A 259,982-nucleotide genomic window follows, 5' to 3' on the forward strand; every position below is an offset into this window, starting at 1 on the left:
GAATCTTGAATCATTTTATAATGTCATTTAAATTGTATAACATTTTACATGGCTGACTTAGGATTAGATGATTATCCAAAATCTCCATCACATCTAATCTTAAGTCTCATGTGATTTCTTCATCCTATTTGTACATTATTTGAATAACTTTGAGGTTTTCTAATACATGCTTGTGTTCTATTTTTCTAAGTTAGTAACACACGCACTCTTAGAGATCTCGATATTAGAGCACCTAATTGACCTAGTTTGGACTCGAGTCATTGTAGGAAGTTGTAAGGCACGTTTATAGGTTTCTAATGCCATTAATTTCATGCATATTGATCATTGTTTGGACCATTTTCCATTTTTTTTTTCAAAACTAGATCAAAATCTGGACATGGGATTAAATTCGAACCCCTATTCTAACCCCTGTTTGGATAAAGTTCTGACAATCTTAACAAAACTTGCTGCCAACATGTTGGCCATATTCTAAGTTTAGTTTAAGATCATGAAGATGGAGAAGGCATAAAGACAGTGGATGTCGATATCCATTCCGATCATAATCATGTACTATCATTTTCCCGACATATGTCTTGGGTTTCTTTTGTTGTATAAAGCTCGACGAGTTGCGGTTCTTTCTTCCTCTTATCCTTTTCAATTGTGTTTCTTTTTATATTTTCTAAAATTGTATGATGGATTTACTGTTTCCTTTAGTGTTAATTTATGTCTCGCAATTTTCAATTCAATTGGGTGTTTCCTTTTCATTTTCTTTAGAAATAGAATAGCATGAAAATGACCAACCACGCATGATCGCTTAGTTTAGGACTAAACAATCCTAAAAATGTAAAAAGAAATGCATGGACACATTAGGTAAATACAACATACTATTTATGTGCCAAAAAGGGCGCTAATAGAAATATTGGCGTAACCCAAGTCTCCGGACCTAGATATCTAGTTGCGTAGAAATTGAGGGAACACTTTTGACCCTCAATTAGGTTTCTAACCGATCCCCAAAAATGAGGCTAGTGGTGACTCCTATCTTATTTGTCGGTTGTCCAAAACAACTAGACTGTATAAATGAACTCGTCATGCGGGGTATGGATCCCAATAGGACTCACTATGATTTAGCATACCTGCATGTGGAAAATTCCTAATGGATGAAGTGATGCTATCCTTAGGAAGGAGTACCAGAGGGAAGACTATTGTGGTAAAAATACCATTAAATCCGATATTTACGCCCGACCTCCTCTCTTGAGATGTGTCGGCCGTGTGGGTACGGGTCACGATACTCCATTGTCACGCGGGGTACGAATTTGGGAGAACTCGTGACCTTGTAAAGGGAACTCACGATAGGTTTGTCTAGGGATGAGGTGATGACATCCCTGTGGTTGAGAACCGTGAGGGAACTTTCATGGTTAAATATCCCTAAATCCGGCTTTTCCCCTTTCCTTTTTTCGCGAGAAGGATTAAGGGCCGCGGGATGGGATCGCGACACACAACACCCATTAATTGAGTGCCTATCTTGTCTCACTATTACCTCATTTGAGTTATCTTATTATCTCTCATTCATGATCGCGACTCTTAATCTCAACACCCATTGACTCTTGGCCTCAACTCTCAACTTTTAATATGAGTTCAGTCTTTTTATTGATATTGCAACTAAGAATATGGAATTTTTTTTGTTTTTAGCTTTACTCTAACTTATTGGAAAATGTCGCACTAAGTGCATGATGTTTGGTGGGACCGGTTACATGGACCCATATAGGAATTGGACCAGACCGGCAGTTCAGTTATCGAGTAAACCCATAAAATCAACATATGGTTCCCAATTTCAATTTTTTAGAACCGGTTGGCAGTTCCCAATTCTAGGATGGGAACCGCTAGGATTAATCGATTCTCGGTCTGGTTCGGTTTTGAGGTGAAATCGAAAACTGGACTAGGACGACCGATTCCTAGATTCTGGGATCAAGAAACGGACCAACCGGTCCCTGGAACTAGGAAATGGACCAATCGATCAATCCAGTTCAATGGAACTAGTAAGTTTGCCGTTTCAGGGAAAAAATAAATTGAAAAATTTTGCAACCAGCTCGAGTTTGAGATGATGAGGACCAGCTCCCCGGTTGAGCTTTAGAATGGGTCCATCAGATTTGCCGTCCCACTACACCGCACCTCCCATGGGCCCCCCACTAATATTTCGAGGACTCTTGCTGGCAAAAAGAAATTAGTTTTATTTTTTTATGGTTGGAAGTTAGGGGGGAATCCTTGTTGATGAAGTAAAACTCATTCACAATGCCCCCTCCATGAATTTACTTAACACTTGAGGAATATCCATTCTTTCACCCCCACCAATTCCACGCTTAGAACTTTAGAGTGTCTTCATTGTCGTTAAGGTGAGAGGTCTTGTTGAGTGAGAGAGGTGAGTGAAAGTGAGTAGAGATTCAATTGGAAATGGGAGAAATTGGGAGGAATTGAGATTTGTTTCTTAAGAAATTTAAATATATTATATTATATTATATATAATCAACCAATTTGGTTCGGTCAGTTCGATTCCGACATTAGAACTAGGAACCAGACCAACTGGCCACCAGTTCCAAGAATGGGAATCAAGAATCGGACCGCCCTCTCTAGGAATAACCTAAAACCAATCAGTCCAGTCCGGGTGTTTCCTGGTTTGGGTGGTTCCCATTACATACCGCTAAAAACTGCTCCTCGAGCCATGCTCACTTCTAATTCTATATTGTCAATTATTGTAGCTGAAGAGAAGGCTTTGACACCACTAGCACACGAATAATAAAGGACTATATGTCCCTCCCACACTCTCCCTCTTGGTCTTCACTCTCTTGATCAAAAATGGCTTGCTCCAGCATGTCTGTTTTGCCGATTGACTCTTAGTCGATTTCTAGCCATTCCCCAGTCTCCTCTTACCTTACCATCCATGTAACCTGGCCCCATCTCCAACGTCACGCTAGTGGTGGCTCGCCGAACCAACCACTAGAGCACCATGTGCTGGCTTATTTCCTTTTAACACTCAAAATCAAGGTTGAGTTGCTTGTTGTATAGATCCTGTTCATTTAGGTTTGTGTTTTGATGTCTATCAGGTATTAGAAGTGTAAAATATGAACTTCGAAAAGTAAAAAGGACGAAAATGGGGGGTTTGAAAAGTCAACAAAAGAAGCAAAGAGAGCAGTGGAACTTGTGGCTCTTTTAAGAAAAGAGAGAAGGAGGACTGAAAGCTCACTCAGGGGAAAAAGAAAGAAAAAAAGAGGAGAAAAAAGAAGGGAAAAATAAAAAGAAAGGGGAAAAGAGGAGAGGGTCTCTCACGTTCTTCCCATAGACGTCTTGCTAAGTCGACTCAACTCCGTTTTACAATGTTGATGAGTGTTTGCACCCTTTTGTGATGCCTCCAACACATTGTAGCTAATCTAGAACTACTAGCATAGTTATCTTTTTGTTTCATTTTTTCTTAAACGTAAGGGACTAAAGTAATCTCTGAGTACACTCGAACTTCTATAAATAGGGCAATTTCATTTCTTATTTATTTATGTATATGTTAGACAATGGGTTTGATACATTGGGAAATTCAAAAGGATTAGTACTATTGATTACACCGGTTATCAGTCGGTTATCTCATCCCAACCTAACTATATACGTGGTTGTCTAACCCTACCTTGGCTTTGTAAAAAATCTTCCAAGTTCCAAAAATCCAGTTGCCTTCCTCCCTCCCTTCTATGTGGCGAGGTTACCTCCGTCTCTTGGCCCATTGGTGAATAGTGAGAGGGGACCCACCATGTGCCCATTAATGTTGATGTACATCCGGACGAATGCAAAAGTGACATGCCTCGTTGGAGGCCCTATATCAACAATCATATGAGACTTGATCCGGATAAAAATTGTATCTGAGAAATCAGGGTCTATGGACTCGTTTTCTTGCCATGTGAAGTCAACTGGACCATGGGGAAGATAGGTGGGATTGACAATTCTACTGATTTGCAAAAATAAAGTCAACAACTAGTGAGCCTAAACCCATCAAGCAAAAGATCCACTGGTCTATACTACATAAATTGATCACCGTTCTGATAAGGAAAGCCTCAATATGAATTTTAGTAAGTCACTTTCACGTCAACTTACCCGAGAACCTTTTCAAAATACATGACAAATCAATAAAGGTAACAACTTTTCCCAACCAATAACCACTAGCTCAATTTAGAAGTAAATCATGCTACCATCATCATGTAGGGAACCATGTTACCCTCGAGCAGCTTGCACCCGTTCGGCATCGCGAGGATATATGAGGAACCTGCGTTACACCCCTCAAGCATTTGGTGGAACCCAGTTACCACTTCAGGCATCCCTACCACAATCTGGGTTGTTGTCGTCCCAATGATTGATGGCATTCTCAGTCTTACATCCGCATCATGGTGCGGCAATTCCATAATTCAATTTAAAAACATGCTAACTTTACTACTATCCAGAGACTCAAGCATGAATCTAATGAATCCTTAGTCATTTTTATCTTCTAGACGAATATAAACTCACCCATGCTGATATTAGGTGAACTGTAGGAAGAATCCCATATTTTAGGCCTTAAACTAGCCTTATAAGGCATTTTGCATGCCTTTAGAAACAATAGCTGTTGTCCAGGTAAACAGGTTTCAAAAATTATAAAAATTCAATATGACATAATCAGGGAAGGATTCAAAGTCTGATTCAGTTCATACAGTTCTAAATAATTTTTGTAAATCGGGCCCAAAACAGTCAAATTTTCCAGAACGTAATAGAGCAGAAAAATACATATTTTGCAGGCTAAATGAGACTAAAAAATCATAGAAATTTAATATGTGGTAGCGTAGGATGTACTCTACAAATTTTATGAATGACACATGATATAATTTTTGACCGAAAAATTTGTGGAAAATGGAAAGTAGGATGTAATCGGTTCAGCTACCTTGAAGACATATTTCGAACCTTGTAGTTTTTCAATATATCTTTGTTATATGAAGTCAATTCTAAAATTAAAGTATGTCAGAAAGCAGCCAATAAGGGATGACTTTTGTGAAGAATGCCACATGAAATTCACATCACAAAAGTCGGTAAAAATTAGCAAAACTCGAGGTCGGGCTAAAACTGAACCTACCTTGACAAATTATTTTCCATTTGGGCTCAACCCTTAGCAATTTCAGCCTAGTGGTGTATGCATATTGAATATATAACTCTCTTAAAAGGATATGCTAACTCGACGACTAACGTTCCAAGCTTTCGAACTATATAACCTTGTCCGTAAACCTATTGACTAAAGGTTAACGTTTCCAAAAACACTAGATTCAACAGATTTTTGAGGAAACTCTCCTTGTCACACAACAAACGATCGATATAGGTTGGAACGAAGGATATCTACTTGTTTCGGATACTCGTGGACAACGGTTGTGACTCGATAGGATGAAGGCGAGGTTGATGACGGCGACGGTTGGGCTGAGGTGCACCCAAGGGCCGACTTAGGCAACTAAGTCCTTCTATCTTTTACGGTCGAGGGTTGTGAGTAGAAGGCTTGCATCGAACAACAAGCTTGAGGAAGGGTGTGACAATGAGATAAGGGGACGTCGGACGATGGGTGAACTTGAGAGAGATGTGGACTAAAATGGTAGAAAGTGAGGTGTAGTGGTAAAGATGCTTGTTCTACATACTGTTGTAAAAATAAGTCTGCGAAATGGGTAGAACAATGAAATCGGATCGAGTAAAAACAACTCGGACTTTGAGGCGTGATATCACTTTCTTTAAGGATTTATTTGCCCCACTACGTTGCTAATGGTCACCGGCAAATTTCCTCCAGGATACAACAAAGTCTCAAGTGAGAATACTAGATAGCAATTCTAATATTTCTCCGTGGTCTCTAAGAAACAATCGAAAAATTGGCTGCAGTTTTTCAGAAAGAAGACTCGAAAAATGACCACACATTTCTTTCCGAAAATGACAAGTATTTATATGAAACGGTCTTGCAACTCTTCGTGAAAATTGCGAACAAACATGTCTTTAGAAAATTGTTCGGATAAACCAACGCGACTCTTCGGAAGAAGTCGAAAAACGAACAATTGCAATCCTTCGGATAAATTAAAAACCGAATAAGTAATTTTCCAAAGGTTGTCTTGAAAAGGCACAAATAAAATTCGGAATATAAATATATATATTTAAATAGAATTTCTGAATTTTCATTTATATTTCATTTCCGAAATTCTCAAATTAAAAGGCAACCTTTGAACTAAAATATAAAATAAAATAAAATAAATAAATAAATAGCAAGGATTAATGCCAAAATCGCGCAATTATCCGCGCACCCGCACGCGGGTATGGTGGGTCTAGCCCCACCTAATCACTCCTTTAACTACAAAGGAAATTCCTCATTAATAAACTAATCCTCCCGCTCCCACCTTTTCTATGTGGGACAAAGTAAAGCACTTATTTTGTTTTAACAAACAAAATTCCAACACATACATCAGGGGAATGAAAAGGAGAAAAGAATCAGGGGCATTGGAAGATTGGCGATGGAGATAAGAGGACAAGCGGCTTCCTCTCTCATTCAGTCTTCACTAGTCCATTGCAGCAACTGAGGTGTCATCTATCGCTGTTTTGCTGAGGAAGGCTTCACATGCAATTGGTCAACCTGCTGACCCTATAGAGTGGACATGGTAGCAAACTCAGGGGGAGGGGACGAGCAAATGGTGAAGCTGGGAAAAAGAATGTGAGGAATGGCTGTTATGCTTTTATCTTCTGCGTTTCTTCTTTACTTGCTGCTTGCTGCTGATGATTCATCACAATTTGGGAAACGGTGGGGGATTAAGTGACATGTTGGTTGTCCTGGTCAGTGCACTCCACACTAGCTAGGGTAGGCGCAATTCATTGTTTACTAACTATGAGTGCGACAAGGTGAAGGGAATGATTGCTTGAGTTGGTCCTCGTGTGGTGGGAACGGGTGTTGGAGTTGTTACCGACGAGGTAGCGGTGGTGACTCGGTGATGTAGATGCATCCTTGAATGAGGTGGAAATGGTGTCGCTCAGTGATGACACGGTGAGGATGCAAACGGCGTAGTCCGACGAATAATTCAATGATGTGGTGTGGGCTGTTATATATTTGAGGCTCGCTATTTTGTCAAGCTAAAAATCGAGATGTCACACTTTTGTTTGTTCAATCTAAGTAGTTTTGAACTTAGGGCTTGAAATTCGGAAATATTGGAAATTCATGCGATTAAGTCCAATTTTTAGTTGTTGAGCTACATATTTTTATAGAAATAATAGCTTAGGGTGTTGTGAAGTTGTAGTATTTTGCGAATCTTAATTTGAGCTTACGGTTTACCCGGAATGAAATTTTCAAGTTCGATGCGCCTTCTGGACTGAGTTTCGAATAATAACTTTGAGCAGAATTTTAGTCATTTTTGATGAGGTCTTGGGGCAGCTGAGTTGGAGTTCTTATAATATATCAAAATAGCTTTCTAAGGATTATAAGTTGGCTTGAAATGGAATTTTGTGGAGGAAGTTGTGGCATAATGAAGTTTAACATGCAACCTATGCCTAGCAAACAACATTAGATTTCTGCTAGAGGTGAGCATTTCATTAGAGCGTAGATGTCGTTTTATCAACAAATAGGCATCGTTCATTAGAATATCATTTTAGTTGATCTTTTGATATTGTTTTTCGGTTATTTGTTAAAAATCCGAGTGCTTTTCGACTCAAGTAATCGCCGTAGTTGGTTTTTGACTTTTCCCAAGTGAGTGATATTATTTCTTCTTTGTGTTTTAAACTCATATTTTGAAAACATTATGGATTAAGTACTCTATGAGTTAAAAATAGCATCTTTTGTTGCATAAAATAGGATCAAGCCTTTACTGCTATTTTGTTGTTTAATAGGGAATATGATCATTTGACTTCAACTTGAATGATTGCTTATAAATGGTTTGTGAAACATTTTATGAAAGAACCTTGAAAAGTTCATGATTTGTTAAAGTGGTTGTTAAAAGTGATTTGATATTTAAATATTGATTGCTAGAGTTGTGAGATAATTCTGATTCTGGTTATGGATTACTGGAGATTTGTGATTGATGATTAATGCTTGGTGTCTCTGTGAACCCTAAGGGGTTTGTGGGCATGCACATACTAGTCTAAGATATCCTTGTGGGCCGAGCCACCAGCTAATAATAGATGGAGAACTAACCAATGAGGGAATCTTGGTTGCTTAATCATGAGTGTGACGCTTGAATATGGTTAGATGCTTGTGGACCATTGACTTGTGTTTTTATGAGATTGGCCAATGGACTGGACTACTAGGGTTTGCTTTGTTATTTATCTTGGGTATTTCTACTATGAACATATTATGTTAAAGTAAGAGATATCAGACTTTGGTCTTGAAGGTTTTCTAAATTCTGGATTTTAGTGAAAGTGAATTATATGTGTATTTTAGATGTGCATAATAATTGTTTGATTCGCTTAGAAAAAATGTATTACTCACTAAGTTATGGTAGTTCATTACTTTCATCTACTTGCTTTTATAGGTTCTTTAGTGAGCCATAAATAAGTCGTGAGCATTGCATTATTGGGGAGGGCTTTTTGATAGTGAAGACTTTTGGTATGAGTTATATGTAGTTGATAAGTTTAAAAGTTAGTTTTTGATGGAGGTGTATATATTGGTTTGGTTGTTTATAGAAATACTCTGACATTGTAACCAAATGCCATTTTTGTCGGATATATATATGTGGATGTACATATATATTGCTAGTAGGTTGAATTTTGGTTATGTTGAGGCTGCATTCTTTGATGAAAGGACGGCTGTGTCACGCCATTCTTCTTGTTGAGTTAGGGTATGACAAGAATATAAGATGAAAGAATCTAACTTAGCGAGGAGGATGATATAGGAACATTCGACTTAGCTTAATTAGCCTAATTAGCACCATCATTGCTCATTTAAGCCAAGATAGAATTTGGGCATAGCGTGCTTCAATGAGTCAAGACCAAAATTTCCAACTAAAACGGTACTGAACCATTTTTACCGAAGTTATCGATACTGATGATTATAAGTTACCGAAATTATCAATGTGATATATTCGTCGTTGATTTCTTGGTACGCTTTAGTAATTGCTGATCCCGAAGTTTATCAATGACATATCAATGGGAGGTCATTCTAAATAACTTCCTCGGTTATTTAATGAAGTCTTGGGGTATTTATTTTCTGGTTAAAATAGGAGCATGAATTTTGCAAGATTGAAGAATTAAAAATGCAAGTTCCCAAGTCATTAAATGCACTCTATTTTCCTAGGAGTTTTTATTGTTCTGTAAGTTTCAAGAGTTAAAAAGTTTTGAGTTCATAGGTCTTTAATGTTGGGTTAATTCCCATGTCTATTTAGTATTTTTATATTTCCTAAGTTGAATTCATATTATAAATAGAGGAAGTCTCTCAATTATAACCGGACAAGATTTTATGAATGAAAATACTTGAGATTTTTTTCTGTGCAAGCGAATATCTTTAGAGAATGGATAACTCCTATTTCAATCTTTTTATCCTTGAAAACTAGATTACTTCTCAGTGGTGAGCCAAGAAACCCTTTATTCTCGGCTGGTGGATTTTCCTTTAGGCCCTGATGGGGAGCTTCTTCTATTACGAAATCCTTTATTCTTGGCGGGTGGTTCATCCTTTAAGCTTTGGTGGTAAACTTCGTTTATTCCAATTATCATCCTTGGTTGGCGGCGTATCCTTTATACTTGGTGAATCATTTTCTATCCCTATATTTGTATTTCATCCTTTGACAACCATCCCATACACTTAACCACAAAATCTCTACAACTTGGAATCACTTGCCCAAGCAAGCATCAAGGAGACTGCAAGAAAAATTTGTACTATAAAGGTAAGCCACTAGATGAAATCATATCCAAATTTATAACAGCATACCATCCAAAGATGTGGTCGGTGGCAGCGGACGACGGTAGGCGGAGGAAGAAGAAGAGACGGAAAAAAGGAAAGAAAAAAGAAAAAATCTCAAAAAATTATTAAAAAATTAAAAGAAATTCTACGTCATAAAAAACTTATGGGTCAAACCAAACGTATTTATGTTTTTTTTTCTTATTTTGAGAACATAAATTTTATACAGTTACTAAATGCGTTATTTTACTTAGAAACTGTTCTAAATAGTATAAATAAAAAAGAACTATTTCTAAAAAGAAATTATTCTTAGGAACATAAATGTTACCAAAAGCACCCTAACTCTTCATGAGGTTAAAATACTGAGGTTTTAAATGTAATCTAGTATTGCGAAGCACTTGAGCATGAAGTGGAAAATTTGCGATGCACTCTTTCTGTGAAGTAAGATTCAGACCAAACTACGTAAATCTCTTATGTTCGTTATTGTTCCTTATTGATTTATCTGGTTATTTCATTCTCTTGAATTAATTTAAAGGCAAGACCCAATTAGCTTCTGCATTAATCTTACATCAATTATTATCAGAGTTGAGACCGGGATTTTTTTGGATTTGATTTGGAGCTTTTGCTTATCTAATCATTATGTAGTAATTATGTTGCAATTATGTGTGAAGCAAAAATAGAAATTGAGAAGTTTAAGGGAGGTACAACTTGGGCGGTGAAGCGAGATAGGTGCACTATTAATAGACAAGGTTTGGCCTAGGCATTGGATGACAAAGCTAAGTTGCCAATAAATGCTTATAATGATGAGTTAATGAAGATTGTAAAGAGTATCCAGGACTAACTACTACAGGCTAAGCACCCCAAGTCATGTTCTGCTAAATTGAACCTGTCAGTTAGAACTTAAGGTGAATCCCAAATCAGAATCAACTTTTTGCTATAGCAGCTTGTGTCCTTCGATGCTAAGTCTTATTGTAAACATAAGAAACTTCGTCACAACATCAATGGGGAAAAAGGGGAGGAAAAAGTGAAGAAGAAAGAAAGGAGATAGTTCAATCAAAAGGAGGGAAACATGTGGGACAAGGAAGAAGAATTTGAGGGCATAATAAAACAAAGTAGAGAGAGTAGGAAAAAGAGAGGGGGAGCATAAAGAAGAGATAAAATAAGGGAGATAGAATGATCACCGAAAGCAAGAGAGGAAAATGGAAAAAGAAAATAGAGAGTGAGCAGAGCAACTAAGAGAGATGGAAAGGAGCAACATGCGTGCTCCCGAGATCCGACGAACTAGATTAAATCTGTATCGTGACACACGGTAAGGATTTGAACTTCATTGAAATTTCATAGTTGGGATGTTAATTCAGATCCATTCAAATTCTGAGTTATTGGGTTCATTGGATAAAAGATTACTAGATCCTCCAAGTATCAAGATAAATAAGTCTTTATTTTAAGTTCTTCATTAGAGGCTGTGCCCCACTGCATAATTTGACATGTGAAGAACAAATTAAATAGATCGATATGATAGAGTCTAATTAGTAGAAGTAAGCTTTCTTGATGCACAAACCGTGTGGATCCTCAACTGAACAGTAATGGACCCGAATGCTTTGAAGAATTCGCACCACCAAACAAAAAAAGTGGTCGGACGTTTGTCTGCGGAGGATCTCCAATGCCCAGGTCAATGTATTTTTGCAGAAGGAGAGGCTAAATATTGAGGAGGCATACATTGCCAAAGGACATTTGTATTTTGTAGAGGGAGATCACGGGCTTACTATTCTGGGCTTATCCACAAGTTAGTGTGCTCTATGCTTTTTTTTTCTTACCTGTAGGGCCCAATTTTTCTTGTATTCGTCAAGCTTGGCCCAACCAATGCGATGAATCAAGCAGAATTCTCTTCTTACTTTACAAGAGAAGTGAGAGTCTTATGAGTGGTAGATGCATATTCAAGCTACCATGCAATGCGTAACGAAGCAGTATGACAATATTTAAGAAGAGTCAGATTATGAATGGTAGGTCAATTTCAGGACAAAAGTGGTCCATATACATGATCTTGTAGAGCTAAATGCAACTGGATGGAAATAGAAAAGTTCACTCCATCTTAAGATGATTACAGAGCAGTCTAATGAAATAGTTATTAATTAGAAGTAAATAAAAGAAAAAACTTTTCATCTCGTGCTTTAACGTTTTTTCTAATCAATTCCTGGTACTTTTAATTTTCTAACAAAATCCCTGTTCTTGCACAAATAGTCAAATGAAGATCTTCCAACACCATATTTAGTCAAACCCGGCCAATATGACTGTCCAACAACATCAGGACATTTTATCAACATGGATGCTATCATGGGAAAGAAAATAAAAAAAGAACATAATTCGTCAACATTGACAAAATCCGACATTGCACTTTGATTTTGTTCGACAGTGGCAACGGCCAACGGGAGACTTGATTAGATAATCTATGCAAGCAAAAAAATTTAATTAGAAAAATCACAAATCAATTAAAAAATTTCATGACAGTATAGGAGCGGGAAGCAACATTTTTCCTGAATTATACTATCCAACGGAAAAGCATCGTAGGAGGGAAAATTCTCGCATAGATTGAGTTCGAGGCCCCACCACATATAATCACATGGAGTTCATACAATAAGAAAAAACTTGAAAAACCCAAAACTGATACACTTGTGACAAATTTACCCCAAACTATTTTTTTGACCACCAAAAACCCAAACTAGTATACATTTGACAAATTTATTCCAAACTGGTACACTTGTGACAAATTTACCCTATGTTAGTTTTCGTTAAATTTTATTATCAAATTATTAAGTTAAATGACACGTGACAATTGACTAGTATACCAATTTGGGATTTTACGATCCGTTTTTCAGAGTTTACAATTTTTATGATTTTTTTGTGGTATTGATCCAATTTAGCGAAGAGTATATTTGTCACAAATTTATCGCCTTAGGGTTTTTTGCAGTCGAATAAATTAGTTTGGGGTAAATTTGTCATAAATGTACAAATTTAGGATTTTTTATGGTCGATCGGGGTAAATTTGTCACAAACCGGTTTGGGGTTTTTCATGATCAAAAAATAGTTTGGGGTAAATTTGTCACAAGTGTACAGTTGGGGTTTTCAGGGTATTAACCCTAAGAAAAAGAATGGAAAAGCCATCCTTTTATTTTTGGGTTAATACCCCGAAAACCCCAAACCGGTACACTTGTGACAAATTTACCTCAAACTTTTTTTTGACCACCAAAAACCCCAAACTGATATATTTTTGACAAATTTACCCCAAACTAGTACACTTGTGATAAATTTACCCTATGTTAGTTTTTATTAAATTTTATTATCAAATTATTAAGTTAAATGACACGTGACAATTGATTAATATACCAATTTGGGATTTTACGATCCGTTTATCAAAATTTACAATTTTTATGATTTTTTTGTGGTATTAATTCAATTTAGCGAATAGTATATTTGTCACAAATTTATCAGTTTTGATTTTTTTGTGGAAAAGCCATCCTTTCATTTTTTTTTTATTTTTTATTTTTTCGCTTCTTCAGCTCACAGTTGTTGCCTGTCCATGGCCGAGCCACGCCCTCCGTCATCAAGGCGGCTCGCAGTCGATTCCCATCCAAAGCTGAATCTAAAGTTGTGCCTCCAGATCTAGCCTCAAGAACGGCCGCAAGCCTTTGCTTGTCCATGGCCTGTGAGGTAGCACATCCACATATCTAGCGGCCACGGCTCATCCGTCGCTGTGAGCCTTGACATTGAGCTCGATATCCCAATGGCCATCAACCGTGAGCTCAGACAGCAAATGAAAAACAGATGAACGAAGTCGAAGGCTTGAGTGCAGCATGGGTGAGTGACGCCAACGACGCTTGAACGCTCTCGGTCATGGACGAACTACGCTAAGGACAGCCAAGGACGAACTATATGCCAACGGCAGCATTGAACGCGTTCGGCCATTGACAGCCAAATCTGGAGAGCAACGCCAGTGGGGGCTAGACGCGGCGCCGGCAAAGTGAACGAGGAAATAAAATTAGTTAACAAACTCTTGAGAATTGGGATGACATAGTCAGAAGTCTGAGCCCTTTTGCTTCTGCCACTAAAATCTCATCCTAGAAGAAAGTAGAATTGCTTACGGATGTCATCTAATTAGTCTCTTCTACCATCATCTTTGCCCATTTCACAGTGATTGGCACAGGAAAGACTAATATTTTCTCCTCTCAGATCTAGTCGTCCGTGACAATGTAATAGTAGGGCCAAGGATTGCGCGTATTAGTAATCTTGACAGATTTTGGAGGCTGAGCTAAAATGATGTAATGATCACCGTTTGGGACATTGCAAAATTGCCTACCTCTGCTTGTTTTCTCTGCATTTCTCCTCTTGGTCTTTTGCACTCTTCAGTTATTTGAGAAATTTGTAGAATCATTCATTTACCCACACAACAAATAGCTTGCTCTCTATGACCATTTAACAGATAACAGTGACAGAAATTGACTGTAAAGCACTCAACTGCCAAATTTAGTCGGATATTTGGAATCTTTTCATCGTCATGTAAAAAATGACTCCTGATGGCATAAATTAAAAAAGATGACATCTGACACAATGATTCAGGCAAACTCATTCCCAAATAAGGCTACTTATTTCGATTTCTATCAATCAGCAATCGCAACTACTAATAGCTAACGAGTCACCTGCCAGCGCCACCGACACCAAGACAATGACTAACGCTGCCCTGGTCCTATATTTGCATAGTGCCACGCCTTGAGAAAAGTATCATATGCATTGGAAATTATTATCCAAGTTGTCGAAAATCTGGACGATGCTTCCGTGTGGCAAGCGATCTGATATTCACAAAGGGAATGACTTCCCTCAACGAATGGACAGTTAGCAAATCCTCAAAGTAGAGTAGATCCACACGCAAACGGCATTCCTGGCACTTTAGTTTATCAAGGAGAGTGTTCTCTTGGAGCCATCAATTTAGCTTTCATTCCCTTAACTATAATGCACAGAGATCCATTCAGTTCTTCCTGACTCCATTTTTCCTGAATTATAATATCCAACGGAAAAGCATCGTAGGAGGGAAAATTCTCGCATAGATTGAGTTCGAGGCCCCACCACATATAATCACATGGAGTTCATACAATAAGAAAAATGGTTAATACCCTGAAAAACCTAAAACTGATATACTTGTTACAAATTTACCCAAAACTATTTTTTTGACCACCAAAGACCCCAAACTGGTATACCTTTGACAAATTTATCCCAAACTGGTACATTTGTGGCAAATTTACCCTATGTTAGTTTTCGTTAAATTTTATTATTAAATTATTAAGTTAAATGACACGTGACAATTGACTAGTATACCAATTTGTGATGGCATGATAATTAGTTTGCATAATAGGTTCATTTAATTAGAAATTTGTTTGATAGTAAAATTAGGTCATTTAGTTAGAGTGCATGTTTTAATTTCGAGATTAAAACAAAAAAAAACAAAAAATTGTTTGCTTTGTGTTTGATTCTTTTAATGCAATTTATTTAATTCATTGAGTATTTAATAATGGTTGAGCATTTGTGTGATCACCCCATCGCATGATAATAATTTAGGTTAAAATAAATCCAAGCTGTCTACAAAAACATTTTTGAAAATTAAAAAGAAATGGTACATAAAAGACATTAGAGAAATCTAGTGTAACTAAGTCCATGTACCTTTATTCTTTGGTTCGTAAAAGTAAAATAATTCTCTCATTATTTTACTTAGGTGTCTAATCTACCTACCATGAACCAATTATTAGCGATTCCTAGAAAATAATCGTTTGCATGTTAAATATTTGAACCTTAAATCGCGAAATTGTATGGGCTTGGGAGAGTCCGAACTAAGTTTAAAGACTTAGTAGTTCATTAGTCTAAACCCAGATGATGTACCCGAAAGTTAGGTCGCGACACTTGGGCATTGGAGATTCCCGGCGGACAAACGTCCGACCACTTAATTCTCTGGCAGTGCAAATCGTTCAAAGCATTTGGGTCAATTACCATCATGTTGAGGATCCGCCCGGTTCGTGCATCAACAAAGCTTATTCCTACTAAATAGACTCTTATCATACTAATACACTCTTCTTAACATGTCCTTAACATGCCAAATTATGCAACAGGACACAACATCTAGTGAAAGAACTTGAAACGAAGACTTCTTAAACTCAATACTTTCGGCATCGGGTAAATTTCTATAGATCGAGGTTTCAGCGCATTCACAAACATATAACCCATTATCTAGTGATCGTTTCTTGTTTCGAGAAACTTGCTCCTTTCTGGTGATTATCTATCGTATTCAGCCAAGAAGACACTCTGAAAGTTTTATTGCAACTTTAAACCAACCAGTAAAAGAATCATATTACAATGGTTTACCAAACTTGATGAGTGTAGCTTCAATCAGAGCCCTGCTGCATTGTGATCGACATATGGGTGACTTGGCGTGATGGTTCAGAAACCTCTTCCTTGAAAGACCCTGCCGGTCCAATGTAATCCAAGTCTCACGATCAGAACATGTTTGCAAACATCCAAAGATACACGGGTGCACCTGCAAACGCAGCTTCTAGTTGAATGCACAACCCACCGCATTAAATCAAGTGGATGCTTAAGGTTTGTTTGGCAATTTGCCAAACAGTGATAATTTCTATTTTTTTGTTTTCAGAATTAGATTTAAAATAGAAATCCGTTTTATAAAATTTTTATTTCTGGGAACAAATTTCAATTTTTTGTTCTTGGAAATAGATTTGAAACAAAATCGAGAAATTAAAAAAAAAAATTTGATTCTTTGTTCCCGTGAACAATTCCAAAATCATCTAACTTATTTTTCCTATTTTATTTTTTCTTGTTCTTCTTCTCTCTTTCTTCTTCTTCAACTGCTGCTACTGCTGTTGTTGCCGTCCGCCACCCATCGTTGCCAGTCGCCAATGACCAGTTGGGTGAGGTTCGTCAAGCTCGTTGGAGGCTCGCTAGGCTAGGGCGAGGTCCGGGCGAGCTCACTGGAGGCTCGCCTAGCCACCAGGAAGGCTCAGCAGCTCTCGCTTGGGCCTCCCCTAGCCATCGGCAAGCCTAGCTTGGCCGGATAAGGCTCGCCTAGTCACGAGTGACGCTCGACCTCGCCCAGATCTAGCGAGGTTGAGCTCGCCCAGCCGCCGGCGAGGCTTGACCTCACTAGATTTTGGCAAGCCTCCGGTGATTAATGTCAAGTGGGTTAGACGGCCCATTCTTGAGTTACCATCCCATCAACAATTAAAGGTGCAATGCACGTTCTTACACCAACATGTCGGTGAGCCTGCATTGTCCTCGCACTAAATGTACACACTGCTCACCTTATTTGGCATAGGTCTATTTACTTTCCACGAAAATTCTTAACAAATAATGTTTGCTGTGGCTTTCCTTTTTATTTTGATTTTTTCGGAAAAAGGTATCTTTCGTCAATGAATCTTATTTTAGGTACAGCGCACAGATCTTTTTATGTATGGAATATTTTTAATTAATGAGGCAAGTATGTCGAAGGAGAGAGAGAGAGAGAGAGAGAGAGAGAGAGAGAGATAGAGAGAGAGAGAGAGAGAGAGAGAGAGAGAGAGAGAGAGAGAGAGAGAGAGAGAGCCATATATGGGGGCAAATGGAACTGGGGAAACACGCTATTTGTATGTTGCCCTCATCTGGTATCCTTGTGTTATCCGGATCAGTCAACCTTTCTAACGAATAACATTAAATAACTTGCAAATGCTCCACGAACACGAGAAAGAGGGGAAAAAGATTGAGCGAGTCATGGAAACGGAAAAAAAAATTGAAAAAGATATACTGGAATTGAGTTAGCATCATTTGTATTTTTCTACAAATTTATCTCTTTTACGCAAACTTTAAAGAAAAAGTGTAGTTGTTTTAAGAAAAATCTATTCAAACAACCATTAGTAGTTGAGCTTGTACTTTTGCCCGCAAGCAAGGGATTTTTATCTTTGGTTGGTGAAATATTGACATGGTCATTTTCATGTTCATGCAAAGGATCTTTATAATGTCAATTGCTAGTGTAGGAAATAATTTATGTACTTACCATTGGATGGTTGACATGTCAAAGGGTTACTAATTATCTCAGGAGTTGACCTTCTAAACTATCCACTAAGTGCGTCAACGCGGCCACTACTTGTAGGCAGAAACTCTGTAATTGAAATCTAGTTTCACTCGATTGATATTTTAGGATCTCATCTTCTACCTTATATTCATCTCTCCATTTACGGATTCCCACATAAGTGAAAGAAAATTCTGAGTTAGTTTGGCTTTAGGAAACATTTGTTATTTTCATTTTACCGCAAGTTCAGTTTTGTTATGCATGTTCGAGACTTTATCAAGTTCGCTCAAGGTAAAATTTTGATCCTACACACTTGAGAACAAGAAATATTCTCTCTAGACTTATTTCAGCCGAAGAAGGTAGGACACGAGCCAAGAAAGCCAACACACTCTCTTGAATGGAATAAGGCCAAGTGTTGAAAATGTTTAACAGAGAAAGTGAAGGAAGGCACACCTCATTGAATGTCTTCCTCATCTTGCGAAGAACCGTCTCTCTATAATCCCTGTAAGTCCCTTTATAAGTACTTAGCTTCGAGCAATTCAGTACTGCTATCTTGCATTCATTTGGTATCTTTTGAGTTCGAAACACCAATTGACGTTTCCAACTGTCCACACATGACAATAGCCAAACAACCCAAAAGCTCCAATTCTTGAAGGCCATGGCTTGGAGATCCACAAAGTCTTCAGCTCCTCCGAGTTTGATAACCATACAACCCTCGTAGGGAACCGCACCTTGCAATGTTAAGTTCTTCTAATAATTCCATCGTACTGCAAAATTGAATTTCAAGTAGCTTTGGGCAACCTAAAACTCTCATTTCACAGAGCTTCCTAAAGCTTGATGAAATAATCAACAATCCCTCGAGAGACTCAATCTATCACAAGCAAATTTCTCAATTGTTCTTGCCCATCGAATTAAATTTCTCTTATTAGAGAGCAATGAAAACATAATTTTGACTAATTTTTTAAGCTAGAAAATTGTGGTCCAACAACTTCTGAGTTGAAACTAATAATGCTAGAAAAAGTGAATTCTCTAATTTGAGGTAGGCAACGTAACTCCATTGACGATACAGGAACATTTGAAAGGCCCCGCCACAACTTCTCTAGCTTAGATAACTTTCTAACCCATTGCAATTGAAGACTTCGCATTGGGTTTGATGCTTGGGCAAGTGATAGTCTACAACCATTAAATAGATGCAATTCCACTATATTCGTGAGGTTATTGAGATCTTGAACTGACCGCAATGTCGTCAATCAAACACATAGACAATTCAAATTTAGAGGAAGCAACTCTTGAGGCTCATTTAAATCCATTAGATCCATCTTTTGGAGTCGCGTCAGGGAATTGATTATTGTCGGTATTGTAGGAACAAAAGTATGTGACATGTCACAATTAGAAACATAGTCCACCTATTTCAGTGGGAAGTTTGCTTCCAAGTTGTTCGCAACCCACGGCATCAAGCTCTTCCAAGCTTTCAAGCATTCCAATAAGGGCAAGTAACTTCTTTATTCAAGTCCTTCTTAGCCGCATCACCTTCAATCGCTTGAGATTTTTTATCGAATCAAGTAACTCAACAATGATTGTCCCCGAGAGGTCCAACTTTGTAATGATGTCAAGTTACCTATTGATTCTGGAAACTCCTGCAACCTTTTACAGTCAGTGAGTGAAAGGAACTCCAGCTATATAAGCTCTCCAATAGAAATTGGAAGTTCCAAGATTGGCGTGTATGATAGATTAAGGAATGACAAGTGGTTCGCATTGCCAATTGAATCAGGTATGTGGCATCCTAAAATTCAAGGCAACCTCTAGATGTATTAAAGACTATGATTAGGTAATGAAATTTGCCTTTGGTTTATGCTTTAGCTAATGATTTTCTTTTAAGACCGAGTGTTATGTGGATGGAAATGTATCTTGTGTTCATGGGTTATTAAAATTAGTATTGTAGGATAATTTGATAAGAAGAATTTGTTCTTGGCTATGCAATTCATAGACTTGATTCTTATAGTTTAATGTTACAAGTTTTATGGCCATATGAAATTGTAAATTTGGAAATTGTAAAAGAGGGAATTAAGGTGAATTATTAAAAGTAAACATGGGCTACTTAAGCTTAGGTCTTAGGCCCAAGGGGGATGGGCCTAAGATGGGCCAATTGGCTGGCCCATTAGAGCCATGAAGGGCTGCCGTCGACCACAAGGAGGGGAGAAGGCCAGCCCATCTTCAAGCCCATCATGCATGGGGTTTGCCAAGTGGCAAAAGTGGAGTTACACGAAATGGCCACCTTGGGCGGCACCTAATGATTACTAATGATGGAATAAAAGGGGAAATAAAAAACAAGGTGACCGGTTTTGAGAGAGGGAGAGAGAGAAAGTTGTCGAGAGAGTGAGGGAACTGAGAGAGAGGAGGAAGAGGCCGCGCGAGGAAGAAGCCATGCGTCTGTCGCTCGTAGCCGCCCGTGCGTCCGTTGTGCTCGCCGTAGCTCTGTTTGGAGGCAAGTTAGATCCTTTGATCTGCTCTTGCATGTTGTGTTTAGAATGTGTTATTGAATGGAGATGAATTTCGGATGTCTAGGGTGTGAAAAAACCGAAGTTTTAAGGGTGTTGTTTGAAGTAATAATCTGTTCTCGAGTAAATAGCCTGACCCAGAATGTTGTAGTGGTTTGTATGTGATGTTTGAGTCGGATTTTGGCTTTGACTTCTGCATGAAAGTTGTAGATAACATCTTAAAGCATAACATAATAAAATTTGAGACAAAATGGCTGAGTTTTGTGGGGGTGAAACCCCCCCGCTACAAAAATGTTAAATCTGAAGCTGTTTTGTTGACCTCTTGGTGATTTTGTGTGTTGCATGTAACTTTTTACTAAAACTTTCACTTCGACCCCTTCACAAAATTTGTAGAGAACATCTTGAAGACTAACATACTAAATTTGAGGTAAAACGAACAAGTATAGCCTAGTTAAACAATTTTTCTTTTGAAGACGTTAGATCTGGAAATGTTGTATTGAACTCCAGTGACTTCGTGGACTATAAAGTGACTTTCCTTTGAAAATCTCACCTTGATCCCTGAATAAAAGTTGTAGTAGAACTTTTGAGGCAAAGCATATCAAAAATTCAGAGGAAAATATGGAAGATAAGTAGGTGAAATCATGATTTTTGGAGACAGCTAAACCTGGAATGTTCGGTGTTAGAAATAGGGGCTTCAACCCTCCATAACTAATTATCTAGGACGAATCTGACTTTTATGTCTTCATGAAAAATATACATTAGGGTATTGAATACCACATATCCAAATTTAATAATTTTTTAAGTCATTAGAGTACTTAATCGGAAATATTTCAAAAACCGAGTAATCTGACGCGTACGGGTTTAGTCAGTTTCAATGCATGGGTCATGTATTTTTGTATGAAGCTTTTTCGGAAAAGTTTTCTTCACGAAGTATCTTTCTGTATATCTTCTCTGCAACATATTCAAATTTCATATTTTTTGGAGTTCAATTGCCTATTTAACCAAAAAAATGTTTCAAAAACTGTGCAAGCTGTATTGATAGAATAGAATTGCTGTGATGCGTGATCTATATCAAATTGTATGAGGGTCTTTTGGTGTAGTGTCCTGCATGAAATATCTGCCATTATGTCTTGACTATCACATGTTCGAATTTCATAATTTTTAAAGACCATTTGGGTATTTAATGGAAATATTTTCTAAAACTGTGCAAGCTGGATTGTGCGAATTTCAAATGCTGAAATTTATGATTATTCTATTTTGGATGAGCCCTAGTAATTATATTGGTTGAGGTGATTGAATCTTGCTGAGCATGTGATGATATTTGGCATTGCATATAGAATCAAATGCTGAATTTGACTTTGTTGTCATTACATCATGTGCCATGTTGTTTGTGAGACATAAATTGGTGAACATGAATTATGATGAATGAGGAAACTATTGGAGATGGGTCGATAATACCTTGGGAGTGTCAGGATGCTTGGGATGGGGGGTGCCGGATGCCCGGTTGTATTATGATGCATGCCTGGATGTCCTCGGGAGTTTCGAGATGCCCAGAATGGTTGGGTGCCGGAAGCCTCGGAGGTTTGTGCCCAAGGAAATGCCTCGTGATGCCAGTTGAGATACGAGATGCCCGGAATGTGGGGGTGCCAGATGCCTGGTGGTGTGTGCCGGAGATTTCTCGCAATGCCAGGTTGGGGTGCGAGTGATAAAAATGTGGGATGCAATTACTAGTCTCGGGAAAGAAAGATGTGGTGATCAAATTGAAAGATAAAAGTGGAAATTGAATCATGCACATATGATATGGTGACATATGCATGGCTATATGATATGATGATGAGGAGTGCATGGTTGTATGTGCACATGTATGACATGATGATGATATGGCATGGTATATGTATGACATGATGGTGATGAGTACATGAGGATGTATGTACATATGGTATAATGATATATGCATGGTTGCAAGGTAAGTTATGCTTGGATGCATGAATAACATGTACTACGCTATGATTGTTATGATTGTATTGTTGGATGCATTGAGTGGTTTATTGGATCTTTTATCTATTGAGTGGCTGTACTCACCCCTTCGGGGACCAACATTTCAAATTAGAAAGATGTCGCTCCTTACTGTCACGCAAGGTACCTTCTATGGCCTCCCATCTAACATGGAGGTAGAGTGTTTGGAGATCGACTGCGTTATCATCCATGGCCTGGCATTTGTGTGAGTTCGAGTGCTAGTCATGTATGATGTGGGCTTGGCTGGGGGCCCCGTCATTCATGAGTTTTTGTCGGTCCACGTCTGCCGAGATGGAGTGTTTAGGGGGATGTTGCCACTACCACTGCCCGACGCACTAGGATGGGTGTGATGGTCGTGTGAGGAGTAAGGAGCTGATGTTTCTTTTTGGGGGTAGCCGACACTGATAGATGGAGGATGACACATGATCGAATATAGGGGTTGAGATATCTTTTGGGTTGTGGCCAAGTGTAGTTAAAAATTTTGGCTTTTCTTTTTGGTTGTACCGACCAAAAGTCCATCATGAAAATATATAAATAAAAGTGGCTCGGCTTTATCTTTTCCTATGGTGCTTAAGTTGGTGTGCATTGCATTATGGTTGTTGGAGGAAGAGATGGAGAGATTCAATTATGCTTTCACTAATAAGTTGACCATTTTCAAAAAAAAAAAAAAAAAAAAAGCCTATGAATTACGATGCTTCTACTAAGATATGTAACTAGCGTTCATTTGGTATAGCGATAGGTACCTGTGGTGACCTTAGGTGTTTCGGGGTGCCACGGCTGCCCTTTTTGGTATCAGAGCCAATGGTTATAGGTTGGAGTGATAAGGAGCCTCATTTGGAAATTGAGGAACATGATGACAATGCACACCATAGGATATTGATTAGAATAGTTGGGTAACTTTGAATAACGGGTGATTAGTAATCACTCATAGATCCCTAGTAGTTATTATTAGTTGCTTTTAGGTACCAGTAACATGGTTATGTTACTTATTTTCCTTAGTGCTGTTGTTTTTAATGAAGACATTGAGTCACAGATATTTCCGGAGGCAAATGCTTGGAAACTGTAGGAAAATCATGATACGATATGGAAGTCATCATCCATCAAGGGCTGAAGCCTCGGCTGCAAGGGCTGAACCCCGAATGGAAGATATCTTGTAGGCATTGGCCAATATAGGAAATCTGATGGAAAGACAAGCGTAGCACCTACCTGGAGTAGAACGCCGTACTCAGGGACTGGTGGAGCAATTTCTGAAGCTGAAACCACCTAAGTTCAGTGGAATGGGAAGTTCTGAGGAGGCGAAGCATTGGATTGATGGAATGGAACAAATTTTCCAATAGTTGGACTGCAATGATGTTGAGAAAATAACTTTGGTAGAGTACCAACTGGAGGGAAATGCAAAGTTTTGGTGGAGAGCTTCAAAGGACATAATCTTTCCACCAGGTATTGATGTTAATTGGGGAAAGTTTGTGAGAGCTTTTAATAGAAAACATTTTTCTGACTATGCTAAGGACAAGAAAATTTCAGAATTTGTTCAGTTAGAACAAAAGGAGCTGATAATAGACCAATATGAGGCTAGATTTTCTGAATTATCTAGATATGCTCCTAGACTGATTGAAAATCAGGAAGAAAAGGCTATGAGATTTTTGAAAGGGTTGAGAATTGATATCAGGAAACAATTAGTGCCTTTGAACATAAGGGATTACCATGAGATTTATGAAAGGGCACAGTTAGTGGAGCATGAGCTAATGAGAGAGCAATCGGAGTTTAAGAAACAACTGAACTTTAATGATGTGAGAAGGGGTAAGAGACCCTATCCTGGTCAAGGTCAGACTTGGAATGTGAAGAAAAAGAGCAATTTTGGAAATTTTGGTGGAGCAAGAAATGGCCTAAAATGAATAGGAAGCGGGGACTTGGAATGTGAAGAAAAAGAGCAATTTTGGAAATTTTGGGGAGCAAGAAATGGTCTTTCTCATTCGGTCATTCCCAATATATGATGGGGAAAGCACTCAATGAACAAAATTAGCCTTACTATATTTCGAATAGTGGGTCGATCCCTCGGGAGTTCATTTTTGATGTTTGTCAAAGGTGTAATGGGCGATATGGTCAAAGGTGTAATGGGCGATATGGCCCAGGACCTTGCAATGGACGGCTGAAATGTTTTGGTTGTGGACAAGTGGGCCACCTTAGGAGAAGTTACCCACAAGAAAGGTCACAAATGAGTGTTGGCTCGGTGTGACAGGAACAACAGAGTATGGTTAGATCAAACCTTTCAAGGAATCCTTATCAAGAGGCCATGCATTGTTTGATACGGGTGCTACGCATTCAGCACAAGGAAGGGTGTATGGTATTGTCTACGCCCTTTGTGTTTCTACGCCTTTAAAGAATATGGTATTGTCTACGCTGGTGTGTGGAAATTGTAAAATATCAATGGGAGGAAAAGATATGGAAATAGACTTGGTCGTAATGGCTATGTATGATTTTGATGTTATTATAGGAATGGACTGGCTTTATAAGTATCGGGCCAGAATGGATTGTTATAGAAAAGTGATCCAATTTGTCTTACTTGATCAGTCTAGTTGTGAATTTTTGGGAGGTCAGACCAATCTATCTATAGCACTTATTTCAGGAATAGAAGCTTGTGCGTTACTTGACAAAGGATGCCAAGGGTACCTAGCTATGGTTAAAGATTATACTAGGGAGGAGCCTAAACTTGAGGAAGTTCGAGTGGTTAATGAATTCCCAGATGTATTTCCTGAGGAGTTGCTTGGATTACCACCAGAGCGGGAAGTTGAGTTTGAAATTGAATTAATGCCTGGAACAGAACCAATATCTAAAGCCCTGTATAGGATGGCCTTAGTCGAGTTAAAGGAATTAAAGGTGCAACTACACGAGTTGCTTGACAAAGGATTCATTAGGCCAAGTGCTCCACCTTGGGGTGCGCCAGTTTTGTTTGTGAAAAAGAAATATGGGTCGATGCGCTTGTGCATTGAGTATAGGCAATTGAATCAGGTGACTATTAAAAATAAATATCCTTTGCCTAGAATTGATGACCTATTTGATCAACTCCAAGGAAGTTCGGTCTTCTCTAAGATTGACTTAAGGTTAGGATACCATCAGCTAAGAATTAAGAAAGAGGATATTCCTAAGACTACATTTAGGACTCGTTATGGACATTATGAGTTCCTGGTCATTTGGATTGACAAATGCACCGGCTGCATTTATGGATCTAATTAATAGGGTATTTAAGCCTTATTTAGACCATTTTGTGATTGTTTTTATTGATGATATTTTGATATATTCAAGAGGGCCTAAAGAGCATGAACAATATTTGAGGATAGTTTTGCAAACCCTGAGAGATCATAAGCTGCATGCCAAATTTAGCAAGTGTGAATTCTAGTTAGACCAGATAATATTTTTAGGGCATGTGGTATCAGGAGAAGGAATTGCAATAGACCCGGCAAAAGTTGAAATGGTAATAAATTGGCCGAGACCGATGACACCTACTAAAATACGAAGTTTCTTAGGATTGGCTGGCTACTATAGAAGGTTTATTGAAGGATTTTCATGATTGGCGGGTCCTTTAACAAAATTGACTCGAAAGAATGTAAAGTTTGAATGGAATGGGGAATGTGAAAGGAGTTTCTAGGAGCTTAAAAGAAAATTAACCTTGGCTCCAATTTTGACTATACCAACAGGATCGGATGGTTTTATGGTATATAGTGATGCATCTCACAAGGGACTGTGATGTGTTTTGATGCAGCATGACAAGGTCATAGCCTATGCATCCAGACAATTGAAACCCCATGAACTGAATTACTCAACGCATGATTTAGAAATAACAGCTATAGTGTTCGCTTTGAAAATATGGAGGCATTATTTATATGGGGAAAAGTTTGAGATTTATACGGATCATAAGAGCTTGAAATATTTGTTCTTACAAAAGGAGTTGAACATGAGACAAAGGAGGTGGATGGAGTTGTTAAAAGATTATGATTGTGAGATACGATACCATTCAGGGGAGGCGAATAAGGTAGCGGATGCTCTTAGTCGTAAGTCAGCTATGGAGATGGCTAGTTTAAGAATGGCAGAATGGAGCTTGTTAAAGTCCGTAGCGGACTCAGAGTTTAAATTGAAAATGGATTGTCTTATTGGTATGCTTAGTGCATTAAAGATTGAACCTGAAATTGTTCAGAAAGTTAAGAATTTACAAGAATCTGACCCGAAAATTATGAAAGTGAAATATGCAGTGTCTTTAGGAAAAAGACCAGAATTTCATGTCTTTGAAGATGGAGTGGTAAGATGCCAATGACGACTCTGTGTTCCCGACAACGAAGAAGTAAAGAAGGAAATTTTGTCGAAGGCACATAGGAGTAATTACAGTGTTCATCCAAGTAGTACAAAGATGTACAGGAATTTATGTCAGCAATTTTGGTGGAATGATATGAAAACAGATACGACTAAGCACATTTCTCAATGTTTAACGTGCAGCAAGTAAAAGCGGAGCATCGCAAACCCGCAGGACTTTTGAGACCGTTAGACATACCAAAATGGAAATGGGAACATATAACAATGTATTTTGTGCAAGGATTGCCAAGGACATCAAGTGGTCATGACTCTATCTAGGTAATAGTGGACTGTCTAACCAAGTCTGCTCATTTCCTAGCAGTTCGCATTGACTACCCAATGGACAAATATGCGGATATATATGTAAGTCAAGTGATACGCTTATGTGGTGTCCTAGTAACTATTACCTCATATCGGGATTCAAGATTTACTTCAAACTTTTGGCGGAGTCTTCAAATTGCCTTAGGAACTAAAGTCCAATTTAGTATTGCTTTTCACCCTCAGACATATGGACAAACAGAAAGAGTAATCCAGACATTAAAGGATATGTTGAGGGCTTGTGTGATTGATTTTAAAGGAAATTGGGATGAAAGATTGCATTTGGTGGATTTTGCTTATAATAATAGTTTTTAGAAAAGCATAGACATGGCTCCCTATGAAGCATTGTATGGAAGGAGATGTAGGACTCCTGTCTGTTGGAATGAAGTAGGTGAAAAGAAATTGACAAGACCTGAACTGGTACAAGTTACCACTAAAGCTGTCAAACTTATCAGGGAAAGACTTAAAACAACTCAGAGTAGACAAAAAGACTACGCAGATAGGCGTAGAAGGCCTTTGGAATTTGGTGTGGGAGATCATGTATTCCTTAAAGTATCTCTAATGAAAGGAATATCTCGATTTGGAATGAAGGGTAAGTTAAGCCCTAGATTTGTTGGACCTTTTGAGATACTTGAAAGAATAGGAGATGTGGCTTATCGTTTGGCGTTGCCTCCAAAATTGGGAAATTTGCATGATGTGTTTCATGTATCGATGTAGTGAAAGTACCAGTCGGATCCTGGTCACATACTCGATCATGAAGCCATCAAAGTGGATGAGAAAGTGAGGTACATTGAATAACCTGTGCAAGTATTGGATTGAAAAAAACAAATTCTCAGGACTAAGAGAATCTCATTGGTTAAGGTATTATGGTGACATCATGATATGGAAGAACACACATGGGAAAGTGAAGATCAAATGAAGGAAAAATACCCCTACCTGTTTCAAAAAGGACATGAGTGATGTTTAATTTCGAGGACGAAATTCTCTAAGGAGGGGAGAATTGTGGCATCCCAAAATTCAAGGTAACCTCTAGATGTATTAAAGACTATGATTAGGTAATGAAATTTGCATTTGGTTTATGCTTTAGTTAATGATTTTCTTTTAAGACCGAGTGTTATGTGGATGGAAATGTATCTTGTGTTCATGGGTTATTAAAAATTAGTATTATAGGATAATTTGATAAGAAGAATTTGTTCTTGGCTATGCACCTCATAGATTTCATTCTTATAGTTTAATGTTACAAGTTTTATGGCTATATGAAATTGTAAATTTGGAAATTATAAAAGAGGGAATTAAGGTGAATTATTAAAAGTAAACATGGGCTACTTAAGTTTGGGCCTTAGGCCCAAGAGGGATGGGCCTAAGATGGGCCAATTGGCTGGCCCATTAGAGCCATGAAGGGCTGCCGTCGACCACAAGGAGGGGAGAGGCCGGCCCATCTTCAAGCCCATCATGCATGGGGTTTGCCAAGTGGCAAAAGGGGAGTTACACCCATTGGCCACCTTAGGGGGCACCTAATGATTACTAATGATTGAATAAAAGGGGAAATAAAAGGAGTGGCCGGTTTTGAGAGAGGGAGAGAGAGAAAGCTGTCGAGAGAGTGAGGGAACTGAGAGAGAGGAGGAAGAGGCCGCGCGAGGAAGAAGCCGTGCATCTGTCGCTCTAGCCACCCGTGCGTCCGTCGTTCGCTACTGTTGTGCTCGCCGTAGCTCGGTTTGGAGGCAAGTTAGATCCTTTGATCTGCTCTTGCATGTTGTGTTTAGAATGTGTTATTGAATGGAGATGAATTTCGGATGTCTAGGGTGTGAAAAAACTAAAGTTTTAAGGGTGTTGTTTGAAGTAATAATCTGTTCTCGAGTAAATAGCTTGACCCAGAAAATTTCACTTCAACCCCTTCACAAAATTTGTAGAGAACATCTGGAGTACTAACATACTCAAATTTGAGGTAAAACGAACAAGTATAGCCTAGTGAAACGATTTTTCTTTTGAAGACGTTAGATCTGGAAATGTTGTACTGAACTCCAGTGACTTTGTGGACTATAAAGTGACTTTCCTTTGAAAATCTCACCTTGATCCCTTAATAAAAGTTGTAGTAGACCTCTTGAGGCAAAAAATATAAAAAATTTAGAGGAAAATATGGAAGATATGTAGGTGAAATCGTGATTTTTGGAGACGGCTAAACCTGGAATGTTCGGTGTTAGAAACAGGGGCTTCAACCCTCCATAATTAATTATCTAGGATGAATCTGACTTTGATGTCTTCATGAAAAATCTACTTTAAGGTCTTAAATACTGCATATCCAAATTTCATAATTTTTTAAGGTCATTAGAGTATTTAATCGGAAATATTTCAAAAATTGAGTAATCTGACGCGTACGGGTTTAGTCAGTTTCAATGCATGGGTCATATCTTTTTGTATGAAGCTTTTTTGGCAAAGTTTTCTTCACGAAGTATCTTTCTGTATGTCTTCTCTGCAACATATTCAAATTTCATATTTTTTGGAGTTCAATTGCCTATTTAACCAAAAAAATGTTTCAAAAACTGTGCAAGCTGTATTGATAGAATAGAAATGCTGTGATGCGCGATCTATATCAAATTTTATGAGGCTCTTTTGGTGTAGTGTCCTTCATGAAGTATCTGCCATTATGTCTTGACTATCACATGTTTGAATTTCTTAATTTTTAAAGACCATTTGGGTATTTAATAGAAATATTTTCTAAAACTGTGCAAGCTGAATTGTGCGAATTTCAAATGCTGAAATTTATGATTATTCTGTTTTGGATGAGCCCTAGTAATTATATTGGTTGAGGTGATTGAATCTTGCTGAGCATGTGATGATATTTGGTATTGCATATATAATCAAATGCTGAATTTGATTTTGTTGTCATTACATCATGTGCCATGTTGATTGTGAGACATAAATTGGTGAATATGAATTATGATGAATGAGGAAATTGTTGGAGGTGGGTCGATAATTCCTTGGGAGTGTCAGGATGCCTGGGATGGGGGGTGCCGGATGTCCTCGGGAGTTTCGAGATGCTCGGAATGGTTGGGTGCCGGAAGCCTCGGAGGTTTGTGCCCGGGGAAATGCCTCATGATGCCAGTTGGGATGCGAGATACCCAGAATGTGGGGGTGCCGGATGCCCGGTGATGTGTGCCGGAGGTTTCTCACGATGCTAGGTTGGGTGCGAGTGATAAAAATGTGGGATGCAATTACTGGTCCCGGGAAAGAAAGATGTGGAGATCAAATTGAAAGATAAACGTGGAAATTGAATCATGCACATATGATATGGTGACATATGCATGGCTATATGATATGATGATGAGGAGTGCATGGTTGTATGTGCACCTATGGCATAGTATATGTATGACATGATGGTGATGAGTACATGAGGATGTATGTACATATGGTATGATGACATATGCATGGTTGCAAGGTAAGTTATGCTTGGATGCATGAATGACATGTACTATGCTATGATTGTTATGATTGTATTGTGTGATGCATTGAGTGGTTTATTGGATCTTTTACCTGCTGGGTGGTTGTACTCACCCTTTCGGGGACCAACATTTCAGATTAGAAAGATGCCACTCTCTACTGTCGCGCAAGGTACCTTCTATGGCCTCCCATCTGACGTGGAGGTAGAGTGTTCGGAGATTGACTGCGTTACCATCTCTGGTCTGACATTTGTGCGAGTTCGAGTGCTGGTCATGTACGATGTGGGCCTGGCTGGGGGCCCCGCCATTCATGAGTTTTTGTTGGTCCACATCTGCCGAGATGGAGTGTTTAGGGGGATGTTGCCGCCACCACCGCCCGTCGTGCTATGATGGGTGTGATGGCCGTGTGAGGAGTAGGGAGCTGATGTTTCTTTTTGGGGGTAGCTGACACTGATAGATGGAGGATGACGCGTGATTGAATATAGGGGTCGAGATATCTTTTAGGTTGTGGCCAAATGTAGTTAAAAATCTTGGCTTTTCTTTTTGGTTGTACCGACCCGAAAATCCATCATGAAAATATGTAAATAAAGGTGGCTCGGCTTTTTCTTTTCATATGGTACGTAGTTGGTGTGCATTGCATTATGGTTATTGGAGGAAGAGATGGAGAGATTCAATTATGCTTCTGCTAATAAGTTGCGCTGGGACTGTTTAAAAAAAAAAAGCCTATGAACTACGATGCTTCTACTAAGATATGTAACTAGCGTTCATTAGGTATAGCGATAGGTACCTCTGGCGACCTTAGGTGTTTCGGGGTGCCACAAGGTAAACTTGTAATTTCCGAGAATGATACATTCAACTCAGACAATGATGCTAATTTCATGATAGAGTATGGAAGTCTCTCTATTTCGGAGCACTTTTTGATATAGAAGTCCAATCTCTTCTTGCAAATTCCAAAGATTCTCACAACATAAAATGTCCAAGTGAGTAAGACATTCTAGCTTCCCAATAGAGGAGTCTACTTCTTGCAAGTTTTGGCAATTATCAAGAGATAGTCTCTCGAAACTTAGGCATCTCAAAAAGTCTGGAGTTCATTTCAATCTCGTACATCTTGAGAGAGAAAAGGCTTTCAATTTGTTTGCTATATGCAAAAAAGTCGTTGAAATATTATTAGGGAGGATCAAAGAGAGAATACTATGTTGAGAGAACAAAAGTACATATTCACGCCTTCAAAAGGCTCCATCCACCCCAATTTTTGCTTTTCTAAATGTTCAAAAGTTCTTAAAATAATAGATTTTCCAAGTGAAAATTGGCCACTATACAATCTAAAGGAAGTGCTCAAGAAAACCATCTTAGCTCTGGGTGATGATTGTTGAGGTCTCCAACAAAAGTCCCTCCTCTTAACCTAAGGAATTTCAGATTAGGCATCCGCTCAAGTTTGGCATTTGGTGAAGGAATTCAAATCACATTCAACTAGATTGATTACTTGAACTTTATCCTTTCTTTCTTGCAAACATTAGATTTGTCCTCAGAATGGCCAAAAGGAAACTTTCAAATGGGAATTATTAAAATAATGGGATGGTTGATACTATATGAATCCTACTTTTACTTTACCTCTTTCAACCTTACTATTTTTTAGAGAATCTCTGTCATTCCACAACCTACTACACTTTGTTAGATTCCGGAGATGTTCTTGGCAAATGATGTCTCTTCCAAGGTCTCTCAGCTAATCATGTGTCCATATAAAATCACCATCAACAATTTTAATTAGACACAAATCAATAAGTTCTTCCAATGCTATATGTGGGGATAGATCTCAAGCATCCCAGAAATAGGTTGCCCATGATTTCCTTTCATTTATGAATAAGCATGCGATGTCAAGAAAAATTTCTTTTTCCATGTCTCCTAATGCATCGTAACTTATCTTCAACTTATCCTTGACCTCATTAAGAGGTGCTTTCTACAACTTTTTGAGCATTTCTTCCCATATTTTTTTCCCTTTGCGAGGAAGAGAGGAACCTATGACTTCAAGAGCCAATAGGAGTCCCCTTGTTGAGAGAGACTCTTATAGGTATTGGGAGGAGAGACGCTTTTAAAAGCATGCCAAGTGAAAAGCTCTAGCGCTTTATTAGGATCCAATTGCTTTAATTAATAAGCTAATATTCCCTCTTCTTCATCCAGAATTCGCTTATCCCTTGTTGTAATGATAATCATGCTCTCACAGCAAAAAGTGCCGAACCTCCCCCCAAGTGTTCTTTAGTGTCTAGATCATCTAGAGCAATGAGAGCTTTCTTAGAAGCAGCTCTCCTCCTATGCTATCTATCCCTTCATTAGTGTTACTAAAATTTTCTACAAATCGAGAATCATAGATGTCGACTGTCAATTGTTTCTGCAGATTTACTAGGCCATTTCCTTTTGATGATTCTCGGATTTTTTCAATGAAGCTGCATTGGCAGTCAAAGCAAGGACATAATTTATTGAAAATGATCTTAGTGAGAGTAGTTTTAAATACCACCATTCCATGGATTCCAACGAAACACACACCAATGCTAGAGTCAACATCTAACAACTTTGTTGTGGCTTCTACTTGCTCGTCTACCCCAACCAATTTGCTGTCCATAGGTCTTTGTTTTAGTTTCATCTTATGCAAAACTCTTTCACAACGAGATCAATGACTTCACCGTATTTGCCACAAACCAAACACTTTTAGTAAAAGAAAACAAATAACAATATCAACACTACTTCCTAGGAGATAGAATTTGAGTTGGATCACTATTTCAAGTCTTCGGTTAAAGCCGCAATAATTTTGGCGTTATAGACGCTGCAAGATACGATTGTTGTTATGCCAATAAACTTACAATTTCCCCCTATTTCTAAAAAAGAAGATGTTTCTTTGTGGTCCAAATTACATACATCATTCTAGAATTAGAGCAAATTCACTCATATTACTATCACTAACCAAACTGGCCCTGCTTATGTGAGAATTGGTGAATTGTCTCTAATTTTCTTTTCTCCGGGTGGGAAATGAAATTTACTATTCATATACCAAAAATTGGTTGGTAATATGATGCATCGACCAGTATATTTTGAATCAAATTTCTTAACCACTCCAGCTAGTTTTCGCTATCATTAACAAGAACCCTAAGAGAACAACATTTCGACTCGCTTGGAAAATCTTATGTAAATAAGCATTTACTTACGCTTTCTCTTAGACTTCCCATTCGGAGGCTGTGATGTCAAAGAAGATGGGAAGGATCTCTGGCTTCCTAGTCGACTCGTTGAGCTCCGTCACATGAGCAAGCTCTCAGAGGCACCAAGCACTTGAAGCATAGCCTCTAGAGAGGACCGGTATGTAGATTTTGGAGTTGCTGACTGCTCTCAAGAGATCGTTGATTCAATCACTAACGTGAAGCTATTGGGAAAATATAACTTCGAATTGGGTAGAACAATGAAGTCGGATCTTTAGAGTAATCAAATTGGACTTTGAGGCGTGATATCACTTTCTTTAAGAATTTATTTGCCCCACAACGTTACTAATGGTCACCGGTAAATTTCCTTCAGGATACAACAAAGTCTCACAATGAGAATACTGGATAGCAATTTTAGTATTTCTATAGGGTCTCTATAGGAAACAATTGAAATGATAGCTATAGTTTTTTTCTCAGAAAGAATGCTTGAAAAGATAAAAATGATCACATACACGTTTTTTCTGAAAACTGACATGTATATATAAAACAATCTTAAAACATAGGCAACTCTTCGTGAAAAATTACAAAAATGAACGAACGCGTCCTTTCGAAAAATTGCCCATATGAACAAAGGCGTCTATCAGAAGAAGTTGAAAAAACGAACAAATGTAACCCTTTTGGAAAAGTTACAAGTATCTTTTTCTAAAGGTTGTTTTGAAAAGACACAATTAAAAATTTGAAATAAAAATTATTATAATTATTATTTGTTTAATAAATAAAATTTCCATATTTTTTTAAATTTTCGAAATTCTCAATAAACAAAAACAACCTTTGAAACCCCAATCATTTGCGCACCCGCACGTGGGTATGGTGGGGTCTAACCCACATCAAATCATTTCTTTGGGTACACTAAATAAAATGCCACAATTATTAATTGGCTCACTTTCTTCCACTTTTCCTATGTGAGATGAGGAAACATGTACTTAATTTGTTTTTACAAACAAACTTCCGGCAGAAGCTGTTCACTGTCTCTATAGGCGACGATCCCCTGGCCGACCATGGTCCGATAGAGGCAGTTGGTGAAGGTGTTGCAAGTGTCAGGGCCTCTAAAACTCAGAGGCACATCATATTGGGTCGTTGATGTGCCCAAACCACGGGTCGCTTCCATATTTTTTTGGGGTTTACCCTCACAAAAGGTCTCTCCGTCTCGCTCTGGTTTTTGCTTGGAGCTGCGTCTTCGGTTGTATTAAAAAGTGGGAATCATGTGAATGCATAAACCGATTTCAAGGAATCCGTCAAAGCCTCTTCCTTGAAATGGACCTCTCACCCGCAAGCAAGAATGGATGTTCCTGGATCGGCCATCGAAGCTTAAATTAAAAAAGAAACGACCCTCAAAACGTCCTTGTACAGACAAGACTCAACTCCCTGTCAAGCACGAAAATATTCCCAAGTAAAATATTTTTAGGCCTAATTCCATATTAAAGCACCGACTTCGCATGAAATCAAGCAAACCATTACTAGCAGCTGAGAACAACAGATATTCCTTGTAGACTACTCGAGCAGTAACCAGAACATACATAGTAACTGCCCAAATATCCAAGAGAGTTGCGGAACTTGTTACTAAAGACCAGAGCACACCAATTCAGGTTCGGCTAAACCGAAGGAATGTTTCTTCATGTGCAATGTTCACATCCAACTTGGAATACACCTTCATGTACGAAAAAAGCACTAGTAGCGTATTTTGTGCTCTGAGAATTGATTTTAGACATGATCTGAAAATAGGGCATCTTTGATTACTTCATGGTGTGGGAATATCCAACAAATTGAAGAAAATTAAGAGTCGATTCCAAACGCTAGGAGAAAAGGGAGCCTCAATAATCAGAAAATTTTAAGGAGGATTGAAACATGGTAAAACGCCACTATCGAGTTCCTAATTTTAGAGATCGATGGAAACCAGAAAGAGGGGCTGTGATTGATAGATGCGAAAGAGAGAAATTATGGTGACGCCTGTTGGAGAAATCCTCGTTAAGAGTTTTGAAGTTGACAAAACGTTTCCATCAGTCTAGTCTGAAGGTCAGCAGACTCTGTTGGTTAAAGTCTAAAGACTTCCGGACAGCCAGACTCAAGACTCAAAGTCTATCCTCATTGGACACGATCCGTTGAAGAAAGGTTATCCCGAACTGAATGTTTTGTTCAGATTTAACCTTATCATCCGGAGAAGATCTCATGGCTGGAGAAGACGTATCAAAATCCTTTGATTGATCAAATTTGATTCAATGACTGAAGATTCGATGATTGTCTAAATATTATTGGAAGGTTCTACTTATGGAAACCGAGATCTTGATTGTATGGGCGAACAGGATTGATGGGCTATCAACACGTTCCTTTAATAGCTCGAATGATCTTCCTAATTGATTCCGTCCAACGGGTAGATTGGAGGAATTCCTTTGGAAAGTGCCAACGGGTATGATGGCATAAAGGAGTATATAAGGAAGACGTTCTTAGTTGTTTAAGAAGTGTGCGCGATAGAAGAATTCCAAAGTCTGAAGCTCTTATTTGTTTAGATAAATCTCTTGAGCGAATACTTGTATACAAAAGAGAGTATATATTTGTGAGAGACCTTGAGGAGGTGTGATAGAACATCTACACTTTGTGGAATCAAGGCAAAGTTGTGCTGTAACTTCTCTTTTGATCATAGTGAAATCCAGCCGGTGGGCTGTCAGTGCGGAAGAGTGGACGTAGGCTTGGAATAAGCCGAACCACTATAAATCCTGTGTTTGATTTTCTCTTCCTTACTCTCTCTACATCGATCATATTTCAATCTGTTGCTTCCGTATTTGAGAAAAATTGTTTGTGCGCCTATTCACCCCCCCTCTAGGTGTTTATACTAGCAATATCAATTGGTATCGTAGCCTCGTGTACTTACTTTATTTGAAGTGTATTACTTCATAGTAAAAGATCCATGGCTAGTATGCTAGCACCAGGGCTGATGGAAGGGCAAAGCAATACCAGACCACCTTACTTTGATGGAAAGGATTACAACATCTGGAAGAACAAGATGAAAGCTTTCCTACGATCAAAGGATCCTCCGGAATGGGACGTTGTAGAAAAAGGAATTACTCCTACCACCGCATCGTCCCGAAAGAGGAAAAGAAATTGAAGAATCCAAAGCGGAATGTCTCGGGAAGAAATAACCAAGAGACAGACACTCGATGCAAAAGCAATTTATTCCTTATATTGTGCTTTATCACCAATCGAATATAATAGAATATCTTCTTGTGGTACAAAGAAAAAGAAGTTTGGGACAGATTGCATATCACCTATGAAGGAACAGATCGAGTGAAGGAAACAAGAATCAACATTCTTCTCGGTCAATACGAAGCCTTCGAATGAAGCCAGAGAATCAATATCCGACATGTTTAGTCGTTTTACGATATTGTAAATGGTCTTGAAAATCAAGGTCAACCAACTTCGATCCCATGAAGGTAAACAAGCTACTGCGTGGACTCTCCAAGGATTGGAATCACATAAAGACTTCGATAAGAGAGACGCAGAGAATTATGCCACTATCCGTCGATGAGCCGATTGGAACTCTTCAGTCCTATGAAGTGGAAATGATCAATGAAGATGAAGATCCGAGAGGTAAGAAATCCATTGCATTAAAATCAAATGATGATTACGATGTTACGATTCAAGAAGATATGGACGATGAGGAGCTTGCTCTCATGATAAGAAGATTCAGAAAACTAAACAGAAAAGGAAGAAGGTTCAACTCAAAGAAACAAGGCTTTCAAAGATAAAGACCAAGTCTGTTGATGATGAGGAACCAAACAAAGATGTAGTCTGCTTTGAATGCAAGAAAAGGGACACATCGACTCAACTGTCCCTCTTTTGAAGAAAAAGAAAGGAAAAGCTGAAAATTTCGAAAAGCTCTCAAAGCTGAAACCGGGAGTGATACTCGAGTGTGAAGAAAGTGATAATGAATATGCCAATCTATGTCTCGATGGCACAATCAAACTCGACTGGATCGACTCGAGGGGATCGACTTCACAGTGAATTTGAGGCAAGTAATTTTAAAATTCCTGTCAAAGTTTCTAAATATATTGAGGAACTATGCGTTAGTCTTAAGACTTCTCTCAAAAGTATTTCCAAACTAAAAAAGGAAAACTTAGCCCTAAAACAAAAGGAAAATGTTTTAGCAGAAAAAGTTAAAAGTCTAGACTTGTCTGTTTCCAATCTTAAAGAAAGTGAAGAAAATCTTTTAAAAGAAAATGCTTTCTTAAAAACAGACTTATCTAATATATCAAAGAAATTTTCTATGGGATCTGAAAAACTTGAGAAAATTCTTTCAGACAAAGACCTTACTTCAATAAGTCCGGGTCTGGGTATGACAGAAGAAACAATTCCCTTGATTGATTTTCCTAAAGTAAAAGAAAGAATTAAGAAAAGGCTTTCGAGTGAGGTTTACAAAAATCACGTCAAGAAAGTCTTTGTAAAACCCGTAGGTAGAAATGCTCTCGGATGTTCTAAGTGCAACAGTCCAGGATCACTTTGAAAAGAGTGTCCTATGGTATGGAAACCTATTAAGAAAGTATGGGCTAATATTGTTTATCTTACTAACACCAAAGGACCCAAGAAAATTTGGGTACCAAAGAAAGCTTGAGACTCTTTGTTAAATGCAGGTCTCCATCAAGAAACAGGTAAAGTGGTATCTTGACAGCGGATGCTCAAGACACATGACAGGAGACTCAAATTGTTTTATAAAGCTTGCTCAAGTAAATGGTGGAAAAGTTTCATTTGGAGGAAATAGCAAAGGAAGTATTGTGGGATTTGGAACCGTGAAAATTGGCACTCTCACAATAAGTAATGTCTCCTTAGTGGAAGGACTCAATTACAATCTTCTCAAAGCATTAATCAATTGTGTGATACTGGTTTCAAGATCTCCTTTCAAGAAGGAACATGTTCGGAATCGCAAAGACTCTACTCAATCGTTTCGGGTCGAAGACATGGAAACATCTATCTTCCGGATGTGAAACCAAATGAATCGCAATGTCTTATCTCAATTCAAGACGAAGCAAGCTTATGGCACAAAAAGCTTGGACATGTCAATATGAAGCAATTAGCCAAAATCTCATCAAAGCAGCTTGTTCGAGGTCTACCAAAATTGCCATACCAAAAGACTGATTCATGCACTCCATGTATTCTGGGAAAGCAGGTAAAAAATTCTTTTAAGCCAATAAATCATGTCTCTACTAATCATGTTCTACGCTTGCTGCATATGGATCTCTTCGGACCAACCAGTAACTCGAGTATTGGGGGTAAGAAGTATTGCCTAGTAATTGTTGATGATTACTCCCGTTTTACTTGGGTATATTTCCTTTCAAGTAAGTCCGAAACCTTTTTGTATTTTGAAAATTTTGCTAAAAAGGTTCAAAATGAAAAAGGTTGTTTTATCTCTAGTATAAGAACAGATCATGGAGGTGAATTTGAAAATCAAGATTTTACAAAATTCCGTGATGAATCTGGCCATAAGCATATGTTTTCCTCTCCGTATACTCCTCAGCAAAATGGAGTTGTGGAAAGAAAGAACAGATCTCTTCAAGAAATGGCTAGAACTCTTTTAATTGAAAGTAGAATTTCTTCTCGATTTTGGGCAGAAGCTGTTTCAACAGCTTGCTATATCATCAATAGAGTTTTCTTAAGATTTATTCTTCAGAAAACCCTTATGAGTTATTCAAAGAAAAGAAGCCTATTGTTTCATACTTTCATGTATTTGGTTGCAAATGTTTTATTTTGAAAAATGCAAAAGATCGAGTTGGTAAGTTTGAAGAAAGATCGATGAAGGTATCTTCCTTGGATATTCTATATCAAGCAAAGCTTACGAGTCTATAACAAGAAGAGCCGACCGTGGAGGAGTCAATGAATGTCAAATTTCAAGACTCAACGCAAGATGAATCAAGTCGACTCATCAAGAAGAGTCCGAACCGCTACTGACCCTCCAAAGTCTACAACCCAAGAAGCATCTCGACTACGGAAAACCAGCTTCAAGATGTTCGTGAAGATCTAAACAAAGAAAGAAATCATCAACCGAGACAAATCAACGAGTAACTGGAAGCATAAGTCTAGTCATCCCAAAGATCTTATAATCGGCGAAATTAATGAAGGAATTCGCACAGATCCAAAAGGCGAGAAGAGTCTAGTGCTTTGTGGCACTCGTTTCGAAATTGAACCAAAGAGCATAGAAGAAGCTTTATCCGATGAAAGCTGGATTGAAGCTATGCAAGAAGAGCTCAGAAGTTCAAAGATAAATGATGTCTGAAATTGACATCCAAACCTAAAGGTAAAATGTTATTGGAGCTAAATGGGTTTTCGAAACCGGATGAACGAGAAAGGAAAAGTCGTACGAAATAAAGCAAGACTCGTGGCCAAGGGATATACGCAAGAAGAAGGAATAGACTATGATGAGACTTACGCTCCAGTGGCAAGGTTAGAAGCTATTCGACTATTACTTGCGTTTGCCTGCTATAAGAATTTCAGGTTATTCCAAATGGACGTAAAAAGCGCCTTCCTAAATGGATTTATCCATGAGGAAGTATATGTGGAACAACCACCAGGGTTTGAAGACCCAAAGAAGCGGACTCGCCTTCGTGACCGAAAAGGCTTTGTATGGTTTAAAGCAAGCACCTCGGGCTTGGTACGACAGATTGAGTAAGTTTTTAATTCAAAATGGTTTTGTCAAAGGTAAAGTAGATACGACCTTATTTATCAAGAAGGAAAACAAAAGTTTCTTACTTGTTCAAATATATGTGGATGACATTATTTTCGGATCCGCTAATGAGAATCTATGCAAGAAATTTTCTAAGTCTATGCAGGATGAGTTTGAAATGAGTATGATGGGAGAATTAACATTCTTTCTTGGTCTTCAAATAAAACAATTGAAGGAAGGAACTTTTATTTATCAAGAAAAATATGTGAATGATCTTGTCAAAAGGTTTGGACTGGAGAATTGCAAAAAGGTCGACATTCCAATGTCAAGTTCTTTAAAGATAGACAAAGATGAAGAAGGGAAGAAAGTTGATCAAAAGCCGTACAGGAGCTTTATTGGATCACTTCTTTATCTTACGCCTCTAGACCTGATATTTTGTTGAGTGTTTGCATCCGTGCTAGGTTTCAATCGATCCTAGAGAATCTCATCTCGGTGCTGCGAAACGCATCATTAAATACGTCGCTTCATCATCAAGCATCGGTCTTTGGTATCCTAAGAAGGGAGACTTTAATCTTCTGGGATATTCAGACGCAGATCTGGCCGGTTGCAGAGTTGATAGAAAGAGCACTTCAGGAACTTGCTAGTTGCTTGGAAGCAGGATATTGTCTTGGTTTTCAAGGAAACAAAGTACTGTGTCTCTTTCAACAACAGAAGCAGAGTATGTAGCTCTTGGAAGCTGCTGTTCACAAATTCTATGGATAAAACAACAGCTAAGAGATTTTGAAATCGAAGACTCATGCACAGAGATTAATTGCGACAACACCAGCGCTATCAACCTCACCAAAATCCAATTCTCCACTCAAGAGCGAAGCATATAGAAATTCGACATCACTTTATTAGAGATCACGTTCAAAATGGAGATGTTTCAATTCAATTTGTTGACTCAAAGAATCTTGGCTGATATACTCACGAAGCCTTTGGAGAAAATCAATTTGAGTCTATACGGACCGACTCAATATTTTGAGGCATGAGGATATCAAAGTCTAAAGACTTTCGACTCAGCTTACAAGACTTTATCAACTTGAGTCTTGTCTCGACCTTCGACCGTAAGTCTTTCTCTCTCCAATCTTATCTTGAAAAGGTACGATCATCGACCGTGTTTAAAATTGTTGCTATATTTAATTAACATAAATATTGCATCGATTCATTTTCAAAAGGGAAGTTATTTTTGAAATAACTATTTTTATGATAAAGACAGTTATTTTGAAAAGGCATATTTTTATTTCCTTTGTGACGGTTTGTTTACTCTTCTTTTTAACCGAACGAGCACTGTCGATTTCTCTTCATTTTTCTATTCACTCTCTCTCAAAAACCCTAGAAAGCATCGATCTTCCATTCCCGTTTGTCTTCTTCGCTAAATCTTCAAAAAGTTGTCATCTTTTCCGGGAAAGTCAAGCAAGGAAACTTCCAAACACTGTTAAAGATGTCTTCTTCACGAAAGTCGTCAAGAATCGCAAGCAGGGGACCACAGAGAATGAGTGAGGGGCCTACGCACTTCGATCTTACTGAAGATGAAGTTTCTCCAGATCAGCAACCGAGCCCACAACATTCTCAGCAGCGTCATTCTCCATCATCTAGTCCTCAAGGCGTTGTTCATCAGGAAGAAATCATCGAGGAAGCAGACCCCGTAAGAGTTCAAAAGCCTGCTTTTATCTACAAGCTATATCGTGCTTTAAAAGGAATTCGTACTCCTTTGAACTATGTTGATGATTTTGTTAAAGAAAAAGGATATAGGAACGAATATATCTTTCTGAAAAGAATGGAAAGTTTGGGAATCGCTCGTAAAGGGGTGGTGAGGAAACCCTTGCGAATATCCCAAGTGATCCTCGTGATCGGGGGCCAAATCCGTAGATGGGAATGATGATGACACTGTTCAGTCTATTTCAACCGAAAATGGGTATTGCGGCTGAAATTCAAGGAAAAAGGGAGATTTGTTCGATCAAAGGAACAAAAGGATCCGTACTCGAAATTGCTGAAGCGTGGGGTAATAAACCCTAGGAGTGTGGACTTTGATTTTCTGGATGTGAAAGTGAACTTGAGGGAAAAGTTCGGTTATCTTCAACTTGAAAAGTTTTGCTCGACTCTACCGAGGCTTATGCAGAATTGACCGCTTACTTCTATTCAAATCTTAGCTTTTAGATGCGAATAGATTTTCCTTGATGTCAAAGAACAAGACTATGTTGTGGATATGGATATGCGGGCAGATGTGTTAGAAGTTGAGAGAGGCGATATCAACCGATTAAAGTTTCCATTCTTTGGGCTACACTTGAACGGTGAAGGACAGGAGAACAGATGAGAAGATCACTTACTCACGGATGAATGCATTCAACATCTTGCTTCACAAAATTGTGATCAATTGCCTTCGGCCGAAATCAACTTCCAAAACTGATGTGTCAAGTTCTGAGGCAAAGTTGATGTATGCCATCCTCTCGTGGTAAGAAGTTTTCTCTCCCTCATACTCTGTTATGTTTCATATGTATAGAGTAGTGATGAAGGACAGAGGTCAACTCCTTACCCAAGCCTTGTTACGAAGTTATTTAGACATCCGAATATTCAGCCTCCGCAAATCTTTTGTGTTCGATCATGCGATCATATGGTGGTAGGACTGAAAATGGTAACCAAAATGCGTCCAAGGAACCGAGCAAGGAATTGGAGAAATTCAAGGAGAAGACTCCTACCAAATCTCATCAATTCTCTTCTTCGCTAAGAGAAAAGGGAAGGAGCCCATGGCTGCTCCATCAAAGAAAAGAAGAGCTCTCCTCGTTGAGGATGAAGATGATGACGATGACATCACCATCTCCGCAATGGCTTTGAAGAACTTAAGTCGTCCCTGTTCCACGTAAAGAATCGGAACAAAGGACGAAAGAAGCAAGAGGAGAAGGAAGAAGAAGAAAGAGAAGCAAAGGAGAAGGAAGAAGAAGAAAGGGAAACAGAGCAAGAAAGACCTGAAGAAGAAAGAAGAGAAGGAGAACCTGAGGAAATCTCTTCTCCACCTGTAGGCATGAAAACAGGGGGAGTTCAGGAGAAAGGAGTGACATCTTCATTTCCAGATGAAAGTGAAGGAGTTAGTCACTCGCCTGCAGACCCATAAGATGTTTATGCCTCTCAATTTCCAGAGGAAGGTCATGAAGCTTCATCGCCCAACCTCGCGAGATTATGCGATCCACCATCGCCGCTTTTACTCCATCAGAACGAGCAGAAGCAAGTACTCAGACTGATAATGGAGCAGATTTTCGCAGAATCATGGATATTCTCTTGGAGATGAAAGGTCAGATTTATGCCTTGGGATGCGAAGTTCAAAGCTTGAAGAATGAAGGTCAAGCTTCTTCCTGTTCATTAAATGAAAAGATGCAAGCCCTCTCTATTCAGAATCAGGCCAATGCCAAGAGTGAGGAGGTTGTACAGCTAAAGGAAGACTTTAAGAGGCTGGAAGGCGTTGTTCAGTCTATGGAAGATTTCCAGCTTGTTCGCGTTCCCAAGCAATCTTGATTTCATCTCATCCTTTTTAAATGATGACAAAAAGGGGGAGAGATGCATGATTTGAAAACTTTCAATCTTTTTTAATTGTTTGTTGGATTGTGTTTAACCGTCATTTGTTTTTGACAGACTTTGACTTTGTTTTGTGTCGGATAAGAACCGCCTAGACTTGGACTTGACTTACTGCTTTTATTAATCAATATTGATATCTTATGAATGGCTTAATCATATACTTGGACTAACCTATTTTCGTGGTTGCAGATTCTAGTGTTATTCTATTAGCCATTTATTTTTATAAGATATGCATATGTGGTTGAGAAATGTTTTTGCAGTCAAAGTTATCCAAATCTACAGGGGAAGGTTTTGTCACCATCAAAAGGGGGAGATTGTTGGAGAAATTCTCGTGAAGAGTTTTGAAGTTGACAAAACGTTTCCATCGCCTAGTCTCGAAGGTCAAGCAAACTCGTTGGTTAAAGTCGAAGACTTAGGACAGCCGACTCAAGACTCAAAGTCTATCCTCATTGACGATCATCGATCCGTTGAAGAAAGGTTATCCCGAACCGAATGTTTTGTTCAGATTTAACCTTATCATCCTGGAGAAGATCTCATGGCTGAAGAAGACGTATCAAAATCCTTTGATTGATCAAATTTGATTCAATGACTGAAGATTCGATGATTGTCTAAATATTATTGGAAGGTTCTACTTATGGAAACCGAGATCCCGATTGTATGGGCGAACAGATTGATGGGCTATCAACACGTTCCTTTAATAGCTCGAATGATCTTTCTAATTGATTCCGTCCAACGGGTAGATTGGAGGAATTCCTTTGGAAAGTGCCAACGGGTATGATGGCATAAAGGAGTATATAAGGAAGACGTTCTTAGTTGTTTAAGAAGTGTGCGCGATAGAAGAATTCCAAAGTCTGAAGCTCCTATTTGTTTAGATAAATCTCTTAAGCGAATACTTGTATACAAAAGAGAGTATATATTTGTGAGAGACCTTGAGGAGGTGTGATAGAACATCTACTTTGTGGAATCAAGGCAAAGCTGTGCTGTAACTTCTCTTTTGATCATAGTGAAATCCAGCCGGTGGGCTGTCAGTGCGGAAGAGTGGACGTAGGCTTGGAATAAGCCGAACCACTATAAATCCTGTGTTTGATTTTCTCTTCCTTACTCTCTCTACATCGATCGTATTTCAATCTGTTGCTTCCGTATTTGAGAAAAATTGTTTGTGCGCCTATTCACCCCCCCTCTAGGTGTTTATACTAGCAATATCAACGCCAAGTAATCAGATGGAGATGGGGATGGCGATGACGAACGTGCTGATGGTGGTGTCGATCTGGAGCAGCGGCTGTGGCTTTGTGGGGGCGACATAGAGGCGGTGGCAGGGTGATGATGGTACTGAAATTAGGGTCAGATTAGGATTAAGTCGAGACTTTTCATTATCTTTATTTTTATTTTTTTGTCGAAAGAAACCTTGGTATTATTTAAACTCGAGTTCTTAAACGAGAGTTCTTTTTCTTTGTATTGGTGTTTGTGACCAGTGGTATCATGAAGACTATTTCCAACGACTGAGGTGTTCAGGCAGCCGGCTGTGGCGAAACCTCTCCTATATGTCGAATTTGCTCCTGCATCACCGAACTTGATTGTTGTCGGTAAAATATTTTCATCATACAATACAAGCGCTCATCAACATGTCATTAATAAAAGCACTTGGATTTACCAAACTTGGTCCCATAATAAACAAACAATAACAAAGCAAAATGCACATTCCGTGGCGAGCCTTTTGAGTGCATCCAATCTTAATTGATTGCAAATCGTGTAGAAGTCCTATGCACCTATCTACACTTCATAAAAGCAGAAACTTGTCATTGGAGATGCCGTGTCATCGTCAACATCTTTGTTTCCTACCTTTCTTTCGAACGGGAAATATACAACATGACATGATATTTACAATTCCCGGATAAACAAGAAGGGGTTAACGCAAGCAGAATAAAGACGCCATAAAATCAGTTGCAGCCCAAGACCACTCGCGAGGACAGTCAATCTTCTCCAATTTACTAGATGGCCTTCACTGCCAAAGGCATGCTCATCTGGCAGGAAAAAAACATCACACCGTAAGCCTGGCGCCGCCACGAGAGTGTTTGCTGGTCATCAATATGCCGCTGACCACTGAGCGGTTCAAAGAGTTGCAGCAGCATTGCGAGTGCACTAACAACAATATAAGTAGAGGAAAACCTATGATGACATCAACACCAGAGAAACCTGAATATTGCTCCATTCTGTCTCTCCTATCTGAATTTCTAGCATAATGACTAAACAGCGCGTTGTTTAATGTTCAAGAGCATTCTCAAGGACCGTCAATTTTCCTAAGTTCTAATATATGCTAAGGGAAACTGCAATTACGGTTGTTTTCATGGCATGATGATCAATTGCACCTACTTCTTCCCTAGGGAAAGACAAATTAAACCATGGCGTACCAATTAATCACTATGGGTAACTCATTCAAAAACTTTCAGGACGATCAGGTGGAAATATTGAAGCTTATGTAGAAAACTGTAAAATGTGAAGAGTTTGTAGGTGAATTGGGAAACTGACTGTAGACCCTATAAACACGTGGACTATCTACTCCAATTTAAAAGTTTAGTGCAGACTGTTAGAAGTTATAAATTTAGTGAGTAAACAGTAGAAAGGTGGTAAGTTAATGAAGTTATTTTGCCATTAGGCCAAAAGATGAATACTCCCACTAGCAATGCAACAGCAAAATAACAAAGTGTAAAATTACCTTCAGCAGTGGACCAAAGGCGATGGCCTAGCAAAACCTTATGATGATATGTTGTCGTCATGAGGCGATGCAAGACCAGAAGATGTGGGTGGCTTCCTCACAAAGGGATGGTCTAGCAACTGTGCTGCAGAAGGCCGATTATTTGGGTTCACTCGCAAGCAACTGAGGATGAAGTCTCGAGCATCTCTCGATAAAGAATCAGGAATTGGAGGAAGTTCACCCTTGCCAATTCTGAACAATGCTTGCATCTGCCACAACAAGAAAGAAAATGTAGCAGAGGCTAGTGTTAATCATAAATCCAGGGGGAACTAACATGTGATAGCTGCATTAATCAATAAGATCTGTAGACAAATCTAAGTGTGCTTCAGGCAATCATCTGTCACAGTTATTGCTGAAGTAGGAGACCGCGGATGACATATAACAGTTCACAGGGACCAACTACTGCCAATAAAGCGTAAGTATCTACTGCTTTTTGCTCAAATTTTTAAGTGTCCTAAATTAACAAAAAAGTAAAAAAGAAAAGGGCGTTAGTTGCATGTTTTACAATGGCTTTGAGTAGGATGGTATTATTTTTTTCTCATTATAATAAATAAACCCAAGATGCGCACGAAAGCAGTGCAACCTTCACAACTCACTCAGCAGATAAGAGCACTCCTAATTTCAGCAGCAGCCATTCTATCAACAAAAGAGCATTTCCACACTGTGATGCCTAGAAAGGATAGCATCATAAGGTGATTTACTGGCTACAGTCAGCAATTACCATCCCAAATGGAAAACTGACTACTCATATGGGGAGGTAATCATTAGTATCGAAAGTAACTAAATCTAGCATAGGAGACAACCATTTAGGCCAATGATCACTATAGAGGAGATCAACAATCGAGGGCAGTGAGGGAAACGCCAAGGTTGACAATGCAGAGACTTGGGAATCACTCAAGTCATATTTGCCATAAAGCATTGCAAGTGAACCTTTGGTCATGAGCTCAAGGAATAGGTAAATCTTCTCATCATCCTGGAAGAGAGTAAAGAAAATTATATTTAACACATATCCAACCCAAAATTTAAGTTATTAAGTGGTGGATGATGGAAATGTATATAAGGCACATTGAAAACACATAAATAAGCTCTGTTGAATATTTTAAGACCTAATCTAAAGTGAAAACTGGTCTGAGAAGTGCACACGGAATTGATGAAAAAGAGCCATGCACGGAAATAAATTAAGGCAGAACATAGCTCCGAAACCATGTCCGAATGCAAAGGTTAAGCTGCTAGTTGGAAGGAGTCTACATAAATATAAGACCAATCAAAACCCCATAAGTTAACAATATGGAGTATTTTAACAAGATTCATTAAGAACAGCCATACCAAAGAGCAAATAAAAAGAAACAAACTACATTGGTGATGTTAACGTTTTATTCATCCTAATGAAGCTAGATGTCTAGGCCTCTTATAACATCTAACTACTCATTGGATCATGACAACACCCTTCCCATAATGTACCAAGGCAAGGATCCCCTAGACAAGGCCCTGAGGTTAGTTATGCTTCCTGAAGGCATTAAGTACCTTTTCAATAACTGATCAGTGCTTCGTAAGAATCTGTTTGATTGGTGTTAATTTAGTAAATGTTTACATCAGATCACAAATTAAAAGCAATACTGTGAACTTAAAAGGAAAAATAAGGCAAGAACGCATGGTACCGAGCTCTTCTTTTTGTTGGTTTCCGCATACAACACAAATATCCAAGTTATAAGTGTTCACCACGATTTTAAATTGCAGCAGTCCCTAAAAAAAAAAAACAGTTGCATGCACCCGGTGGAAGAAGTCGTATTGCATTAATCCCTCATCCCCACAAAACAAAGTGGTGGATTGTAGGTGTAGCAAACCAAATTTTGTTTGCCAGCAACAATCTTTTGCATGTTTCATCTCCAACAAAAGGCTACGTCATGGCACATTCTTAGAATTTGATGCTTCTTGCGAAGCTATGTTTAGAAAAAAAAAATAACCAGAAGGTACTTCAACATTAAAGCCACTAAGCTAGGATATACTTCCCTTACTTGAACAATGATCATTTCCATTTTCAGTTTTCTCTAATTGTAGAGGTAAAGAACTATACGATGCTGCATAAAAATGAGTGTAACTAAATGACGCTGGACTAGAATCGATGGAAAAATTGAGCTTGCAGAGGAACTCCATTGTTGTTGCTACAGCCACGACCAGTTATAGAAGAGGGAGGAAAGGCAGGTGCTTTAGTCATGTGGACCATCAGATGGTCAATTAAAGGATATCTAATGAACTAAATGACTTCACTTGCTTATCCTTTTTCGCCCTTATGTCTTATTAGTCGGGGCTGCCGTTTCTCAAAGCCTCAGATTCCTGTTTATTATTCCTGAGAGTTTGACCTGAATCTTCAGTTTGCAAGATGAATAATTCGTAAAACATCTACCACTATAAAAACAAAGATTTGATTACATGACAGGCTCACTTTAAATGGGAAATTTTTTTTTGCTTTCATATATATATATATAGAGAGAGAGAGAGAGAGACCATAAACTGACGTCTACTCTGCATATATTCTTTACTCATATAATTACTATCTCAGGTAACAGTCAATTCATCACGAACTTTTTATGTGGTGGGAGAGGGACCTAAAATGTCTTCGTCTGCCATGAAAGGCTGTTACTGCTAAAAAGCCGCAAATGCTGTGATCTTAGACATGCAGCGATGATGACGCTACAGCTATCTTGTGGCTGCAACCACAGCCATGCTCACCTAAACATTTTGCTCAGTTCCGGTGATATCATAATCGATGCCAAAGTGAAAGATGCAGAAAGAAACTTAGAAAGAAGGAGTGCACACCTTCTCAGTGCCGTAATATCGAACTATGTTGTCATGTCGAAGCTGACTTAAAAGAGAAATTTCCTGAAAAGAAAGCAGAGTATCACTAAAAAAAAAAAGGAGTCAAAATAAGATCAACTGAACTCAGACCAGATTTATGGTTGGATACAATGGCAGTCTTATAAATAATTTTGCTATATAAATCAGCTTGGCAGTTATAAGAAAGTGATTAATCAAGTAGTCATGCCTAGGGACCAGTTGACAAGATACAGAAAGACAAGCTATTACCTGCTCAAGATACAATAAGCTTTGGCATCCTTGATCTAACAAATAAACCTCCTTTACAGCGAAAAAGGTTCCATCACTGTGGAAACAGAAAAGCATGAGAGAATAAATGCCAATTCTTTCGTGAATGATGCCATGACCAGACATAGTCAAGATAATATTGCAATCCAGATGATATAAAGAAAGAAAAGGAGTTGCTCTCTTCAATATAAGTAAAATAGTTCCCTAGCTTTCAGCATTTGAATTTACAATCAAATAACAGTTTCCAAAGCATGTTTTCCGTATGCGCTTATTTATCACACTATCCATTCTTCAAAAAAAGAAAAAAAAATTACTCACTATTCAAGCTAGTAATGTTACAGAAAAACAATGAACAACTAAATTTACATGATTTTTGATATACCAGATCTATACTTCATCAATCTGATCAATGATCAAGAATGGTCTTCAATAAATACAATGCCAATCATGTTAGAACTCCTATTCCAAATATGACGATCAAGCACTTTAAGCAATTGGATAACCATTTGTCTTGTCTGTTTAAAGGCCCCTTATGTTGACGAAATGATAACGTATTCTACTGTATATAGATGCCATCCCAATCCCAACCAAAGAATGCAACACTCAGAAGTGCAATGAAACTTTAAGCGAACATCATAATGGGAGAATGCGGATTATACTTCGCCCCATAAAATGCTTATAGCAAGAATAACTTACTGATTATCAGAGAGAAGCTAAGGAATCTTACTCGGTTAAGATTTCATAGACACGTCCATATGACCCATTTCCCAGCAGCTTACCCTTTTGCCATGAGGTGATCCTTCGTCCGACACTCCCATTGTCTACCCCAGAGGTCTGAGCCTCTTCCCAACTTACCAATTTGCCATCCAGAGGTCTTTCGTTTCCTCTCGGCTTATGCAGAACCACTTTCAAAGCGAGCTCAATGGCTTCGCTGTTTCTGCCACAAACCAACCACTTTTAGTAAAAGAAAACAAATAACAATCTCACTACTACTTCCTAGCAGATAGCATTTGACTTGGATCACTATTCCAAGTCCCAGGCAAATTTTATAAAGCTGAAAGGATTTTAGTTTAATAAACTCCGCAGGATATGATTGGCGCTATGCAGATAAACCTACAATTTCCCCCTATTACTGAGAAAAAAAGATGTTTATTTGCCGTCCAAATTACAGACATCATTCTAGAATAAGATCAAATTCACTCATATAACTATCTCTAGCCAAAATGGCCCTGCTTATGTATGAGAATAGGTGAATGTCTCTGTTTTATTTTTGTTTCATCATCATCATCATCATCATCATCATTTCTTGGTGAGAAATGAAATTTACTGCTCAGATATCAAAAACTGGTTTGCATATGATGCATCGACCAATATATTTCCTGTTGAATTTTTGAACCACTTCAGCTAGTTTTCACAGCCATTTACAAGAATTTTAAGAGAATAGCATTTCGACTACGCTTGAGAAAAGGTCCATTAATAAGCATTTACTTACGGTTGGATATTCCATTCCTTGATCTCAGCCACTTCTCGCAGACGATCCTTCCAACTTTTGATATCGGCATTGAGCCTCCGCTTGTGCTCCAAGAAGGCCTCCTTCAGCAGTCCCCTTCCGAGCTTGACGTCAAAGTTGGTGGGTAAAATCGCTGGTTTCCCAGTCGATGCATTGAGCTCCATCACTTGAGCGAGCTCAGAGGCACCAAGCGCTCGACACGTAGCCCCAGGAGAGGACCGGTATGCAGATCTTGGATTTGCTGACCGCTCTCAAGAGATTGCTGATCCGATCACTGGCGTGAAAGTCTTCGCTGTCTCTGTAGGCGACAATCCCATGGCCAACCAGGGTTCGGTAGAGGTAGTCGGTGAAGGTGTAGCAAGGGTCGGGTCTCTGAAGCTCAGGAACACATCCTCAGTGTTGTTAACTTAAAGCACAAGAAAAAGAAAAAGTTCTTGGAGGAGCGTGGGCATCCTGTGGTCAAAAGAAAAAGGGTTATTATCCTAAAAAATGCTAAACTAATGCACTAATGCCAAATTTACTCAAAATTAATTTTTTAATCACGAAAAGCCCCAACCGGTACATCTATAAGAAATCTACTTCAAATGAGCACGAAAAACTTCAAATTAATACGCTTGTTACAAATCTTTCTTGATCACCAAAAATTCTAAATTAGTACATTTGTGATAAATATACCCTCCATTAAAATGGATTAATACAATGGAAAATCACAAAAATAGTACAACACAAATAAAAAGTAAAATCTTAAACTGATATACTAGTCAACTGTCGCATGCCATCCAATTCAGCAATTTGACAATAATATTTAATAGAATTAGCAGAGGATAAATTTGTCACAAGTATATTAGTTATAAGTAAATTTATTAAATGTAAACTAGTTTGGGGTTTTTGATGGTTAAAAATTAGTTTGGAGTTTTTATAGTAAAATAATTAGTTTAGGGTAAATCTATCATAGGTACACCAGTTTGGAGTTTTTCACTCTATTAACTCAAAGAAAAAAGAAAGCATGTGTCGGACAAAAGAAAGCAAAGGGCAAAGTCAATATTTGTTCAACTACAAATCGGGAATTCTAGTTGGAACATGGAGACATGGTTATATATAAGAGTATGCGCAAAAGAACCGGGAGCTGCCCGAACCACTCGTAATTAGCGGTTTCCAAGGGAGCCGGTTTAGTTCTTGGTTCCAATTTATTGGAACCAAGGGTACCAGTCTAGTTCTTGAATCTAAGTGTGGAATTGCCCACCCACCCATCCAGACCAAAGTAGTAATATATAAATATATATTTAATTTTAAGAAAAGTTTCTGACCAAAAAATAATTTAAGAAAAATGAAAACACTAAAACACTTAATTTGGAGCTCAACACCCATTAATTGAGTGCTCATCTCGTCTCACTATTACCTTGCTTAAGTTATCCCACTATCATTCACTCATAGCCTTGACTCCCAATCTCAATAGTCATTTGACTCACGGCCTCAACTTTCAACTTAAAATATGAGTTCAATCTTTTTATTGATATTGCAACTAATAATATAGAAGTTCTTTGTTTCTTGCTTTACTTTAGCTTGCTGGAAAATGTCACACTAAGTGTGTGGAGTTTGGTGAGATCGGCTCTATGGACCCGTTCAAGAATTGGACCGAGCCGGCGGTTTGGTTATTGAGTGGATTCATGGAGCCAATTGGCAATTCCCAATTTCATTTTTTCGGAACCGGTCCTTAGTAAGTGATTCTCGGTTCTAGGATGGGAATTGCTAGGACTGATTTGTTTCTGGTCTAATTCAAAGGTGGAACCAAGAATCAGACTGGGAGGACCGGGTCCTAGATTCTGGGATCGAGAATCGGACTGACCAATCCCAGAGTAGGAACTAGACCAACCAATCGGTCTGGTCTAGTCAGATGGAACTAGTAAGTTTGTTGTTTCAAGCTAAAAATAAATTGAAAAACTTTGTTGCCAATTCGAGTTTGAGACAACGAGGACCGACTCCCTGGTTGAACTTTAGAGTGGGTTCGTCGAATTTGCCATCCCCCCACACCACACCTCCCTTGGGCCCCTCACTAATATTTCGAGGACTCCTGCTAGCAAAAAGAGATTAGTTCTAATTTTTTATGGTTGGTAGTTGGGAGGGAATCCTTGTCGATGAAGTAACAATGCCCCTCCCATGAATTTACTTAACGCTCTGAACTTCAGAGCGTCTTTGTTGTCGTTGAGGCGACATATCTTGTCGAGTGAGAGACGTGAGTGAGAGTGAGTAGAGGCTCAACGAAAAATGAGGAAAATTGAGAGGAATTAGGGTTTGTTTATTAAGAAATTTAAAAACATTACATATTTATATAATCAAATAGTTTGATTTGATCGAGCTAAATGGCCATTGGTTCCAAAAATGAGTTGGGAATCAGACTGCCCTCTGTAGGAACTGTCTAGAATTGCCAATTTGGTCCATTCTAGGTAGTTCCTGGTTTGGCCGATTCTCATTGTACACCCTTAAGAACCACCCATCCGATCCATGCTCATTTTTAATTATATATTGTCAATTATTATGATTGAGGAGAAGACTTTGACACCACCAGCACACGAATAATAAAGAACTCTATGTCTCCCCCACACTTTCTCTCCCGATCTTCACTCTATCGATCAAAAGGGATGTGCTTTAGCATGTCAATTTTGCCGACCGACTATCGGTCAGTTTCTAACCATTTGCCAGTCTCCTCTCTTAAGACCATCCACGTAACTTGAACCCCCCTCTCCATCTCCAATGCCATGTCGGTGGTGGCTTGCCAAACCGACCACCAAAGCACCACATGCTAGGCCATTTCCATTTAACACTCCAAATCAATGTTGAGTTGCATGATGTGTAGACTTTGTTCATTTGGGTTGATGCTTTGTTTTGATGTCTATTAGGCCTTGAAGGGTAAAATATGAGCTTTGAAAAGTAAAAAGGGCAAAAAGGGAGGGGGTTTGAAAAGTCGACAAAAGAAGCAAAGAGAGAATAGTGGAACCTTCGGCTCTTTTAAGAAGAGAGAGGGAGGACGGAAAGCTTAGTTGAGGGAAAAGAAAGAAAAAGAGAGAAGAGAGAAAAGAAGGGAAAAAGAAAAAAGGGTGGCGAAAAGAGGAGAGAGTGTCTTACGTTCTTCCCATGGACGCCTTGCCAAGCTGACTCAATGTCGTTTTGCAATGCCGATAAGTGTTCGCCCCCTTCTATTATGCCTCCAACACGTCACAGCTAATCTAAAACTACTAGCACTATTATCTTTTTATTTCGCTTTTTCTAAAGCATGCAAAAGCATAAGAGACCAAAGTAATCTTGGAGTACACATGGACTTCTATAAATGGGCAACTTCATTTCTTATTTATTTATATATACGTTAAACAATGAGTTTGGTATATTGGGAAATTCAAAAGGATCAGTACTACTGATTACACTGGTTGTCAATTGATCATCCAGTCCCAACCTAGCTATACACATGGTCGTCTAACCCCGTTCCTAGCTTTGTAAACAATCTTCCAAGCTCCAAAAATCCAGCTGCCCTCCTACCTCCCTTCTATGTGGCGGGATTGCCTCAATCTCCTAGCCCGTCGGTAAAGAGTGAGAGGGGACCCACCATGTGCCCATTAATGTTGACGTATATCCTGACAAACCCAAAAGTGACATGCCTTATCGGAGGCCCTATATCAACAACCATACGAGACTTGATCTGGATAAAAACCATATCCGGGAAATCAAAGTCTATGATTGTTTTCTTGCCATGCGAAGTCATCAACTGGTACTCTATAATGGACCATAGGAAAGGCAGGTGGGATTGACATTTTACTAATTTGAAAAGATAAAGTCAACAATCAGTGAGTCTAAATCCAGCAAGTAGAAGGTCCATTGATCTATACTACGGAAATCGATCACCATACTAACAAGAAAAGCCTCAATATAAGTTTTAGTAAATCGCTTTCATATCATTTTACTTGAAAACCTTTTCATAATAGATGACAGATCAATAAATGTAACAACTTTTCCCAACCGATAACCAATAACTCAATTTAGAAGTGCTAAATTTATATTCAATATAAATTCATGTTGCGATCATTATCCGGGGAACCCTGTTATCTCTCAGGTATCTCGCACCCATTCGGTATCACGAGGACATTTGAGGGACCCGCATTACACCCCCAAGCATATGGAGGAACCCAGTTATCCCTTTAGGCCTCCTTACTACAACTCAGTGTGTTGTCATCCCAAGGATTGATGGCATTCTTAGTCAAACATTCGCATCATGATGTAGCAATTCCATAATTCAATTTAAAAACACGTTGACGTTACTACTATCTAGGGACTCAAGTGTGAATCTAATGAATCCTCAGTCATTTTTATTCTTAGATGAATATAAACTCATCCATGCAAATATTGGGTGAACTAGAGGAAGAATCCCATATCCTAGACCCTAAATTAGCCTTGTAGGGCATGCAACTAGTGCACTTGACTAAATACAAAGGGCTTTTCTCGCTTGTTTAGTAAAGTCAAGTTTTTGGCCTTATCTTGGAGGTGACGACGACTACAACATCCGTTGGACATAACATTAGGAAGCAGACAATCATACTTGCTTAAGTTAAGAGTTCTAGCTTCACTAGGGGAAAGAAAGTGAGTGATCCTACCCCATCCTTGGCTAAGCTAAGGCTACCATCATTAGGGAATATACCTTGGAGAACAACTACCCTATAAAGGACTTTTCTGGCATTGACTTCCTTTTGAAACTTCTGCCTAAAAAGATGGCTTCAGAATTGGCTGGAACTTCTAATACAGGTTCTCAAATCTTCTTTCCCATACAAGACTATCCTACTACTTGAACTATACTACATTGTCCGTCATTCTAGTCTCACTCTTGGGTGCAGGGTTTTTCGTTACTATGGCACTTGAGCATGCTTTCATCCTTTGTTGGGTGCTTAGCTATTAGAAAAGTATAAGAAGCGGCTCCTTCGGGCAAACCAAGCCCTTGGGTATGTCTGAAATGGTAGATTGGTTTACGGCTCCTTGTGAGAGAAAGAGGTCATAAGATCCCAAGTTGTATAGATTGAGCATCTCTTGATGGAATACATATTGCTAGCGCTAGCCTCTTTCCTATGCTATCAAGTAAGGAACCCTTCGATATGATGATTAGCTTCTACCCCACCCTAGATCTGACTTAGAATTCGCGTTTCCAATCTTCGAGCAAGAGTCCTTAAATCTTGCTTAGGAAGTTCAACAACTAAATCAAAAACAGAATCGGCAAAAAATCAAACTTCAATTTTTCCAAGTTGGTATCTTTATAATAAAAGAGGAAACTAACAAGATATGGAAAACAACACCCCATCCAATTCGCTCTAACAGACAGGCATGGTTCTGTAGTTAAAGCAACTTTGTCACTTTCGTGTACACATCGGATGGCAGCCTTTTGTGAAAGCTACATTTGATTTGGAATCGAGAAAAGGCTAAAGCCCTAATTTCACTATATCAAGAATCAAATTGAAAAGATTTGAAACCCTAACTCCAAAGTCTTCATAAACAAGCTTATCCTCGCCCCAACTGGTAGCTGTTGGCTATCCCCATCTCTCTTAAACTTCCCTCGGTCTTCGGACTGAGCTATATGATGCATAAACTTGTCTCATGTACAGTTCGAAGGTCGAGCTCCACCCCAGCAGTAATGGTGCAACTTAGGTCAACCAACATGAAAATGATAAGAGTTCACTCAATGATTGCCTTTGAGTTTTGAACTTTGTAAAATAAAATAATTGAAAAATTGAAAAATGATATTATTTAGGAATACACATTGAATGCTAAGATTACGCATTGAATTTCTAGTAGTAGATTCACCCGAATTGTCTTGATTTCCAATTGATGAACAAGAAGGAAAATAGAACTCTTGGATTTTTTTTACTCACCCCCAGCTAGTTCACCCACCACATATGGAAGCAAGCTAGTTCCCTATGTTGGTTGCCCCTTGATGTGGGTTTATAAGGTGAAGATAGGCCAAGATGGTTCGATCGAAAAGGATAAGGCTCGCCTAGTGGCATGAGGGTTCTCACAACAATACAGTCTGAACTATGATAAAATTTTCAATCTACGTGAAAGACCTAAAGGAGAGGAATCAATGAAGGAAAGAAGAGTTGTATCGAAGATACATTGCAATCTTCACTGCTTCTACTAGTTCTTCTATATTGAGCACGCCCTTCCTTCTTGCTATGCTATGAAGAATCCCTTGCAAGATTTGCTGATGTTCTTTCCCCTAGTATTAGACTTTATGGAAGAGTATCTTTAGTTCAAGGGGAAGCCTAAAAGACCTTTTCAAAAACTTTCGTTAGTTCTCATCTCTTTGTTGATATACGACATAGATCTAGATGATTAATGGAAGAAACATCAAACATATCCCAAACTTCTCACTCCCACCAACCGGCCGATGGAAATAGACTGACTACTGAGAACCTTTTTCGATCTCAGCATCTAGATGTGAAAGCAGAACTAGCGCTTAAAGTGCGCAACACTCATTAATTCCTCAAAATGAATTGAATCATCAACAGCTCATAGTTTAGCTAAGTTGGCTTTAAATGTGGATAATGAATTGGTGTTGGTCGAAGAGTGTTCGTCATGGTTGGAGCCTGCGGTTCTTAACGATGTACTCTTGTCTCATATTGATTAATTATATATGCTATCGTTTCTGTATTCCCAGTTCGTTTTCTCTATTAACAAGAGGGTTCCTTGGTTGTTGAACAATAAGAAATTCCCCTTTTCCACTCAATAAATGAGAGGAGAATACAAATTATGCTACAAGGAATGAAGCATGCTTTCTTTCTTAGGGCATGAACTCCTTCATTCCTTTCCTTAAGGAGATATGGGCAAGTCTTTTAGTCCTTTGAGACCTTCATTTGGGAATCGTACTTAATAGGAGGGAATATTTCAAGGGAATGATGGCATCATGGCGTTGTTTTGATCAAAGACCACAGGTGCAAACCACCAAACGGATGTGACAGTCTCATTTCCCACAGACCTCATCCTTGAGGAGGTAAATAAGACTTAGAGAGATTTTTTTGTGAAGAACTCAAAGTCCGATTTAGCTCATACAGTTCTAAATAATTTTTGTAAATAGGGCCAAAAACAATAAATTTTTCCAGAACGTAATATAGCAAAAAATCATGGAAATTTAGGGCATGAATGATAACCATTTTTGCTAGAAATTGATTTTTGGAAGAGAAATAGATTTTTTTTTATTTCTATTTCTAGATGAATTTCTAAGCAAAAATACAAGTTTGATAACAATACAAAATTTTTATTCTAAAAATAGAAAGTCGTTTGATAACAACACAAAATTTCTCCCTTTCGAACAAGTGGTGATCGGCGAACAATGGCGACCGACGGTGGGTGACCGGCGGCGGCAATTGGTGGGTGGCGGCTGACAATCGGCCGACGGCGGCGGCCTGGTGGTGGCGGATGATGGTCAGCGGTGACGGATGGACGATCAATTTGTAGTAAGAATGAACGATGAGAATAATTTTTATTTCTCATTTATATTCAGAAAATAGAAATGTAGAAAATTTTTACTTTTGATTTCTATTACAAACTTATTTTTGGAACAAAAATCTATTTCAAAAATAGAAAAATGAAATAATTTTATTAAATGGATTTTTATTCCAGAAACAAGTTTGGAATAGAAAAATTGTTTCTGGAACAAAATTCTGGTTTGTCATGTGCTCCCTTAATATGTAGTAGCTTAGAATGTGCTTTACAACTTTCATGAACGACACACGTGACATCCTGAATTTTCAACCATATTTCGATAAAATGAACTGGGCTTTTCATTGACGCGTCTATGGTCCTTTTTCTTGGAGCTAATCACTCTCGAGTTAACCGATCTATTAGGTGAAGCTGCTAAGGGATATAAACACGACAGACTTGAGAATTCGATCAGAGTTCGATTACTCGACTGTGATAATCGGCAAAGGTTAATACAGCACCGTTATAATCAACTAGTGATCGGATATAGGTCGATTCGATGGAATTGCATAATTAAATTGTGGGTGATTCCACATGATTGCAAAATTCGCGTTGAACGGCATTAACCCAATTTTCTGTCGATTCTGAACTCAGTGTCCGTACTTGAAACCTTGAGATTTTTACGATAACCGAGAGTTGCCGACGAGTTGAGGATGCACAAACATGGATCGAAAATCATCGACCACGTGTCTAACGCAATAAAATCCCTAAAAGATACCCAATAGGTTGGGTCATGCTAAAAGCTACCCAATAGGTTGGGTCATGCTAAAATTGTATTCGGTTGATTTTAACTATGAAATTGAACTCGGTTTTGTGAATCGGACGTTCGAGCATGTCACGATTCAGTTTTAAGACGTCTTCTTGTCTTTTGGAAAATTCCATCGAGCCGGGAATTTTTCAGAATGATTCAAATTTGACAAAAGAATTAGGGAAATTAGGAGGGGCACTATTGGTTGAAATTTTGGCCATCAATTTGGATAATTTGGTGAGTAAAATGGAAGAAATTCGTAGGGGCTAAATTATTGGGGTTTTCGGCCTTGAAATTGATTTGATTTGTGAGGAATTGAAAGAAAATAGAGGGAAATTCGTATGGATAGCAAGGGGGACATTTTTGGGCTGCCAAAGGGCTTTGTTTGGGTGAGGAAATGGTGGAAATTGGCTATTGTTTGCTGCCAAGACTTGAGGGGCTGAAAAACTTAGGTGGCCATGCACTCAAGTGCATGGGATATTTGTGCTTGACTTCCTTGGCTTCTTGTTCCCCCCCCTCCCTCTCTCTTCTCATGTTCATTCCCTCCCCCTTGCTCCTGCCGACCATCCCCTTATGTCATTCCCCTTCTTTTCCCCCATGTTTTCTCTCTTTCCCTCACATCATCATCCCCTCTCTTCCACTCCTCCATGCCAGTTTGCTCCCCTTCGTTTTTTGTTGTTGCCCCATCCCATCTCCATCCATCCACCAGCGCCAACACCACCTTGCAGCCACTCCATTTCACGCCCACCATCCCCTCTCCTTCTACTAGCGTCTTCATCCCATAGCTAGCACCATTGGCACACCACCTCACCGCTACTCCACTTCACCATTTCCCCTACTAACTATCGTCCACCAAGCAGCCCTCATCCACACGTCCAGCCCCTATCACCTTCGCTCACTTCTTTAGCCCACGTTCCTTCCTCCTCTATCACGCCAACACCATCACCCTCATCCCACACATCCACCCATAGAACTAGCAACCTCGCCTTAGCCAACAAACCCCCATTGAATAGCCTCCATCTTCCTGCCATCGTCCAGCAGCCGCACGCCCTCCCTCACCGCAACTCCGGCAGCACCTCCCACCCGTTCTAGCTGAATCTCAGCGTTTGGTTGAGACTTGTTGGGTTGTTTTTAGCCCTAATCGAGCCTCCGTTGGAGAAATGGTAGTTTTAGGTCCGCACCGCGTTCACGTCGCCATCGCCATGAGCCTGCCATAGTTGAATTTTGGTGAGTTAACTCCCTAATCTTTGATTAGATCATTAATTGCACTTAGGGTATTATATTAGTGCTAATTAGCTTAGTTATATTAGTATTAAGTGAGATTAGCCTTAAGTTGGATTAATGTTAATCTACATTAGTTAGATTAGCCTTAAGATGTATTAGTGTTATTCTAATTGGTTAGATTAGCACTAATGAATGTGGTTTAGTCTAATTTAGTGGATCTCCCTCGGATCGGTTGCTGGACGCTCGCCGTTTACCATTTTTATGGATTAAATGTGTTACGATTTTGAGGTTGATTCATTCTTGAAAAATGTTCTAGACATCTTTAAATATGACTATATTTTACTCAAGATTTTAAAGATTTAAAAGAATGAGATTTCAATTTCGTTATTTGCGAAACAGAATCTCGGATTGTGTTGAAAATAATGACCTTTTAGTGTTTAATGAATTTTTATCAATTCCTAGGATTCGAATTTTGAAATGGTCCTCCACAAAAGTTTTTCCTCACATCTTGTAGTTTAACATAGTAAAATTTCAAATCAAAATGACAAGATTTGGATCTCGAACCAAACTGATTTTGGAGAATATAATTTCTGGACATGGTCACAATTTTGGTAACAATTTGGGCGATTTACTTCTCTCAATCTAGAAAGATCTGAGTTAAAGTGTCTTCATAAAAGTGTTTTCTTATGTGTCATTTACAACATATTCAAATTTGAGAATTTTCTGAACTTGTTTGATTAGGTTTCTGGAATTAAACTTGCAGACGTGCAAGTGGTCCCATTTTCTACCGGTTAGGCCCGATTATAGTTTTGTGGTTGTTCTTGGTATCTAACTTGCTAGATAATGTATATTTGGTGATGTGGTTGACTTTTAGCATGCTCGGAGCTTATGCTTGATAATATGTGAAATTGATTGTTTAATTGTGCAATTTGGTGCTTGGTTGTTATTATGAACTATTATTGCAAAAATTGGATTTTATGGTATTTAAATAGAAAAATACTGGGTGTCAGTTTTCGACACAAAAATATTTTATGTATTATATAAAATCGTGGAATTTTGAAATGGGAGAGTACCACGTTTATTGGCTCGATTTAAAGGTGTGACCACATACAATTATTTTACCGAGAATTTTTAATACGGAGAAAATTGGCCAAGTCCATTATTTAAAATTGAAGTATTTGAGTGCAAAGCATGATGTTTTTTTGCCAAGTATGGATGTGCATGTGGTCACTATCGGAACCTGTCATCCATCGGGAATCGAGGAGGCGATGTCTTATTAAATTCAGATGCCATTGACAACGGATGCTGGTCGCAGTGGAGGGTGAGCCGATGCTCATTTGAGAATGCCGTCTAGATGTAGATGTTGTCATGCCCAACGAAGTGAGATGACACCTGGTTATGCCGAATGACTGCCAACTGTTGAGTTGGATATGGCCGATGGGTTGTAATAACTGAGATACGCCTGAGTAATTAAGATAGCCGCGCTTGATTATAGGGAAAAATGTGTGGCATAGAATGGGACGTGTTATAATGGTTTTATTTTATAATCGAAACCCTTGTAAATATTTAATGAATGATATGAGGTGTTCCAGTTATTGAATACGTTTGATATATGCATATGATATTTTTGATGAGCTAATGTGTAGAAAGATGCTGAGACGAGGTAAGTTTGTGTGTGATGCCTGTTTAGGTTGCTTCTGAGTGAATTTTCGTCCTAATCGGGGTTTAAGGTGTTGACTCTCTAAAATTTTTATCTCACTCCATCGTAGGTTACCATTTTCAGTGCCGTAGCGTGGAGAATCCAGAGCCCGAGGTTGAATGGTCTAGAGTGTAGATGGCCTAGTGGTTTCTTTTTGAGTCAGACTTTATGTATATGAACCTGTAGGGTTAACTCAGTTTGTTTATAAAGTGTGTTTTGTGAGAAAGGTGTTGGCACGTGTTTTACTATCCCATGTATTTGATTATTGTCCGAGGTTTGTTTAATTCGCTTCCGCATGTGCATAAAAATGAAAAAGGGTTTGCGACACGTCTTGGGAACGTCACATATTTAATCGACTGCCGAGGGGTGTGCGCGTGCCCGGGATCCGGGGCGTGACAATACATGTTAGAATTCTTGACCAAAAAATTTGTGGAAAATGGAAAGTAGGATGTGATCAGTTCAGTTAACTCGAAGACAAATTTCGACCCTGTAGTTTTTCAATATATTTTTGTTGTATGAAGTCCAAAATTTTGAAATTAAGTTATGTTGTAGAGCAGCCAATAAGAGATGACTTTTGTGAAGAAGTCCCCATGAAATTCACTTCACAAAAGTTAGTACAAAATTAGCAAAACTCGAGATTGGGCTAAAACCAAACCTACCTTGACAACTCATTTTCCATTTTAACTTAACCATTAGCAGCTTTAGCCCAGTAGTGTACACCGATTTAGTATATAACTCTCTCAAGACGCATATGCTAACCCAATGACTAACGTTCCAAGCTTTCTAACTATATAACCTTGTCCGTAACTTGCGACTAAAAGCTAACGTCTCCAAAAACACAAGATTCAATAGAATTTTTAGGAAACTCTCATCGTCACACGACAAATGATCAATATAAGATGGAACAGAAGATATCTACTTGCCTCGGATACTCATGAACGGCAGTTGCGACTTGATGGGACGAAGGCGAGTTTGACAGCAGTGACGATTGAGCTAAGGTGTGCCCAACGGCCAACTTGGACGGCTGAGCGCTTCTGTCTTCTATAGTCGAGGGTCATGAGTCCAAGGCTTGCACCGAATAGCAAGCTCGAGGAAGGGTGTGACAGTGAGCTAAGGGGACGTCGGGCAATAGGTGAACTTGAAGAGATAGCGGTGGACCGAGATGGGGGAAACTGAGGTGTGATGGTAACGATGCTCATTCTATGTATAGTATGGGAATGAAAAGGAGAAAAGTACTAGGGGTATTGGAAGACAAGCAATGGGGACAAGAGGATGAGTGGGTTCGTCTCTCTCTCTCTCTCTCTCTCTCTCTCTCTCTCTCTCTCTCTCTCTCTCTCTCCTTGCATTCGGTCTTCATCGGTCCACTATAGTATCTGAGATGTTGTTTGCTGCTATTTTGCTAAGGAAGGCTTAACACGCGGTTGGTCAACTTGCTAACCCTATGGAGTGGACATGGTAGTCGACTAAGGGGGAAGGGAAAAGCAGATGGTGAAGCTAGGAAAAAGAATGTGAGAAATGGCCATTACGCTTTTATCTTATGCCTTTCTTCTTCATTTGCTACTTGCTACCGATGATTCGTCACAATTTGGGAAACGGTGGAGGATTAAGTGACACGTTGGTTGTTCTGGTAAGTGCATTCACACTAGCTGGGTAGGCGTTGTTTGTTGTTTACCAGCTATAAGTGCAACAAGGTGAAGGGAATGATCGTTTGAGTTGGTCCTCGTGCGGTGGGAATGGATATCGGAATTGTTGGCAATGAGGTAGCGGCCGCGTCTCGATGATGTGGATGCATCCTCGAATGAGGTGGAAATGGTGTCACTCGATGATGATACTGTAAGGATGCGAACAACATTGTTCGACGATAGGTTCGACAATGTGGCATGGGCTATTATATATTCAAGACTCACTATTTTGTTGAGCTAAAAATCCAGATGTCACACCCTCATTAGTTCAATTGAAGTAGTTTCGAACTTAGGACTTATCAAAATGATAGTGTATGGTGTTATCAAGTTGTAGCATTTTGCAGATCTCAATTTTAGCTTACGGTTTGTGCATAATGGAATTCTCAAGTTCAGCGCACGTTCTTGACAAAGTTCCGAACAGTAACTTTGAGCCAAATTTCAGTCATTTCCGACAAGGTCTTAGGATGGCTAAGTTGGGGTTCTTATTGTATGTCAAAATGGCTTTCTAAGAACTATAAGTTGGCTTGAAATGAAATTCTATGGAGGAAGTTGTGGCACAATGAAATTTAACATGCGAGCTGCGCCTAGCAAACAATAATAGGTTTATGCTAAAGGCGAGCTTTCCGTTGGTGCGTAGGTGTCATTTTATCAACAAATATGTGTCGTTCATTAGAATATCGTTTCACTTGATCTTTTGATATTATTTTTCGGTTATTTGTTAAGAATTCAAGTGCATTGACTTGAGTAACCACCTTAGTTGGTATTTGGCTTTTTTTAAGGTGAGTGGTATTATTTCTTTTTTGCGTTAACTCATGTTTTGAAAAGCATTGTGGATTTAGTACGCTATGAGTTAAGAATAGCATTTTTTGTGGAATAAAGTAGGATCAAGCCTTTATTGCTGTTTTGTTGTTTGAAAGGAAATATGATCGTTTGACTTCAACTTAAATGATTGCTTATAAATGGTTTGTGAAATTTTTTATGAAAGAACCTTGAAAAGTTCATGATTTGTTAATGTGGTTTTGAAAGGGGCTTTGATACTTAAATATCGATTGCTTGAATTGTGAGATAATTTTGATTATGGTTGTGGAGTATTGGAGATTTGTGATTGATGGTTGATACTTGGTGTCTTTATGAACCCAAAGGGATGTATGGGTATGCATATACTAGTCGAAAATAACCTTGTAGACTGAGTCACCAACTAATAATAGGTATAAATCTAACTAAGGGGGGAATCTTGGTTGCTTTTTCACAAGAGTTACATGTGACCATGGTTAGACACTTAAGCATAAGATTGGTCAATGGAGTGGACCATTGACATGTGTTTTTATGAGATTGACCAATGGACTGGACTATTGAGGTTTGCTTTATTATTAATTTTGGGTATTTCTGCTATGAGAATATAATGTTAAAGTAAGAGATATCACACTTTGGTCTTGAAAGTTGCATAGTAATTGTTCAATTCGCTTTGAAGAAATGTATTACTTACTGAGCCGTGATAGCTCACTACTTTCATCTACTTGCTTTTACAGGTTCTTCAGCGAGCTGCAAGTAGGACATGAGCGTTGCGTTATCAGGGAGGGCTTTTTGATAGTAGAAACTTTTTTGTACGAGTTGTATATAATTGATAAGTTTGTGAGTTAGTTTTTGGTGGATGTGTCTATATTTGTTTAGTGATTTGTAGAAATACTCTGATATTGTAACCAAATGCTCTTTTTGTCAAATATGTTTGTGTGTGTGTACTCTAATATTGTAACCAAATGCTCTTTTTGTCAAATATGTTTGTGTCTGTTTGTGTGTGTGTGTGTGTGTGTGTGTGTGTGTGTGTGGGTGCGTGTGCGCACGTGCGTGCATGTGTCTGTGCCCGTGCGTGTGCGCAGGTGTGCGTGTGCGTGTGCATGTGAGTGTGTGCGCGCGTGTGTGTGGACGTATATATATTGTTATCAAGCTAAATTTTGGCTATGCTAAGGCGACATCCTTCGGTGCAAGGACAACCATGTCATGCCCTTGTTCTTGTTGAGTTGGGGTGTGACAAGAAGAACATAGGATGAATGATTTCGACTTAGCGAGGAGGATGATGCGGGAGCATCCAACTTAGCTCAATTAGCCCACTTAGCACCATCATTGCTCATTCAAGCCAAGATAGAATTTAGACATAACATACTTCAATGGGTCGAGACTGAAATTTTAAACTAAAATGGTACCAAACAATTTTTACTGAAATTATCAATACTGATGATTAATGAGTTACCAAAGTTATCAATATGATATATTCATTGTTGATTTCTCGGTATGCTTTAGTGGTTGCTAATCTCGAAGTTTATCAATGACATATCAATGAGAGGTCATTATGAGCAACTTCCTTGGTTATTTGATGATGTCTTGAGGTATTTATCTTCTAGTCAAGGTGGGAGCACGAATTTTGCAAGACTGAAGAATTAAGAATGCAAGTTCCCAAGTCATCCAATGCATCTCTATTTTCTAGGAGTTTTCATTGTTTTGTAAGTTTCAAGAGTCAAAGTTTTGAATTTTTAGGTCTATAATGTTAGGCTAATTCCCATATCTATTTATTTATATTTCTTAAGTTGAATTCCTCCTATAAATAGAAGAAGTCTCTCAACTATAATCAGACAAGATTTGATGAATGAAAATACTTGAGAGTTCCTCTGCATGAGTGAATATCTTTGGAGAGTGAATAACTCTTATTTCAATCTCTTTATCCTTGAAAAGTGGATTACTCCTCAATGGTGAACCAAGAAGCGTTTTATCCTCGGCTAGTGGATTTTCCTTTAGAAGCTAGTGGTGAGCTTCTTCTATTTCGAAATCCTTTATCCTTGACAGGTGGTTCGTCCTATAACCCTTGGTGGTGAACTTCAATTATCCTTATTATCATCATTGGTTGGTGGCACGTCCTTTATACCTTGGTGACAATAATTTTTTATCCATATATTCGTATTTCATCCTTCGACAATCATCCCATACACATCTCTTTCCTTACACTTGACCACAAAATCCCGACACCTAGAATCAATTGCCCACGCATGCATCAAGGAGACTGCAAGGAAAGTTTGTACTGTCAATGTAAGCTACTAGATGAAATTATATCCAAATTTATATCAACATACCATCCAAAGATGTGGTCATGGTAGGTGGATGGCGGCAGCGGCAAAGGAAGAAGAAGAGACGAAAAGGAAAAGAAAAAAAGAGAAAAATTAAAAAATAAAAAGAAATTCTACGTCACAAAAAAACTTATGACTCATAAGTGTTTATGTTCTTTTTCTATTCCGAGAATAAAAATTTTATATAATTATCAAACGTGTTGTTTTGCTCAAAAACTGTTTCAAGGAGTAGAAATAGAAAAGTTGTTCCTATGAACAAAAATGTTACCAAAGGCACCCTAGCTCTCCACAAGGTTAAAATATTGTGGTTTTGAATGTAATCTAGTATTGGAAAGCACTTGAGCGTGAAGTGAATTATTTGCGACTCACTCTCTTTGTTGAGTAAGATTCAGACCTAACTACATAAATATCTTATATTCGTTATTGTTCCTTATCGATTTATCTAGTTATTTCATTCTCTCACATTAATTTAAAGGCAAGACCCAATTAGCTTCCGCATTAATTTTAACACAATTATTATCAAAGTTAAGACCGGGACTTTTTGGATTTGATTTGGAGCTTTTGCTTATATAATCATTGTCTAGTAATTATGTTGGTACAATTATGTGTGGAGCAAAAATAGAAATTGAGAAGTTTGAGGGAGGCACAACTTGGGCGATGAAGTGAGGTGGGTGCACTATAAATAACCAAGGTTTGGTCTAGGCATTGGATGACAAAGCTAAGTTGCCGAAAAATGTTGATTAAGATTTAATGAAGGCAGTAAAGAGTATCTAAGACTAACTTTTAAAGGCCAAGCATCCCCAGTCATGTTTTGCTAAATTGAACATGTTAGTTAGAACTTAAGGAGAATCCCAAATCAGAATAAACTTTTTGCCACAGTAGCTTGTATCCTTCGATGCTAAGTCTTACTGTAAACATAAAAAACTTCATCACAACATCAATGGGGAAAAAAGGAGGAAAAAGAGAAGAAGAAAGAAAGCTTTTACTACAGTAGTTTGTATCCTTCGATGCTAAGTCTTACTGTAAACATAAAAAACTTTGTCACAACATCAATGGGGAAAAAGGAGGAAAAAGAGAAGAAGAAAGAAAGGAGAGAGTTCAGTCAAAAAGGAGGGAAACATGTGGGACAAGGAAGAAGAATTTGAGGGCATAAGAAAACAAAGGAGAAAGAGTAGGAAAAATAGAGGAGAGCTTAAAGAAGAGAATAAAATAAGGGAGAGGGAATGATTGTCAAAAGCAAGAGGAGAAAAGGGAAGAAGGAAATAGAGAGTAAGCGGAGCAACTAAGAGAGATAGATAGGAGTAGTATGAGTGCTCCCAAGATTTGACAAACTAGATTAAATCCGTTTCGTAACATACAGTAAGGATTTGAACTTCATTGAAATTTCATAGTTGGGCTATAAATTCAGATCCATTCAAATTCTGAATTATTGGGTTCATTCGATAGAAGTTTACCAAATGCTCCAAGTATAAAGATAAATAAGTCTTTATTTTAAGTTCTTCATTAGAGGTTGTGCCCCATTGCATAATCTGACATGTGAAGAACAAATTAAGAAGAGCAGATCAATATGATAAAGAGTCTAATTAATGGACCCGAATGCTTTGAAGAATTCGCACCGCCAAAGAAAAAAAAGTGGTCGGCGTTTGTCTGCCGAGGATCTCCAATGCCTAGGTCAATGTATTTTTGCAGAAGGAGAGGCTAAATATTGAGAATGCATACATTGCCGAAGGACATTTGTGTTTTGTAGAGGGAGATCACGGGCTTACTATTCTGGGCTTATCCACAGGTTAGTGTGCTCTATAAGCTTGTTTTTCTTGCCTGTAGGACCCAATATTTCTTGTATTCGTCAAGCCTGGCCCAACCAATGCGATGAATCAAAGCAGAATTCTCCTCTTACTTTAGTACAGCTCCAAGAGAAGTAACAGGCTTATGTGTGTTATAAACATATTCAAATTACCATACAATGCGTAACGAAGCAGTATGACAATATTTAAGAAGAGTCAGGTTATGAGTGGTAGGTCAATAGTCAAGACAAGTGGTCCATATACATGATCTTGTAGAGCCTAATGCAGCTATATCGAAATAAAAAGGTTCATTCCATCTTAAGATAACTACAGAGTGATATAATGAAATAGTTATTATTATTATTATTTTTTGTGACTGAGGAACCGCCGAAGACCCCTTATGGGGTCACACCGCCCTCCAATGCCTGGTGGCACCGTCGGACGTTGTTGCAAGCCACTATTTAGACGTAAATCTCGGGGGAGATTGGCCCAACATTCCACCGCCGGGCCCTCCGCTTCAATCGCTAGTAACGTAGGGAGCGAATACCACTTGCGCTGCCCATGGGTGGGTATGAAATAGTTATTGATTAGAAGTAAATAAATAAAATAAAATAAAATAAACTTTTCATCCTGCACTTTAACGCTTTTTCTAATCAATTCCTGGTACTTTTAATTTTCTAACAAAATCCTTCTACTTGCACTGTTAGTCAAATGAATATCTTCCAACACCATCTTTGGTTAGACCTAGCCGATATGATTGTCCAACAACAATAGGACATTTTATGAACATGGATGCTACCATGAAAACAAAAAAAGAATTTGTCAACATTGACAAAATAGTGCCAACATCACTCTTTGATGTCGTTGATGGTGATATCGGGAGATTTGATTAGATAATCTGTGCAAGTGAAAAAAAATTAATTAGAAAAATTACAAATCAATTAAAAAATTTCATGACAGTATAGGAGCGGAAAGCAAAAATTTTCCAGAATTAAAATATCCAACGGAAAAGCATCGTAGGAGGGAAAATTCTCGCATAGATTGAGTTCAAGGTCTGACCACATATAATCACATGGAGTTCATACAATAAGAAAAAAGAATGGAAAAGCCATTCTTTTATGTTTTTTTTTTTTTTTTTCGCTTTTTCAGCTCACAGTTGTTGTCTGTCCATGGCCGAGCCACGCCCTCCGTCGTCAAGGCGGCTCGCGGTCGTTTCCCATCCAAAGCTGAATCTAAAGTTGTGCCTCCAGATCTGGCCTCAAGTACGGTCGCAAGCCTTGGCTTGTCCATGGCTTGTGAGGTAGCTCATCCACATATCTAGCGGCCACGGCTCATCCGTCGCTGTGAGCCTTGACATTGAGCTCAATATCCCAATGGCCATCGACCGCGAGCTCAAAAGCAGATAAAGAATGGATGAACGAAGTCGAAGGCTTCCGTGCAGCACGAGTGAGTGACGCCAACGACGCTTGAACGTGCTCGGCCATGGACGAACTATGCTAACGACAGCCAAGGACGAACTATATGCCAACAGCAGCATTGAACGCATTCGGCCATTGACAACCAAATCTACAGAGCGACACCAGCAGAGGCTAGACGCAGCGCCGCCAAAGTGAAGGAGCAACTAAAATTAGTTGAACACACTCTTGATAATTGAGATGACATAGTCAGAAGCCCGTGCCCTTTTGCTTCTGCCACTAAAATCTATTCCTAGAAGAAAGTAGAATTGCTTGCGGACGTCATCTAATTAGTCTCTTCTACCATTAGCTTTGCCCACTTCACAGTGATTGGCACAGGAAAGACTAATATTTTCTCGTCTCAGATCTAGTCATCCGTGCCAGTGTAATGCTAGGACCAAGGATTGCGTGTATTAGTGATCTTGACAGATTTTGGAGGAGGCCGGGTTAGATTGACTTAATGATCACTGTTTGGGACATTGCAAAATTGCCAACTTCCGCTTGTTTTCTCTGCATTTCTCCTCTTGGTCTTTTGCACTCTTCAGTTATTTGAGAATTTTGTAGAATCATTCATTTACCCACACAAAACAAATAGCTTGCTCTCCATGACCACTTAATAGATAACAGTGACAGAAATTGGCTGTAAAGCACTCAACTACCAAATTTAGTTGGATATTTGGAATGTTTTCATCGTCATGCAAAAAATGACTCCTGATGGCATAAATAAAAAAAGATGACATCTGACACAAAGATTCAGGCAAACTCATTCCCAAATGAGGCTACTTCTTTCAATTTCTATCAATCAGCAATCACAACTACTAATAGCTAACGAGTCACCTGCCAGCGCCACCGATACCAATACATTGAGTAACGCTGCGCTGGTTCTTTATTTGCATAGTGCCACACTTTGAGAAAAAGTATCATATGCATTGGAAATTATTATCCAAGTTGTCGAAAATCTGGACGATGCTTCCATGTGGCAAGTAATCTGATATTCACAAACCGAATGACTTCCCTCAATGAATGGACAGTTAGCAAATCCTCAAAGCAGAGTAGATCCACACGCAAACGCATTCCTTGCACTTGAGTTTATCAAGGAGAGTGTTCTCTTGGAGCCATTAATTTAGCTTTCATTCCCTTAACCATAAAGCATAGAGATCCATTCAGTTCTTCCTGACTCCATGTCTGCATCATCCTGCAAGACAATGTACTTCTCGTGTCTGCCCCAGAAGACCTCTGCCTTGAAAAAACCACGAGGGCTTGCAGACACACTGTAATGTGCCTACGGAACAATCAATGTTGTCTTTTTTCATTTTTTATTTTCCGGAATTTTCTCCATCTCATCATCCTAGATCAGGAAGAGATGAGTTGGCCTTCTACTGACATTGGAGGACAATAAACCGCAACTATGATCCATTCACCATGCCCTAATGTCCAAACATTACAGTTTTTTGCGTCACAAGCATTCATGAACTGTAGGAAAAGCCAATCACGACCGCAACTCTACAAGTACAAGGACAATGACATATCCATCCTTTTATCCAAAGGACACAACCTCAACATTACTATCATCAACCTATTGTCAATATATATACATCTATATATATTTGATAAAAGGATATGCATATCTCCAAACAACAACCAGACTCAAAGGTTCAATTCAACCATGAACAACTTATACCTAAAAAATACAATTATTAAAACATCCTCCTGAAGACGAAAATGCTTTATTCCTATTTGCAGCTCATTGAAAAACCCGAATAGCAAGATGAATGGAATGAGCAACTACAACCCAATAAGTAGTACATCTTTTTTAAGTAGATTGAACGTTCACTATGCATCTTTATAATACAATATCGTAACTCATCAATCCCCAATTCAGTATATGATATATATAAAATATCCAAGACTGATGATATCTTTTTAATAATACTTAGTATAAGATCAATTAACAATATCAACTTATAATAACAAATCAATCATCAATGGTTTATTCTATCGATCAATCTCAATTAAATAAAACATCAATAGTCTATTCAAGAAACTAATCTAATGCTCTATACATAACTATGGCCATGCTTAATGCTCATGACAAACACGACCAAGTTTTCGGCCCTTGACTAGGTCTCCTTTTATATTGATGGGTGGTTTGGCTTAGAAGGATGTCCTAATAACAGTATGCATACTTACCCCTTCAATAGATTCTAATCATAGCAACATGGGCATAATCCATTAACAACATTCTCCAATAACCCCCAATTAAATCATAAATTCATCTCACAAATTAGTTCCACAAACCTAATCATATGGCCTTTTCTCAATTCCTTTTATCAAATACGCTGCATCTCATAACATTTCACAATCAATACATATAATTTTCGGCAATTCTTTTTACAAAATATTTAATCAAGACTTTTACAATTGATTATTTGAAACTATTTTAAATACTGCCTTCCAATGCCTTGTCAACAGACTAAAAAAGTAGTAAATGCTCAATCTAGGTTATACATAAATTATGCTTTTCATGACTCATGCTCTATTAAATCTCTACTACTTTCAAGATATGAGTTTGTAAATTATAGAAGAGATAGTATTACTCACTTGGAAAAGCTGAAAGCCCCTTACTCATAAGGTAAGATTCCCTTCTCTTCATCCAAGATCCATTTATCCCTTGTTGTCATGATAATCTTACTCCCAAAATTAAAAGTGTCAAGGCCCTCAACTAGTTTGTTTTTTTTTTTTTTGGTCAATTACTAGTTTGTTAAGTTGTTCTTCATTCTCTAGATTGTCTAGAACAATGAGAACTTTCTTAGAATGAGCTCTCCTTCTTGTGCTCCCTTCATTAGTTTTTGCGATAAACCATCTCTCTAGATTTACTAGGCCATTTCCCTTTGATGATTCTTGAATGTCCCCAATGAAGCTACATTGTCCATCAAAGTGAGGACACAATTCATTGTAAACAATCTTAGCGAATGTCCCCAAGAAGCTCTACATTGTCCATCAAAGTAGTTTTACCCATCCCTCCCATTTCATGGATTCCAACAATGAAATGCACACAATTCATTGTAAACAATCTTAGCATTATGGCTTCTACGAGTCAACATCTAACGACTTCATTATGGCTTCTACCTATTCATCTAACCCAACCAATTTGCCTTCCAAAGGTCTTTGTTTTACTTTTAGCTTACGTAGAACCTCTTTCACGATGAGATCAATGATTTCACCGTGTCTGCCACAATCAAACATTTTTAGTGCAAGCAAATAAATGGCAATCTCACTACTACTTCCTTGCAGATAGCATTTGAGTTTAACCACTATTTCAAGTGTTTGGTAAATTCTAAAAGCCAGAAGAATTTTGGTTGGATAGACTCCACAAGATATGATAGGTGTTATGACGATAAACTTACGATTTCACCCATTTTTTAAAAGGGAAAAAGCCACCAAAAACCCCAAATTTTGTCCAAAGTGATAAATTTACTCCAAATTTTTTTTGTGACGTAAAAAACCTCAAATTTTGCTAATCATGACACATTTACCCCAAACTCTATGGCCAAGGACATTTTTGTCTTATTTTTTCCCTTTTTTTTTTTTTTTTTTCTTTTTTTTTTTTCCTTTTTTCTTCTTCTCTCTTCCCTCCACCGGCCATGGTGGAGGGAAGTCGGACTCATGCAAGGATGGCACTCACCTAGGTGTTGGGCAAGGGTTGCCCTCGCCTGTGTTGGGCAATCTAGCACCCCTCCCTTGACCCAAGCGAGCGCCACCCTTGCCAGCCCAAGCGAGGGCGACCCTTGCTCGATGTCGGCAAGGGCAATCCTTGCCTAAGTTTGGCTTCCCTCCCCTGGCCAACGGAGGGAAGAGAGAAGAAGAAGAAAAAAAAGGAAAAAAAAAAGTAAAAAGTAAAAGACGAAAATGTCTTATAGTTTAGGGTTAATTTGTTACATGGATACAAGTTTTACGATTTTTTGTATCACAAAAAAAAAAAGTTTGAGATAAATGTGTCACGATTAGCAAAGTTTGAGGTTTTTTATGTCACAAAAAAAAGTTTATGATAAATTTGTCATTTTGGGTAAAATTTGGGGTTTTTTGTGGCTTTTTCCCTTCTAAAAAAGAAGATTTTTCTTTGCGATCCGAATTAGAGACATCATTCTAGAATTAGATCAAATTCACTCATATAACTATTGCCAGCTAAATTGCCCTACTTATGTATAACAGAGTTGATGAATTGGCTCTCTTTTTGGTGAAAAATGAAATTTATTACTCATACTCCAAATTACAAGAGTGATAAGAGAATAGCATTTCGACTGAAGCTTGAAAAAATTTCAATTAATAAGCATTTACTTACCCTCTCCCTTGGACTTTCCAACCCTTGATCTTACCCACTTTACTCACAGCCGCCTCCCACCGTTCCCTGCTCTCACCGCCAGGCCTCTGCTCGTGCTTATCCAAATCCTCCACATACAGTTTCATCTTGAGCTTGACATTGGAGGGTGTGACATCAAAGAAGATGGGTAGGATCTCCGGCTTCCCAGTCGATTCGTTGAGCTCTATCACACGAGTGAGCTTGCGGAGGCACCAAGCGCTCAAAGCGTAGCCTCTGGAGAGGACTAGTATGCAGATCTTGGAGTCGCAGACCACTCTCAGGAGATTGTCGATCCAATCGCCAGTGTGAAGCTCTTCGCTGTCACTGTAGGCGACAATCCCCTAGCTGACCATGGTCCGATAGAGGCAGTTAGTGAAGGTGTTGCGAGTGTCAAGGCTCTTCTGAACCTGAGTTAGAACTTAAGGCCAACCCCAAATCAGAATCAACTTTTTGCCTCAGCAAGCTTGTGCCCTTCGATGCTGAGTCTTACTGCAAATATAAGAGACTTTGTCACAACGTGAACACGAGGTGTGGTAATTGAAGAAAAAAAAAAGAAAGGGGAGAGTTTAGTCAAAAGGAGGGGAACATGGGGGACAAGGAAGAAAAAATTGAGGGCATAAGAAAACAAAGGAGAGAGAAGGAAAAAGAGAGGGACCGTAAAGAGGAGAGTAAAATGATGGAGCGCCGTTTGAGCAGAGACCTCATCACCGCCCCTCGTAGTTGAGTAAACTCCGACACTTCTCTCGCAATTTGGCAAGATTCCAAATTCGATCGCCATTGGAAATTCATTCACCTCTCCATCGCCTGAATCAGTCAACTTTTGTTTATATAATTGAGCACGAACAATTGAAAACATCCGAAAATGTGGTTTGTGGAGGAAATGTCAAATTACTTTTTGACATGAGGCGTAATGTCTTTGGACTTTGATTTAGCATGCCCTTCTTTTCGATTATAATTTGATTTTCTGTTGGATATATGAATCCAAGATTTGGTCATCAAGATATCCAAGGGCGGTGATTTTACATGTACATCCAAGGTTTGACAAAGATCAAGATTTGGGACTCCTCTGATTGCCATAAAGTGAGGGACTCTTTTGCCGCACGTGAAAGAGGGCTAAAGGGCTGCACAGTATAGTTCCTTTCTTTGGCCGCACAAAAGGAGCAAGAAACACAGTGACTTGTGCAGAAAATTCAACATCTAATTGAGGCATTTTTCTTTTTGTGGATACATGAGTTCTTCAATTCGTGAGGTAATTATTAATGATTTATATATCGAACTATCACGGCGAGACTAAATACTATATGATTAGGTATAATCTAGGGTTAGGAAACTCGAGTGTGCGGGGAATTGTAACTCTATAATTTTCCAATTGAATAATAGATTATTTGTGGCTGACTCTTCTCATGAAATAAGTATGGGTCATTGAACTGAAATACATAAGTCCTTTTGTATTCTTTGTTGTTACTCATTGATTTCTCCTGTGATTTCTTTCTCTTGTGCTGATTTAATTGCAAAAATATGTTAACTAGCACATTATTTTACAAATGATATTTTGGAATGGTTTTTAGGCTTTTGCTTGTTTGACCGTTCTCTGGAAATATTGCTATTGCAATTACATTGGAGCAAAAATAGAATTGAAAAGTTTAATGGGACAAACGACTTTACGTTGTGGAGTGTTATGCTATCAACAACCAAGTAATGTCTAAGGTGTTGAATGGCAAGACTAAGTAGCTGGAAATGATGAAAGATGCCGACAGAGGATGAGTTAATGGAGGGGGCAAAGGGTATAATTATGTTGAATCTTTCAGATGAGATGTTAATAGAGGTGACTGAATAAAAAGATGCCATAGCAATGTAGCCCACATAGATGAGTTCAATAATCTCATAATGGATCTTGAAGAATTTTGATGAGACCCTATCCAATGAAAAACAAGACATGATAATGTTGGTGTCTCTACCAAAGTCATTATTAATTATTACTGGGGTGTATAACAATTGTGGAAAATTAATAGATTGAAATTATATTCAAACTAATAGCAGTAAACCAACCCAATATGTGGTTCAATTCCTGATTCGTTTTTGTATTTTGGTAAGCTAGCACATATCGGTGACAGGATGACCGTACGACAGTGACTTCTAGAGCCGAGCTCAGTGCTGGGTTCGAGAGACCCTACAGTTAGTGGCGTGGTCTACTAATAATATTTGTTGGTCTCCGTCATTGACTCTTCCGCAATTGTTTCCATTACATCTTCCTAGTACAAGAAAAAGTGAAATATTCTTCTCCAAGTATTGTAGCATAAGAAAATTTAAATATCATCCAATCCATCCGCTTTCATGTCCGAACATTACAATGCTTCATATCGTATTCGAGGTACAATACATTTGTTATTTAAGGATTATGTAGAAAAATCAATGAATTGCTCATAATAATTGTTTGATAAATAGTGGAAATAGGAGCACTAAATAGTGTAATATGACTTAATAATAAAATACTACTCATATGCCAATTCGTTGCATTTTTATAGATTAGTAGGACACTCCTACACCCCAATCAACTGCACCAACCTTTAAGATTGGACCTACAACTTTTATTAACATAATTAGCAAGAGGCCCGATATTTATGTTACCACTAGGTCATCTTCAATTATTTGTCAAACTAGATATTTTTTAAACATAATTTTATCAATTGGATCGAAGAGAACATTTTTTTTATTAGAGAGATGTACATATATACATATATATATATATATATATATATATATATATTCATTTCATATTCCAATTCCAATCCACTTGGTAGCACAATTCACATGGTAAGTGTTGGCTAGTTTTAGTCACTAAAGTGGCGGAGTAAAAAAAACAAAAAAGCCAAGTTAATGTCATCATAATGCACTCTGGCTGCTTTGGTAACACATTTGCAAAGCTCTCTACAAAAAACCATATGTTTACCAAATAATTTCTTTTAAAATTACTTACCAAGATATTTTTCAATTTATTTTACCAAAAGGTCATTACTTTGCGTGTTTTTTAAATTAAAATCTTTCCATTTCTCCAAAAGAAAAGTCAAATCAAACGCAGCTTATCATTACCATAGGTCTGCAGCCAGAAAAGCTACTCCTATCGTCCAGAATCGGCCATGGACAGTGCGCCAGTGGGCCAGTGGCCCAGTGGTAGAAAATCTGCCCGGTGCAACTCAAAATATGACACTGTAGTCCATGATAGAAATTCAGGCAAACCGCTCAATTTGTTATTTAATTTTCTTTAAGTTTTCACCTCCGTAGCCCCCACATCAGTGCTAAATGTCCTTCAATTGCACAATAAAAAAAGTCAAAACAATAAATAAGGTCACGCTATATATTTTCATTGTCTAAAATCAATGGGCTTATCAAATATACTACTAGTACTTGATTGCACATTTTGACAAGCTCTAGAACTCAATGGCATGATACAACAATTTTGGCGAACCTCATTTGTGGATATTGTCATATAAAATCAGCAGACTTATCGAATATACTTGAAATTCTGATTTATGAAATTGTTGAGTAGAATTCTCTTATGTCTTTGCTCCCACAGCTTATACCAAAGAATCTATGGGAAAAATGGGTTCGGCTCCTAATGACTAATTTAAACGTTCGACAGTCCATTCTTTATTTCAAACATTCTGCAATAATTTAAAATCGTGAGAATTGACAACAAATATCATCAAATTATTATAAGGAAAAAACTCAACTCCTTTTATATCTACAAAATTACGAATTTCTCAGCGTTTCCAAAACATGAGACTCACTGGAATTGTGTGCGTGACTGACTTTTCAGGCGGTACATGCTTTTCTTTGTTTTCCAAGTGAGGCATGAGGATCTTGTATGTGGCATTTCAATCACCTGTGGTTGCAAAGCCTCTGTATGAGGTTGTTTAATTTGTAGCGTCTCATCGCACTGCTGACATTTATATTTGAACATCTTCACAATTAAGAAGAAAAAATTAAAATTGAAATGGAGGGAGATGACCTCCATTTTCCGACTGCTCCTAAAAAACTCGTCGGAGGTATTTGACGAATATAGATTCATTTTTACTATGTTTTAGATAGCTTGCTCAAGAAGAAAGGATATACTACCCCGTCGAACCCTTGAAATTTACAGGCTGCTTTAGACTTCGTTACGAGAGAAGCGAGAGAAGCGCCCTCATCTAACTGGCCAAGCGGATCAGCGCGCGTACAGGAGGTGACCCAGGGAAGCGCTCTCATCTAACTGACAACCATTCTCTTGTTAAGGAGATCTTTGTTACTACAGAGCTCTCACTGGTTTATTTGATTTTGCAGACCTCCATCATCATTGACTTCAGGCAACTTATAGCCCTTGCCTTCGCCACCGTTCGCTTCCTTCAACTCCATGCTGCGACCTCTCTGTTCGCCCCTGTTCCACGGCGGGGGAGTCCCAAAATATCAGATCTCACTCCAGATTTCTTCCCCGGCACCGGCCATCAGTGAAGACGCTTCCAGGACTTCACTTATTCGTTTGATCATTGTTTGTGACCATCTACTGCATCTCCAAGGTAATTGCATAGTGGCAATCCATAAGAAAACACCGATATACTGCTCTGTCCTGGTAGGTTGAGTCCGAGTAATTTGATCGAAGTCTGAGAGGAAAACGATACCGATTGAGGATCTAACGGTAGTCTAAACACACTTTGATGCCAGTCACCGCAGGGAATCGTCTTTTGCCATTCTTTTGTTTAAAGCCGATCGGCCATACCTGCTGGTATTCACCTTTTGCAAGATCGAAATGCGTATCTTCTGTTTTGGGTGGGAGAGAAAGAAAACAGAGGCTGAGAGTCTAGTTCTTGCTAACTTGAAAATAGTACATGTGAGGGGTTACATCCGTGATTGCGATTCATCCACGATAGTTTCGTGTTGAACCGGTTTTGACCTCCACTAATTCGTCATCGTTTTGTTAGTCACCTTAGAGTTAAATTTCCAAGAATCTTGATTTTTAATATGCCTCACATGTTTGCGTATGCGTTTGTCTTAAGATATTAGATCACGGATTGTCTTTGCTGAAGGCTTCTTCTGCGTGGGTCATTTGAGCGAATGCATTTTCAGCCTATTCAAATACATGCGTCCTCTATCTACAGGTCTTCTGGGTTTATATGTCATTGCTACACGACACTTGCTTCCAAATACATGGGTTCTACCATGCGAATATATGAGCTCCGGCAGTGCAGATATACGAGTGAATGGATGAAGAATGACGAGCGAGTTGAGCAAGAATGAAAGGAAGTGTAATGGAGGTTTGAAGAGACAGGAGCTTCCTGAACTTGAGAGCGATGCTATCTTTTTCTTGGTTTTTAGGGTAAGTTGACCTCCTTGATAGTTCTTGAGATTAAAAAAAGAAGAAGAAGAGGAAGGCAAAAAGACACAAATTATAAAAACAAGAAATTGAGCAATAATTAAAAGATAAAAGATCGTTAGCAAATCTCTTAAATCTACGTCTAGGGAATAGTTCATATTTAGCATTTAATATCACCAGTGAAGACCTCTAGTAGGAGATTCCTATTAGTCAAAATTAAACTTCGGTTTCAATTTTAGGGACTTAGCTCACGGGACTTTAGAAGTCTTGGGCTGTCAATGTCCTAATGATGACATTTTCCCAAAGCAATCTGAATTTTTTTTATATCAAATACTCAATTTTTTTCTTAAGGATTTTTAAAGCCTAAAGTCTTTTGGGGCCATTTTCTTCATCGGGCCCCTCTTCATAGGCTTCACTCCCAACTATGACTCCTTCCTATTGAGCTGCGCGTCGACTATACCTTTTGAGTACATCGCCGGTGTCTTGCTTGCCTTCTCTGATGGGTTTTAGGAACCCGTGAGAAAAGGCGAGGAAGACCTTAGCGATGGAGACGGCGATCACGAGGGTATAACCGATGCTGACATTGGTGAAGCGGCCCAACAAAAGGAAAATCAAAAATTGATTTAAAAAAAAAATAGCTGGTGGCGAATCCCATGAGGAAGGGCATGGTGAAGAAAATGGCCCCCGCCAACATGATCACCTAGCCGATGTCGATCCAATTAGAGGTCCGCCTCGCCATCATCGACCCAGGGAGTGAGATCACATTAAGCATCCCCGTTAGGACATAACTTGCACATTAATTATCGTCGGGTCCTTCTTTATGTGTACCATTGCCTTGCTCATCGATCCTTCGTCTTCCCAAATTAAAAAAATAAAAAATAAATTTTTATGTATCATTTGTTTTCACGATGCTCCCACATAAACGGTAACTATATATACAAGAAGTTGAAAAAATAAAAATAAAAAATAAAAAAGTAAATCGAGCGGATCCTCAAGGAGACGGTAATGGACCCGAATGCTTTGAAGTATTTACACCGCCAAAAATAAAAAGGTGGTCGGATGTTTGTCCGCCGTGGATCTCCAATGCCCAGATCAATGCCTTTTTCTGGAAGGAGATGCTAAATATTGAGAAGGCATTTACAAGGTAGCACGAACTATAAGCTTTTTCTTACCTAATAGGGCCAATTTTTTTTCGTATTGGTCAAGCTTGGCCCAACCAATGCGATGAATCAGGCAGAATTCTCTTCTTACTTTAGTATAGTTCCAAGAGACAACATTCAAAAGTGGCAGATATCTTTAATTTTCTAATAAAATCATCTTATACTTGCGACAAATAGTCAAATGAAGATCTTTCAACATCATATTTCACTAAACTCATCTGATATGATCATCCAACAACATCAGACATATTATCGACATGGATCTACCATGAAAAAGAAAAGAAGAAAAGAAAAGAATTCATCAACATTGACAAAATGGTGCCCACATCACACTCTGATGTTGTCCAATAGTCGTGTCTCTAGATTTGGCATCAGGAGACTTGATTAGATAATTTGTGCAAACAAAAAAAATTTGATTAGAGAATTAAAAAATCGTGAAAGTATAGAAGCGGAAAGCAAAATTTTTCAGAATTAAAATATCTGATGGAAAAGCATCGTAGTAGGGGAAATTCTCACGTAGATTGAGTTCATGGCCCGACCACATATAATCACATGGAGTTCATACAAAAAGAAAAAAGAAGGATGATTTCTAAACTCCCAACATGACAATGACCGCGTGCACAAATATGGTGGCTCATCCACAAGCCTTGCTCGTCCATGGCTCGTGAGGCAGCTCATCCACATATCTAGCGGCCACAGCTCATCCATGGCTGCGAGCCTTGACAGCATGCTCGATATCCCAGTGGCCATCAACTGCGAGCTCAAATAGCAAATAATAACGAAGTCGGGGACTTGAGCGCGGCATGGGCGAGCAACGCCAACAACAATTAAACGCGCTTGGCCATGGACGGACTATGCTAACGAGCAGCCAAGGACGAACTATATGCTGACGGCAGCCTTGAACGCGTTCGGCCATCGACAGCCAAATATGGAGAGTGACGCCAAAAAAGTGAAGGAGGAACCAAAATTAGTTGAACATACTCTTGAGAATTGAGATGACATGGTCAGAAATCTGTGCCCTTCTCTTCTGCCACTAAATCTCATCCTAGAAGAAATTATAATTGCTTGTAGATATCATCTAATTAGTCTCTTCTACAATCAGTTTGGTCCACTTCACAAACATTGGCACAGGAAAGACAAATATCTTCTCCTTTTAGATCTAGTCATCCATGACAGCACAGTGCTAGGATCAAGGATTGAACGTCTTAGTAATCTTGACAGATTTTGGAGGCGTTCGTGCAAGATTGATTTAATGATCACTGTTTGGGACATCCCAAAATTGCCTACTTCAGCTTGTTTTATCTAAAAGCAGAGTAGATTCCATATGCAAATTGCATTCCGGTTTCTAGGAAACTTGTCCCTCGACCACAATGCACTTGAGTGGTTTATTAAGAAGAGTGCTAGTATTCCCATGGAGCCATCGATTTAGCTTCTATACCCTCAACCATAATGCATAGAGATCCATTCAGTTTTTCCTGACACCACGTCTGCGTTATCCTGCAAGACATGTACTTTTCCCGTCCCGGCTGCGAAGACTTCTCACTTGGAAAAACACCAAGGGCTTGCAGATCCAATGTAATATGCCTACGGAACAATCAATGCTGTTTTTTTCATTTTTTGTTTTCCGGATTTTTCTCCATCTCATCATCCTAGGACAGGAAAAGATGAGTTAGTCTTCTAACGGGCAAGTTAAATTCATTTCTTCATCAAACTAAACTGGGGATTAACTTTTTGCTGCAACAACTTGTGCCCTGCAATGCTAGATCTTTACTAATACTTTAGCGACTTGCTTTGTTGTTAAATTATATTTTGAGTTTGAGATGTGTACGAAACCTTGAAGGACTTTGATTTGTTCAAATTCAGTGTGCGCTTTAATTCGAGTCAAATTTGGACTTTTTGGGCTTTGGAAATTTTGATTTTGTTTTCTGTTCGAGGAAGAGTATTATTTATTTTTGACCGTTTCGACTTCGTGGGCTCTTTGTTTATATCGCATATGGAGGAATATATATATACATGTACATATGTGGGGTCAGTGGATTTGTCGAAGGATATAACATGAAAAGGCGTGGGTTCTAATTTTCTCATCCCCTTCAACCACAGCAGCGCAAAAAGAAAAGAAAAAGGTGGAGTTCTCCTTCTAGCCACGCGGAGAGGAAGAGGAAGCGGAACACGCGGTGATCCTTTTTTTGCGCGAAGAGTTTACATCCTCGTTCTCTTTCCGGAGATACGGGTGTTTAAAACTGTAATTCTCCACAAGGCTAAACACTGTGATTTAGGTGGAATCTAAGGTTCAGAAGCACATGAGTATGTGAGCTATTGTACTTTATACTCATTAGATTGATTAGTGTGGATTTGCAACTAATCTCCCTATAAAATAGATATCCACATTGGGACTTCATGCGCTCCTTATTGTTCCTCGTTGATTTATCTGGTTATTTCATTCTTGCAGGTTGATTTAATAATAAAATTCAATTAGTTTCTACATTAAATTTACAACAATTGGTATGACAACTAAGTTTAGAATCTTTTCTAGATTTGATTTGGAGTTTTTGCTTGTATGATCGTTGTTCGGAAATTTTGTTTTTGTAACTATGCCTAGAGTAAAATAGAAATTCAAAAATTTAATAGGAGAAACAACTTGGGTGGTGAAGCGAGATGAGACATTGGATGGGAAGGCTTAGTTGTCGGAAATGATAAAAGATGCCAATAAAGATGAGCTAATGGAGAGGGAAAAAAGTATAATCATGTTGATACCATCGAGATTTTAATATAAGTGGTGGAGAAGAGAGATGCTGCAGCGTTATGAGGAAAATTTCGGGCTCTTTATATGAGAAAGGATTTAAATAATTATCATATGTTGAAGATGATGTTTCTGTTTCGACAGTCGGAGCGTGCTTCCACCAAAAACCACTTAGATGAGTCTAATAAGCTTGTGATGGATTAGAAGAACGCAGGTGAGATCTTAATTGATAAGAAAATAGGACATGATGTTCCTGGCCTCTCTATTAGAGACATGATACCACTGTATTTATTCACGGTTACGAGGTTGTTTCTCCAATGAATGGCAGAAAAAGTTACAAGATGATGGTCTATTGCAAAATGTAGCATGAGGTCGATCACTTGCCCCTGCTAGTCTCAAGCTTCATCGATTATGATCTGGATGGTCTAAAAGGTAAATGAACTTTTGGAAATACGTCGCGTCCTTAGCATGCAAAACTTGCCGAGGAAGTCAAGCCTATCGTTATTCCCCACCTTTGGATCAGATTGTTTCAATCTAGGACCGTTTGATCGCGATATTCAGCAACGTTCACGATGTCACCCTTTCTTGCTGTCCATCCTACCTAGTCCGTTTCGGCAGAATTCAATGAATTGATCCCAACCCTTGCTTTTCTCAAATGGTCCGATCTCCACCGTTCAGGAGGCAGTTCACCGTGCAGCTCCCTACAATCATCGGCATAACTCTTCCAAACCACTTGAATTATTGTTTAGTTAATCAAGATATTTTGTTTTTGTTGTGATAATTAACAGGTGACCAGAATCATTTTTGTGGTGATAATCATTGTTTAGTGAATCAATGAAACCTAAATACATCGAATTCCACCTTTTCAAACTTGAGACCTACTAAGATTAAAAAAAAATAAAAAACTTGAGACCTACCATCCTCAAAGTTGATGAATCAAAGATCTCGATCAAATTGCCCACTCTATAATTTATCCAAACCTAACAATATTATAAGCACACTACTCAAGCAACAACCTTAGCTCCAACTAGAACGTGAACACTAACTGCCCATATATCCAAAACAGTCACAAGACTAGTTATTAAAGGCCTAGCATACCGAAACACTTCAGGCAAATGCCAAATCAGAATAACCTTTTCTACAGCAGCTTATGCACCCTTCGATGCTATATCTTGCTGCAAGCACAAGGGATTCCTCCCAACGTCAACAGGAGGAGCAATATGCAGCAAGTCATTCCTAGCTCTCCATATATTGCATATGGAAACCATTCTACAGTAGCTTCAGCGTAATCAACTCAAAAGCTAGTCCCTGGGCGGCCTGCTTTATCCAGTGAAGTCCAATAATCCATTTCCTGGGAACTCGATCGGTAGCACATAGGACTAGAGGTCTCCTCCACATCTGCGAAGGGAGAAGAGTTTTGTCAAGAGGCTTGCTGTCACCACTTTCTTATTTCACTGTCCTTTTTCTTTTCAAGTTCATGTGTACGGTGAGCTAGTTAAAATTAATGATCAACAAGCCCCAGATACAGTCTATTTCCAGCTTGATTGTTTCGTTCATTTTATTATTATTTTTTTTTCGTATTTTGGCATTCTTTAGTTATTTGAGCAACTTTGATAGAACCATTAATCTACCAAAAATGGATAAAGAAACAGTGCCTTGCTGCATATGACCAAAAAATTGATAACAATCACCGCAACTGACTCCAAAATATTGGGTTATCTGGAGAATTAAGTCATCCTCTTCTTTAACTGCTTAAAAATGACTTCTCACGGCATGAAAAAAAGAGGGACCTAAGGCACAAATAATTAGAAGAACGTACCAATACCTAGAGCTTGACCTGGTCCGATATTGCGCACCTTTGAGAAAAGTATCATATGTATCGGAAATCGATGTGGCACCCAAACGGGTTTTCATAAAATGGAATTAATTACCTCGAACAAATCCACATAAAGTTTCTCTTGTGATGGACCTGGGAGAGGGGGAACATGTCCTTAGAGCAAACTCCAATACTTCTGGCAATTTCACAGATTCCCAAACTCGATCACATTGTGAATTCATTCATCTCTCCATTGCTAGAATCAGTCGCATTTTGCTTATAGAATTGAGCATGAACTTCTGGAAGCATCTGAAGATGTGGTTCGTGGAGGAACTTGGGAATTATTCAAGCCTGTAAGAATAGTTTGTACTATTGAGGGAAGCTAATAGATGATATTATATCCAAAATAGCAGCGGAACATCCGAAGATTAGTTCAGTGTCTTACTTGTAGAATCGAGCTCAGTGTCGGGTTCTGGAGACCATAGAAAACCTATAGTCAATGGCAAGTTCTGAGAATAGTAGTTATTGGTCTCCATCGTTGATTCTTCTGCATCTGTTTCCCTTGCATCTTCCTAGTACAAGAAAAAATGAATCAGTCTTCTCATCCAATCCATCTGCTTTGAAGTCCGACCATTCCAATGCTTCATATCATAGTCAAGGTACAAAGCACATTTTATTTTATTTATGGATCATGTGTAAACCAAGGTGTACATTATACACCTTTGCTTACACATCATGTTGAAAATTAATTATGCAAACGAGTGCTAGCAGATCTATCATAATCCAGAGCTTTATTAATTTCCAGCAAATATCCACGTGAAAGGACTTGATGAACTCAACATAATTATCCAACGATTAGCAGTATAATGATTATATATCTATTAACTATGTAGATATTTCACCTACAATTTTTTGGCTACTTCATATTCCGCTCTAATTAGATTTAACTATCATAAAAAGAAAAAAAAAATTATGTTCCGTCATTTGACTAGATAAAGATGTACGTGATATCATGAGCTATATGTATTGTACAGGCATCTTCTTCTTTTTTAACGAATTTTTCTGTTTAATAAATCTTAGACAAGAAAAAAATGAATATCAAGCAATATTTAAAGTTTTGACAAATGAAAAGAGTTGTACTATTTCGCATGCTTGCCCTTCTAAGGTGACTGCAAACCATACAGTTATAGTTTGCCAGGCATGGCTCGATAAGTAGAACATTGTTGACTAGTGGGTATTGCATATAAGCTCTGTTCCTGGTATACCTTTTTTCACTATTTTTCCTTTTCTCATGGCTCACCCAGTAAGTACTACTTCAAATCTTTCATATTACATAAATCGTATTTTTTTATATATTATTTATTAGTTCATTTTAAACTCTAAAGGATAAGTGTAGAGAGCGTGATTTTTATCTTTGCTTGATGGAATATTAATAAAATCGTCCTTTAGTTATGTAAAGGATCTTTATTAAGCCCACTGCTTGTGTGAGAAACAATTTACACACTCACCATTGGATGGTTGACACGTTGAAAAATTTGATTACAAAATTAAGTTCAAACAGTAAAATAATGAATGTTTCTTTTACACTAATAGTGGACCTAACCATAATCAATAGATTTATATAAAAAAAAAAGTATGAATTAAGACATGCAAGAGAGAGACAAAGAGACAATGAAGCAAATGGAACAAGCGAAAATGAGTAAATGCGATGCCTACTACATGCGTTTCTGTAAAATGAAAATTTGAAAAATAAGTGAAGGGTAGAAGGAAGCGCACCTTGTTGAATGGCATTCCCATCATGACAAGAATCATCTCTTTGTAGCCCCGGTAAGTACCCTCATAACTACTTAGTTTCATGCAACCCCATACTTCTATCCTGCATTCATTTGGTATCTTTGAGTTGGATACATCAGTCAACCTTTCCAACAATCCACACCTAGAAAGATACAAAAAACCTAAAAGCTCCAATTCCTCAAGGCCCTCAACAACCCGTAGCCCATTGCATTGGTAGATCTGCAAAGCCTTCAGCTTCTTCGAGTTTGATAAACTGTGCAGCCCTCCCAGGGAATCGCAGCAGCCAACTCGAAGTTCCTCTAATGATTCCATTGTACTGGGAAATTGAATTTCAAGTAGCTTTGGGCAATCTAAAACTTCCATTTTATAGAGCTTCCTCAAGCTTAACGAAATTGACAAGTCGCTCGAGAAACTTGCACTCTCTCACGCCTAAATTTCTCAATAGTTCAAGCCCATTCAATTGAATTTCCCTCAGTGGAGAGCTATGAAGACACAATGTGGACAGATTTTTCAAGTTGGAAAATTGTGGTCCAACAACTATTGAGTCAACATTGTCCATGCTAGATAAAGTAAGTTCTCTAAGTCGAGGTAGGCAACCCAACTCTGTTGATGAAATGGGAACATCGGAAAGGCCCCAACTCAACTTCTCCAGCTTAGATAACTTTCCAACCCATTGCAATTGGAAAGTTTGCATCGGGTTTGACGGTTGGGCAGGTGCTTGTCCAAAGCCATTAGACAAAAGCATTTCCACTAGATTCGTGAGGTTACTAAGATCCGAAACTAATTGCAATGATGCTTTGAGTGAACACGTAGACAATGCAAACTCGAGGGGAAGCTTTGGCAACTCTTGAAGCTCATTACAATGTGTCAAATCCAGCTTTCGGAGTCGCGTGAGGTAATTGATTGCCATCGGCAATGCACTAATATGAGTATATGAAATGTCGAGGACACTTAAAGAAAATAGTTTGCCAATTTGAGTTGGAAATTCGCCCGCTAGTTGTTCACAATGTTTGGCATAGAGCACCTCCAACTTCTCTAGCATTTCTATATTGGTGGGTAACCTCCTTATTGGACTAAATCCCATCCTCATCACCTTGGTTGCTTCAGATTTTTTATCGAATAGGTAACTCAACAATGCTTGTCCCCGAGAGATTCAACACGTAATGATGTCAAGTTGCCTATTGATTTTGGAAGCTCCCCCAAATTTCGACAATATTTGAATGAAAGAAACTCAAGTTGCGTAAGCCCTCCGATGGAAATTGGAAGTTCCACAATTGGTGTGCCTGATAGATTTAGGAATAACAGATGTTTTGCATTGCCAATTGAATAAGGTAAACTTGTAATTCTTGAGGACGATATATCCAACTTAGACAATGATCCTAATTTCCCTATAGGGTATGGAAGTTTCTCCATTTGAGAGCACTTTTTGATAGAGAAGTGCATCAAATTCACCAATCCTCCAATCTCTTCGGGCAAAGTACAAATATTCGTACATCGAATAATGTCCAAGTGAGTAAGAACTTTCATCTTCCCAACGAGAGGAGTCAAATTTTTGCAAGTTTAGACAGTAGTGAAAATGCAATGTCTCCAAACTCGGGTAACCAGTCCATTTCAATGTTACGAAACCGTCTCGATATTCAGGTAATGTGTCATAAGGAACTTCCAATTTTTTTAACATCTGCAAACGTAGTTAAAACATTATTAGAGAGGGGTCAAAGAAAAAAAAAATACTATGTTGAGAGAACAAAAGTACAAATTCAGACTTTCAAAACTTTTCATCCACCCTGGTTTTTGGTGTTTCTATCGTGTGAAAGTTCGAAAATTACTAGATTTTTCAAGTGCAGATTTGGTCATTCTACAATCTAGAGGAGGAAAACCCCAAGAAAGCCATCTTAGCTTTAGGCAATGATTGTTGACGTCTCCAACAAAAGTCCCTGGCTTTATTAGCTTTTGACATGTATTCATAAAAAGAACTTGATGAACTCAACATAATTATCCAACGAATTAGCAGTATATTGATTCAATATCCATGAAGTACATACATATTTCACCCAAATTTTATTGGCTACTTTGCGTTTCACTCTAATCAGATTCAGCTATCAGGAAAAGAAAATATGTTCTGCTAGATAAACGGATATCATGAATTATATGTTTTGTACAGGCAGCTCTATTTTTTACCGAATTCTTTCTATTTAATAGAAAACTTGAACAAATCCTTTGACAAGAAAAAAATTGTAATATCAAGCAATATGTAAAAATAGGGCAAATGATAAAGTTGTACTATTTCACGTGCTTGCCTTCTAATGGAGAATGCCAAACCATATCGTTAGTCTAACAGGCGAAGCAGGATAAGTAGAACATTGTTGAGAAGTGGGTATTGCATATAAACTAACTCTATTTTTGGTATATATTTTTTCACTACTATTCCTTTTCTCGTGGCTCACCCAATTGTAACACCTCAAATCTTTCAAAATATATTAATTATATATTCTTTCTATATATTTATTTTTTCAGTTTAAGATATGAAGGGAAATTGTAGTTGTTTAAAATAAATATATTCAAACAGTTAACTATGGTTGAGCTTCTACTTTTGTGCCCATGCTCGAGATTTTTATCTTTGGTTGGGGAAATATTGATAGAATCACTTTCTTGATATGAAGGATCTTTATTACGTCAATTGCCAGTGTAAGAAATAATTATACTCATAATTTTTTGGTTGACATGTGAAACAGTTAATAATCATCTCAGGTGTCTACCTTCTAGACTATTCACAAAGTGCATCTACGCGTCTAGTTTAACGAGGTTACTCCCTATAGGCAAAAATTCTGTAATTGAAATTTAATTTGACTCAAGTGATATTTTAGGATCTCTATCTTCTAACTTAAACTCATCTCTCTGCTCATGGATTCCCCATATTTGTAAGAAGATTTCGAGTTAATTTAGTTTTAGGAAACGTTTATTATTTTCGTTTTAGCACAAAGATCTCTAGAGACTGCAACTTATTTTCAAAAACGACATTAATTTCATTTTGCAATACTTAAGCTCTTCGATATTTGAGAATATATTGAGTTCACGAAAGATAAAATTTTCATCCAACACACTCGAGAAAAGAAATTTTCTCACTTCATCAACGCGAGAAGAAATTTGGGTCCGTAGAAGAGACCATACCTGTACGATGAGCGGTTGGCCACGTTCGAAGAACCGCGCCGCACCCTCCTGAAAGGAAGAAGGCCGAGTATTGAGAAATGTTAACAGAGAAAGAACCACACAACGTGGCTGTTTATGGAACGTAGAAAGAGAGATAAAAGTAACGGAACAAGGGAAAGAAAAGTCATGCCTACCGCCTGCGTTTCCGAAAAATTAAAGTTTGAAAAATAAATGAAGGGTAGAAGGAATGCGCACTTGGCTTAATCCCCTCCTCGTCCAGTCAAGAATCTTCCCTCTATAATCCCCGTAATGGCAAAAACCGGAAGCGGGTAACTTCTCACAGTTTTTTACATCTATCTTGCATTCATTTGGTATCTTTGAGTTGGATAGATTAGTCAACACTTTCAACGATGGACACGTGAAGAAATACAACCACCGCAAAAGCTCCAATTCTTCAAGGCCCTCAATAACTCGTAGCATAGGGCACATGCTGAACATTAAAGTCTTCAACTTCTTTGAATTTGATAAACCATACAACCCTCCTAGGTATTCGCAGTCTCTAACTCTAAGTCTCTCCAGTGATTCCATTGTACTGAGAAATCGAATTTGAAGTAGCTTTGGGCAATTTTTAACTCCCATTCTAGAGAGCTTCCTCAAGCTCGATGAAATAACTGACAATCCCTCCAGAAACTCGCAATATTTCACAACCAAATCTCCCAATAGTTCAAGCCCATCGAGTTGAATTTCCCTCAGCGGACAGCAACAAAGATGCAAGGTGGACAAATTTTTCAAGTGCAAAAATTGTGGTCCAACAACTACCGAGTCGAAACTATCCATGCGAGATAAGGTAAGTTTTTTAAGTCGAGGTAAGCAACCCAACTCCTTTGATGGCACGGGAAGATCGAAAGGCACAACTCCAATTCCTCCAATTTGGATAACTTCCCAACCCATTGCAATTGAAGAGTTGATGCCTCGGCAAGTGCCTGCCCAAATTTGTTGGACAGTTTCAAATTCATTAGATTTGTGAGGTTAACGAGATCCGGAACTAATCGCAATGATGCCGATTGAATAGATAGACAATTCAAACTCGAGGGAAGTTTTGGCAACTCTTGAAGCTCATCACAAAATGATAAATCCAGCTTTTGGAGTCGCGTGAGAGAATTGATTTCCATCGGTCCTGCACAAACACTAGATATGTGATATGTCTAGGATACTTAGAGACAACAGTTTGCCAATTTCAGTTGGGAGTTCACCTGCAAGTTGTTGACAATATCGGACATTGAGCTCCTCCAACCTCTCTAGCATGCCAATACCGATAGGCAACCTCTGTATTGGACAACTTTCCATCTCCATTACCTTCAAGTGCTTGAGATTTTTATCGAATTAGGTAACTCAACAAGTTTTGTTCTTGAGAGATCCAAATTTTGTAATGTTGTCAAATTACCTATTGATTCCGAAAGCTCCACAAAATTTTGACAATTAGAGAGTGAAAGGAACTTGAGTTGTGTAAGCTCTCCAATAGAAATCGGAAGTTTCTTAATTAACGTGTATGATAGATCAAGGGATGATAGGTTCTTTGCATTACCAATAGAATCGGGTAAACTTGTAAGTTTTGTTTGTGATATCTCCAACTTAGACAATAATATTAGTTTCCGATGTCCGGAAGTTTCTTGATTTTGTGACATCCCGGATAGAAAAGTGCTTTAGATTCACTAGTCCTCCAATCTGTTTAGGCAAATTTCGTAGTAAATAACACCAATGAATTTGCAAGTGAGTAAGATCTTTTAGTTTCCCAATAGAGGAGTCAACTTCTTGCAAGGATTGACCGTGATCAAGAGATAGCATCTCCAAACTCATGCATCCGAGAAAAGTCTAGAGTCTGCTTCAAACCATTACAATACCTAAGAGAAAGAACTTTCAATTTGTTTTCCATCGCAAAGGTCACGAAATATTATCGAGAGGATTAAAAGAGAATACTACGTGTATTTAATAGAACAAAAGTACGAATTCACACCTTCAAAATGTTCCATCCGCCCCAGTTTTTGGTGTTCATATTATATGAAAGTTCAAAAAGTGCTAGATTTTTCAAGTGCAAATTGGCCATTCTACAATCTAAAGGAGGAGAGCGCCAAGAAAGCCATCTTAGTTCTTGGAGATAATTGTTGATGTCTCCGGCAAAAGTCCCATTATATAACTTGAGAAATTTTAGATTTGGCATCCTCTCAAGTTCTTCATCCACAATGCTGATGGGATCCGAATTATATTGACCTAAATTGAGTACTTTAACTTTGTCCTTTCTCTGCCAATAGAAACCATCAACGAGTATGAGCTTACAAACATTAATTTGTCCATTAGAATGCCTAAAAGGAATATCTTAAATGGGAAGTGGAAAATAATTTCATGGTGGATAATGTATGGATCCTACTTTTACCTTACCTCTTTCGATCTCATTACTTCCAAAGCTTCTCTGTCATTCCACAACCTACTAGGGGCACATTCTTTTTAACAATGTCTCTTCCAAGATCTCTCAATTGATCATGCATCCATATAGTCTCACCATCAACAATTTTAATTAGACACAAATCAGTAAGTTTTTTCAATGACTTATGGGGGTAAAGATGGCAAGCATCCCAAAAATAGGCTGCCCATAATTTATTTTCATATATGAAGAAGCATGCGATATCAAGAAAAACTTCTTTTTCCTCATCTCCTAATGCATTATAACTTATCTTCAACTTATCCCGGACTTCATCATGAGGTACATTCTTCAACATTTCAGCATTTCTTTCCATATTTCCACTTTTTGGTCATGAAGATAGGAACCTATGACTTCAAGAGCCAATGGGAGTCCCAGGTCATAAATACAACTTCTTGAGAGAGACTTCGATAAGTATTGGGAGGAGAGACCCTTTAAATGCATGCAAACTGAAAAGTTCTAGCGCTTTATCACGATCCATTTCCTTCACTTCATAAGTTAATATTCCCTTCTCTTCATCCAAAATTCGTTTGTCTCTTGTTGTAATGATAACCCTACTCCCAGAACAGAAAGTGTTAGGGTGCCCAGCTAGTTTCTTAAGTTGTTCTTTCTTGTCTACATCGTCTAAAACAATGAGAACTTTCTTAGAACTAGCTCTCCTTGTTATACTATCTATCCCTTCATCAGTGTTACCAAAATTTTCTACAAATCTAGAATCAGAGATGTCAGATGCCAACTGTTTCTGCAGATTTACTAGGCCATTTCCTTTTGATGATTCTCGGATGTTCCCAATGAAGCTGCATTGGCCATCAAAGGCGAAGACATAATTCATTGAAAACATTCTTAGCAAGAGTGGTTTTACCGATCCCGCCCATTCCATGGATTCCAACAAAACGCACACCGTGCCGAGTCAACATCTAACAACTCCATTATGGCTTCTACTTGTTTTCTACCCCAACCAATTTGTTGTCCAGAGATCTTTGCTTTACTTTTAGCTTACGCAAAATCTCTTTCACAACGCGTTCAATGACTTCACCTTGTCTGCCACATACCAAACACTTTTAGTTAAAAGAAAATAAATAATAATCTCATTACTACTTCCTAGCAGATAGCATTTGAGTTGGATCACTATTTTTAAGTCTCAGGTAAATTCTATAGAGCCACAAGAATTTTGGTGTAATACACTCCATAGGATATGATTGGTATGATAAACTTACAATTTGACCCTATTTCTGAGAAAGAAGATGTTCCTTTGCGGTCCGAATTACAGACATCATTCTAGAATTAGATTAAATCCACTCATATAACTGTCACTAGCCAAAATGGCCCTGCTTAGTGAATTGCCTCTGTTTTTTCCTCCCCGGTGAGAAATGAAATTTACTGCTCATATACCAAAAATCGGTTGGTGAATTAGTGAATTTACGCCACGTCAACCAATATATTTTAACAATAAACAACCCTCCAGCTAGTTTTCACTGCCATTTACAAGAAGAATTAGAGAATAGCATTTGGACTGAAGCTTGAAAAGAGTTCCATTAATAAGCATTTACTTACGCTTTCCCTTGGACTTCCCATCCCTTGATCTCAGCCACTTTTCCCAGAGCCGCCTCCCACCGTTGCCTCATCTCAGCACCGTGCTTCTGCTCATGCTTCTCCAAGTCCTTCAGGTACAGTTCCGTCCTGAGCTTGACATCGATGGGCGTGACATCAAAGAAGATGGGTAGGATCTCCGGCTTCCCAGTCGATTCATGGAGCTCCGTCACTCGAGCGAGCTCGCGGAGGCACCAAGCGCTCGAAGCATAGCCTCTGGAGAGGACCGGTATGCAGATCTTGGATTCGCCGACCGCTCTCAGGAGATCGTCGATCCGATCACCGGCGTGAAGCTCTTCGCTGTCTCTGTAGGCGACGATCCCCTGGCCGAACATGGTCCGGTAGAGGCAGTCGGTGAAGGTGTTGCGAGTGTCGGGCCCTCTGAAACTCAAGAACACGTCGTACCGGGTAGCTGACGCGCTGGAACCACCGGTTGCTGCCATGTTTTCGGGGGCTTCTCTCGCAAAAGGTCTCTCTGTCTCGCTCTGGTTTTTGCCTGCTCGGAGTTGGAGCTGCGTCTTCGTTAGGGTTACCAAAAGTAGAAATCATATGTGAATGCACAAACCGATCTCAATGATTACCTCAAAAGCCCTCTTCCTCGAAATGGACCCGCGCCCACGGGCAAGATCCGGATGTTCGAGGTTTCGGCCTCGATCGGATCGGCATCGGATGCTTCAAGTAAACAGAGAAGGACGTTTGACCCGGTCAAGCTCGAAAAATATTCCGAAATTGCTTGATAAGAGGGGAAGAAATTAATCATTTTTTATTAAATTAATTAGTCCATTTAATCAATTACTTATTAAAGAAAAAGAAAAAAAAGATTCAGCATTTCCATTTGACATGGGCACCCATAAAACAACAAGCCGTCCACTTCGTCTCCCGCCCAGCCTGTCCTCTCTCTCTCTCTCTCTCTCTCTCTTCCCAAAACAACATCCCTCTCTTGCTCCGCTTCTTCTTCTTCTACGTCCACCGCTTGTCTGATCAAACGGCGAAGACCTGCATTCATCCACGTGGACTCCCTTTCCAAGCCGTCCATCTTCCGCTACGCACTACCACTGGTACACCTCCGAGTTTGCTAACCGGCCTGGATCCTCCACACCTCCGACACCGTCGACGATTACTCGAGCAACTTGTCCGGCTTCAGCATTGATGTGCAAACTCAATGTTTGGTGGCTCCGACGGCTACTAATGTGCAAGATTGCGTAGTGATGCTCCAAGTCATGTTGATAATGGAATGGACTTTCGGTATGATTTTCTCATCTAAGCTGGGGGGCATAAGAATTGCCAGAATTCTAAAGAGACGGGAAAAAAAGAGAACGCAGAACAATACAAAGAACTTAAATGGACTGTGCTTGGGCGGACCAAGGAGGAGGAGAAAGTGGAAGAAGAAGAAACAAATCAAAAAGAGGGACGCGAATGGGCCCCACGTTTGAGCATGTTAACATTTGAAAAGGCAAGGGCTAAAACGATCAAAACACAGCGGAATGATTTGTATAAGTCAAATGCGGAGCAAGAAAAGCATGGCCCTTTGAAAAAATGACATATGCGTAGTTCGAACTAAATTGAATTTTGGAAAAGGGAGCAACTTTACAAATCTTATCATAAATTAGATTATACAAATTGCACTTGCATTGGCTCTTGGGTTGTACAAGATCGTAAACAATTACCTAACAGGTTGATACTAATAAAAGAAGAAATATCTTTTTAAACAATTACCCATAATGATATAAATTTTGACAAAAAATAAGAAGAATAATGTTTACGTTTATTTAATGCCTAACAAACATGCCCTCCCGTCCTAATCACAATTCGTTTTACAGTTTTAGTTAAAATGGTAAAAGACAAAAAGCCTGAAACTATGTCTATTGTGATAAATTTATCTAAAACTTTTTTTGTAACATAAAAACCCCAGAGTTATAACCTATATAACACATTTATCTCAAACTTGTGCAGTGTGATACATTTACTCTAAACTTTTATTTGTGACACAAAAAAACTCCAAAATTTTCTTTTGTGACACTAAAAACCAAAAAGAAAAATTCTATGACGTACCAATTTTTTTTGGATAAATGTATCACATGAATATAAGTTTGGAATTTCTGGTGTTAGAAAACAAAAGTTTAGGATTTTTGGTATCACACAAGTTTGCGTTTTTTTGTGTCACAGAAAAAAGTTTATGGTAAATATTTCACAGTTCATAAAGTTTTGGGTTTATTTTGTAGCTTTTTACCTGGTTAAAAAAGGGATAGAAACAAACATTCATTTTTCCCTCGTAAATCAACTCTGTCAAAAATATATATATATATATATATATATATATATATATATATATATATATATATATATATATATATATATATATATATATAAAGATGAGAAATCGGAAAGTTAGAGTATTGGAAATCATTGACACGAATGTCATACGATAGATGTAGGACCTTTTGGGCAATTTTCTTGATAACTGACATGTCAATTAATGTGGTATGAAATCTCATAACAAATTATACTCCAAACATGGGTGAAGATGAAAATTTCCTTGCAATACTCAAACCAATATTGATAACTCTCCTCTTGCCATTGACTCTCTGATTGTAGAAACTATATTACAAAAGTGTAGTATATATATCAAATTGAATATTGACCACTGAAATGACAAGCGGTCCACCAAATTTGGCAATTCGGATTTAGGGTGCGTTTGGGAACTACTTTTGGGGAAAGCCTTTAGGAAAAATGCAAATACCTTTGACTTAAAAGTGTTTTGTAAAATGCAACCGTGTTTGGTAAATTATACTTTGAAAGCTCTTTGTGAAGTGCTTTGAGCAAAATAGTGTTTGGGAAATTACACTTGCAAATGGAGTTTTGTGGTAAAAAAAATTATAAAAAAAAATTAAAAAAAAATGACCGGCAAGGGCGCGGCCTTCAACGACCTCCGGCGACCGCCGGCGACCTCCGCGACCCGGATGCGGGTCGCCGGAGGCAGTCGTCGCGAGAGGTCGCGCGACCTCGCCGCGCGACCTCCGCGATCGATCTCGGGTCGCGCAAAGGTCGCGCGGAGGTCGCGCGACCAGATACGTTCGTCGGAGGTCGCGCGACCTCGCGGCGACCCGGTCCGCGACCAGATCGGTCGCCGCGAGGTCGTGCGACCTCCGGCGACCCGATCTGGTTGCGCGAGGAGGTCGCGCGGCGAGGTCGCCGCGACCGGATCCGGTCGCGCGAGGACCCGCGACCTCCCGGGCGACTGCGACCTCCGGCGGACCCTCGCCGGAGGTCGCCCGACCCCGAGGCTCGCGACGTCCGGATCGGTCGCGCGGCCCCGGCGAGTTCCGTGCGGAGGTCGCGGTGCGGCGGCGACGGTCGCCGGCAACGCCGCGACTCGCGGAGGTCGCCCGACTCTCCGACGAAGGGCGGCGAGGTCGCGGCGTCCCTGTAGCGGTCGTTCGCCCGAAGAAGATGAACAGTGTTCATCCAAGGGCACGCACCGGAAAAACCAATAATTCATGAGGACAATTTTGGAAAAAAAAAAAGTGAACAGTGCTCCTCAGCATGCCGAAAATGCTGAAAAGCCCAAGGCAGCCCCCCCACCTACCTTGAGCTTTCAGCCTTAAAAATGCTAGCATTTTGCCTAAGTCCCTTTCAAAGTTTTTTGCCAAACACCATTTTTTGTGCCCAAAGGGCTTTGGACTCCCAAGGGGCTTTGGGAAGTGGTTCCCAAACGCACCCTTAGTTTATTGTATATATCAAGTGCAGAGAATAATTTTATTTATTCTTTTGGTGCGGTGACGGGTGATAGATGGGGCTGCAACTGTTTGATCGGAACGGGGAGAGAAAGACGAGAGGGAGTGGCATCGCGGGTGGTGATGGATCAGCAGCGACGATGGAGGTGACGAAGCAGAGGAAGAAATACGCCGACACGTTCCGTCCAAATCGAGGAGCGTCTCGACTCTCTCATCTCAGCTTTTGGTCATTCGGATTGTCTCCTTGCTTTCAGCCTTGGATCGAACACCTTGACTTCGTCCTACATTCGTTCTTTTTTGCACTTGGCTTAGTCTTGACCTTTTCATTTATTTTTTTATCTGACCATAGGTAAAGAGGAGGATGTAAAGATCCCGAAACGAGCGTGATAGAAGATGGAGCTATTTTTATTTTTATTTTGAAATATGTGAGAGCAAGAAGACTAAGGCTGCATTTGGTAACTTTCTCAGGAATGTGTGTTTCTATTCTTTTGCTTTTGGGAACATAAATAGAAAAGAAATACATGTGTTAAGTTTTTATTCTCGGAAAAAATAGAAATAAAAATAAGAAATAAAAAGAATTTACTTGTTATTTTCGCAAACAACTCAAGAAACAAAAATAAAAAAATCAAGCTTTTTTTTTCTTTTCTTTCTCTTCCTTTTTTTCTTCCCCTAGCCGGTTGCTGACTTGCTGACCTCAACATTGGCCAGCAACCGGCTAGATGAGGCTCAACAACCACCGGTAAGCCCCCCCCACCCAAAGCCTCGCCAAGGCTAGGCAAGGAGGTCGAGCCTCGCCTCGCCCGGTCACAACGTGGCTCGGGGTGACCTCGCCGGTGACCGGGAGGCTCCCGAGGTAGGCGACCTTGCCGGCATTTGTACGCTTGGTCGCCGGGAAGGAGAAGAAAAGGGAAAAGAAAAAAATGTAATAACATTATTAATAAATTAAAAGAAATTTTAAGTCATAAAAATATAAGGAGTCGTACCAAATGCATTTTTCTCCAGAAAACAAGAATTTTGTATAGTTATCAAATGTATGCAAATACATAGAAATTGTTTCTGAGAACAAAAACATTAAAAATATTTCTAAAAAAAATTGTTCCCCAAAACGCACCCTAATTGATGACACCAATAAGGCCACCGATGCGTTTTTTGTTGATGCACGGATGTTGCTTTATAATTTGTTGTTGTTGCTTCTTGTAGCTGGAGTTATTGCAGCACACACACACACACACACACACACACACACACACACACACACACACACACACATATATATATATATATATATATATATATATATTAATTACTATTACTTCGATTTTCTACGTGAAAAGTTACGAAAGGTTAAAAAAGATTGACAAAGTCAAAGCTTCTGTTGATTATAGAAAGTTGTTTGGAATGTAGAAAGTCACGCTGAAGTTACTAGTTATAATTAAGTCGACATGATGTCTTGCTTTTCTAGAGAGCGTGCTTGGAAAGCAGAGAAATTGCCTAGTTCTCTCCATGAAAATCAATCTTTTGGATCGTGGATTGGTCCTGTTTTCCAAAGATAGCAAAGCTCGACATGGCTTGGTCATGCCATTGCCGTGGTATCTGTCTGTCAACGTTTTGATCATGAAAACATGCACGATTCCCTTTTTACTAAGCTAGTGAGGTTGAAGACGAAGCACTTCTTTAAGAAGATTGCCCTAAATTGCCCCGACCGTAGAGGCCACTTGCAAGAGTACAAATGTACTCAGGGCCGATTCGATTCCGAAAGTTAAATTTGATGACTAACTTCGAAAATTGACTAAAAAGTTCCCTTTAAGGGCTAATCTCGACATTGTCTCGAAATTTTCTTATTTAGCACCCGTGTAGAGATCCAGATTCATACAAGCACCTATGAATTGGTATATTTGTCTAATTACATGTAATCTTATTTAATTAGACAATAATTATACTTATATTTTCCTTACACGGGTAACGCCATTCTATTGAGTAATGATGTCAGCCTTCATCACGTGCGCAAGCACATCGGCTTTGGTTCGGAGGCAAGTCCATCCCTCCAACGTAGGTTCAAAAATAAAAGGGGAAAAGGGGATCAATAATTTTTTATTTGAATTAATTAGTCCACTTGTTGAAAAAAAAAAATTAGTCCGCTTAATGGGTTGGTTTATTTAAGAAGGAAAAAAGAACAGAAAGGATCCAGCCTTTCCAAATGACACGAGCAGCAGCAATAAAACGACAAGCCGTCCACTTCTGCCTACAAGTCTGTCCTCCTTTACCTTTTAATCTGTTTGCGCCAAATCCGGCTACACCAAACGACGTCGCTTGCCCCATCTCACATATGGAGAGAGAGTGGAAATCACACATCTTCTTATTCTTCTTCCTTTTTTAATGATAATAGAACTGACTCAACCGAACCTATAATTATATATTTTGAAAAAGAGAGAGAATTTCAATTCTCTTACCTAATTAAGAATGAAATATTAAGACACTTGTCCCAATCTTGTCGTTAATTAAACCACGCTAATCACACTCAACTTCATCTTTAAATTTTTAGATATTAAAAAACCATTTAACATTGATAGAAAATTATTTAACATCATTTTACGATGTTATTTAATACTCTTTTAATGAATTGTTGTTGATGCCGACTTTCTAATTGATAAAAAGTACATGATATGACAAATCATTCTGCATCTCCGTGAAAAGCATGGTTTCATCACCTTCTCGCTTGATGTCGTCGGAGAGACCGCTATGTCCCTTACCATCTACCAATTCCTCCCACTTTTCTCCATTTGATGATTCCATAACACCGTGATCAAGACCTCCATTTTTCCCTTCTCCATTGACTTCGTTTTTGCTTTTCTTCTTTGTTTTACCATTACCTCGTAACCGCTGAAACCCCTTCGGAGCAGTACCGGGTTTCTCCACCAAAGGGCTTCTAAACTTCAACTTTTTCTCGAACATCAAACTACTAGCTCCCTCGAGCGGCACATTTTCACTTAGACCTGGCGATTTCCGAACAGGTCTCAATTTCTTTTGCAGCTTATCCAACCGAGAACCAATTTCCTTCTCAATAGCCATCCTGCTGTCGGGAATCGCCTCACCATCATCATCGTCATCGCCATCATCGCCTTCAGCATCCCCGGCATCGTCCCTCTTCAGCCCCCTCTTCTCGCTCCTCCGCACCTCCCTAGCCATCGACATTATCTCCTCAGTCCTCCTCTCCAAGTCAGACTCATCCAAGTAAACCACATTCCTCGCTCTCGACAAGAGCTTCTTTCCCGCCACCGCCCTCCCTTCCCCGTTCACCGAAATTCTCTCCTCACTTTCACCATTAGAATCGGAGCCGTTGCTGCCAAACACCCAAACAGCACAAATGGTCTGGAACAAGAAAACCACAGCCAAATAAGCGCCGAACTTTATCACGGACTTGGCCGATAATCTCCCGGCGACGCCGCCGTGCTTGGGGCCAACGGCTACACTCTCCATGACCTGAGGAGCCTCTTCTCCCGGAGGTTTCACCTTGACGAGGTCGGTTAGGGCGTGGGAGGACGGGGCTGGGACGCTGGCGGCGTCTGTCGGGGGTTCCTCGGGAGTTCGGACGGGGGCGTAGGGTACTCGCGTCCGACGGGGGGTTCCCGGTTCCCGCGTTTATCTCCAAAAAAATAACAGCTTCTTGCCCATACGTTAACATGTAAATGACTTATATTTGAGTAGAACCTTTGATGAGGCGATGATGTGGTGTCAAAGGGGTGCCTCATTGGGTGCCATTTTGCTGAGGTGATTGCCCTCATGGAAACGCCTATGGTACTCGTGTGAGTGGCCGGAAGAGGGTTGGTCGCCGCTGCTGTCCATAGAGGTGCGGCAGCGCCACCCCTTCTCCCACCCCTCCCTAAATTTTTCAAGTTTCTAGTCCATTTTGTTGATTGGTGTCTGGCATCAGTATCCTCCAAAATATTGCATAAAGTCGGATTGGAAATTTTTTGTTGCTCCAAACTAAGGGTGCTAATAGAAGTATCCGAGCGTACTCTTTGGACAAATTTTAGGATTTTATCAAACCATTTAAAAAGCTTTAAATCTTGATTATACTTTAGTCCACCATAACCGTTAGGAAATGTTTTTCAAAAAAAAAAAAAAAAACATTAGGAAATGTGACTTTCATCCATTAACAAAAGTAAATCACTATCAAAGATGCTTTCATCCACTAACACTACTAGACCGCTGATGGTCGAGAATTTCAATCCACTATTGCGTCCTACTCTTATTAAGATGAAGTGAACTTTGTTCCTACGACATAGTTGCATTTAGCTTGTTTAAAAAATGTCGAGATTTAGTTGAATCGTAGGCTAGTTATCTTGAATATGTACTTCCACTCATAAGCTATCGCATTTATTAAATATTGTCACGGTGCTTTCTCATCAACTGCATAACGGATTGAATACGTATCTACCGCTTATAAGTTGTTGCTTCCCTTTAATATTTTCCATGTTCACTATTAGATTCGAAATTATAACTAATTTGCCCAGAAATTCGAGAAACAGTGGGAATCGGGAAAGTTGGACTAGAAGATCAAGGACATGCATACATTTTTACTTTTTAGAATAGAAATGCTATTATGTAACCAAGAAATCCCGCTAAAATATATTTTATTAAGAACCCAAAGCAACCGAGAATGTAGATCCTTGCTCTGAGATGGAGAACTCTCAAATCCTTCGTCGGGGCTCTCGCCGGAAGCTCCATTTTCCTTCGTTTCGAGGTTCGCCGGAGGGAATCGTCGCCGCCGATTCAAGTGTCCTGACGTCTCCGTGCACCAGTTTCTCCGGCGGTTTGATGTTGGCTCGCGGTTCCATGGTCGCTACGCACCTTCCGTCGTCGTCGTCGTCGCTGCTCTTCCTAATCGCCCGCGACTCTATTCGCTCCTTCGATTGCTATTCCACTGGGAGTAACGATGACTCCGGCGGCTTTATCTCCGATCCTCCGTCCATCAACTGAGAGCCACACCTGCCAGGTCGCTTCGTCTCCGATTAATTTTAGAATTGATTTCGATTGCTTTCGGATTCGTCTTTTGATTTCTGTTCTGTTTTGTGTCAATTCTGATGTTGTTCATAAGAAAACAGAGGGACCAATGAGCTTGAGGGCGTTCCGTGGAGATGAAGCCGGGGCGTTGGAACGTGAACCATAGCAACGGCCGCCTCATGATTGCCGTGCGTGTCATCACCTCATCACCGCCAGGTTGTTTCTTTTCCAATTAAAGTGGTAAGAATTGCTTGTACGCATGGATTTTCTACTCTGATGTTTCTGTTCTGTATTACCATTCTGGTGTTAATAGTACATCACACCACATGCTTACAACCTTTTCGACAGAAAGCCTGACCCCATTGCCGATAGTTCCTATTGCATTCTGTTTACCAACGTCTTGATGTCCAATTGAAGTTGCGTTGGTCGTGCCTTTGCTGGATTTCCCGTATATAGTTTATTGAAATGTGAACTAATTAGATATATAGGTGATGTATATCGGATGCTGTTCATAAATATTTGTGTGGATCAAATCCTGTTCATATGTGATTGTGTATGTCAAATGGTGCTCCTGCATGTTACTTTGAGATGGTGAAGTGCTGAAGGAAAGAGGAGAATGCTGGGAGTACTATTTTCTACTTGGACATGAGGCTACTTATGATTGTATACATGAGTCATCGATGCTTGTTGCAATATCAAAAGAGCTTGTGTCTGGAGCATGCGAGCTGCAAGTATGCCTGATTTGAGAAGAAACAAGAGCTGTAAATGAGTTGAAAATAAACAATGAAATGAAAGCCACATGAGATTCGAAGATTTGATTGGATGAGAACCGAACAAAAAGAAATTAGAATTGTTGTTGCATAAACTCAAGTAAATGCTCGATGTCAGACTCTTGAGAATTGAGAAGACGTAGTCAGTAGTGTCTGTCCTTGCTTCTGCCACTGCAACCTCATCCTAGAAGAAATTAGAATGGCTTGCAGATAATCAACTAATTAGTCTCTTCTACCATCAGTTTTGCCCACTTTACAGATATTGGCACAAGAAAGACTATTATTTTCTCCTATTAGATCTAGTCATCCGTGACAGCATAATGCTTGGGCCAAGGATTGCACATGTTAGTAATCTTGAGAAATTTTGGAGGTGTTCGTGCAATATTGATTTAATGATCACCATTTGGGATATCCCAAAGTTGCCTACTTCAGCTTGTTTTCTCTTCATTTCTCCTTTTGGTTTTTTGCACTTGTAAGTTATTTGAGAAATTTTGGTAGATTCATTCATTTACCTAGATAAAAGTATCATATGCATTGGAAACTATTATCTAAGTTGTCAAAAATCTTGATGATGCTTGCATGTGGCAAGCAATCTGATATTCACAAAGGGAGTGACTTACCTCTCAACGAATGGACAGTTAGTAAATCCTCAAAGCAGAGTAGATTGCATATGCAAATTGCATTCCTGTTTCCAGGAAACTTGTCCCTTGACCACAATGCACATCAGTTTATCAAGAAGAGTGCAAGTATTCCCTTGGAGCCACGATTTAGCTTTTATTCCCTTAACCATAATGCATAGAGATCCATTCAGTTTTTCCTGACACCACGTCTGCATAGTCCTGCAAGACATGTACTTTTCCTGTCTGCCTGCGAAGACTTCTCACTTGGAAAAGCCCCAAGGGCTTGCAGATACATGGTAATATGCCTACGGAACAATCATGCTGTCTTTTTCAATTTTTTATCTTCCAGATTTTTCTCCATCTCATCATCTTAGAACAGGAAAAGATGAGTTATTCTAACGGGTAAGTTAAATTCATTTCTTCATCAAACTAAGCTGGGGATCAACTTTTCGCTGCAGCAACTTGGGCCCTTTGATGCTAGACCTTTACTAATACCTTAGTGACCTACTTTCTTGTTAAGTTATGTCTTGAGTTTTGAAATGTGCATGAAACCTCAAAGGATTTTGATTTGTTCAAATTCAGCGTTTGCTTTAATCCAAGTCAAATTTGGAGTTTTTGGGCTTTGGAAAATTTGATTTTGTTTTCTGTTCGATGAAGTGTATTTATGTTTGACAGATTCGACTTCTTGGGCTCTTTGTCTATATCGCATGTGGAGGAGGGACTTATTTTGGCCGTACAAAAGAAGAAGAAGAGGCTCTCATATTCAATATATACTTGTGGGTTCAGTAGATTTGTCAGAGGAAGAAAAATGCAAAGGCGTGGGTTCTAATTTTCTCATCCCCTTCAGCCGCGTAAAAAGAAAAGTAAAAAGGTGGAGTTGTCCTTCTAGCCACGCGGAGAGGAAGAGGAACGCACGGTGATCGTTTTTGGCGCGAAGGGTTTACATCCTCGTTCTCTTTCAGGAGATGCGGGTGTTTCAGACCGTAATTCTCCGTAAGGCTAAACACTGTGCTTTAGGTGGAATGAGAAGCGCTTGAAAAATGTGAGCTGTCGTACTTTATAATCCTTCGATTGATTAGTGGAAAATTTGCAACCGATCTCCCTCTAAAGTAGATACTGACACTGGGACTTCATGCATTTCTTATTGTTCCTTGTTGATTTATCTGGTTATTTCATGCTTGCGCGTTGATCTAATAATAGGATCCGATTAGCTTTCTAATTAATTTTACGATAATTGGTATTAGAGCTAAGTTTAGGATCTTTCTATATTTGATTTAGGGTTTTTGCTTGTATGATCATTGTTTGGAAATTTTGTTGTTGCAATTATGTCTAAGGCAAAAATAGAAATTCAGAAGTTCAATGGAAAGAACAAATTGGGCAGCGAAGTGAGATGAGAAATTGGACGGCAAGGCTAAGTTGCTGAAAATGATCAAAGATGCCAATAAAGATGAGTTAATGGAGAGGGCAAATAGTATAATCATATCGATATCGTTGGATTAGGTTTTAATAAAAGCGGTTGAGAAGAGACATGCCGCAGCATTATGAGGAAAATTTCGGGCTCTTTACATGAGAAAGGGTTTAAATAATTATCATATATGTTGAAGATGACATTTCAGTTTCAACATGCTAAATGTACTTCCACCAAAGACCGCTCAGATGAGTTTAACAAGCTCATGATGAATTTGAAGAACGTAGGTAATATCCTAATAAATAAGAATTAGAGCATGATATTGTTGGCTTTTCTATGAGAGTCGTAAAATCACTATACCGATTCATTGTTACAGGAGCGTTTCTCTAATAAATTACAGAGGAAGTTGCGAGATGATGATCTGACGCAAGATGTAGCATGGAGTCAACCACTTGCCCCCAATCTCAAGCTTCATCGATTATGATCTAGATGGTCTAAAAGGTAAATAAACTTCTAGAAATGCGTCGATTGTGTTCTTAGCGTGCAAAACTTGCCGAGGAAGTTAAGCTCGTCGTTGTTCCCCACCTTTGGATCAAATTGTTTCAATCTGGGACCGTTTGATCACGACACTAACCAACGCTCATGATGTCGCCCTTCTTGCTGCCCATCCTGCCTAGTCCGTTTCGGCAAAATTCAACGAATTGATCCCAGCCCTTGCTTTCTCAAATGGTCCGATCTCCATTGTTCAGGAGGAAGTTCATCGTGCAGCTCCCTACAATCATCAGCATAGCTCTTCCAAATCACTTGAATCATTGTTTAGTTAATCAAGACATTTCGTTTTTGTGGTGATAATTAACAGGTGACCAGAATCATTTTGTGGTGATAATCATTATTTAGTGAATCAATGAAACCTAAATACATTGAATTCCAGCTTTTCAAACTCAAGACCTACCCAAATAAATAAATAAAGAACCCTTGAGACCTACCATCCTCAAAGTCGATTCATCAAAGATCTCCATCAAATTGTCCACTCAATATAATTTATCCAAACCTAATAATATCGTTAGCACACTACTCAAGCAACAATCTTAGCTCCAACTAGAACGTGAACACTAACTGCCCAAATATCCAAAACAGTTACAAGACTAGTTATTAAAGGCCAAGCATACCAATACACTTCAGGCAAATGCCAAGTCAGAATAACTTTTTTCTGCACCAGTTTATGCACCCTTCGATGCTATATCTTACCGCAAACACAAGGGAGATTCATCCCAACATCAACAGGAAGAGCAAGTTAATTATGCAGCAAGTCATTCCTAGCTCTCCATATATTGCATATGAAACCATTCCACTGTAGCTTCAGCGTAATCAACCCGAAAACTAGTCCCTCAGTGGCCTGCTTTATCCAGTGAAGTCCAAAAATCCGTTTCCCGGGAACTCAATCGGTAGCACATAGGAATAGAGCTCTCCTCCATATCTGCAAAGGCAGAAGAGTTTTGTCAAGAGGCTTACTGTCAGCACTTTCTCATTTCACTGTCCTTTTTCTTTTCAAGTTCATGTGTACTGTGAGCTAGTTTAGATTAAGGATCAACAGCCCCAGATACAGTCTATTTCCAGCTTGATCGTTTCGTTCATTTTATTTTTATTTTTTTCGTATTTTGGCATTATTTAGTTATTTGAGCAACTTTGATAGAACCATTAATCTACCAAAAATGGATAAAGAAACAGTGCCCTGCTGTATATGACCAAAAAATTGATCACAATCACTGCTACTGACTCCGAAATACTGGTTTATCTGGAGAATTAGGTCTTCTTCTTCTTTAACTGCTTAAAAATGACTTCTTACGGCATGACAAAAAGAGGGACCTAAGGCACAAATAATTAGAAGAACATACCATTACCTAGAGCTTGACCTGGTCCGATATTGCACACCTTTGAGAAAAGTATCGTATGTATCGGAAATTGATGTGGCACACAAATGGGTTTTCACAAAACGGAATTAATCACCTCGGACAAATCCACAAAAATTTTCTCTTGTGATGGACCTGGGAGAGGGGGGACATGTCCTTAGAGCAAACTCCATTACTTCTGGCAATTTCACAGGTTCCCAAACTCGATCACATTGTGAATTCATTCATCTCTCCATTGCTAGAATCAGTAACATTTTGCTTATAGAATTGAGCATAAACTTCTGGAAACATCCGAAGATGTGGTTCGTGGAAGAACTTGGAATTATTCAAGCCTGCAAGAATAGTTTGTACTATTGAGGGAAGCTAATAGATGATATTAGATCCAAAATAGCAGCAGCAGAACATCCAAAGATTAGTTCGATTCCTGTTAGTTTTTGTACGTTGATAAGCTAACAGATGTTAATTTGTGTGACAGGATGACATTATATTCATTTTAACAGCAGTGACTTACTTGTAGAATCGAGCTCAGTATCGAGTTCTGGAGACCATAGAAAACCTATAGTCAATGGCAAGTTCCGAGAATAGTAGTTATTGGTCTCCATCACTGATTCTTCTGCATCTGTTTCCGTTGCATCTTCCTAGTACAAGAAAAAATGAATCAGTCTTCTTATCCAATCCATCTGCTTCGAAGTCCAACCATTCCAATGCTTCATATCATAGTTAAGGTACAATGCGTATTTTATTTTATTTATGGATCATGCATAAACCAAGCTGTACATTATACACCTTGATTTACACATCACGTTGAAAACTAATTATGCAAACGAGTGCCAGCAGATCTATCATAATCCATGGCTTTATTAATTTCCGGCAAATATCTATATGAAAGGACTTGATGAACTCAACATAATTATCCAACTATTGGCAGTATGATGATTATATATCTATTAACTATGTAAATATTTCACCAACAATTTATGGGCTACTTCATACTTTGCTCTAATTAGATTTAGCTATCAGGGAAAAAAAAAACATACGTTCCACCAATTTATTAGATAAAGATGTGCGTGATATCATGAACTATTCGTTTTGTACAGGCATCTTTTCTTTTTCTTTTTTTCACAAATTTTTCTGTTTAATAAACGTTAGACAAGGAAAAAAAAATGAATATCAAGCAATATTTAAAGTTTTGACAAATGATAGAGTTGTACTATTTCGCATGCTTGCCTTTCTAAGGTGACTGCAAACCAAACAGTTACAGTTTGCTAGGCATAGCTTTATAAGTACAACTGAGAGCCACACTTGCCAGGTCACTTCGTCTCCGATTAATTTTAAAAGTGATTTCGATTGCCTTTGGTTTTGTCTTTTCATTTCTGTTCTGTTTTGTGTCAATTCTGATGTTGTCCATAAGAAAACAGAGGGACCAATGAGCTTGAGGGCATTCCGTGAAGATGAAGTTAATTCCGTTGTCTCTTTTCATTTCTGTTCTGTTTTGTGTCAATTCTCATCACCGCCAGGTTGTTTCTGTTCCAATTAAGTAGTAAGAATTGCTTGTACGCATGGATTTTCCACTCTGATGTTTGTGTTCTGTATTACGCTATGCCATTCTGGTGTTAATAGTACTTCACACCACATGCTCACAACCTTTTCAGCGGAATGCCCAACTCTATCGAAGATAGTTCCTATTTCATTCTGTTTACCAATGTCTCAATGTTCAATTGAAGTTGTGTTTGTTGTGTCTTTGCTAGATTTCCCGTATATAGCTGATTGGAATGTGAACTAATTAGATATATAGGTGATGTATGTTAAATGCTGCTCATAAGTGTTTGTGTGGATCAAATCTTGTTCATATGTGATTGTGTATGTCAAATGGTGCTCCTGCATGTTACTTTGAGATGGTGAGGTGCTGAAGGAAAGAGGAGAATGGTGGGAGTACTATTTTCTATTTCGACATGAGGCTACTTATGATCATATACATGAGTAGTCCATGCTTGTTGCAAATATCAAAAGAGTTTGTGTCTGGAGCATGCGAGCTGCAAGTATGCATGATTTGAGAAGAAACAAGAGCTGTAAATGAGTTGAAAATAAACAATGAAATGAAAGCCAAATGAGATTTGATGATTTGATCGGATGAGAACCGAACAAAATGAAATTAGAATTGTTGTTGCAAAAACTCAAGTGAATGCTTGACGTCAGACTCTTGAGAATTGAGAAGACGTCAGTAGTGTCTGCTTTTGCTTCTGCCACTATAACCTCATCCTAGAAGAAATTAGAATGGCTCGCAGATAATCTTCTAATTAGTCTCTTCTACCATCAGTTTTACCCACTTCACACATTGGCACAGGAAAGACTAATATTTTCTCCTATTAAATCTAGTCATCCGTGACAGCATAATGCTAGGGCCAAGGATTGCACGTATTAGTAATCTTGACACATTTTGGGGGCGTTCATGCAATATTTGATCTAATGATCACCGTTTGGGACATCCCAAAATTGCCCACTTCAGCTTGTTTCTCTTCATCTCCCCTCTTGGTTTTTGCACTCGTCAGTTATTTGAGAAATTTTGGTAGAATCATTCATTTACCCAGATAAAAGTATCATATGCATTGGAAACTATTGTCTAAGTTGTCAAGAATCTTGACCATGCTTCTATGTGGCAAGCAATTTGATATTCACAGAGGGAATGACTTACCTCTCAACGAATGGACAGTTAGCAAATCCTCGAAGCAGAGTAAATCCACATGCAAACTGCATTCCTGTTTCCAGGAAACTGGTCCCTCGACCTCTGTGCACTTGAGTTCATCAAAAGAGTGAAAGCATTCTCTTGGAGCCATCGATTTAGTTTTGTACCCTTAACCAAAATGCATAGAGATCAATTCAATTTTTCCTGACTCCACGTCTGCATTATCCCGCAAGACAATTTACTCATCCTGTCTGCCTCCGAAGACTCCTCCCTTGAAAAAACGATAAGGGATTGCAGATACATTCTAATATGCCCGTGGAAAAATCAATGCGGTCGTTCTCCTCCATTTCATCCTCCTAGAACGGGAAAAATATGAATTAGTCTTCTACCTATATTGGAGGACAAGAAAATGCAAATATGATCTAATCGGCCTGCCCTAAAGTCCAAACATTACAGTCGTTCGCTTCACAAGCATTTATGAACCGTAGGGCAAAGCCAGTCAAACGACCAAGTCTATGATGGGACAATCATCGGGCATGAGAGGATCAATGATTGCTTTAGATAAAAATGTGCCAATTACAGAGTCTACTGTTACTCCCATGACATAATTGATCCGTAGTTGCAATAACTACTGTTGAGTGGGTTAGAAGACCCATTATTGAGTCACCATCTCGCTAACAATTAAAGGTGAAATGCCCGTTCTTACACCAAACAGTTACAGTTTGCTAGGGATAGCTCGATAAGCAAAGTATTGTTGACTAGTGGGTATTGCATATAAACTTACTCCTAATATACCTTTTTTCACTGTTTTTCCTTTTCTCATGTCTCGTCCGATAAGTATCACTTCAAATTTTTCATAATACATAAATCGAATATTTGTTTTTATATAATTTACTAGTTCATTTTAAACTCAAGTGATAAGTGTAGAGAGCGTGATTTTTACCTTTGCTCGGTGAAATATTAATATAATCGTTGCTTAGTTATGGAAAGGATCTTTATTAAGCCCATTGCTCTTGTAAGAAACAATTTACACATACACACCATTAGATGGTTGACACGTTGAAAAATTCCGATTACAAAATTAAGCTCAGACAGTAAAACGATGAATGTTTCCTTTACACTAATAGTGGACCAAACAATAATCCATAGATTTATATAAAAAAGTAAGAACATGCAAGACAGAGATAGACAGAGAGACAAGGAAGCAAACGGAACAAGCGAAAATGAGGAAATGTGATGCCTACAGCATGGCGTTTCTGAAAAATAAGTCAAAGATAGAAGGAAGCCGCACCTCGTTGAATGTCATTCTCATCCTGACAAGAATCATCTCTTTATAATCCCGGTAAGTGCCCTCATAACTACTTAGTTTCATGCAACCCCATACTTCTATCATGCATTCATTTGGTATCTTTGAGTTGGATACATCAGTCAACCTTTCCAACGATCCACACCTGGAAAAATACAAAATACCCAAAAGCTCCAATTCTTCAAGGCCCTCAACAACCCGTAGCCCATTGCATTGGTAGATCCCAAAGCCTTCAGCTTCTTCAAGTTTGATAAACCGTGCAACCCTCCCAAGGAATCGCAGTAGCCAACTCGAAGTTCCTCTAATGATTCCATTGTACTGGGAAATTGAATTTCAAGTAGCTTTGGGCAATCTAAAACTTCCATTTTACAGAGCTTCCTCAAACTTGATGAAATTACTGACAGTCGCTCGAGAAACTCACATTCTCTCACACCTAAATTTCTCAATAGTTCAAGCCCATCCAATTGAATTTCCCTCAGTGGAGAACTATGAAGGCACAATATGGACAAATTTTTCAAGTTGAAAAATTGTGGTCCAACAACTATTGAGTCAAAATTGTCCATGCTAGATAAAGTGAGTTCTCTAAGTCGAGGTAGGCAATCCAACTCTATTGACGAAATGGGAAAATTTGAAAGGCCCCAGCTCAACTTCTCTAGCTTAGATAACTTTCCAACCCATTGTAATTGGAAAGTTTGCATTGGGTTTGATGATTGGGCAAGAGCTTGTCCAAAGCCATTAGACAAAAGCATTTCTACTAGATTCGTGAGGTTACTGAGATCGGGAACTGACCGCAATGATGCCGAGTGAACACGTAGACAACGCAAACTCGAGGGAAGCTTTGGCAACTCTTGAAGTTCATTACAATGTGTCAAATCCAGCTTTTGGAGTCGCGTGAGATAATCGATTGCCTTCGGCATTGCACTAACACAGTATATGAAATGTCGAGGACACTTAAAGAAAATAGTTTGCCAATTTGAGTCTGAAGTTCGCGCAAATTGTTCACAATGTTCGGCATAGAGTTCCTCCAACTTCCTAGCATTTCAATGCGCGGGTAACCTCCTTATTGGACTAAATCCCATCCTCATCACCTTGAGTTGCTTCAGATTTTTATCGAATTAGGTAACTCAACAATGTTTGTCCTTGAGAGATTCAACACGTAATGATGTCAAGTTGCCTAATGATTAAGAAGCTCCCCAAATTTCGACAATCTTTGAGTGAAAGAAACTCAAGTCGCATAAGCTCTCCGATGGAAATTGGAAGTCCCACAATTGGTGTGCCTGATAGATTTAGGAATGACAGATGTTTTGCATTGCCGATTGAATCAGGTAAACTTGTAATTCTTGAGGATGATATATCCAACTTAGACAATGATACTAATTTCCCTATAGAGTGTGGAAGTTTCTCCATTTGAGAGCACTTTTTGATAGAGAAGTGCGTCAAATTCGCCAGTCCTCCAATCCCTTCGGGCAAAGTTCGAAGATTCGTACACCGAATAATGTCCAAGTGAGTAAGAACTTTCATCTTCCCAATAGAGGAGTCAAATTTCCGCAAGTTTAGGCAGTAGTGAAAATACAATGTCTCCAAACTGGGGTAACCAATCCATTTCAATGTTACGGAAGTTTCATAATATATAAGTGATGTGTCATAAGGAACTTCCAATTTTTTTAACATCTGCAAAAGTAGTTGAAACATTATCGGAGAGGGTTTAAAGAAAAAAAATACTATGTTGAGAGAACAAAGGCATGAATTCAGACTTTCAAAACTTTTCATCCACCCCGGTTTTTTGTGTTTCTATGGTGTGAAAGTTCGAAAATTACTAGATTTTTCAAGTGCAACTTGGCCATTCTACAATCTAGAGGAGGAAAACCCCAAGAAAGCCATCTTAGCTTCAAGCGAGGATGATTGTTGACGTCTCCACCAAAAGTCCCTGGTTTTATTAGCTTTCGATATGTATTCATAAAAGAGAACTTGATGATATTATCCAACGATTTAGCAGTATCTTGATTCAATATCCATGAAGTATGTACATACTTCACTCAAATTTTATTGGCTACTTCGTATTTCACTCTAATTAAATTCAGCTATCAGGAAAAGAAAACAATATGTTTTGCTAGATAAACGGACATCATGAATATTAAGTTTTGTATAGGCACCTCTATTTTTCACAGAATTCTTTTTATTTAATAGAAAACTTGAATAAATCCTTTGACAAGAAAAAATTGTAATATCAAGCAATATGTAAAATTAGGGCAAATGATAGAGTTGTACTATTTAACATGCTTGCCTTCTAATGGAGAATGCCAAACCATATAGTTAGTCTAATAGGTGTAGCAGGATAAGTAGAACATTGTTGGCAAGCGGCTATTGCATATAAACTAACTCTATTTTTGGTGTATCTTTTTTCACTACTATTCCTTTTCTCGTGGCTCACCCAATTGTAACACCTCAAATACATTAATTATATATTCGTTTCTATATATTTATTTTTTCATTTAAAATATGAAGGGAAAGTTTAGTTATTTAAAAGAAATTTATTCGAACAGTTAACTACATTTGAGCTTCTACTTTTGTGCCCGCGTGAGAGATTTTTATCTTTGGTTGGGGAAATATTGACGCAAGCACTTTCTTGTTTATATGAAAGATCTTTATTACATCAATTGCCAGCGTAAGAAATAATTATACTCATAATTGTATGGTTGACATGTGAAAGAGTTAATAATCATCTCAGGTGTCTACCTTCTGGACTATTCACAAAGTGCATCTACGTGTCTAGTCTAACAAGGCTACTCCCTATAGGCAAAAATTCTGTAATTGAAATTTAATTTGACTCAAGTGATATTTTAGGATCTCTATCTTCTACCTTAAACTCATCTCTCTCGCTTACGGATTCCCCGTATCCGAAAGAAAATTTCAAGTTAATTTGGTTTTAGGGAACATTTATTATTTTCGTTTTAGCACAAAGATCTCTAGAGACTGCAACTTATTTTCTGAAAACAACCTTAATTTCATTTTGCAATACTTAAGTTCTTCAATATTTGAGAATATATTGAGTTCACGAAAGATAAAATTGTCGCCCAACACATTCGAGAAAAAGAAATTTTCTCACTTCATCGACGCGAGAAGAATTTTGGGTCCGTAGAAGAGACCATACCTGTACGATGAGCGGTTGGCCACGTTCGAAGAACCGCGCCGCACCCTCCTGAAAGGAAGAAGGCCGAGTATTGAGAAATGTTAACAAAGAAAGAACCACACGACACGTTGTTTGCGGAACGTAGAGAGAGAAAGAGAGATGAAAGTAAACGGAACAAGGGAAAGAAAAGTCATGCCTACCGCCTGCGTTTCTGAAAAATTAAAATTTGAAAAATAAAGTGAAGGGTAGAAGGAAGGCGCACCTGGTCTAATCCCCTCCTCGTCCACTCAAGAATCTCCTCTCTATAATCCCCGTAACGGCCACCATAGCAATCTGGTAACTTCTCGCAATCCCATACATCTATCCTGCATTTATTTGGTATCTTTGAGTTGGATAGATTAGTCAACACTTTCAACGATGGACACGTGATGAAATTCAAGTCCCGCAAAAGCTCCAATTCTTCAAGGCCCTCAATAACGCGTAGCACAGGGCACCTGATGAATGTTAAAAACTTCAGCTTCTTCAAGTTTGATAAACCGTACAACCCTCCTAAGGATTTGCAGTGACCAACTTCGAGATGCTCCAATGATTCCATCATACTGAGAAATCGAATTAGCTTTGGGCAATTTCTAACTTCCATTCTAGAGAGCTTCCTCAAGCTCGATGAAATAACTGACAATCCCTCGAGAAACTCGCAGTATGTCACAGTCAAATCTCCCAATAGTTCAAGCCCATCCAGTTGAATTTCCCTCAGTGGACAGCGACATAGATGCAATGTGGACAAATTTTTCAAGTGCGAAAATTGTGGTCCAACAACTACCGAGTTGAAACTATCCATGCGACCAAAGGTGAGTTTTTTAAGTCGAGGTAGGCAACCCAACACCGTTGACGGCACGGGAAGATCTGAAAGGCACAACTCCAACTTCTCCAACTTAGATAACTTCCCAACCCATTGCAATTGAAGAGTTGATGCTTGGGCAAGTGCTTGTCCAGAGTTGTTGGACAGTTCCAAAACCACCAAATTCGTGAGGTAACTAAGATCCGGAACTAACTGCAATGATGCCGATCTAACACGTAGGCAATTCAAACTCGAGGGAAGTTCTGGCAGCTCTTGAACCTTATCACAAAATGATAGATCCAGCTTTTGGAGTCGCGTGAGATAATTGATTGTCGTTGGGACTGCACAAACACTAGTTTGCGATATGTCTAGGATACTTAGAGACAACAGTTCGCCAATTGCAGTTGGGAGTTCGCCTGCGAGTTGTTGACAATTTTGAACATTGAGCTCCTCCATGCTCTCTAGCATTCCAATACCGGTGGCAACCTACGTATTGGACAGGATGCCATCCTCATCACCTTCAACTGCTTGAGATAATTTATCGAATTAGGTAACTCAATAATTTTTGTCCCCGAGAGATCCAACATACGTAATTTTGTCAAATAACCTATTGATTCTGGAAGCTCCACAAAATTATGACAACCAGAGAGTGAAAGGAATTCGAGTTGTATAAGCTCTCCAATAGAAATTGGAAGTTCCGCAATTGACGTCCCTGATAGATCAAGGGATGATAGCTTCTTTGCATTGCCAATAGAATCGGGTAAAATTGTAATTTTTGTTCGTGCTATATCCAACTTAGACAATGATGCTAATTTCCCGATGTCTGGAAGTTTCTTGATTTTGGAGCACCCGTCGAGAGAAAGGTGCTTGATTCACTAGTCCTCCAATCTCTTTCGGGAAATTTCGAAGATTTCCGCACCAATTAATTTTCAAGTGAGTAAGATCTTTTAGTTTCCCAATAAAGTCAACTTCTTGCAAGGATTGACGGTGAGAAAGAGAGTATCTCCAAACTCACACATCTAGAAAAGTCTAGAGTCTGTTTTCAATCCATCACAATTGAAGAGAGAAAGAACTTTCAATTTGTTTTCCATCTCGCAAAGGTCACCGAAATATTATCGAGAGGATCAAACAAAGAATACTATGTCTATGTTAAGAGAACAAAAGTACAAATTCACACCTTCAAAATGTTCCATCCACCCCAGTTGTCAGTGTTTTCATTGTTTGAAAGTTCGAAAAGTGCTAGATTTTTCAAGTGTAAATTGGCCATTCCAGGATCTAAAGGAGGACAACGCCAAGAAAGCCATCTTAGCTCTTGGAGATTATTGTTGATGTCTCCAACAAAAGTCCCTCTATATAACTTGAGAAATTTTAGATTTGGCATCCTCTCAAGTTCTTCATCCATTATGCTGATGGGATCCGAATTATATTGACCTAAATTGAGTGCTTTAATTTTGTCCTTTCTCTGCCAATAGAAACCATCAATGAGTATGAGCTTGCAAACATTAAATTTGTCCTTTAGAATGCTTAAAAGGAATATCTTAAATGGGAAGTGGGAAAATAATTTCATGATGGATAATGTATGGATCCTTCTTTTACCTTACCTCTTTTGATCTCATTACTTCCAAAGCTTCTTTGTCATTCCACAACCTACTAAGGGTACATTCTTTTTTAACAATGTCTCTTCCAAGGTCTCTCAATTGATCATGCATCCATATAGTATCACCCTCAACAATTTTAATTAGACACAAATCGGTAAGTTTTTTCAATGACTTATGGGGGTAAAGATGGCAAGCATCCCAGAAATAGGCTGCCCATAATTTCTTTCCAGATATGAAGAAGCATGCAATATCAAGAAAAACTTCTTTTTCCTCCTCCCGTAATGCATCATAACTTATTTTCAACTTATCCCAAACTTCATCATGAGGTATATTCTTCAACCTTTCTAGCATTTCTTTCCATATCTCCTCGTTTTGGTGATGAAGATAGGAACCTATTACTTCAAGAGCCAATGGGAGTCCCCCGGTCGTAGATACAACTTTCCGAGAGAGACTTTGATGAGTATCGGGAGGAGAGACATTGTTAAAGGCATGCAAACTAAAAGCTCCAGCGCTTTATCATGATCCATTTGCTTTACTTCATAAGGTAAGATTCCCATCTCTTCATCCAGAATCCCTCTATTTCTTGTTGTTATGATAATCCTACTCCCAGAACCAAAAGTGTTAGGCCCCCCCACTAGTTTCTTAAGTAGTTCTTTCTTGTCTAGATCATCTAGAACAATGAGAACTTTTTTAGAACTAGCTCTCCTTGTTATGCTGTCTATCCCTTCATCGGTGTTACCAAAATTTTCTACAAATCTAGAATCGAGATGTCGGATGCCAAGCTGTTTCGCAGATTCACTAGGCCATTTCCTTTTGATGATTCTCGGATGTTCCCAATGAAGCTGCATTGGCCATCAAACTGAAGACATAATTCATTGAAAACATTCTTAGCAAGAGTGGTTTTACCGATCCCGCCCATTCCATGGATTCCAACAAAACGCACACCGTGCGAGTCAACATCTAACAACTCCATTATGGCTTCTACTTGTTTTTCTACCCCAACCAATTTGTTGTCCAAAGGTCTTTGTTTTACTTTCAGCTTACGCAAAATCTCTTTCACAACGCGTTCAATGACTTCACCTTGTCTGCCACATACCAAACACTTTTAGTTAAAGAAAACAAATAACAATCTCACTACTACTTCCTAGCAGATAGTATTTGAGTTGGATCACTATTTTTAAGTCTCAGACAAATTCTATAGAGCCACAAGAATTTTGGTGTAATAGACTCCATAGGATATGATGATTGGTACGATAAACTTACAATTTGACCCTATTTCAGAGAAAGAAGATGTTCATTTGCGGTCCGAATTACAAACATCATTCCAGAATTAGATCGAATTCACTCATGTAACTGTCACTAGTCAAAATGGCCCTGCTTATGTATGAGAATTAGCGAATTGCCTCTGTTTTTTCCTCCCCGGTGAGAAATGAAATTTATTGCTCATATACCAAAAACCGGTTTGTACATGCCACGTCAACCAATATATTTCAACAACATACACCCCTCCAGCTAGTTTTCACTGCCATTTACAAGAACAATAAGAGAATAGCATTTGGACTGAAGCTTGCAAAAGTTCCATAAATAAGCATTTACTTACGCTTTCCCTTGGACTTCCCATCCCTTGATCTCAGCCACTTTTCCCAGAGCCGCCTCCCACCGTTGCCTGATCTCGGCACCGTGCCTCTGCTCATGCTTCTTTAAGTCCTTGAGGTACAGTTTCGTCCTGAGCTTGACGTCGGTGGGGATGACATCAAAGAAGATGGGTAGGATCTCCGGCTTCCCAGTCGATTCATGGAGCTCCGTCACTCGAGCGAGCTCGCGGAGGCACCAAGCGCTCGAAGCATAGCCTCTGGAGAGGATCGGTATGCAGATCTTGGATTCGCCGACCGCTCTCAGGAGATCGTCGATCCGATCACCGGCGTGAAGCTCTTCGCTGTCTCTGTAAGCAGCGATCCCCTGGCCGATCATGGTTCGGTAGAGGCAGTCGGTGAAGGTGTCGCGAGTGTCGGGCCCTCTGAAACTCAAGAACACGTCGTACCGGGTCGCCAACGCGCTGGAACCACCGGTTGCTGCCATGTTTTTGTGGGGCTTTCCTCGCAAAAGTTCTCTCTGTCTTGCTCTGGTTTTTGCCTGCTCGGACTTGGAGCTGCGTCTTCTTTAGGGTTAGGAGTAGAAATCATGTGTGAATGCACAAACCGACCTCAAGGAATCCCTCAAAAGCTCTCTTCCTTGAAATGGACCCACGCCCACGCGCAAGATCTGGATATTCGAGCTTTCGGCCTGGATCGGCATCCGATGCTTAAAGTAAACAGAGAAGGACGTTTGACCCGGTCAAGCTCGAAAGATATTCCGAAATTCAAATTTTTTTCTTGGATTTTTTACTGGTAGGTTAAATTCAATTCATCATCAAACTCTTCGTTAGGGTTAGAAAGTAGAAATCATATGTGAATGCACAAACCGATCTCAAGGAATCCCTCAAAAGTTCTCTTCCTCGAAATGGACCCGCGCCCACATGCAAGATCCGGATATACGAGCTTTCGGCCTGGATCGGCATCCGATGCCTAAAGTTAACAGAGAAGGACGTTTGACCCGGGTCAAGCTCGAAAATATTCCGAAATTCAACTTTTTTTTTTCTTGTTTTTGGACGGGCAGGTTAAGTTCAATTCATCATCAGACTAGGCTGGGTAGCCAAACCAAACCCATAACAATTGATCCCATTCAGCAAACCATTACTTGCAGCTTAGTAACTTCATTAGAAAACTGCCCACGCAACGACACTAGCTCCATTTTTGTTTTTATGGTTTTTTGGTTAATTACTTGATGCACACTTCACTCGGATATATATTTTCTTGCAAGTTTTCAATTATGAATAACCTATGGTAAAGGAAATGTGATACAAGGGAGGAGTCAAAGGTCGTTTGAATAATAATATTTATAACTTCTTAGATGAATATAATAATTTAAGAGTTGAAATCGATAAGAGGAAGAAAATACATCATAATACTATACTCATGATTCGAAAATATGGCAAAAGTAAACTTGTAACTATGTTTTGTCTTGATTGTATTAATCTAAAGACATGTTATAAGGAAATTAGCAGTACAAAAAATGCAAAAATTGGATTCTGGAGCAAATTTCCTTTTTTTTTTGTTTCACATGTAAATTAAAGTTAAATTGAGAAAATATATACGCAATAGAAAATATAAATAAGTTCTGCCTAGCTTATTTATTTTTTTAAGTAACATTCTTTCTTCTAAAGGTTCTAAATCTATGGATTACTGAAGAAATTTTTATATATGTGTACATGGACACTTGTAAGTATTGTCTCTAAAGATGACATGTACTTGTAGACCTATAAATAGCTCAAAAAGTCACCTTCTAATTGCAAAGATCGGCTTTCTTGCATTCTCCATCAGGAAAAAACAAAAAAAGAAATGCTGCCACGTACGCTTTTCTTTGGGAAGACCAATTAAAATTACTTGACCATGGAGAGTTGGAGACCACCTAAAAGTACTAGGATCAATTTGAACAAAAGTTGAAATTTGACGACCAACTTCAAACATTCACTAAGAGTTTGATTGCTAAAAATAATCTTATCCTAATTTTTTTTTGGTAAAGATCTTATCCTAAAAGTTTCGTTTCACATCCACATACATATTTAGGTTCAACAAACATTTGCCCACCAGTGTACTTATCCAATTATATGTAATCTTATGTGATTACATAATAATTATACTTATATCGTTGGGCGTGGATGACATCATCCTTGTGAATATGACATCAGTCTTCACATGCGTGAGCATATCAATTTTGAGGTAAGTTCGTCCGTCCAACATTGCTTGAAAGGAGGGAAAATAAACTAATCATTTTTATTAAATTAATTAGTTCATTTAATCAATTACTTATTAACAAAAAAAAAAAAAAGATTCAACATTTCCATTTGATATGGGCACCCATAAAAGACACGCCGTCCATTTCGTCATCCACCTAGCCAGTCCTCTTTTTCTCTTTTCCCAATTTTTTGTTCCGCTCCGCCAATTCCAGATACTTTAAAACGACGTCGCTCTCTCGCTTTGCTTCTTTTTCTTCTTCTATATGTCCAATGTTCGTCTAATCAAAACGGCGAAGACCTGCAATCATCTGCGTGGACTCCCATTCCAAGCCATCCATCTTCCCCCACCCACTACCACCAGTACACCTCCGAGTTCGCTAACCGGCCTAGATCCTCCACACCTCCGACACCGTCAATGATTACTCAAGCAACTTGTCCAGCTTCAGCTTTGATGCGCAAACTCAATGTTTGGTGGCTCCAACGACTAATAATGTGCAAGATTGGCGTAGTGATTCTCCAAGTCATGTTATTAATGGAATGGGCGTTCAGTATGATTTTTCTCGTCTAAGTTAGGGGTGCACAAGAATTGCCAGAATTCTAAAGAGACGAAAAAAAAAAAAAACGCAGAACAAAACAAAGAACTTAAATTGACTGTGCTTGGGCGGACTAAGAAGGAGGAGAAAGTGGAAGTAGAAGACGAAACAAATAAAAAAAGAGGGACAACAATGGGCACCACGTTTGAGCATGCTAACATTTGAAAAAAAAGCAAGGGTAATATGGTCAGAACACAGTGGAATGACTTGTACAAGCCAAATGAGGAGCGGGAAAAGCCTGACCCTTTAAAAAGGAGGGGAACATGTGGGACAAGGGAGAAGAAATTGAGGGCACAAGAAAACAAAGGAGAGAAAGAGAAGGGAAAAGAAGAGCGAGCGTAAAGACGATAATAAAATAAGGGTGCGCCGTTGAGCAAAGACCCCATCACCGCCCGTCGTCGTTGAGTAAACTCCAACGCTTCTCGCAATTTCACAAGATTCCCAAATTCGATCGCCATTGTAGATTTATTCACCTGTCCGTCACTTGAATTGGTCACCTTTTGTTTATATAACTGAGCACGAACGCTTGGAAACATCTGAAAATGTGGTTTGTGGAGGAAAATGTCAAATTATGTTTCGATATGAGTCTTAAAAGTTAAAAGTCTTTAGACTTTGATTTGGCCTGCCCTTCGATTATAATTTGGTTTTCTGTTGGATATATAATCCAAGATTTGGTTAAGAAGATATCAAGGGCGGTGATTTTACGTATACATCCAAGATTTGACCTAGCGAGGCGTAAAGTGAAGGGCTCATTTCGCACTGAAGATGGGGCCCAAAAAGGCGCACAGTAAAGTTCACTGTCTTTAAGAGGAGCAAGAAACACGGAGATTTGTACAGAAAATTCGACATTTAATTGAGGCATTTTTTCTTTGTGGATACATAATGATCATTTTTTTTTCTTTTTTTCCGCAAAGAGTTCACATCCTCCGTTTTCTTTGTGGTGTGACATAAGTGGTTTGATTTGTGAACTAATTCTTAGTGTTTAGGTATAATTTACTATGAATAAGCACTTAAGCATGTGAATGATTATACTTTATAATTCTCCTAATTCTATGAACTATTATGTTATTAGTACTGATTCTTCTCACATTATGTTAAGAAATAATCTTGGATATGTGTTTCATACAGAAAAATTGCAATTCATATTCATCCTAAAATGTATTTCATTTTATTTATTGCTATCTACTCATTATTATTATATGCAAGTTTATTTCTTCAATATCAAAACATGTATCTTGTAAACCGACATCCTTATGAACATGTCCAACATACTATCATATCTCATTTTCTTTCCAATTTGTAATTTGAGGTAGTGCATTACGCATGTTAACAAAAGTGTTTCTATTTAGGAAACAAAAAAAGAGAACACCATTTGCTTATGATGCAATATTATACAACAATATAATTGACCAAAGTCATGGAATTGTAGTATAGTCCATTCATCAAGTCTAATCGCTAATGACAAACATGTAAACGGTACGCCACCACCCTCATGAACTTCTACAAGTTGCCGCCATCTCTAGACATTGCTAAAACAATAGCAGCTATTTCAACTTAACCTGTGTCAACTAGCCCTCAGAAAAGATTAAAAAATGAAGCTGATGGAGAAATTGGACTGCAACTTCGTTCGCTAATCACTGTCTAATGAGGAAAAGAAAAGGAAGGAAGAGAAAGGGAAGAGTTTAGTCAAAAGGAGGGGAACATGTGGGACAAAGAAGAAGAAAATGAGGCATAAGAAGACAAAGGAAAGAGATAAAAGAGAGAGGGAGACGGAAACGTCGGAAAGAATAGAAGAAAATAAGGGAGAGAATGAGCGCCCGAAAGCAAGAGAGAAAAAGGGTAGAAGAAAATAGTGAGCGGAGCAGCTTAAAGAGAGAGAGAGAGAGAGAGAGAGAGAGACATGGGCGCTTTCTCTGTTTGAACTGCGTATGAAACCGACCCGGTTGAAGGATTTTGATTTGTTGAAGTTTTGTACGCACTTTGGTCCGAGTCAGATTTGGATTTCTTGGGTAGGGGAACTTTATTTTGTTTTATGTTTGAGACGATTATGTAAATTTAACCTGTTTGACAACTTAGCCTGTCTGTTCATAGTGTATAAAGGAGGGTCTTCTTTTGGTCTTTTATATATTTTCACTTGTGGGGTCGGTAGGTCTGTCGTGGGAAGAAAAATGGACTCAAAAAAGCAAAGATAAAAGGTGGAGTTTCTCCTTTTACCCGCCGAGGAAGAGGAACGCGCAGTGTAACTTTTTTTTTTTTTTTTGCGCAAATAGTTTACATCCTCATATACAAAGAGTATATGGAATGCAAAATAGCCTCTTTGCCTGCACAATTGAGCTCAATGATTTGCAGCAATGCAATTGTCATAAATCCTCGTTTATTCAGTCATTTTTGTTTTACTGCTTAAGCAACTGCTGTTTTATTGCTTGCTTCTCACCTGGAGCCTCTGTGATTTTGATGCACAATTCCCTCATTATGTACGTGCCATTTTGTACTTAAACAAAGCAGAAGTTTCTCCTAGTCTTGTTCATTCGTCAATGTCCTCTTGCCCTCATTCTAAAATGAGTCGGTCATCCAATCGAACTTTGCAGGGTTTGATTTATTGCGATGTTCAAATCCAACTTGGAATGGAACACGTGTTTCGTTTGCAATAGAAGCACTAGCAGCATATTTTGTGCTTTGAGAATTGCTTTTGGACATGATGTGAGAAAAGAGCATGTTCGATTACCTCATGGAGTGGGAATATCCAACAAATTGAAGAAAATTAAGAGTTGATTTCAAATGCTAGGAGAAAAGGAAGCCTCGATAGTTAGAATCCTATTTCCCACCTCAAATTTTAATGTGGATTAAAACATTGTAAAACGTCGCCATTGAGCTATTAATTACAGAGATCGACAGAAATCAGAAAGAGGAGCCGTGATTGAAAGATGCGAAAGAGAGAAATTATGGTGATGGACGAATAATCAGATGGAGATGGGGATTGCGACGATAGGGACGTGCTGATGGTGGTGTCGATCAGGAGTAGCGGCTACAGCCTTGCGGGGGCGATGACGAGGCAGTGGCTGCTAAGTTGAACCTTTTTTTCTTTTCGCAAAGTGCAATTGGTTCTTCATATTGGTGTTTGTGACTAGTGGATGACGAAAACCATTTTCAAGTACTAAGGTGTTCAGGCAGCAGGCTGTAGCAAAACCTCTCTTATAAGCATTGTGCAAAAAAAAAAAAAAATCTAAATTAAACAAGACTGAAAAAAAAAAAAAGCACCACTATTGTTCCCAAGAGCCCTCCCTCCTAGATGTCTGAGTGTACACTGAACCTGATTGTTGTCAGTACAATCACATGATACAAGTGCTCATCGTCATGTTGGGACAAGAACAGTGTAAGTCCATAACTTATTTTCACTCACTTATATATCATAAATTTAAAAAATTGATCACTTAATTGCCATCAGCAATTTGCCTTGCTGGAGAATTTGACGTGGATGCCGCAGCCCCCTGTTGCTTCCATGTTTTTGTGGGTTTCCCTCACAGAAGGTCTCCCGTCTTGCTTTGGTGTTTGCTTGACTTGGAGCTGCGTCTTCCCTTATGTTAAAAAGTAGAAATCATGTGAGTGCACATACTGATTTCAAGGAATTCATCGAAGCCGCTTCCTTGAAAGGGACCCCTCACCCGAAAGCGAGAATGGACGTTCCTGGATCAGCCTCCGATGCTCAAATTAAAAAACAGAGACGGCCCTCAAAATGTCCCCATTCAGACAAGACTTAAGTCCCTATCAAGCACGAAAAATATTCCCAAGTATAATTTTTTTAGGCCTAATTCCATAATAAAGCACCAACTTTACATAAAATCAAGCATATTATTACTGGCAGCTGAGTACAACAGATATTACTAGTAAACTCCTCGAGCAACAGCCACAAGATAAATGGTAACTGCCCAAATATCCAAGACAGTTGCAGGACTTGTTACTGAAGGCCAAGCTCACTAATCCGTGTTTGGCTAAACTGAACCTTCCAGTTAGAACTTAAGGCCAATCCCAAATCACAATAACTTTTTACTGCAATAGTTTGTGCCCTTCAATGCTAAATCGTACCGCAAACACAAGAGACTTCGTCACAACGTCAACACGAGGTGTAATCATTGAGAAACAGGGAAAAGGAGAGAGAGGAGAGAGCTTAGTCAAAAGGAGGGGAACATGTGGGACACGGAAGAAGAAAATGAAGGCATAAAGAAGACAAAGGAAAGAAAGAGAAAAAAGACAGGGAGACGTAAAGACGAGAAGAAAGTAAGGGGAGAGAATGAGCGTTACAAAGCAAAGAGGAAAAGGGAATAAGAAAATAGAGGGAGCGGAGCAATTGAGGGAAAGAGAGAGGAAGCTGCATGCGCTTCGTCATTTTAAGTTGGGTACAGAGCCCGACCCGTTTGGAGGATTTTCATTTGTTCAAATTTTGCTTTCAATTGGTGAAGTATGTAAGTTTGACCAGTTTGACTACTTGGAGACTTTTGTTTATATTGCGCACAGAGGTGGGATTTTCTTTCCGCCGTACAAAAGAAGGGGCCATGGCCCATATATACTCTTGAGGAAAGAAAAAAAAGAAAGGCGTGGCCGTTTTTTTTATGGAGACGGGCGTTTCAAGCTATGAGCTAACTCCCCGTGAGGCCAAAATACCATAGGTATAAATGTATAATATTGGGAAGAACTTGAATATGTAAAGTGGATTATTAGCGACTCACTTTAACATGGAACAAAATTAAGACCGAACTGCGTAAATTTCTTATATTCATTATTTTTCTTATTGATTTATTGGGTTATTTCATTTTCTCACATTGATTTAAAGGCAAGAGCCAATTGGCTTCAATTTTCATTTTACAACAATTAACATCAAAGTTAAGATTAGGATTTTGGAGATTTGATTTGGAGCTTTCATTTGTCTAATCGTCGTCTAGAAATTCCGTTATTCTAATTTTGTGTGGAACAAAAATAAAAATTGAGAAGTTTAATGAAACAACTTGGGCGGTGGAGTGGGATGGGTATGCTATTAATAACCAATGTTTGACCTAGGTATTGGATGGCAAAGCTAATTGCCAAAAAATGCTGATAAAGATAGAATTAATGGAGACAACAAAGAGTATGGAGGACTAGCTATTAGGGGCCAAGCACCCCAAGTCATGTTTTGGTAAACTGAATTTGCCATTTAGAACTTAAGGTCAATCCCAAATCAGAATCAACTTTTTGCTACAGCAGCTCGTTTCCTTTGATGCTAAGTCTTTACGGCAAACATAAGAAACTTCGTCACAACATTAATATTAATGGGGAAAAGAGGAGGAAAAGAAAGGAGGAAAAAGGAAGGAGAGAGTTTAGTCAAAAGGAGGGGAACATGTGGGACTAGCGCGGAAAGCAAAGGAGAGAGAGTAGGAAAAAGAGAGGGGAGCGTAAAGAAGAGAAGAAAATAAGGGAGAGAGACTAGCACGGAAAGCAAGAGAGGAAAAGGGAAGAACAAAATACAGAGAGCGGAGCAACTAAGGGTCTATTTGATAACACTCCCGTAAACAACTAATTCCACTCTTTTATTCTTGGGAATAAAAAAAAAACAAAAGTCAGTTCAGTAAATCTTTTATTTTTGGAAACAAAAAAAAAAAAATTATTCCTTGAAAATAGATTTGGAATAAAATAAAAAAGTAAAGAAAAGTTGCGTCTTGATTCCGAGAATAATTCCTAAAATCAAGTCTATTTTTTTTTTTTCTTTTTCTTCTTTTTTCTTCTTCTCTTTCATTTTCTTCTTCTTCCTTTTGGCCAGTCGATGGCCTCGGCCATGACCAGGTGGCGGCTAGACGAGGGCTAGTGACCTCGCTAGGTTGGGACTTGCTAGGCTAGGGCGAGGCCAGGCCTGGTGCCGCCTAGGCGAGGTAGAGCCTCGTCGAACCTCAAAAAAAATTTTAGAATCCTACCAAACACATTTTATCATGAGAATAAAAATTTTATATAGTTATCAAATACGCTCTTTTACTCAAAATTTGTTCTTTGGAAACATAATAAAAAATTTCTAATAAAAAATTGTTCTTAGGAGCGGGAGAATCATTTGCCAAACGCACTCTAATAGATAGAGAAAGATAGGAGCTACGTGTGTGCTCCCAATATCCCATAAACCATAATACAAACTTTATTGAAATTTCGTAGTTAAGTTATAAATTCAGATCCATTCAAATTCTAAGTTGTTGGTGTCATTGGATAGAAGTTTACCCGATGATGCAAGTGTCAACATAAATAAGTCTTTGTTTCAAGTTCTTCATTATATGGCATGCCCTATTGCATAATTTGATATGTGAAGAACATATTAAGAAGAGTAGATCAGTATGATAAAATCTAATTAGTGGGACTAAGCTTTGTTGACGCACGAATTGTGCGGATCCGCAACTGGACAGTAACGGACCCGAATGCTCTGAAGAATTCGCACTGCCAATAAAAAAAGAAGCGGTCGGACGTTTATCTTTAGCCTCTCGTTTTTGCAGAAGGAGAGGATAAAGATAGAGAAGGCATACGTTGCCAAAGGACATTTGTATAATGTAGAATGAGGTCACGGGGCTTATTATAGTGGGCTTATCCACAAGTTAGTGTGCTCTATGCGCTTTTTTCTTACTTATAAGGCCCAATATTTCTTGTATTTATCAAGCTTGGCCCAACCAATGCGATGAATCAAGCAGAATTCTCTTCCTTCGTTAGTACAGTTCCAAGAGAAGTGACAGGTTCTTGAGTAGTAAATACATGTTCAGGTACTACGCAATGCATAGCGAAGCAATATGACAATATTCAAGGAGAGTGACATGTTATGAGTGGTAAGTAAATATTCAGGACAAGCGGTCTATTTACATGATCTCGTAGAGCTAAATACAGCTCTATCAAAATAAAAAAAGTTTGCTCCATCTTGAAATAACAACAAAGCGTTCCAATGAAATAGTCATTAATTAGAAGTAAAAAAAAGAAAAGAAAAGAAAAAAAAACAGTTGTCGTCCCACGCTTCTACGCTTTTTCTAATCAAATCCCGGTACTTGTATTTTTCTAACAAAAAACCTTCTACTTGCACAAATAGTCAAATGAAGATCTTCCAACACCATATTTGGCCAAACCCAGCTGCTATAATTGTCTATTGACGTCAGGGCATTTTATTGACATGGATGCTACCATGGACAAAAGGAAAAGAAAAGAAAAGAATTCGTAACATTGACAAAATATGCCCACATCACACTCTAATGTCGTCTAACAGTCGCGTCCCCAAATTTAGCAACATCCAAACGGGAAAGGATCGCAGGAGGGGAAATTCTCGCATAGATTGAGTTCGAGGCCCGACCACATATAACCCCACATGGAGTTCATACAAAAAGGAAAAAGAAGCATCATTTCTAACCTCCCAACATGACCATGACCGCGTGCACAAATATGTTGGCTCATCCGCAAGCCTTGCTCGTCCATGGCTCGTGAGGTGGCTCATCCGTGGCTGCGACCCTTGACAGTGAGCTCAACATCCCAATGGCCATCAACTGAGAGCTCAGGCAAATGAAAAACAGATGAGCAAAGTCGGGAGCTTGAGCGCGGCATGGGCAAGCGATGCCAATGATGAACTCCGCTAATGACAGCCAAGGACGATCTATATGCTAACAGCAGCCTTGAATGCATTGGGCCATCGACACCGAATCTGGAGAGCGGCGCTGCCAGAAGAGGTCAGACGCAGTGCCGGCAAAGTGAAGGTGGAACTAAAATTAGTTGAAGAAACTCTTGAGAATTGAGATGACATAGTCAGTAGTCTGTGCCCTCTGCTTCTGCCACTAAAATTTCCTCCTAGAAGAAAGTAGAATTGCCTGCGGGTATCATCTAATTAGTCTCTTCTACCATAAGTTTTGTCCACCTCATAAACATTGGCAACGGAAAGACAAATGCTTTCTCCTCTTATATCTAGCCATCCGTGACAGTGTAATGGTAGGGCCAAGGATTGCACGTGTTTGTTATCTGGACAGATTTTGGAGGAGCTCGTGCTAGATTGATTTAATGATCACCTTTAAATTGCCTACTTGTGCTTGTTTTTTACTTCATTTCTCCTCTTGGTTTTTTACACCCTTCAGTTATTTGAGAAATTTTGGTAGAATCATTCCTTTACTGAGATAAATGTATCAAATGTGGCAAGCGATCTGATGCTCCCAAAGGGAATGACTTTTCTTTCAACGGATGGACAGTTAGCAAATCCTCAAAGCAGAGTAGATTCCATATGCAAACTGCATTCCTGTGTCCAGGAAACCTATCCCTCGACCACAATGCACTTGAGTTTATCAAGAAGAGTGCAAGTATTCCCTTGGAACCATCGATTTAGCTTTTATTCCCTTAAACATAATGCATAGAGATCCACTCAGTTTTTCCTGACAACATGTCTGCATTATCATGCACGACAATGTACTTATCCTGTCTGCCTCCGAAGACTTCTCTCTTGAAAAAATCACGAGGGCTTGCAGATACGTTGTACTATGCCTATGGAACAATCAATCAGTCATTTTCTTTTTTTCATTTTCTGAATCTTTCTCCATTTCATCCTCCTAGAACAGGAAAAGACGAGTTAGTCTTCTACCCATATTTGAGGACAAGAAAATGTAAATATGATCTATTCAACATGTCCTAAAGTCCAAACATTACAGTCGTTTGCTTGACAAGCATTCGTGAACAGTAGGGCAAAGCCAGTAAGGCGACCAAGTGCATAATGGTACTATCATCGGGCATGAAGATTAAAATTTAATTTCTGTTTTGTTGTGAACCCGATTGGGATTACAGGGGGACTTGCTGTTTTGTGGAATGATGACATATCGTTCGATGTTGAATAGGCATCAACAGAGATGATTAACGTCTTATTTACTGTTCCTGCTGATAAGGTCAGAATGCGGATTTCTTTTGTTCATGCCCCAAATGATTTTAAAGACAGACTACTTCTTTGGGATAGATTAAGGCAAGTAAGCAGGTTTGATAGCCTTCTGTGGGAAGGAAAACGAATGGCAGAGAATTATCGTTAGTTGCTTTTCGGATTGTCTGAATGACTACTCTTTGATGAAGTAGTTTGCAAGGGGCGTGCTTTTACATGCGTAAACAATAGGGAAGGAGCTGATTATGTGAAGGAAAAACTAGATCGAGTGGTTTGCAATTTATAGTGACGTCTTACATTCCCTGCAGCGGAGGCCTATGCTCACCAACGGTGGGATATGACCATAGCCCTTTACTGCTTTCTATAGTGAATTAGCTAGTGAAAAAAGGTAAGGATTTCAAATTTGAAGCTTTCTGGGTGGAAGATCCTGAATCTCTAGGTGTTGTATCCAAAGCCTGGAATATGGATGATGATGGAGATGAGAAAATAGTGGTGAAATTAGGAAGGGTGACTAAGGAATTACAATTATGGAGTAAACAGAAATTTACCAACAATTCTTATAGGATAAAGGAGCTAAACCAGGAAATTCAAGTAATTACAAATAGTTCAAACTCTTCCTTTGAAAAGAATAAAATGCAAAGTATTAAACGGGAGTTGAAGGATATTTGGAGGAGAGAAGAGATGTACTAAGGATTAAGATCAAGAGTCAATTGGCATAAGTGGGAGGACAAGACACTATTACAATTCAGCGCCGCAATAGAAATAGAATAACCATACTGAAAGGACCTGATGATAAGTAGATTAGGGATGAAAAAATGTCGAAGCAGCGAACAACATAAGATTTTCAAAACTTGTTTTCCTCAGTTGGGCCAAGAACTATTATCCTGGTAATAGACCACTTCCCATGTTTAGTCAAAGCTGAAGTAAATGAAAAACTTACTGCTGAAGTGACTATGGAGAAGTTCGGAAGGCAATTATCAGCTTGGAGCAACTAAAGCACCTAGACCAAATGGGCTGAATGGTATATTCTTTAAACACCATAGGGATATTATAAAAGGGATGTGCTCACCACTGTCCAGTCTTTCTTTGCAACAGGAATTCTTGACCCAAGGCTAAACAGAACCCATATAACTCTTGTTCCAAAGATTCTGACCCAGAAAAGCTGGAAGAATAGTGCCCAATCAACCTATGCAATTTTATTTATAAGATTATTTCAAAGATTTTAGCCAATAGACAGAAGATGTGGCTACCTGATTTGATTGTTGAAGAACAAAGTGCCTTTGTGTGTGGTTGGCCAATACAAGACAACATTTTTATTGTACAAGAGGTCCTGCATTAGTTGAGAACCAATAATTGACAAAAGAAATTTCAAGCAGTTTTAAAATTAGATATGCAAAAAGCCTATTATCGAGTAGAGTGGGATTTTCTAAAAGCTTGTATGATCAAAATGGGTTTTGAAGACAAGTGGATCACTTGGGTTATGTCTTGTGTGAGAACCGTCTCATTCGGTGTGAAGTTTAATGGGGAATCCCTCCCATTTTTTAATCCCTCAAGAGGCATTAGGCAAGGAGATCCTCTCTCACTATACCTTTTTATTCTTCTGGCTAACTATTTATCTTTCATGATGAATAAAGCAGTGGCAAATAGAATTATTAAGGATATCAAACTGAACAGATTCAGTCCGACACTATCACCCCTTTTGTTTGCTGATGATTTCATTTTTTTCTTAGATGGAAGCATAACGGAATGCCAGAATATTTCAACGATATTTAATCAATATTGTTATGCATCAGGCCAAGCCATAAACTTAAACAAGTCAGGCATTTATTTTAGCAAGGGGCGTCCTCATCTACTAATAGGAAACATGGCGAAGGAGTTGAGATTGGCCACATAGGCAAATACTTAGGTATTCCTTCAGACTAGGGCACGTTGAAGAGAAATATGTTTGCTTGGATTCTTGGAAGAGTAAATGCTAATTTAGAAGGTTGGAAGGAATAATTATTTTTTAAAGCTGAAAAGGAGATTCTTCTGAAAACAGTCGTACAAGCCCTTCCAAACTATGCTATGTCGATTTTCAAAATACCTATTTCAGTTTGCAAAGCAATTGAGGGAAGGATTGCCAATTTCTGGTGGAAAACAACAGATTTCAAAACAATACTTCATTGGAAAAAATGGGACATTCTGAAGCTGAGGAAGGACCAAGGGGCCATGGGGTTTAGAGATCTTATATCAGTTAATAAGGCCATGCTTGGTAAACAAGCATGGAGACTAGCATAGAATCCTAATTCTCTCTGGGGCAAGTTCTTCAAAGGCATTTGCTTTCATCAAGGAGATTTTTGGCAAGCTAAAAGAGGTTCCAAGCCTTCTTGGGGACAGCAAAGTTTGTTATTAGGGAGGGATTCCATTGCCAACTCAGTTAGTTGGTCAATTGGGAATGGTAAATAAGTAATAATCAAAGAGCAGAAATGGTTAAAAAGTGGCTTAATTGGGGGATCACCAAACAGAAATGACCCAGTTTTGCCACCAAAACTGATCTTGGCTGAGGAAGGAAAATGGAGTACTTGAAAGCTAGAGGATCTTTTTGATGAGCAATTAGTGCGGGAGATTCAAACAATCCCCGTTAGAGCATACTATGCACAGGATAAATTGGTGTGGTTAGGCACCAAATCAGGTAGCTATGCTGTTAAAAACGGCTACAACATCATCAGAAAAGAGATTGAACAGAAGTGCAATCCTAAACAAGCTTCCTCTTCATACCAAAATCCCAAAACACTTTGGAAAGCTATATGGGACATGCAGACCTTCCATAAGGTAAAAGTTTTCCCATGGTCTCTTTGTACAAATGCAGTCCCCTTAAAAGAGAACCTATGGAAGAGGAATATCATACCTGACCCGATATGCCCCCTCTATAACGGGAAAAGGAGACGATTGAGCACATCTTTATACGTTGCCCCTGGACTCAAGGTATCTGGGCTGACACTAATATGAAGATCAAAATCAACTACAAGAAGATCACGAGGATTGAGTCATGGCTAATGGAATTTGCTGTAGAAGGAGCTGATTTTTCCTGTGTCTTTGGTGGCGTCCTCTTTATGGAGCATTTGGAAAGCCCAAAACAATTTCGTTTTTCAGGGTAAACATCCAAACTCGCAAGAAACGGTTGAATCATCGTTATTCTCGCAAGCAAACTACAGAAAATGGAACTCTCAAAAACCGGAATTGAGGAAAAATCCTACCTTTACTGAGTTGAAGGCCTGGGCGACACCTAGGAAGAAAGCTCTGAAAATTAATGTTGATACTTCCTTTATTGATGGTTCTGTGGATGGCGCCATAGCTGGTATATGTCGAGATTACAAGGGAGCGATTGTTACTGCTAAATCAGTGAAGGTCTCCTCGGCATCTCAAGCTAAAACCCCAGTCGTACTTGAAGCTCTCCAAATCTGATCACTATAGAATCTAATCGCATGGATTTAGTTAAAACCTTGATAAATGAATCTGCAGATCAGTTCAGATGGGAAGAACGTCTCTCAATCAACGACTCTTCAATTTCTCAAGGCCCACCCCTCAATCAGCGTAGCCCATTGTCTGCGGGCCTCAAATGTAGTGGTAGATTGGATTGCAAAACACAAGAATCTTGGTTTTCTTCCACAGAATTGGTTTTAGGTTCCCCCGCAAGCCCTATGGGCTCTCTTATGTTTAGATTCACCTTGTTTGGGACACTTCAGAGTATCTACTTAAATGAATAAATTTTCTTCCGACCAAAAAAAAAAGTCCTCTCGCCATCATTTCAAAATGAATCAGCCATCCTGTCAAACTTTGCAGGGTTGATTTATAGCCATATTTGAGGCATTACAATCTAATTCTTGATGCACCAATTCTAAGGTTCAAGTGAGTTGACGTAATGCCAGAAGGAATGTTTCTTCATTTGCAATGTTCACATCCAACTTGGAATACATCTTCATGTACAATAAAAGCAATAGTAGCGTATTTTGTGCTCTGAGAATTGCTTTTAAACGTGATCTGAGAATAGAGCATCTTTGATTACTTCATGGTGTGAGAATATCCAATAGAAATTTAAGAGTTGATTTCAAACGCTAGGAGTAAAAGGGTGCCTCGATTGTCAAAATATTTTAAGGTGGATTGAAACATAGTAAAACTCCGCTATCAAGCTGTTAATTTCAATGATCGACAGAAACCAGAAAGAGGGGCCGTGATTGATAGATGTGAAACAACGAAATCATCCTGACGGTCGAATGATCAAGTGGAGATGGGGATGGCGATGACGGACGTGCTGATGGAGGTGTCGATCTGGAGCAGCTGCTACGGCTTTGTGGGGGCGAGATAAACACAGTGGCAGGATGACGATGGGACTGTAATTAGGGTCAAATCAGAAATAAGTTGAGCCTTTTTATTATCTTTTTTTTTTTTTGTCGAAAGAAACCTTGATATCATTTGAACTCAAGACTTCTTAAACAAGAGTTATTTTTCTTCGTATTGGTGCTTGTGACCAGCGGCATCACGAAAACTATTTTCAGCGACCGAGGTGTGCACTGTGCAGACCGATTTGTCCAGGCAGCAGGCTGTGACAAAACCTCTCCTATATGTCGAATTTGCTCCTGCATCACCGAACCTTTGTCCATACAATATTTTCAATACGATACAAGCGCTCATCAACACGTCATTGATAAAAAAAAAAAAAAAACACTTGAATTTACCAAACATGGTCCCATATCAAACAAATAAAAAGGAAACAAAATGCGCCTTCCATTGCGAATCTCAAGCGCATCCAATCTTAATTGATTACAAATCCTGTATAAGTTCTGTGCACCTATCTACGCTTCGTAAAAGCAGAAAACTTGTCATCGCCAACATCTTTGTTTCCTTCCCTTCTTTCCAACGGGAAATATACAACATGACATGACAATTCCCAGATAAACAAGATGTTAACGCAAGCAGAACAAAGACGCCATAAAATCAGTTGCAGCCCAAGACCATTTGCAAGGTACCACAATCTTCTCCGAATTATTAGATGGCCATTGCTGCCAAAGGCATTCCCATCTGGCAAAAAGAAAGCATAACATCGTAAGCTTGGCCCTGCCATGGGAGTGTTTGCCGGTTATCAACATGCTGCTGACCACTGAGCGGTTCAAAGAATTGCAGCAGCATTGCGAGTGCACTAACAACAATTTAAGTAGAGGAAAGCCTATGATAAAATCAAAACCAGAGAAACCTGAATATTGCAGCATTCTGTTTCTCCTATCCGAATGTCTAGCATAATGATTAAACAGTGTGCTGTTTATCTGGGAATTGTAAATATCATGTCTAAGACCATTCACGAGGTCCATCAACTTTCCCAAGTTCTAATATATGCAAAGGGAAACTGCAATTATGGTTGTTTTCATGGCTTGATGATTAATTGCACCTACTACTCCCCTAGGTAAAGACAAATTAACCCATGGCATACCAATTGACCACTATAAGTGAGTATTTTGAAGAGGTTCAGGACAATCTGGTGGAAACATTAAAGCTTATGCAGAGAGCTGTAAAATGTGAAATGTTTGTAAGTGAATTGGGAAACTGAACATAGACTGCGGACTATTTATTCCAAGTTAAAAGTTTAGTGCAGACCATTAAAAGTTATAAATTTATTGAGTAAACCGTACAAATGTGGTAATTTAATGAAGCTATTTTGCCATTAGCCCAAAAGAAGAATACTCTCACTAGCGATGCAACAGCAAAATAACAGAAAGTGTAAAATTACCTTCAGCCATGGACCAAAAGGGATGGCCTAGCAAAACCTTATGACTGTACATTGTTGAAATGAGCTAAGGCAAAACCAGAAGAAGCATTCCTCACAAAGGGATGGCCAAGCAACTCCGCTGCAGAAGGCCGCTTATTTGGGTCTACTTGCAAGCAACATAAGATGAAGCCTCGTGCATCGCTTGATAAAAAATCGGGAACTAGAGGAAGTTCACCCTGGCCAATTTTGTACACTGCTGGTGCCTGCCACAATAAGAGAGAACATGGCAGAGGCTAGTATTAATCATAAATCCTGGGGGAACTAACATGTGATAGCTGCATAAATCAATAAGATATGTAGACAAATATAAGTGCATCATGCTTCAGGCAATCATCTACCAAATCGTTCTAGAATCACAGTTATTGCTTAAGTGGGAGACCATGGATGACAGGTAAACAGTTCACAAGGACCAACAAAATTAATGTTTTCCAACTGCTCCCAATAAAGCATAAGTATGTATTACTTTTTGCTCAAAATTATTAGTGTCCTAAATTTAAAAAAGAAAAAAAAGGGGGTGTTAGTTGCATGTTTTGACAATGGCTTTGAGTAGGATGGTATTATTTTTTTCTCCATTATAATAAATAAATCCAAAATGAGCATGAGAGAAGTGCAACATTCGCAATTCACTAGGAAGACAAGAGCACTCCAAACTTCAGCAGCAGCCATTCTATCAACAAAAGGGCGTTTCCATGCTGTCATGCCTAAAAAGGGGATAACACCATAAAGTAATTTGCTGGCTAGAGCCAGTAAATACCATCCCAGATGGAAACCTTACTACAAGTACGGAGAATTTACGATTAATATCGAAAGTGACAAAATCTAGCAGAGGAGACAACCATTTAGGTCAACAATTTATCCAAAGAAGAGCAGAGAGGGATCAACACTCAAGGGCAATGGCAGAAACACCAAAGTTGATAGTGGCGAGCGACAGATTAGAGGACAACCACACAATTAAAGGACACACTAGGGAAGATGAAGCAATCACTGTCAGTGCTGCTCTGGAGCACAGATTGCGATGCCAATATTAGGATTTCAATCTCTCTCGGCTGCTCAAGTACCATGTGACATTGAAGGAGAAGGTGGAGAGAGTTTTGAGCCTGAATGTTAGGGTTATATGCATACCCCATATCTATTGGTGGGGAACTATATACAGATGTCAGTATGCGATTATCTAAACTTATGCCGTTGTGAACTTATACTAGTAATTAAAAGTATTAGACAATAATGCCAAATAATTTAAATGAGAAAGTCAAGATTCAGACATTCAACAGAGGCTTCAGACCATGTTACATAACCATTTGCTCCAGAGTTTCAAGCAACTGTTGGCCATAAATACTATGCATATCCTTTGACATTACGATAATCTTGATAATTATCATTGAATTCTCTGTCCTCTCTCTTTTCTACGTAGTGCTCCTGCTCATTTTCTTTTTCTCAGAATGCTGGCCGAATTGACTAGTCACAACATGCGCTTAACTTAGCAAGCCCACATAAAATGTAGCAATAACAAAAAAGTTGCGACTAGTTAATAATTCTGGCAAAACATAGATCTCAAGGATATAAAACATGAAATGAAGGTTCTTAATTACATACTTCTTCTAAGTGGGAATATGGATACCGGCGGGTTAACATCTCTAAAACAGTGCACCCTAGGCTCCAAATATCAGGTGCCGATCCATAGCTTTTGTTTTTGGATTGACGACCTGCATTCACAACCAACAAGGATGAAAGAAAAGTAAAAGCCATGCAACACAACTAATTAAAGTATGCCAAAAAAAATGGCAGCAGACAGTGCAAACCTCAGGTGCCATCCAACGAAGACTTCCTTTGGAGGATTTAGCATCATTCTTTTTGATTACCTGTATGAATAAACACAGAAAGTTGATATGTCATTTTAGAAAAGTAAAGGACAATATATGTCACTTTGTGCATGTCTATACGTGTGTTTGTCATGCACTCATCCAATTGTATGTGTGCTGCACTACTTCAATGCCTGTGAAAATTCCTACACACGCATGTAGCTGTACATGCATCTTTGATGATCGCACATGTGCGAGCCCCCAAGAGAGAGAGAGAGAGAGAGAGAGAATTCACTTTCGCTGATGAGACATACCTTTGCCAATCCAAAGTCTGCAAGTTTCACACAACTTCTTGCATCAACCAATATGTTAGCACATTTAATATCCCTACAGATTGGAGGAACTGGAAGCATGAGAATTCAGCATAGCTGTGCCTAGAATATACAAACAGTTATAATCGCCCGCACAGTTACCAATATTGCAAATTCACATTTCCACCTTCAAGCATTCACATAGTAAGATAATCTTGTCTAAGCTGCTCTACAAAATCATTCTCATGACACTACCTATTGGTTCAAGGATTGGACGACTCCCTTATTTCCAGAATGATATTTGGGTAGGTAAAAATAAGTAATCATCAAAAGGCACCAAGCGGGTGAGCCATGAAACAAAAATATACGTTTCACTGTGCTCTTTGTTTTGTTATGAATTCTTTCCTTAACAAAATCAACCTTCCATCAGAATTGATAAGTGCAAATCATTATTTCAATTAGTAAAAACTAATAAAGCAAGGTCGAGCATCTTTCTTATACCTGTGTACCACATGCTGGCCATGAAGATACTTTAGACCATTTAGAATCTGCTTAGTGTATGCAGAGACTTGGAGATCACTCAAGTTATATTGGCATTAAAGTGTTTCAAGTGAACCTTCAGTCATGAGCTCAAGGAATATGTAAAGCTTCTTATCATCCTAGAAGAGAGTAAAGAAAATTATATATGTTAGAATATCCAACCCAAAATTTAAGTTACTAAGTAATGGGAGATGAAAAGTATTTGAAAACACATAAATAAGCACTGTTGAATATCTTAAGACCTCTCAAGTGAAAACCGGTCTGAGAAGTGCACACAGAATTGATGAAAAGGAGCCCCGCACAGAAATAAATTAAGACAGAACATGGCTCTGAAACCATTTCCGAACGCAAAAGATTAAATTATTAGGTGAGAGGAGTCTAAACATTTCATTTTATTTGCTTTTTGGTATGGTTGTCTCTGATGAATCTTGTTAAAATATCCTATATCATTAACTAAACCCCAAAAGTTAATGATATAGGATATTTTAACAAGATTCATCAGAGACAACCATACCAAAAAGCAAATAAAATGAAATAAACTACATCAGTGATGTTTACCATTTATTCATCCTAATGAAGCTGGATGTCTAGGCCTCTTATAACACCTAACTAATCATTGGATCACCTCAACACCACTCCCATAGAAATCAACTGTACCAAGGCAAGAGTCCCCTAGACAAGGCCCTGAGGTTGGTTATGATTCCTGAAGTGCACTTTGGTAGAGTACCTTCTCAATAACCAATCAGCGTTTAGTGAGAATCTCTTTGATGGGAGTTGATTTAGTAAAAATCTACACCAGATTTAAAAGTATTTTGTGAACTTAAAAGGAAAATAAGGCAAGAACGCATGGGACCAAGCTCTTCTTTTTGTTGGTTTCTTCATAAAACACAAATATCCAAGTCACCATGGTTTTAAATTGCAACAGTGCCAACAAAAACAGTTGCATAGTGCACCTGGCAGAAGAAGTCATGTTACATTAATCCCTCATTCCCACAAAATGTAGTAGATTGTAGGTCTAGCAAATCAAATTTTGCTTGACAGCAACAATCTTTTGCACGTTTCATGTCCAACAAGAAGTTACGACATGGCACTTTCCCAGAATCTGATGCTTCTTGCGAAACTATGTTCATAAAAGAATTACTGGAAGGTACTTGAACATTAAAGCCACTAAGAAGGATATATATCCCTCACTTGAACAACGATCATTTCCAATTTCCGTCTTCTCTACTTGCAGAGGTAAAGAACTCTATGATGTTGCATAAAAATGAGTGGAACTAATTGATGCTGGACTAGAATTGAAGGAAAAATTGGGCTTGTGGAGGAACTCCATTGTTGTTGCTACAACCACAACCAGTTATAGACAAGGGAAAGGAGGTTGGCATATTAGTCATGTGGAGTATCAGATGGTCAATTAAAGGATATCTAATGAATTAAATGACTTCATTTTCTTATCCTTTTTCCCTTTATGTTTTATTAGCCGAGGCTGCCATTTCTCTAAGCCTCAGATTCCTCTTTTTTTAGTCCTGAGAGTTTGACCTGAATCTTCAGTTTGCAAAATAAATAATTTGTATATCATCCACCACTAGAAAAGAAAGGGTTGATTACATGACAGCTCTCTTTAGATGGGAGAGAAAAAACTGCTTTCATAGAGAGAGGGAGACTCCATAAACTGACCTCTACTCTGTGTATGTTCTTTAGTCATATAATTACTATCTCGGGTGATAGTCAATTCATCACAAACTTTTCTTGTGGGGGGAGGACGACCTAAAATGTCTGTCTGTCATTTAGGCCGTTACTGCTAAAAGGCCGCAACTGCTGTGATCTTATTCATGCAGTGATGATGGAACTACAACTATCTTGTGGCTGCGATCACAGCCATGTCCACCTAAACATTTTGCTCAGTTCCGGTGGTATCATAATCGAAGCCAAAGTGAAAGATACTGCAGAAAGCAACTTAGAAAGAAGGAACACACCTCCTTAGTGCCATAACATTGAACTATGTTCTCATGTTGAAGCTGACTTAAAATAGAAATTTCCTGAAAAGAAAGCAGAGCATCACTAAAAAAAAGAGTCAAAATAAAATCTATCAACTCGCAACAGATTTATGGTTGTATATGCCTAGCAACCAGTTGACAAATTACAGAAAGAAAAAGCTTTTACTTGCGACAAGCTCTCCTAGCCGTGGCTTCCTTGATCTAAGAAACACACCTCCTTTACAGCAAAAAAGAATCCATCACTGTGGAAACAGAGAAGCGTGAGAGAAAGACAGAATATAAATGCCAATTCTTTCGTGAATGATGCCTTGATCAGACATAGTTTAGATAATTCTTGCACTCCAGATGATATAAAGAAGAAAAAAAAAGAGATGCTCTCATCAATATAACTAAAATAGTTCCCTAGCTTTCAACATTTGAATTTACAATAGAATAATGGTTTCTAAATACATGCTGATTCATCATGCTATCCATTTTTCGAAAATAGAACAAAAGAATTGCTCACTATTCAAGCTAGTAACGGTACAGAAAAACAATGGACAACTAAATTTATGTGATTTAATGTACTAGATCTGTACTTCATCAATTTGTTTGATGATCAAGAATGGTCTTCAATAAGGAAAACCAATAATCTTAGAACTCCAATCCAAATATGAAGATCGAGCACTTTAAGCAATTGAATAACCATTTGACATGTCTATTTAAGGCACCTTATGTCAACCAAATGATAACGCGTTCTACAGTATACAGAAGTCATCCTAATTCCAACCACAGAATGCAGCACTCATAAATGCAACAAAACTGCAAGTGAACATCATAATGGGAGAAGTCTGATTGTACTTTTCCCCAGAAAATGCTTATAGCAAGAATAACTTACTGATTATCAAAGAGAAAAGCAAAGGAATCTTACTCGCTGAAGCCTTTATAGACATCTCCAAATGACCCCCTTCCCAACATCTCACCCTTTTGCCATGAGGTGATCCTTCGTCTGACACTCTTATCGTCTACCCCAGAGGTCTGACCCACTTCCCAACTTAAAAATTTGCTGCCAAGAGGTCTGTTGTTTCCACTCAGCTTAAGCACAACCTGTTTCAAATCGTGCTCAAGGGCTTCACGGGTTCTGCTGCAAACCAAACACTTTTAGTAAAAGAAAACAAATAACAATCTCACTACTACTTCCTAGCAGATAGCATTTGACTTGGATCACTATTTCAAGTCCCAGATAAACCGGCAATTTCCCCTATTACTGAGAAAGAAGATGCTTCTTTGCCGTCCAGATTACGGACATCATTCTAGAATAAGATCCAATTCACTCCTGTAACTATCAGTAGCCATAATGGCACTGCTTATGTATGAGAATTGGTGAATTGTCTCTGTTTTATTTTTGTTTTATTATATATATTGTGAGAAATGAAATTTACTGCTCAGATATCAAAATCCGGTTTGCATATGACGCATCGACCAATATATTTCCTGTCGAATTTTTGAACCACTCCAGCTAGTTTTCACTGCCATTTACAAGAACTTTAAGAGAATAGCATTTCGGCTGACGCTTGAAAAAAGGTCCATTAATAAGCATTTACTTACGCTTCGTCGAGCCCCATTATTCGAGCGAGCTCGCGGAGGCACCAAGCGCTCGAAGCATTGCCACTGGAGAAGAGCGGTACGCAGAACTTGGACAAGCCGACCGCTCTCAGGAGATCGTCGATCCGATCACCAGCGTGAAGCTCTTCGCTGTCTCTGTAGGCGACGATCCCCTGGCCGACCATGTCCCGGTAGAGGCAGTCGGTGAAGGTGTCGCGAGTGTCGGGGCCTCTGGAACTCAGGAACACGTCGTACTGGGTCGCCGACGCGCTGGAACCAACGATTGCTGCCATGTTTTTTGGGGGGCTTCTCTCGCAAAAGTTCTCTCTGTCTCGCTCTGGTTTTTGCCTGCTCGGAGTTGGCCTGGTTCGGCATACGATGCTTAAAGTAAACGGAGAAGGACGTTTGACCTGGTCAAGCTCAAAAAATATTCCGAAATTCAATTTTTCTTTTCTTGTTTTTTGGACGGGCCGGTTAAATTCAATTCATCATCAGACTAAGCTGGATAGCCAAACCCATAGCGAGTGATCCCATTCAGCAAACCATTATTAGCAGCTTAGTAACTTGATTAGTAAACTGCTCAAGCAATGACACTAGCTCTCTTTTTGGTTTTTTTGGTCTGTTTGTTAGTTACTTGATGCAGACTTCACTTGAACATGTCTTTATTTGCAAGTTTACAATCATGAGTAATCTACAATAAAGGAAATGTGATTCAAAGAAAGAGTCGAAGATTGTTTGAATAATAATATTTGTAACTTCTTAGATTAATACAATAATTTAAGAGTCAAAATATTGATAAGAGGAAGAAAATGTGTCATAATATTATGCTTGTGATCCCGGGAAATATTGCAAAAGCAAAATCGTAAATATGTCTTTGTCTTGGATTATATTAACCTAAAGATATGTTGTAAGGAAATTAGTGGTATAATAAATGCATAAAATTGGATTCTAGAGCAAATTTTCTTTTTTCTTTCACATGTAAATTAAGTTAAATTGAAAAAATGTATACACAATAGAAAATATAAATAAGTTTAAGTTCTGCCCAGCTTATTTATTTTTTTAAGTAACATTCTTTCTTCTAAAGGTTCTGACTCCATTGCATCATGGATTACTAAATAGCGTGCATCAACACTCGTAAGTATTGTCTTTGAAGATGACATATACTTGTAGACCTCTAAATAGCTCAAAAAGTTGCCCTCTAACTGCAAAGAAAGGTTTTCTTGCATTCTCCATCAGGGAAAAAAAATTGCTGCCATGTAAGCTCTCTTTGGGAAAACCAATTAAAATTGCTTGACCATGGAGAGTCAGAGACCCCCTAAAAGAAAACATTGTACTAGGATCAATTTGAATATAAGTGAAAATTCGATGGCCAACTTCGAACATTCACTAAGAGTTTGATTGGTAAAAACAATCTTGTCCTAAAAGTTTCATTTCACATCCACATATAGATTTAGATTACATCAGTATAGTTATTCAATTATACGTAATCTTATGTGATTACATAATAATTATATTTATACTGCTGGACATGAGTGATATCATCCTTGTGAATATGACATCAGCCTTCACATGCATGATTGCATCAATTTTGATGCAAGTGCATCCCTCCAACATTGCTTGAAAGGAGGGTAAAAGAAATTAATCATTTTTATTAAATTAATTAGTCCATTTAATCATATTGAAAAAAAAAAAAAAAAGATTCAGCATTTCCATTTGATATGGCACCCACAAAACGACAAGCCGTCCACTTCGTCATCCGCCCAGTCTATCTCCATTCTCCACTCTCTCTTTTCCCAATTTTATAATCCGTTCGCGCCAATTCCCAATACTCCAAAAACAATGTTGCTCTCTCGCTCTGCTTCTTCTTCTTCTTCGACGTCCACTGCTTGTCTGATCAAACAGTGAAGACCTGCGTATCATCCACCCACTACTACCAGGATGCCTCCAAGTTCGCTGATTGGCCTGGATCCTCCGCACCTCCGTCAATATCGATGATTACTCAAGCAACTTTTCCGGCTTCAGCATTGATAAGCAAACTCAATGTTCGGTGGCTCCGACGGCTAATGATGTGCAAGATTGGCGTAGCGATGCTTCAAGTCACGTTGATAATGGAATGGACTTTCGGTATGATTTTTCTCATCAAGCTAGGGGCGCACAAGAATTGCCAGATTTCTAAAGAGACTGGGAAAAAAAGAGAACGTAGAACAATACAAAGAACTTAAATGGACTGTGCTTGGGCGGACTAAGGAGGAGGAGAAAGTGGAAGACGAAGACCAAACAAATAAAAAAGAAACACCAATGGGCACCACGTTTGAGCATGCTGACATTTGAAAAAGCAAGGGCTAATATGATCAAAACACAGCAGAATGATTGGTACAAGTCAAAGGAGAAGTGCGAAAAGCATGACCCTTTATAAAAATGATGTATGCGTAGTTCGAACTAAATTGGGTTTTGGAAAAGGTAGTAACTTCCAAATCTTGTCAAAATTTAGATTGTACAAATTGCACTTGCATTGGCTCTTGGGTTGTACAAGATCATAGACAATTACCTAATATTGATAAAAGAAGAAATATTTTTCTAAACAATTACCCATAGTGATATAAATTTTGACAAAAAATATGAAGAATAATTTTACTTTTATTTAGTGCCTAACAAAAATGCCCTCCCGTCCTAATCACAATTAGTTTTATGGTTTTAGTTAAAAATAAAGGGACGGAAACGAACATTCATTTTTCCCTCACAAATCCACCTCGTCAAAAAATAAAAAAAGACAAGAAACCAGAAAATCATAGTGCTAGAAATCATTGACGTGAATGTCGTATAATAGATTTATAACTTTTTGGACAATTTTCTTGATAACTAACAAATAAATTAATGTGGTATGAAATCTCATAACAAATTATACTCCGGACATGGCCAAAGAGGAAAATTTTCTTGCAATACCGAAACCAACATAGATAACTCTCCTCTTACCATTGGCTTCGATTGCAGAAATTATATTACATGAGCGCAGTATATATATCAAATTGAATATGGACCATTAAAATCACTGGTGGTCCACCAAATTTGGCAATCTAGATTTAGTTTAGTGCATATTGTAAGTACATAGAATAATTTCTCCTTTGATCGACCATTTATGTGATCACATTTTCTTTTTGCAAAAGTGAAAAAGGAGGTTGGCACGGTTTGTACGGTTACATGAACAGTCAAGCTGCTTCCAGGAAAGGATTTTACATGAATTAAGCAACTATAGTTAAGTGGTCAAAGAAGTATTGAGGGTTGATCTAAGGTTTTGGTGCATATACAAAAGAGCCATCCTACATAGTCTATAACTCCTCTCCGAGAAGAAATTACTTAGTGTGCATGTTATATATGTCATATTGTATGAATCTCATTTATATAAAATTCATGATTATGTGAGATGAGGATATATATACTGTATAAATAGTATACATCGTGATATTTCCATACATCGATGCTAGTAGATGGCCCAATGATGGTATGAACAAAAAGTATTATCCTACAATGAAACCTCCTGTCAAATTCCAGCTTTTCAAATGATAACCTACCATCTTGAAAGTTGATTAATTAAAGATCTTCATCATATAGATGAATTTTTCCAAAATTATCTACTCAATATTGTTTATCCAAAACCAACAATATTTCCAAAATTGTTGGTGTCCATTTTTCTCTTACTGTGCCCACGCCCCTTATATCCACGTTTCATTTTCGTATTCAGATTAAAGGAGGGACTCCTACCACCATGATAAATAGTGGATTTGAGGACCTTTTCGAAGGATGACTCTCGCAATGTCTTTCTTCAAACAAGAATGTATGTCCCTATCATGCTTGAAAATATTTTTAAATACATATCTTTTTATGGGCAATTTAAATTCATTTCTTCATCAAACCATGCTGGGAAGCCAAACCCAGTGCAAGTCACAAACAGGTGATCACGTTCAGCAAACCATTACTGGCGGCTGAGTACGACAGATAAGCAGGAAAATACTCAAGCAACAACATCAGCTCCAACCAGAACATGAATAATAACTGCCCAAATATCCAAAACAGTTACAGGACTAGTTGCTAAAGATCAAGCACACCAATTTACGTTCTGTTACATCAAATTTACCAGTTACGAACTTAAGGCCAATGTCAAATTAGAATTAACTTTTGCTGCAGCAGTTTGGGCCCTTCGATACCTAGTCTTACTGCAAACATAAGAGACTTCATCACAACATCAACAGCCAGAGTAACTTGATTATGCAGCAAGTCACTCCTAGCTCTCCGCAGATTGTATATGGAACCTTTCTGCACTAGCTTCGGCATAACCAACCTGAAACTAGTCCCTTACTGGCCTGCTTTATCCAGTGAATTCCAAAAGTCCAACTCCCAGGAACTCGAACAATAGCACATGGCAATAGAGCTCTCCTCTGTATCTGTGAAGAGAGAAGAAAGTTGTCAAGAGGCATGTTGTTTCCACTTTTGTTATTCCGCTTTCTTTTTTCTTTCAAGTTCATGTGTACTATGAGCTTCGACAAATCAAGCAGGATTCGCTTTTACACCCTCATCAGCCTAGGGCCCAAGCTTATAGTCTAGTTGGTAATCAGATTATATCACTCAATCAATATAGTGCCCTGAGATCAAGGACCCCACTGGGCCGAAGTCCATAAATCAAGGAACCGCAAATGTTGCATCCAATACAATTGAACTCCAAATATCTTGCCTCATGCCTTATGGAGGGGATATCTTCGTACATTTCTCATTGTTATGCCGTGATTAACTTGCTTTTGGCATTTCTCTATTAACTCTGTGCCAGCTTTCTTCATAATTTAGGTAGTGACATTACAATTACTTTGAAGAATCCTACTCATATACCAAATCACACAACGGCCAAGGGAGGCAGCATCTCATGAAGAAGAACTTGAAATGAAGTATTAGACCAGAGAGAAGCTGGAGAACATATTTCAATTGGAGTTCAACGCCATCAATACTTGACAACACACCGGCCTACAGATGATATCGGCACTGGATAAAAAGTTGTAGTACCATTTGTCAAACATCCAAAGATGCGCCAGGCAGGTGCACCTGCAAAATGATAGCAGTAAATGGAAAACATGCTGATGTACATTGCGCTATATGATAGCAGAACAGAAAATTAATAGCAGTAAATTGCTTGAGTATCTGCCATCAATCCTTCAATTGCCTCTTCCACCGCCACCTACTAGAAGAAAATTCGAATGGCTCTTTGACTAGCATTGTAGGATGCAAAAATGCAGATATCATCTAATTAGTCTCTTCTGCCATTACCAGTGAATTACTTGAACAAAGGTTCTAATGATAGTCATTACAAATGCTCTTTGGCTAGCATTATGGAATGTGCAAATGCCCATATCATCCAACCATTTTTGTTTGACCATTAGCTTTGTCTAATTTGCAAACATCGGCAGAGGAAAAACATAGTCATTACAAATGCTCTTTGGCTAGCATTATGGAATGTGCAAATGCCCATATCATCCAACCATTTTTGTTTGACCATTAGCTTTGTCTAATTTGCAAACATCGGCAGAGGAAAAACAGAGATTTTCTTCCGTTAGGTCTAGTCATCTAATGGCTGAGAAATGCAGGGCCATCTATTGTGATTGTGCATGTTAGTAAAATCTTGACAGATTTTCAAGGAGCTATTACTAAGTTGATTTTTGACGATCAGCGGTCCCAAAAACTGTCTATTTCCAGCTTGATTGTTTCTTCATTTTTCCCTTATTTTATTATTTTAATTCTTTAGTTATTGAGCAACTTTGGCAGAACAGTCAATCTACCAAAGAAGGAAAGAGAAACAGTGGTTTTGGTAGACCAAAAATTGATAACAATTACAGCAACTTACTCTGAATTACTGAATTATGTGGAGAATTAGGTCATCTTCTTCTTTAACTGTTTAAAACTGACTTCTTACGACTTTAAAAAAAGAGCGACCTAAGGCATTAAAATTATTAGTTGAACATACTAACCTAGAGTTTGCCCCAATCCAAGTATTTTCATATTGCAACCTAAGGCGTAAAAATCTCAACTTCTTTCCCATAGATATTCCTACTTCTTTATTTGCTCTTATAATGGCTCGGCCATGATTGAGAGATTCTGGAGGACTTCTGTTGATCATCCTCTTAAATTTGTCAAACAGAGAAATATTCTTCCCCGATTTCTGGGTTTATCATCCTAAATATTGTGCTCAACAGTGTGGGTTGGCTCAGGGAATTCCTAGGCCAACTATATATCAAACGAAACTTCCTCTCTCCACAAACTGAGCACAGATGCGACATTGCATTACGTCGACAGCTGCCTCAATATATTCAATCGGTACATGCATATTCCATTCCTCAAGAACCCACAGAGCACGATTTTTTTTTTTTTTTAATGGGTGGTGGAATTTGTGTTCCAATTGGATGTTTGTCAAAGGCGGCGATTCATTTTTAGAGAAGGTGAAAGAAGGATGATCTGTTTGGAGTGTTTCAAACTTCTAATGCATCCCCATCGAACCCATCATTATCAATACTCGAGTAATTACAGGACAGGACTTGGTAAAAATTTGTTTGTCATTTCCTTCTTTCCTTTCGTCCTTTAATAACCATCTAACGTCTTTCTCTCGATTGCAGTTGAAACCTGCAAACGAAAGTCGTCAACAGTCATTGTCAAAGAAGAAGTAGAAAAGACTCCCTTGGCCAAGCGAAACAGAACTCAAGGATTGCTCAGCATTGTCAACCCTAAAATCGACCAGGAGTTGAACTCAATTATTGTCGGTATGGCTTCATCATCTGGCCATCTTAGCCCATCAATTTCTGAAGAGCTGAAGCCGAGTGGGAAGAATTATATTTACTCCTTTGGTGTGGATATTCCCACAGTGCCTCTGACTCAGACCTCGAAAATAAAAGAATATAAAGTTTCTGCTGGTCTAACTGATCCAGGATGAAGACAGACTTAATCTTACTGAATATCAGCACGAGTATGAAGAATTTTATACTCTCTCTGAGGATGGCATTGAAGCTTTTAGGTACAACTGCAAGCAAAAGCAAATGAAAGTGTCAAAAGCCATGGAAGAAAGCTTTGGAGGGCTACAAGTTCGACTTTGTCATGAGGGAGAGATCTTTAAAAGAAAGGCTTAGCTTGCAGAGGGAAAAGAGAGGCTCCAAACATTTATTGCTGATATTGAGCATCAAATTGAAGCAGCCGTCATTCATCGCGAAGGGAAGCTTATGAAGGAAAAGCAGAGGAAAGTCGACGTGCTTATGCAGAATTGTGATGAGCGACATCCAGAGATCAAGAACCACTCATCCATCAGGCACCAATTTATAGAAACCTATAGAAAAATGGAGGAATGCCTTCCGATATTTATAACTACTGTAAAGGAATGACTTTGACCTAAAGAAAAAGAACATCAATGCAGATTTTCTTCTGATCATTCCTCGCGGCTTTGTGATTTATTTTCCTGCATCTCTTGCAGTACTATACTCAAGTGTCCAATGATCTAATTACATCCAACTCATCTAAATTCATATACATCGATCGTTCGCAGTCTTTCATTAACATGTCGTTTGTAACCTAACTCTCAGGGATTGAGTAGTTATTTTCAAAAGAAAAACAGCTTCTTGCCCGTACGTTAACATGTAAGGGCTTACATTTGTGCTCAACCTTTGATGAGGCGATGACGTGGTATCAATTTGCTGAGGTGCTTGCCCTCATGGAAACGCTGTGGTACTCGTGTGAGTGGCCGCGAGAGGGTTGGTCGCCGCTGCTGTCCATAGAGGTGCGGCAGCGCCACCCCCTTCTCCCACCCCTCCCTAAATTTTTTCAAGTTTCTAGTCCATTTTGTTGATTGGTGTCTGGCATCGAGTATCCTCCAAAATATTGTATAAAGTCGCATTGGAATTTTTTTGTCGCTCCAAACTAAGGGTGCTAATAGAAGTATCCAATTGCACTCTTTAGACAAATTTTAGGATTTTATCAAACCATTCAAAAAGCTTTAAATCTTGATTATACTCTCTTCCATTATAACTGTTAGGAAATGTGGTTTTCATCCCATTGACAAAAGTAAATCACTATCAAAGATGCTTGTGTCTACTAACATGACTAGACTGCTAATGATTGAGAATCTCAATCCATTGTTGCATCCTACTCTTATTAAGATGAAGTGAACTTTGTTCCTTCGACATAGTTGCATTTAGCTCTACAAGATCATCATGTATAAAGAATATCGAGATTTAGTTGAACCGTTGGCTAGATATCTTGAATATGGACATTTCACTCATAAGCTATTGCATTTCTTGAATATCGTCACGGTGCTTCGTCATGGACTGCATAATCGATTGAATATGTATCTACTGCTTATAAGTTGTTGCTTCCCTTTAATGTTTTCCATGTTCACTATTAGATTCGAAATAATAACTAATTTGCCCAAAAATTCGAAGAAATAGTGGGAAATCGGGGAAGTTGGACTAGAAGATGAAGGACTTGCATACATTTTAACTTTTTAGAATAGAAATGCTATTATGTACCAAGAAATCCCGCTAAAATATATTTTATTAAGAGCCCGCGCTCCATAGCGACCGAGAATGTAGATCCTTGCTCTGAGATGGAGAACTCTCAAATCCTTCGTCGGGGCTCTCGCCGGAAGCTCCATTTTCCTTCGTTTCGAGGTTCGCCAGAGGGGAATCGTCGCCGCCGATTCAAGTGTCCTGACGTATCCGTGCACCAGTTTCTCCGGCGGTTTGATGTTGGCTCGCGGTTCCATGGTCGCTACGCACCTTCCATCGTTGTCGTCGTCGCTGCTCCTCTTAATCGCCCGCGGCTCTATTCGCTCCTTCGATTGCTATTCCTCTGGGAGTAGCGATGACTCCGGCGGCTTTATCTCCGATCCTCCGCTGCGTTTTCATCTCCGCTGCCATATATCCTGCTCCACGACGCTCCGGGGATGACGAAATCCATCAACTGAGAGCCACACCTGCCAGGTCGCTTCGTCTCCGATTAATTTTAGAATTGATTTCGGTTGCTTTCGGATTTGTCTTTTGATTTCTGTTCTGTTTTGTGTCAATTCTGATGTTGTTCATAAGAAAACAGAGGGACCAATGAGCTTGAGGGCGTTCCGTGGAGATGAAGTCGGGCCGTTGGAACGTGAACCATAGCAACAGCCGCCTCATGATTGCCGTGCGTGTCATCACCTTATCACCGCCAGGTTGTTTCTTTTCCAATTAAGTGGTAAGAATTGCTTGTACGCATGGATTTTCTACTCTGATGTTTCTGTTCTGTATTACTCTATGCCATTCTGGTGTTAATAGTACTTCACACCACTTGCTCACAACCTTTTCGACAGTTCCTATTGCATTCTGTTTACCAACGTCTTGATGTCCAGTTGAAGTTTCGTAGGTCGTGTCTTTGCTGGATTTCCTGTATATAGTTGATTGAAATGTGAACTAATTAGATGTATAGGTGATGTATGTTAAATGCTGTTCATGAGTGTTTGCATGGATCGAATCCTGTTCATATGTGATTGTGTATGTCAAATGGTGCTCCTGCATGTTACTTTGAGATGGTGAAGTGCTGAAGGAAAGAGGAGAATGCTGGGAGTACTATTTTCTACTTGGACATGAGGCTACTTATGATTGTATACATGAGTCATCGATGCTTGTTGCAATATCAAAAGAGCTTGTGTCTGGAGCAACGAGCTGCAAGTATGCCTGATTTGAGAAGAAACAAGAGCTGTAAATGAGTTGAAAATAAACAATGAAATGAAAGCCACATGAGATTCGAAGATTTGATTGGATGAGAACTGAACAAAAGAAATTAGAATTGTTGTTGCATAAACTCAAGTAAATGCTCGATGTCAGACTCTTGAGAATTGAGAAGACGTAGTCAGTAGTGTCTGTCCTTGCTTCTGCCACTGCAACCTCATCCTAGAAGAAATTAGAATGGCTTGCAGATAATCAACTAATTAGTCTCTTCTACCATCAGTTTTGCCCACTTTACAGATATTGGCACAAGAAAGACTATTATTTTCTCCTATTAGATCTAGTCATCCGTGACAGCATAATGCTTGGGCCAAGGATTGCACATGTTAGTAATCTTGAGAAATTTTGGAGGTGTTCGTACAATATTCATTTAATGATCACCATTTGGGATATCCCAAAGTTGCCTACTTCAGCTTGTTTTCTCTTCATTTCTCCTTTTGGTTTTTGCACTTGTAAGTTATTTGAGAAATTTTGGTAGATTCATTCATTTACCTAGATAAAAGTATCATATGCATTGGAAACTATTATCTAAGTTGTCGAAAATCTTGATGATGCTTGCATGTGGCAAGCAATCTGATATTCATGAAGGGAGTGACTTACCTCTCAACGAATGGACAGTTAGTAAATCCTCAAAGCAGAGTAGATTGCATATGCAAATTGCATTCCTGTTTCCAGGAAACTTGTCCCTTGACCACAATGCACATCAGTTTATCAAGAAGAGTGCAAGTATTCCCTTGGAGCCACGATTTAGCTTTTATTCCTTAACCATAATGCATAGAGATCCATTCAGTTTTCCTGACACGACGTCTGCATAGTCCTGCAAGACATGTACTTTTCCTGTCTGCCTGCGAAGACTTCTCACTTGGAAAACCCAAGGGCTTGCAGATACATGGTAATATGCCTACGGAACGATCAATGCTGTCTTTTTTGATTTTTTATATTCCAGATTTTTCTCCATCTTATCATCCTAGAACAGGAAAAGATGAGTTATTCTAACGGGCAAGTTAAATTCATTTCTCCATCAAACTAAGCTGGGGATCAACTTTTTGCTGCGGCAACTTGGGCCATTCGATGCTAGACCTTTACTAATACCTTAGCGACCTACTTTTTGTTAAGTTATGTCTCGAGTTTTGAAATGTGCATGAAACCTCAAAGGATTTTGATTTGTTCAAATTTGGTGTTCGCTTTAATCCAAGTCAAATTTGGACCTTTTGGGCTTTGGAAAATTTGATTTTGTTTTCTGTTCGATGAAGTGTATTTATGTTTGACAGATTCGACTTCTTGGGCTCTTTGTCTATATCGCATGTGGAGGAGGGACTTATTTTGGCCGTACAAAAGAAGAAGAAGGGGCTCTCATATTCTATATATACTTGTGGGTTCAGTAGATTTGTCAGAGGAAGAAAAATGCAAAGGCGTGGGTTCTAATTTTCTCATCCCCTTCAGCCGCGTAAAAAGAAAAGTAAAAAGGTGGAGGTGTCCTTCTAGCTACGCGGAGAGGAAGAGGAACTCACGGTGATCGTTTTTTGCGCGAAGAGTTACATCCTCCCTTCTCTTTCCGGAGATGCGGGTGTTTCAAACCGTAATTCTTCTTAAGGCTAAACACTGTGCTTTAGGTGGAATGAGAAGCGCTTGAAAATGTGAGCTGTCGTACTTTATAATCCTTCGATTGATTAGTGGATAATTTGCAACCGATCTCCCTCTAAAGTAGATACTGACACTGGGACTTCATGCATTTCTTATTGTTCCTTGTTGATTTATCTGGTTATTTCATGCTTGCTCGTTGATCTAATAATAGGATCCGATTAGCTTTCGCATTAATTTTACGATAATTGGTATTAGAGCTAAGTTTAGGATCTTTCTATATTTGATTTAGGGTTTTTGCTTGTATGATCATTGTTTCGAAATTTTGTTGTTGCAATTCTGTCTAAGGCAAAAATAGAAATTCAGAAGTTCAATGGAAAGAACAAATTGGGCAGCGAAGTGAGATGAGAAATTGGACGGCAAGGCTAAGTTGCTGAAAATGATCAAAGATGCCAATAAAGATGAGTTAATGGAGAGGGCAAATATTATAATCATATCGATATCGTTGGATTAGGTTTTAATAAAAGCGGTTGAGAAGAGACATGCCGCAGCATTATGAGGAAAATTTCGGGCTCTTTACATGAGAAAGGGTTTAAATAATTATCATATATGTTGAAGATGATATTTCAATTTCAACATGCTAAATGTACTTCCAACAAAGACCGCTCAGATGAGTTTAAGAAGCTCATGATAAATTTGAAGAACGTAGGTAATATCCTAATTAATAAAAATTAGGGCATGATATTGTTGGCTTTTCTATGAGAGTCGTAAAATCACTATACCGATTCATTGTTATAGGAGCGTTTCTCTAATAAATGACAGAGGAAGTTGCGAGATGATGATCTGACGCGAGATGTAGCATGGAGTCAATCACTTGCCCCCAATCTCAAGCTTCATCGATTATGATCTAGATGGTCTAAAAGGTAAATAAACTTCTGGAAATCTTAGCGTGCAAAACTTGCCGAGGAAGTTAAGCCCGTCGTTGTTCCCCACCTTTGGATCAAATTGTTTCAATCTGGGACCGTTTGATCACGACACTAACCAACGCTCATGATGTCGCCCTTCTTGCTGCCCATCCTGCCTAGTCCGTTTCGGCAAAATTCAACGAATTGATCCCAGCCCTTGCTTTTCTCAAATGGCCCGATCTCCATTGTTCAGGAGGAAGTTCATCGTGCAGCTCCCTACAATCATCAGCATAGCTCTTCCAAATCACTTGAATCATTGTTTAGTTAATCAAGACATTTCGTTTTTGTGGTGATAATTAACAGGTGACCAGAATCATTTTGTGGTGATAATCATTGTTTAGTGAATCAATGAAACCTAAATACATTGAATTCCAGCTTTTCAAACTCAAGACCTACCCAAATAAATAAATAAAGAACCCTTGAGACCTACCATCCTCAAAGTCGATTCATCAAAGATCTCCATCAAATTGTCCACTCAATATAATTTATCCAAACCTAATAATATCGTTAGCACACTACTCAAGCAACAATCTTAGCTCCAACTAGAACGTGAACACTAACTGCCCAAATATCCAAAACAGTTACAAGACTAGTTATTAAAGGCCAAGCATACCAATACACTTCAGGCAAATGCCAAGTCAGAATAACTTTTTTCTGCACCAGCTTACGCACCCTTCGATGCTATATCTTACCGCAAACACAAGGGGATTCATCACAACCAGGAGGAGCAAGTTAATTATGCAGCAAGTCATTCCTAACTCTCCATATATTGCATATGAAACCATTCCACTGTAGCTTCAGCGTAATCAACCCGAAAACTAGTCCCTCAGTGGCCTGCTTTATCCAGTGAAGTCCAAAAATCCGTTTCCCGGGAACTCAATCTGTAGCACATAGGAATAGAGCTCTCCTCCATATCTGCAAAGGGAGAAGAGTTTTGTCAAGAGGCTTACTGTCACCACTTTCTTATTTCACTGTCATTTTTCTTTTCAAGTTCATGTGTACTGTGAGCTAGTTTAGATTAAGGATCAACAGCCCCATATACAGTCTATTTCCAGTTTGATTGTTTCGTGCATTTTATTTTTATTTTTTTCGTATTTTGGCATTACTAAGTTATTTGAGCAACTTTGATAGAACCATTAATCTACCAAAAATGGATAAAGAAACAGTGCCTTGCTGTATATGACCAAAAAAGTGATAACAATCATCGCTACTGACTCCGAAATACTGGGTTATCTGGAGAATTAGGTCTTCTTCTTCTTTAACTGCTTAAAAATGACTTCTTACGGCATGACAAAAAAGAGGGACCTAAGGCACAAATAATTAGAAGAACATACCGATACCTAGAGCTTGACCTGGTCCGATATTGCACACCTTTGAGAAAAGTATCGTATGTATTGGAAATCGATGTGGCACACAAATGGGTTTTCACAAAACGGAATTAATTACCTCGGACAAATCCACAAAAATTTTCTCTTGTGATGGACCTGGGAGAGGGGGGACATGTCCTTAGAGCAAACTCCATTACTTCTGGCAATTTCACAGGTTCCCAAACTCGATCACATTGTGAATTCATTCATCTCTCCATTGCTAGAATCAGTAACATTTTGCTTATAGAATTGAGCATAAACTTCTGGAAACATCCGAAGATGCGGTTCGTGGAAGAACTTGGAATTATTCAAGCCTGCAAGAATAGTTTGTACTATTGAGGGAAGCTAATAGATGATATTAGATCCAAAATAGCAGCAGCAGAACATCCAAAGATTAGTTCAATTCCTGTTAGTTTTTGTACGTTGATAAGCTAACAGATGTTAATTTGTGTGACAGGATGACATTATATTCATTTTAACAGCAGTGACTTACTTGTAGAATCGAGCTCAGTATCGGGTTCTGGAGACCATAGAAAACCTATAGTCAATGGCAAGTTCTGAGAATAGTAGTTATTGGTCTCCATCACTGATTCTTCTGCATCTGTTTCCCTTGCATCTTCCTAGTACAAGAAAAAATGAATCAGTCTTCTTATCCAATCCATCTGCTTTGAAGTCCGACCATTCCAATGCTTCATATCATAGTTAAGGTACAATGCATATTTTATTTTATTTATGGATCATGCGTAAACCAAGGTGTACATTATACACCTTGGTTTACACATCACGTTGAAAACTAATTATGCAAACGAGTGCTAGCAGATCTATCATAATCCATAGCTTTATTAATTTCCGGCAAATATCTATATGAAAGGACTTCATGAACTCAACATAATTATCCAACTATTGGCAGTATGATGATTATATATCTATTAACCATGTAAATATTTCACCAACAATTTATTGGCTACTTCATATTTCGCTCTAATTAGATTTAGCTATCAGGGAAAAGAAAAACATACATTCCGCCATTTCATTAGATAAAGTGTACGTGATATCATGAACTATTTGTTTTGTACAGGCATCTTCTTCTCCTTTTTTAACGAAATTTTCTGTTAATTAAACCTTAGACGAGAAAAAAAAATGAATATCAAGCAATATTTAAAGTTTTGACAAATGATAGAGTTGTACTATTTCACATGCGTACCTTTCTAAGGTGACTGCAAACCAAGCAGTTACAGTTTGCTAGGCATAGCTTGATAAGTACAACTGAGAGCCACACCTGCCAGGTCACTTCGTCTCCGATTAATTTTAAAAGTGATTTCGATTGCCTTTGGTTTTGTCTTTTCATTTCTGTTCTGTTTTGTGTCAATTCTGATGTTGTCCATAAGAAAACAGAGGGACCAATGAGCTTGAGGGCATTCCGTGGAGATGAAGTTAATTCCGTTGTCTCTTTTCATTTCTGTTCTGTTTTGTGTCAATTCTCATCACCGCCAGGTTGTTTCTTTTCCAATTAAGTAGTAAGAATTGCTTGTACGCATGGATTTTCCACTCTGATGTTTGTGTTCTGTATTACGCTATGCCATTCTGGTGTTAATAGTACTTCACACCACATGCTCACAACCTTTCCAGCGGAATGCCCGACTCCATCGCAGATAGTTCCTATTGCATTCTATTTACCAATGTCTCAATGTTCAATTGAAGTTGCGTTTGTTGTGTCTTTGCTAGATTTCCTGTATATAGCTGATTGGAATGTGAACTAATTAGATAAATAGGTGATGTATGTTAAATGCTGCTCATAAGTGTTTGTGTGGATCAAATCTTGTTCATATGTGATTGTGTATGTCAAATGGTGATCCTGCATGTTACTTTGAGATGGTGAGGTGCTGAAGGAAAGAGGAGAATTGTGGGAGTACTATTTTCTATTTCGACATGAGGCTACTTATGATCATATACATGAGTAGTCCATGCTTGTTGCATATATCAAAGAGTTCGTGTCTGGAGCATGCGAGCTGCAAGTATGCATGATTTGAGAAGAAACAAGAGCTGTAAATGAGTTGAAAATAAACAATGAAATGAAAGCCAAATGAGATTTGATGATTTGATTGGATGAGAACCGAACAAAATGAAATTAGAATTGTTGTTGCAAAAACTCAAGTGAATGCTCGACGTCAGACTCTTGAGAATTGAGAAGACGTCAGTAGTGTCTGCTTTTGCTTCTGCCACTACAACCTCATCCTAGAAGAAATTAGAATGGCTTGCAGATAATCTTCTAATTAGTCTCTTCTACCATCAGTTTTTCCCACTTCACACATTGGCACAGGAAAGACTAATATTTTCTCCTATTAAATCTAGTCATCCGTGACAGCATAATGCTAGGGCCAAGGATTGCACGTGTTAGTAATCTTGACATATTTGGGGGCGTTCATGCAATATTTGATCTAATGATCACCGTTTGGGACATCCCAAAATTGCCCACTTCAGCTTGTTTCTCTTCATTTCCCCTCTTGGTTTTTGCACTCGTCAGTTATTTGAGAAATTTTGGTAGAATCATTCATTTACCCAGATAAAAGTATCATATGCATTGGAAACTATTGTCTAAGTTGTCAAGAATCTTGACCATGCTTCTATGTGGCAAGCAATTTGATATTCACAGAGGGAATGACTTACCTCTCAACGAATGGACAGTTAGCAAATCCTCGAAGCAGAGTAAATCCACATGCAAACTGCATTCCTGTTTCCAGGAAACTGGTCCCTCGACCTCTGTGCACTTGAGTTCATCAAAAAGAGTGAAAGCATTCTCTTGGAGCCATCGATTTAGTTTTGTACCCTTAACCAAAATGCATAGAGATCAATTCAATTTTTCCTGACTCCACGTCTGCATTATCCTGCAAGACAATTTACTTATCCTGTCTGCCTCCGAAGACTCCTCCCTTGAAAAAATGATAAGGGATTGCAGATACATTCTAATATGCCCGTGGAACAATCAATGCGGTCGTTCTCCTCCATTTCATCCTCCTAGAACGGGAAACATATGAATTAGTCTTCTACCTATATTGGAGGACAAGAAAATGCAAATATGATCTAATCGGCCTGCCCTAAAGTCCAAACATTACAGTCGTTCGCTTCACAAGCATTTATGAACGTAGGGCAAAGCCAGTCACACGACCAAGTCTATGATGGTACAATCATCGGGCATGAGAGGATCAATGATTGCTTTAGATAAAAATGTGCCAATTACGAAGTCTACTGTTACTCCCATGACATAATTGATCCGTAGTTGCAATAACTACTGCCGAGTGGGTTAGACCACCCATTAGTGAGTCCCCATCTCACTGACAGTAAAAGGTGAAATGCTCGTTCTTACACCAAACAGTTACAGTTTGCTCGGCATAGCTCGATAAGTAGAATATTGTTGACTAGTGGGCATTGCATATAAGCTCTGCTCCTGGTACACCTTTTTTCACTATTTTTCCTTTTCTCATGGCTTATCCAATAAGTACCACTTCAAAATTTTCAAAATACATAAATCGTATATTTGTTTTTATATAATTTACTATTTCTTTTAAACTCTAATGGATTAGTGTAGAGAGCATGATTTTTATCTTTGCTTGGTGAAATATTAATATAATCATTGTTTAGTTATGTAAAGGATCTTTATTAAGCCCATTGCTCTTGTGAAAACAATTTACACATACACACCATTGGATGGTTGACACATTGAAAAATTTCAATTACAAAATTAAGTTCAGACAGAAAAATAATGAATGTTTCTTTTACACTAATAGTGGACCAAACAATAATCCATAGATTTATATAAAAAAGTAAGAATTAAGACATGCAAGACAGAGATAGACAAAGAGACAAGGAAGCAAACGGAACAAGCGAAAATGAGGAAATGTGATGCCTACTGCATGCGTTTCTGAAAAATAAGTGAAAGGTAGAAGGAAGCCACACCTCAATGAATGTCATTCTCGTCTTGACAAGAATCATCTCTTTGTAACCCTGGTAAGTGCCCTCATAACTAGTTAGTTTCATGCAACCCCATACTTCTATCATGCATCCATTTGGTATCTTTGAGTCGGATACATCAGTCAACCTTTCCAACAATCCATACCTAGAAAGATACAAAAAACCTAAAAGCTCCAATTCCTCAAGGCCCTCAACAAGCCATAGCCCATTGCATTGGTAGATCCGCAAAGCCTTCAGCTTCTTCGAGTTTGATAAATTGTGCAACCCTCTCGGGGAATCGCAGTTGCCAACTCAAAGTTCCTCTAATGATACCATTGTATTGTACTGGGAAATTGAATTTCAAGTAGCTTTGGGCAATGTAAAACTTCCATTTTATAGAGTTTCCTCAGGCTTGATGAAATTACTAATAGTCGCTCAAGAAACTCGCATTCTCTCACACCTAAATTTCTCAAAAGTTCAAGCCCATCCAATTGAATTTCCCTCAGTGGAGAGCCATGAAGACACAATATGGACAAATTTTTCAAGTTGGAAAATTGTGGTCCAACAACTATCGAGTTAAAACTGTCCATGCCAGATAAAGTGAGTTCTCTAAGTTGAGGTAGGCAGCCCAACTCTGTTAACGAAATGGGAAAATATGAAAGGCCCCAGCTCAACTTCTCCAGCTTAGATAACTTTCCAACCCATTGCAATTGGAAAGTTTGCATTGGGTTTGATGGTTGGGCAGGTGCTTGTCCAAAGCCGTTAGACAAAAGCATTTCCACTAGATTCGTGAGGTTACTGAAATTCGAAACTAACCGCAATGATGCCGAGTGAACACGTATACAATGCAAACTCGAGGGAAGCTTCGGCAGTTCTTGAAGCTCATCACAATGTGTTAGATCCAGCTTTTGGAGTCGCGTGAGGTAATTGATTGCCATCGGCACTGCACTAATATGGGTATATGAAATGTCTAGGATGCGTAGAGACAATAGTTTGCCAATTTCAATCGGAAGTTCGCCTGCAAGTTGTTCACAATGTTCAGCATAGAGCTCCTCCAACTTCTCTAGCATTTCAATACTGGCAGGTAACCTCCTTATCGGATTAAATCCAATCCTCATCACCTTCAATTGCTTCAGATTTTTTATCGAATTAGGTAACTCAACAATGTTTGTCCCTGAGAGATTCAACTTCTGTAACAATGTCAAGTTGCCTATTGATTCTGGAAGCTCCCCCAAATTTCAACAATATTTGAGAGAAAGAAACTCGAGTTGCGTAAGCTCTCCGATAGAAATTGGAAGTTCCACAATTGGCGTGCCTGATAGATTTAGGAATGATAGATGTCTCGCATTGCCAATTGAATTAGGTAAACTTGTAATTCTTGAGGATGATATATCCAACTTAGACAATGATCCTAATTTCCCTATAGAGTATGGAAGTTTCTCCATTTGGGAGCACTTTTTGATAGACAAGTGCTTCAGATTCACCAGTCCTCCAATCTCTTCGGGTAAAGTTCGAAGATTCGTACACCGAATAATGTCCAAGTGAGTAAGAACTTTCATCTTCCCAATAGAGGAGTCAAATTTTCGCACGTTTAGACAGTAGTGAAAATACAATGTCTCCAAACTAGGGTAACCAGTCCATTTCAATCCATCCCAGTCTTTGTGATATGGAACCTTCAATTCTTCTAGCATCTACAAAAGTAGCTGAAACATTATCAGAGCGGCGTCAAAGGAAAAAATAAGAAGTAAAATTCTATGTTGAGAGAACAAAAGTACAAATTCAGACTTTCAAAAATTTTCAACTTCCCTGGTTTTTGGTGTTTTAATTGTGTGAAAGTTTGGAAGTTACTAGATTTTTAAAGTGCAAATTGGCCGTTCTACAATCTAGAGGAGGAAAACCTCAAGAAAGCCATCTTAACTTCAGGTGATGATTGTTGATGTCTCATCAAAAGTCCCTGCTTTTATTAGCTTTTGACATGTATTCATAAAAAGGAACTTGATGAACATAATTATCCAACAATATAGCAGTATAATGATTCAATGTCCATGAAGTATGTGCATATTTCAGCCAGATTTCATTGGCTACTTCGTATTTCACTCTTATCAGATTCAGCTATCAGGAAAACAAAACAAAACAATATGTTTCGCTGCGTGATTAGATAAATAGATATCATGAATTATCTGTTTTCTACATGTGTTTAATAGAAATCTGGAGTAAATCCTTTGACGAGAAAAAATTGTAATATCAAGCAATAAGTAAAATATGGGCAAATGATAGAGTTGTACTATTTTCACATGCTTGCCTTCTTATGGAGAATGCCAAACCATTCAGTTAGTCTGACAGGCGTAGCAGGACAAGTAGAACATTGTTACAAAGGGTACTGCTTATAAGCTACCTCTGTTTTCGTTATATGTTTTTTCACTGTTATCCCTTTTCTCATGGCTAATCCAATTGTAACACCTCAAATCTTTCAAATTACATAAATCATATATTCATTTGTATACATTTATATTTTCATTTTAAAATATGAAAGGAAAGTGTAGTTGTTTAAGAGAAATCTATTTGAACAACCAATCACAGTTGAGCTTCTACTTTCGTGCCCACGCACCAGATTTTTATCTTTTGTTGGGGAAATATTGACACAATCACTTTCTTGTTTATATGAAGGATTTTTATTACATCAATTTCCAGTGTAAGAAATAGTTATACTCATAATTGTATGGTTGACATGTGAGAGTTAATAATCATCTCAGGTGTCTACCTTCTAGACTATTCACTAAGTGCATCTATGTGTCTAGATTAACAAGGCTACTCCCTGTAGGTAAAAATTTTGTAATTGAAATTTAATTTGACTCAAGTGATATTTTAGGATCTCTATCTTCTACCTTAAACTCATCTCTCGCTTACGGATTCCCCGTATACGAAAGAAAATTTCAAGTTAATTTGGCTTTAGGGAACATTTATTATTTTCGTTTTAGCACAAAGATCTCTAGAGATTGCAACTTATTTTCTGAAAACAACCTTAATTTCATTTTGCAATACTTAAGTTCTTCAATATTTGAGAATATATTGAGTTCATGAAAGATAAAATTTTCACCCAACACATTCGAGAAAAAGAAATTTTCTCACTTCATCGACACGAGAAGAATTTTGGGTCCGTAGAAGAGACCATACCTATACGATGAGCGGTTGGCCATGTTCGAGGAACAGCGCCGCACCCTCCTGAAAGGAAGAAGGCCGAGTATTGAGAAATGTTAACAAAGAAAGAACCACACGACACGTTGTCTGCGGAACGTAGAGAGAGAAAGAGAGATGAAAGTAAACGGAACAAGGGAAAGAAAAGTCATGCCTACCGCCTGCGTTTCCGAAAAATTAAAATTTGAAAAATAAAGTGAAGTGAAGAAGGGAGGCGCACCTGGTTTAATCCCCTCCTCGTCCAGTCAAGAATCTCCTCTCTATAATCCCCATAACGGCCATAACCGCATTCTGGTAACTTCTTGCAGTTGACTATACTTATCTCGCATTCATTTGGTATCTTTGAGTTGGATAGATTAGTCAACACTTTCAACGATGGACACGTGATGAAATCCAAGTCCCGCAAAAGCTCCAATTCTTCAAGGTCCTCAATAACCCGTAGCACAGGGCACCTGATGAATGTTAAAAAGTTCAGCTTCTTCAAGTTTGATAAACCATACAACCCTCCTAGGGATTCGCAGTATTTAACTATGAGCCTCTCCAATGATTCCATCGTACTGAGAAATCGAATTTGAAGTAACTCTGGGCAATTTCTAACTTCCATTCTAGAGAGCTTCCTCAAGCTCAATGAAATGACCGATAATTTCTCGAGAAACTCGCAGTATGTCACAGTCAAATCTCCCAATAGTTCAAGCCCATCTAGTTGAATTTCCGTCAGTGGACATCGACAAAGATGCAATGTGGACAAAATTTTCAAGTGCGAAAGTTGTGGTCCAACGACTGCCGAGTTGAAACTATCCATGCTAGGTAAGGTGAGTTTTTTAAGTCGAGGTAGGCAACCCAACTCCGTTGACGGCACAAGAAGATCCGAAAGGCACAACTCCAATTGCTCCAGCTTAGATAACTTCCCAACCCATTGCAATTGAAGAGTTGATGCCTGCGCAAGTGCTTGTCCAGAGTTGGTGGACAGTTCCAAATCCACTAGATTCGTGAGGTTACTGAGATTCGGAACTAACTGCAATGATGCCGATCGAACACGTAGATGATTCAAACTCGAGGGAAGTTCTGGCAACTCTTGAACCTTATCACAAAATGATAAATCTAGCTTTTGGAGTCGCGTGAGAGAATTGATTGTTGTCGGCACTGCCAAAACACAGGTATATGATATGTCTAGGATACTTAGAGACAATAGTTTGCCAATTTCAGTTGGGAGTTCGCCTGCAAGTTGTTCACAATATTGGACATTGAGCTCCTCCAAGCTCTCTAGCATTCCAATACCGATAGGAAACCTCCATAATGGACAATATCCCATCTTCATCACCTTCAATTGCTTGAGATTCTTTATCGAATCAGGTAACTCAACAATTTTTGTCAATGAGAGATCCAAATTCTGTAATGTTGTCAAATAACCTATTGATTCTGGAAGCTCCATAAAATTTCGACAATTAGAGAGTGAAAGGAACTTAAGTTGTGTAAGCTCTCCAATAGAAATCGGAAGTTTCGCAATTGGCGTGCTTGATAGGTCAAGGGATGATAGGTTCTTTGCATTACCAATAGAATCGGGTAAACTTGTAATTTTTGTCTCTGATATATCCAACTTAGACAATGATGCTAATTTCCCAATGTCTGGAAGTTTCTTGATTCTGGGGCAAAAGCGGATAGAAAAGTGCTTCAGATTCACCGGTCCTCCAATCTCTTTAGGCAAATTTCGAAGATTCAAGCAAGAACTAATTTGCAAGTGAGTAAGATCTTTTAGTTTCCTAATAGAGGAGTCAACTTCTTGCAAGGATACACAGCGAGCAAGAGATAGTATCTCCAAACTCACGCATCCAGAAAAGACTAGAATCTGTTTCAATCCATTACAATTGGAGAGAGAAATAACTTTCAATCTGTTTTCCATCTGCAAAGGGCACTGAAATATTATCAAAGAGGATAAAACAAAGAATACTATGTCTATGTTAAGAGAACAAAAGTACGAATTCACACCTTCAAAATGTTCCATCCACCCCAGTTTTCGGTGTTTTCATTGTTTGAAAGTTCGAAAAATACTAGATTGTTTAAGTGCAAATGGGCCATTGTACAATCTAGAGGAGGAGAGTGCCAAGAAAGCCATCTTAGCTCTTGGAGATAATTGTTGATGTCTCCACCAAAATTCACTGCATATAGCCTAAGGAATTTTAGATTTGGCATCCTCTCGAGTTCTTCATCCATGATATTGATGGGATCTGTATTATATTTACCTAAATTGAGTGCTTGAATGTTATCCTTTCTCTGCCAATAGAAGCCATCGATGAGTATGAGCTTGCAAACGTTAAATTTGTCCTTTAGAATGCCCAAAAGGAATCTTTTAAATGGGAAGTGAGAAAGTAATTTCACGGTGGATAATGTAAGGATCCTACTTTTACTTTACCTTTTTTGATCTCATTACTTCCAGAGCTTCTTTGTCATTCCACAACCTATTAAGGGTACATTCTTTTCGAACAATGTCTCTTCCGAGGTCTCTCAGCTGATCATGCATCCATATAGCATCATCGCCAACGATTTTAATTAGACACAAATCAGTAAGTTTTTTTAATGAGTTATGGGGGTAAAGACGGCAAGCATCCCAGAAATAGGTTGCCCATAATTTCTTTCTAGATATGAAGAAGCATGCAATATCAAGAAAAACTTCTTTTTCCGCATCTCCTAATGCATCATAACTTATCTTCAACTTACCCCGGACTTCATCATGAGGTACGTTCTTCAACATTTCTAGCATTTCTTTCCATATTTCCTCCTTTTGGTCATGAAGATAGGAACCTATGACTTCAAGAGCCAATGGGAGTCCCCCGGTGGTAGATACAACTTCTTGAGAGAGACTCTTATGAGTATTGGGAGGAGAGACCCTATTAAATGCATGCAAACTGAAAAGTTCTAGCGCTTTATCACGATCCATTTCCTTCACTTCATAAGCTAATATTCCCTTCTCTTCATCCAAAATTCTTTTGTCCCTTGTTGTAATGATAATCCTACTCCCATAACAGAAAGTGTTAGGGTCCCCAACTAGTTTCTTAAGTTGTTCTTTGTTGTCTAGATCATCTAGAACAATGAGAACTTTCTTAGAACTAGCTCTCCTTCTTATGCTATCTATCCCTTCATCGGTGTTACCAAAATTTTCTACAAATCTAGAATCAGAGATGTTAGATGCCAACTGTTTCTGCAGATTTACTAGGCCATTTCCTTTTGATGATTCTTGGACGTTCCCAATGAAGCTACATTGTCCATCAAATTGAAGACATAATTCATTGAAAACAATCTTAGCAAGAGTGGTTTTACCAATCCCGCCCATTCCATGGATTCCAACGAAACGCACACCTGTTCCATAGTCAACATCTAACAACTCCATTATGGCTTCTACTTGTTTGTCTACCCCAACCAATTTGTTGTCCAGAGGTCTTTGTTTTACTTTCAGCTTATGCAGAACCTCTTTCACAACGTGTTCAATGACTTCACCTTGTCTGCCACATACCAAACACTTTTAGTTAAAGAAAACAAATAACAATCTCACTACTACTTCCTAGCAAGATAGCATTTGAGATGGATCACTATTTTAAGTCTCAAGTAAATTCTATAGAGCCACAAGAATTTTGGTGTAATAGACTCCACAGGATATGATTGGTACGATAAACTTACAATTTGACCCTATTTCTGAGAAAGAAGATGTTCCTTTGCGGACCGAATTACAGACATCATTCCAAAATTAGATCCAATTCACTCGTCTAACTATCACTAGCCAAAATGGCCCCGTTTATGTATGAGAATTAGTGAATTGCCTCTTTTTCCTCCCCGGTGAGAAATGAAATTTATTGCTCATATACCAAAAACTAATTCGTATATGCCACGTCAACCGATATATTTCAACAATATATACACCTTCGGCTAGTTTTCATTGCCATTTACAAGAACAATAAGAGAATAGCATTTGTACTGAAGCTTGAAAAGAGTTCCATAAATAAGCATATACTTACGCTTTCCCTTGGACTTCCCATCCCTTGATCTCAGCCACTTTACCCAGAGCCGCCTCCCACCGTTGCCTGATCTCGGCACCGTGCCTCTGCTCATGCTTGTCCAACTCCTTCCGGTAGAGTTCCGTCCTGAGCTTGACGTCCAAGGGCGTGACATCAAAGAAGATGGGTAGGATCTCCGGCTTCCCGGTCGATTCATGGAGCTCCGTCACTCGAGCGAGCTCGCGGAGGCACCAAGCACTCGAAGCATAGCTTTTGGAGAGGACCGGTATGCAGATCTTGGAGTTGCCGACCGCTCTCAAGAGATCGTCGATCCGATCACCAGCGTGAAGCTCTTCGCTGTCTCTGTAAGCGACGATCCCCTGGCCGACCATGGTCCGATAGAGGTAGTCGGTGAAGGTGTCGCGAGTGTCGGGGCCTCTGAAACTCAGGAACACGTCGTACTGTGTCGCCGACGCGCTGGAACCACCGGTTGCTGCCATGTTTTTGGGGGGCTTCTCTCGCAAAAGTTCTCTCTGTCTCTCTCTAGTTTTTGCCTGCTTAGAGTTGGAGCTGCGTCTTCGGTGGGGTTTAGAAAGTAAAAAATCATGATGTGAATGCACAAACCGATCTCATTGCGCATGGAAACAATTGTTTCTTTTTTGTTCCGGGAACAAAAAAAAGTGTTTGTTCGGGGAACAATTTTTGAACAAAAGAACGCGTTTGGTAACGTTTGGTCCGGAATAAAAAATGAATAGAAACACGTTTGGTAAATTTTATTCTTTTTTGTTTCTTTTAATTTTTTAAACATTTTTATTTTATTATTTATTTTTCTTTTCTTTTTATTTTTCTTTTTTTTCAGCCGGTCCCCGCCTCGCGGCGGCCGACGGGGCCGGCGGCCTCGCCCCAGATCGGCGAGGCCGAGCCCGCCGAGCCAAGGCGAGGCTCGGCCTCGCCGCGCGCGGCGACAGGCCGAGCCTCGCATGGGGCCGGCGACGCTCGGCCTCGCCGGATGCAGGCGAGGCCGAGCCTCGACAGCCGATCGCCGGCCATGGCGAGGCGGCGGCCAAAGAAAAAAAAGAAAAAAAGAAGAAAAGAAGAAGAGAAGAAGAAGAGAGAGAAGAGAAATGTTTTCGGAGCAAAAACAACAAAATTGTTGTTTCTTTTTTTGTTTTATTTCGTTCCATAAACAAAAACAAAAGAATGAAACGCAACTAAACGCGTTTACATTCTTTTGTTCAAACACTTTCCGTACAGAAGTGTTCCGGAAACGTTCCATGCACGGAATCCCTCAAAAGCCCTCTTCCTCGAAATGGACCCGCGCTCACGTGCAAGAACTGGATATTCGAGCTTTCGGCCTGGATCGGCATCCGATGCTTAAAGTAAACAGATAAGGACGTTTGACCCGGTCAAGCTCGAAAAATATTCCGAAACTCAATTTTTTTTCTTGGATTTTTTACTGGTAGGTTAAATTCAATTCATCATCAAACTCTTTGTTAGGGTTAGAAAGTAGAAATCATATGTGAATGCACAAACCGATCTCAAGGAATCCCTCAAAAGTTCTCTTCCTCGAAATGGACCCGCGCCCACGTGCAAGATGCGGATATACGAGCTTTCGGCCTGGATCGGCATCCGATGCCTAAAGTAAACAGAGAAGGACGTTTGACCCGGGTCAAGCTCGAAAAATATTCCGAAATTCAATTTTTTTTTTCTTGTTTTTTGGACGGGCAGGTTAAGTTCAATTCATCATCAGACTAGGCTGGGTAGCCAAACCAAACCCATAACAATTGATCCCATTCAGCAAACCATTACTTGCAGCTTAGTAACTTGATTAGAAAACTGCCCACGCAACGACACTAGCTCCATTTTTGTTTTTATGGTTTTTTGGTTAATTACTTGATGCACACTTCACTCGGATATATCTTTTCTTGCAAGTTTTCAATTATGAATAACTTATGGTAAAGGAAATGTGATACAAGAGAGGAGTCGAAGGTCGTTTGAATAATAATATTTATAACTTCTTAGATGAATATAATAATTTAAGAGTTGAAATACTTGATAAGAGGAAGAAAATACGTCATACTACTATACTCATGATTCCGAAAATATGGCAAAAGTAAACTTGTAACTATGTTTTTGTCTTGATTGTATTAACCTAAAGACATGTTATAAGGAAATTAGCGGTACAATAAATGCAAAAAATTGGATTCTGGAGCAAATTTCCTTTTTTTTTTGTTTCACATGTAAATTAAAGTTAAATTGAGAAAATATATACGCAATAGAAAATATAAATAAGTTCTGCCTAGCTTATTTATTTTTTTAAGTAACATTCTTTCTTCTAAAGGTTCTAAATCTATGGATTACTGAAGAAATTTTTTATATATGTGTACATGAACACTTGTAAGTATTGTCTCTAAAGATGGCATGTACTTGTAGATCTATAAATAGCTCAAAAAGTCACCTTCTAATTGCAAAGATCGGCTTTCTTGCATTCTCCATCAGGAAAAAAGAAAAAAAGAAATGCTGCCACGTAAGCTTTTCTTTGGGAAGACCAATTAAAATTACTTGACCATGGAGAGTCGGAGACCACCTAAAAGAGTACTAGGATCAATTTGAACAAAGTAGAAATTGGACGACCAACTTCAAACATTCACTAAGAGTTTGATTGCTAAAAATAATCTTATCCTAAAAGTTTTTTTTTTGGTAAAGATCTTATCCGAAAAGTTTCGTTTCACATCCACATACATATTTAGATTCAACAAGCATTTGCCCACCAGTGTACTTATCCAATTATATGTAATCTTATGTGATTACATAATAATTATACTTATATTGTTGGACGTGGATGACGTTATCCTCGTGAATATGACATCAGCCTTCACATGCGTGAGCATATCAATTTTGAGGCAAGTTCGTTCGTCCAACATTGCTTGAAAGGAAGGGAAAATAAATTAATCATTTTTTATTAAATTAATTAGTTCATTTAATCAATTACTTATTAACAAAAAAAAAAAAAAAAAAGATTCAACATTTCCATTTGATATGGGCACCCATAAAATGACACGCCGTCCACTTCGTCACCCACCTAGCCAGTCCTCTTTTTCTCTTTTGCCAATTTTTCGTTCCGTTCCGCCAATTCCAGATACTCTAAAACGACATCGCTCTCTCGCTCTGCTTCTTTTTCTTCTTCTATGTCCAATGCTCGTCTAATCAAAACGGCGAAGACCTGCAATCATCTGCGTGGACTCCCATTCCAAGCCGTCCATCTTCCCCCACCCACTACCACCGGTACACCTCCGACTTCACTAACCGGCCCGAATCCTCCACACCTCCAACACCGTTGACGATTACTCGAGCAACTTGTCCGGCTTTAGCATTGATGCGCAAACTCATTGTTCTGTGGCTGTAATGGCTAATAATGTGCAAGATTGGCCTAGTGATGCTCCAAGTCATGTTGATGATGGAATGGATTTTCGGTATGATTTTTCTCATCTAAGTTAGGGGTGCACAAGAATTGATAGAATTCTAAAGAGACCGAAAAAAAAAAAAAAAAAAAAAAAAGAACGCAAAACTAAACAAAGAACTTAAATTGACCATGCTTGGGCGGACTAAGAAGGAGGAGAAAGTGGAAGAAGAAGACGAAACAAATAAAAAAGAGGGACACCAATGGGCACCACGCATGAGCATGCTAACATTTGAAAAGGCAAGGGGTAATATGGTCATAACACAGTGGAATGACTTGTACAAGCCAAATGAGGAGTGGGAAAAGCCGGACCCTTTAAACAATGATGTATGTGTAGTTTCGACTCAATTGGATTTCGGAAGAGGGAGCAACTTTCAAATCTTGTCAAAATTTAGATTATACAAATTGCACTTGCATCAACTCTTGGGTTTGCAAGATCGTAAACAATTACCTAATATTGATAAAAGAAGAAATATCTTTTTAAACAATTACCCATAATTATATAGATTTTGATGAAAAATAAGATGAATAATTTTTACTTTTATTTAATGCCTGACAAACATGCCCTTCTATCCTAATCACAATTCGTTTTGCGGTTTTAGTTAAAAAGAAAGGGACAGAAACAAACATTCATTTTTCCCTCGCAGATCCACCCTATCAAAAAAAAAAAAAAGATGAGAAATCGGAAAATCAAAGTATCGAAAATCATTGACATGAACGTCATATAATAGATTTATGATTTTTTGGACAATTTTCTTAATAATTAATGGATCAATTAATGTGGTATGAAATCTCATAACAAATTATACTCTAGGCATGGGCGGAGAGGATAATTTCCTTGCAATACTAAAACCAACATGGATAGCTCTCCTCTTCCCATTGACTTTCTTAATGCAGAAATTATATTACATGTGCGTAGTATATATACCAAATTGAATGTGGGCCATTGAAATGATCAGCGATTCACCAAATTTGGCAATCTGGATTTAGTTTATCATATATACTAAGTGCATAAAATAATTTCTCCTTTGATCGACCATTTGACATTATATATATATATATATATATTGCAAAAATGAAAAAGGAGCTTGGCACGGTTTGTACTGTTACAAAAACTGTCAAGCTGCTTCCAGCAAAGGATTTTCCATGAATAAAGCAACTATAGTTAAGAAGTCAAGAAGGATTGAGGGCTCATCTCTACCTATTCAAAGGAGCCATCGTACATAGTCTATAACTCCGCTCCGACAAGAAATTACTTATGAGCATGTTATATATGTCAATATTGTATGAATCTCATTTATATAAAACTCATAATTATGTGAGATGAGGATATATGCACCATATAAATGGTATACGTTGTGATATTTCCATGCATTAGCTCCGGCATATGCCCAATGATGGTATGAGCAAAGAGTATTATCCTACAACGAAACCTCCATACGTTAAATCCAGCTTTTCAAACAAAAACCCACCATCCTAAAAGTTGATTAATTAAAGATCTTCATCATACAAATGAAATTTTTCCAAAATTATCTACTCAATATTATTTATCCAAAACCAACAATATTTCCAAAATTGTTGATGTCCAACTTTTCTCTTACTGTGTCCATGCCCCCTATATCCACATTTCATTTTCGTATTCAGATTAAAATAGGGACTTGTACCACCGTGATAAATAGTGGATTTCAGGATCTTTTCGAAGGAATGACTCTCGAAATGTCTATGTTCAGACAAGGATGTATGTCCTTGTCAAGCTCGAAAATGTTTTTAAATACCTACCTTTTTATGGGCAAGTTAAATTCATTTCTTCATCAAACCATGCTCGGAAGCCAAACCCAGTACAAGTCGCAAACAGGTGATTGCGTTCAGCAAACCATTACCGGCGGTTGATTATAACAGACTAGGAAAATACTCAAGCAACAACATCAACTTCAACCAGAACATGAATAATAACTGCCCAAATATCCGAAGCAGTTACAGGACTAGTTGCTAAAGGCCGAGCACACCAATTTGTGTTCCGCTACACTGAATTTGCCAGTTACAAACTTAAGGCCAATGCCAAATTAGAACAAACTTTTTGCTGCAGCAGCTTGGGCCCTTTGATGCCTAGTCTTACTGCAAACATAAGAGACTTCATCACAACATCAACAACCGGAGTAACTTGATTACGCAGCAAGTCACTCCTAGCTCTCCATAGATTGTATATGGAACCTTTCCACACTAGCTTCGGCATAATCAACCTGAAACTAGTCCCTTAGCAGCCTGCTTTATCCAGTGAAGTCCAAAATCCAATTCCTGGGAACTCGAACAATAGCACATAGCAATAGAGCTCTCCTCTATATCTGCGAAGAGAGAAGAAAATTGTCAAGAGGCATGTTTTTTCCACTTTTGTTATTATGCTTTCTTTTTTCTTTCAAGTTCATGTGTACTATGAGCTTCGACGAGTCAAGCAGGATTCTTTTTTCTACACCCTCATCAGCCTATGGCTAAAGCTTAAGGTCTAGTTGGTAATCAGATGATATCACTCAATCAATATAGTGCCCTGAGATCAAGGACCCCAGTGGGCAAAAGTCCATAAATCAAGGAACCGCAAAGGTTGTATCCAATACAATTGAACTCCAAATATCTTGCTTCACGCCTTAGGGAGGGGATATCTTGCTACATTTCTCATTGTTATGCCGTGATTAACTTGCTTTTGGCATTTCTCTATTAACTCTGTGCCAGCCTTCTTCATAATTTAGGTAGTGACATTAAATTTACTTGTCAAAGAATCCTATTCATATACCAAATCACCAACGCCAAGGGAGGCGGCATCTCATGAAGAAGAAGTTGAAATGAAGTATTAGACCAGAAAGAAGCTGAAGAAGATATTTCAACTGGAATTCGAAGCCATCAATGCTTGGCAATACGCCGGCCTACAGATGATATCAGCACTGGACAAAAAGTTGTAGCACCATTTGTCAAACATCCAAAGATGCGCCAGGCAGGTGCACCTGCAAAATGATAGCAGTAAATGGAAAACATGCTGATGTACATTGCACTATATGATAGCAGAACAGAAAATTAATAGCAGTAAATTGCTTGAATATCCGCCTTCAATCCTTCAATGGCCTCTTCCACTGCCACCTACTAGAAGAAAATTCGAATGGCTCTTTCACTAGCATTGTAGGATGCAAAAATGCAGATATCATCTAATTAGTCTCTTCTGCCATTACCAGTGAATTACTTGAACAAAAATTCTAATGATAGTCATTACAAATGCTCTTTGGCTAGCATTACGGAATGTGCAAATGCCCATATCATCCAACCATGTTTGTTTGACCATTAGTTTTGTCTAATTCGCAAACATCGGCACTGGAAAGACAGATTTTCTTCTGTTAGGTCTAGTCATCTATGGCTGAGAAATGCAGGGCCATCTACTGTGCATGTTAGTAAAATCTTGACAGATTTTCAAGGAGCTTTCACTAAGTTGATTTTGACGATCAGCAAGCCCAAAAACTGTATTTCCAGCTTGATTGTTTCTTCATTTTCACCTTATTTTATTATTTGAATTCTTTAGATATTGAGCAACTTTGGCAGAAAATCTATCAAGGAAGGAAAGAGAAACAGTGGTTTGCGGTATATGACCAAAAAATTGATAACAATTACGGCAACTGACTCTGAATTACTGAATTACATGGAGAATTAGGTCATCTTCTTCTTTAACTATTTAAAACTGACTTCTTACGACTTTAAAAAAGGAGGGACATATGGCTAAAAAATTATTAGTTGAACATACCGATACCTAGAGCTTGCCCCAGTCCAAGTATTTTCTTATTGCGACCTAAGGCGTAAAAATTTCAACTTATGTCCCATAGATATTCCTACTTCTCTATTTACTCTTATAATGGCTCGGCCATGATTGGGAGATTCTGGAGGACCGTCTTGGTCTCTGTTGATCATCCTCTTAAATTTGTCAAACGGAGAAATGTTCTTCCCGGAATCTGGGTTTATCATCCTAAATATTGTACTCAACAGTTTGAATTGGCTCAGGGAATTCCTAGGCCAACTATATATCAAACAAAATTTCCTCTCTCCATAGACTGAGCATAGATGCGACATTGCACTACATCGACATCCGCCTCAATATATTCAATCGGTACATGCATATTCCATTCCTCAAGAACCCACAAAGCACGATTTTTTTTTTTTTTTTTGGGTGGTGGAATTCCTGTTACAATTGGATGTTTGTCAAAAGCGGTGATTCATTTTTAGAGAAGGTGAAAGAAGGATGATCCGTTTGGAGTGTCTCAAACTTCTAATGCATCCCCATCGAATCCATCATTATCAATACTCAAGAGTAATTACAGGACAGGACTTCGTAAAAATTTGTTTATCATTTCCTTCGTTTCCTTTCGTCCTTTAATAACCATCTAACATCTTTCTCTCGATTGTTGAAACCTGCAAACGAAAGTCATCAACAGTCATTGTCGGAGAAGATGTAGAAGAGACTCCCTTGGCCAAGCGAAACAGAACTCAAGGATTGCTCAGCATTGTCAACCCTAAAATCGACCAGGAGTTGAACTCAATTACTGTCGGTATGGCTTCATCATCTGGCCATCTTAGCCCATCAATTTCTGAAGAGCTGAAGCCGAGTGGGAAGAATTATATTTACTCCTTTGGTGTGGATATTCCCACAGTGCCTCTGACTCAGACCTCGAAAATAAAAGAATATAAAGTTTCGGCTGGTCTAACTGATCCAGGATGAAGATAGACTTAATCTTACTGAATATCAGCACAAGTGTGAAGAATTTTATACTCTCTCTGAGGATGGCATTGAAGCTTTTAGGTACAACCGCAAGCAAAAGCAAATGAAAGTGTCAAAAGCCATAGAAGAAAGCTTTGGAGGGCTACAAGTTCGACTTTGTTATGAGGGAGAGATCTTTGAAAGAAGGCTTAGCTTGCAGAGGGAAAAGAGAGGCTCGAAACATTTATTGCTGATATTGAGCATCAAATTGAAGCAGCCGTCATTCATCGGTAGCACATAGGAATAGAGCTCTCCTCCATATCTGCAAAGGCAGAAGAGTTTTGTCAAGAGGCTTACTGTCACCACTTTCTTATTTCACTGTCCTTTTTCTTTTCAAGTTCATGTGTACTGTGAGCTAGTTTAGATTAAGGATCAACAGCCCCAGATACAGTCTATTTCCAGCTTGATTGTTTCGTTCATTTTATTTTTATTTTTTTCGTATTTTGGCATTATTTAGTTATTTGAGCAACTTTGGTAGAACCATTAATCTACCAAAAATGGATAAAAAAAACAGTGCCCTGCTGTATATGACCAAAAAATTGATAACAATCACTGCTACTGACTCCGAAATACTGGTTTATCTGGAGAATTAGGTCTTCTTCTTCTTTAACTGCTTAAAAATGACTTCTTACGGCATGACAAAAAAGAGGGACCTAAGGCACAAATAATTAGAAGAACATACCATTACCTAGAGCTTGACCTGGTCCGATATTGCACACCTTTGAGAAAAGTATCGTATGTATCGGAAATTGATGTGGCACACAAATGGGTTTTCACAAAACGGAATTAATTACCTCGGACAAATCCACAAAAATTTTCTCTTGTGATGGACCCGGGAGAGGGGGGACATGTCCTTAGAGCAAACTCCATTACTTCTGGCAATTTCACAGGTTCCCAAACTCGACCACATTGTGAATTCATTCATCTCTCCATTGCTAGAATCAGTAAAATTTTGCTTATAGAATTGAACATAAACTTCTGGAAACATCCGAAGATGCGGTTCGTGGAAGAACTTGGAATTATTCAAGCCTGCAAGAATAGTTTGTACTATTGAGGGAAGCTAATAGATGATATTAGATCCAAAATAGCAGCAGCAGAACATCCAAAGATTAGTTCAATTCCTGTTAGTTTTTGTACGTTGATAAGCTAACAGATGTTAATTTGTGTGACCGGATGACATTATATTCATTTTAACAGCAATGACTTACTTGTAGAATCGAGCTCAGTATCGGGTTCTGGAGACCATAGAAAACCTATAGTCAATGACAAGTTCTGAGAATAGTAGTTAGGGTCTCCATCACTGATTCTTCTGCATCTGTTTCCCTTGCATCTTCTAGTACAAGAAAAAATGAATCAGTCTTCTTATCCAATCCATCTGCTTCGAAGTCCAACCATTCCAATGCTTCATATCATAGTTAAGGTACAATGCATATTTTATTTTATTTATGGATCATGCATAAACCAAGGTGTACATTATACACCTTGGTTTACACATCACGTTGAAAACTAATTATGCAAACGAGTGCTAGCAGATCTATCATAATCCATAGCTTTATTAATTTCCGGCAAATATCTATATGAAAGGACTTCATGAACTCAACATAATTATCCAACTATTGGCAGTATGATGATTATATATCTATTAACCATGTAAATATTTCACCAACAATTTATTGGCTACTTCATACTTCGCTCTAATTAGATTTAGCTATCAGGGAAAAGAAAAACATACATTCCGCCATTTCATTAGATAAAGTGTACGTGATATCATGAACTATTTGTTTTGTACAGGCATCTTCTTCTTCTTTTTTCACAAATTTTTCTGTTTAATAAACCTTAGACAAGAAGAAAAAAAATGAATACCAAGCAATATTTAAAGTTCTGACAAATGATAGAGTTGTACTATTTCGCATGCTTGCCTTTCTAAGGTGACTGCAAACCAAACAGTTACAGTTTGCTAGGCATAGCTCGATAAGTACAACTGAGAGCCACACCTGCCAGGTCACTTCGTCTCCGATTAATTTTAAAAGTGATTTCGATTGCCTTTGGTTTTGTCTTTTCATTTCTGTTCTGTTTTTGTCAATTCTGATGTTGTCCATAAGAAAACAGAGGGACCAATGAGCTTGAGGGCATTCCGTGAAGATGAAGTTAATTCCGTTGTCTCTTTTCATTTCTGTTCTGTTTTGTGTCAATTCTCATCACCGCCGGGTTGTTTCTTTTCCAATTAAGTGGTAAGAATTGCTTGTACGCATGGATTTTCCACTCTGATGTTTGTGTTCTGTATTACACTATGCCATTCTGGTGTTAATAGTACTTCACACCACATGCTCACAACCTTTTCAGCGGAATGCCCGACTCCATCGCAGATAGTTCCTATTGCATTCTGTTTACCAATGTCTCAATGTTCAATTGAAGTTGCGTTTGTTGTGTCTTTGCTAGATTTCCCGTATATAGCTGATTGGAATGTGAACTAATTAGATATATAGGTGATGTATGTTAAATGCTGCTCATAAGTGTTTGTGTGGATCAAATCTTGTTCATATGTGATTGTGTATGTCAAATGGTGCTCCTGCATGTTACTTTGAGATGGTGAGGTGCTGAAGGAAAGAGGAGAATGGTGGGAGTACTATTTTCTATTTCGACATGAGGCTACTTATGATCATATACATCAGTAGTCCATGCTTGTTGCAAATATCAAAAGAGTTTGTGTCTGGAGCATGCGAGCTGCAAGTATGCATGATTTGAGAAGAAACAAGAGCTGTAAATGAGTTGAAAATAAACAATGAAATGAAAGCCAAATGAGATTTGATGATTTGAACGGATGAGAACCGAACAAAATGAAATTAGAATTGTTGTTACAAAAACTCAAGTGAATGCTCGACGTCAGACTCTTGAGAATTGAGAAGACGTCAATAGTGTCTGCTTTTGCTTCTGCCACTACAACCTCATCCTAGAAGAAATTAGAATGGCTTGCAGATAATCTTCTAATTAGTCTCTTCTACCATCAGTTTTGCCCACTTCACACATTGGCACAGGAAAGACTAATATTTTCTCCTATTAAATCTAGTCATCCGTGACAGCATAATGCTAGGGCCAAGGATTGCACGTGTTAGTAACCTTGACACATTTTGGGGGCGTTCATGCAATATTTGATCTAATGATCACCGTTTGGGACATCCCAAAATTGCCCACTTCAGCTTGTTTCTCTTCATCTCCCCTCTTGGTTTTTGCACTCGTCAGTTATTTGAGAAATTTTGGTAGAATCATTCATTTACCCAGATAAAAGTATCATATGCATTGGAAACTATTGTCTAAGTTGTCGAGAATCTTGACCATGCTTCTATGTGGCAAGCAATTTGATATTCACAGAGGGAATGACTTACCTCTCAACGAATGGACAGTTAGCAAATCCTCGAAGCAGAGTAAATCCACATGCAAACTGCATTCCTGTTTCCAGGAAACTGGTCCCTCGACCTCTGTGCACTTGAGTTCATCAAAAAGAGTGAAAGCATTCTCTTGGAGCCATCGATTTAGTTTTGTACCCTTAACCAAAATGCATAGAGATCAATTCAATTTTTCCTGACTCCACGTCTGCATTATCCCGCAAGACAATTTACTCATCCTGTCTGCCTCCGAAGACTCCTCCCTGAAAAAACGATAAGGGATTGCAGATACATTCTAATATGCCCGTGGAAAAATCAATGCGGTCGTTCTCCTCCATTTCATCCTCCTAGAACGGGAAAAATATGAATTAGTCTTCTACCTATATTGGAGGACAAGAAAATGCAAATATGATCTAATCGGCCTGCCCTAAAGTCCAAACATTACAGTCGTTCGCTTCACCAGCATTTATGAACCGTAGGGCAAAGCCAGTCAAACGACCAAGTCTATGATGGTACAATCATCGGGCATGAGACGATCAATGATTGCTTTAGATAAAAATGTGCCAATTACAGAGTCTACTGTTACTCCCATGACATAATTGATCCGTAGTTGCAATAACTACTGTTGAGTGGGTTAGAAGACCCATTATTGAGTCACCATCTCACTAACAATTAAAGGTGAAATGCCCGTTCTTACACCAAACAGTTAACAGTTTGCTAGGCATAGCTCGATAAGCAAAATATTGTTGACTAGTGGGTATTGCATATAAACTCTACTCCTGGTATACCTTTTTTCACTATTTTTCCTTTTCTCATGTCTCGTCCGATAAGTATCACTTCAAATTTTTCATAATACATAAATCGTACATTTGTTTTTATATAATATACTAGTTCATTTTAAACTCAAGTGATAAGTGTAGAGAGCGTGATTTTTACCTTTGCTCGGTGAAATATTAATATAATCGTTGCTTAGTTATGGAAAGGATCTTTATTAAGCCCATTGCTCTTGTAAGAAACAATTTACACATACACACCATTAGATGGTTGACACGTTGAAAAATTCCGATTACAGAATTAAGTTCAGACAGTAAAACGATGAATGTTTCCTTTACACTAATAGTGGACCAAACAATAATCCATAGATTTATATAAAAAAGTAAGAATTAAGACATGCAAGACAAAGATAGACAGAGAGACAAGGAAGCAAACGGAACAAGTGAAAATGAGGAAATGTGATGCCTACAGCATGGCGTTTCTGAAAAATAAGTGAAAGATAGAAGGAAGTTGCACCTCGTTGAATGTCATTTTCATCCTGACAAGAATCATCTCTTTATAATCCCGGTAAGTGCCCTCATAACTACTTAGTTTCATGCAACCCCATACTTCTATCATGCATTCATTTGGTATCTTTGAGTTGGATACATCAGTCAACCTTTCCAACGATCCACACCTGGAAAAATACAAAATACCCAAAAGCTCCAATTCTTCAAGGCCCTCAACAACCCGTAGCCCATTGCATTGGTAGATCCGCAAAGCCTTCAGCTTCTTCAAGTTTGATAAACCATGCAACCCTCCCAAGGAATCGCAGTAGCCAACTCGAAGTTCCTCTAATGATTCCATTGTACTGGGAAATTGAATTTCAAGTAGCTTTGGGCAATCTAAAACTTCCATTTTACAGAGCTTCCTCAAACTTGATGAAATTACTGACAGTCGCTCGAGAAACTCGCATTCTCTCACACCTAAATTTCTCAATAATTCAAGCCCATCCAATTGAATTTCCCTCAGTGGAGAACTATGAAGGCACAATATGGACAAATATTTCAAGTTGAAAAATTGTGGTCCAACAACTATTGAGTCAAAATTGTCCATGCTAGATAAAGTGAGTTCTCTAAGTCGAGATAGGCAACCCAACTCTATTGACGAAATGGGAAAATTTGAAAGGCCCCAGCTCAACTTCTCTAGCTTAGATAACTTTCCAATCCATTGCAATTGGAAAGTTTGCATTGGGTTTGATGGTTGGGCAAGTGCTTGTCCAAAGCCGTTAGACAAAAGCATTTCCACTAGATTCGTGAGGTTACTGAGATCAAGAACTGACCGCAATGATGCCGAGTGAACACGTAGACAACGCAAACTCGAGGGAAGCTTTGGCAACTCTTGAAGTTCATTACAATGTGTCAAATCCAGCTTTTGGAGTCGTGTGAGATAATCGATTGCCTTCGGCATTGCACTAATACGAGTATATGAAATGTCGAGGACACTTAAAGAAAATAGTTTGCCAATTTGAGTCTGAAGTTCGCCTGCAAATTGTTCACAATGTTCGGCATAGAGTTCCTCCAACTTCTCTAGCATTTCAATACTAGCAGGTAACCTCCTTATTGGACTAAATCCCATCCTCATCACCTTGAGTTGCTTCAGATTTTTTATCGAATTAGGTAACTCAACAATGTTTGTCCTTGAGAGATTCAACTTCTGTAATGATGTCAAGTTGCCTAATGATTCTGGAAGCTCCCCCAAATTTCGACAATCTTTGAGTGAAAGAAACTCGAGTCGCGTAAGCTCTCCGATGGAAATTGGAAGTCCCACAATTGGTGTGCCTGATAGATTTAGGAATGACAGATGTTTTGCATTGCCAATTGAATCAGGTAAACTTGTAATTCTTGAGGATGATATATCCAACTTAGACAATGATACTAATTTCCCTATAGAGTGTGGAAGTTTCTCCATTTGAGAGCACTTTTTGATAGAGAAGTGCGTCAACCCGCCAGATTCTCAATCTCTTCGGGCAAAGTTCGAAGATTCGTACACCGAATAATGTCCAAGTGAGTAAGAACTTTCATCTTCCCAATAGAGGAGTCAAATTTTCGCAAGTTTAGACAATAGTGAAAATACAATGTCTCCAAACTGGGGTAACCAGTCCATTTCAATGTTACGAAAGTTTCATAAAATTTAGGTAACGTGTAATAAGGAACTTCCAATTTTATTAACATCTGCAAAAGTAGTTGACACATTATTAGAGAGGGGTCAAAGAAAAAAAATACTATGTTGAGAGAACAAAAGCATGAATTCAGACTTTCACAACTTTTCATCCACCCCGGTTTTTGGTGTTTCTATGGTGTGAAAATTCGAAAATTACTAGACTTTTCAAGTGCAACTTGGCCATTCTACAATCTAGAGGAGGAAAACCCCAAGAAAGCCATCTTAGCTTCAGGTGATGATTGTTGACGTCTCCACCAAAAGTCCCTGGTTTTATAAGCTTTTGACATGTATTCATAAAAGAGAACTTGATGAAATTATCCAACGATTTAGCAGTATATTGATTCAATATCCATGAAGTATGTACATATTTCACTCAAATTTTATTGACTACTTCGTATTTCACTCTAATCAGATTCAGCTATCAGGAAAAGAAAACAATATGTTTTGCTAGATAAACGGATATCATGAATTATATATTTTGTATAGGCACCTCTATTTTTCACAGAATTCTTTCTATTTAATAGAAAACTTGAATAAATCCTTTGACAAAAAAAAAATTGTAATATCAAGCAATATGTAAAATTAGGGCAAATGATAGAGTTGTACTATTTCACATGCTTGCCTTCTAATGGAGAATGCCAAACCATATAGTTAGTCTGACAGGCGTAGCAGGATAAGTAGAACATTGTTGGCAAGCGGCTATTGCATATAAACTAACTCTATTTTTGGTGTATCTTTTTTCACTACTATTCCTTTTCTCATGGCTCACCCAATTGTAACACCTCAAATACATTAATTATATATTTGTTTCTATATATTTATTTTTTCATTTTAAAATATGAAGGGAAAGTGTAGTTGTTTAAAAGAAATCTATTCGAACAGTTAACTATAGTTGAGCTTCGACTTCTGTGCCCACGTGCAATATTTTTATCTTTGGCTGGGGAAATATTGACACAATCACTTTCTTGTTCATATGAAGGATCTTTATTACATCAATTGCAAGTGTAAGAAATAACTACACTCATAATTATATGGTTGACATGTGAAAGAGTTAATAATCATCTCAGGTGTCTACCTTCTAGACTAGTCACAAAGTGCATCTACATGTCTAGTTTAACGAGGCTACTCCCTATAGGAAAAAATTCTGTAATTGAAATTTAATTTGACTCGAGTGATATTTTAGGATCTCTATCTTCTACCTTAAACTCATCTCTCTGCTTACGGATTGCCCCATATTTGAAAGAAAATTTCGAGTTAATTTGGTTTTAGGGAACATTTTTTATTTTCATTTTAGCACAAAGATCTCTAGAGACTGCAACTTATTTTCTGAAAACGACCTTAATTTCATTTTGCAATACAGCTCTTTGATATTTGAGAATATATTGAGTTCACAAAAGATAAAATTTTCATACAACAAATTTGAGAAAAAAAATTTTCTCACTTCACCAACGCGAGAAGAATTTTGGGTCCGTAGAAGAGACCATACCTGTACGATGAGCGGTTGGCCGCGTTCCAAGAACTGTGCCGCACCCTCCTGAAAGGAGGAAGGCCGAGTATTGAGAAACGTTAACAGAGAAAGAATGACAGGATGCAGTTGTTTGCGGAACGTAGAGAGAGAGAGATGAAAGTAAACGGAACAAGGGAAATAAAACTCATGCCTACCACCTGCGTCTCCGAAAAATTAAAATTTGAAAAATAAGTGAAGGGTAGAAGGAAGGCGCACCTGGTTTAATCCCCTCCTCGTCCACTCAAGAATCTCCTTTCTGTAATCCCCGTAACAGCCATAACCGCAATATGGTAACTTCTCGCAATCCCATACATTTACGTTGCATTCATTTGGTATCTTTGAGTTGGATCGATTAGTCAACACTTTCAACGATGGACACGTGCCGAATTCCAAGTGCTGCAAATGATCCAATTCTTCAAGGCCCTCCATAACCCGTAGCACAGGGCACCTGATGAATGTTAAAAAGTTCAGCTTCTTCAAGTTTGATAAACCATACAACCCTCCTAGGGATTCGCAGTATTTAACTATGAGCCTCTCCAATGATTCCATCGTACTGAGAAATCGAATTTGAAGTAACTCTGGGCAATTACTAACTTCCATTCTAGAAAGCTTCTTCAAGCTCGATGAAATAACTGACAATCCCTTGAGAAACTCGCAGTATGTCACAGTCAAATCTCCCAATAGTTCAAGCCCATCTAGTTGAATTTCCATCAGTGGACAGCGACAAAGATGCAATGTGGACAAATTTTTCAAGTGCGAAAATTGTGGTCCAACGACTACCGAGTCAAAACTATCCATGCGAGGTAAGGTGAGTGTTTTAAGTCGAGGTAGGCAACCCAACTCTATTGACGGCACAGGAAGATCCGAAAGGCACAACTCCAACCGCTCCAGCTTAGATAACTTCCCAACCCATTGTAATTGAAGAGTTGATGCCTGGGCAAGTGCTTGTCTAGAGTTGTTGGACAGCTCCAAAGTCACTAGATTCGTGAGGTAACTAAGATCCGGAACTAACCACAATGATGCCGATTTAACACGTAGGCAATTCAAACTTGAGGGAAGTTTTGGCAACTCTTGAAGCTCATTACAAAATGATAGATCCAGCTCTTGGAGTTGCGTAAGGGAATTAATTGTCGTCGATGGGACTGCACAAACACTAGTTTGCGATATGTCTAGGATACTTGGAGACAATAGTTCGCCAATTGCAGTTGGGAGTTCGCCCGCAAGTTGTTGACAATTTCGGACATTGAGCTCCTCCATGCTCTCTAGCATTCCAATACCGGCTGGCAACCTCTGTATTGGACAGAATGCCATCCTCATCACCTTCAACTGCTTGAGATTCTTTATCGAATTAGGTAACTCAATAATTTTTGTCCTTGAGAGATCCAACATCTGTAATTTTGTCAAATAACCTATTGATTCTGGAAGCTCCACAAGATTATGACAAACAGAGAGTGAAAGGAATTTGAGTTGTGTAAGCTCTCCAATACAAATTGGAAGTTCCGCAATTGACGTCCAAGATAGATCAAGGGATGATAGGTTCTTTGCATTACCAATAGAATCAGGTAAACTTGTAATTTCTGTATGTGATATATCCAACTTCGACAATGATGCTAATTTCCCGAAGTCTGGAAGTTTCTTTATTTTGGAGCAGCTCCCGATAGAAAAGTGCTTTAGATTCATCAGTCCTCCAATCTCTTTAGGCAAATTTTGAAGATTTATGCACGAATGAATTTGCAAGTGAGTAAGATCTTTTAGTTTCCCAATAGAGGAGTCAACTTCTTGCAAAGAGAGACACTGTTCAAGAGATAGTATCTCCAAACTCACGCATCTAGAAAAGTCTGGAGTCTGTTTCAATCCATCACAATTGAAGAGAGAAAGAACTTTCAATTTGTTTTCCATCTGCAAAGGTCACTGAAATATTATCAGAGAGGATAAAACAGAGAATACTATGTCTATGTTAAGAGAACAAAAGTACAAATTCACACCTTCAAAATGTTCCATCCACCCCAGTTGTCGGTGTTTTTATTGTATGAAAGTTCGAAAACTGCTAGATTTTTCAAGTGTAAATTGGTCATTCCAAGATCTAAAGGAGGAGAATCCCAAGAAAGCCATCTTAGCTCTTGGAGATTATTGTTGATGTCTCCAACAAAAGTCCCTCCATATAACTTGAGAAATTTTAGATTTGGCATCCTCTCAAGTTCTTCATCCACAATGCTGATGGGATCCGAATTATATTGACCTAAATTGAGTGCTTTAATTTTGTCCTTTCTCTGCCAATAGAAACCATCAATGAGTATGAGCTTGCAAACATTAAATTTGTCCTTTAGAATGCCTAAAAGGAATATCTTAAATGGGAAGTGGGAAAATAATTTCACGGTGGATAATGTATGGATCCTACTTTTACCTTACCTCTTTTGATCTCATTACTTCCAAAGCTTCTTTGTCATTCCACAACCTACTAAGGGTACATTCTTTTTTAACAATGTCTCTTCCAAGGTCTCTCAATTGATCATGCATCCATATAGTATCACCATCAACAATTTTAATTAGACACAAATCGGTAAGTTTTTTCAATGAGTTATGGGGGTAAAGATGGCAAGCATCCCAGAAATAGGCTGCCCATAATTTCTTTCTAGATATGAAGAAGCATGCAATATCAAGAAAAACTTCTTTTTCCTTCTCCCGTAATGCATCATAACTTATTTTCAACTTATCCCAAACTTCATCATGAGGTATATTCTTCAACCTTTCTAGCATTTCTTTCCATATCTCCTCGTTTTGGTGATGAAGATAGGAACCTATAACTTCAAGAGCCAATGGGAGTCGCCCGGTCGTAGATACAACTTTCCGAGAGAGACTTTGATGAGTATCAGGAGGAGAGACATTGTTAAAGGCATGCAAACTAAAAAGCTCTAGCGCTTTATCATGATCCATTTGCTTTACTTCATAAGGTAAGATTCCCATCTCTTCATCCAGAATCCCTCTATTTCTTGTTGTTATGATGATCCTACTCCCGGAACCAAAAGTGTTAGGCCCCCCCACTAGTTTCTTAAGTAGTTCTTTCTTGTCTAGATCATCTAGAACAATGAGAACTTTCTTAGAACTAGCTCTCCTTGTTATGCTGTCTATCCCTTCATCGGTGTTACCAAAATTTTCTACAAATCTAGAATCAGAGATGTCAGATGCCAACTGTTTCTGCAGATTCACTAGGCCATTTCCTTTTGATGATTCTCGGATGTTCCCAATGAAGCTGCATTGGCCATCAAACTGAAGATATAATTCATTGAAAACATTCTTAGCAAGAGTGGTTTTACCGATCCCGCCCATTCCATGGATTCCAACAAAACGCACACCCGTGCCAGAGTCAACATCTAACAATTCCATTATGGCTTCTACTTGTTTTTCTACCCCAACCAATTTGTTGTCCAGAGGTCTTTGTTTTACTTTCAGCTTACGCAGAATCTCTTTCACAACACGTTCAATGACTTCACCTTGTCTGCCACATACCAAACACTTTTAGTTAAAAAAAACAAATAACAATCTCACTACTACTTTCTAGCAGATAGCATTAGAGTTGGATCACTATTTTTAAGTCTTAGACAAATACTATAGAGCCACAAGAATTTTGGTGTAATAGACTCCATAGGATATGATTGGTACGATAAACTTACAATTTGACCCTATTTCTGAGAAAGAAGATGTTCATTTGCAGTCCGAATTACAAACTTCATTCCAGAATTAGATCGAATTCACTCATGTAACTGTCACTAGTCAAATGGCCCTGCTTATGTATGAGAATTAGCGAATTGCCTCTTTTTTCCTCCCCGGTGAGAAATGAAATTTATTGCTCATATACCAAAAACCGGTTTGTACATGCCACGTCAACCAATATATTTCAACAACATACACCCCTCCAGCTAGTTTTCACTGCCATTTACAAGAACAATAAGAGAATAGCATTTGGACTGAAGCTTGCAAAGAGTTCCATAAATAAGCATTTACTTACGCTTTCCCTTGGACTTCCCATCCCTTGATCTCAGCCACTTTTCCCAGAGCCGCCTCCCACTGTTGCCTCATCTCGGCACCGTGCCTCTGCTCATGCTTCTCCAAGTCCTTCAGGTACATTTCCGTCCTGAGCTTGACGTCGGTGGGCGTGACATCAAAGAAGATGGGTAGGATCTCCGGCTTCCCAGTCGATTCATGGAGCTCCGTCACTCGAGCGAGCTCGCGGAGGCACCAAGCGCTCGAAGCATAGCCTCTGGAGAGGATCAGTATGCAGATCTTGGACTCGCCGACCGCTCTCAGAAGATCGTCGATCCGATCACCAGCGTGAAGCTCTTCGCTGTCTCTGTAGGCGACGATCCCCTGGCCGACCATGGTCCGGTAGAGGTAGTCGGTGAAGGTGTTGCGAGTGTCGGGCCCTCTGAAACTCAAGAACACGTCGTACTGGGTCGCCGACGCGCTGGAACCACCGGTTGCTGCCATGTTTTTGTGGGGCTTCCCTCGCAAAAGTCCTCTCTGCCTCGCTCTGGTTTTTGCCTGCTCGGAGTTGGAGCTGCGTCTTCGGTGGAGTTAGAAAGTAGAAATCATGATGTGAATGCACAAACCGATCTCAGAGAATCCCTCAAAAGCCCTCTTCCTCGAAATGGATCGGCATCCGATGCTTAGAGTAAACAGAGAAGGACGTTTGACCCGGGTCAAGCTCGAAAAATATTCCGAAATTCAATTTTTTTTCTTCTTTTTTTGGACGAGTAGGTTAAATTCAATTCATCATCAGACTAAGCTGGGTGGCCAAACCCATAACAATTGATCCCATTCAGCAAACCATTACTGGCAGCTTAGTAACTTGATTAGTAAACTGCTCAAGCAACGACACTAGCTCCACTTTTGTTTTTATGGTCTTTTTATTAGTTACTTGGTGTACATTTCACTCGGACATATCTTTTCTTACAAATTTTCAATCATGAATAACCTATGATAAAGAAAATGTGATGCAAGGGAGGAGTCGAAGGTTACTTGAATAATAATATTCATAACTTCTTAGATGAACATAATAATTTAAGAGTCAAAATACTGATAAGAGGAAGAAAATGCATCATGACACTATACTCGTGATATGAAGGAATATGGCAAAGTAAACTTATAACTATATTTTTGCCTTGGATTGTATTAACCTAAAGATATGTTATAAGGAAATTAGTGGTGTAATAAGTGCAGAAAATTGGATTCTAGAGCAAATTTCCTTTTTTGTTTCACATGTAAATTAAAGTTAAATTGAGAAAATATATACTCAATAGAAAATATAAATAAGTTCGGCCTAGCTTATTCATTTTTTTAAGTAACATTCTTTCTTCTAAAGGTTCTGAATCCATAGCATCATGGTTTACTGAAGAAATTTTTATATATGTGTACATGAACACTTGTAAGTATTGTCTCTTAAGATGACATGTACTTGTAGACCTATAAATAGCTCAAAAAGTCACCTTCTAATTGCAAAGATCGGCTTTCTTACACTCTCCATCAGGAAAAAACAAAAAAAGAAATGCTGCCACGTAAGCTTTTCTTTGGGAAGACCAATTAAAATTGCTTGACCATGGAGAGTCGGAGACCACCTAAAAGAGTACTAGGATCAATTTGAACAAAAGTAAAAATTCAACGACCAACTTCAAACATTCACTAAGAGTTTGATTGCTAAAAATAATCTTATCCTAAAATTTTCGTTTCACATCCACATACATATTTAGATTCGACAAGCATTTGCCCACCAGTATATTAATCCAATTATATGTAATCTTATGTGATTACATAATAATTATACTTATATCGTTGGACGTGGGTGACGTCATCCTCGTGAATATGACATCAACCTTCACATGTGTGGGCGTATCAATTTTGAGGCAAGTTCTTCTGTCCAACATTGCTTAAAAAGAGAGGAAAATTAATTAATCATTTTTTCATTAAATTAATTAGTTCATTTAATCAATTACTTATTAATTAAAAAAAAAAAAAAAAGGATTCAGCATTTCCATTTGATATGGGCACCCATAAAACGACAAGCCGTCCACTTCGTCACCCGCCCAACCGGTCTTCTTTTTCTCTTTTCCCAATTTTTCGTTCCGTTCCGCCAATTCCAGATACTCTAAACGACGTCGCTCTCTCGCTCTGCTTCTTTTTCTTCTTCTATGTCCAATGCTCGTCTAATCAAATGGCGAAGACCTGCAATCATTTGCGTGGACTCCCATTCCAAGCCGTCCATCTTCCCCCACCCGCTACCACCGGTACACCTCCGACTTCACTAACCGGCCCAAATCCTCCACACCTCCAACACCGTTGACGATTACTCGAGCAACTTGTCCAGCTTCAGCATTGATGCGCAAACTCAATGTTCGGTGGTTGTGACGGCTAATAATGTGCAAAATTGGCGTAGTGATGCTCCAAGTCATGTTGATAATGGAATGGACTTTTGGTATGATTTTTCTTGTCTAAGCTAGGGGTGCACAAGAATTGACAGAATTCTAAAGAGACGGAAAAAAAAAAACGCAAAACTAAACAAAGAACTTAAATTGACCGTGCTTGGGCGGACTAAGGAGGAGAAAGTGGAAGAAGAAGACGAAACATATAAAAAAAAAAGAGGGACACCAATGGGCACCACGTATGAGCATGCTAACATTTGAAAAAGCAAGGGGTAATATGGTCCGAACACACTGGAATGACTTGTGCAAGCCAAATGAGGAGCGGGAAAAGCCTGACCCTTTAAAAAAGGAGGGGAACATGTGGGACAAGGGAGAAGAAATTGAGGGCACAAGAAAACAAAGGAGAGAAAGAGAAGGGAAAAGAAGGGCGAGCGTAAAGACGATAATAAAATAAGGGTGCGCCGTTGAGCAAAGACCCCATCACCGCCCGTCGTCGTTGAGTAAACTCCAACGCTTCTCGCAATTTCACAAGATTCCCGAATTCGATCGCCATTGTAGATTTATTCACCTCTCCGTCACTTGAATTGGTCACCTTTTGTTTATATAACCGAGCACGAACACTTGGAAACATCTGAAAATGTGGTTTGTGGAGGAAAATGTCAAATTATGTTTCGATATGAGTCTTAAAGTTAAAAGTCTTTAGACTTTGATTTGGCCTGCCCTTCGATTATAATTTGGTTTTCTGTTGGATATATAATCCAAGATTTGGTTAAGAAGATATCCAAGGGCGGTGATTTTACATATACATCCAAGGTTTGACCTGGCGAGGCATAAAGTGAAGGACTCTATTTTTCGCACAGAGAGATAGGCTAAAAGCGCCACACAAGAAAGTTTTGTCTTTAAGAGGAGCAAGAAACACAGTGATTTGTGCAGAAAATTCGACATCTAATTGAGGCATTTTTTTTTTTTTTGTGTGGATACATAAGTGTTTCAATTCGTGAGGTAATTTTTAATGATTTATATATTGAACAATTGCGTGAGACTAAATACTATAAGATTTTGTGTAATCTAGGATTAGGAAATTCTTAAGTATGTGGAGAGATTGTAACTCTATAATTCTCCAATTAAGTAATAGATTATTTGCGGTTGGCTCTTCCAAAGAAATAAGTATGGATCATCGGACCGAAATACATAAATCATTTTGTGTTCTTTATTGTTGCTTGTTGATTTCTCCTGTGGTTTCATTCTCTCGCTTTGATTAATTGCAAAAATTTGTTAACTACTGAATTATTTTACAAAGGATTTTCTGGAATTGCTTTGATGCTATTGCTTGTTTGACCGATCTCTAGAAACACTATTGGTGCAATTATATTGGAGCAAAAATAGATTTGAAAAGTTTAACGGAACAAACAACTTTGAATTGTAGAGTGTTAGGATACTTACACCATCAACAACCAAGATTGTCTAAGGTGTTGAATGGCAAGACTAAGTAGCCAGAAACAATGAAAGATGTCAATAAAGGATGAGTCAATGGTGGGGGAAAAGAGTATAATTATGTTGAACCTTTCAGATGCGGTCCAAATTATGGATATCAAACTTAAATTATATCAAATTCACTCATATAACTATCACTAGCTAAAATGGCCCTACTTATGTATAAGAATTGGTGAATTTGGCTCTGTTTTTTTTTTTTTGGCTTGGTGAGAAAGGAATTTAATTTGTTCCAATTTGATGTGGCGCTTTGATCCGAGGGTATACTGTTCCTATACCAACAGGTTCTTGTGCTGATTTGACCTGCGTCCCACGGTCCTGTTAAGTCTCGACCAGTTTATACCAAATCGGCACTTCTGCCCCTTGAAAAATTATCCACTACACTCTAATCAAATTTGGATACTTGATTTTGTTTCTTTGTTAGAGACGGTTATCTAAGTTTTGACCGGTTTGACTTTTTGGACTCTCTATTTATATTGTGCATAGAGGAGGTGCATCCTTTGGTCTTTTAAATGTACTTGTAGGGTCGGTAGGTTTGTGGGAGGAAGAAAAATGAAAAGCCGGTGGGTTTTATTTTTCTCATCCCCCTCAACTGCAGAGCCGCGCAAAAGGAAAAGAAAAAGATGGAGTTCTTTTTTTAGCCCGCGGAGGAAGAGAAACACACAATGATCTTTTCTTTTCTTTTTTCCCCTCGCAAAGAGTTCCCATCCTCCGTTTTCTTTGTGGTGTGACTTAAGTATTTTGATTTGTGAACTAATTCTTAGTGTTTTAGGTATAATTTACTATGGGGAAGCACTTAAGCATGCGATTGATTATACTCTATAATTCTCCTAACTTTGTGAACTATTCTCTTAGTAGTACCGATTCTTCTCACACTACGTTAAGAAATAATCTTGCATATATGTTTCATACAGAAAAATTGCAATTCATATTCGTCCTAAAATGTATTTCATTTTATCTTTGCTATCTACTCTTTATTATTATACGTAAGTTTATTTCTTCAATATTGAAACATGTATCTTGTAAACTGACATCCTTATGAACTCCAATGTCCAACATACTATCATATCTCATTTTCTTTCCAATTTGTAATTAGAGCTAGTGCATCACGCATGTTAACAAAAGTGTTTCTATTTAGGAAACAGAAAAAGAGAACACCATTTGCTTATGATGCAATTTTATACAACAACATAATTGACCAAAGTCATGGAATTGTAATATAGTCCATTCATCAAGCCTAATCGCTTATGACAAACATGTGAACGGTACGCCACCACCCTCATGAATTTCTACAAGTTGCCGCCATCTCTAGACATTGCTAAAACAATAGCAGCTATTTCAACTTAACCTGTGTCAACTAGCCATCAGAAAAGATTAAAAAATGAAGCTGATGGAGAAATTGGACTGCAACTTCGTTCGCCAATCACTGTCTAATGAGGAAAAGAAAAAGGAGGGAGAGAAATGGAAGAGTATAGTCAAAAAGAGGGGAACATGTGGGACAAAGAAGAAGAAAATGAGGCATAAGGAGACAAAGGAGAGAGATAAAAGAGAGAGGGAGACGGACACGTCGGAAAGAATAGAACAGAATAAGGGAGAGAATGGGCGCCCGAAAGCAAGAGAGGAAAAGGGAAGAAGAAAATAGTGAGCGGAGCAGCTTAGAGAGAGAGACAGAGAGACAGAGAGAGAGAGCTACATGGGCGCTTTGTCTGTTTGAACTGCGTATGAAACCGACCCGGTTGAAGGATTTTGATTTGTTGGAGTTCGGTACGCGCTTTGGTCCAAGTCAAATTTGGATTTCTTGGGTGGGGGAAATTAATTTTGTTTTATGTTGGAGACGATTATCTAAATTTAACCGGTTTGGCAACTTAGCCTGTCTGTTCATATTTTGTATGAAGGAGGGTCTTCTTTTGGTCTTTTATATATTGCTCACTTGTGGGGTCGGTAGGTTTGTCGTTGCAAGAAAAATGGACTCAAAAGAGCAAAGATAAAAGGTGGAGTTCTCCTTTTACCCACCGAGGAAGAGGAACGCGCAGTGTAACTTTTTTTTTTTTTTTTTTTCGCAAAGAGTTTACATCCTCATATACAAAGAGTATATGGAATGCAAAATAGCCTCCTTCCCTGCACAATTGAGCTCAATGATTTGCAGCAATGCAATTGTCATAAATCCTCGTTTATTCAGTTATTTTTTGTTTTCTGCTTAAGCAGCTGCCGTTTTATTACTTGCTTCTCACTTGACCAGTCTCTATGATTTCGATGCACAATTCCCTAATTATATGTACGTGCCATTTGGTACTTAAACAAAGCAGAAGTTTCTTCTAGTCTTGTTCATTCGTCAATGTCCTCTTGCCCTCATTTCAAAATGAGTCGGTCATCGAGTCAAACTTTGCAGGGTTTGATTTATTGTGATGTTCAAATCAAACTTGGAATGGAACACAGGTTTCGTTTGCAATAGAGGCACTAGCAGCATATTTTGTGCTTTGAGAATTGCTTTTAGACATGATGTGAGAATAGAGCATGTTCGATTACCTCATGGTGTGGGAATATCCAACAAATTGAAGAAAATTAAGAGTTGATTTCGAATGCTAGGAGAAAAGGAAGCTTCGATAGTTAGAATCCTATTTCTCACCTCAAATTTTAATGTGGATTAAAACATAGTAAAACACCGCGAGCTCTTAATTCCAGAGATCGACAGAAATCAGAAACAGGGGCCGCGATTGATAGATGCAAAAGAGAGAAATTATGGTGATGGACGAATAATCAGATGGAGATGGGGATTGCGACGATAGGGACGTGCCTACGGCCTTGTGGGGGCGATGACGAGGCGGTGGCTACTAAGTTGAGCCTTTTTCTTTTCTCTAAGTGCAATTAGGTCTTCATATTGGTGTTTGTGACCAGTGGATGACGAACACCATTTTCAAGTAATAAGGTGTCCAGGCAGCAAGCTGTAGCAAAACCTCTCTTATAAACATTGCGCAAAAAAAAAATTCTAAATTAAACAAGAAAAAAAAAAAAAAAAAGCACCACTATTGTTCCCAAGAGCCTTCCCTCCTAGATGTCTGAGTGTACACTGAACCTGATTGTTGTCACTTGTCAGTACAATCATACGATACAAGTGCTCATCGGCATGTTGGGACAAATATAGTATAAGTTCATAACTTATTTTTCACTCACTTAAATATCGTAAATTTGAAAATTGATCACCTAATTGCCATTGGCAATTTGCCTTGCTGGAGAATTCGAAGTGGACGCCACAGCCCCCGGTTGCTTCCATGTTTTTGTGGGTTTCCCTCACAAAAGGTCTCTCGTCTCCCTTTGCTGTTTGCTTGACTTGGAGCTGTGATTTCGGTTGTGTTAAAAAGTAGAAATCATGTGAGTGCACATACTGATTTCAAGGAATCCATCGAAGCCGCTTCCTTGAAATGACCCCTCACCCGAAAGCGAGAATGGACGTTCCTGGATCAACCTCCGATGCTTAAATTTAAAAAAAAAAAAAAAAAAAGACGGCCCTCGAAACGTCCCCGTTCAGACAAGACTTAAGTCCCTGTCAAGCATGAAAAATATTCCCAAGTATAATTTTTTTAGGCCTAATTCCATAATAAAGCACCAACTTTACATAAAATCAAGCAAATTATTACTAGCAGCTGAGTACAACAGATATTGCTAGTAAACTCCTTGAGCAACAACCACAAGATAAAAAAGTAACTGCCCAAATATCCAAGACAGTTGCAGGACTTGTTACTGAAGGCCAAGCACACCAATTCGTGTTTGGCTAAACTGAACCTGCCAGTTAGAACTTAAGGCCTTTCCCAAATCAGAATGACTTTTTACTGCAATAGTTTGTGCCCTTCAATGCTAAGTCGTTCCGCAAACTCAAGAGACTTCGTCACAACGTCGACACGAGGTCTAATCATTGAGAAACAGGGAAAAGGAGAGAGAGGGGAGAGCTTAGTCAAAAGGAGGGGAACATGTGGGACACGGAAGAAGAAAATGAGGGCATAAGAAGACAAAGGAAAGACAGGGAAAAAAGACGGAGACGTAAAGACGAGAAGAAAGTAAGGGGGAGAGAATGAGCGTCACAAAGCAAGAGAGGAAAAGGGAATAAGAAAATAGAGGGAGCGGAGCAATTGAGGGAAAGAGAGAGGAAGCTGCATGCGCTTCGTCATTTTAAGTTGGGTACAGAAACCGACCCATTTGGAGGATTTTCATTTGTTCAAATTTGGCGAAACTTGATTTTGCTTTCAATTGGAGAGAAGTATGTAAGTTTTTTGACTACTTGGAGACTTTTGTTTATATTGCGCACAGAGGTGGGATTTCTTTTGGCCGTACAAAAGAAGGGGCCATATATACTCTTGAGGAAAGAAAAAAACGAAAGGCGTGGCCGTTTTCTTTATGGAGACGGGCGTTTCAAGCTATGAGCTAACTCCCCGTGAGGCCAAAATACCGAAGGTTTAAATGTAATCTAATATTGGGAAGAACTTGAACATGTGAAGTGGATCACTCTCTTTATGGAATTTGTGAACCGCGTAAATTTCTTATACTCACTCTCTTTATGGAATAAAATTCAGATTGAACCGCGTAAATTTCTTATAATTTGGTTATTTTTCCTTATTGATTTATTGGGTTATTTCATTTTCTCACATTGATTTAAAGGCAAGACCCAATTGGCTTCCACTTTAATTTTACAACAATTAACATCAAAGTTAAGATTAGGATTTTTGGAGATTTGATTTGGAGCTTTCGTTTGTCTAATCGTTGTCTAGAAATTCTGTTATTCTAATTTTGTGTGGAACAAAAATAGAAATTGATAAGTTTAACGGGAGAAACAACTTGGGCGGTGGAGTGGGATGGGTGTGCTATTAATAACCAAGGTTTGACCTAGGTATTGGATGGCAAAGCTAATTGCCGAAAAATGCTGATAAAGATGAGTTAATGGAGACAGCAAAGAGTATGGAGGACTAGCTACTAAGGGCCAAGCACCCCAAGTCACGTTTTGCCAAACTGAATTTGCCATTTAGAACTTACGGTCAATCCCAAATCAGAATCAACTTTTTGCTACAGCAGCTCGCTTCCTTTGATGCTAAGTCTTTACTGCAAACATAAGAAACTTCGTCACAACATCAACGGGGAAAAAGAGGAGGAAAAAGAGAAGAAGAAAGGAAGGAGAGAGTTTAGTCAAAATGGGGGAACATGTGGGACAAGGAAGAAGAATTTGAGGGCATAAGAAAACAAAGAGAGAGTAGGAAAAGAGAGGGGGAGCGTAAAGAAGGGAATAAAATAAGAGAGAGAGACGAACGTGAAAAGCAAGAGAGGAAAAGTGAAGAACAAAATAGAGAGTGAGCGGAGCAACTAAAGGCTTGTTTGGTAACACTTTCAGGAACAACTGATTTACTCTTTTATTTCCTAGGAATAAAAAAAACAAAAAACAAAATTCCGTTCGGTAAATCTTTTATTTCCGAGAACAAAAATAAAATTTTTTTGTTCATTAAAAATGGATTTGGAATAAAATCAAAAAGTAAAAAAAAGTTGCATCTTGATTCTCGAGAATAATTCCTAAAATCAAGTCTAATTTTTTTTTTTTTTTCTATTTTCTTCTCTTCTTCTCTTTCATTTTCTTCTTCTTCCTTTTGGCCAGTCGACGGCCTCGGCCATGACCGGTGACTGGCTAGATGAGGGCTAGTGACCTTGCCGGTTAGGCCTTGCCAGGCTAGGGCGAGGCCGACCTCGTGCCGCCTAGGCGACGTCGAGCCTCGTCGAACCTAATAAAAAAATTTTACAATCCTACCAAACACATTTCTATCTTGAGAATAAAAATTTTATAGTTTCAAACACGCTTTTTGCTCAAGAAATTGTACTAGAAACATAATAAAAAAAATCATTTCTAATCAAAAATTGTTCTGGGAGCATAATCGTTACCAAACGCACCTAAGAGAGAGAGATAGGAAGCTACGTGTGTGCTCCCAATATCCAATAAACCAGAATACAAACTTTATTGAAATTTCTTAGTTAAGTTATAAATTCAGATCCATTCAAATTCTGAACTGTTGGGGTCATTCGATAGAAGTTTACCCGATGATGCAAGTGTCAAGATAAATAAGTCTTTGTTTCAAGTTCTTCATTATATGGTATGCCCTATTGCATAATTTGATATGTGAAAAACATATTAAGAAGAGTAGATCAGTATGACAAAATCTAATTAGTGGGACTAAGCTTTGTTGATGCACGAATTGTGCAGATCCGCAACTGGACAGTAACGGACCGAATGCTTTGAAGAATTCGCACTGCCGATAAAAAAAGAAGTGGTCGGACGTTTATCTTTAGCCTCTCGTTTTTGCAGAAGGAGGATAAAGATAGAAAAGGCATACGTTGCTAAAGGACTTGTGTATAATGTAGAATGAGGTCACGGGCTTATTATAGTGGGCTTATCTACAAGTTAGTGTGCTCTATGAGCTTTTTTCTTACTTGTAAGGCCCAATATTTCTTGTATTTATCAAGCTTGGCCCAACCAATGCGATGAATCAAGCAGAATTCTCTTCCTTCGTTAGTACAGTTCCAAGGGAAGTGACAGGTTTATGAGTAGTAAATACATATTCAGGCAACTACGCAATGCATAACGAAGCAATATGACGATATTCAAGGAGAGTGACATGTTATGAGTGGTAGGTAAATATTCAGGACAAGCGGTCCATTTACATGATCTTGTAGAGTTAAATATAGCTCTATTGAAATAAAAAAGTTTGCTCCATCTTGAAATAACATAGCGTTCCGATGAAATAGTCATTAATTAGAAGTTAAAAAAGAAAGAAAAAAACAGGCTTCTACGCTTTTTCTAATCAAATCCGGTACTTCTGATTTTCTAACAAAAAACCTTCTACTTGCACAAATAGTCAATGAAGATCTTCCAACACCATATTTGGCCAAACAGCTGCTATAATCGTCTAACAACATCAGGACATTTTGTTGACATAGATGCTACTATGGAAAAAAGGAAAAGAAAAGAAAAGAATTCATCAACATTGACAAAATATGCCCACATCACACTCTAATGTCGTCTAATAGTGGCGTCCCCAAATTTGGCATTGGAAGACTTGATTAATTAATTTGTGCAAATGGAAAATTTGGTTAGAAAAATTAAAAATTGATTAAAAAAATTTCGTGAAAGTGTAGGAGCGGAAAGCAAAATTTTTCCAGAATTAAAATATCCAAACGGAAAAGCATCGCAGGAGGGGAAATTCTCGCATAGATTGAGTTCGAGGCCCGACCACATACAACCACATGGAGTTCATACAAAAAGAAAAAAGAAGGATCATTTCTAACCTCCCAACATGACCATGACCGCGTGCACAAATATGTTGGCTCATCCACAAGCCTTGCTCGTCCATGGCTCGTGAGGTGGCTCATCCGTGGCTGCAAGCCTTGACAGCGAGCTCGATATCCCAATGGCCATCAACTGCGAGCTCAAGCAAATGAAAAACAGATGAGCGAAGTCGAGGGCTTGAGCGCAGCATGGGCGAGTGACGCCAATGATGAACTCCGCTAATGACAGCCAAGGACGAACTATATGCTAACAGCAGCCTTGAATGCGTTGGGCCACCGACAGCCAAATCTGGAGAGCGGCGCTGCCAGAAGAGGTCAGACGCAGTGCCGGCAAAGTGAAGGTGGAACTAAAATTAGTTGAACAAACTCTTGAGAATTGAGATGACATAGTCAGTAGTCTGTGCCCTTTGCTTCTGCCACTAAAATTTCCTCCTAGAAGAAAGTAGAATTGCTTGCGGGTATCATCTAATTAGTCTCTTCTACCATAAGTTTTGTCCACCTCATAAACATTGGCAACGGAAAGACAAATGCTTTCTCCTCTTATATCTAGTCATCCGTGACAGTGTAATGCTAGGGCCAAGGATTGCACGTGTTTGTTATCTGGACAGATTTTGGAGGAGCTCGTGCTAGATTGATTTAATGATCACCGTTAAATTGCCTACTTGTGCTTGTTTTTTTCTTCATTTCTCCTCTTGGTTTTTTACACCCGTCAGTTATTTGAGAAATTTTGGTAGAATCATTCCTTTACTGAGATAAATGTATCAAATGTGGCAAGCGATCTGATGCTCACAAAGGGAATGACTTACCTCTCAACGGATGGACAGTTAGCAAATCCTCAAAGCAGAGTAGATTCCATATGCAAACTGCATTCCTGTGTCCAGGAAACCTATCCCTCGACCACAATGCACTTGAGTTTATCAAGAAGAGTGCAAGTATTCCCTTGGAGCCATCGATTTAGCTTTTATTCCCTTAACCATAATGCATAGAGATCCACTCAGTTTTTCCTGACACCATGTCTGCATCATCATGCACGACAATGTACTTATCCTGTCTGCCTCCGAAGACTTCTCTCTTGAAAAAATCACAAGGGCTTGCAGATACGTTGTACTATGCCTATGGAACAATCAATCAGTCATTTTCCTTTTTTCATTTTCTGAATCTTTCTCCATTTCATCCTCCTAGAACAGGAAAAGACGAGTTAGTCTTCTACCTATATTTGAGGACAAGAAAATGTAAATATGATCTATTCAACATGTCCTAAAGTCCAAACATTACAGTCGTTTGCTTGACAAGCATTCGTGAACAGTAGGGCAAAGCCAGTAAGGCGACCAAGTGTATAATGGTACTATCATCGGCCATGAAGATTAAAATTTAATTTCTGTTTTGCTGTGAAACCGATCGGTATTACAGGGGGACTTGCTGTTTTGTAGAATGATGACATATCGTTTGATGTTGAATAGGCATCAACAGAGATGATTAACGTCTTATTTACTGTTCCTGCTGATAAGGTCAGAATGCGGATTTCTTTTGTTCATGCCCCAAATGATTTTAAAGACAGACTACTTATTTGGGATAGATTAAGGCAAGTAAGCAGGTTTGATAGCCTTCTGTGGGAAGGAAAACGAATGGCAGAGAATTATCGTTAGTTGCTTTTCGGGATTGTCTAAATGACTGCTCTTTGATGGAAGTAGTTTGCAAGGGGCGTGCTTATACATGTGTAAACAATAGGGAAGGAGCTGATTATGTGAAGGAAAAACTAGATCGAGTGGTTTGCAATTTATAGTGAGTCTTACATTCCCTGCAGCGGAGGCCTATGCTCTACCAACGGTGGGATATGACCATAGCCCTTTACTGCTTTCTATAGTGAATTAGCCAGCGAAAAAAGGTAAGGATTTCAAATTTGAAGCTTTCTGGGTGGAAGATCCTGAATGTCTAGATGTTGTATCCAAAGCCTGGAATATGGATGATGATGGAGATGAGAAAATAGTGGTGAAATTAGGAAGGGTGACTAAGGAATTACAGTTATGGAGTAAACAGAAATTTACCAACAATTCTCGTATGATAAAGGAGCTAAACCAGGAACTTCAAGTAATTACAAATAGTTCAAACTCTTCCTTTGAAAAGAATAAAATGCAAAGTATTAAACGAGAGTTGAAGGATATTTGGAGGAGAGAAGAGATGTACTAAGGATTAAGATCAAGAGTCAATTGGCATAAGTGGGAGGACAAGACACTATTACAATTCAGCGCTGCAATTGAAATAGAATAATCATACTGAAAGGGCCTGATGATAAGTAGATTAGGGATGAAAAAATGTCGAAGCAGCGAACAACATAATATTTTCAAAACTTGTTTTCCTCAGTTGGGCCAAGAAATATTATCCTGGTAATAGATTACTTCCCATGTTTAGTCAAAGCTGAAGTAAATGAAAAACTTACTGCTGAAGTGACTATGGAGAAGTTCGGAAGGCAGTTATCAGCTTGGAGCAACTAAAGCACCTGGACCGAATGGGCTGAATGGTATATTCTTTAAACACCATAGGGATATTATAAAAAGGGATGTGCTCACCACTGTCCAGTCTTTCTTTGCAACAGGAATTCTCGACCCAAGGCTAAACAGAACCCATATAACTCTTGTTCCAAAGATTCCTGACCCAGAAAAGCTGGAAGAATACCGCCCGATCAACCTATGCAATTTTATTTATAAGATTATTTCAAAGATTAAGCCAATAGACTGAAGATGTGGCTACCTGATTTGATTGTTGAAGAACAAAGTGCCCTCATGTGTGGTCGGCCAATACAAGACAACATTTTCATTGTACAAGAGGTCCTGCATTAGTTGAGAACCAATAATCGACAAAAGAAATTTGAAGCGGTTTTAAAATTAGATATGCAAAAAGCCTATTATCGAGTAGAGTGGGATTTTCTAAAAGCTTGTATGATCAAAATGGGTTTTGAAGACAAGCGGATCACTTGGGTTATGTAGTGTGTGACAACTGTCTCATTCAGTGTGAAGTTTAATGGGGAATCCCTCCCATTTTTTAATCCCTCAAGAGGCATTAGGCAAGGAGATCCTCTCTCACTATACCTTTTTATTCTTGTGGCTAACTATTTATCTTTCATGATGAATAAAACAGTGGCAAATAGAATTATTAAGGATATCAAACTGAACAAATTCAGTCCGACACTATCACCCCTTTTGTTTGCTAATGATTCCATTTTTTTCTTAGATGGAACCATAACGGAATGCTAGAATATTTCAACGATACTTAATCAATATTGTTATGCATCAGGCCAAGCCATAAACTTAAACAAGTCAGGCATTTATTTTAGCAAGGGGCATCCTCATCTACTAACAAGAAACATGGCAAAGGAGTTGAGATTGGCCACACAGGCAAATACTTAGGTATTCCTTCGGACTAGGGCACGTTGAAGAGAAATATGTTTGCTTGGATTCTTGGAAGAGTAAATGCTAATTTAGAAGGTTGGAAGGAATAATTATTTTTTAAAGCTGGAAAGGAGATTCTTCTTAAAACAGTGGTACAAGCCCTTCCAAACTATGCTATGTCGATTTTCAAAATACCTATTTCAGTTTGCAAAGCAATTGAGGGAAGGATTGCCAATTTTGGTGGAAAACAACAGATTTCAAAACAATACTTCATTGGAAAAAATGGGACATTCTGAAGCTGAGGAAGGACCAAGGGGCCATGGGGTTTAGAGATCTTATATCAGTTAATAAGGCCATGCTTGGTAAACAAGCATGGAGACTCGCATAGAATCCTAATTCTCTCTGGAGCAAGTTCTTCAAAGGCATTTACATTCATCAAGGAGACTTTTGGCAAGCTAAAAGAGGTTCCAAGCCTTCTTGGGGACAGCAAAGTTTGTTATTAGGGAAATGGTAAATCAGTAATAATCAGAGAGCAGAAATGGTTAAAAAGTGGCTTAATTGGGGGATCACCAAACAGAAATGACCCAGTTTTGGTGGCAAAACTGATCTTGGCTGAGGAAGGAAAATGGAGTACTTGAAAGCTAGAGGATCTTTTTGATGAGCAATTAGTGCAGGAGATTCAAACAATCCCCGTTAGAGCATACTATGCATAGGATAAATTGGTGTGGTTAGGCACCAAATCAGGTAGCTATGCTGTTAAAAACGGCTACAACATGATCAGAAAAGAGATTGAACAGAGCGCAATCCTAAACAAGTTTCCTCTTCATACCAAAATCCCAAAACACTTTGGAAAGCTATATGGGACATGCAGACCTTCCATAAGGTAAATTTTTCCTACGGTCTCTTTGTACAAATGCAATCCCCTAAAAAGAGAACCTAAGGAAGAGGAATATCATACCCGACCCAATATGCCCCCTCTATCAACGGGACAAGGAGACGATCGAGCACATCTTTATACTTTGCCCCTGGACTCAAGGTATCTGGGCTGACACTAATATGAAGATCACGAGGATTGAGGCATGGCTAATGGAATTTGCTGTAGAAGGAGCTGATTTTTCCTGTGTCTTTGGTGGCGTCCTCTTTATGGAGCATTTGGAAAGCCCAAAACAATTTCATTTTTCAGGGTAAACATCTAAACTCGCAAGAAACGGTTGAATCATCGTTATTCTTGCAAGCAAACTACAGAAAATGGAACTCTCAAAAATCGGAATTGAGGAAAAATCCTACCTTTACTGAGTTGAAGGCCTGGGCGCCACCTAGGAAGAAAGCTCTGAAAATTAATGTTGATGGTTCTGTGGATGGCGCCATGGCTGGTATATGTCGAGATTACAAGGGAGCGATTGTTACTGCTAAATCAGTGAAGGTCTCCTCGGCATCTCAAGCTAAAACCCCAGTCGTACTTGAAGCTCTCCAAATCTGATCACTATAGAATCTAATCGTGTGGATTTAGTTGAAACCTTGATAAGTGGGAATCTGCAGATCAGTTCAGATGGGAAGAACGTCTCTCAATCAATGACTCTTCAATTTCTCAAGGCCCACCCCTCAATCAGCGTAGCCCATTGTCTGCGGGCCTCAAATGTAGTGGTAGATTGGATTGCTAAACACAAGTATCTTGGTTCTCTTCCACAGAATTGGTTTTATGTTCCCCCGCAAGCCCTATGGGCTCTCTTATGTTTAGATTCACCTTGTTTGGGACACTTCAGAGTATCTACTTAAATGAATAAATTTTCTTCCTACCAAAAAAATAAAAAAAAAAAGTCCTCTCGCCATCATTTCAAAATGAATCAGCCATCCTGTCAAACTTTGCAGGGTTGATTTATAGCCATATTTGAGGCATTACAATCTAATTCTTGACGAACCGATTCTAAGGTTCAAGTGAGTTGACATAATGTTGGAAGGAATGTTTCTTCATTTGCAATGTTCACATCCAACTTGGAATACACCTTCATGTACAATAAAAGCAATAGTAGGTATTTTGTGCTCTGAGAATTGCTTTTAGACATGATCTGAGAATAGAGCATCTTTGATTACTTCATGGTGTGAGAATATCCAACAAATTGAAGAAATTTAAGAGTTGATTTCAAACGCTAGGAGTAAAGGGTGCCTTAATTGTCAAAATTTTTTAAGGTGGATTGAAACATAGTAAAACTCCGCTATCAAGCTCTTAATTTCAGAGATCGACAGAAACCAGAAAGAGGGGCCGTGATTGATAGATGTGAAACAGCGAAATCATCCTGACGGCCGAATGATCAAGTGGAGATGGGGATGGCGATGACAGGGACGTGCTGATGGAGGTGTCGATATGGAGCAACGGCTACGGCTTTGTGGGGGCGAGATCAAGCAGTGGCACGGTGATGATGGGACTGTAATTAGGGTCAGATTAGGATTAAGTTGAGCCTTTTTATTATCTTTTTTTTTTTTAATTTTTTTGTCGAAAGAAACCTTGATATCATTTGAACTCAAGAGTTCTCAAACAAGAGTTAATTTTCTTCGTATTGGTGCTTGTGACCAGCGGTATCACGAAAACTATTTTCAGCGACCGAGGGTGAGCAGACCAAGGTGTCCAGGCAGCAGGCTGTGACTAAACCTCTCCTATATGTCGAATTTGCTCCTGCATCACCGAACCTTTGTCCATGCAATATTTTCAATACGATACAAGCGCTCATCGACACGTCATTAATAAAAAAAAAAACACTTGAATTTACCAAACATGGTCCCATATCAAACAAATAAAAAGTAAACAAAATGCGCCCTTCCATTGCGAATCTCAAGCGCATCCAATCTTTAATTGATTACAAATCCTGTATAAGTTCTGTGCACCTATCTACGCTTCGTAAAAGCAGAAAACTTGTCATCGGAGATGCCGTCGTATCGCCAACATCTTTGTTTCCTTCCCTTCTTTCCAACGGGAAATATACAACATGACATGATATTTACAATTCCCAGATAAACAAGATGTTAACGCAAGCAGAACAAAGACGCCATAAAATCAGTTGCAGCCCAAGACCATTTGCGAGGTACCACAATCTTCTCCGATTTATTAGATGGCCCTCGCTGCCAAAGGCATTCCCATCTGGCAAAAAGAAAGCATAACATCGTAAGCTTGGCGCTGCCATGGGAGTGTTTGCCGGTTATCAATATGCCGCTGACCACTGAGCGGTTCAAAGAATTGCAGCAGCATTGCGAGTGCACTAACAACAATTTAAGTAGAGGAAAGCCTATGATAAAATCAACACCAGAGAAACCTAAATATTGCTGCATTCTGTTTCTCCTATCCGAATGTCTAGCATAATGATTAAACAGTGTGCTGTTTATCTGGGAATTGTAAATATCATGTCAAGACCATTCACGAGGTCCGTCAATTTTCCCAAGTTCTAATATATGCAAAGGGAAACTGCAATTATGGTTGTTTTCATGGCTTGATGATTAATTGCACCTACTTCTCCCCTAGGTAAAGATAAATTAACCCATGGCATACCAATTGACCACTATAAGTAACTATGTCGAAGAGGTTCAGGACGATCTGGTGGAAACATTAAAGCTTATGGAGAGAGCTGTAAAATGTGAAATGTTTGTAAGTGAATTGGGAAACCGAACATAGACTGCGGACTATTTATTCCAAGTTAAAAGTTTAGTGCAGACCATTAAAAGTTATAAATTTATTGAGTAAACAGTAGAAATGTGGTAAGTTAATGAAGCTATTTTGCCATTAGCCCAAAAGAAGAATACTCTCACTAGCGATGCAACAGCAAAATAACAGAAAGTGTAAAATTACCTTCAGCAATGGACCAAAAGGGATGGCCTAGCAAAACATGTTGTTGAAACAAGGTGAGGCACAACCAGGAGTAGGTGGCTTCCTCACAAAGGCATGGTCTAGCAACTGCGCTGCAGAAGGCCGCTTATTTGGGTTTACTTGCAAGCAACTTAAGATGAAGTGTTCTGCATCTCTTGATAAAGAAGGGGGAAGTGGAGGAAGTTCACCCTGGCCAATTTTGAACACTGCTGGCGCCTGCCACAATAAGAGAGAGAACGTGGCAGAGGCTAGTATTAATCATAAATCCAGGGGGAACTAACATGTGATAGCTGCATAAATCAATAAGATATGTAGACAAATATAAGTGCATCATGCTTCAGGCAATCATCTACCAAATCGTTCTAGAATCACAGTTATTGCTTAAGTGGGAGACCATGGATGACAGGTAAACAGTTCACAAGGACCAACAACATTAATGTTTTCCAACTGCTCCCAATAAAGCATAAGTATATATTACTTTTTGCTCAAAATTTTTAGTGTCCTAAATTAGAAAGAAAGTAAAAAAGAAAAGGGGTGTTAGTTGCATGTTTTTACAATGGCTTTGAGTAGGATGGTATTATTTTTTTCTCCATTATAATAAATAAATCCAAAATGAGCATGAGAGCAGTGCAACGTTCGCAATTCACTAGGAAGACAAGAGCACTCCAAACTTCAGCAGCAGCCATTCTATCACAAAAGTTTCAATGCTGTCATGCCTAAAAAGGGGATAACATCATTCAGTAATTTGCTGGCTAGAGCCAGTAAATACCATCCCAGATGGAAACCTTACTAAAGTACGGAGAATTTACGATTAATATCGAAAGTGACAAAATCTAGCAGAGGAGACAACCATTTAGGTCAACAATTTATCCAAAGAAGAGCAGCGAGGGATCAACACTCAAGGGCAATGGCAGAAACACCAAAGTTGATAGTGGCATAGAATTGAGTGACAGATTAGAGGACAACCACACAATTAAAGGACACACTAGGGAAGATGAAGCAATCACTGTGAGTGCTGCTCTGGAGCACAGATTGCGATGCCAATATTATACTAATCCAATCCAGGTCAAGCACGTTGGAAAGCGTTAAAGAGAATACCGAGGTATCTCCATTATAATAAATAAATCCGATGTTGATTGGGGAGGAGATTTAAATAAAAATGAATAAGCACCATGAGAGCAGTGCAACGCATTTCGCGAAGAGTATAAGAATATGTTTGGCTTAAGAGATTATTGGATCATTTAGGTGTTATTGGAATTCACTCAAGCAGCAAAGTGTACACTAAAGACAAGACCAAACATATAGCACAAGATATGATTGCACGAAAGGATGTGAACAAACTTCAGATCCTATAACAAAGCAGCCATTCTATCAGTGTTCACAATTTGAAATTTGTGGGCGTTTCAAAGTGCATTACTTTAAGTTAGGAAAGTATGCTGTCATGCCTTATTATCTAAAAAGGGGATAACATGATATCATAAAGTAATTTGCTGGCTAGACGTGAACCAGTAAATACCATCCCAGATGGAAAAGGAGGAAACCGTATTGAGACGACCAATAAGACAAAAGTTTGACAAGTGAGACTCTTGAGGAAAAGAGTTCCTCATTTTTTAGTCCCCTCATGACTCTTACTTATTCTCAAGGTTTCTATTTAGTGTTTGCTAAATGTTGATTTCAATCGCACGGCAGAAACTGAAGAGAGATAAAGAGAATTATGTTCGGCCCACCATGTGCGAGTGGGAGATGATGGATTTATGAGATGGGCTAAGTTGTCCGCCCATGCTGGGCCCAAAGGCTGGCCCAGTGGCCGTGGAAGGGGAAGGTATAAAAGGGAGGAGAGAGAGAGAGAAGAAAATGCTTGGCTGAACGACGTACGTTCTCTCCCTCGCTCTCTCTTAAGGCAAACGGCACGTTCTTCTTCCCTTCGAGGCGCCATCGGATCGGACCAGAAATCTTCAGCATTGGTGTCTAATTAACAAACGGACGATCACGTGTTTTAGGGAGGGGTTCGAGTCTCTCTCGGCTGCTCAAGTACCATGTGACATTGAAGGAGAAGGTGGAGAGAGTTTTGAGCCTGAATGTTAGGATTATATGCATACCCCATATCTATTGGTGGGGAACTATATACAGATGTCAGTATGAGATTATCTAAACTTATGCCGTTGTGAACTTATACTAGTAATTAAAAGTATTAGACAATAATGCCAAATAATTTAAATGAGAAAGTCAAGATTCAGACATTCAACAGAGGTTTCAGACCATGTTACATAACCATTTGCTCCAGAGTTTCAAGCAACTGTTGGCCATAAATACTATGCATATCCTTTGACATTACGATAATCTTGATAAATATCATTGAATTCTCTGTCCTCTCTCTTCTCTACGTAGTGCTCCTGCTCATTTTCTTTTTCTCAGAATGCTGGCCGAATTGACTCGTCACAACATGCGCTTAACTTAGCAAGCTCACATAAAATGTAGCAATAACAAAAAAGTTGCAACTAGTTAATAATTCTGGCAAAACATAGATCTCAAGGATATAAAACATGAAATGAAGGTTCTTAATTACATACTTCTTCTAAGTGGGAATATGGATACCGGCGGGTTAACATCTCTAAAACAGTGCACCCTAGGCTCCAAATATCAGCTGCCGATCCATAGCTTTTGTTTTTTGGATTGACGACCTGCATTCACAACCAACAAGGATGAAAGAAAAGTAAAAGCCATGCAACACAACTAATTAAAGTATGCCAAAAAAATGGCAGCAGACGGTGCAAACCTCAGGTGCCATCCAACGAAGACTTCCTTTGGAGGATTTAGCATCATTCTTTTTGATTACCTGTATGAATAAACACAGAAAGTTGATATGTCATTTTAGAAAAGTAAAGGACAATATATGTCACTTTGTGCATGTCTATACGTGTGTTTGTCATGCACTCATCCAATTGTATGTGTGCTGCACTACTTCAATGCCTGTGAAAATTCCTGCACACGCATGTAGCTGTACATGCATCTTTGTTGATCGCACATGTGCGAGCCCCCAAGATAGAGAGAGAGAGAGAGAGAGAGAGAGAGAGAGAGAGAGAGTTCACTTTCGCTGATGAGACATACCTTTGCCAATCCAAAGTCTGCAAGTTTCACACAACTTCTTGCATCAACCAATATGTTAGCACATTTAATATCCCTACAGATTGGAGGAACTGGAAGCATGAGAATTCAGCATAGCCGTGCCTAGAATATACAAACAGTTATAATCGCCCGCACAGTTACCAATATTGCAAATTCACATTTCCACCTTCAAGCATTCACATAGTAAGATAATCTTGTCTAAGCTGCTCTACAAAATCATTCTCATGACACTACATATTGGTTCAAGGATTGGACGACTCCCTTATTTCCAGAATGATATTTGGGTAGGTAAAAATAAGTATCATCAAAAGGCACCAAGCGGGTGAGCCATGAAACAAAAATATAAGTTTCACTGTGCTCTTTGTTTTGTTATGAATTCTTTCCTTAACAAAATCAACCTTCCATCAGAATTGATAAGTGCAAATCATCATTTCAATTAGTAAAAGCTAATAAAGCAAGGTCGAGCATCTTTCTTATACCTGTGTACCACATGCTGGCCATGAAGATACTTTAGACCATTTAGAATCTGCTTAGTGTATGCAGAGACTTGGAGATCACTCAAGTTATATTGGCGATAAAGTGTTTCAAGTGAACCTTCAGTCATGAGCTCAAGGAATATGTAAAGCTTCTTATCATCCTAGAAGAGAGTAAAGAAAATTATATATGTTAGAATATCCAACCCAAAATTTAAGTTACTAAGTAGTGGAAGATGAAATGTATTTGAAAACACATAAATAAGCACTGTTGAATATTTTAAGACCTCTCAAGTGAAAACCGGTCTGAGAAGTGCACACAGAATTGATGAAAAGGAGTCACGCACAGAAATAAATTAAGACAGAACATGGCTCTGAAACCATTTCCGAACGCAAAAGATTAAATTATTAGGTGAGAGGAGTCTAAACATTTCATTTTATTTGCTTTTTGGTATGGTTGTCTCTGATGATATATATCAAAACCCCATAAGTTAATGATATAGGATATTTTAACAAGATTCATCAGAGACAACCATACCAAAAAGCAAATAAAATGAAATAAACTACATCAGTGATGTTTACCATTTATTCATCCTAATGAAGCTGGATGTCTAGGCCTCTTATAACACCTAACTAATCATTGGATCACCTCAACACCACTCCCACAGAAATCAACTGTACCAAGGCAAGAGTCCCTAGACAAGGCCCTGAGGTTGGTTATGCTTCCTGAAGTGCACTTTGGTAGAGTACCTTCTCAATAACCAATCAGCGTTTAGTGAGAATCTCTTTGATGGGAGTTAATTTAGTAAAAATCTACACCAGATTTAAAAGCATTTTGTGAACTTAAAAGGAAAATAAGGCAAGAACGCATGGGACCAAGCTCTTCTTTTTGTTGGTTTCTTCATAAAACACAAATATCCAAGTCACCATGGTTTTAAATTGCAACAGTGCCAACAAAAACAGTTGCATAGTGCACCTGGCAGAAGAAGTCATGTTGCATTAATCCCTCATTCCCACAAAATGTAGTAGATTGTAGGTCTAGCAAACCAAATTTTGCTTGACACGTTTCATGTCCAACAAGAAGTTACGACATGGCACTTTCCCAGAATCTGATGCTTCTTGCGAAACTATGTTTATAAAAGAATTACTGGAAGGTACTTGAACATTAAAGCCACTAAGAAGGATATATATCCCTCACTTGAACAAGGATCATTTCCAATTTCCGTCTTCTCTACTTGCAGAGGTAAAGAACTCTATGATGTTGCATAAAAATGAGTGGAACTAATTGATGCTGGACTAGAATTGAAGGAAAAATTGGGCTTGTGGAGGAACTCCATTGTTGTTGCTACAGCCACAACCAGTTATAGACAAGGGAAAGGAGGTTGGCATTTTAGTCATGTGGAGTATCAGATGGTCAATTAAAGGATATCTAATGAATTAAATGACTTCATTTTCTTATCCTTTTTCCCTTTATGTTTTATTAGCCGAGGCTGCCATTTCTCTAAGCCTCAGATTCCTCTTTTTTAGTCCTGAGAGTTTGACCTGAATCTTCAGTTTGCAAAATAAATAATTTGTATATCATCCACCACTAGAAAAGAAAGGGTTGATTACATGACAGCTCTCTTTAGATGGGAGAGAAAAAACTGCTTTCATAGAGAGAGGAGACTCCATAAACTGACCTCTACTCTGTGTATGTTCTTTAGTCATATAATTACTATCTCGGGTGATAGTCAATTCATCACAAACTTTTCTTGTGGGGGGAGGACGACCTAAAATGTCTGTCTGTCATTTAGGCCGTTACTGCTAAAAGGCCGCAACTGCTGTGATCTTATTCATGCAGTGATGATGGAAATACAACTATCTTGTGGCTGCGATCACAGCCATGTCCACCTAAACATTTTGCTCAGTTCCGGTGGTATCATAATCGAAGCCAAAGTGAAAGATACTGCAGAAAGCAACTTAGAAAGAAGGAACACACCTCCTTAGTGCCCTAATATTGAACTATGTTCTCATGTTGAAGCTGATTTAAAATAGAAATTTCCTGAAAAGAAAGCAGAGCATCACTAAAAAAAGAGTCAAAATAAAATCTATTAACTCGCAACAGATTTATGGTTGTATATGCCTAGCGACCAGTTGACAAATTACAGAAAGAAAAAGCTTTTACTTGCGACAAGCTCTCCTTGCCGTGGCTTCCTTGATCTAAGAAACACACCTCCTTTACAGCAAAAAAGAATCCATCACTGTGGAAACAGAGAAGCGTGAGAGAAAGACAGAATATAAATGCCAATTCTTTCATGAATGATGCCTTGATCAGACATAGTTTAGATAATTCTTGCACTCCAGATGATATAAAGAAGAAAAAAAAAAAGAGATGCTCTCATCAATATAACTAAAATAGTTCCCTAGCTTTCAACATTTGAATTTACAATAGAATAATGGTTTCTAAATACATGCTGATTCATCATGCTATCCATTTTTTGAAAATAGAACAAAAGAATTGCTCATTATTCAAGCTAGTAACGGTACAGAAAAACAATGGACAACTAAACTTACGTGATTTAATGTACTAGATCTGTACTTCATCAATTTGTTTGATGATCAAGAATGGTCTTCAATAAGGAAAATACCAATAATCTTAGAACTCCAATCCAAATATGAAGATCGAGCACTTTAAGCAATTGAATAACCATTTGCCATGTCTATTTAAGGCACCTTATGTCAACCAAATGATAACGCGTTCTACAGTATACAGAAGTCATCCTAATTCCAACCACAGAATGCAGCACTCAGAAATGCAACAAAACTGCAAGTGAACATCATAATGGGAGAAGTCCGATTGTACTTTTCCCCAGAAAATGCTTATAGCAAGAATAACTTACTGATTATCAAAGAGAAAAGCAAAGGAATCTTACTCGCTGAAGCCTTTATAGACATCTCCAAATGACCCCCTTCCCAACATCTCACCCTTTTGCCATGAGGTGATCCTTCGTCTGACACTCTTATCGTCTACCCCAGAGGTCTGACCCACTTCCCAACTTAAAAATTTGCTGCCAAGAGGTCTTTTGTTTCCACTCAGCTTAAGCACAACCTGTTTCAAATCGTGCTCAATGGCTTCACCGTTTCTGCTGCAAACCAAACACTTTTAGTAAAAGAAAACAAATAACAATCTCACTACTACTTCCTAGCAGATAGCATTTGACTTGGATCACTATTTCAAGTCCCAGATAAACCGGCAATTTCCCCCTATTACTGAGAAAGAAGAAGCTTCTTTGCCGTCCAGATTACAGACATCATTCTAGAACAAGATCCAATTCACTCCTGTAACTATCAGTAGCCATAATGGCACTGCTTATGTATGAGAATTGGTGAATTGTCTCTGTTTTATTTTTGTTTTATATATATATATATATATATTATTTTTTTTTTTTTTGTGAGAAATGAAATTTACTGCTCAGATATCAAAATCCGGTTTGCATATGACGCATCGACCAATATATTTCCTGTCGAATTTTTGAACCACTCAGCTAGTTTTCACTGCCATTTACAAGAACTTTAAGAGAATAGCATTTCGGCTGACGCTTGAAAAAAGGTCCATTAATAAGCATTTACTTACGCTTCGTCGAGCTCCGTCACTCGAGCGAGCTCGCGGAGGCACCGAGCGCTCGAAGCATTGCCACTCGAGAAGAGCGGTTCGCCGTCTCTGTAGGTGGCGATCCCCGGGCCGATCATGGTCCGGTAGAGGTAGTCGGTGAAGGTGTCGCGAGTGTCGGGGCCTCTGAAACTCAGGAACACGTCGTACTGGGTCACCGACGCGCTGGAACCAACGGTTGCTGCCATGTTTTTTGGGGGGCTTCTCTCGCAAAAGTTCTCTGTGTCTCGCTCTGGTTTTTGCCTGCTCGGAGCTGGCCTGGTTCGGCATGCGACGCTTAAAGTAAACGGAGAAGGACGTTTGACCTGGTCAAGCTCGAAAAATATTCCGAAATTCAATTTTTTTTCTTGTTTTTTGGACGGGCCGGTTAAATTCAGTTCATCATCAGACTAAGCTGGATAGCCAAACCCATAGCGAGTGACCCCATTCAGCAAACCATTATTAGCAGATTAGTAACTTGATTAGTAAACTGCTCAAGCAACGACACTAGCTCTCTTTTTGGTTTTTTTGGTCTGTTTGTTAGTTACTTGATGCAGACTTCACTTGAACATGTATTTATTTACAAGTTTACAATCATGAGTAATCTACAATAATGGAAATGTGATTCAAAGGAAGAGTCGAAGATCATTTGAATAATAATATTTGTAACTTCTTAGATTAATACAATAATTTAAGAGTCAAAATATTGATAAGAGGAAGAAAATGTGTCATAATATTATGCTTGTGATCCCGGGAAATATTGCAAAAGCAAAATCGTAAATATGTCTTTGTCTTGGATTATATTAACCTAAAGATATGTTGTAAGGAAATTAGTGGTATAATAAATGCATAAAATTGGATTCTAGAGCAAATTTCCTTTTTTCTTTCACATGTAAATTAAGTTAAATTGAAAACATCTATACACAATAGAAAATATAAATAAGTTTAAGTTCTGCCCAGCTTATTTATTTTTTTAAGTAACATTCTTTCTTCTAAAGGTTCTGAATCCATTGCATCATGGATTACTAAATAGCGTACATCAACACTCGTAAGTATTGTCTTTGAAGATGACATGTACTTGTAGACCTCTAAATAGCTCAAAAGTTGCCTTCTAACTGCAAAGAAAGGTTTTCTTGCATTCTCCATCAGGGAAAAAAATTGCTGCCATGTAAGCTCTCTTTGGGAAAACCAATTAAAATTGCTTGACCATGGAGAGTCAGAGACCCCCTAAAAGAAAACATTGTACTAGGATCAATTTGAATATAAGTAGAAATTCGATGGCCAACTTCGAACATTCACTAAGAGTTTGATTGGTAAAAACAATCTTGTCCTAAAAGTTTCATTTCACATCCACATACAGATTTAGATTACATCAGTATAGTTATTCAATTATACGTAATCTTAAGATTACATAATAATTATATTTATACTGCTGGACATGGGTGACATCATCCTTATGAATATGACATCAGCCTTCACATGCGTGAGTACATCAATTTTGATGCAAGTTCATCCCTCCAACATTGCTTGAAAGGAGGGGAAAAGAAATTAATCATTTTTTATTAAATTAATTAGTCCATTTAATCATATTGAAAAAAAAAAACGAAAAAGGATTCAGCAATTCCATTTGATATGAGCACCCACAAAACGACAAGCCGTCCACTTCGTCATCCGCCCAGTCTATCTCCATTCTCCACTCTCTCTTTTCCCAATTTTATAATCCGTTCGCGCCAATTCCCAATACTCCAAAAACAACGTTGCTCTCTCGCTCCGCTTCTTCTTCTTCTTCTTCTTCTTCTTCGACGTCCACTGCTTGTCTGATCAAACAGTGAAGACCTGCGTATCATCCATGTGGACTCCCGTTCCAAGCTGTCCATCTTCCCCACCCACTACTACCAGGATGCCTCCAAGTTCGCTGATTGGCCTGGATCCTCGGCACCTCCGTCAATATCGATGATTACTCAAGCAACTTTTCCGGCTTCAGCATTGATAAGCAAACTCAATGTTCGGTGGCTCCGACGGCTAATGATGTGCAAGATTGGCGTAGTGATGCTTCAAGTCATGTTGATAATGGAATGGACTTTCGGTATGATTTTTCTCATCCAAGCTCGGGGCGCACAAGAATTGCCAGATTTCTAAAGAGACGGGAAAAAAAAGAGAACGTAGAACAATACAAAGAACTCAAATGGACTGTGCTTGGGCGGACTAAGGAGGAGGAGAAAGTTGAAGACGAAGACCAAACAAATAAAAAAGAGAAACACCAATGGGCACCACGTTTGAGCATGCTGACATTTGAAAAAGCAAGGGTTAATATGGTTAGAACACAGCGGAATGATTGGTACAAGTCAAATGAGAAGCGGGAAAAGCATGACCCTTTATAAAAATGATGCCTGCGTAGTTCGAACTAAATTGGAACTTGGAAAAGGGAGTAACTTTCAAATCTTGTCAAAATTTAGATTATACAAATTGCACTTGCATTGGGTTGTACAAGATCATAAACAATTACCTAATACTAATAAAAGAAGAAATATTTTTCTAAACAATTACCCATAATGATATAAATTTTGACGAAAAATATGAAGAAGAATTTTACTTTTATTTAATGCCTAACAAAAATGCCCTCCTGTCCTAATCACAATTCGTTTCATGGTTTTAGTTAAAAAGAAAGGGACGGAAACAAACATTCATTTTTCCCTCACAAATCCACCTCATCAAAAAAATAAAAAAAGACAAGAAACCAGAAAATCATAGTGCTGAAAATCATTAACGTGAATGTCGTATAATAGATTTATAACTTTTTGGACAATTTTCTTGATAACTAACAAATAAATTAATGTGGTATGAAATCTCATAACAAATTATACTCCGGACATGGACAAAGAGGAAAATTTCCTTGCAATACTGAAACCAACACAGATAACTCTCCTTTTATCATTGGCTCTCTGATTGCAGAAATTATATTACATGAGCGCAGTATATATATCAAACTGAATATGGACCATTGAAATCACCGGTGGTCCACCAAATTTGGCAATCTGGATTTACTTTAGTGCATATATTAAGTACATAGGATAATTTTTCCTTTGATCGACCATTTTACGTGATCATATCTTCTTTTTGCAAAAGTGAAAAAGGAGGTTGGCACGGTTTGTACAGTTACATAAACAGTCAAGCTGCTTCCAGGGAAGGATTTTACATGAATTAAGCAACTATATTTAAGTGGTCAAAGAAGTATTGAGGGTTGATCTCAGGCTTTGGTGCATATACAAAAGAGCCATCCTACATAGTCTATAACTCCTCTCCGAGAAGAAATTACTTAGTGAGCATGTTATATATGTCATATTGTATGAATCTCATTTATATAAAATTCATGATTATGTGAGATGAGGATATATATACTGTATAAATGGTATACATCGTGATATTTCCATACATCAACGCTAGTGGATGGCCCAATGATGGTATGAACAAAAAGTATTATCCTACAATGAAACCTCCTTATGTCAAATTCCAGTTTTTCAAATGACAACCTACCATCTTGAAAGTTGATTAATTAAAGATCTTCATCATATAGATGAATTTTTTCCAAAATTATCTACTCAATATTGTTTATCCAAAACCAACAATATTTCCAAAATTGTTGGTGTCCATTTTTCTCTTACTGTGCCCACGCCCCCTATATCCACGTTTCATTTTCGTATTCAGATTAAAGGAGGGACTCCTGCCACCATGATAAATAGTGGATTTTAGGACTTTTTCAAAAGGACGACTTTCGCAATGTCTCTATTCAGACAAGGATGTATGTACCTATCAAGCTCGAAAATATTATTAAATACATGTCTTTTTATGGGCAAATTAAATTCATTTATTCATCAAACCATGCTGGGAAGCCAAATCCAGTACAAGTCACAAACAGGTGATCGCGTTCAGCAAACCATTGCTGGCGGCTGAGTACGACAGACAACTAGGAAAATACTCAAGCAACAACATGAGCTCCAACCAGAACAAGAATAATAACTGCCCAAATATCCAAAACGGTTACAGGACTAGTTGCTAAAGATTGAGCATACCAATTTACGTTCCGTTACATTGAATGTGCCAGTTACAAACTCAAGGCCAATGCCAAATTAGAATTAACTTTTTGTTGCAGCAGCTTGAGCCCTTCGATGCCTAGACTTACTGCAAACATAAGAGACTTCATCACAACATCAACATTCAAAGTAACTTGATTATGCAGCAAGTCACTCCTAGCTCTCCGCAGATTGTATATGGAACCTTTCTGCACTAGCTTTGGCATAATCAACCTGAAACTAGTCCCTTACTGGCTGCTTTATATAGTGAATTCCAAAAGTCCAACTCCCAGGAACTCGAACAATAGCACATGGCAATAGAGCTCTCCTCTGTATCTGTGAAGAGAGAAGAAAGTTGTCAAGAGGCACGTTGTTTCTGTTAAGAACATATATCACCAGAGAGCAGATGGTGCTGGTACAGCAGATGGTGCTGCTGAAACTGTTGCTGATATTAGAACAGAGGATGCTGCGAAGGCTGATAAAGCAAGAAGAAAATCAGTAGAAATGAATGGCTAAGATAAAGAGTAATGAAGTTGATGATCAACGATGGAAAAGCAGTCAAAGAGGATAAACAAGGATTGCGGATTCATTTGGATTACCTCTATGAAGATACATAAAGTCGTTGGTTAGTTATAAAGTAAAAAACAGAAGTTAGTTGGTTCTGTTAAGTCTTCACCTTCCTTATATAGCTTCGTAATGAGAAAGAGAGGGGTAAGGAAAATAGTAATCATTCTTGAGATATTCATTCTTCCGGTTACTGCAGAAAGCTAGAGAGAAAGAGTGATGAGAGTATAGAGAGTTTTTCTTTCAATTGATGTAAAGATCTTGAAGTACATTGAGATCAAATACGTGAGGAAGAGTATATACAGAGATTTTCATTGATCAATCTCGATTCATACATCTATACTTTCCTATTTCTGTTCTTCAATTCTTCTGTAACAGAAGCTTCGGCATTGTTGAATCTTCTATATGAATGCATCATCTTCACATGGTATCAAAGCGAGACGATCATCTCAGTCAAAGAGGATTCACTCAGTAGCTACTTGTTTGATCAAGGAAGAAGGATCTGAAGCTATACGGATAGCGTATCACGGTAACTCAGTTAGCTTTTCATAAACAAAATTGCTATCTTGATTCGTCCATAATTGAAAGAGTATAGCAATGGCAATAAGAGCATCGAAGTAGCCTTTCCCTATACATGTGAATATTTCTAACTTTGTCACCATAAAACTTGCCGAAGACAATTTTCTTTTATGGCAAGCTCAAATCCGTAGGTTTCTAAAAAGCCAAGAACTCTTTGGCTTTGTTAATGGTGATGTTACACCACCTACTCGAATGCTGCAGAATGTAGTTGGAAGTGTTGAAGTTGAGGTTGTAAATCCAGAATATACTGACTGGATAAAAATAGATCAGCTAGTATCCTCATGGATAAGTGGAGCTGTAACTGAGAATATACTAGGCTTAATAATTGGCTTAGAAACATCTTATGAAGTGTGGCAGACACTCTTGAATCGATTCACACAAAAATCAGCAGCAAGAGAGTTTGAATTGAGGGGGAAACTCCAAGGCTGTCAAAAACATGATCGAGATCTTCTAGTCTATCTTCGAGAATACAAGGGAATATGTGATCAGTTAAATGCTATTGGGAAACCGGTAGATGATATAACCAAGCTATTTGGTGTACCGGAAGGATTAGGAGCTGAGTATGAAAATTTTCGAACAACAATATACTATCTAAAACCTCAACCGGAGTATGATGAGGTAATTGCACAATTAGAAAGGTTCGAGTCAAGATTGCAGAACTACTCTAGAACACAATTTAACCCCAATATGGCTTACTTTGGGCAAAGATATCCTCAAGCTCAGTTCAAAGAAACTATTGATAGAGGATATATTCCTCAAAATTTAAGCTTTGCTGCTCAACGAGGTAATTACAGAGGAGGCCACAATTATGGAAGAGGACGTTCTCTTAATAACAGAGGCCGTGGATTCAGATACCCTGGAGACAACTCAGGTTACAGGTTTAGCAATGTCAGCTATATGCAAGAGAATCAGAGAACCAAACCTTATTACAGTTCTTCTGAATCTGGTTTCACTTCTGGATTTCGTCCCTATGCTGGTCCATCACAGAGATACCAAGAAATAAAATCTTATCCTTCAAATCTAACTTTTTCCAAGAATGTGCAAGATGAGAAACCAGTTAACAACATAAAATTAGAATGTCAAATCTGCAAGAAACCAGGCCATGATGCTTTGCACTGCTGGTACAGATTTGATAATTCGTAAAGGCGAGGAGATACCAATAGCTTTAGCAGCTATACATCTTGAGGATGCCAAAGGCAGCGAGTGGTATCCAGATACCGGTGCAACTGCACACATTACAGCCAATCCTGGTATGCTTCAAAACTCCTCTGAATACACTGGACTTGACACTGTCATGATTGGTGATGGATCACATTTGTCGATTACACATACTGGTAACACATTGTTGCATACTAAAGAAAGTTTATTGCCTCTGAATGATGTTCTAATTGTCCCTGATATAAAGAAAAATCTGTTATCAGTATCCAAATTAACAAACGATTACCCATGCTCATTTGTCTTTGACAAATTTGGTGTATATGTAAAGGACAATTGGACCAACACAACCTTGCTGCTCGGAAGGAAAACTAAAGGACTATATCAAGTGAATTTACAAACAACACAAGCCCTTCTAGCTCAGAAACACAGAGCAGTAGAAGAAGATACATGGCATCAAAGACTAGCACACACCAATCTGAATATCTTGAAGTATTTGCAGAATCAAAAACTCATTCAATGTAGCAATAAGATGTTGAGTGTTTGTAGTAGCTGTCAAATTGCTAAGAATGCAGCTTTACCATTTCCATCCTCTGAATTTGTAACAACCATGCCCCTACAGAAAATCCACTGTGATATATGGGGGCCATCACCGTGACTTCATTTCAAAGTTTCAAATACTATGTTACGTTTGTGGATAATTTCTCTCGATACAGCTGGATATATCCATTAAAGTTGAAGTCAGACTTCTATAAGATCTTTGTTATGTTTCAAAAGCAAGTAGAAAACCAATTTGAATCAAAGATCAAGGTCTTTCAGTGTGATGGAGGAGGAGAATTTATTAGCCACAGGTTTAAAGCTCATTTGCAAAACGTGGTATAAAACAAAATCTCTCTTGTCCTTATACACCGGCCAGAACGGGATATCGAGAGGAAACATCGGCATATTGTTGAATTAGGTCTTGTCATGTTATATCATGGCAGAATTCCACTGAAGTATTGGGTTGATGCGTTTATTACAGCTAACTATGTCATCAATCTTCTTCCAACACCGAGATTGGACATGCAATCACCACATAGGAAACTATATCACCAAGAGCCAACCTATGATCACCTCATAGTATTTGGCTGTGCCTATTATCCATGTTTACGACCCTATGCTCAACATAAGTTTGATCCAAGATCCCTCACCTGTGTATTCATTGGTTATAGTGATCATCATAAAGGCTACAGATGTCTTGTGCCTTCAACAGGTCGAATATATATCAGTAGAAATGTAAAGTTTGATGAGAAGTTTTTCCCTTTCACTAAGTTGTGCTTGACAAAGTATGCACCTCTTACAACATTATATCAGACGTGGGCAGAAGAAGTTCAGTTAACAAAATCAGCAAATAGAGAAACAATCTCTAATATACTCTATAATGATTCTCATACATATACAGCTTATCTGCAACTCGATAAGAACAATAGTGTCATCAACTCTCAAAGCCCTCAACAGAACTTTATTCCTTATACTGATCAATCAAGACAGGACATTTCCACAATGGATACACATGGTGCAGAAACTTCACCAGTACAGAACCAAGACACAGATGGTGCTAATTCAGCACAATAATACGACGGTGGATGCGAGCAAGTCACCTCTCATGCAACTCAAGGGATTACCTCTGATCATTCAATACAGACACGATCAAAGTCTGGAATTGTCAAACCGAATCCCAGGTATGCATGTCTTGCTGTATATAAGGTCCCTTCTGAACCAAAGACAATTAAATCTGCATTAGCAGATGAAGGCTGGCATAAAGCAATGACGAGGAAAAGAAATGGAGGCATTATATCAAAACAAAACTTGGGATTTAGTTCCTCGGCTGATCATATGAATATAATTGGCTGCAAGTGGGTCTTCAAAACAAAACTTGCATCTGATGGTAGTCTTGATAGATTGAAAGCTCGCCTAGTTGCTAAGGGATTCCATCAAGAAGAAGGTATAGATTTCACCGAGACTTTTAGTCCAGTAATCAAGCATGCCACAATCAAAATTGTTCTGTCTATAGCAAAAATGAGACAGTGGCCTATACATCAACTTGATGTTAAAAACGCATTTTTACATGGCACTCTTAATGAAACAGTTTACATGGAACAACCTCCTGGATTTCAAGATTCATAGAAACCTTATCATGTGTGTTCACTCAAGAAATCACTCTATGGTCTTCGACAAGCTCCTCGAGCATGGTTTGATAAATTCAGTGACTTTCTACTTGAATATGGATTCTTTTGCAGTTCGACAGATCTATCTCTATTCATATATCATCAACAAGCATATTATTCTTACGTTTTTTATATGTCGATGACATTGTTTTAACTGGCAGTTCTTTCCAAATACTTTATGTTCTTATTCAGTCTCTTAGCCTCAAATTTCACATGAAAGATCTTGGTCCTCTGCATTATTTCCTTGGCATCGAAGTCAAACAAAATTCGGATCATTTGTTTCTATGTCAAACAAAATATGCCAGTGATCTTCTCACTCGAGCATACATGTCTGAAAGTAAACCAATTGCTACTCCTCTGTCCTTGAAGCAGATCATTATGCAACAAGACTCTGTTGCTCTGACCAATCCTACTGAATATCGTAGCTTGGTAGGTGCTCTTCAATATCTAACTTTAACGCGACCTGACATAGCCTATGCTACCAACCTATTGTGTCAGAAATTACAGACATCAACTGTGGCAGATCTTGCTCGACTTAAAAGGGTACTCAGATACATCAAAGGCACCATTAATCTTGGTTTATTCATTCACTCACAGAGTTCTTCGCATCTATATGGTTTTTCATATGCAGATTGGGCAGGGTGTACAGAAACACGAAGGTCAACTACAGGATTTTGTACTTACATTGGTTCCAATCTTATCTCTTAGGGAGCCAAGAAGCAATCCACAGTCAGCAGATCCTCTACAGAAGCTGAGTACCGTGCACTTGCTTCCACTTCTGCAGAACTCACTTGGATCAGCTTTGTCTTACGAGACATAGGCTGTACTCTCCACTCTCCTACACATCTCTTTTGTGACAATAAATCAGCTATAGCTCTCACTGCTAATCCTATATTACATGCTCGAACAAAGCATATTGAAATTGACTTTCACTTTGTTAGAGAAAAAGTCTCTTCAGGATCACTCACAGTTCGGTATGTCCCAAGCAATTCCCAAATTGCTGACATTTTCACCAAATCTCTCTCACACTTTACACATCGCCAACTCCGCACCAAATTGGGACTTGGTTTTCCATCTACTCCCAATTTGAGGGGGAATGTTAAGAACATATATCACCAGAGAGCAGATGGTGCTGGTATAGCAGATGGTGCTGGTATAGCAGATGGTGCTGCTGAAACTGTTGCTGATATTAGAACAGAGGATGCTGCGAAGTCTGATAAAGCAAGAAGAAAATCAGTAGAAATGAATGGCTAAGATAAAGAGTAATGAAGTTGATGATCAACGATGGAAAAGCAGTCAAAGAGGATAAACAAGGATTGCGGATTCGGATTCGGATTACCTCTATGAAGATACATAAAGTCGTTGGTTAGTTATAAAGTAAAAACAGAAGTTAGTTGGTTCTGTTAAGTCTTCACCTTCCTTATATAGCTTCGTAATGAGAAAGAGAGGGGTAAGGAAAATAGTAATCATTCTTGAGATATTCATTCTTCTGGTTACTGCAGAAAGCTAGAGAGAAAGAGTGATGAGAGTATAGAGCTTTTCTTTCAATTGATGTAAAGATCTTGAAGTACATTGAGATCAAATACAGAAGAGTATATACAGAGATTTTCATTGATCAATCTCGATTCATACATCTATACTTTCCTATTTCTGTTCTTCAATTCTTCTGTAACAGAAGCTTCGGCATTGTTGAATCTTCTGTATGAATGCATCATCTTCACAGTTTCCACTTTTGTTATTCCGCTTTCTTTTTTCTTTCAAGTTCATTTGTACTATGAGCTTCGACAAATCAAGCAGGATTCGCTTTTACACCCTCATCAGCCTAAGGCCCAAGCTTAAGGTCTAGTTCGTAATCAGATTATATCACTCAATCAATATAGTTCCCTGACATCAAGGACCCCACTGGGCTGAAGTCCATAAATCAAGGAACCGCAAATGTTGCATCCAATACAATTGAACTCCAAATATCTTGCCTCATGCCTTAGGGAGGGGATATCTTCGTAAATTTCTCATTGTTATGCCGTGATTAACTTGCTTTTGGCATTTCTCTATTAACTCTGTGCCAGCTTTCTTCATAATTTAGGTAGTGACATTACAATTACTTTGAAGAATCCTAGTCATATACCAAATCACACAACAGCCAAGGGAGGCGGCATCTCATGAAGAAGAACTTGAAATGAAATATCAGACCAGAGAGGAGCTGGAGAACATATTTCAATTGGAGTTCAACGCCATCGATGCTTGACAACACACCGGCCTACAGATGATATCAGCACTGGATAAAAAGTTGTAGTACCATTTGTCAAACATCCAAAGATGTGCCAGGCAGGTGCACCTGCAAAATGATAGCAGTAAATGGAAAACATGCTGATGTACATTGCGCTATATGATAGCAGAACAGAAAATTAATAGCAGTAAATTGCTTGAGTATCTGCCATCAATCCTTCAATGGCCTCTTCCACTGCCACCTACTAGAAGAAAATTCGAATGGCTCTTTGACTAGCATTGTAGGATGCAAAAATGCAGATATCATCTAATTAGTCTCTTCTGCCATTACCAGTGAATTACTTGAACAAAGGTTCTAATAATAGTCATTACGAATGCTCTTTGGCTAGCATTATGGAATGTGCAAATGCCCATATCATCAAACCATTTTTGTTTGACCATTAGCTTTGTCTAATTCGCAAACATTGGCACAGGAAAGACAGATTTTTTTTTAGGTCTTGTCATCTATGGCTGAGAAATGCAGGGCCATCAATCTTTTGACAGATTTTCAAGGAGCTTTTACCAAGTTGATTTTGACGATCAACAGTCCCAAAAACTGTCTATTTCCAGCTTGATTGTTTCTTCATTTTACCTTACTTTATTATTTGAGTTCTTTAGTTATCGAGCAACTTTGGAGAACAATCAATCTACCAAAAAGGAAAGAGAAACAGCGGTTTGCGGTATATGACCAAAAAATTGATAACAATTACAGGAACTGACTCTGAATTACTGAATTATGTAAAGAATTAGGTCATCTTTTTCTTTAACCGTTTAAAACTGACTTCCTACAACTTAAAAAAGAGCGCGACCTAAAGCATGAAAATTATTATAGTGATACCTAGAGCTTGCCCCAATCCAAGTATTTACGCTTATAACGGCTCGGCCATAATTGTAAGATTCTGGAGGACCATCTTGGTTGCTGTTGATCATCCTCTTAAATTTGTCAAACAGAGACATATTCTTCCCCGGTTTCTAGGTTTATCATCCTAAATATTGTGCTCAACAGTTTGGGTTGGCTCAGGGAATTCCTAGGCCAACTATATATCAAACGAAATTTCCTCTCTCCACAGACTGAGCATAGAGGCGACATTGCACTACGTCGACATCTGCCTCAATGAATTTAATCGGTACATGCATATTCCATTCCTCAAGAACCCACAGATAACGATTTTTTTTATGGGTGGTGGAATTCCTGTTCCAATTGGATGTTTGTCAAAGGCGGCGATTCATTTTCAGAGAAGGCGAAAGAAGGATGATCTGTTTGGAGTGTCTCAAACTTCTAATGCATCCCCATCGAGCCCATCATTGTCAATACTCAAGAGTAATTAGAGGACAGGACTCGGTAAAAATTTGTTTATCATTTCCTTCCTTCCCTTTCGTCCTTTAATAACCATCTAACATCTTTCTCTCGATTGCAGTTGAAACCTGCAGACGAAAGTCGTCAACGGTCATTGTTGGAGAAGAAGTAGAAGAGATACTACCTTGGCCAAGAAAAACAGAACTCAAGGATTGCCCAGCATTGTCAATCCTAAAATCCACCAGTAGTTGAACTTAATTACTGTCGTTATGGTTTCATCATCTGGCCATCTTAGCCCATCAATTTCTGAAGAGGTGAAGCCGAGTGGGAAGAATTATATCAACTCCTTTCGGGTGGATATTCCCACAGTGCCTCTGACTCAGAGCTCGAAATAAAAGAATATGAAGTTTCTGCTGGTCTAACTGATCCAGAATGAAGACAGACGTAATCTTTCTGAATATCGGCACAAGTGCGAAGAATTTCATACTCTCTTTGAGGATGGTATTGAAGCTTTTAGGTACAACTGCAAGCAAAAGCAAATGAAAGCGTCAAAAGCCATCGAAGAAAGCTATGGAGGGCTACAAGTTCAACTTTGTTATGAGGGAGAGATCTTTTAAAAGAACGGCGCACTTCTCATATAATGCCATCGATAAGACGGCTTAGCTTGCAAAGGGAAAAGAGAGGCTCGAAACATTTCTTGCTGACATTCAGCATCAAATTGAAGCAAATGAGGCCGTCATTCATCGCGAAGGGAAGCTTATGAAGGAAAAGCAGAGGAAAGTCGACGTGCTTATGCAGGATTGTGATGAGCGACATCCAGAGATCAAGAACCATTCATCCATCAGGCACCAATATATAGAAACCTAAAGAAAAATGGAGGAATGCCTTCCAAATTTATAACTACTGTAGAGGAATGATTTTGACCTAAAGTAATAGAACATCAATGAAGATTTTCTTTTGATCATTACTCGCCGGTTTGTGTTTTATTTTCCTGCTTGTCTTGCATTTCCCACATTGTTGGATGAAACTTTTTTAGGTGCTTTCCATTTATCGACCAAGACAGAATAATTCCTTCTAAGTACACCAGTGGATCTTATGCCGGTACTATGCTCAAGTGTCTGATGATCTAATTTCATCCAACTCGTCTAAATTCATATACATCGACTATTCGCAGTCTTTCATTAACATGTCACTCCATAACCTGACTCTCAGGGATTGGGCATTTATCTCCAAAAGAATAACAGCTTCTTGCCCATACGTTAACGTGTAAAGACTTAATATTTGAGTAGAACCTTTGGTGAGGCGATGATGTGGTATCAAAGGTGTGCCTCATTGAGTGCCATTTTGCTAAGGTGATTGCCCTCATGGAAACGCCTATGGTACTCGTGTGAGTGGCCGCAAGAGGGTTGGTCGCCGTTGCTGTCCATAGAGGTGCGGCGGCGCCACCCCCTTCTCCCACCCCTCCCTAAATATTGCATAAAGTTGCTTTGGAACTTTTTTGTCGCTCCAAACTAAGGGTGCTACTAGAAGTATCCGATTGCGCTCTTTGGACAAATTTTAGGATTTTATCAAACCATTCAAAAAGCTTTAAATCTTGATTATACTTTATTCCACCATAACCATTAGGAAATGTGGCTTTCATCCCCTAACAAAAGTAAATCACTATCAAAGATGCTTGTATCCACTAACATGACTAGATTGCTAATGGTCGAGAATCTCAATCCACTGTTACGTCCAACTCTTATTAAGATGAAGTGAACTTTGTTCCTTTGACATAGTTGCATTTAGCTTGTATAAAAGATGTCAAGATTTAGTTGAATTGTAGGCCAGTTATCTTGAATATGAACTTCCACTCATAAACTATCGCATTTCTTAAATATTGTTACGGTGCTTCATCATGGACTACATAATGGATTGAATACATATCTACAATTCATAAGTTGTTGCTTCCCCTTAATATTTTCCATGTTCACTATTAGATTCGAAATAATAACTAACTTGCGCAGAAATTCGAGAAATAGTGGGAATCGGGGAAGTTGGACTAGAAGATCAAGGACACGCATCCATTTTTTACATTTTAGAATAGAAATGCTATTATGTACCAAGAAATCCCGCTAAAATATATTTTATTAAGAACCCGCGCTCCATAGCGACCGAGAATGTAGATCCTTGCTCTGAGATGGAGAACTCTCAAATCCTTCGTCAGGGCTCTCGCCGGAAGCTCCATTTTCCTTCGTTTCGAGGTTCGCCGGAGGGGAATCGTCGCCGCCGATTCAAGTGTCCTGACGTCTCCATGCACCAGTTTCTCCGGCGGTTTGATGTTGGCTCGCGGTTCCATGGTCGCTACGCACCTTCCATCGTCGTCGTCGTCGCTGCTCTTCTTAATCGCCCGCGACTCTATTCTCTCCTTCGATTGCGATTCCACTGGGGAAGCGATGACTCCGGCGACTTTATCCCGATCCTCCGCTGCGTCTTCAGCTCCGCCGCCGTATATCCTGCTCCACGACGCTCCGGCGATGACGAAATCCATCAACTGAGAGCCACACCCGCCAGGTCGCTTCGTCTCCGATTAATTTTAGAATTGATTTCGATTGCTTTCGGATTTGTCTTTTGATTTCTGTTCTGTCTTGTGTCAATTCTGATGTTGTTCATATGAAAACAGAGGGACCAATGAGCTTGGGGGCGTTCCGTGGAGATGAAGTCGGGGCATTGGAACGTGAACCATAGCAACGGCCGCCTCATGATTGCCGTGCGTGTCATCATCTCATCACCGCCAGGTTGTTTCTTTTCCAATTAAAGTGGTAAGAATTGCTTGTAGGCATGGATATTCCACTCTGTGTATCTGTTCTGTATTACTTATGCCATTCTGTTGTTAATAGTACTCCACAGTTTACACCACATGCTCACAACCTTTTCGACAGAATGCCTGACTCCATTGCCCATAGTTCCTATCGCATTCTGTTTACCAACGTCTTGATGTCCAATTGAAGTTGCGTTGGTTGTGTCTTTGCTGGATTTCCTGTATATAGTTTATTGAAATGTGAACTACTTAGATATATAGGTGATGGATATCGAATGCTGTTCATAAGTATTTGTGTGGATCAAATCCTGTTCATATGTGATTGTGCATGTCAAATGGTGCTCCTGCATGTTACTTTGAGATGGTGAAGTGCTGAAGGAAAAAGGAGAATGCTGGGAGTACTATTTTCTATTTCGACATGAGGCTACTTATGATTGTATGCATGAGTAGTCCGGGCTAGTTGCAAATATCAAAAGAGTTTGTGTCTGAAGCATGTGAGCTCCACGTATGTGCAATTTGAGGAGAAACAAGAGCTGTAAAAGAGTTGAAAATAAACAATGAAATGAGAGCCAAATGAGATTTGAAGATTCGATTGGATGTCAACCAAACAAAAAGAAATTAGAATTGTTGTTGCATAAACTCAAGTGAATGCTCGATGTCGGACTCTTGAGAATTGAGAAGATGTAGTCAGTAGTGTCTGCCCTTGCTTCTGCTGCTACAACCTCATCTTAGAAGAAATTAGAATGGCTTGCAGATGATCAACTAATTACTCTCTTCTACCATCAGTTTTGCCCACTTCACAGATATTGGCACAAGAAAGACTATTATTTTCTCCTATTAGATCTAGTCATCTGTGACAGCATAATGCTTGGGTCAAGGATTGCGCGTGTTAGTAATCTTGACAAATTTTGGAGGTGTTCATGCAATATTGATTTAATGATCACCATTTGGGATATCCCAAAGTTGCCTACTTCAGCTCGTTTTCTCTTCATTTCTCTTTTGGTTTTTTTTTTTGCACTTGTAAGTTATTTGAGAAATTTTGGTAGATTCATTCATTTACCTAGATAAAAGTATCATATGCATTGGAAACTATTATCTAAGTTGTCGAAAATCTTGATGATGCTTGCATGTGGCGAGCAATCTGATATTTACAAAGGGAGTGACTTACCTCTCAACGAATAGACAGTTAGTAAATCCTCAAAGCAGAGTAGATTCCATATGCAAATTGCATTCCCGTTTCCAGGAAACTTGTCCTTGACCACAATGCACATGAGTTTATCAAGAAGAGTGCAAGTATTCCCTTGGAGCCACGATTTAGCTTTTATTCCCTTAACCATAATGCATAGAGATCCATTCAGTTTTTCCTGACACCACGTCTGCATTGTCCTGCAAGACATGTACTTTTCCTGTCTGCCTGCGAAGAATTCTCACTTGGAAAAGCCCCAAGGGCTTGCAGATACATGGTAATATGACTACGGAACAATCAATGCTGTCTTTTTCAATTTTTTATCTTCCAGATTTTTCTCCATCTCATCATCCTAGAACAGGAAAAGATGAGTTGTTCTAACGGGTAAGTTAAATTCATGTCTTCATCAAACTAAGCTGGGGAACAACTTTCTGCTGCAGCAACTTGGGCCCTTTGATGCTAGACCTTTATTAGTACCTTAGTGACCAGCTTTGTTGTTAAGTTATGTCGAGTTTTGAAATCTGCATGAAACCTCGAAGGATTTTGATTTGTTCAAATTCGGTGTTCGCTTTAATGCAAATCAAATTTGGACTTTTTGGGCTTTGGAAAATTTGATTTTGTTTCTGTTCGATGAAGAGTATTTATGTTTGAGAGGTTCGACTTCTTGGGCTCTTTGTTTATATCGGAGATGGAGGAGAGACTTCTTTTGGCCGTACAAAAGAAGAAGAAGGGGCTCTCATATTCAATATATACTTGTGGGGTCAGTAGATTTGTCAGAGGAAGAAAAATGAGAAGGCGTGGGTTCTAATTTTTTCATCCCCTTCAGCCGCGCAAAAAGAACAGTAAAAAGGTGGAGTTGCCCTTCTAGCCACGCGGACAGGAAGAGGAACACACGGTGATCGTTTTCTGTGCGAAGAGTTTACATCCTTGTTCTCTTTCCGGAGATGCAGGTGTTTTAAACCGTTATTCTCCATAAGGTGGAATCTAAGGTTGAGAAGCGCTTGAATATGTGAGCTATTGTACTTTATAATCCTTCGATTGATTAGTTGCAACTAATTTCCCTATAAAGTGGATACCACATTGGGACTTCATGCGTTTCTTATTGTTCCGTGTTGATTTATCTGGTTATTTCATGCTCGCGCATTGATTTAATAACAAGGTCCATTTAGCTTCCGCATTAATTTTACAATAATTGGTATTAGAGCTAAGTTTAGGATCTTTCTAGATTTGATTTAGGGTTTTTGCCTGTATAATCATTGTTTGGAAATTTTGTTGTTGCAACTATGTCTAGAGCATAAATAGAAATTCAGAAGTTTAATGGAAGAAACAAATCAGTCAGTGAAGCGAGATGAGACATTAGACGGCAAAGCTAAGTTGCCGAAAATGATAAAAGATGCCAATAAAGATGAGTTAATGGAGAGGGCAAATAGTAAAATCATATTAATACCATTGGATGAGGTTTTAATAGAAGTGGTTGAGAAGAGACATGTCGCGGTGTTATGAGAAAATTTTGGGCTCATTACATGAAAAATGGTTTAAATAATTATCATATATGTTGAAGATGATGTTTCGGTTTCAACATGCTAAACTTACTTCCACCAGAGACCACTCAGATGAGTTTAACAAGCTCCTCCACCAGAGACCGCTCAGATGAGTTTAACAAGCTCCTGATAGATTTAAAGAATGTAGGTGACATCCTAGTTGATAAAAATTAGGGCATGATATTGTTGACTTTTCTATGAGAGTCATAAGGTCATTGTACCGATTCATTGTTACATAGGCATTTCTCTAATAAATGACAGAAGAAGTTGCGAGATAACGATCTAATGCAAGATATAGCATGGAGTCGATCACTTGCCTCCGCTAATCTCAAGTTTCATCACTTATGATCTAGATGGTCTGAAGGGTAACTAAACTTTTGGAAATGCGTTGATCACATTCTTAGCATGCAAAACTTGCCAAGGAAGTTAAGCCAGTCGTTGTTCCCCACCTTTGGATCAAACTGTTTCAATCTGGGACCGTTTGATCACGACACTAATCGATGCTCACGATGTTGCCCTTCCTGCTGCCCATCCTACCTAGTCCGTTTCGGCAAATTCAACGAATTGATCCCAACCCTTGCTTTTCTCAAATGGTCCGATCTCCCTACAATCATCAGCAGAACTCTTCCAGACCACTTGAATTATCGTTTAGTTAATCAAGATATTTCATTTTTGTGGTGATAATTAATAGGTGACCAGAATCATTTTTGTGGTGATAATCATTGTTTAGTGAATCAATGAAACCTAAATACATCAAATTCCAGCTTTTCAAACTCAAGACCTACCCAAAAATAAATAAATAAATAAAGATAAAGAACCCTTGAGACCTACCATCCTCAAAGTTGATTCATCAAAGATCTCCATCAAATTGTCCACTCTATAATTTATCCAAACCTAACAATATCGTTAGCACGCTACTCAAGCAACAATCTTAGCTCCAACTAGAACGTGAACACTAACTGCCCAAATATCCAAAACTGTTACAAGACTAGTTATTAAAGGCTAGGCATACCAATACACTTCAGGTAAATGCCAAATCCGAATAACTTTTGTCTGCAGCAGCTTTTGCACCCTTCGATATTATATCTTGCTGCAAACACGAGGGGATTCATCCCAACATCAACAGGAGCAACTTGATTATGCAGCAAGTCATTCCTAGCTCTCCATACATTGCATAAGGAAACCATTCCACAGTAGCTTCAGTGTAATCAACCCGAAACTAGTCCCTTGGCGGCCTGCTGTATCCAGTGAAGTCCAAAAATCCAATTCGCGGGAACTCGATCGGTGGTACATAGCAATAGAGCTCTCCTCCACATCTGGGAAGAGAGGAGAGTTTTGTCAAGAGGCATGTTGTCTCCACTTTCCTTATTCCAGTTTCCTTTTTATTTTCAAGTTCATGTGTACTGCGAGCTAGTTTAGATTAACGATCAACAGCCCTGGATACCGTCTATTTCCAGCTTCATTTTTTCTTTCATTTTTTTTTTTTTTTGGTGGGCATTTTGGCACTCTTTAGTTATTTGAGCAACTTTGGTAGAACCATCAATCTACCAAAATGGAAAAAGAAACAGAGCCTTGCTGTATATGACCGAAAAATTGGATAACAATTACCGCAACAGACTCTGAAATACTGGATTATCTGGAGAATTAGATCGTCTTCTTCTTTAACTGCTTAAAAATGACTTCTCACGGCACAGAAAAAAAGGGTGACCTATTAGTAGAACATACTGATACCTAGAGCTTGCCCCGGTCCGAGTATTTTCTTATTGCGCGCATTTGAGAAAAGTATCACATGCATCGAAAATCGACGTGGCAAACAAATGGGCTTTCACAAAACAGAATACTTACCTTGGACAAATCGATAATAAGTTTCTCTTCTGATGGACCTGGAAGAGGGGGGACATGTCCTTAGAGCAAACTCCATTACTCCTCGCAATTTCCCAAGATTCCCAAACTCAATTACATTGTGAATTCATTCATCTGTCCGTTGCTTGAATCAGTCACATTTTGTTCATAGAATTGAGCACGAACACTTGGAAACATCTGCAGATGAGGTTCGTGGAGGAGACTGAAAGTCATTCAAACCTGCGAGAATAGTTTGTACTATCAAGGTAAGCTAATAAATGACGTTGCATCCAAACTAATAGCAGCAAAACATCCAAAGATTAGTTCGATTCCTATCAGCTCTTGTATGTTGGTAGCGTAAGCTAACAGATGTTACTTTGTGTGACAGGATTAATAGTATATTCATTCTAACAGCAGCAACTTACTTCTAGAGTCGAGCTCAGCGCCAGGTTCTGGAGGCCCTACAGTCAATGGCGAGTTCTGAGGATAGTAGATTTCGGTCTCCATCATTGATCCTTCTGCATCTGTTTCCCTTGCATCTTCCTAGTACAAGAAAAAATGAATCAGTCTTCTCTTCTCCTGATATTGTAGCATAAGAAAATTTAAATTTCATCCAATCCATCTGCTTTGAAGTCCGAACATTCCAATGATTTTTATCATAGTTGAGGTACACTGAATGTTTTATTTTATTTATGGAATATGTAGGAAATTCAATGAATTGCTCATAATTAACTGGTTGATGTATAGTAGAAATGGGGGCACTAAGTACTAGAATACGATTTTGTGATAATATACTAGTCAAATGGCCATTCGTTTCATTATCATAGACTAATAGGACACTTGTCAATATGGGTTTTAAATATACATGTTTTTTAACTGTCGATTCCCTTTATCTGAACAATTGCTAAATATTTTTAATCTAACTTAACCTTCTTGATACAAAGATCTTTATAATGTAACTTGCATCATTTTCCACATATATAAGTACATTGTACACCTATACACGTCACGTTGGAAACTAATTACGCAAACGAGTGCTAGCAGATCTATCATAATCCATAGCTTTATTAATGATCTCCAGCAAATATCCATATTAAAGGACTCGATGAACTCAACATAACTATCCAACGATTTAGCAGTATAATGATTATATATTTATTAACTATGTACATATTCCACCAACAATTTATTATCTACTTCATAGTTCACTCTGATTAGATTTAGCTACCAGTAAAAAAAAAAAAACACATACGTTCTGCCATTTGAGTAGATAAAGACGTACGTGATATCATAAACTATATGTTTTGTACAGGCATCTCCCTTATTTTCACGAATTTTTCTGTTTAACTTAGAAAAGAAAAAATATCAATATCAAGCAATATTTAAAATTTTGACAAATGATAGTGTTGTACCATTTCGCATGCTTGCCTTTCTAAGGTGAATGCCAAACCACACAGTTACAGTTTGTTATGCATAGCTCGATAAGTAGAACATTGTTGACTAGTGGGTATCGCATAAGCTAGAACACTGTTCCTGGTATACCTTTTTTCACTATTTTTCCTTTTCTCATGGCTCACCCAATAAGTACCACTTCAAATCTTTCATAATACATAAATCGTACATTTGTTTCTATATATTTATTTGTTCATTCTAAATTCTAAAGGAAAAGTGTAAAGAAGTGTGATTTTTATCTTTGCTTGGCGAAATATTAATATGATCATTGTTCAGTTATGTAAAGGATCTTTATTAAGCACACTGCTCGTGTAAGAAACAATCGACACACTCACCATTGGATAAATGACACATGGAAAAATTCAATTACAAAACTAACTCCAGACGGTAAAATAATGAATGTTTCTTTTACACTAATAGTGGACCTAACAATAATCATAGATTTATATAAAGAAGTATGAATTAATACATGCAAGAGAAAGATGGACAGAGAGACAAGGAAGGAAACGGAACAAGCGAAAATGAGGAAATGTGATGCCTACTTCATGCATTTCTGAAAAATGAAAATTTGAAAAATAAGTGAAGGGTATGAGGAAGGTGCACCTCGTTGAATGTCGTTCTCATCATGACAAGAATCATCTCTTTGTAACCCCGGTAAGTACCCTCATAACTACTTAGTTTCATGCAACCCCATACTTCTATCCTGCATTCATTTGGTATTTTTGAGTCGGATACATCGGTCAACCTCTCCAACGATCCACACTTGGAAAGATACAAAAACCCAAAAGCTCCAATTCCTCAAGGCCCTCAACAACCCGTAGCCCATTGCATTGGTAGATCTGCAAAGCCTTCAATTTCTTCGAGTTTGATAAACCATGCAACCCTCCCAGGGAATCGCAGTAGCCAACTCGAAGTTCCTCTAATGATTCCATTGTACTGGGAAATTGAATTTCAAGTAGCTTTGGGCAATCTAAAACTTCCATATTATAGAGCTTCCTCAGGCTTGATGAAATTACTGACAGTCGCTCGAGAAACTCGCATTCTCTCACACCTAAATTTCTCAATAGCTCAAGCCCATCTAGTTGAATTTCCCTCAGTGGAGAGCTATGAAGACACAATATGGACAAATTTTTCAAGTTGAAAAATTGCGGTCCAACAACTATCGAGTCAAAATTGTCCATACTAGATAAAGTGAGTTCTCTAAGTCGAGGTAGGCAACCCAACTCTGTTGATGAAATGGGAAAATCTGAAAGGCCCCAACTCAACTTCTCCAGCTTAGATAACTTTCCAACCCATTGCAATCGGAAAGTTTGCATTGGATTTGATGGTTGGGCACGTGCTTGTCCAAAGCCGTTAGACAAAAGCATTTCCACTAGATTCGTGAGGTTACTGAGATCTGGAACTAACCGCAATGATGCTGAGTGAACACGTAGACAACGCAAACTCGAGGGAAGCTTTGGCAACTCTTGAAGTTCATTACAATGTGTCAAATCCAGCTTTTGGAGTCGCGTGAGATAATCAATTGCCTTCGGCATTGCACTAATACGAGTATATGAAATGTCGAGGACACTTAAAGAAAATAGTTTGCCAATTTCAGTCGGAAGTTCGCCTACAAATTGTTCACAATGTTCGGCATAGAGTTCCTCCAACTTCTCTAGCATTTCAATACTAGCGGGTAACCTCCTTATTGGACTAAATCCCATCCTCATCACCTTGAGTTGCTTCAGATTTTTTATCGAATTAGGTAACTCAACAATGTTTGTCCTTGACAGATTCAACTTCTGTAATGATGTCAAGTTGCCTAATGATTCTGGAAGCTCCCCCAAATTTCGACAATCTTTTAGTGAAAGAAACTCGAGTCGCGTAAGCTCTCCGATGGAAATTGGAAGTTCCACAATTGGTGTGCCTAATAGATTTAGGAATGATAGATGTTTTGCATTGCCAATTGAATCAGGAAAACTTGTAATTCTCGAGGATGATATATGCAACTTAGACAATGATACTAATTTCCCTATAGAGTGTGGAAGTTTCTCCATTTGAGAGCACTTTTTGATAGAGAAGTGCGTCAAATTCGCTAGTCCTCCAATCTCTTCGGGTAAAGTTCGAAGATTCGTACACCGAATAATGTCCAAGCGAGTAAGAACTTTCATCTTCCCAATAGAAGAGTCAAATTTTCGCAAGTTTAGACAGTAGTGAAAATACAATGTCTCCAAACTAGGGTAACCAGTCCATTTCAATGTTACGGAAATTCCATAATATTTAGTTAACGTGTCATAAGGAACTTCCAATTTGTTTAACATCTGCAAAAGTAGTTGAAAGAGGGGTCAAAGAAAAAAAAATACTATGTTGAGAGAACTAAAGCATGAATTCTACCTTACCAAAAAAAAAAAAAAAAAGCATGAATTAGACTTTCAAAACTTTTCATCCACCCCAGTTTTTGGTGTTTCTATTGTGTGAAAGTTCGAAAATTACTAGATTTTTCAAGTGCAAATTGGCCATTCTACAATCTAGAGGAGGAAAACCCCAAGAAAGCCATCTTAGCTTCAGGCGATGATTGACAAAAGTCCCTGGTTTTATTAGCTTTCGACATGTATTCATAACAGAGAACTTGATGATATTATCCAACGATTTAGCAGTATATTGATTCAATATCCATGAAGTATTTACATATTTCACTCAAATTTTATTGGCTACTTCGTATTTCACTCTAATCAGATTCAGCTATCAGGAAAAGAAAACAAAACAATATGTTTTGATTAGATAAATAGATATCATGAATTATATGTTTTTCTACATGTGTTTAATAGAAATTTAAGGAAAAACTTGAATAAATCCTTTGACAAGAAAAAATTGTAATATCAAGCAATAAGTAAAATATGGGCAAATGATAGAGTTGTACTATTTTCACATGCTTGCCTTCTTATGGAGAATGCCAAACCATTAGTTAGTTTGACAGGCATAGCAGGACAAGTAGAACATTGTTACAAATGGGTATTGCATATAAGCTACTCTATTTTTGGTTATATGTTTTTTCACTACGTTATCCCTTTTCTCATGGCTAATCCAATTGTAACACCTCAAATCTTTCAAATTACATAAATCATATATTCATTTGTATACATTTATATTTTCATTTTAAAATATGAAAGGAAAGTGTAATTGTTTAAAAGAAATCTATTTAAACAACCAACCACAGTTGAGCTTCTACTTTGTGCCCACGCACCAAATTTTTATCTTTTGTTGGGGAAATATTGACACAATCACTTTCTTGTTTATATGAAGGATTTTTATTACATCAATTTCCAGTGTAAGAAATAGTTATACTCATAATTGTATGGTTGACATGTGAGAGTTAATAATCATCTCAGGTGTCTACCTTCTAGACTATTCACAAAGTGCATCTACATGTCTAGTTTAACAAGGCTACTCCCTATAGGCAAAAATTCTGTAATTGAAATTTAATTTGACTCAAGTGATATTTTAGGATCTCTATCTTCTACCTTAAACTCATCTCTATGCTTATGGATTCCCCCTTATTTGAAAGAAAATTTCGAGTTAATTTGGTTTTAGGAAACGTTTATTATTTTCGTTTTAGCACAAAGATCTTTAGAGACTACAACTTATTTTCTGAAAACCACCTTAATTTCATTTTGCAATACTTAAGCTCTTCGATATTTGAGAATATATTGAGTTCACGAAAGATAAAATTTTCACCCAACACATTCGAGAAAAAGAAATTTTCTCACTTCATCGACGCGATAAGAATTTTGGGTCCGTAGAAGAGACCATACCTGTACGATGAGCCGTCGGCCACGTTTCAAGAATTGCGCCGCACCCTCCTGAAAGGAAGAAGGCCGAGTATTGAGAAATGTTAACAAAGAAAGAACCACACGACACGTTGTCTGCGGAACGTAGAGAGAGAAAGAGAGATGAAAGTAAACGGAACAAGGGAAAGAAAAGTCATGCCTACTGCCTGCGTTTCCCAAAAATTAAAATTTGAAAAATAAAGTGAAGGGTAGAAGGAAGGCGCACCTGGTTTAATCCCCTCCTCGTCCACTCAAGAATCTCCTCTCTATAATCCCCGTAACGGCCACCACAGCATTCTGGTGACTTCTCGCAGTCCCATACATCTATTATGCATTCATTTGGTATCTTTGAGTTGGATAGATTAGTCAACACTTTCGACGATGGACACGTGATGAAAGTCAATTGCTGCAAAAGCTCCAATTCTTCAAGTCCCTCAATAACCCGTAGCATAGGGCACACGCCGAACATTAAAGTCTTCAACTTCTTCGAATTTGATAAACCACACAACCCTCCTAGGGATTCGCAGAATTTAACTATGAGACTCTCCAATGATTCCATCGTACTGAGAAATCGAATTTGAAGTAACTCTGGGCAATTACTAACTTCCAATCTAGAAAGCATCCTCAAGCTCGATGAAATAATTGACAATCCCTCGAGAAACTCACAATATGTCAAAGTCAAATCTCCCAATAGTTCAAGCCCATCGAGTTGAATTTCCCTCAATGGACAGCGACAAAGATGCAATGTGGACAAATTTTTCAAGTGCGAAAATTGTGGTCCAACGACTACCGAGTTGAAACTATCCATGCGAGGTAAGGTGAGTTTTTTAAGTCGAGGTAGGCAACCCAACTCCGTTGACGGCACGGGAAGATCTGAAAGGCACAACTCCAACCGCTCCAGCTTAGATAACTTCCCAACCCATTGCAATTGAAGAGTTGATGCCTGGGCAAGTGCTTGTCCAGAGCTGTTGGACAGTTCCAAAACCACCAGATTTGTGAGGTAACTAAGATCCGGAACTAAATGCAATGATGCCGATTTAACACGTAGAATTCAAACTCGAGGGAAGTTTTGGCAGCTCTTGAAGATCATCACAAAATGATAGATTCAGCTTTTGGAGTCGCGTGAGGGAATTGATTGTCGTTGGCACTGCACAAACACAAGTTTGCGACATGTCTAGGATACTTAGAGACAACAGTTCGCCAATTGCAGTTGGGAGTTCGCTTGCGAGTTGTTGACAATTTCGAACATTGAGCTCCTCCATGCTCTCTAGCATTCCAATACCGGCTGGCAACCTCTGTATTGGACAGGATGCCATCCTCATCACCTTCAACTGCTTGAGATTCTTTATCGAATTAGGTAACTCAATAATTTTTGTCCCTGAGAGATCCAACATCTGTAATTTTGTCAAATAACCTATTGATTCTGGAAGCTCCACAAAATTATGACAACCAGAGAGTGAAAGGAATTCGAGTTGCATAAGCTCTTCAATAGAAATTGGAAGTTCCACAATTAACGTGCCTAAAAGATAGAGGGATGATAGGTTCTTTGCATTGCCAATAGAATCGGGTAAAATTGTAATTTTTGTTTGTGCTATATCCAACTTAGACAATGATGCTAATTTCCCGATGTCTGGAAGTTTCTTGATTTTGGAGCAACTGTTGAGAGAAAGGTGCTTCAGATTCACTAGTCCTCCAATCTCTTTCGAGAAATTTCGAAGATTTCCGCACCAATTAATTTTCAAGTGAGTAAGATCTTTTAGTTTCCCAATAGAGGAGTCAACTTCTTGCAAGTTTGGACAGCCATGAAGAGATAGTATCTCCAAACTCAGGCATCCAGAAAAGTCTGAAATCCGTTTCAATCCATCACAATAGGAGAGAGAAAGAACTTTCAATTTGTTTTCCATCTGCAAAGGTCACTGAAACATTATTAGAGAGGATCAAACAGAGAATACTATGTCTATGTTAAGAGAACAAAAGTACAAATTCACACCTTCAAAATGTTCCATCCACCCCAGTTGTCGGTGTTTTTATTGTATGAAAGTTCGAAAAGTGCTAGATTTTTCAAGTGTACATTGGCCATTCTAGGATCTAAAGGAGGATAATGCCAAGAAAGCCATCTTAGCTCTTGGAGATTATTGTTGATGTCTCCGGCAAAAGTCCCTCTATATAACTTGAGAAATTTTAGATTTGGCATCCTCTCAAGTTCTTCATCCACAATGCGATGGGATCCGAACTATATTGACCTAAATTGAGTGCTTTAATTTTTCCTTTCTCTCGCCAATAGAAACCATCAATGAGTATGAGCTTGCAAACATTAAATTTGTCCTTTAGAATGCCTAAAATGAATATCTTAAATGGGAAGTGGGAAAATAATTTCATGATGGATAATGTATGGATCCTTCTTTTACCTTACCTCTTTTGATCTCATTACTTCCAAAGCTTCTTTGCCATTCCACAACCTACTAAGGGTACATTCTTTTTTAACAATGTCTCTTCCAAGGTCTCTCAATTGATCATGCATCCATATAGTATCACCATCAACAATTTTAATTAGACACAAATCAGTAAGTTTTTTCAATGATTTATGGGGGTAAAGATGGCAAGCACCCCAGAAATAGGCTGCCCATAATTTCTTTCCAGATATGAAGAAGCATGCAATATCAAGAAAAACTTCTTTTTCCTCCTCCCGTAATGCATCATAACTTATTTTCAACTTATCCCAAACTTCATCATGAGGTATATTCTTCAACCTTTCTAGCATTTCTTTCCATATCTCCTCGTTTTGGTGATGAAGATAGGAACCTATTACTTCAAGAGCCAATGGGAGTCCCCCGGTCGTAGATACAACTTTCCGAGAGAGACTTTGATGAGTATCGGGAGGAGAGACATTGTTAAAGGCATGCAAACTAAAAAGCTCCAGCGCTTTATCATGATCCATTTGCTTTACTTCATAAGGTAAGATTCCCATCTCTTCATCCAGAATCCCTCTATTTCTTGTTGTTATGATAATCCTACTCCCGAACCAAAAGTGTTAGGCCCCCACTAGTTTCTTAAGTAGTTCTTTCTTGTCTAGATCATCTAGAACAATGAGAACTTTTTTAGAACTAGCTCTCCTTGTTATGCTGTCTATCCCTTCATCGGTGTTACCAAAATTTTCTACAAATCTAGAATCAGAGATGTCAGATGCCAACTGTTTCTGCAGAGATTTCACTAGGCCATTTCCTTTTGATGATTCTCGGATGTTCCCAATGAAGCTGCATTGGCCATCAAAGTGAAGACATAATTCATTGAAAACATTCTTAGCAAGAGTAGTTTTACCGATCCCGCCCATTCCATAGATTCCAACGAAACGCACACCCGTGCCAGAGTCAACATCTAACAAATCCATTATGGCTTCTACTTGTTTGTCTACCCCAACCGATTTGTTGTCCAGAGGTCGTTGTTTTACTTTTAGCTTATGCAGAACCTCTTTCACAATGAGTTCAATGACTTCACCTTGTCTGCCACATACCAAACACTTTTAGTCAAAGAAAACAAATAACAATCTCACTACTACTTCCTAGTAGAGCATTTGAGTTGGATCACTATTTTTAAGTCTCAAGTAAATTCTATAGAGCCACAAGAATTTTGGATTAATAGACTCCACAAGATATGATTGGTACGATAAACTTACAATTTGACCCTATTTATGAGAAAGAAGATGTTCCTTTGCGGTCCAAATTACAGACATCATTCTAGAATTAGATCAAATTCACTCATATAACTGTCACTAGCCAAAATGGCCCTGCTTATGTATGAGAATTAGTGAAATGCCTCTGTTTTTTCCTCCCCGGTGAGAAATGAATTATTGCTCATATACCAAAACGGGTTTGTATATGCCACGTCAACCAATATATTTCAACAACATACACCCCTGCAGCTAGTTTTCACCGCCATTTACAAGAACAATAAGAGAATGGCATTTGGAATGAAGCTTGAAAAAATTCCATAAATAAGCATTTGCTTACGCTTTCCCTTGGACTTCCCATCCCTTGATCTCAGCCACTTTTCCCAGAGCCGCCTCCCACCGTTGCCTCATCTTGGCACCGTGCCTCTGCTCATGCTTCTTTAAGTCCTTCAGGTACAGTTTCGTCCTGAGCTTGACGTCGGTGGGCGCGACATCAAAGAAGATGGGTAGGATCTCCGGCTTCCCAATCAATTCATGGAGCTCCGTCACTCGAGCGAGCTCGCGGAGGCACCAAGCGCTCGAAGCATAGCCTCTGGAGAGGATTGGTATGCAGATCTTGGACTCGCCGACCGCTCTCAGGAGATCGTCGATCCGATCACCAGCGTGAAGCTCTTCGCTGTCTCTGTAGGCGACGATCCCCTGGCCGACCATGGTCCGGTAGAGGTAGTCGGTGAAGGTGTTGCGAGTGTCGGGCCCTCTGAAACTCAAGAACACGTCGTACTGGGTCGTCGACGCGCCGGAACCACCGGTTGCTGCCATGTTTTTTGGGGGGCTTCCCTCGCAAAAGGTCTCTGTGTCTCGCTCTGATTTTTGCCTGCTCAGAGTTGGAGCTGCGTCTTCGATAGGGTTAGAAAGTAGAAATCATGTGTGAATGCACAAACCGATCTCACAGAATCCCTCAAAAGCCCTCTTCCTCGAAATGGACCCGCGCCCACGTGCATGATCTGGATATTCGAGCTTTCGGCCTGGATCAGCATCCGATGCTTAAAGTAAACAGAGAAGGACTTTTGACCCGGTCAAGCTCGAAAAATATTCCGATATTCAATTTTTTTTTTTCTTGTTTTTTGGACGGGCAGGTTAAATTCAATTCATCATCAGACTAAGCTGGGTAGCCAAACCCATAACAAGTGATCCCATTCAGCAAACCGTTACTAGCAGCTTAGTAACTTGATTAGTAAACTACTCAAGCAGCTACACTAGCTCCATTTTTGTTTTTATGGTCTTTTTATTAGTTACTTGGTGTACTTTTCACTCGGACATGTCTTTTCTTATAAATTTTCAATCATGAATAATCTATGATGAAGGAAATGTGATGCAAGGGAGGAGTTGAAGGTCATTCGAATAATAATATTTATAACTTCTTAGATGAATATGATAATTTAAGAGTCAAAATATTGATAAGAGGAAGAAAATGTGTCATAATACTATACTCGTGATCTGGGGAAATATGGCAAGGTAAACTTATAACTAAATTTTCGTCTTGGATTGTATTAACCTAAAGATATGTCATAAGTAAATTAGCATTGCAATAAATGCAGAAAATTGGATTATAGAGCAAATTTCCTTTTTTGTCTCACATGTAAATTAAAGTTAAATTGAGAAAATGTATACACAATAGTAATTATAAACAAGTTCTGCCTAACTTATTTATTTTTTTAAGTAACATTCTTTCTTCTAAAAGTTCCGAATCCATTGCGTCATGGATTACTGAAGAAATTTTTTATATATGTGCACATGAACACTTGTAAGCATTGTCTCAGAAGATGACATGTACTTATAGACCTATAAATAGCTCAAAAAGTCACCTTCTAATTGCAAAGATCGTCTTTCTTGCATTCTCCATCAGGAAAAAACGAAAAAAGAAATGTTGCCACGTAAGCTTTTCTTTGGGAAGACCAATTAAAATTACTTGACCATGGAGAGTGGGAGACCACCTAAATGAGTACACTGTACTAGGATTGATTTGAACAAAAGTAGAAATTCAACAACCAACTTCGAACATTCACTAAGAGTTTGATTGCTGAAAACAATCTTATCCTAAAAGCTTTGTTTCACATCCACATACATATTTAGATTCAACAAGCATTTACCCATCAGTGTACTTATCCAACTATATGTAATATTATGTAATTACATAATAATTATACTTATATCGTTGGACGTGGGTGACATTATCCTCGTGAATATGATGCCGGCCTTCACATGCGTGAGCGCATCAATTTTGAGGCAAGTTTGTCCATCCAACATTGCTTAAAAATGAGGGAAAATAAATTAATCATTTTTTATTAAATTAATTAGTTCATTTAATCAATTACTTATTTAAAAAAAAAAGGACTAAGCATTTCCATTTGATTTGGGCACCCATAAAACGACAAGCTGTCCACTTCGTCGCCCTCCCAGCCGGTCCCCTTTTTCTCTTTTCCCAATTTTTCGTTCCGTTCCGCCAATTCTAGATACTCCAAAACGACGTCGCTCTCTCGCTCTGCTTCTTTTTCTTCTTCTATGTCCAATGCTCGTCTAATCAAACGGAGAAGGCCTGCAATGATTTGCGTGGACTCCCATTCCAAGCCGTCCATCTTCCCCCACCCACTACCACCGGTACACCTCTGACTTCACTAACCGGCCCGAATCCTCCACACCTCCAACACCGTTGACGATTACTCGAGCAACTTGTCCGGCTTCAGCATTGATGCGCAAACTCAATGTTTGGTGGCTGTGACGGCTAATAATGTGCAAGATTGGTGTAGTGATGCTTCAAGTCATGTTGATAATGGAATGGACTTTCGGTATGATTTTTCTCATCTAAGCTAGGGGTGCACAAGAATTGCCAGAATTCTAAAGAGACGAAAAAAAAAAAGGAAAAAAAGAAAAGAACGCAGAACAAAACAAAGAACTTTAATTGACCGTGCTTGGGCGGACTAAGAAGGAGGAAAAAGTGGAAGAAGAAGACGAAACAAATAAAAAAGAGGGACACCAATGGGCACCACGTTTGAGCATGCTAACATTTGAAAAAGCAAGGGGTAATATGGTCAGAACACAGTGGAATGACTTGTACAAGCCAAATGAGGAGCGGGAAAAGCCTGACCCTTTAAAAAAAGGAGGGGAACATGTGGGACAAGGGAGAAGAAATTGAGGGCACAAGAAAACAAAGGAGAGAAAGAGAAGGAAAAGAAGAACGAGCGTAAAGACGATAATAAAATAAGGGCGCGCCGTTGAGCAAAGACCCCATCACCGCCCGTCGTCGTTGAGTAAACTCCAACGCTTCTCGCAATTTCACAAGATTCCCAAATTCGATCTCCATTGTAGATTTATTCACCTCTCCGTCACTTGAATTGGTCACCTTTTGTTTATATAACCGAGCACGAACACTTGGAAACATCTGAAAATGTGGTTTGTGGAGGAAAATGTCAAATTATGTTTCGATATGAGTCTTAAAAGTTAAAAGTCTTTAGACTTTCATTTGGCCTGCCCTTCGATTATAATTTGGTTTTCTGTTGGATATATAATCCAAGATTTGGTTAAGAAGATATCCAAGGGCGGTGATTTTACATATACATCCAAGGTTTGACCTAACTGAGGCATAAAGTGAAGGACTCTATTTTGCACAAGAGATAGAGCTAAAAGGCCACACAGTAAAGTTCCTGTCTTTAAAAGGAGCGAGAAACACAGTGATTTGTGTAGAAAATTCGACATCTAATTGAGGCATTTTTTCTTTGTGGATACATAAGTGTTTCAATTCGTGAGGTAATTTTTAATGATTTATATATTGCACAATTACGTGAGACTAAAATTGTAAGATTATGTGTAATCTAGGATTAGGAAATTCTTGAGTATGTGGAGAGATTGTAACTCTATAATTCTCCGATTGAGTAATAGATTATCTGCGGATGGCTCTTCCTGAGAAATAAGTACGGATCATTGAACCAAAATACATAAATCCTTTTCGTGTTCTTTATTGTTGCTTGTTGATTTCTCCTATGGTTTCATTCTCTCGCTTTGTTTTAATTGCAAAAATTTGTTAACTACTGAATTATTTTTTACAAAGGATTTTCTGGAATTTCTTTGATGCTATTGCTTGTCTGATTAATCTCTAGAAACACTATTGTTGCAATTATATTGGAGCAAAAATAGATTTGAAAAGTTTAACAGGACAAACAACTTTGAATTGTAGAGTGTTAAGATACTTACACCATCAACAACCAAGATTGTCTAAGGTGTTGAATGGCAAGACTAAGTAGCCAGAAACAATGAAAGATGTCAATAAAGGATGAGTTAATGGAGGGGGCAAAGAGTATAATTATGTTGAACCTTTCAGATGCGGTCCAAATTACAGATATCAATCTAAAATATATCAAATTCACTCATATAACTATCACTAGCTAAAATGGCCCTACTTATGTATAAGAATTGGTGAATTTGGCTCTGTTTTTTTTTTTTTTTACTTGGTGAGAAAGGAATTTAATTTGTTCGAATTTGATGTGGCGCTTTGATCTGAGTCAAATTTGGATACTTGATTTTGTTTCTTTGTTAGAGACGGTTATCTAAGTTTTGACCGGTTTGACTTTTTGGACTCTCTATTTATATTGTGCATAGAGGAGGTGCATCCTTTGGTCTTTTAAATGTACTTGTACGGTCGTAGGTTTGTGGGAGGAAGAAAAATGAAAAGCCGGTGGGTCTTATTTTTCTCATGCCCCTCAACTGCAGAGCTGCGCAAAAGGAAAAGAAAAAGATGGAGTTCTCCTCTCTCTTTTTTTAACCCAGGAACTCCCGTACAGATGACAGCAGGTGAGGTAAACCCAGAGCGGTGTTAGCGCAGGACCCACCACCACGACACCGCGCTTAAGACCACTAGTGACGACATTGGGATTTGAACACCAACTCTTGCGTTAGGGGAAGGAGCCTGAAGCCAATGCCGCCACCACATGGGGTGGTAAAAACACAATGATCATTTTTTTTCTTTTTTTCCGCAAAGAGTTCACATCCTCCGTTTTCTTTGTGGTGTGACGTAAGTGGTTTGATTTGTGAACTAATTCTTAGTGTTTAGGTATAATTTACTATGGGGAAGCACTTAAGCATGTGAATGATTATACTCTATAATTCTCCTAACTCTGTGAATTATTCTCTTATTAGTACTGATTCTTCTCACATTACGTTAAGAAATAAGCTTGCATATGTGTTTCATATAGAAAAATTGCAATTCATATTCGTCCTAAAATGTATTTCATTTTATCTTTGCTATCTACTCTTTATTATTATATGCAAGTTTATTTCTTCAATATCGAAACATGTATCTTGTAAACCGACATCCTTATGAACTCCAATGTCCAACATACTATCATATCTCATTTTCTTTCCAATTTGTAATTTGAGGTAGTGCATTACGCATGTTAACAAAAGTGTTTCTATTTAGGAAACAGAAAAAGAGAACACCATTTGCTTATGATACAATTTTATACAACAACATAATTGACCAAAGTCATGGAATTGTAGTATAGTCCATTCATCAAGTCTAATCGCTAATGACAAACATGTAAACGGTACGCCACCACCCTCATGAATTTCTACAAGTTGCCGCCATCTCTAGACATTGCTAAAACAATAGCAGCTATTTCAACTTAACCTGTGTCAACTAGCCCTCAGAAAAAGATTAAAAAATGAAGCCGATGGAGAAATTGGACTGCAACTTCGTTCGCTAATCACTGTCTAATGAGGAAAAGAAAAAGGAGGAAGAGAAAGGGAAGAGTTTAGTCAAAAAGAGGGGAACATGTGGGACAAAGAAGAAGAAAATGAGGCATAAGAAAAAGGAAAGAAATAAAAGGGAAATAGAGATGGAAACGTCAGAAAGAATAGAAGAAGATAAGGGAGAGAATGAGCGCCCGAAAGCAAGAGAGGAAAAGGGAAGAAGAAAATAGTGAGCGGAGCAGCTTAGAGAGAGAGAGAGAGAGAGAGAGAGAGAGAGAGAGAGGGCTACATGGGCTCTTTCTCTGTTTGAACTGCGTATGAAACAGACCCGGTTGAAGGATTTTGATTTGTTGAAGTTCGATACGCGCTTTGGTCCGAGTCAAATTTGGATTTCTTGGGTGGGGGAACTTTATTTTGTCTGTTCATATTGTGTATAAAGGAGGGTCTTCTTTTGGTCTTTTATATATTCTCACTTGTGGGGTCGGTAGGTTTGTCGTTGGAAGAAAAATGAACTCAGAAAAGCAAAGATAAAAGGTGGAGTTTTCCTTTTAGCCGCGGAGGAAGAGGAACACGCAGCTTAACTTTTTTCTTTTTTGCGCAAAGAGTTTACATCCTCATATACAAAGAGTATATGGAATGCAAAATAGCCGCCTTGCCTGCACAATTGAGCTCAATGATTTGCAGCATGCAACTGTCATAAATCCTCATTTTCTCGGTCATTTTTTGTTTTCTGCTTAAGCAGCTGCCGTTATATTGCTTGCTTCTCACCTAACTGGCCTCTATGATCTCGATGCACAATTCCCTCATTATGTACGTGCCATTTTGTACTTAAACAAAGCAGAAATTTGTTCTAGTCTTGTTCATTCGTCAATGTCCTCTTGCCCTCAGTTCAAAATGAGTCGGCCATCCAGTCAAACTTTGCAGGGTTTGATTTATTGCAATGTTTAAATCCAACTTGGAATGGAACACACGTTTCGTTTGCAATAGAAGCACTAGCAGCATATTTTGTGCTTTGAGAATTGCTTTTAGACATGATGTGAGAATAGAGCATGTTCGATTACCTCATGGTGTGGGAATATCCAACAAATTGAAGAAACTTAAGAGTTGATTTCAAATGCTAGGAGAAAAGGAAGCCTCGACAGTTAGAATCCTATTTCCCACCTCAACTTTTAATGTGGATTAAAACATAGTAAAACACCGCCATTGAGCTCTTAATTCCAGAGATCGACATAAATCAGAAAGTGGGGCCGCGATTGATAGATGCGAAAGAGAGAAATTATGGTGATGGACGAATAATCAGATTGAGATGGGGATTGCGACGATAGGGACGTGCTGATGGTGGTGTCGATCAGGAGTAGCGGCTACAGCCTTGCGGGGGCGATGACGAGGCAGTGGCTGCTAAGTTGAGCCTTTTTCTTTTCGCAAAGTGCAATTGGTTCTTCATATCGGTGTTTGTGACCAGTGGATGACGAAAACCATTTTCATGTACTAAGGTGTCCAGGCAGCAGGCTGTAGCAAAACCTCTCTTATAAACATTGCGCCAAAAAAAAAAAAATCTAAATTAAACAAGACTGAAAAAAAAAGAAAAAGCATCACTATTGTTCCCAAGAGCCCTCCCTCCTAGATGTCTGAGTGTACACCAAACCTGATTGTTGTCACTTGTCAGTACAATCATACAATACAAGTGCTCATCGGCATGTTGGGACAAGTGCTCATCGGCATGTTGGGACAAGTATAGTATAAGTTCATAATTTATTTTTCACTCACTTAAATATCGTAAATTTGAAAAGTTGATCACCTAATTGCCATCGGCAATTTGCCTTGCTGGAGAATTCGACGTGGATGCCGCAGCCCCCAGTTGCTTCCATGTTTTTGTGGGTTTCCCTCACAAAAGGTCTCTCGTCTCCCTTTGGTGTTTGCTTGACTTGGAGCTGTGCCTTCGGTTGTGTTAAAAAGTAGAAATCATGTGAGTGCACATACTGATTTCAAGGAATCCATCGAAGCCGCTTCCTTGAAATGGACCCCTCACCCGAAAGTAAGAATGGACGTTCTTGGATCAGCCTCTGATGCTTAAATTAAAAAAAAAAAAAAAAAAAAAAAAAAAGACGGCCCTCAAAACGCCCCCGTTCAGACAAGACTTAAGTCCCTGTCAAGCATGACAAATATTCCCAAGTATAATTTTTTAGGCCTAATTCCATGATAAAGCACCAACTTTACATAAATCAAGCAAATTATTACTAGCAGCTGAGTACAACAGATATTGCTAGTAAACACCTTGAGCAATAACCACAAGATAAAAAAGTAACTGCCCAAATATCCAAGACAGTCGCAGGACTTGTTACTGAGGGCCAAGCACACCAATCGCGTTTGCCTAAATTGAACCTGCCAGTTAGAACTTAAGGCCAGTCCCAAATCAGAGTAACCTTTTACTGCAAGAGTTTGTGCCCTTCAATGCTAAATCGTACCGCAAACTCAAGAGACTTCGTCGCAACGTCAAAACGAGGTGTAATCATTGAGGAACAGGGAAAAGGAGAGAAAGGAGAGAGCTTAGTCAAAAGGAGGGGAACATGTGGGACACGGAAGAAGAAAATGAGGGCATAAGAAGACAAAGGAAAGAAAGAGGAACAAGACAGGGAGACGTAAAGACGAGAAGAAAGTAAGGGGGAGAGAATGAGCGTCACAAAGCAAGAGAGGAAAAGGGCATAAGAAAATAGAGGGAGCGGAGCAGTTGAGGGAAAGAGAGAGCAAGCTGCATGCGCTTCGTCATTTTAAGCTGGGTACAGAGCCCGGCCCATTTGGAGGATTTTCATTTGTTCAAATTTGGTGAAACTTGATTTTGCTTTCAATTGGAGAGGTGTGTAAGTTTGACCAGTTTGACTACTTGGAGACTTTTGTTTATATTGCGCACATAGGTGGGATTTCTGTCCGCCGTACAAAAGAAGGGGCCATATATACTCTTGAGGAAATTAAAAAAAAAAAAAGGCGTGGCCGTTTTCTTTATGGAGACGGGCGTTTCAAGCTATGAGCTAACTCCCCGTGAGGCCAAAATATTGTAGGTTTAAATGTAATCTAATATTGGGAAGAACTTGAACTTGTGAAGTGGATTATTTGCGACTCACCCTCTTTATGGAATAAAATTAAGATCGAACCGCGTAAATTTCTTATATTCATTATTTTTCCTTATTGATTTATTGGGTTATTTCATTTTCTCACATTGATTTAAAGGCAAGACCCAATTGGCTTCCACTTTAATTTTACAGCAATTAACATCAAAGTTAAGATTAGGATTTTTGGAGCTTTCATTTGCCTAATCGTTGTCTAGAAATTCTATTATTCTAATTTTGTGTTGAACAAAAATAAAAATTGAGAAGTTTAACGGGAGAAACAACTTGAGCAATGGAGTGGGATGGGTGTGCTATTAATAACCAATGTTTGACCTAGGTATTGGATGGCAAAGCTAATTGCTGAAAAATGCTGATAAAGATGAGTTAATGGAGACAGCAAAGAGTATGGAGGACTAGCTACTAAGGGCCAAGCACCCCAAGTCCCGTTTTTCTAAACTGAATTTGCCATTTAGATCTTAAGGTCAATCCCAAATCAAAATCAACTTTTTGCTACAGCAGCTTGTTTCCTTTGATGCTAAGTCTTTACTGAAAACATAAGAAACTTCGTCACAACATCAATGGGGAAAAAGAGGAGGAAAAAGAGAAGAAGAAAGGAAGGAGAGAGTTTAGTCAAAACGAGGGGAACATGTGGGACAAGGAAGAAGAATTTGGGGCATAAGATAACAAAGGAGAGAAAGAGTAGGAAAAAGAGGGGGAGCGCAAAGAAGATAATAAAATAAGGGAGAGAGACTAGCGTGGAAAGCAAGAGAGGAAAAGAGAAGAATGTAATAGAGAGTGAGTGGAGCAACTAAAGATCTGTTTGGCAACACTCTCGGAAATAGTTGATTCTACTACTTTATTCCCTAAAGAATAGAAATCCGTTTGGTAAATTTTTTATTCTCAAGAATAAAAATCAATTTTTTTTTGTTCTTGGAAATATATTTGGAATAAAATCAAGAAGTAGAAAAAAGTTACGTCTTAATCCCGAGAATAATTCCTAAAATCAAGTCTAATTTCTTTTCTTCTATTTTCTTCTATTTTCTCTTCTTCTCTTTCCTTTTTTTTCTTCCTTTTGGCTGGTTGATGGCCTCAACCATGATCGATGACCAGCCAGACAAGGGCTGGCAACCTTGTCGGTTGGGAGGCGAGGCCAACCTCCACGTCGCCTAGGCGAGGTCAAGCCTCGTCGAACCTAATAAAAAAAAATTAGAATCCTATCAAACACATTTCTATCCTGCAAATAAAAATTTTATGTAGTTACCACACGCTATTTTGCTTAGAAATTGTTGCTAGAAACATAATAAAAAAATAATTTCTAATCAAAAATTGTTCTTGGGAATAAAATCGTTTCCAAACGCACCCTAAGAGAGACATAGCAGCTATGTGTGTGCTCCCAATATCCAATAAACCAAAATACAAACTTTATTGAAATTTTGTAGTTAAGTTATAAATTCAGATCCATTCAAATTCTGAGCTATTGGGGTCATTCAATAGAAGTTTACCCAATGATGCAAGTGTCAAGATAAATAAGTCTTTGTTTCAAGTTCTTCATTATATGGCATGCCCTATTGCATAATTTGATATGTGAAGAACATATTAAGAAGAGTATATCAGTATGATAAATCTAATTAGTGGGACTAAGCTTTGTTGATGCACGAATTGTGCGGATCCGCAACTGGACAGTAACGGACCCGAATGCTTTGAAGAATTCGCACTGCCAATAAAAAAAGAAGTGGTCGGACGTTTATCTTTAGCCTCTCGTTTTTGCAGAAGGAGAGGATAAAGATAGAGAAGGCATACGTTGCCAAAGGACATTTGTATAATGTAGAATGAGGTCACGGGGCTTATTATAGTGGGCTTATCCACAAGTTAGTGTGCTCTATGAGCTTTTTTCTTACTGATAAGGCCCAATATTTCTTGTATTTATCAAGCTTGGCCCAACCAATGCGATGAATCAAGCAGAATTCTCTTCCTTCGTTAGTACAGTTCCAAGAGAAGTGACAGGCTTATGAGTAGTAAATACATATTCAGGCAACTACGCAATGCATAACGAAGCAATATGACGATATTCAAGGAGAGTGACATGTTATGAGTGGTAGGTAAATATTCTGGACAAGCGGTCCATTTACACGATCTTGTAAAGCTAAACACAGCTCTATCAAAATAAAAATGTTTTCTCCATCTTGAAATAACAACAAAGCGTTCCAATGAAATAGTCATTAATTAGAAGTAAAAAAAAGAAAAAAAAAACAGTTTTCATCCCATGCTTCTATGCTTTTTCTAATCAAATCCCCGTACTTCTAATTTTCTAACAAAAAACCTTTTACTTGCACAAATAATCAAATGAAGATCTTCCAACATCATATTTGGCCAAACCTAGCTGCTATAATCGTCTAACAACATCAAGACATTTTATTGACATGGATGCTACCATGGAAAAAGGAAAAGAAAAGAAAAGAATTCGTCAACTTTGACAAAATATGCCCACATCACACTCTAATATCGTCTAATAGTTGTGTCCCAAAATTTGGCATCAGGAGACTTGATTAATTAATTTGTGCAAATGGAAAGTTTTGGTTAGAAAAATTAAAAATCGATTAAAAAATTTCGTGAAAGTGTAGGAGCAAAAAGCAAAAGTTTTCCAGAATTAAAATATCCAAATAGAAAAACATCGCAGGAGGGGAAATTCTTGCATAGATTGAGTTCGAGGCCCAACCACATATAACCGCATGGAGTTCATACAAAAAGAAAAAAGAAGGATCGATTCTAACCTCCCAACATGACCATGACCGTGTACACAAATATGATGACTTATTCACAAGCCTGTGAGAGGAAGACATGAGACTATTTATTTCATTATATTTATAGATAATTATACTCGATTCAAAACGTATCTATTTGATTTCTTTTAAATCTAAAGTATTGAGTTATTTCAAGAAGTTTATGAGCTTGGTAGAAAATTAATTAAATAAAAATAAAAGTATTGAAATCCGATCGATGTAGAGAATATCTATTTGATGAGTTCAAAAATTTATGAGATAAAAAAGAAATATAAAGACAGTTGTCTATTCCCTATACTCCTCAATAAAATAGTGTTGGGGAAATAAAATATATATATATATATACTAAAAATAGTTAGGTCCATAATGGCGCATGTTAACTTATATGTCACATTTTGGGTGATGTTTTATTAACTGTTGTTTATATATTTATCCGTGTACCTTTCAAATCAATTACTTTCACTCCATATGAGTTATGGGCATGTAGAAAACCCGATTTAAGTTTTATTAAATTGCGGGGTTGTGTTGCCTATACTCATGAGCCTTTTTACAAGTATGGGAAATTGGGTCTCAAAAGCAAGAAGAATATTTTCATAAGATAATCAGAACACTCAAAATGGTATATGTTTATAGGTGAGTAGGAAAGTTGGAGTATAATTGAATTTGAATAATGGATATCACATTCTTAGAGAATAAATTTCTTAAGAATGACGAAATAGGTGAGGAGTACTTCCTATTTGAAATATTGGATCAAGATAGTAAACATAATAGAGTTCAAATGGAAGTAATATGAGAAGTTATGAATTAAATTCGGCTAAGTCTTAATTACAACCATATGATAAGATGATATCATCATTATCTAATCCAAGTGAACATAATGGAAAATAACGTACAAAATGTATAATCTCTTGTATAATGAACAAGTCATAAAAGTATTCATTGTCAACGTTTTGATATTGAAGATGAAATTTTTATGGTTAATCCACAAGATGAAGATGACCCAACGAATGCAAATGAGACTCTAAATTGCCCTAATAAAAAAATGGATGCATGTAATAGAAGAAGAAATGGTGTCAATGAAGTCAAACCATGTTTCCGAACTGGTTGATCTTCCAAAAAAATGCAAATTCATTGGGAATAAGTAGATTCTCAAAATAAAACGTAAAGTTGATGGCTCAATAGAGAGATATAAAGCTTATCTTATGGCAAATGGGTATAATCAATACGAATGAATTGATTACGAGGAAACATTTTATTCGATAGTGAGATTTACATCAGTTCACCTTATTCTAATAATAGTAACTAATATGGATTTTGAGCTACATCAAATGAATATAAATATTGATTTTCTCAATAGAAAATTGAAGAAGAAATTTATATGAAATAACCCATTGGTTTTATTTTAAAAGGCCAAGAACGAAAGATATGTTAACTTTTGTTAATACTATTAAAAGTTTGTTATCTTCCAACTTTGAGATAAAAGACAGATAAGGCTGTATACATTCTTGAAGTTAAGATTTCAAAGGATCGTTTGAAAAAAATCTTTGTCTCTTTCGTAAAATACTTATATAAATAAGATTCTTGAGCGATTTCATATACAAAATTGCAAATTCATGGATACTCCTATTGCAAAAGGTGAATGATTGAGCCGTAAATTTTATCCAAAGACTCCATAGGAGAAGAAACAAATGTAATGTGTTCTTTATGCTAGTGTTGTTGGAAGCTTAATGTACGTTATAATGTGTACAAGACCAAATATATGTTTTGTAGTTGGAATGATAAGTAGATATAAATCCAATCTAGGACAAGCACATTGGAAAGCCGTCAAAAAAATACTGAGGTATCTGAAAGGAACTTGTGATTATATATTAAGTTATCAATGAAGAAAATATGCGGCTTAAAGGCTATTCAGATATTGATTGGGAATGAGATTTAGATTAAAGGAAATCTATCTTTGGATATGTATTCTTATTAAATGATGACGTCATATTCTAGAGTGATAAGAAACAAACATGTATAGCCTTGTCCACAATGAAAGCTGAGTTTGTGGTGTTATCAATAGTAATATAAAAATGTGTTGGCTTAAGAAATTTTTAGATCATTTAGGTGTTGTTAAAAAGCTGTAAACTCATTGTTGGTTAACTGTGATAGCTAAGTAGCAATAGCGTACACTAAGGATCCAAAATATCATGGCAAGACCAAACATATAAATAATAAGTATAATTTTGTCAAAGATATGATTACACGAAAATATGTAAACTTACAGTATATATCTACGCATAGAATGATAGAATTTTCTATGACAAAGCTAATATATAGAGATATGTTCTGTGACCATGCAAAATCACTAAGACTGCATAAAGACTAATCTACTAAATGTTGTAATTTCCCTAAGTGTTCACATTTAAAGAAATTGTCTTTCATTATTAATGCCTATGGTTTTTTATTTAACGTTTATGCATCTTGATGCCTAGTGCATCATATAAAATTGAAAAAGTATGCCGAACAGATAAGAGATTAGCCCATTCATACAAGTAATCATCTATATCTACTATGTAATAAATAGAGATGAAAATGTTTTTAAGCTTATTGTATAGGTGATAATCAAGAGCTCAAGCTTAAAATATAGATGTTGTTTTAACTGAGTATTAAGATGATGACATAATATTTATTATGTCCAAAGTAAAATATGTTAAAGTAAAATAATCCACATATTTTACTTTATCTATCTTTGATGTGAAATATGAGTTCTGATCGATTTTTTGAATGAATAAATACGTTAACTCAAGTTAGACATTAGGTATGTCTAAATTATCATATGTACAATATTCAAATCGAAGACATATGCTTCATGGGAAAATAGTTAATACCATAATACGTATTTCATAATATGTATGCATGAAACGACTAATAAGAGTTAAAAAAGTTTTGATCTCAACTTTTATGCGGTTTGAAACTCTTAAGAAAAAGAGTTCCTCAATTAAGTACCCTTATGGCTTTTACTTATTCTTAAATTTTTTATTTAATATTTGCTATCTTAAAATGTTGCTAATGATAATGTAAATGATTCGATCTAATAGGATATTTTTAGAAATGTAAATTGAACTGAAGTTGAAAGTTTTAAGAAAAGAGGAAGATCGAGTTTAGAGAATTACATTCTAATTTTGTATTTATTAGTTGACCAATTATAATTGTTTTTGGGATAATCATAATTGTGAATACAATATGTCATTATTAAAAAGAGATCGAACGAGATATATGTGATCAATCAATTTAGGTTACTACATACTATATCTACTCAAAATGTGATAACCATTTTGAATCACTATATATTTATAATAAATGTATGGCAATGAACTCTCAAAGTATGCCGGTTACACGAATTATTTATTGATATGAAAGTTGCAGAGAGGTGAAGAAAGAGTTCTGTTCAGCCCACTATGTGTAAGTGGGAGATGATGGATTTTTTATTTGATGAGTCAACCTAGGCCCATCCATCCATGTTGTTCCAAACCAGCCCATAAAGGAAGAGCCCACGAAAGAGGAAAAGCGGTTGTTTTTTCAATAAAAATTAACTGTTATATATAAAAAGAAAAGGGAAAAAGGGAACGTAAAAATAAAACTGCAGAAAACAAGATAGTACATTCTTTCAGGAATCCGTTCCCGACAAGTCCCAAATACAATTTTTTTAATGGGTATGTTAAATTCATTTCTCCATCAAGCTAAGCTAGGGAGCCAAACCCTTTAGCAAATATCCAAGACAGTTACAGGACTAGTTAACAAACTACTCAAGCAACAGCATTAGCTCACATGAATAATAACTGCCCAAATATCCAAGACGGCTATAGGACTATTTACTAAAGGCCAAGCACACCAATTCACATTCGACTAAACTGAACCTACCAATTAGAACTTAAAAGGCCGATCTTGACTCAAAATCAACTGTTTGCTGTAGCAACTTGTGCCCTTTGATGCTAATTCTTACTATAAACAAAAGAGACATCGTCACAACATCAACAGGAAACGTAATAATTGAGGAAAAAGAAAGAGAGGGGGAGAGTTTAGTCGAAAGGAGAGGAACATGGGTGACAAGCAAGAAGAAAATGAGGGCATAAGAAAACGAAGGAAAGAAAGAGAAGGAAAGAAAGAGAGAAGAGAGAGAGAGAGAGAGAGAGAGAGAGAGACGTAAAGAATAGAAGTAAATAAGGGAAAGAGAATGAGCGCCAGAAAGCTGAGCAATTGAGGGAGAGAGAGGAAGCTGCATGGGCGACTTCCTCTTTTTCAACTGTGTATGAAATCAATCGGTTTGGATAATTTTGATTTGTTGAAATCTGGCTTGTGCTCTAATGCGAGTCAAATTTAGATTTTGTGTAAGGTGGAACTTGATTTTGTTTGGGTTATTATTACAAAAAAATCCCAAACCGGTACACTTACGACAGATTAATCTTAAATTAATTTTTAGACCACTAAAAATAGTAAACTAGTACATTTGTGATAAATTTATTCAAAATTAATTTTTTGTCACCAATAACCCCAAATTAGTACGTATTTCCATCAAATTTTACTGTGAAATTTTGAACTAGATGACACATAATAATAACTCAGTTGACTGGCAAGTCCATGTAGAAATCTAGGAGATCAACAAATAGATTTCCGGGCATATCTGAGCAGAACTTCTTTACTGGTAGTGTAAATATAGCCTCTAATGTGTATTATAATCGCTTATTAAGTTCCCTTAAACACGCATTTTCTTACAACTCCCTCCCATTCGAAGCCTTGTAACCGAAATGGGACTACATGTTAACTACTTGCTCAGTTGCTTGTCATGTTAATTTATACTTGATTGTATTTTGTTAGTTAACTAATGGCGTGATCGGAGGTATAATTTTCAAATTGATACTAATATTTATTCCTTCCAAAAATTGGAGTACTAATTCTAAAAACGATCGTAACCAGGGTACTGGATAATTCGAATCTAGTTAAATATATCTTCTTTTGGTTCATTTGTGTTCATAATAATTAATAAGTCTATTTTAATTATTTCTTTTGGATATACAATTTCGTTCTTATTTTATATTATTCTGGCGCAATATGTGGGTTGGTGTCTAGTTACGTAACTAAACTAAAGCATCTTTGGCTAAGTTCAATTCGTTAAGATATTTATTTTTTGCTAGTGACAAAGAAGGTTGTAGCACGAACGTAATAATTGTATTAAAAGATTACTACAACTAAATATAAACTTATATATGCTTTTGCTCACTGAATTGGATCACTTGAATAAAATAATTACAATTTATAAAAATTTCATTAATAGATTATAGGGAAATGCTATGCTAATGGCTCCGTCATTTTTTTTTGCCAATAACGGAGCATTCTTAAACACTCATATTTCATAAAAACTGGATCACTTCTTCAATGGTTTTTAAAATAAATAAAATATTTACTTGTGATATATTTTTCTGATGCAACAATAAGAGGAAATTGAGTTCTAAGTAAAGGAAAGAATCGATCCACGCGCAGAAAACACTTTAATTGAGGTACAAACAAAGCTTGCAATATCAAGGCTATATAAGATAAATTTCCTTACATGTAACTTTTCTTTCAAAACTTAAAACATTTAAAAGATTAAGTTTTAAAAGTCTATGAAATACTATTTATGATTCTACATGTCTATATTGGTATAATTTGAAAAGTTTCATATTTTTTTGCTAAATAGAACTCCAATTACGAAAGTCGTACTTATGGTTTGCCTTTTATTCAATTGTGTACGCATATTTTTGTAGAAGCAGTTGTATTTTTAAACTCTGTTGCCAATTAATTTTTGGCATAATTTGTATACAGTTCTATTCAAAGTAAAATTTGTAGTCATTTC

The 259,982-nt window shown here is 38.4% G+C and overlaps 9 protein-coding genes, 7 long non-coding RNA genes and 1 pseudogene across 37 annotated transcripts; 2 read left to right on the plus strand and 15 right to left on the minus strand.

Moving 5' to 3' along the window:
* Window positions 1-45,784: 45,784 nt before the first annotated feature.
* Window positions 45,785-51,853, minus strand: LOC104439209 (mitogen-activated protein kinase kinase kinase 1b). 2 transcript variants are annotated; one of them, XR_005549492.1, is made up of 6 exons: window positions 51,432-51,853; window positions 50,667-50,876; window positions 49,922-49,997; window positions 49,655-49,717; window positions 46,799-47,810; window positions 45,785-46,106 (listed from the first exon to the last, which is right to left on the minus strand). XR_005549492.1 is itself a non-coding variant. In XM_039308848.1 (5 exons), exons 1-5 carry the CDS (start codon window positions 51,611-51,613, stop codon window positions 47,583-47,585), a joined length of 759 nt encoding a protein of 252 aa, XP_039164782.1. In that variant the 5' UTR covers window positions 51,614-51,853; the 3' UTR covers window positions 46,698-47,582. The 2 variants fall into 2 exon arrangements, 1 of the variants encoding a protein (XP_039164782.1); XM_039308848.1 differs by lacking the exon at window positions 45,785-46,106 and having other exon boundaries at window positions 46,698-47,810.
* A 33,566-nt stretch (window positions 51,854-85,419) lies between these two features.
* On the minus strand, window positions 85,420-92,055 carry LOC120291460. 4 transcript variants are annotated; one of them, XM_039308845.1, is made up of 5 exons: window positions 91,285-92,055; window positions 91,051-91,098; window positions 86,534-86,660; window positions 86,204-86,457; window positions 85,420-85,670 (listed from the first exon to the last, which is right to left on the minus strand). In XM_039308845.1, the coding sequence occupies exons 1-4, from the start codon at window positions 91,978-91,980 to the stop codon at window positions 86,366-86,368; spliced, it is 963 nt and encodes a 320-aa protein (XP_039164779.1). In that variant the 5' UTR covers window positions 91,981-92,055; the 3' UTR covers window positions 85,420-85,670; window positions 86,204-86,365. The 4 variants fall into 4 exon arrangements, with proteins under 4 accessions (XP_039164779.1, XP_039164781.1, XP_039164780.1 ...); XM_039308847.1 differs by lacking the exons at window positions 91,051-91,098; window positions 91,285-92,055 and adding an exon at window positions 87,865-88,270 and having other exon boundaries at window positions 86,204-86,439; XM_039308846.1 differs by lacking the exons at window positions 91,051-91,098; window positions 91,285-92,055 and adding an exon at window positions 87,865-88,270.
* Window positions 92,056-92,994: 939 nt separating this feature from the next.
* Window positions 92,995-95,650, minus strand: LOC104445432 (TMV resistance protein N-like). The gene is made up of 2 exons (XM_039308853.1): window positions 95,060-95,650; window positions 92,995-93,328 (listed from the first exon to the last, which is right to left on the minus strand). The coding sequence occupies exons 1-2, from the start codon at window positions 95,536-95,538 to the stop codon at window positions 93,298-93,300; spliced, it is 510 nt and encodes a 169-aa protein (XP_039164787.1). The 5' UTR covers window positions 95,539-95,650; the 3' UTR covers window positions 92,995-93,297.
* A 5,799-nt stretch (window positions 95,651-101,449) lies between these two features.
* On the minus strand, window positions 101,450-102,306 carry LOC120291721. The gene has a single exon (XM_039309423.1). It carries the CDS (start codon window positions 102,304-102,306, stop codon window positions 101,470-101,472), a length of 837 nt encoding a protein of 278 aa, XP_039165357.1. The 3' UTR covers window positions 101,450-101,469.
* A 1,112-nt stretch (window positions 102,307-103,418) lies between these two features.
* LOC120291464 lies at window positions 103,419-106,335 on the plus strand. Its single transcript, XR_005549496.1, has 2 exons — window positions 103,419-103,825; window positions 103,935-106,335. It is a non-coding gene; the product is annotated as an uncharacterized LOC120291464 (long non-coding RNA).
* Window positions 106,336-106,936: 601 nt separating this feature from the next.
* Window positions 106,937-189,147, minus strand: LOC104445421 (disease resistance protein RPV1-like). 9 transcript variants are annotated; one of them, XM_039308832.1, is made up of 12 exons: window positions 188,376-189,141; window positions 186,779-187,865; window positions 186,355-186,639; window positions 184,586-186,268; window positions 184,349-184,396; window positions 161,083-162,767; window positions 159,796-160,143; window positions 158,408-158,868; window positions 157,622-157,748; window positions 157,208-157,442; window positions 156,454-156,676; window positions 155,561-155,977 (listed from the first exon to the last, which is right to left on the minus strand). In XM_039308832.1, the coding sequence occupies exons 1-6, from the start codon at window positions 188,852-188,854 to the stop codon at window positions 162,315-162,317; spliced, it is 4,035 nt and encodes a 1,344-aa protein (XP_039164766.1). In that variant the 5' UTR covers window positions 188,855-189,141; the 3' UTR covers window positions 155,561-155,977; window positions 156,454-156,676; window positions 157,208-157,442; window positions 157,622-157,748; window positions 158,408-158,868; window positions 159,796-160,143; window positions 161,083-162,314. The 9 variants fall into 9 exon arrangements, with proteins under 9 accessions (XP_039164768.1, XP_039164769.1, XP_039164767.1 ...); XM_039308831.1 differs by lacking the exon at window positions 158,408-158,868 and having other exon boundaries at window positions 157,622-157,744; XM_039308830.1 differs by lacking the exon at window positions 158,408-158,868.
* On the minus strand, window positions 111,389-112,749 carry LOC120291463. Its single transcript, XR_005549495.1, has 2 exons — window positions 112,516-112,749; window positions 111,389-111,580 (listed from the first exon to the last, which is right to left on the minus strand). It is a non-coding gene; the product is annotated as an uncharacterized LOC120291463 (long non-coding RNA).
* Window positions 117,461-120,570, minus strand: LOC120291461 (toll/interleukin-1 receptor-like protein). Of its 3 annotated transcripts, none has more exons than XR_005549493.1 (3): window positions 118,095-118,852; window positions 117,676-117,960; window positions 117,461-117,589 (listed from the first exon to the last, which is right to left on the minus strand). XR_005549493.1 is itself a non-coding variant. In XM_039308850.1 (3 exons), the coding sequence occupies exons 1-2, from the start codon at window positions 120,173-120,175 to the stop codon at window positions 117,930-117,932; spliced, it is 510 nt and encodes a 169-aa protein (XP_039164784.1). In that variant the 5' UTR covers window positions 120,176-120,570; the 3' UTR covers window positions 117,461-117,589; window positions 117,676-117,929. The 3 variants fall into 3 exon arrangements, 2 of the variants coding, with proteins under 2 accessions (XP_039164784.1, XP_039164783.1); XM_039308850.1 differs by lacking the exon at window positions 118,095-118,852 and adding an exon at window positions 119,697-120,570; XM_039308849.1 differs by having other exon boundaries at window positions 118,100-118,852.
* Window positions 129,322-134,935, minus strand: LOC104445428. The gene is made up of 4 exons (XR_005549499.1): window positions 134,299-134,935; window positions 132,662-132,741; window positions 132,481-132,573; window positions 129,322-131,094 (listed from the first exon to the last, which is right to left on the minus strand). It is a non-coding gene; the product is annotated as an uncharacterized LOC104445428 (long non-coding RNA).
* On the minus strand, window positions 136,151-141,981 carry LOC120291462. Its single transcript, XR_005549494.1, has 7 exons — window positions 141,835-141,981; window positions 139,823-139,980; window positions 139,325-139,397; window positions 139,011-139,070; window positions 138,805-138,914; window positions 137,173-137,414; window positions 136,151-136,469 (listed from the first exon to the last, which is right to left on the minus strand). It is a non-coding gene; the product is annotated as an uncharacterized LOC120291462 (long non-coding RNA).
* On the plus strand, window positions 151,981-154,985 carry LOC104445420. The gene is made up of 2 exons (XR_725955.3): window positions 151,981-152,685; window positions 154,487-154,985. It is a non-coding gene; the product is annotated as an uncharacterized LOC104445420 (long non-coding RNA).
* Window positions 176,010-182,636, minus strand: LOC104445422. Of its 2 annotated transcripts, none has more exons than XM_039308852.1 (5): window positions 181,177-182,636; window positions 179,887-180,233; window positions 177,712-177,833; window positions 177,298-177,532; window positions 176,010-176,765 (listed from the first exon to the last, which is right to left on the minus strand). In XM_039308852.1, exons 2-5 carry the CDS (start codon window positions 179,946-179,948, stop codon window positions 176,624-176,626), a joined length of 561 nt encoding a protein of 186 aa, XP_039164786.1. In that variant the 5' UTR covers window positions 179,949-180,233; window positions 181,177-182,636; the 3' UTR covers window positions 176,010-176,623. The 2 variants fall into 2 exon arrangements, with proteins under 2 accessions (XP_039164786.1, XP_039164785.1); XM_039308851.1 differs by having other exon boundaries at window positions 177,712-177,836.
* Window positions 189,148-199,437: 10,290 nt separating the features above from the next.
* On the minus strand, window positions 199,438-204,492 carry LOC108960057. Of its 3 annotated transcripts, none has more exons than XR_005549498.1 (6): window positions 204,261-204,492; window positions 203,932-204,165; window positions 202,336-202,415; window positions 202,025-202,272; window positions 200,394-200,765; window positions 199,438-199,720 (listed from the first exon to the last, which is right to left on the minus strand). It is a non-coding gene; the product is annotated as an uncharacterized LOC108960057 (long non-coding RNA). The 3 variants fall into 3 exon arrangements; XR_005549497.1 differs by having other exon boundaries at window positions 199,441-199,720; window positions 202,025-202,248; XR_001987768.2 differs by having other exon boundaries at window positions 199,442-199,720; window positions 202,155-202,248.
* A 1,272-nt stretch (window positions 204,493-205,764) lies between these two features.
* On the minus strand, window positions 205,765-214,074 carry LOC104447354 (annotated as a pseudogene).
* A 14,125-nt stretch (window positions 214,075-228,199) lies between these two features.
* Window positions 228,200-230,219, minus strand: LOC120291465. The gene is made up of 2 exons (XR_005549500.1): window positions 230,159-230,219; window positions 228,200-229,209 (listed from the first exon to the last, which is right to left on the minus strand). It is a non-coding gene; the product is annotated as an uncharacterized LOC120291465 (long non-coding RNA).
* Window positions 230,220-232,395: 2,176 nt separating this feature from the next.
* On the minus strand, window positions 232,396-241,041 carry LOC104445425 (disease resistance protein RPV1-like). Of its 5 annotated transcripts, none has more exons than XM_039308841.1 (7): window positions 240,808-241,041; window positions 239,044-240,721; window positions 238,803-238,850; window positions 235,615-237,311; window positions 233,985-234,102; window positions 233,563-233,757; window positions 232,396-233,033 (listed from the first exon to the last, which is right to left on the minus strand). In XM_039308841.1, the coding sequence occupies exons 2-4, from the start codon at window positions 239,623-239,625 to the stop codon at window positions 235,752-235,754; spliced, it is 2,190 nt and encodes a 729-aa protein (XP_039164775.1). In that variant the 5' UTR covers window positions 239,626-240,721; window positions 240,808-241,041; the 3' UTR covers window positions 232,396-233,033; window positions 233,563-233,757; window positions 233,985-234,102; window positions 235,615-235,751. The 5 variants fall into 5 exon arrangements, with proteins under 5 accessions (XP_039164775.1, XP_039164773.1, XP_039164774.1 ...); XM_039308839.1 differs by having other exon boundaries at window positions 233,563-233,799; XM_039308840.1 differs by having other exon boundaries at window positions 233,563-233,799; window positions 239,044-240,733.
* Window positions 241,042-241,848: 807 nt separating this feature from the next.
* LOC120291722 (toll/interleukin-1 receptor-like protein) lies at window positions 241,849-243,503 on the minus strand. The gene is made up of 2 exons (XM_039309424.1): window positions 242,825-243,503; window positions 241,849-242,317 (listed from the first exon to the last, which is right to left on the minus strand). The coding sequence occupies exons 1-2, from the start codon at window positions 243,301-243,303 to the stop codon at window positions 241,849-241,851; spliced, it is 948 nt and encodes a 315-aa protein (XP_039165358.1). The 5' UTR covers window positions 243,304-243,503.
* Between the last annotated feature and the right edge of the window lie 16,479 nt (window positions 243,504-259,982).

This window comes from Eucalyptus grandis, chromosome 3 (genome assembly GCF_016545825.1).
Source record: "Eucalyptus grandis isolate ANBG69807.140 chromosome 3, ASM1654582v1, whole genome shotgun sequence".
NCBI classification, from domain to species: domain Eukaryota; kingdom Viridiplantae; phylum Streptophyta; class Magnoliopsida; order Myrtales; family Myrtaceae; genus Eucalyptus; species Eucalyptus grandis.

Excerpts from the sequence above, each read along its gene's own strand:
- LOC104439209 (XM_039308848.1), bottom strand. The coding sequence starts at position 51,613 with ATGGAGCTCAATGCATCGACTGGGAAACCAGCGATTTTACCCACCAAC. Across the intron at positions 49,998-50,666 it reads GTCTATGAAATCTTAACCGA|TGATGGAACCTTTTTCGCTG; the intron begins GTAAGATTCCTT and ends CTGTTTCCACAG. Across the intron at positions 49,718-49,921 it reads GCTTATTGTATCTTGAGCAG|GAAATTTCTCTTTTAAGTCA; the intron begins GTAATAGCTTGT and ends CTTTCTTTTCAG.
- LOC120291460 (XM_039308844.1), bottom strand. The coding sequence starts at position 91,980 with ATGGGTTGGGAAGTTATCCAAATTGGAGGAATTGGAGTTGTGCCTTTC. Across the intron at positions 91,099-91,284 it reads CGAGGAGGGGATTAAGCCAA|GAGGGTGCGGCGCGGTTCTT; the intron begins GTGCGCATTCCT and ends TCTTCCTTTCAG. Across the intron at positions 89,561-91,050 it reads GCCAACCGCTCATCGTACAG|ATGTTAAAAAAATTGGAAGT; the intron begins GTATGGTCTCTT and ends CTACGTTTGCAG.
- LOC104445432 (XM_039308853.1), bottom strand. The coding sequence starts at position 95,538 with ATGGCAGCAACCGGTGGTTCCAGCGCGTCAGCTACCCGGTACGACGTG. Across the intron at positions 93,329-95,059 it reads TGGGAAGTCCAAGGGAAAGC|AGAAAGGACAAAGTTAAAGT; the intron begins GTAAGTAAATGC and ends TTCTATTGGCAG.
- LOC120291721 (XM_039309423.1), bottom strand. The coding sequence starts at position 102,306 with ATGGAGAGTGTAGCCGTTGGCCCCAAGCACGGCGGCGTCGCCGGGAGA.
- LOC120291461 (XM_039308849.1), bottom strand. The coding sequence starts at position 118,447 with ATGCTAGAAAGGTTGAAGAATATACCTCATGATGAAGTTTGGGATAAG. Across the intron at positions 117,961-118,099 it reads AAGTAATGAGATCAAAAGAG|AGAAAGGACAAAATTAAAGC; the intron begins GTAAGGTAAAAG and ends TTCTATTGGCAG. Across the intron at positions 117,590-117,675 it reads GTGGATGGAACATTTTGAAG|ATGGAAAACAAATTGAAAGT; the intron begins GTGTGAATTTGT and ends GACCTTTGCGAG.
- LOC104445422 (XM_039308851.1), bottom strand. The coding sequence starts at position 179,948 with ATGCAGTTTGCATGTGGATTTACTCTGCTTCGAGGATTTGCTAACTGT. Across the intron at positions 177,837-179,886 it reads AACTGTCCATTCGTTGAGAG|AAGATGCAAGGGAAACAGAT; the intron begins GTAAGTCATTCC and ends TTCTTGTACTAG. Across the intron at positions 177,533-177,711 it reads TACTGAGCTCGATTCTACAA|GCTTGAATAATTCCAAGTTC; the intron begins GTAAGTCATTGC and ends CTATTCTTGCAG.
- LOC104445421 (XM_039308831.1), bottom strand. The coding sequence starts at position 188,854 with ATGGCAGCAACCGGTGGTTCCAGCGCGTCGGCGACCCAGTACGACGTG. Across the intron at positions 186,269-186,354 it reads GTGGATGGAACATTTTGAAG|ATGGAAAACAAATTGAAAGT; the intron begins GTGTGAATTTGT and ends TGACCTTTGCAG. Across the intron at positions 162,768-184,348 it reads GCCAACCGCTCATCGTACAG|ATGCTAGAAGAATTGAAGGT; the intron begins GTATGGTCTCTT and ends CTACTTTTGTAG.
- LOC104445425 (XM_039308841.1), bottom strand. The coding sequence starts at position 239,625 with ATGGATAGTTTCAACTCGGTAGTCGTTGGACCACAATTTTCGCACTTG. Across the intron at positions 238,851-239,043 it reads CGAGGAGGGGATTAAACCAG|GAGGGTGCGGCGCAATTCTT; the intron begins GTGCGCCTTCCT and ends TCTTCCTTTCAG. Across the intron at positions 237,312-238,802 it reads GCCGACGGCTCATCGTACAG|ATGTTAAACAAATTGGAAGT; the intron begins GTATGGTCTCTT and ends CTACTTTTGCAG.
- LOC120291722 (XM_039309424.1), bottom strand. The coding sequence starts at position 243,303 with ATGGCAGCAACCGGTGGTTCCGGCGCGTCGACGACCCAGTACGACGTG. Across the intron at positions 242,318-242,824 it reads TGGGAAGTCCAAGGGAAAGC|ACAAGGTGAAGTCATTGAAC; the intron begins GTAAGCAAATGC and ends GGTATGTGGCAG.